The following is a 288,358-nucleotide window of genomic DNA, read 5'->3' on the forward strand; positions in this document are numbered from 1 at the left end:
TTCAAACATAGCCGCAGTACAGGCTGCGTTACATACCAACAATAACCTTGGATCTAGCAATACAGGAAATCGTGTAGGATGCACCTACAAAGAATTCACTGCCTGCAAACCTTTGGAATTTGATGGAACCGAAGGACCGATCGGATTGAAACGGTGGACCGAGAAGGTCGAATCGGTGTTTGCCATAAGTAAGTGTACTGAAGAGGACAAAGTGAAGTATGCTACGCATACCTTCACAGGTTCTGCGTTAACATGGTGGAATACCTATCTAGAGCAAGTGGGACAAGACGATGCGTACGCACTACCGTGGTCAGCATTCAAGCACTTGATGAACGAGAAGTACCGTCCCAGAACCGAGGTCAATAAGCTCAAGACAGAACTTAGAGGGTTACGAACCCAAGGATTTGATATTACCACGTACGAAAGACGATTCACAGAATTGTGCCTATTGTGTCCGGGAGCATTCGAATATGAGGAAGAGAAGATCGACGCGTTTGTGAAAGGATTACCGGAAAGAATCCAAGAAGATATAAGTTCACACGAACCCGCCTCCATACAACAGGCATGTAGAATGGCTCACAAACTAGTGAACCAGATTGAAGAAAGAATTAAAGAACAGACTGCTGAAGAGGCCAATGTGAAGCAAGTCAAAAGAAAGTGGGAGGAAAACGGTGATAAGAATCACCAACACAACAACAACAGCAATTACAACAATAATCGCAACAATTATCCCAACAATCGCAACATCAATCGCAACTACAACAAACGGCCCAACAACAACAATAACAATAACAACAGCAACTACAACAATCATCCCAACAACAATAATAACCGCAACAACAACAACAATCAGAAGCAGCTATGCCAAAGGTGTGAAAAGTATCACTCGGGGTTCTGCACCAAATTTTGCAACAAGTGTAAAAGAAATGGTCATAGCGCGGCGAAGTGTGAGGTCTACGGACCAGGGGTTAATAGAACGAAAGGAACAAATGGTGTTGGAACGAGTAATGGCAGAGCAAGTAGTGTCGGAGCAAGCTATGCCAATGTAGTTTGTTATAAATGTGGAAAACCGGGCCACATTATTAGAAATTGCCCGAACCAGGAGAACACAAATGGACAAGGCCGCAGAAGAGTTTTCAATATTAATGCGGCAGAGGCACAGGAAGACCCGGAGCTTGTTACGGGTACGTTTCTTATTGACAATAAATCTGCTTACGTTTTATTTGATTCGGGTGCGGATAGAAGCTATATGAGTAGAGATTTTTGTGCTAAATTAAGTTGCCCATTGACGCCTTTGGATAGTAAATTTTTACTCGAATTAGCAAATGGTAAATTAATTTCAGCAGATAATATATGTCGGAATCGAGAAATTAAACTGGTTAGCGAAACATTTAAGATTGATTTGATACCAGTAGAGTTAGGGAGTTTTGATGTGATAATCGGTATGGACTGGTTGAAAGAAGTGAAAGCAGAGATCGTTTGTTACAAAAATGCAATTCGCATTATACGAGAAAAAGGAAAACCCTTAATGGTGTACGGAGAAAAGGGCAACACGAAGCTACATCTTATTAGTAATTTGAAGGCACAAAAACTAATAAGAAAAGGTTGCTATGCTGTTCTAGCACACGTCGAGAAAGTACAAACTGAAGAAAAGAGCATCAATGATGTTCCCATTGCAAAAGAATTTCCCGATGTATTTCCGAAAGAATTACCGGGATTACCCCCACATCAATCCGTTGAATTTCAAATAGATCTTGTACCAGGAGCTGCACCAATAGCTCGTGCTCCTTACAGACTTGCACCCAGCGAAATGAAAGAACTGTAAAGCCAATTACAAGAACATTTAGAGCGTGGTTTCATTCGACCAAGCACATCACCGTGGGGAGCTCCTGTTTTGTTTGTCAAGAAGAAAGATGGTACATTCAGGTTGTGTATCGACTACCGAGAGTTGAACAAACTTACCATCAAGAACTGCTACTCTCTACCGAGAATCGACGACTTATTTGATCAACTACAAGGCTCGTCTGTTTATTCAAAGATTGACTTACGTTCCGGGTATCATCAAATGCGGGTGAAAGAAGATGATATTCCGAAGACTGCTTTCAGAACACGTTACGGTCATTACGAGTTTATGGTCATGCCGTTCGGTTTAACTAATGCACCAGCTGTGTTCATGGACCTTATGAACCGAGTGTGTGGACCATACCTTGACAAGTTTGTCATTATTTTCATTGATGACATACTTATTTACTCAAAGAATGACCAAGAACACGGTGAACATTTGAGAAAGGTGTTAGAAGTATTGAGGAAAGAAGAATTGTACGCTAAGTTTTCAAAGTGTGCATTTTGGTTGGAAGAAGTTCAATTCCTCGGTCACATAGTGAACAAAGAAGGTATTAAGGTGGATCCGGCAAAGATAGAAACTGTTGAAAAGTGGGAAACCCCGAAAACTCCGAAACACATACGCCAGTTTTTAGGACTAGCTGGTTACTACAGAAGGTTCATCCAAGACTTTTCCAAAATAGCAAAACCCTTGACTGCATTAACGCATAAAGGGAAGAAATTTGAATGGAATGATGAACAAGAGAAAGCGTTTCAGTTATTGAAGAAAAAGCTAACTACGGCACCTATATTGTCATTGCCTGAAGGGAATGATGATTTTGTGATTTATTGTGATGCATCAAAGCAAGGTCTCGGTTTTATATTAATGCAACGAACGAAGGTGATTGCTTATGCGTCTAGACAATTGAAGATTCACGAACAAAGACTTGGAGGCACTACTTATATGGGGTCAAAAGTATTATATATACCGACCACAAAAGTCTTCAACACATATTTAATCAGAAACAACTGAATATGAGGCAGCGTAGGTGGATTGAATTATTGAATGATTACGACTTTGAGATTCGTTACCACCCGGGGAAGGCAAATGTGGTAGCCGATGCCTTGAGCAGGAAGGACAGAGAACCCATTCGAGTAAAATCTATGAATATAATGATTCATAATAACATTACTACTCAAATAAAGGAGGCACAACAAGGAGTTTTAAAAGAGGGAAATTTAAAGGATGAAATACCCAAAGGATCGGAGAAGCATCTTAATATTCGGGAAGACGGAACCCGGTATAGGGCTGAAAGGATTTGGGTACCAAAATTTGGAGATATGAGAGAAATGGTACTTAGAGAAGCTCATAAAACCAGATACTCAATACATCCTGGAACGGGGAAGATGTACAAGAATCTCAAGAAACATTTTTGGTGGCCGGGTATGAAAGCCGATATTGCTAAATACGTAGGAGAATGTTTGACGTGTTCTAAGGTCAAAGCTGAGCATCAGAAACCATCAGGTCTACTTCAACAACCCGAAATCCCGGAATGGAAATGGGAAAACATTACCATGGATTTCATCACTAAATTGCCAAGGACTGCAAGTGGTTTTGATACTATTTGAGTAATAGTTGATCGTCTCACCAAATTCGCACACTTCCTACCAATAAGAGAAGATGACAAGATGGAGAAGTTAGCATGATTGTATTTGAAGGAAGTCATCTCCAGACATGGAATACCAATCTCTATTATCTCTGATAGGGATGGCAGATTTATTTCAAGATTCTGGCAGACATTACAGCAAGCATTAGGAACTCGTCTAGACATGAGTACTGCCTATCATCCACAAACTGATGGGCAGAGCAAAAGGACGATACAAACGCTTGAAGACATGCTACGAGCATGTGTTATTGATTTCGGAAACAGTTGGGATCGACATCTACCGTTAGCAGAATTTTCCTACAACAACAGCTACCATTCAAGCATTGAGATGGCGCCGTTTGAAGCACTTTATGGTAGAAAGTGCAGGTCTCCGATTTGTTGGAGTGAAGTGGGAGATAGACAGATTACGGGTCCGGAGATTATACAAGAAACTACCGAGAAGATCATCCAAATTCAACAACGGTTGAAAACCGCCCAAAGTCGACAACAGAGTTATGCTGACATTAAAAGAAAAGATATAAAATTTGAAATTGGAGAGATGGTCATGCATAAAGTTGCACCTTGGAAAGGCGTTGTTCGATTTGGTAAACGAGGGAAATTAAATCTAAGGTATATTGGACCATTCAAGATTATTGATCGTGTCGGACCAATAGCTTACCGACTTGAGTTACCTCAACAACTCGCGGCTGTACATAACACTTTCCACGTCTCGAATTTGAAGAAATGTTTTGCTAAAGAAGATCTCACTATTCCGTTAGATGAAATCCAAATCAACGAAAAACTTCAATTCATCGAAGAACCCGTCGAAATAATGGATCGTGAGGTTAAAAGACTTAAGCAAAACAAGATACCAATTGTTAAGGTTCGATGGAATGCTCGTAGAGGACCCGAGTTCACCTGGGAGCATGAAGATCAGATGAAGAAGAAATACCCGCATCTATTTCCAGAAGATTCATCAACACCTTCAACAGCTTAAAATTTCGGGACGAAATTTATTTAACGGGTAGGTACTGTAGTGACCCGAACTTTTCCATGTTTATATATATTAATTGAGATTGATATTTATATTTATATGATTAAATGTTTCCAACATGTTAAGCAATCAAACTTGTTAAGACTTGATTAATTGAAATATGTTTCATATTGACAATTGACCACCCAAGTTGACCGGTGATTCACGAACGTTAAAACTTGTAAAAACTATATGATGACATATATATGGATATATATATAGTTAACATGATACTATGATAAGTAAACATATCATTAAGTATATTAACAATGAACTACATATGTAAAAACAAGACTACTAACTTAATGATTTTTAAACGAGACATATATGTAACGATTATCGTTGTAAAGACATTTAATGTATATATATCATATTAAGAGATATTCATACATGATAATATCATGATAATATAATAATTTAAAATCTCATTTGATATTATAAACATTGGGTTAACAACATTTAACAAGATCGTTAACCTAAAAGTTTCAAAACAACACTTACATGTAACGACTAACGATGACTTAACGACTCAGTTAAAATGTATATACATGTAGTGTTTTAATATGTATTTATACACTTTTGAAAGACTTCAATACACTTATCAAAATACTTCTACTTAACAAAAATGCTTACAATTACATCCTCGTTCAGTTTCATCAACAATTCTACTCGTATGCACCCGTATTCGTACTCGTACAATACACAGCTTTTAGATGTATGTACTATTGGTATATACACTCCAATGATCACTCAAAACGGATTTAAAATGAAGAAGTTATGGGTAAAACAAGATTGGATAATTTTTCTCATTTTAGCTACGTGAAAATTGGTAACAAATATATTCCAACCATAACTTAATCAACTTGTATTGTATATTATGTAATCTTGAGATACCATAGACACGTATACAATGTTTCGACCTATCATGTCGACACATCTATATATATTTCGGAACAAACATAGACACTCTATATGTTAATGTTGGAGTTAGCTATACAGGGTTGAGGTTGATTCCAAAATATGTATAGTTTGAGTTGTGATCAATACTGAGATACGTATACACTGGGTCGTGGATTGATTCAAGATAATATTTATCGATTTATTTCTGTATATCTAACTGTGGACAACTAGTTGTAGGTTACTAACGAGGACAGCTGACTTAATAAACTTAAAACATCAAAATATATTAAAAGTGTTGTAAATATATTTTGAACATACTTTGATATATATGTATATATTGTTATAGGTTCGTGAATCAACCAGTGGCCAAGTCTTACTTCCCGACGAAGTAAAAATCTGTGAAAGTGAGTTATAGTCCCACTTTTAAAATCTAATATTTTTGGGATGAGAATACATGCAGGTTTTATAAATGATTTACAAAATAGACACAAGTACGTGAAACTACATTCTATGGTTGAATTATCGAAATCGAATATGCCCCTTTTTATTAAGTCTGGTAACCTAAGAATTAGGGAACAGACACCCTAATTGACGCGAATCCTAAAGATAGATCTATTGGGCCTAACAAACCCCATCCAAAGTACCGGATGCTTTAGTACTTCGAAATTTATATCATATCCGAAGGTTGTCCCGGAATGATGGGGATATTCATATATATGCATCTTGTTAATGTCGGTTACCAGGTGTTCACCATATGAATGATTTTTATCTCTATGTATGGGATGTGTATTGAAATATGAAATCTTGTGGTCTATTGTTACGATTTGATATATATAGGCTAAACCTATAACTCACCAACATTTTTGTTGACGTTTTAAGCATGTTTATTCTCAGGTGATTATTAAGAGCTTCCGCTGTCGCATACTTAAATAAGGACGAGATTTGGAGTCCATGCTTGTATGATATTGTGTAAAAACTGCATTCAAGAAACTTATTTTGTTGTAACATATTTGTATTGTAAAGCATTATGTAATGGTCGTGTGTAAACAGGATATTTTAGATTATCATTATTTGATAATCTACGTAAAGCTTTTTAAACCTTTATTGATGAAATAAAGGTTATGGTTTGTTTTAAAATGAATGTAGTCTTTGAAAAACGTCTCATATAGAGGTCAAAACCTCGCAACGAAATCAATTAATACGGAACGTTTTTAATCAATAAGAACGGGACATTTCAAGAAAGTGGGAAGAAACCAGTGACAATGGTCAAAATTTCAACAATCACAACTACAATCGCACCAATTTTTGCAACAACAGACGCAACAACAACCATTCCAACAACAATAACCACTACAACCACCGTCCCAACAATAATAATAATCGCAACAACAACCATTTCAATAACAACAAACAGCAGAGACAGCCATGTATAAGGTGTGAAGAGTACCATCCGAATGTGTTCTACACAACATTGTGCACCAAGTGTAATAGAAAAGGTCATGGTGCGGCGAAGTGTGAGGTCTACGGACCGACGAATGACAGAGTTAAACGAACAAATAATTTCGGAACAAATAATGCCGTCGTAGTTTGTTTTGGACGTGGAAAACCGGGCCACATTAATAGAAAATGCCCGAATCAGGGGAATACTAATGGGCAGGGCCGCGGAAGAGTTTTCAATATAAATACGGCAGAAGCGCAGGAAGACCCGGAGCTTGTTACGGGTACGTTTGTTATTGACAATAAATCTGCTTAAGTTTTATTTGATTCGGGTGCGGATAGAAGCTATATGAGTAGAGATTTTTGTTCTAAATTAAGTTGTCCATTGACACCTTTGGATAATAAATTTTTACTCGAATTAGCCAACGGTAAATTAATTACAGCACATAATATATTTCAGAATCGAGAAATTAAACTGGATAGCGAAACGTTTAAGATTGATTCGATACCAGTAGAGTTAGGGAGTTTTGATGTGATAATTGGCATGGACTGGTTGAAAGAGATGAAAGCATAAATTATTTGTTACAAAATTGCGATACGCATTTTACGCGAAAAGAGAAAACCTTTAATGGAATACGGAGAAAAGAGCAACGCGAAGTTAAATCTTATTAATAACCTGAAGGCACAAAAACTAATAAGAAAAGGTTGCTATGCCATTCTAGCACACGTCGAGAAAGTCAATTCCGAAGAAAAGAACATCAATGATGTTCCTGTCGTAAAAGAATTTCCCTATGTATTTTCGTAAGAATTACCGGGACTACCTCTACACCGATCTGTTGAATTTCAAATAGATCTTGTACCACGAGCTGCACCAATAGCTCGTGCTCCATACAGACTCGCACCCAGCGAAATGAAGGAACTCCAAATCCAATTACAAGAACTTTTAGAGCGTGGTTTCATACGACCAACTACATCACCGTGGGGAGCTCCTATTTTGTTTGTCAAAAAGAAGGATGGTACATCCAGGTTGTGTATCGACTACTGAGAGTTTAACAAACTTACCATCAAGAACCGTTACCCACTACCGAGAATCGATGACTTATTTTATCAACTACAAGGCTCGTCAGTTTATTCGAAGATTGATTTACGTTCTGGGTATCATCAAATGCGGGTGAAGGAGGATGATATTCCGAAGACTGCTTTCAGGATGCGTTACAGTCATTACAAGTTTATGGTTATGCTGTTTGGTTTGACTAACGCACCAATTGTGTTCATGGACCTCATGAACATAGTGTGTGGACCATACCTTGACAAGTTTGTCATTTGACATACTTATTTACTTATTTACTCAAAGAATGATCAAGAGCATGAAGAACATTTGAGAAAAGTGCTAGAGTTGTGGAGGAAAGAAAAATTGTACGCTAAGTTTTCAAAGTGTGCATTTTGGTTAGAAGAAGTTCAATTCCTCGGTCACATAGTGAATAAAGAAGGTATTCAAGTGGATCCGGTAAAGATTGAAACCGTTGAAAAGTGGGAAACCCCAAAAACTCCGAAACATATACGTTGATTTTTAGGACTGGCTGGTTACTACAGAAGATTCATCCAAGATTTTTCTAAAATAGCAAAACCCTTGACTGCATTAATGCATAAAGGGAAGAAATTTGAATGGAAGGATGAATAAGAGAAAGCGTTTCAATTGTTAAAGAAAAAGCTAACTACGGCACCTATATTGTCATTGCCTGAAGGGAATAATGATTTTGTGATTTATTGTGACGCTTCGAAGCAAGGTCTTGGTTGTGTATTAATGCAACGAACGAAGGTAATGGCTTATGCGTCCAGGCAATTGAAGATTCACGAGCAAAATTATACGACTCATGATTTGGAATTGGGCGCTGTTGTTTTTGCATTAAAGACTTGGAGGCACTACTTATATGGGGCCAAAAGTATCATATATACCGACCACAAAAGTCTCCAACATATATTTGATCAGAAACAATTGAACATTAGGCAGCGTAGGTGGATTGAATTGTTGAATGATTACGAATTTGAGATTCGTTGCCACCCGGGGAAGGCGAATGTGGTAGCTGACGCTTTGAGTAGAAAGGACAGAGAACCTATACGGTCAAAAGCTATGAATATAATTATTCGTACTAACCTTACTACTCAAATAAAGGAGGCACAACAGGGAGTTTTAAAAGAATGAAATTTGAATAATGAAATACCCAAAGGATCGGAGAAACATCTTAATATTAGGGAAGACGGAACCCGTTGTAGGGCTGAAAGAATTTGGGTACCAAAATTTGGGGATGTGAGAGAAATGGTACTTAAGGAAGCCCATAAAACCAGGTATTCAATACATCCCGGAGCGGGGAAGATGTACAAAGATCTCAAGAAACACTTTTGGTGGCCGGGTATGAAAGCCGATATTATTAAATATGTAGGAGAATGTTTGACGTGTTCTAAGGTCAAAGTTGAACATCAGAAACCATCAGGTCTACATCAACAACCCGAGATTCTGGAATAGAAATGGGAAAACATTACCATGGATTTCATTACTAAATTGCCAAGGACTGTAAGTGGTTATGATACTATTTGGGTAATAGTCGATCGTCTCACCAAGTCAGCACACTTTCTGCCAATGAGAGAAAATGATAAAATGGAGAAGTTGGCGCGATTATACTTAAAGGAAGTTGTCTCCATACATGGAATACCAATCTCTATTATCTCTGATAGGGATGGCAGATTTGTTTCAAGGTTCTGGCAGACATTACAGCAAGCATTGGGAACTCGTCTAGACATGAGTACTGCCTATAATCCACAAATCGATGGGCAGAGCGAAAGGACGATACAGAACCTTGAAGATATGGTACGAGCACGTGTTATTGATTTTGGAAACGGTTGGGATCGACATCTACCATTAGCAGAATTTTCCTACAACAACAGTTATCACTCGAGTATTGAAATGGCACCGTTTGAGGCACTTTATGGTAGAAAGTGCAGGTCTCCGATTTGTTGGAGTGAAGTTGGGGATAGACAAATTACGGGTCCGGAGATAATTCAAGAAACTATCGAGAAGATCATCCAAATTCAACAATGGTTGAAAATCGCCCAAAGTCGACAAAAGAGCTACGCGGACATTAAAGGAAAAGATATAGAATTCGAAGTTGGAGAGATGGTCATGCTTAAGGTTTCACCTTGGAAAAGGCGTTGTTCAATTTGGTAAACGGGGGAAATTAAATCCACGGTACATTGGACCATTCAAGATTATTGACCGTGTCAGACCAGTAGCTTACCGACTGGAGTTACCTCAACAACTAGCGGGAGTACATAACACCTTCCATGTTTCAAATTTGAAGAAATGTTTTGCTAAAGAAGATCTCACCATTCCATTAGAACGAAAAACTACAATTCATTGAAGAACCCGTCGAAATAATGGATCGTGAGGTTAAAAGACTTAAGCAAAATAAAATACCAATCGTTAAGGTTCGATGGAATGCTCGTAGAGGATCCGAGTTCACCTGGGAACGTGAAGATCAGATGAAGCTGAAATACCCGCATTTATTTCCTGAAGATGCGTCAACACCTTCAACCACTAAAAATTTCGGGACGAAATTTATTTAACGGGTAGGTACTGTAGTGACCCGAACTTTTCCATGATTATATATTAGATGAAAACAATTTTTTCATAATTAAATGTTTCCAACAAGTTAAGCAATCAAACTTGTTAAGACTTGATTATTTGAAATGAGTTTCATATAGACAATTGACCACCCAAGTTGACCGGCAATTCACGAACATTAAAAACTTGTAAAAACTACATGATAATATATATATATATATATATATATATATATATATATATATATATATATATATATATATATATATATATATATATATATATATATATATATATATATATATATATATATATATATATATATATATATATATATATATATATATATATATATATATATATATTGTAAAAACTACATGTTTTGGTATATATAGACATATATATATGGTTGACATGAGATTATGATGAGTAAGTATCTCACTAAGTATATTAACAATGTGTGATATACATAAGAAATGAGATTACTAAGTTAAGAAACTCGAAATGATATATATAACGATTATCGTTATGATAACGTCTACTAAATATATATGTATCATATTAAGATATTGATACACTATATTTAACATGATAAAATAATATTTAAATATATCATTAAGTGTGTTAACAATGAACTACATATATAAAAACAAGACTACTAACTCAAGAATTACGAAACGAGACTTATATGTAACGATTATCGTTGTAACGATATTTTAATGTATATATCATATTAAGAGATATTCATACATCATAATATCATGATAATATAATAATTTAACATCTCATTTGATATAATAAACATTGGGTTAACAACATTAATTGAGATTGTTAACTTAAAGGTTTCAAAACAACACTTACATGTAACGAATAACGAAGACTTAACGACTCCATTAGAATGTATATACATGTTGTTTTTTGATATGTATTCTTACACTTTTAAAAGACTTCAAGACACATATCAAAGTACTTCTACTTAACAAAAATGCTTACAATTACATCCTTGTTCAGTTTCATCAACAATTCTACTCGTATGCACCCGTATTCGTACTCGTACAATACACAGCTTTTAGATGTATGTACTATTGGTATATATACTCCAATGATCAGCTCTTAGCATCCCATGTGAGTCACCTAACACATGTGGGAACCATCATTTGGCAACTAGCATGAAATATCTCATAAAATTACAAAAATATTATTAATCATTCATGACTTATTTACATGAAAATAAAATTATATATCCTTTATATCTAATCCATATACCAATGACCAAAAACACCTACAAACACTTTCATTCTTCAATTTTCTTCATCTAATTGATCTCTCTCAAGTTCCATCTTCATGTTCTAAGTGTTCTTCATAAATTCCATAAGTATAGTTTCATAAAAATCAAGAATACTTCCAAGTTTGCAAGTCTACTTCCAAGCTTTCTAATCCATTCTAAGTAATCATCTAAGATCAAGGAACCTTTGTTATTTACAGTAAGTTATCTTTCTAATTCAAGGTAATATTCATATTCAAACTTTGATTCAATTTCTACAACTATAACAATCTTATTTCGAGTGAAAATCTTACTTGAACTGTTTTCGTGTCACGATTCTGCTTCAAGAACTTTCAAGCCATCTAAGAATCCTTTGAAGCTAGATCCATTTTTCTCATTTTCAGTAGTTTTATCCAGAAAACTTGAGGTAGTAATGATGTCCATAACATCATTCGATTCATACATATAAAGCTATCTTATTCGAAGGTTTAAACTTGTAATCACTATAACATAGTTTAGTTAATTCTAAACTTGTTCGCAAACAAAAGTTAATCCTTCTAACTTGACTTTTAAAATCAACTATACACATGTTCTATATCTATATGATATGCTGACTTAATGATTTAAAACCTGGAAACACGATGAACACCATAAAATCGGATATACGCTGTCGTAGTGAAACCGGGGGCTGTTTTGGTTTGGATAATTAAAAACTATGATAAACTTTGATTTAAAAGTTTTTCTTCTGGGAAAATGATTTTTCATATGAACATAAAAACTATATCCAAAAATCTTGGTTAAACTCAAAGTGAAAGTATGTTTTTCAAAATGGTCATCAAGATGTCGTTCTTTCGACGGAAATGACTACCTCTTTAGTAATTGACATGTAACTTAAATTTCCGACTATAAACCTATACTTTTTCAGTTTGGATTCTTAAATTAGAGTTCAATATGAAACCATAGCAATTTGATTCACTGAAAACGGATTTAAAATGAAGAAGTTATGGGTAAAACAAGATTGGATATTTTTGATCTTTTTAGCTACGGGAAATATTTAACAAATCTATACAAATCATATCCTAGCTAACTTATATTGTATTATACATGTATTCTAATATATTATGTAATCTTGGGATACCATAGACACGTATGCAAATATTTTGACATATCATATCGACCCATGTATATATATTATTTGGAACAACCATAGACACTCTATATGCAGTAATGTTAGAGTTAGCTATACAGGGTTGATGTTGATTCCAAAAATATATATATACTTTGAGTTGTGATTTAGCCTGAGTCTTGTATACACTGAGTCGTGGATTGATTGAAGATAATATATATCGATTTATTTCTGTACATCTAACTGTGGACAACTAGTTGTAGGTTACTAACGAGGATGGCTGACTTAATACACTCGAATCTTTAAAACATAATAAAAATGGTTGTAATTATATTTTGATCATTCTTTGATATATATGTACATATTTGTATAGGTTCATGAATCGATCCGTGGCCAAGTCTTATTTCCGAGGAAGGAAATATCTGTGAAAGTGAGTTATAGTCCCACTTTTAAAATCTAATATTTTTGGGATGAGAATACATGCAGGTTTTATAAATGATTTACAAAATAGACACAAGTACGTGAAACTACATTCTATGGTTGAATTATCGATATCGAATATGCCCCTTTTTATTAAATCTGGTAATCTAAGAATTAGGGAACAGACACCCTAATTGACATGAATCCTAAAGATAGATCTATTGGGCCTAACAAACCCCATCCAAAGTACCGGATGCTTTAGTACTTCAAAATTTATATCATATCCGAAGGGTGTCCCGGAATGATGGGGATATTCTTATATATGCATCTTGTTAATGTCGGTTACCAGGTGTGAAAGGACCCGTCCTAATCCACCTGGACGAAGTCATCAACATTTGGTCCCATTGCGATGATCGGCTCCAAGTAATGTCCTTATATTGAGCAAATGCACAGCGGAAGACTTAATTCGTACCTGAGAATAAACATGCTTTAAAGTGTCAACTAAAAGGTTGGTGAGTTCATAGGTTTATCTTAACAATCATTTCAATATGTTAATAGACCACAAGATTTCATAATCATAAACATAATACACTCGCAAGTGTATGTAAAGCATTCTAAGTGGTTGAGCACTTGGTAACCATACTTAACATTTAATCAACGTCGCATATTCCCTTTATTATGAAATCTCACTACACCGTACCAAGTGTAGTCACCAAAACGAAGTACTGTGCAACCGTTGAATACTGGTCGTCCAGTCCGGTTGGGGTTGTCAGGCCCGATAGATCTATCAACAGGATTCGCGTTTACAATACCACATGTAAATAGTAGTTACCAAGCTACAGGGAAGTATGTCAGTGGTACAACTCAACGTAGAATATATTTTTAAGTACTTGTGTCTATTTCGTAAACATTTATAAAAGCAGCGCATGTATTCTCAGCCCAAAAATATGTATTGCAAAAGCAATTAAAAAGGGAGCAAATGAAACTCACTTTTGCCTTGAAGGTATTTAATTCGACTTGGTCTCCGATAGATATCACGAACCTAACCATATATATAATATATCAACATATTTTCTTTTTAAGTAATCGTTACATATATATATATATATATATATATATATATATATATATATATATATATATATATATACTTTTAATACTTTTAATATTTTCTTAGTCCGTAGTTAGCAGTCCGATGTTAGTGGTCTACAATAAGTTGCTTAAATAAAATGAATAAAGACCCCATCGTATTCGTATTGATCAGAATTAATCTCGACCCATGGTACCATGTTGTCAAATGACGTGTTGCGTACATAAAGTACCGTGTTGTCAAATGACGTGTTGCGTACAATCATGAGGTCTTATGATTAATCTTCTCGTGTTGTTTACGGGTGGTCCTGAAATATATAAAATCAAATCATAAGTAATTATATATAAAATATCATATTAATTAGAAAAGATATGATTAATTTACTTTTTCTCCAAATATTTTCGTAGCTAAACTAGCTTCAGATACCCAATCTTGTTTTAGTCGTAGTTTCTTCATTACAACTCCGTTTTTATTGGTTCAACTTGCCACTTCCTTGGATCGAGTCAAATTTTAAGAATATGAACTGAAAATACCTTAGTTTATATTCGAAATCATAGGTTATAGGTCAAACTTTGGTGAAACTTATGAAAGTGATCATTTTCCATCATAAAAACAACATTTAATGATCATTTTTCTAAAAATACTTACACTTTGAGTTAGACCATGAAATTTTTATGTGTTAACATATTCATAAGAAATATCATTTTTATAGAACATGAACTTCCAATTCAAAGTTCAAGATGGTTTTTAATTATCCAACCCAAAACAGCCCCCGGTTGCACTCCGACGACGTAGATTCAGTTTTTAAGATGTTCTTTGTAAAACCAAGTTATATCTTGTTAAGTTAGCATATAATTATGATATATTACAGGTCTTGAAGTGTTTTAAAAGTTTAGTTAGAAGGATCTATTTAGTTTGCAAACAAGTTTGAAATCATTCAAACTATGTTCTTGTTGTTAAAATTTTACAACATAAAATAAGGTAGCTATATAATTATGAATCGAACAAGATTATGAACAAGGTTACTACCTCAAGTTACTTGGACAAAGTTACTGTAAGAGATAAGAAAAAATCTTGGAATCAAAGAGTGGTGGAGTTAGATCAAAAGGTTGGAAGTATACTTCTTCAAATGGGTGGTTATTTTGATATGTTCTTGAAAGAGTTTTCTTATGGTATTTAAGGCTTGTAATTGAAGCTAAATGATGGGAAAAATGCTTGGAGATGATCAAGTATGAAGTTAGGAGTATTTTGAGAGAGAAATGAGGGTGTAGGTATGAGAAAATGGAGTGAAGAAATGGTGTTCATTCATAAAAATGTTTTTAGTTTATAAAGAAAGAAAAGGATTCCTAATTTTGTTTTCTTACTAATAATTCATGCTACTTGACAAATCCTAGTTACCTCATATCTAGGGCAGTAATAATGTTGATTAGGATGTTGATTTGATGTGTATATACCAATAGTAAATACATATAGAAGCTGGGTATGATACGGGTACATATACCCTAGATATACGTATAGAAATCTTGAGGAAACGGAATGAGAATTCAAATATAGCTATCTTTTGTGAATATACTTATATTGTTTTATGTATTTAAGTCCTTAAAAAGTGATTAAATACATTATATATACAATACATGTATAAGCATTATAGGTTATAAGTATATATATCAAAGAATGTTACGTATAGTTATCGTTTTGAAAACTTAAGTTAGTAGTTTCAAAATATACTTATAACTCATTGTCATTAGTACACAATGAGATGTTAAACCATCCTTAGATCATGTTAAATATATATAAATACATATATATACACAAACGTATAATTGTCGTATGTTATATAGTTCATGATATCATCGGTCAAATTGGACGGTCAAACGTTGTGTAAAACTCTTTTTAAAAACACAAGTCTCAACACTTTGGATTGCTTATCATGTTGGTAAGGTTTAATTTATGTAAATATTAATCTCATAAGTATAAAACGATTGGAAAAATCCGGGTCGTTACAGTACCTACCCGTTAAATAAATTTCGTCCCGAAATTTGAATGGGATGGTCATGGCTGACAATAAGTATGTTTTCATGACGTATACGAGTTGGAAATTAGAGTTTTATTATCATCAAGTAATATTGATAAAGCAATTTGATTTTTGTGAAGAGTACGAGTGAGGCTATCACCAAAGGGTGAAATGAGTAGGTATAGATTCGTCATATCTTTTGACGTAGATAGGATTGATTTCCAAGTTCAAGAGATTTGGAGTAAAATCTTCATAATGAGATTTGATTCTTCGATAATCAAGGAAATTAGAATCCGCTTTAAATGCGATCATCTATTTTGATTGCTCTGTTGGATCTTTTACTATAAATCCACCTCCCTTCATTTCCTTATAACTCATACCTTCTATTCTTCCTCCCTCAATTCATACTTTAAAACATTTATCAATATGCTTCATCCAGTACTGATCCTGGATATACTCTTAACTTTCATCTCTGTCATTCTTCTTTTTCATCTACCTCCGGAGGATTTTATTTATTTCTACTATTACCTTGGGGTTATAGTATTGTTAATTCTCTCGTGCCTTTACGTTGCAATACGTATTGATATACACGGTTTGTAATTTATTTATTGTTGTTGAGCTTTATATTTTCTTTTATATTCAACAGTTCCATACTTCTGTTTCCTCTTCCCGACTTCGAGTCAAGCGAATAATGGTCCGGAATTCGTAGGTATGGATTTTGAAATAAACATAGTTAATGTTCTAAGAAGGAAATAGTAATTGCACGATCTTGATTTGGTAAGTTACCAGAATGTCCAAAAAGATAGAATTATCAAGGAGATATGTTCTTAATATGTTTGGAGATTGGGTAGAATGTAAGAGTTGTGTAACATGGCACATGATGACGTTATGATCTGTGAATCATTATGTTCCATTTAGAAACTCAGCATGACTTACTGTAATATAATGACGTTGATCAAATGTCATTATATTATACTAATCCATGCTTCAGTTCCCAACACTACTTCAAAACATTCATATTTTAAACTCGAAGGTTTCAGAATTTAGAAACTAACACAGTTTCTTTTATGTTGCAGATATTACGGAGAGATAAATGATCTCAGATAGGAATAGTTGTGAAAATATCGCCAGAAATATAGAGGATATTTATAATAGAACATACGAGAATATCTTAGAATTTCTAATATCAATGGATGATGAAGAAGATTTGTCTGTGAAGGTTTAGAATGAGAAATAAGATGTTTGCTAACGATTTCAGCAGGCACAGAATCATTTGGATTCTTTGAAGGCAAACTTATTCTTTGTGATTTGTCCACTGCTTTCTTCATAGTTTCACATAATCCGGTTTTCGGTACTAAATTTTCTGTCGAGCGTTCCTAACACTCCTTTTTTTATCATCAAACTTTTGGCCATTAAGATCATCTACAACATGCTGCTTCATCAGCATTTTCAAAGTTAACTGATATGGGTCATCGGTTATCAAACCGAGGTAGTTTCAGGAGAATTGTGTTTTTAGAATGATTAATCGCTGATGGTAATATTGTGGAATATAAAAGGTTCCCCAGTAACAATAAAGAGTACGCATATATATCGCGGTTATAATAAAGTTGTTTCGGATGAAAAGTCGGAGTTGACTTGCTGGAGCTGTGACAAAATTAGCTACTTTGGAAAGGGATTGCAAAACGATCTTCGGTAATAACAATGTCAAAGGAACTAGATCAGATACGTGTCAAATGTTTACTCAGTTTCCGAGGGTTTTTCAGGTGCATAACTATATGCATCAATCTTTTCTTCTGTAGATGAAGTGCGGTTGGTTTATCCTCTCGATTGAGGTGTTTTTAAGAATCATGATAGATTTGAACACTGATTGTAATCGTCGAGATACAATGAGGTTTAAGATGAAATCAAGTGGCAATCTTGAAGAAATGTTTAGTTTCATATGTTATAATCAATATTTTAATTCATTTTAATTGTCCAATGTCATTAGTCCACAGTCGATAGTCCACAGTAACAGTCCAATAATTCATATATAGTTTAATATTTAATATATGAATTAATTAATACGTGTCGTGACCCGTATACGTCTCAGACTCGATCACAACTCAAACTATATATATTATTGTAGAATCAACCTCAACCCTGTATAGAGAACTCGATCATTACTGCATATAGAGTGTCTATGGTGATTCCAAATAATATATATAGATGCGTCGATATGATATGTCAAAACATGGTATACGTGTCCCGATATTTAAAGTGCGTAAAATAATTACAGAAATTAAATGACGATAAATAAAAGTGCGATAATTAAATTGCGATAAATAAACTGCGATAAATAAAATGTAATCAGTTAGCTAGGAACAGTTAGCTGGAACAGTTAGCGTGGATTCTTAACAAAATTTTTCATAGTTAATTTGTTTGTTTCTAACAGATTTTATTTTGTCATATGTTTTCTTCATATGCCACTTGTTGGATTCTGGGAAGTCAAAATCTAAATATGAAATTGAATGAAAATGGTTATTCTGCAGTGAACGGATACGTATATCGGTGGTTGTAAGTAGGATAGTAAATGACTGTTGAATCAGCTTCGACGAATGTACAATGTAACTTATTAAGATGAAATCTAATTATTCCTCGGGTATTACCTACCCGTTAAAAAAAAAATTCACCATTAATATTTTGTACAAAAGAACTTTTAATTACAATCTTTATGAAAATATATATATATATATATATATATATATATATATATATATATATATATATTTTCTTCAGATGAAATCATGAATTTAATGAGTTAATATGATATTAATCTCATTTGATTTTCGGTTTGAGCTAGAATAAGAAATCTCTAAAACATTTTGAAACCACATATTATTCGCAGAATATCAATGAAGTTATGGATCAATACTTCATCGTTCATTATTGTTGGTACTCCTTGGTATCTATGGTGCGTATGATGTTGATGTTTGTGGGGCAGATTATGATGTCGAGACATGTGATACGGATGTTGTTTGTTAGTGGTGATGATGGTATTGTTGATGTTATTGATGGTGGTGCTGATTATGCTGTTGGTGCTGCTGCTGGTGTTTGCAACCTTCGCACCATGTTCTCCAAAGCCGTCACGCGAGCGCGAAGTTCGTTAACTTCTGCTAGTACACCGGGATGATTGGCGGTTGGAGCGAGTGAATGAACAAGATTTGTAATATGGGATAGTATATAATCGTGACGAGATACTCTAGAAATGAGAGAGAAAATGGTGTTTCGAATAGGTTCGCCGGTAAGTGTTTCAGGTTCATCGCCAAGAGGGCAATTTGGTGGATGGAATGGATCACCTTCTTCTTGTCTCCAGTGATTTAGTATATTACGAACCCATCCCCAATTCATCCAGAATAGATGATGGGAAATTGGTTGATCCATTCCGGTGACGCTGCTTTCGGAGCCCGAATGGAAGTCCATATCGGCATAACTGTCGGAATCTGAAGAATTCGAACTAGATGCGGAATCCATCTTGTATAATGGGGAAAATGAATTTTTGGTATGGAATAGATTATAGGAGTTAGATTTGGTACTCTTCAATACATAATTTACATATGTATATATAATACCAAAATCCCGTAAATTACGGAGAATCTTTGAAAAGATATCAGTCAAAGTTCGCAATAACATATATGCTAAGATAAGAATTCGTCTATACACTATCAATGCAGTAAATGCAGTAAAACGTGTCTAGACTTATAAATGATAAGCAGGTAATTTCCTAAGGATGATAAGCAGATGATTTCTGACTAGAAATGATAAGCAAAACTTTTGACATGTAGACACGGTCGAAGTCCAGACTCATTAATGCATCCTAACAACTACTAGTTAGACACACTAATGCAAGACCTGGTTCGCTACGACCACCGCTCTGATACCAACTGAAAGGACCCGTCCTAATCCACCTGGACGAAGTCATCAACATTTGGTCCCATTGCGATGATCGGCTCCAAGTAATGTCCTTATATTGAGCAAATGCACAGCGGAAGACTTAATTCGTACCTGAGAATAAACATGCTTTAAAGTGTCAACTAAAAGGTTGGTGAGTTCATAGGTTTATCTTAACAATCATTTCAATATGTTAATAGACCACAAGATTTCATAATCATAAACATAATACACTCGCAAGTGTATGTAAAGCATTCTAAGTGGTTGAGCACTTGGTAACCATACTTAACATTTAATCAACGTCGCATATTCCCTTTATTATGAAATCTCACTACACCGTACCAAGTGTAGTCACCAAAACGAAGTACTGTGCAACCGTTGAATACTGGTCGTCCAGTCCGGTTGGGGTTGTCAGGCCCGATAGATCTATCAACAGGATTCGCGTTTACAATACCACATGTAAATAGTAGTTACCAAGCTACAGGGAAGTATGCCAGTGGTACAACTCAACGTAGAATATATTTTTAAGTACTTGTGTCTATTTCGTAAACATTTATAAAAGCAGCGCATGTATTCTCTGCCCAAAAATATGTATTGCAAAAGCAATTAAAAAGGGAGCAAATGAAACTCACTTTTGCCTTGAAGGTATTTAATTCGACTTGGTCTCTGATAGATATCACGAACCTAACCATATATATAATATATCAACATATTTTCTTTTTAAGTAATCGTTACATATATATATATATATATATATATATATATATATATATATATATATATATATATATATATATATATATATATATATATATATACTTTTAATACTTTTAATATTTTCTTAGTCCGTAATTAGCAGTCCGATGTTAGTGGTCTACAATCAGTTGCTTAAATAAAATAAATAAAGACCCCATCGTATTCGTATTGATCAGAATTAATCTCGACCCATGGTACCATGTTGTCAAATGACGTGTTGCGTACATAAAGTACAGTGTTGTCAAATGACGTGTTGCGTACAATCATGAGATCTTATGATTAATCTTCTCGTGTTGTTTACGGGTGGTCCTGAAATATATAAAATCAAATCATAAGTAATTATATATAAAATATCATATTAATTAGAAAAGATATGATTAATTTACTTTTTCTCCAAATATTTTCGTAGCTAAACTAGCTTCAGATACCCAATCTTGTTTTAGTCGTAGTTTCTTCATTACAACTCCGTTTTTGTTGGTTCAACTTGCCACATCCTTGGATCGAGTCAAATTTTAAGAATATGAACTAAAAATACCTTAGTTTATATTCGAAATCATAGGTTATAGGTCAAACTTTGGTGAAACTTATGAAAGTGATCATTTTCCATCATAAAAACAACATTTAATGATCATTTTTCTAAAAATACTTACACTTTGAGTTAGACCATGAAATTTTTATGTGTTAACATATTCATAAGAAATATCATTTTTCCAGAACATGAACTTCCAATTCAAAGTTCAAGATGGTTTTTAATTATCCAACCCAAAACAGCCCCCGGTTGCACTCCGACGACGTAGATTCAGTTTTTAAGATGTTCTTTGTAAAACCAAGTTATATCTTGTTAAGTTAGCATATAATTATGATATATTACAGGTCTTGAAGTGTTTTAAAAGTTAAGTTAGAAGGATCTGTTTAGTTTGCAAACAAGTTTGAAATCATTCAAACTATGTTCTTGTTGTTAAAATTTTACAACATAAAATAAGGTAGCTATATAATTATGAATCGAACAAGATTATGAACAAGGTTACTACCTCAAGTTACTTGGACAAAGTTACTGTAAGAGATAATAAAAAATCTTGGAATCAAAGAGTGATGGAGTTAGATCAAAAGGTTAGAAGTATACTTCTTCAAATGGGTGGTTATTTTGATATGTTCTTGAAAGAGTTTTCTTATGGTGTTTAAGGCTTGTAATTGAAGCTAAATGATGGGAAAAATGCTTGGAGATGATCAAGTATGAAGTTAGGAGTATTTTAAGAGAGAAATGAGGGTGTAGGTATGAGAAAATGGAGTGAAGAAATGGTGTTCATTCATAAAAACGTTTTTAGTTTATAAAGAAAGAAAAGGATTCCTAATTTTGTTTTCTTACTAATAATTCATGCTACTTGACAAATCCTAGTTACCTCATATCTAGGGCAGTAATAATATTGATTAGGATGTTGATTTGATGTGTATATACCAATAGTAAATACATATAGAAGCTGGGTATGATACGGGTACATATACCCTAGATATACGTATAGAAATCTTGAGGAAACGGAATGAGAATTCAAATATAGCTATCTTTTGTGAATATACTTATATTGTTTTATGTATTTAAGTCCTTAAAAAGTGATTAAATACATTATATATACAATACATGTATAAGCATTATAGGTTATAAGTATATATATCAAAGAATGTTACGTATAGTTATCGTTTTGAAAACTTAAATTAATAGTTTCAAAATATACTTATAACTCATTGTCATTAGTACACAATGAGATGTTAAACCATCCTTAGATCATGTTAAATATATATAAATACATATATATACACAAATGCATAATTATCGTATGTTATATAGTTCATGATATCATCGGTCAAATTGGACGGTCAAACGTTGTGTAAAACTCTTTTTAAAAACACAAGTCTCAACACTTTGGATTGCTTATCATGTTGGTAAGGTTTAATTTATGTAAATATTAATCTCATAAGTATAAAACGATTGGAAAAATCCGGGTCGTTACAAGGTGTTCACCATATGAATGATTTTTATCTCTATGTATGGGATGTGTATTGAAATATGAAATCTTGTGGTCTATTGTTACGATTTGATATATATAGGTTAAACCTATAACTCACCAACATTTTTGTTGACGTTTAAAGCATGTTTATTCTCAGGTGAATACTAAGAGCTTCCGCTGTTGCATACTAAAATAAGGACAAGATTTGGAGTCCATGTTTGTATGATATTGTGTAAAAACTGCATTCAAGAAACATATGTCAATGTAATATATTTCTATTGTAAACCATTATGTAATGGTCGTGTGTAAACAGTATATTTTAGATTATCATTATTTGATAATCTACGTAATGTTTTTTAAAACCTTTACTGATAAAATAAAGGTTATGGTTGTTTTAAAAATGTATGCACTCTTTGAAAAACGTCTCATATAGAGGTCAAAACCTCGCAACGAAATCAATTAATATGGAACGTTTATAATCAATATGAATGGGACATTTCAAACAATGAACTACATATGTAAAACAGGACTACTAACTTAAGAATTGCAAAACGAGGCATATATGTAACGATTATCGTTGTAACGACATTTTAATGTATATATATATATATATATATATATATATATATATATATATATATATATATATATATATATATATATATCATATTAAGATATATTTATACATCATAATATCATCATAATGTAATAATTTAACATCTCATTAGATATAATAAACATTGAGTTAATAACATAAAATGAGATCGTTAACTTAAAGGTTTCAAAACAACACTTAGATGACTTAACGACTCAGTTAAAATGTATATACATGTAGTATATTAAGAAGTATTAGTATACTTTTGAAAGACTTCAAGACACGTATCAAAGTACTTCTACTTAACAAAAATGCTTACAATTACATTCTCATTCATTCTCATCAACAATTCTACTCGTATGCACCCGTATTCGTACTCATACAATACACAGCTCCTAGATGTACATACTATTTGTATATACACTTCAATGATCAGCTCTTATTAGCCCTTGTGAGTCACCAAGACATGTGGGAACCATCATTTGGCAACTAGCATAAAATATCTAACAAAAATACAAACTAATGGAACCTTATATTCAAGTGTAGGATCACGTTTTTTTTACTAACCATAACACTTTCATTTTTCAAATTTCATGCATCAAACTTATCTCTCTCAAGTTCTCTCTTGGTGTTCTAAGTATTCTTCATCATCTTCAACAAAATCTAGCTCAATCTAGTTCATAAATCCTAACCTATATCAACTTTCAAAACAACTACTCAAGTAAACTTCAAGAACACTTTCAAGTTTGCAAGTCTACTTCCAAGCTTTCTAATCCATTCCAAGTAATCATCTAAGATCAAGAAACCTCTGTTATTTACATTAGGTTATCATTATAATTCAAGGTAATACTCATATTCAAACTTTGATTCAATTTCCATAACTATAACAATCTTAATTCGAGTAGAAATCTTACTTGAATTTGTTTTCGTGTCATGATTCTACTTCAAGAACTTTCAATCCATCCAAGATCCTTTGAAGCTAAATCATTTCTTGTCACTTCTAGTAGGTTTACCTACTAAACTTGAGGTATTAATGATGTTCATAACATCATTCGTTTCATACATATATAACTATCTTATTTGAAGATTTAAACTTGTAATAACTAGAACATAGTTTAATTAATTCTAAACTTATTTACAAACAAAGTTAATACATCTAACTTGACTTTTAAAATCAACTAAACACATGTTCTATATGTATATGATATGTTAACTTAATGATTTAAAACCTGGAAACACGAAGAACACCGTAAAACCGGACATACGCCGTCGTAGTGAAATCGAGGGCTGTTTTGTGTTAGATAATTAAAAACTATGATAAACTTTGATTTAAAAGTTATTCTTTTGGGGAAATGATTTTTCTTATGAACATGAAACTATATCCAAAAATCATGGTTAAACTCAAAGTGAAAATATGTTTTTCAAAATGGTCATCAAGACGTCGTTTTTCGACTGAAATGACTACCTCTAAAAAAATGACTTGTAACCTGTATTTTCAACTATAAACCTATACTTTTTCTGTTTAGTTTCATAAAATACAGTTCAATATGAAACCATAGCAAGTTGATTCACTCAAAACGGATTTAAAACGAAGAAGTTATGGGTAAAACAATATTGGTTAAAAATGGTTAATTTGACTACGGGATGATTTAACAAAAATCTATACTAACCATATCCTAACTAACTTATATTGTATTATATATGTATTCTAACATATATTATGTAATCTTGATAGACCATAGACACGTATACTATGTTTTGACATATCATATCGACGTCATCTATATATATTATTTGGAATAACCATAGACACTCTATATGCGGTAATGTTCGAGTTAGCTATACAGGATTGAGGTTGATTCCAAAATAATATATATACTTTCAGTTGTGATCGAGTCTGAGACTTGTATACACTGGGTCGTGGATTGATTCAAGATAATATATATTGATTTATTTCTGTACTACTAACTGTGGACAACTAATTGTGGACTACGAACGTTGGACTGTTAACTTAATAAACTTAAATCATTAAAACATAATAAAACATATTGTGAATATATTTTGATCATACTTTGATATATATGTATATATTTGTTATAGGTTCGTGAATCGACCAGTGGCCAAGTGTTATTTTCTGACGAAGTAATAATCTGTGAAAGTGAGTTATAGTCCCACTTTTAAAATCTAATATTTTTGGGATGAGAATACATGCAAATTTTTTTAAATGTTTTATAAAATAGACACAAGTACATGAAACTACATTCTATGGTTGAATTATTAAACCGAATATGCCCCTTTTAGTCTGGTAATCTAAGAATTAGGGAACAAATACCCTAATTGACGCGAATCCTAAAGATAGATCTATAGGGCCCAACAAGCCCCATCCATGTCGCGGATGCTTTAGTACTTCGAATTTATCATGTCCGAAGTTGTCCCGGAATGATGGGGATATTCTATATGCATCTTGTTAAGGTCGGTTACCAGTTGTTCACCATATGAATGATTTTTATCTCTATGCAGTTTGTGAAATGTCTGATATGAGATGTGTATTTATGAGAAATGAAAAGGAAATCTTGTGGTCTATTATTACGATTGATAAATATATAGGTTAAACCTATAACTCACCAACATTTTTGTTGACGTTTAAAGCATGTTTATTCTCAGGTGATTATTAAGAGCTTCCGTTGTTGCATGCTAAATAAAGACAGGATTGGAGTCTGCATGCTTGTACAATATTGTTTAAAAACTGCATTCGAAGACTTAAGTTGTTGTGTAATATTATTGTAAACTATTATGTAATGGTCGTGTGAAAACGCTACATTTTAGATTATCATTATTTGATAATCTTCGTAATATTTTAAACCTTTATAGCAATTATAAAGGTTATGGTTTGTTTCAAAAATCGAATGCAGTCTTTGAAAAACGTATCATACAGAGGTCAAAACCTCGCAACGAAATCAATTAATATGAAACGTTTATAATTATTATGAACGGGACATTTTATTCGGGTCATCGAAATCCGAGCCACGGATCACCAGGTAAGACTAAAACATGTTTTTGAACGGATTAAAGCTCCAAATTGATTAATGGATGTAGGTCACGACTTGGTGGCTATTCTTGGGGTGTTCTTGAGCACACTAATGTGTCGGGTGGGTTGGTTAGGCGAAGATATATATAAGACTCGCCGAAAACTGATTCCCGGGGCTCAAGTTATGACCCGATGAACTTTTAATTAAAACTTATGGTTATTAAATAAGACTTATGATATAAATAATGAATTTCATTATTAATAAATTACTTATGATATAAAAAGTAATTATTCTAATTTAATACTTATGATATATATATTTATTATATCATTTATTAACTAATTATGATTTAATTAAACTTATGATTAATAATACTTTTATTATTAATGAAAAATACTTATGGTAAGTATTAAACTTATATTATGAGATTATTATAATAAGACTTATAATAAGGATTAATTAATTATTTAATTATTATAAGGCTTAGTTATTATTTAATTATAATTTAATTATTAAATACTTATGGTTTAATAATTACAATTAGAAACTTTATATATGATTAATAATTCATTATTAATTAATGATACTTATGACATGATTAAAATTTATTATTAATTAACAATACTTATATTATGATTAATATTTAATTACTTAATTAAATACTTATGTTATATTAATTATATCATTTAAACTTATGTTAACTTTAATAATTCATTTTAATTTAATTAAACTTATGATATGACATAATTATACATATTTGACTTTAATTAACATTATAACTTATATTATTATTATAACTTATACTTTTAAAATTAATGTTGACTGTGTTTGACCAAGGTTCACTTTTGAGTTGACTTTCGGTTGACTTTGACTTTCAATTGACTTTTGTTGACTTTCTAATTAAGGAAACTTTCCTAACTTAATAACTTTCTAAAAATAGAAACTTTCTAAATATGAAAACTTTCTAAATTTGGAAACTTTCCAAAAATAGAAACTTTCCAAAAGTAGAAACTTTCCTAAAATAGAAACTTTCCAAAAATGGAAACCTGCTAAAAATAGAAACTTTCTAAAAATAGAAAGTGTGTGTCCGTACGCTGTTCTGATCAAACCGATGCATGTTGAGTATTATTCTATGTCTACTTGCAACATGTACCATAGCTATCATACTAAGACTTGACCTAAGTTAGTTATTTATATCGACCTGCTTTATTTATAGGTAGGCGTTGTGATCATTCTTGATCACTTTACTTCGTTTGTTGTTTGCATTTTTGTGTGGTTACTTCATTTGCTTTAAGGTGAGTTATAGTCCCATTTTTCTATTTTAAATCTTTTGGGATGAGAATACATGCATTTTATTTTTACGTATTGGACACAAGTGGAAGTTGGTTTAAATTATTCATTGTGAGTCGAACAAAAATATTTCCTAATCTGGTAATTTTAATCACTGGTTTCTACTGGTGAACACGAATCCTATGGATAGATCTATCGGGTTTGACAACCCCATTTCGAGCTAGTCGCGCTAGCAATTTATAATCGAAATGTTTAGTACTTCGTATTTAGTTGAAGATACACTTGTTCGGTGTATATTATTTATTGTGTTTGTCAAGGGTAAATAAATGGTTAAGTGGTTACCAGGTGGCTCACGGAAAATGGAATAATATTTTTATATGTTTTCTAGCATATAATTTTGTACTCCAAAAAGGAGTTTTTATGTTTTCAAACATAAATTTTTATGGTTTAAATTAAATATTATTTGCAATATTAAACCTATAATTCACTCAACATTTTTGTTGACAGTTACTCGCATGTTTTATTCTCAGGTTCATGATTGATTGCTTCCGCTGTACTTAGAGAGTCTGCATATTTATGATGACAGGTTTTGTTAAACATTAACTTGCATTCTATTTTGATACATTTAATAGTGGATGTTGTTGACTTGTTTTGGTCAACTTTTGGTTAAGTAATAATGTATGGTTTTTCTAAACTTACACATTTTGGTAGGTTTCCTTTATAGGATATCATTTTTAAATAAAGAATGCAAGGTTATTTATCAAATTCATATAGAGTTATGATCAAGCTGTGGGACCAAGATAACGATGGTTGTCAAGTGTACTTTGACGGGTCGTTTCAAGTCTCAACTCGAAGGGCAACTCGGAATATGTGTTTATACACCGCCTTTCTTAGTAAGATTGAACCAACAACGGTTGCTCAAGCTTTACTAGATCCGAACTGGGTGGTAGCAATGCAAGAAGAGATCAATCAATTTGATTGTTTGAAATTATGGCGATTAGTTCCAAGAACAACGGGTCAACGACCAATAGGGGTTAAGTGGATTTTTAAGAACAAGAAGGATTTTGATGGAATTGTGGTTCGAAACAAGGCACATCTTGTGGCCAAGGAATATCGACAACAAGATGGATTGATTATGACGAAACGTTTGCTCCAGTTGCTAGGATTGAGGCTATTCGTCTTTTCCTTGCATTTGCTTCTCATATGAAGTTCACGGTGTTTCAAATGGATGTCAAAACTGCTTTTCTGAACGGTCATCCTCAAGAGGAAGTTTATGTTGATAAACCAGAAGGCTTTATCTATCCCATTCATCCAAACCACGTCTACTACTTGGAGAAAGCTTTGTATGGTCTGAAGCAAGCACCGCGTGCATGGTACGAGACCTTGACAAAGTATTTGCTGGATAATGGCTTCTCTCGTGGAACGATTGATACAACGCTATTCATCCGTAAAAATCACGGTTACATTCTCTTGGTTCAAATTTACGTTGATGACATTATTTTTGCTTCCACATCTCCGGCCTTATGCAAAGAATTTGGTGACCTTACGGCCAACAAATTCTAAATGAGCATGCTTGACCAGCTTAATTTCTTCTTGGGGTTACAATAAAAAATTACCAAACGGGATTTTTATCTGTCAAACAAAGTATATCAATGATATGCTAAAATGTTTTAAAATGACTGCTTTAAAACCAATGACAACCCCAATGAGGACTTTACTCTATGCTGATGCTAATGGGGAACCCTTTGACGTTAGGCTTTAGCGAAGCATGGTTGGCTCTTTAATGTATCTGACTGCAAGTAGACCAGATATTACACTTGTTGTAACTGTCTGTGCCCGCTTTCAGTCAAAACCTAAGAAATCCCACTCCAAAGCAGTTGTTAGGATTTTCTAGTACCTTAAAGGTACACCTAACCTTGGAATCTGGTATCCTCATGGATCCGATTTCAATCTCACTGCTTATACTGATGCGGATCATGGCGGTTGTCATGTTGATAGAAAAAGCACATCTGGATCAATTCAGATGTTGGGGAATAGGCTAGTTGGTTGGTCATCCAAAAAGCAGAACTGTGTGTCTTTATCAACAGCTGAGTCTGAGTATATTGTTGCAGCTCACTGTTGTTCACAAGTTTTGTGGATGCAAACTCAACTTTTGGACTATGGCTTTAAGATTTCTAAGACCCCAATTTACTGTGATTCTCAAAGTGCTATAGCAATTACAAGCAACCCGGTCCAGCATTCTAAGACTAAACACATAGATATTCGTTTTCATTTCATTAAGGACCATGTAGAAAAAGGAGATGTAGAGTTATACTTTGTGCCTACCAAAGTGCAATTAGCTGACATGTTCACTAAACCCTTAGATGAACTTAGGCTAAATTTCTTGATCAAAGAGATTAGCATGGAAGAGTATAGTGCTTAATTTCCTTAGTTCTATTGGGACTTATACTTCGGATCTTGTGTTTAGGGGGAGTAAATACTTTCTAGGGGGATCAACTGATTTCTTCTGCTTTAGATATTATCTTTCAGGGGGGGCCTTTAGATATATGTTAACTTCCTGGGTTTATTTTTCAATGATTACGAAAGGGGGAGGTAACTCATTGATATCATATTTTAAGGGGGAGTTAATTCATTTTCTTGGGAACATATCAAAATGTTGATTTACTTTCTTGTAAATCACATTTTGAGGGGGAGAAAATGAAAAAAAAAATTGATTTTCAAAAGTGAATTTATAAAAATATTAGTTGTATATCTGAAATAATTCACTAAGGCTTGTATACATCTCAGTATGCAACCCGTTTTAACAATTGGAATCACTGAAGATTTGTACTTTGTACATAATTCAAAGTTTTTCTAAGTACAAATCTTGTTTTGGAAAAATTCATAAAAAATTGTAAAAGTTAAAATCAAAAAAAATTTGTATTTTACAGAATAAATGCTACTTTTAGCATTATACCGAATCTGACAACCAACAGTACAGATTACGTAAGTTCAAAATTTTCAAAAATTGTCTCAAAAATGTTTTTCATTGAAAATGTGATAATCTTGAATGATTTTTGATAAAAGATTTGTCAAAATTTGAAATTAATTTGTTTAAATTTGAAAATGGACTGCATTCGGTAAAATAGGCCAATTCGATAAGGCCCATGTTTTCAAAATCATTCGGTATCTATAAATAGGATGGTCAAAGTCAAACTTTATCTCACTTTGAGTTAATTGCATACCGAATATGACTTAACTTATCGAGTCTTCCTAATCTACCGAGTCCGATCTTCTGTATCTTCAAATTCTTGGTATTTCTTTGTTTTCATTAAATCTAAGATGCATATATTGTAGATCTGAGATAATTGAATGTTTATAAACCAGAAAAGATTGCAAATAGCAACATTGTGACACTCAATTTTGAAAAAGTGTTGATTATACCGAATCTGAGTCGAAAATCTTGAATCTTAGATTAAACTCATATGATTAGGATAATTAACATGAAATCTTGTCAAATCTATGTTACATTGGTTGATCTATCAATTGACCGAGTCTGATTACATGTTTAATTGATTATTTGATGGATTCTGTATATACCGAATGTGTTCTTGCTACAGTACAGAGTCTGTTCAAATGATTAACATGTTTTCCTGATTTGATTGAGTTGTTAATCGATTATGATTATGTTTTTGCATGATATGAGACTGAATATGCATGTTTGAGTGATTATCTTTGAATTTTGAAGATACCGAATATGTTCTTGGCATACTACCGAGTCTGTTATTTGGTACTTTGAAATTATGTGATTTTTTACTTGAAACACTTAACATATTTTATCTAAGTCTTTGAATTGAAAACTCAAGCTTATTTGGTTACCGAATCCGAAGTTTTTCAAGAATACCGAGTCTGCTTGAATTGTGCTCAAACTTGACTAAGTGTTGTTCTGATTCTTTGTGTTATATAGTTGACTTTACATGATGATTGTGTAATGTGATGAATATCATACGAATGTCATGTTTGTCAATTGCTTGTTCATATTTGGAATAAATGATTTTTATAACTTAGAAAAAATCATAAAAATTATAAAATCTGAAAAATACAAAGGATTTCAAAGGAAATAAGAATAGAGATATGTGTTTTATGATAATATCTTGTGGTCTTCTATTTCTTATTTATACAGCTAAATGGCGAACAATCACTTCATCAACTCTGAAACCAATATTCCCTACAACTATTGGACTGCAATTCTAGAGAGGCATATGTTATGGCCTGCTCTAAGCTCTACTGCCAGTGTGGCTGTAACAGATCTAGAGCTTCTGAATAGAACAATTAAGTTTATGGAAGCTACACAACCTACTGCTGTCAATCCAGAGGGAGAACCAGCCAAATTTGAATTTGAGCTACGAGGAGTACAAGGAATGAGGAGTATCACAAAGGCTGACTTCAGGAGGATCTTTCAGCTTCCTATTGTTCAGAATGCTCCTGCTTTACTTGCAACTCAGCAGATGATGAGTTCAATCTTCCATCTTGGATATGTTGGAGCTACTAACGTTGCACCAGCTAAGTTTCAGAAGAAATATCTACACTCACGGTGGTACGTGATCTTCTCAATCATCAACAGATGCTTACTGATGACAAGGAGTGGATCTGATAGCCTTACTGTGCCAATGCTGAGATTGTTCTACTCTTTCACAAGAGTGGAAACTCCAGATTATGCAGAACTTCTTTGGGATCTGGTTTAGGCTCAAGTTGATAAACCAAGGGGTTCCTACATCTCTTGTGAAAGGTTTTTCTGTATCTTTATCCATGATGCTATAAATGCTTGCAGAAATGCAAATATTTTTGTACCAGGTACACATGGATTACAGATGAAGAGATTTGGGGAGTTGAAGATGAATACCCCGGTGATTTCTGACAATCAATTCACTGCGTCGATTGCAAATTGGCTAGTAAGGCTAGTTGAATCCCAAGACGCTCGAATGCGTTCATATTTTGAGGTTGTAGGAATACCTCTTCCGAACCCGGTACAACAAGTACAAATTGAACCCGCCGCAGTTCCAGCCCAGAGGTTGTAGAGGAACCTGTAGTACAACCACCCGAGCCAGCTAATCCTCCACTTAGGGTAAACCTCAAACGTTCTAGGGTAGCACACCAAGCTCAACCCGTGAGGATCAGGGAACCTAGTTCACCTAGGATTGAACCAACCCTTTCAACAACACCTGAGGCAAGCAGTGACACCGATTCTTCAGCAACTGAATCATCTCCCAAACATTCTCCAAAGAGAACACGATATATACCTGATGAGATGATACAGACTCCGCCAACCCTACGAGTAACTAGATCTAGGACTACGAATCATATCATATGCCAAACAGTTACTCCAACCATTGGTGATACGGACCAAGACCTAGAGCCTATTAGGTCACCCTCACCCATTTCCGTATCACATCCAACAATAACAGTAAGCCCTACACTAAATGAAGCGCAAGCTTCTGTAGGCAAGAGAGCTAAACGCACGGATGGTAAAAAGACCAATCAGTCCATCCAATCTAAACAGGACTTAACAATAAATCCTACCCAGCAAGATGCTTCGGCATCTAAGGAAGTAAAGTCTTCCTCTGAAGTAAAGTCTGTGTTGACTCAATCGATTGAGGAAACTCAATCATTGAAGTCCAGAACGGCCAAAGGGGAGCTAAAAAATCTTGAAAAGGCACCTTGCGTATCGGCTGGAAATCCTCCTGTGCCTCAACGTACAACAGGGTCTCGAGGTCCGGCTTATCTTGATAAGGAAGATCTGCCGCGCCCCATGAAAACGCGTCAACATGACAATCCTTCGGGATATTTATCAAACTTCCAGCAGACTGTTCCTTTGGTTCAAGAAATTGATCCATTGGTTCAAACCACTTCTCTTTCAGATTCTGAATCTCAGGGTCTGAAGGAAGAGTCTTTAACTGAAAGAGATGTGCCACCTCATGGTATATCAGTGATTTCAGGAGTCAGAGATAGAAATATCTCTGCGAGAGCTAAACCAACGGGTAGTTCTGCTACTTTGTCAGAGTCCCATAAGACTAAAGTCATGGAGGCGGATGCTTCGAAAGAAACTTTGCCGGTGACAACTCCGGTTGTTACCCAACCTCCATCAGAAGGGGATATCACGAATCTGACTAGTAGTATGTACAACCCTACATATAAGTATAATACCGCACATTTATCCTTTCCTGCCCTCACGACAACTCACACACTTCCACTGACATCGCCTTCAACCGATGCTGCTGCTGCTGTTCCTATTGTTACTTTACCACCATCACCCACGCATTCACCAAATTATTATGATGCTTTGGAGCAAGAATATTTCAGTCATATGTTTTCTAAAGTCAATCTTGATGTTCTTCAACGAACTTTGCTTCAAGCAATGTTTCGCGCTAGAGTACGATATCCGCTTACTTCCTGCTCTTCTCCTCTAAGTCCTCATCATGATGATGAACATGACGATTCCGATCCTCAGAATAGTCATGAGGGGGAGATAGGAGTAGATTGAGAATATCTAACGGTGAACATTTCTACTAGGGGTGGTGTGGGGTCTTCATCAGCTTCTCAAGCTCAACAAGTTCAAACAGAATCAGAAACAGTTTCTATTCATGATGATATTGTTGACAAGGAATCTGAGCAAGTCATAATTCCAATTATTCAATCAGAGGCTGAAAGTGGACCGATAGATGGGGATTTGAATTTAAGTGATTTCTATCTTGAAGAAACAGATGATGATGGATTTTTCGTTCTAAGTAAATTATCTGCAGTATCTTCTATTCCTGAAGATGTAGAAATTGTGGATGAAGGGAATCCTGATCTGGTAACGGAAAGTGATGACGAAATGGATTCTACTGATGAAGATGGAGATAATCTTTATGTTAATCCAAATGATGATGACATCTTTAATCATATTGAAGAAGATAATGCTCCAACTGATGACACATCAAATCCTACAGATCATTCATCAAATTCTACACCATCATCAAGTTCAAATCCAACAAATGCAAATGAGACTTCAACTTCTGATACCTCTATTTCAAGTGAAACAGTGAATTCTAGATTCAAATACAACAACGGTATATTCTTTAAGAATCGGGACCAAAGATTGTTATTGGGAGTTGAACATGATTTCCTAACGTTACGAAACACATTCATCGAGGAAAACGCGTATAAGATCTTCCGCATTCACGAAACATCAAGAAGTAAAAGGTTTACCTATATAGATTCACGATTGCTTCCAGCAAGTGAAAGAAACTGGTATGAGTTTATGTGGAGGAAACATATCAACAAGAATGAAGATGATTTGTGGCTTCAAAGAAAGTATCGTATTTCAGAAGTGTTAAATATTACTCGAGTTGGAGTAGAGATAAGTGAGAAAAAAGACGTCATCAGTCAATTCCACGTTATTAGAGAAGATGAGAAGGAATACAAGTTCACAGAAGCTGATTTTCAAAATCTAGATATGCTTGACATCATTCACATCTATAACTACCTCAGTATGATCACCATTCGACCTTTTGCTAAGGCTCAAGCTTTAGAAGCTGTGAAAAGATACATGATGGAGACAATTGAACTGATGAGACGTGAAGATTTTTAAATTGGTCTCGAAGCAAATAGGAAAAAGATTCGAATTACTTGTCCGAATCAATTCACATAGGGACTGAAGGATATGGGAATGTTTCAAATGCAATTCGAACCTGAAGGGTTTGTATTCGTGAATTCTCAGAAAGAAAAAGCGTTCATCTGCACTGAAGAGTTAAACAAATACTCTGATGGTACACTCAAGGCTGTACTGAAGTATCTTAAAATTTGTCAATGCAAGTTTGATAACATTGACATGAAAATGGGTCTTGGAGAGTTCATAAAGCATATCAGAGATCGTCTGAAGCTCCGGATCTGTACAAGACAGTTTGAGATTCTTTGTGGCCAAAGAAAAAGAAGGTATTTTAAAGAAATGGATGAATATCCATTACATGAGGGAGATCCAAGAAAAGCGTGGGGCATCTGGAAACCTTCCAAGCAAATTTCAGAAAATCAAGTAGAAGTTTCAAAACCAGATGGAACACGATGAAAACCAACGTTTGGACCTCTCAAGATTACTCAATAGGATTATATTGTAAATTTCACATTTAACACTAAGGGGGAGATTGTTAGGACCTCGAAGTTGTATAGTGTTAATGTGAAACATGCTTAAATGAAGGTTCCTTAGAAGATGGCTATATAAGGAACCTATGTAGTCCTAATTAGAAAGCCATTACATTGTAAACGAGTTCTAGAAGCTGTGGAATGTAAATCTTATTGATTCTCTCTTATACCGAGTCTCCTTCATACATACTGAATCTCATTCTAACTTGTCTCTTCTTCTAATCTCAACATGATCTGACCTATCACATTGAGATCTTGCTTCTGACGCGAACCATGCTTATGAATAGACCAACATTCAAAGAGTACTATAATACTATTCTAATCACAACCAATGTTGGGCAGCTCTTCTATGACATATATGTTACTAACCATACATAGGTACTAAACCATATTGTGACGTTAAACACTGATAACTACTTACCCTGTAATCTAAGAGTGATCAAATCCTAGTACTAGGTTATAGCCAAGTGGGTAATTGGAAAGGGTGGTCCTTAAATTAGACTCCTAAATCCGGCGGGGTTCAGTATAACAACAACTCAAATGCTCAGATAGATAATCAGCAAACGAAACAGTTATAACGGATAAACAGATGCATATAGTGATAGTAACTTAAAAAATCAAAACCATATTATTAAATTAAGGAAAGCGTTCGTCGTATACAAACGTGGTCTTAACCGTTACAAATACTGACATTCTCTCTAATGCTCCTAGTACTATCTTCGACGTTCACCTCTGGGTACTAGATTTCCTGCTCAGAGGTGAGAAGGCCTCGAAAGTATCTAGCTTAAAAGCTAGAGAGAAACTACTTTTTGTAGTGAAAGAAGTGGTTGAGAAGTGTGTTTAAATTGATGAAAATTAGCCTTTTTATAGGAGGAAACTGAGCCTGGCAGCCCGTGGAGACTGCCCATGTAGAATTGGGTAGCCACTGGTGGGTGCCCGTGGAATTGGTGTTTGCCCGTAGAGACTGCCCGGGTGCTGCTTTGGTCGTGGAGAGTACCCGTGTAATTGGTCAGAATGGCATCCCGTGTTGGATCTTGGCAGCCCGTGTGGCTTGGCTTGGCAGCCCGTGTTTGGCTTATTTCTGAGGTCGTAACTTGGTTTCATCATTTTCGCTCTAGATTCTTCGTTTTAAGTATGTTTTCGCAGCTTCTTTGTCCTTGTGATCACTTAATCTATCAAATAAGGCAAACAAATGCTTAATTTTTCGATAAAGTTAATTACTTTAGTGTATTTAGGACTAAATATCGGGGGTAAAAACGTGTCTTTTTAGTCGAGATCAATCACAAACGAAATATGCCTTAGAACTACTTGATGTTGCCGGTATACTTAATGAAAAACCATCTTCTGTTCCTATTGATCCAAACATTAAAGTATCAGTAAATAAGATGAACTACTTATTGATAAATCACATGACAGAAATATGATGTGCAAGCTCATCTATCCTACCATCATTAAACCTGACATATCCATTGCATCTCAAGAACTTAGTGAATTTGGTCAGAATCCCAGAACTAGTCATCTCAATGCTCTTCATAAAGTACTTAGATATATCAAACACTGTCCAGGACAAGGTCTATACTTCCTTTCAACACAAATCTAACATTTAAGGCCTATTGTGACAGTGACTGGGCAAACTGCCTTACTTCCAGAAGATACATTACTGGTTACTGAATTTTTCTATGCCCTTTTCTTATATCCTTGCAGTCTAAAAACTAAAAGTTGTCTCAAGATCCTCCACATAAGCTAAATACAGGGCTCTAACAGATTGTACATGTGAACTTACTTGGCTACAAAGTCTTCTAAATGATCTCAAAAATACCTGCAACCAAACATGTCCACGTTTATTGTGACAATGAGTTTGCAATTTTCTTAGCTTCCAATCGAGTTCAACATGCCAGGACAAAACACATAGAAATTGATTGCCACTTTGTTCGAGATAAATTAAGTCAGAAATCATCTGTACTGTTTTTTTTCTATCTCCAAGCCAAGTGGCAAATGTACTCACAAAAGGGCTAAGCAAAACTCCACATTATAAATGTATTTCCAAGTTTGGCATATGTGATCCTTACACATTGCCAACTTGCGGGGTGGGTTGGCATAAGTAGTGCAGTTAACAACAAAGTCAACAAGGTCATCTCTGCAACCTCAAGTCAATGAATGAAGCTCTGCAAATACCTCATCCCCTTAAGTAGTGCATAGTTGGTTAATTAGTTAGTTTGTTAGAGTTGGTTATAGTGTTGTCAGTTATTTTGTTAGCTACCCAAATTGAGTGTATTTATATGTAGGGCAAATTACATAAAAAAGTAACATATTTTCTCTGTTTTCATATTCTAGGTAATATATTTCATTCGGATATAAAAAAGGAGTCTTTTTTCAAAAGTTGATCAAAAAGAGGGGTGCTGTTAACTTTTGTTAACTTTCTCAGTTAAGTGTCAACTTCGCATAACATGTCAATTCCTTTATCGACCAACATTTTCAACTCGCAATTTCGACGCAAGTCTTCGACGCGCGATTCCTACATGCGTTTTCAACCTGTGTTAAGGTTAAGGGTTCGAGTCTTGCTTAGAACATATCGTGGTGTATATATTCCTGTTAGTATTAGGTGAGTGTGTGAATTTGACTTTAAAAACAAAGTATGTTGAGAATCTTACTAATGAATTAATTGTGTCGTATCTAATTTTTTTACGGTTCTAGTAGTTATTTTCGCCATCGTAGGATTTTTTTTTTTTTTTTTTTTTTTATCTGACAAGTGTAACAAAACTAAAATGGAGATGGAAAATAAACAATAGTTTTCTACAAATAAGCTCCCAATATTTTAAATTGAGTGACACAATATTATAATCAGAAAAAACAAAAAAGAAGGAAATAAACATTGGGATACGGAGCAAGCATAAAAGGACCTTTTAAACTACAACGGCAGGCAAGTCTCCTAAGAAACTGTGTCCGCCATTTAATCTACTCCAAACCCCTGCAGCTGAGCACGTTTGTCAATTGCTTAATTCAACCACCAAAAACAATGAAGGAATTGGCTAAGCAAGAACTGATGAGTCTTGAAGCTCAATACCCCACTAAATATCAATATCTAAAGCTTGAGCTTAAGGAATTTATACATCTTTTAGATCAACAAGAACAAGAACAAGAACAATCACCCAAACATCATCGCTTATTTCATTTTTCAGTTGTCACTGAAGGTACACTCTCATTTCTTTATAATAGTAAGTGGTTATGTATAGTTATTTTAGTTAAATTATACTACATCGTTTGAAAATGTTATTTAGAGCTTATTTGGGAATTGGGGTTGCTTATTAGAACAAGTGTCAGCATTTATGTGTGTGTGTGTTTTGTTTTTATTTAGATATGGGGTCGTTGGATTGCTTATTTAAAATGTTCAAAGCTTATTGTAAAGTCTTAAGAATACAAATTTAGTGTAGAAGTATTTGATATACTTTTTGCTTTTTAGTTTATTTAAAGTCAAACGGCTTACAGTCTAGTGGTATGATTTAACTTTACAATGAATATGAATTTGGTAAAGTCCATAACACTATGAGCACTCTAAGAGTGATAATTAATTCACTATGAAGTTCCTTTCCTTCTTTTTTTTCTTTTGTTTATTTCATCTAAAACCATGGTAATGAATAAAAAATTCGGATCCCAACTGGTGAGTAGTAAGTTAAAATTAAAGGGTATTTTAGTCTGATTGTTTTCCTGATTAGTGGTGGTGATGTGACATCTAATTCTAGTGTGTTGTTAGTTATGATAGCAATGGGCCCAGTTAAATGGGTAAACAGGCAAGGGAAACTTTCCCTACACACGAAGAAATGGAAGTATCTTTATACAACCTAACCGGGTATCCGATGATAATTTTTTACCCTTTTTCCTAATCACTCCAATATATGCAACTAGTAGGTTCGACTATGAGACCTCTTGTATAATTAGGTTGTGTTTAGCTTTTAAGCGACCAAGGTTGCAATTAACCCTAATCGAGAAGTAATCAGTCGAGACTTTGAAATAGTAATGGACAAATCGGTAACTAAATTTGTTTTGACCAATTTTGACAGATTAATCCATACTTGGTTACCGATTTGTCGATTACTTAGTTTGATAGAGAGTTGACCATGGGTTGACCGGTTTTTGCACCAAGTTTGATTTATCAGATTTGACCTCTCAAAAGACGATGACTTGCGGATTGAATCTGATTTTTACAACACTATAAACGACCATTTTAAGATTGCTTACACCAAACTAAATAAGAACTAAATGCGTTTATTCACAATAAATTGAGTAGTTGTGAATAAATATACAAGTGTTGCCTGATTATATGTGCCATCCAAATAACATAAAAAATGTTATTTTTCCAATCTATGAACTTTGTATCTTTGAAATCAAAATTGTATCAATATAGATTATAACCGTTAGAGAATCTCTGGTGTATCATTAACATTAATATGCACTTTAGTGTAACAAAGAAATATGTTTAAATAGTAATATATGTGGAAATATACAGAATCATCAACGAGAAAAAGAGACGGGGAATGGGAAAAAGATGATGTTTACAGCAAAAGAAGAAAAACAGCTACTCAAGGGATCAGCAGTGCGATGCAGAAAGCTGAAGCTTGTCTCCAAAAGATTCAGACTTTGAAGTCTTTCTTTGGTTCTTCAAATCACTAATCAATGTGGAATTTGGTGCATTCTTTTTTGTCAAACTTGGTGCTTGCTATTTATGGGTATGGTACCTTCAAGTCTTTAAAACATTAAAAAAAAAATACTTATGTTATAACATTAGTGTCCTTGTAATGGTCTATTTTTAGTAATTTAGAAGACCATTAGTTTCAGACTTACTATTAATTTTCATGTAGTTGTTATTATTGTTTATCTTTTTTGGTCTGCAAATTCTGACCAAACATAACAACTTGGTCTGTTTCTAATATCCAGCCTTCCTCTGTTATCTTTCTATGTACATATCATATATGTTTTACTTTTATCAATAAAATCCAACCCGTATTCACTATTTATAAACAAATATGAATTTAACTATGGTGTTTAGAAACTTATTGAAGTTTATTTCCCGTTTATTGATTATTCATAATTTCATTCTCCAATGATAATACATGAGATTTAGCATCATAGTTACATAATATAATAAGTTCCTTCACTTTAAATGAAGATTTCCCAAATATTTTTGACTGTTTTAAATCCCTTAAACCGGATCGAAAAACAAAGATTCTACACGCGATTTACTAATATCTGGCCGACCATGCCCGTCTCCTTCGCTATACATGAATTGAGCCATCCTAGGTATATCTGTTGCATAATCGATGAACTCCTGTAAAAATTGAGAATTAGAATGCACTCGTTCTTTGTTAATGACAGAATTGATAAATCGTATGGTCTAACAACATGTACAACACATAAGTCCAAGAGTCAATCATTTTCTAAAATCAATTGGTGATAGAGGGACTTCCCCTTTAACTTATATGCATATATTTGTTTTTGTCCATGACCGATGTGGGATATTTTCCCAACACGCCCCCTCACATCGAGGCGTGGAACGGTTGTAGAGATGGCGGCAAGAAGAAGACCTGACTCAATCTCTTTGTTGCGACGGCGGCACACACATGGGGGCCTAACTCGGACTCGCTTTGTAAAACCGTTTACCTGAACTCTGGTACCATGACAGAATTGATAAATCGAATGGTCTAACAACATGCACAACACATAAGTCCAAAAGTCAATCCTTTTCTAAAACCAATTGGTGATAGAGGGACTTCCCTTTTGACTTATATGCATACATTTGTTTTTGTCCATGATCGATGTGAGATATTTTTCCAAAACTCTGATACCATATTAGAAAATAATTCTCCACACATTGTGAGGATGATTTCATTGATATTTATAATACATACAAGACTTGTACAATAAGCTAGAATACAATATAAGAAAACTAAATCTATACAATATTTTCTCATAACTTGTTCTCCAAGTATACATACTTTTAACTTGGTCCCTAAATAATACGTGTATACCTCTAATAGTTAAGTTTCTTCCAATAATCGCTTATTAACTTCTCAATGTAATCTCTAGCTTCGTCTTCAGTAACACCACTCTCATTCATGTAACACTGTATTGATTTTGGAACATCCCCTCTTGCCAATTCGTCCTTCAAGAACAAGAAAACGTAACGCATAAATAAAAATAAAAATAAGTTTTCAGAAAAAAAAAATAATAAGAAAACTGGTACGACAACTTGCCTAGCGCACCCACACCAGCGGAACCGGGGATATAATTTGTTTGAGACAAACTTGCGAGAAATAATACAAAGCAAATAAAGTAACCGATAACACGACGATTTAACGTGGTTCGGCAAACCCTGCCTACATCCACCCCAAGAGTCTCCTTTATTCTTATAATATAAAAGAACCCGGTACAAGAAAAAGTACACTATGAGTAAACCCAATGAAAGATGTATAAGTCGTGCCCTTTTGTAACGATCGCTCCAAATCCATATGGACGAACACGTCATTCATCGATTACATTGCGAGGTATTTGACCTCTATATGATACGTTTTGTAAATATTGCATTCTTTTGAAAAGGCACACCATAAATGAATATTTAAATCAAAGGTTTTCGACATCTGATGATTTCTACATATAGACAATCACCGTAAATAATAATTTATAATAGTACTTCCGTTGACAATGCAGTCAAAATAAGATACATGGTGATGATTTGGTGAATGCAACGTTTCCTTGAAAATATGCCATGTAAGACTCCATGCACATAGCTTGTCTAACATATAAGTAAACAGCGGAAGACTTCTAGGGAACCTGAGAATAAACATGCTAACAAGTGTCAACACAAAGGTTGGTGAGTTCATAGTTTTAATATTTTACATAATCTGTACATAAAGGTGGATCACAAGATTTCAGTTGTTTCATCCAGAAATGTTTATCAAAATATTCTACAAGATTGAGCACCCTGGTAACTAAGCTTTAACGTTATAATAAGTAATCCTGTTTTAACATACATGCAACCAACATGTACGATACACTCAAATAGCATACGTCTGTTTTATAGTTCAGGTTAGGGTTTCTATACCTGGAACAGACGGGGATGTCAAGCCCTATGGATCCATATACCACTACTCGCGCCCACCAGTTCTTATAACCGGCAGTTACTAGTTACCAAAGCTAAGGGATTTTCGGTTCAAACTCAGTGTAGAATTTAGTATGTACTTGTATCCATTGCGTTTAAAATAAAGTGCATGTATTCTCAGCCCAAAAATATAGATTTCAAAAGCAATTAAAAAAGGAGCAAATGAAACTCACCTTAGCAGCATATAAAGTCGTTCACCAAAATGTGACCGAAACTCGGATTACCAAATAACCGTAGATCTCAACCTAGAGAACATATGTTGGTCAATAAATGTCTATTAAGCTAGGATTCCAACTGAAATGTCCCGTTCTTATTGATTAAAAACGTTCCATATTAATTGATTTCGTTGCGAGGTTTTGACCTCTATATGAGACGTTTTTCAAAGACTGCATTCATTTTAAAACAAACCATAACCTTTATTTCATCAATAAAGGTTTAAAAAGCTTTACGTAGATTATCAAATAATGATAATCTAAAATATCCTGTTTACACACGACCATTACATAATGGTTTACAATACAAATATGTTACAACAAAATAAGTTTCTTGAATGCAGTTTTTACACAATATCATACAAGCATGGACTCCAAATCTCGTCCTTATTTAAGTATGCGACAGCGGAAGCTCTTAATAATCACCTGAGAATAAACATGCTTAAAACGTCAACAAAAATGTTGGTGAGTTATAGGTTTAACCTATATATATCAAATCATAATAATAGACCACAAGATTTCATATTTCAATACACATCCCATACATAGAGATAAAAGTCATTCATATGGTGAATACCTGGTAACCGACATTAACAAGATGCATATATAAGAATATCCCCATCATTCCGGGACACCCTTCGGATATGATATAAATTTCGAAGTACTAAAGCATCCGGTACTTTGGATGGGGTTTGTTAGGCCCAATAGATCTATCTTTAGGATTCGCGTCAATTAGGGTGTCTGTTCCCTAATTCTTAGATTACCAGACTTAATAAAAAGGGGCATATTCGATTTCGATAATTCAACCATAGAATGTAGTTTCACATACTTGTGTCTATTTTGTAAATCATTTATAAAACCTGCATGTATTCTCATCCCAAAATATTAGATTTTAAAAGTGGGACTATAACTCACTTTCACAGATTTTTACTTCATCGGGAAGTAAGACTTGGCCACTGGTTGATTCACTAACCTATAACAATATATACATATATATCAAAGTATGTTCAAAATATATTTACAACACTTTTAATATATTTTGATGTTTTAAGTTTATTAAGTCAGCTGTCCTCGTTAGTAACCTACAACTAGTTGTCCATAGTTAGATGTACAGAAATAAATCGATAAATATTATCTTGAATCAATCCACGACCCAGTGTATACGTATCTCAGTATTGATCACAACTCAAACTATATATATTTTGGAATCAACCTCAACCCTGTATAGCTAACTCCAACATTCACATATAGAGTGTCTATGGTTGTTCCGAAATATATATAGATGTGTCGACATGATAGGTCGAAACATTGTATACGTGTCTATGGTATCTCAAGATTACATAATATACAATACAAGTTGATTAAGTTATGGTTGGAATAGATTTGTTACCAATTTTCACGTAGCTAAAATGAGAAAAATTATCCAATCTTGTTTTACCCATAACTTCTTCATTTTAAATCCGTTTTGAGTGAATCAAATTGCTATGGTTTTATACTGAACTCTATTTTATGAATCTAAACAGAAAAAGTATAGGTTTATAGTCACAAAAATAAGTTACAAGTCGTTTTTGTAAAGGTAGTCATTTCAGTCGAGAGAACGACGTCTAGATGACCATTTTAGAAAACATACTTCCACTTTGAGTTTAACCATAATTTTTTGATATAGTTTCATGTTCATAATAAATATCATTTTCTCAGAATAACAACTTTTAAATCAAATTTTATCATAGTTTTTAATTAACTAACCCAAAACAGCCCGCGGTGTTACTACGACGGCGTAAATCCGGTTTTACGGTGTTTTTCGTGTTTCCAGGTTTTAAATCATTAAGTTAGCATATAATATAGATATAGAACATGTGTTTAGTTGATTTTAAAAGTCAAGTTAGAAGGATTAACTTTTGTTTGCGAACAAGTTTAGAATTAACTAAACTATGTTCTAGTGATTACAAGTTTAAACCTTCGAATAAGATAGCTTTATATGTATGAATCGAATGATGTTATGAACATCATTACTACCTTAAGTTCCTTGGATAAACCTACTGGAAAAGAGAAAAATGAATCTAGCTTCAACGGATCCTTGGATGGCTCGAAGTTCTTGAAGCAGAATCATGACACGAAAACAAGTTCAAGTAAGATCATCACTTGAAATAAGGTTGTTATAGTTATAGAAATTGAACCAAAGTTTAAATATGATTATTACATTGTATTAGAATTATAACCTACTGTAAGAAACAAAGATTTCTTGAGGTTGGATGATCACCTTACAAGATTGGAAGTGAGCTAGCAAACTTGAAAGTATTCTTGATTTTATGTAACTAGAACTTGTAGAATTTATGAAGAACACTTAGAACTTGAAGATAGAACTTGAGAGAGATCAATTAGATGAAGAAAATTGAAGAATGAAAGTGTTTGTAGGTGTTTTTGGTCGTTGGTGTATGGATTAGATATAAAGGATATGTAATTTTGTTTTCATGTAAATAAGTCATGAATGATTACTCATATTTTTGTAATTTTATGGGATATTTCATGCTAGTTGCCAAATGATGGTTCCCACATGTGTTAGGTGACTCACATGGGCTGCTAAGAGCTGATCATTGGAGTGTATATACCAATAGTACATACATCTAAAAGCTGTGTATTGTACGAGTACGAATACGGGTGCATACGAGTAGAATTGTTGATGAAACTAAACGAGGATGTAATTGTAAGAATTTTTGTTAAGTAGAAGTATTTTGATAAGTGTATTGAAGTCTTTCAAAAGTGTATAAATACATATTAAAACACTACATGTATATACATTTTAACTGAGTCGTTAAGTCATCGTTAGTCGTTACATGTAAGTGTTGTTTTGAAACCTTTAGGTTAACGATCTTGTTAAATGTTGTTAACCCAATGTTTATAATATCAAATGAGATTTTAAATTATTATATTATCATGATATTATCATGTATGAATATTTCTTAATATGATATATATACATTAAATGTCTTTACAACGATAATCGTTACATATATGTCTCGTTTAAAAATCATTAAGTTAGTAGTCTTGTTTTTACATATGTAGTTCATTGTTAATATACTTAATGATATGTTTACTTATCATAGTATCATGTTAACTATATATATATCCATATATATGTCATCATATAGTTTTTACAAGTTTTAACGTTCGTGAATCACCGGTCAACTTGGGTGGTCAATTGTCTATATGAAACATATTTCAATTAATCAAGTCTTAACAAGTTTGATTGCTTAACATGTTGGAAACACTTAATCATGTAAATAACAATTTCATTTAATATATATATAAACATGGAAAAGTTGGGGTCACTACAGTACCTACCCGTTAAATAAATTTCGTCCCGAAATTTTAAGCAGTTGGAGGTGTTGACGTATCTTCTGGAAATAAATGCGGGTATTTCTTCTTCATCTGATCTTCACGCTCCCAGGTGAACTCGGGTCCTCTACGAGCATTCCATCGAACCTTAACAATCGGTATCTTGTTTTGTTTAAGTCTCTTAACCTCACGATCCATTATTTCGACGGGTTCTTCAATGAATTGAAGTTTTTCATTGATTTGGATTTCGTCCAACGGAATAGTGAGATCTTCTTTAGCAAAACATTTCTTCAAATTTGAGACGTGGAAAGTGTTATGTAAAGCCGCGAGTTGTTGAGGTAGCTCCAGTTGGTAAGCTACTGGTCTGACACGATCTATAATCTTGAATGGTCCAATGTACCTTTGATTTAGTTTCCCCCGTTTACCAAATCGAACAACGCCTTTCCAAGGTGAAACCTTAAGCATGACCATTTCTCCAATTTCAAACTCTATATCTTTTCTTTTATTGTCCGCGTAGCTCTTCTGTCGACTCTGGGCAGTTTTCAATCTTTGTTGAATTTGGATGATTTTCTCGGTAGTTTCTTGTATTATCTCCGGACCCGTAATCTGTCTATCCCCCACTTCACTCCAAAAAATCGGAGACCTGCACTTTCTACCATAAAGTGCTTCAAACGGCGCCATCTCAATGCTTGAATGGTAGCTGTTGTTGTAGGAAAATTCTGCTAACGGTAGATGTCGATCCCAACTGTTTCCGAAATCAATAACACATGCTCGTAGCATGTCTTCAAGCGTTTGTATCATCCTTTCGCTCTGTCCATCAGTTTGTGGATGATAGGCAGTACTCATGTCTAGACGAGTTCCTAATGCTTGCTGTAATGTCTGCCAGAATCTTGAAATAAATCTGCCATCCCTATCAGAGATAATAGAGATTGGTATTCCATTTCTGGAGACGACTTCCTTCAAATACAGTCGTGCTAACTTCTCCATCTTGTCATCTTCTCTTATTGGCAGGAAGTGTGCTGATTTGGTGAGACGATCAACTATTACCCAAATAGTATCAAAACCACTTGCAGTCCTTGGCAATTTAGTGATGAAATCCATGGTAATATTTTCCCATTTCCATTCCGGGATTTCGAGTTGTTGAAGTAGACCTGATGGTTTCTGATGCTCAGCTTTGACCTTAGAACACGTCAAACATTCTCCTACGTATTTAGCAACATCGGCTTTCATACCCAGCCACCAAAAATATTTCTTGAGATCCTTGTACATCTTCCCCGTTCCAGGATGTATTGAGTATCTGGTTTTATGAGCTTCTCTAAGTACCATTTCTCTCATATCTCCAAATTTTGGTACCCAAATCCTTTCAGCCCTATACCGGGTTCCGTCTTCCCGAATATTAAGATGCTTCTCCGATCCTTTGGGTATTTCATCCTTTAAATTTCCCTCTTTTGAAACTCCTTGTTGCGCCTCCTTTATTTGAGTAGTAAGGTTATTATGAATCATTATATTCATAGATTTTACTCGAATGGATTCTATGTCCTTCCTGCTCAAGGCATCGGCTACCACATTTGCCTTCCCCGGGTGGTAACGAATCTCAAAGTCGTAATCATTCAATAATTCAATCCACCTACGCTGCCTCATATTCAGTTGTTTCTGATTAAATATGTGTTGAAGACTTTTGTGGTCGGTATATATAATACTTTTGACCCCATATAAGTAGTGCCTCCAAGTCTTTACTGCAAAAACAACCGCTCCTAATTCCAAATCATGCGTCGTATAATTTTGTTCGTGAATCTTCAATTGTCTAGACGCATAAGCAATCACCTTCGTTCGTTGCATTAATACACAACCGAGACCTTGCTTTTATGCGTCACAATAAATCACAAAATCATCATTCCCTTCAGGCAATGACAATATAGGTGCCGTAGTTAGCTTTTTCTTCAATAACTGAAACGCTTTCTCTTGTTCATCATTCCATTCAAATTTCTTCCCTTTATGCGTTAATGCAGTCAAGGGTTTTGCTATTCTGGAAAAGTCTTGGATGAACCTTCTGTAGTAACCAGCTAGTCCTAAAAACTGGCGTATGTGTTTCGGAGTTTTCGGGGTTTCCCACTTTTCAACAGTTTCTATCTTTGCCGGATCCACCTTAATACCTTTTTTGTTCACTATGTGACCGAGGAATTGAACTTCTTCCAAACAAAATGCACACTTTGAAAATTTAGCGTACAATTCTTCCTTCCTCAATACTTCTAACACCTTTCTCAAATGTTCACCGTGTTCTTGGTCATTCTTTGAGTAAATAAGTATGTCATCAATGAAAACTATGACAAACTTGTCAAGGTATGGTCCACACACTCGGTTCATAAGGTCCATGAACATAGCTGGTGCATTAGTTAAACCAAACGGCATGACCATAAACTCGTAATGACCGTAACGTGTTCCGAAAGCAGTCTTTGGAATATCATCTTCTTTCACCCGCATTTGATGATACCCTGAACGTAAGTCAATCTTTGAATAAACAGATGAGCCTTGTAGTTGATCAAATAAGTCGTCGATTCTCGGTAGTGGGTAGCGGTTCTTGATGGTAAGTTTGTTCAACTCTCGGTAGTCGATACACAACCTGAATTTACCATCTTTCTTCTTGACAAACAAAACAGGAGCTCCCCACGGTGATGTGCTTGGCCGAATGAAACCACGCTCTAAAAGTTCTTGTAATTGGCTTTACAGTTCTTTCATCTCGCTGGGTGCGAGTCTGTAAGGAGCACGAGCTATTGGTGCAGCTCCTGGTACAAGATCTATTTGAAACTCAACGGATCGATGTGGGGGTAATCCCGGTAATTCTTTCGGAAATACATCGGGAAATTCTTTTGCAATGGGAACATCATTGATGCTCTTTTCTTTAGTTTGTACTTTCTCGATGTGTGCTAGAACACCATAGCAACCTTTTCTTATTAGTTTTTGTGCCTTCAAATTACTAATAAGATGTAGCTTCGTGTTGCCCTTTTCTCCGTACACCATTAAGGGTTTTCCTTTTTCTCGTATAATGCAAATTGCATTTTTGTAACAAACGATCTCTGCTTTCACTTCTTTCAACCAGTCCATACCGATTATCACATCAAAACTCCCTAACTCTACTGGTATCAAATCAATCTTAAATGTTTCGCTAACCAGTTTAATTTCTCTATTCTGACATATATTATCTGCTGAAATTAATTTACCATTTGCTAATTCGAGTAAAAATTTACTATCCAAAGGCGTCAATGGACAACTTAATTTAGCACAAAAATCTCTACTCATATAGCTTCTATGCCCACCCGAATCAAATAAAACGTAAGCAGATTTATTGTCAATAAGTCATGAATGATTACTCATATTTTTGTAATTTTATGAGATATTTCATGCTAGTTGCCAAATGATGGTTCCCACATGTGTTAGGTGACTCACATGGGCTGCTAAGAGCTGATCATTGGAGTGTATATACTAATAGTACATACATCTAAAAGCTGTGTATTGTACGAGTACGAATACGGGTGCATACGAGTAGAATTGTTGATGAAACTAAACGAGGATGTAATTGTAAGAATTTTTGTTAAGTAGAAGTATTTTGATAAGTGTATTGAAGTCTTTCAAAAGTGTATAAATACATATTAAAACACTACATGTATATACATTTTAACTGAGTCGTTAAGTCATCGTTAGTCGTTACATGTAAGTGTTGTTTTGAAACCTTTAGGTTAACGATCTTGTTAAATGTTGTTAACCCAATGTTTATAATATCAAATGAGATTTTAAATTATTATATTATCATGATATTATCATGTATGAATATTTCTTAATATGATATATATACATTAAATGTCTTTACAACGATAATCGTTGCATATATGTCTCGTTTAAAAATCATTAAGTTAGTAGTCTTGTTTTTACATATGTAGTTCATTGTTAATATACTTAATGATATGTTTACTTATCATAGTATCATGTTAACTATATATATATCCATATATATGTCATCATATAGTTTTTACAAGTTTTAACGTTCGTGAATCACCGGTCAACTTGGGTGGTCAATTGTCTATATGAAACATATTTCAATTAATCAAGTCTTAACAAGTTTGATTGCTTAACATGTTGGAAACACTTAATCATGTAAATAACAATTTCATTTAATATATATATAAACATGGAAAAGTTCGGGTCACTACAGTACCTACCCGTTAAATAAATTTCGTCCCGAAATTTTAAGCAGTTGGAGGTGTTGACGTATCTTCTGGAAATAAATGCGGGTATTTCTTCTTCATCTGATCTTCACGCTCCCAGGTGAACTCGGGTCCTCTACGAGCATTCCATCGAACCTTAACAATCGGTATCTTGTTTTGTTTAAGTCTCTTAACCTCACGATCCATTATTTCGACGGGTTCTTCAATGAATTGAAGTTTTTCATTGATTTGGATTTCGTCCAAAGGAATAGTGAGATCTTCTTTAGCAAAACATTTCTTCAAATTTGAGACGTGGAAAGTGTTATGTAAAGCCGCGAGTTGTTGAGGTAGCTCCAGTTGGTAAGCTACTGGTCCGACACGATCTATAATCTTGAATGGTCCAATGTACCTTTGATTTAGTTTCCCCCGTTTACCAAATCGAACAACGCCTTTCCAAGGTGAAACCTTAAGCATGACCATTTCTCCAATTTCAAACTCTATATCTTTTCTTTTATTGTTCGCGTAGCTCTTCTGTCGACTCTGGGCAGTTTTCAATCTTTGTTGAATTTGGATGATTTTCTCGGTAGTTTCTTGTATTATCTCCGGACCCGTAATCTGTCTATCCCCCACTTCACTCCAACAAATCGGAGACCTGCACTTTCTACCATAAAGTGCTTCAAACGGCGCCATCTCAATGCTTGAATGGTAGCTGTTGTTGTAGGAAAATTCTGCTAACGGTAGATGTCGATCCCAACTGTTTCCGAAATCAATAACACATGCTTGTAGCATGTCTTCAAGCGTTTGTATCGTCCTTTCGCTCTGTCCATCAGTTTGTGGATGATAGGCAGTACTCATGTCTAGACGAGTTCCTAATGCTTGCTGTAATGTCTGCCAGAATCTTGAAATAAATCTGCCATCCCTATCAGAGATAAAAGAGATTGGTATTCCATTTCTGGAGACGACTTCCTTCAAATACAGTAGTGCTAACTTCTCCATCTTGTCATCTTCTCTTATTGGCAGGAAGTGTGCTGATTTGGTGAGACGATCAACTATTACCCAAATAGTATCAAAACCACTTGCAGTCCTTGGCAATTTAGTGATGAAATCCATGGTAATATTTTCCCATTTCCATTCCGGGATTTCGGGTTGTTGAAGTAGACCTGATGGTTTCTGATGCTCAGCTTTGACCTTAGAACACGTCAAACATTCTCCTACATATTTAGCAACATCGGCTTTCATACCCAGCCACCAAAAATGTTTCTTGAGATCCCCGTTCCAGGATGTATTGAGTATCTGGTTTTATGAGCTTCTCTAAGTACCATTTCTCTCATATCTCCAAATTTTGGTACCCAAATCCTTTCAGCCCTATACCGGGTTCCGTCTTCCCGAATATTAAGATGCTTCTCCGATCCTTTGGGTATTTCATCCTTTAAATTTTCCTCTTTTGAAACTCCTTGTTGCGCCTCCTTTATTTGAGTAGTAAGGTTATTATGAATCATTATATTCATAGATTTTACTCGAATGGGTTCTCTGTCCTTCCTGCTCAAGGGATCGGCTACCACATTTGCCTTCCCCAGGTGGTAACGAATCTGAAAGTCGTAATCATTCAATAATTCAATCCACCTACGCTGCCTCATATTCTGTTGTTTCTGATTAAATATGTGTTGAAGACTTTTGTGGTCGGTATATATAATACTTTTGACCCCATATAAGTAGTGCCTCCAAGTCTTTAATGCAAAAACAACCGCTCCTAATTCCAAATCATGCGTCGTATAATTTTGTTCGTGAATCTTCAATTGTCTAGACGCATAAGCAATCACCTTCGTTCGTTGCATTAATACACAACCGATACCTTGCTTTGATGCGTCACAATAAATTACAAAATCATCATTCCCTTCAGGTAATGATAATATAGGTGCCGTAGTTAGCTTTTTCTTCAATAACTGAAACGCTTTCTCTTGTTCATCATTCCATTCAAATTTCTTCCCTTTATGCGTTAATGCAGTCAAGGGTTTTGCTATTCTGGAAAAGTCTTGGATGAACCTTCTGTAGTAACCAGCTAGTCCTAAAAACTGGCGTATGTGTTTCGGAGTTTTCGGGGTTTCCCACTTTTCAACAGTTTCTATCTTTGCCGGATCCACCTTAATACCTTTTTTGTTCACTATGTGACCGAGGAATTGAACTTCTTCCAACCAAAATGCACACTTTGAAAATTTAGCGTACAATTCTTCCTTCCTCAATACTTCTAACACCTTTCTCAAATGTTCACCGTGTTCTTGGTCATTCTTTGAGTAAATAAGTATGTCATCAATGAAAACAATGACAAACTTGTCAAGGTATGGTCCACACACTTGGTTCATAAGGTCCATGAACACAGCTGGTGCATTAGTTAAACCAAACGGCATGACCATAAACTCGTAATGACCGTAACGTGTTCTGAAAGCAGTCTTTGGAATATCATCTTCTTTCACCCGCATTTGATGATACCCGGAACGTAAGTCAATCTTTGAATAAACAGACAAGTCTTGTAGTTGATCAAATAAGTCGTCGATTCTCGGTAGTGGGTAGCGGTTCTTGATGGTAAGTTTGTTCAACTCTCGGTAGTCGATACACAACCTGAATGTACCATCTTTCTTCTTGACAAACATAACAGGAGCTTCCCACGGTGATGTGCTTGGTCGAATGAAACCACGCTCTAATAAGTTCTTGTAATTGGCTTTACAGTTCTTTCATCTCGCTGGGTGCAAGTCTGTAAGGAGCACGAGCTATTTGTGCAGCTCCTGGTACAAGATCTATTTGAAACTCAACGGATCGATGTGGGGGTAATCCCGGTAATTCTTTCGGAAATACATCGGGAAATTCTTTTGCAATGGGAACATCATTGATGCTCTTTTCTTCAGTTTGTACTTTCTCGATGTGTGCTAGAACACCATAGCAACCTTTTCTTATTAGTTTTTGTGCCTTCAAATTACTAATAAGATGTAGCTTCGTGTTGCCCTTTTCTCCGTACACCATTAAGGGTTTTCCTTTTTCTCGAATAATGCAAATTGCATTTTTGTAACAAACGATCTCTGCTTTCACTTCTTTCAACCAGTCCATACCGATTATCACATCAAAACTCCCTAACTCTACTGGTATCAAATCAATCTTAAATGTTTCGCTAACCAGTTTAATTTCTCGATTCCGACATATATTATCTGCTGAAATTAATTTACCATTTGCTAATTCGAGTAAAAATTTACTATCCAAAGGCGTCAATGGACAACTTAATTTAGCACAAAAATCTCTACTCATATAGCTTCTATGCCCACCCGAATCAAATAAAACATAAGCAGATTTATTGTCAATAAGAAACGTACCCGTAACAAGCTCCGGGTCTTCCTGTACCTCTGCCGCATTAATATTGAAAACTCTTCCGCGGCCTTGTCCATTCGTGTTCTCCTGGTTCGGGCAATTTCTAATAATGTGGCCCGGTTTTCCACATTTATAACAAACTACATTGGCATAACTTGCTCCGACACTACTTGCTCCGCCATTACTCATTCCGACACCATTTGTTCCTTTCGTTCTATTAACTCCTGGTCCATAGACCTCACACTTCGCCGCGCTATGACCATTTCTTTTGAACTTGTTGCAAAATTTGGTGCAGAACCCCGAGTGATACTTTTCACACCTTTGGCATAGCTGCTTCTAATTGTTGTTGTTGTTACGGTTATTATTGTTGTTGGGATGATTGTTGTAGTTGCTGTTGTTGTTGTTGTTGTTGTTGTTGTTATTGTTGGGCCATTTGTTGTAGTTGCGATTGATGTTGCGATTGTTGGGATAATTGTTGCGATTATTGTTGTAATTGCTGTTGTTGTATTGGTGATTCTTATCACCGTTTTCCTCCCACTTTCTTTTGACTTGCTTCACATTGGCCTCTTCAGCAGTCTGTTCTTTAATTCTTTCTTCAATCTGGTTCACTAGTTTGTGAGCCATTCTACATGCCTGTTGTATGGAGGCGGGCTCGTGTGAACTTATATCTTCTTGGATTCTTTCCGGTAATCCTTTCACAAACGCGTCGATCTTCTCTTCCTCATCTTCGAATGCTCCCGGACACAATAGTCACAATTCTGTGAATCGTCTTTCGTACGTGGTAATATCAAATCCTTGGGTTCGTAACCCTCTAAGTTCTATCTTGAGCTTATTGACCTTGGTTCTGGGATGGTACTTCTCGTTCATCAAGTGCTTGAATGCTGACCACGGTAGTGCGTACGCATCGTCTTGTCCCACTTGCTCTAGATAGGTATTCCACCATGTTAATGCAGAACCTGTGAAGGTATGCGTAGCGTACATCACTTTGTACTCTTCAGTACACTTACTTATGGCAAACACCGATTCGACCTTTTCGGTCCACCGTTTCAATCCGATCGGTCCTTCGGTTCCATAAAATTCCAAAGGTTTGCAGGCAGTGAATTCTTTGTAGGTGCATCCTACACGATTTCCTGTACTGCCAGATCCAAGGTTATTGTTGGTATGTAGCGCAGCCTGTACTGCAGCTATGTTTGAAGCTAGAAAAGTACGGAATTCCTCTTCATTCATATTCACGGTGTGTCGAGTAGTCGGTGCCATTTCCTTCAAAATAATCAAATGGAACAAGTTAATCATACAGAATATTAAGAGTAGTTAATAGTATTTCATAGCATAATATGAACTCATTTATAAAAGCTTTTTCTTCATATTAGCGTTTTATAAGTTTAAATTCGGGTAGTACCTACCCGTTAAGTTCATACTTAGTAGCTAATATACAATTCAACTACTACAATTCTATATGAAAAACTGATTATAATAATATTTCGCGTTCAAACTTTTACACAATATTTTACAAACTTACAATACCGCTTATTTTACATATAGCATGAAATATAGCACACAATAAATTTGATACACGATGGTTGTGAAGATAATTCTAGCTAGTACACAAGTCGTTCAGCAAAGGTAATAAAGACACGTAATTCATACGTCCAGAAACAAGTCATGCATTCTGGTTTTACTAGGATTACTTCCCATCCTTGGTCTTGTGGAACATAACCGTTATGGCTGTTGATAAGACAGCGTGTTGTAACGTCGTCAAAGGGACGAGGGTTACGTAATGTCCAACAGTCCCGTAACAATCTAAAAACCTCATTTCTTACCCCAATTACCGACTCCGTCACTTGTGGGAACGTTTTGTTTAATAGTTGTAGCCCGATGTTCTTGTTCTCACTTTGGTGAGAAGCGAACATTCCTAATCCGTAAGCTTAACATGCTTCTTTATGTTGCATGTTAGTCGCTTTTTCTAAATCACGAAGTCCAATATTCGGATATATTGAGTCAAAATAATTTCTTAACCCATTGCGTAAAATAGCATTTGGGTTCCCAATGTTTATAATATCAAATGAGATTTTAAATTATTATATTATCATGATATTATCATGTATGAATATTTCTTAATATGATATATATACATTAAATGTCTTTACAACGATAATCGTTACATATATGTCTCGTTTAAAAATCATTAAGTTAGTAGTCTTGTTTTTACATATGTAGTTCATTGTTAATATACTTAATGATATGTTTACTTATCATAGTATCATGTTAACTATATATATATATATCCATATATATGTCATCATATAGTTTTTACAAGTTTTAACGTTCGTGAATCACCGGTCAACTTGGGTGGTCAATTGTCTATATGAAACATATTTCAATTAATCAAGTCTTAACAAGTTTGATTGCTTAACATGTTGGAAATACTTAATCATGTAAATAACAATTTCATTTAATATATATATATATATATATATAAACATGGAAAAGTTCGGGTCACTACAAGTTCATAGTGTATCACAATCCTAATGCTCGAGATCGACATACAAAAGTTATACAAAGTCGTTTCAAAAAGTCAATTTTGACAATAGTTCAACAAAACGAGACGTACCTTATATAAAGAGTCATTTACTCGGTTGGTAATATTCAAAAATCCATTTTATCAATCTCGTAAACAAGTTGTTTAAATCTTAATTGTATATTCAAAAGCAATTTCAATTAACATCAATCATAATTCAGTTGATCATATCTCTTAATCCGTTCATCGAAACTATTCGATATCTAAATGAAAAGTCATTGATTTTTCGCCAGCTTTCCAAAAACATGCATATCATATACCTTTTACCAGTAACATATGTATTTAATTCGTGATTCATCATAAACTGTTTAACGACGAAATTTAGCATACAAGCATGTATAAATATATATACTCGAGCACTAGACATGGATACACAATTAATATATAAAAGATAAAATATGAGTGCTTACATATCAATATTGAGATTCAATATTGTAGGAAAGTACGTAGACGTAACGGAGATGATAAACACTAGGTTTGATTTACAAATATACCCCCGAACATTACCCATAACCTCCTTGGCAATAACCCATAATTTTCTTAGCTCTATCCCGCTTGAAAACCATTTTGAAAGTGACACGCTCATAACCTCGTCGTAGTATTTTATGTATAATACTAATTAATAATATTAATAATAATAATAAGATTAATAATAATAATAATAATAATAATAATAATAATAATAATAATAATAATAATAATAATAATAATAATAATAATAATATAAATACGGAGTATGATATATGTGTGTGTAAGACAGAGACCAGAATGCTCGAGCTTTATAGTGTGGCCAGATTTCAGACTCCATGCGATCGCATGGTTTCTGTGTGTTATGGCCATGCGATCGCATGGCCTAGGATTCCAGCTCACATCTGATTTGTAAACTGTTGGTACATGTAAACTGTTGGTACATGTAAACACACATAATAAGGATGAGTCGTACTCCGAAAACCAAGTGGTTGGTACATGTAAACTGTTTCGGACAAATTCCCATGTAGAAAAGCATTCTTTACGTCTAACTGACGAATATCCCAAGATTTTGACACCGCAATGCTTAGAACTGTACGAATAGTAGCCGGTTTCACAACTCGACTATATGTTTCAAAACAGTCAATACCTACTTGCTGAGAACGACCATCACCTACCAAACGTGCCTTGTATCGTTCAAATGAGCCATCAGACTTCATCTTGTGTTGAAAAATCCACATAGATCGTATAACCTACATATCTGGTCTACGGGGTACAAGAACCCACGTCCGATTTTTAATGCCCCGTCCTAATCTATCCGGACGAAGTCCATATTGATTATAAATGATTCATAATAGTTGATTACATCGCGAGGTACTTGACCTCTAAATGATACATTTTACAAACATTGCATTCGTTTTTTTTAAAAGACAAACTTTCATTTCATCGAAAGTTGACAGGTATGCATACCATTTCATAATATCCAACTATAAACGACCTAATCTGTCATTTACTTAATAATAATCTCTCATGAACTTCAACGACTCGAATGCAACGTCTTTTGAAATATGTCATGAATGACTCCAAGTAATATCCTTAAAATAAGCTAATGCACAGCGGAAGATTTCTTTCAAACCTGAGAATAAACATGCTTTCAAGTGTCAACCAAAAGGTTGGTGAGTTCATTAGTTTATAGTAATCATTTCATTTTCATCATTTTAATAGACCACAAGATTTTAAATATTATAAAATGTGCAGAAGTCCCATTCCAACTGCACAAAAAAAATATCCTTCATATGAAGAACACCTGGTGAGGATTCAAAATATAATAGTAACCATCTGTGCTGGTCTTTCACCCCATGGCTGAATACATGTGCCTTCAAAATATAGAACCTCTGTACCGGTCTTTACACCCCACAGCTGAACACATGTTTATAAAATATAGGACAACCGGTGCCAAAATGTCATAAATAATAAACCATCCACCCGGCTCGGGAGCTCATACGCTCTAACGGAAACCGGGGACTAATGCGTGTCATAATAATCAACCCCAATCCCTGTTAATTCTATCATAGAATGCAGTTAAGGTACTTGTGTCTATTGCATCAAACATTTATAAAAGCGCATGTATTCTCAGCCCAAAAATATATGGGGTAAAAAGGCAAATGAAACTCACCTAATGTATTTTGTAGTAAAAATACATATGACGACATTAAATAATGTAGGGTTGGCCTCGGATTCACGAACCTATATCGATTGTATATTTATTAATACATATAATGTAAATCACAAAATTTCATTTATGTATTATTTATATATTTATAGTTATATAGAATTTATACTAAATTTCATTTTAAAACGTATTCTTATTATATCTTAAATTATATTTTGTTTATAAAAATCAATTTTGTGTATATATATTTATAATGATTAATACTTATACAACTAGTGATATTAATATACCTATTTACATATATAAGTGATTTGTATTGTATTTATGGAATATCATTAGTTTTTTTTATGTGAATTATTAATACAATCCTAGAATATGTAATAAGTATATATAGTGTACAAAGGATTTATTTGTTAAAATGATATTTGGGATAATAATGATTTACTAATAATAATAACATTTATGAAAATGATAATAACTTGTATTATTTTCGTGATAATAACAATCATAACCATAATAATAATAATAATAATAATACTTATTGTAGTATAATAATGATAATACTTAAAATGATCAAATTAATATTAAAAACGATAATTTTTAATAATACTTCTTATGGTAACAATATTAGTAATAATAATAATAATATTTAGTGATAATACTAATAATGATAATATTACCAATAATAATAATAATAATAATAATAATAATAATAATAATAATAATAATAATAATAATAATAATAATAATTATAATAATAATAATAATAATAATAATAATAATAATAATAATAATAATAATAATAATAATAATAATAATAATAATAATAATAATAATAATAAGTAGTAGTAGTAGTAGTAGTGTTAATAACATAGTAATAATAACAATAATAGTAATGATTTTAAGAAAAATAAAAACATGAAACTACCTCAATGCTTGTCTAAAAAAGAAAACGCCTCAGATGGGAATCGAACTCGTGACCACCCGCTCACCAATAACACTCCTTAACCCGCTAATCCGTTTAGCTTTTCTGATATTACTCAACTCATGATTTTATTTAACCCGTTATTATTTATCCTTCATATATACTGGCCCAGTTTCGTTTTTGGCCCAACAGAATATGGAACTCGGCCCAACTGAATTTAAGAGATCTCGGCCCAAGTATTAAAGGAGTTTAAATTTCGTGGCTGTTTAACAATTAAATAACAGAAACGGTAAAAGGGAAACTAGGTCCATCCTTATCATTATCAATAATCATGAACTTATCACCATGACCCCATCTGAAATCACGCATCTAATCCCACCATATTCGTTTGTCAACTTAATGCCCAACAATATAGAAACCCACTTCTCTTTATTAATCGCTGCAAGGTATAGGTATAATACTCGGCCCTACAGCTATGTAACAACTGCACCTTTTCTTTACAACTTGCAATATAAATCTTTTAATAACATCAAGTGGAATTTTTAAATGTGAATGTGTTGGCCAACAAAAGATTAGATTAAAGGAAACAGCCATAGCCCATTTGAATCATCATCATTCTTGCATAAGCAATTCGTGGAATTTTGTGATTTGTTTTAATCGAAATAAAGAGGTGAGCAGCTGGGCATCACAAAGAGAAAAGAAACATAAAAGTATGTAGACCATTCAACATCTGTAACCCTACAAAGGGTTTCAATTCCTTTTTCATTTAAATAATCAAGTAGTGGAAAGGTTGTGGGATTTTTTTAAATGATAATATCGGCCAAAAGAAAAAAAATAAGATATCATCCTTTATAATTGGTACCCGATGTGTAAGTAGGGAGATAGTCACGCACTCCTCATCATAATCGTTATCTTTATTCACCTCTATCTTTTCTCTTTTTCTAGGCTTCGGAAGACAGAAGATTAACAGAAAAAGTGCAACAATATGGTGGTGTTTTATGGTTGATCCAAAACCATGAAAAGGGTAACGGTAATAGCAGTAGCACAGGTAGCAGCAGGTTTGATTTTCAAAAGAAGATGGTGGTGTCAAGGTGGTTTTTGGTGTGATTGTAGCTCAAGAAAACAAAGTGGTAACTCATGGTGATACATGGTTTGGTGTAATGGTGATTCGTGGTTCGAGAAGGAAACGGAAAATAGAGGCCGTGGTTTATGGTGATTAAATTGGTTATAGAGTTTGTTTATAATATCAGTCACAAATAATAACTTGAAAACAATATAATCGAAGTGATGAAGGTGTTGGTTCTTGGTTTCATTCTCGGACAGGAAAAACATGAACATTAAGTGGTTGTTCGTGAGATTGATGATGGTGATATTAGTTGTAGTGATCAATTGAAGGTGATCAAATGAAGAATGTGGTAAGGTGATACGAGCTTTCATTTTTTTTTTTTTGGTGTAAGTAATATAAGCCTATGTATATGTATCTTAATATTTACGTTTGATTTTTCTAATTTCATTGAGGACGTAATGTTAATTGAATGAAGTAATATATCAGTGTACCTCTTTGTTGTATAGCAAGTTTCATTGACAGAAGGAATCGATCGTACACAAAAAAAATATAAAGAATGATATTGATTTGTACTGGATTTTGTATTGTTTTGCAAATTTGATACTAACCTCTAACATATTTTGGAATTGAGTTTTGATTCAGTAATTCATGATATCGACTAGTATCAATTTGGAAGACAAATTTTACAATATGATGGTGATATGCAACGGATTTTGGCCTAACCTGATTTAATGGATTCGATTAACAGACAACTTTGATTATTCATATAGTGATATCAACAGCATCTGATTCTTTTTCTTATTTATTTATTATTATTATTATTATTATTTTATATACAATATTTAATAAATATTCATAATTTGTAAATATAATTGTATTAATAATAATTATACTTTTATTAATACTACCGAATATAATAACAATAATGTTAATATTAAGTCTAATGATATTTATTCATAAATATGTTAATAATAATGTTAACAATAATATCATAAGTGATTTTAATTGTAATTATAAAGATAATAATAATAATATTATTAATGATATAAAAATAATTTTTATTAATGATAAAGGAAATAATAATATCTAATGATAATACAAATAATATTTAGAATATAATAAATTACATATATCAAATCTCATATTTATATCTTTTATATTAGAAATAATAAAAAATAATTTAATATAACAATTATATTTAAACTATATAATTTAATATATTAAATTTACATTTTGTTAAATAGGTAATACTTATTTTATATAATAAGATATTTGAATTGTTTAATTTTTATGTACTTCATATATACATTACAATATCTATAATATTAGTTATATACAGATGTCATTTTAGTAATAGTTTAGTTATTTTATATATTACTTTATATTTCAATTCAAATGATTAAATTGAATCTCATTACTACAAATATATATACACTTATATTTATAATTATATCTATATATATTTATATATTTATTTACACACAATTGTTCGTGAATCGTCGATGATGGTCGAAGGTCAATTTAATATATGAAACAGATTTCAAAACTTTCGAGACTTAACATTTTAGATTTTGCTTATCGTGTCGGAAACATATAAAGATTAAAGTTTAAATTTGGTCAGAAATTCCCGGGTCATCACAGTACCTACCCGTTAAAGAAATTTCGTCCCCGAAATTTGATAGAGGTGGTCATGGCTAACAATAAAAATGTTTTCATGACGAATATGAGTTGATAAATAAGATTTTATTACCATAGAGTAATAATATGGATAAAATGATCCGATTACTCGAAGCGTATGAGTGAAGCTATCACAACATTGTGGAATGAGGAAAATAAGTTTTGTCATAATTTTTGACGTACTCATGGTTGAATTCCAGAATTCAAGGGATTCAAAAGAAAATCTTTGTAATAAGATTTGGTTCTTCGGTGATTTAAAAAATCAGGATTTTTCTTTGATTGAATACAATAATCTGTTTCGATTGCTCTGTCAGATATTTCACTATAAATTCAACCCCTTCGTTTTCTTACAACTCACACCTTCTATTCTTTCCCCCTCAATTCATATTTTAAGACATTCGTCAATATGCTCCATCCCGTCCTAATCCTTGATATACTCTTAATTTTCATATATGTCATTCTTCTCTTTCATCTATCGCCGGAAGAATCTATTTACTTCTACTATTACCTTGGGGTTATAGTAATTTTAATTCTCCCGTGCCTTTACGTGGCAATACGTATTGATATGCACGGTTTGTAATTTATGTGTTGTTGTCGAGATTTATATCTTTCCTTATTTTTCGAAGTCCATGCTTTTGTTTCCCTTAATCATTGTCATCCACAGTTAATGCTCTCTCCTATTTGCTGCGGTTTATACCCCCATTTACACTTTGAAACTTCATTCTTTCGTTTCCTCTTCTTACGATTAAGCATCATATGTAATGGTCCAGAATTCGTAGATATGAGTTTCGGAATGAACATCGTTAATGTTCTAAGAAGGGAATCGTAATGGTACAATCTTGATTTGTCAAAAAAACCAGAATATCCAGAAAGATAGAACTATCAAGAAGATATGTTCTTAATATGTTTAGAGATTGGGTAGAATATAAGAGTCGTGTAAATGGCACATGATGATGGTACTGTGAATCATCATGTCTCATTAGAAACTCAGCATGAATTACTGTAATATAATCACGTTGATCAAGTGTCATTATATTATACTAACCCATGCATCAGTTTCCAACGCTACTTCAAAAGCATTCATACTTAAACTCGAAGGTTTCAAAATTTAGAAACTAAAATAGTTTCTTTTATGATGTAATACAGATAGAGCGGAGAGATAATTAATATCGGACAAGAATATTTATGAAGATATCTTTAGAAATATTGAGGATATTTATAATGAAAGATACGATGATATCTTAGGATTTTAGAATTAAATTGTGATGAAGAAATTCATTCACGATGATTTAGAGTGATTAAGGAGCAAGGTATTCGCTAAAAATTTCATCAGAACAGAATCATCAGGATTTTTTTATGTACAAGTTTAGTCCTTGTAATTCATTCAGAGTCTCCTTCAGGGTTTCACATAATTCGCTTTTCGGTACTAAATTTTCTATTGAGCGTTTCCAATACTCCATTCTTTATTATCAAACTTCTGGCTGTTTAGATCATTTACGATTTTGCTGCTTCCTCTGCATTTAATGCTACCATATCTGAATCATCGGTTATCAATCCGAGGTGGTTTCAAGAGAATTGTGTTTTTAGATGATTAAACGCTGATGGTAATATGGTAGAATATAAAAGGTTCTCCGGTAACGATGATGAAGGGGTAATCTTTATAATAGGGTTTATTCGAATAAAAAACTTGAAGTTGATTTGCTAGAGCTGTCACAAAATTGGCTAATTTGAAAAGAAATTGCATTGTTATTTTCGAAAATAACAATGCCAAAGAAGCTAGCACAGATACGTGTTAAACATTTATACAGGTTCCGAGATTTTTTCAGGTGCATAACTATATACGTAAATCTTTTCTTCCGTAGATGAAGTGCGATTGGTTCATCCTCTCGATTGAAGTGTTTTCAAGAATCATGAAAGGTTTGAACACAGATTGTAATTGTCAAGATACAAATGAGGTTTTAAGAGGGAATCAAGTGGCAAACTTGAAGAATTGTTTAGTTTCATATGTTATAATCAATATTTTAATTCATTTTAATTGTCCACTGTTGGTAGTTCTTAGTTGATTAGTCCACAGTTGGCTAGGAACAGTTAGCTACGATTTTGTTAGCGTGGATTCTTAACAAGATTTCTCATAGTTAATTTGTTTGTTTCTAACAAATTTTATTCCTTCCAATGTTTTCTTCATTATGCCACTTGTTGGATTCTGATAGGTCAAAATCCAAATATGAAATTTGAATGGAAATGGTTATTCTGTGGTGAACGGATTCATTTATCTGTGGATGTAAGTAGGATAGGAAATGACTCTTGAATCACATTTGAAGAATGTATAGTGTAACCTATTAATGTGAAATCTTAAATATTCCTCGGGTATTACCTACCCGTTAAATATTTTCATCATTATCAGTTTCTATGAAAGGATTTTTAATCACAATCTTTATGACGATATATATACATATATATTTTCTTCAGATGTAATCATGGATTTAATGAGTCAATATAATATTAGACTCATTTGATTTTCAGTTTGAGCTAGAATAAGTAATCTCTAAAACTATTAGGATCCACATATTCTTCGCAGAATATTAATGAAGTTATGGTTCAATACTTCATCGTTAATTGCTGTTGGTACTCCTTGGTATCTATGGTGCGTATGATGTTGATGTTCGTGGAACAGATTGTGATGTTGAGGCTTGGGATGCGGATGTTGTTGTTAATGGTACTGTTGATACCGGTAATGTTGCTGAAGGTGGTACATTTTGCACCATATTTTTCAAGGCTACAACTCGGGTGCGAAGCTCGTTGACTTATTCGATTACTCCGGGATGATTGTCGGTCGGAACGAGCGGATGTATAAGGTTTTGAATTTGAGATAGTAAATAATCATGGCGAGATATTCGAGTAATGAGGGTGAAGATGGTGTTTTGGATTGGTTTGCCGGTGAGTGCTTCAGGTTCATCGCCAAAGGGGAAATTTGGTTGATGAGAAGGATCGCCTTCTTCTCGTCTCCATTGATTTGGTCGACTACGAACTCATCAGATGAATTGGGGATGACTGATTGATTGATTCATTCTGTTGACGCTGCTTTCAGAGCTGGAGTGGGACTCTATATCGGAATCCGAGGGACTTGAACTAGTTGTGAGTTCCATTGCGTACGATTGAATAAAGGATTTTTTTGATATGAAATGATTTTCGAATATCGGATGATATTCTAATTACATAGGATATCTATATATATAGAACAAAAGATTTCGTAGATTACGGAGGAATTTACGAAATATATCAGGCATAGATTATGGTAACGGATACGTTAAGATATGGATTAGCAGATACGCTAAGATATGAATTTGTCTATACACTATTCATGCAATCAATGCAGTAAGATGTGTCTAGACTAAGAATGATAAGCAAGTGATTTTCGACAAGAAATGATAAGCAATACTTTTTGACATGCAGACTAGGTTCATGTCCAGACTCATTAATATAACCTAACAACTACTAGGTCGAAGTCTAGACTTCACTAATGCATCCTAACAACTCCTAGTTAGACACACTAATGTCGACCTAGTTCGCTACGACCACCGCTCTGATACCAACTTTAATGCCCCGTCCTAATCTATCCGGACGAAGTCCATATTGATTATAAACGATTCATAATAGTTGATTACATCGCGAGGTACTTGACCTCTAAATGATACATTTTACAAACATTGCATTCGTTTTTTTTTAAAAGACAAACTTTCATTTCATCGAAAGTTGACAGGTATGCATACCATTTCATAATATCCAACTATAAACGACCTAATCTGTCATTTACTTAATAATAATCTCTCATGAACTTCAACGACTCGAATGCAACGCCTTTTGAAATATGTCATGAATGACTCCAAGTAATATCCTTAAAATAAGCTAATGCACAGCGGAAGATTTCTTTCAAACCTGAGAATAAACATGCTTTCAAGTGTCAACCAAAAGGTTGGTGAGTTCATTAGTTTATAGTAATCATTTCATTTTCATCATTTTAATAGACCACAAGATTTTAAATATTATAAAACGTGCAGAAGTCCCATTCCAACTGCACAAAAAAAATATCCTTCATATGAAGAACACCTGGTGAGGATTCAAAATATAATAGTAACCATCTGTGCCGGTCTTTCACCCCACGGCTGTATACATGTGCCTTCAAAATATAGAACCTCTGTGCCGGTCTTTACACCCCACGGCTGAACACATGTTTATAAAATATAGGACAACCGGTGCCAAAATGTCATAAATAATAAACCATCCACCCGGCTCGGGAGCTCATACGCTCTAACGGAAACCGGGGACTAATGCGTGTCATAATAATCAACCCCAATCCCAGATAATTCTATCATAGAATGCAGTTAAGGTACTTGTGTCTATTGCGTCAAACATTTATAAAAGCGCATGTATTCTCAGCCCAAAAATATAAAGGGTAAAAAGGCAAATGAAACTCACCTAATGTATTTTGTAGTAAAAATACATATGACGACATTAAATAATGTAGGGTTGGCCTCGGATTCACGAACCTATATCGATTGTATATTTATTAATACATATAATGTAAATCACAAAATTTCATTTATGTATTATTTATATATTTATAGTTATATAGAATTTATACTAAATTCCATTTTAAAATGTATTCTTATTATATCTTAAATTATATTTTGTTTATAAAAATCAATTTTGTGTATATATATTTATAATGATTAATACTTATACAACTAGTGATATTAATATACCTATTTACATATATAAGTGATTTGTATTGTATTTATGGAATATCATTAGTTTTTTTTATGTGAATTATTAATACAATCCTAGAATATGTAATAATTATATATAGTGTACAGAGGATTTATTTGTTAAAATGATATTTGGGATAATAATGATTTACTACTAATAATAACATTTATGAAAATGATAATAACTTGTATTATTTTCGTGATAATAACAATCATAACCATAATAATAATAATAATACTTATTGTAGTATAATAATGATAATACTTAAAATGATCAAATTAATATTAAAAACGATAATTTTTAATAATACTTCTTATGGTAACAATATTAGTAATAATAATAATAATATTTAGTGATAATACTAATAATGATAATATTACTAAAAATAATAATAATAATAATAATAATAATAATAATAATAATAATAATAATAATAATAATAATAATAATAATAATAATAATAATAATAATAATAAGTAGTAGTAGTAGTATTGTTAATAACATAGTGATAATAACAATAATAGTAATGATTTTAAGAAAAATAAAAACATGAAACTACCTCAATGCTTGTCTAAAAAAGAAAACGCCTCAGATGGGAATCGAACTCGTGACCACCCGCTCACCAAGAACACTCCTTAACCAGCTAATCCGTTTAGCTTTTCTGATATTACTCAACTCATGATTATTTTAACCCGTTATTATTTATCCTTCATATAACTGGCCCAGTTTCGTTTTTGGCCCAACAGAATATGGAACTCGGCCCAACTGAATTTAAGAGCTCTCGGCCCAAGTATTAAAGGAGTTTAAATTTCGTGGCTGTTTAACAATTAAGTAACAGAAACGGTAAAAGGGAAACTAGGTCCATCCTTATCATTATCAATAATCATGAACTTATCACCATTACCCATCTGAAATCACGCATCTAATCCCACCATATTCGTTTGTCAACTTAATGCCCAACAATATAGAAACCCACTTCTCTTTATTAATCGCTGCAAGGTATAGGTATAATACTCGGCCCTACAGCTATGTAACAACTGCACCTTTTCTTTACAACTTGCAATATAAATCTTTTAATAACATCAAGTGGAATTTATAAATGTGAATGTGTTGGCCAACAAAAGATTAGATTAAAGGAAACAGCCATAGCCCATTTGAATCATCATCATTCTTGCATAAGCAATTCGTGGAATTTTGTGATTTGTTTTAATCGAAATAAAGTGGTGAGCAGCTGGACATCACGAAGAGAAAAGAAACATAAAAGTATGTAGACCATTCGACATCTGTAACCCTACAAAGGGTTTCAATTCCTTTTTCATTTAAATAATCAAGTAGTGGAAAGGTTGTGGGATTTTTTTAAATGATAATATCTGCCAAAAGAAAAAAATAAGATATCATCCTTTATAATTGGTACCCGATGTGCAAGTAGGGAGATAGTCACGCACTCCTCATCATAATCGTTATATTTATTCACCTCTATCTTTTCTCTTTTTCTAGGCTTTGGAAGACAGAAGATTAACAGAAAAAGTGCAACAATATGGTGGTGTTGTATGGTTGATCCAAAACCATGAAAAGGGTAACGGTAATAGCAGTAGCACAGGTAGCAGCAGGTTTGATTTTCAAAAGAAGATGGTGGTGTCAAGGTGGTTTTTGGTGTGATTGTAGCTCAAGAAAACAAAGTGGTAACTCATGGTGATACATGGTTTGGTGTAATGGTGATTCGTGGTTCGAGAAGGAAACAGAAAATAGAGGCCGTGGTTTATGGTGATTAAATTGGTTATAGAGTTGGTTTATAATATCAGTCACAAATAATAACTTGAAAACAATATAATCGAAGTGATGATGGTGTTGGTTCTTGGTTTCATTCTCGGACAGGAAAAACATGAAGTAACATTAAGTGGTTGTTCGTGAGATTGATGATGGTGATATTAGTTGTAGTGATCAATTGAAGGTGATCAAATGAAGAAAGTGGTAAGGTGATACGGGTTTTCATTTTTTTTTTTGTTGGTGTAAGTAATATAAGCCTATGTATATGTATCTTAATATTTACGTTTGATTTTTCTAATTTCATTGAGGACGTAATGTTAATTGAATGAAGTAATATATCAGTGTACCTCTTTGTTGTATAGCAAGTTTCATTGACAGAAGGAATCGATCGTACAAAAGAAAAATATAAAGAATGATATTGATTTGTACTGGATTTTGTATTGTTTTGCAAATTTTATACTGACCTCTAACAGATTTTGGAATTGAGTTTTGATTCAGTAATTCATGATATCGACTAGTATCAATTTGGAAGATAAATTTTACAATATGATGGTGATATGCAACGGATTTTGGCCTAACCTGATTTAATGGATTCGATTAACAGACAACTTTGATTATTCATATAGTGATATCAACAGCATCTGATTCTTTTTCTTATTTATTTATTTATTATTATTATTAATATTATTATTTTATATACAATATTTAATAAATATTCATAATTTGTAAATATAATTGTATTAATAATAATTATACTTTTATTAATACTACCGAATATAATAACAATAATGTCAATATTAAGTCTAATGATATTTATTCATAAATATGTTAATAATAATGTTAACAATAATATCATAAGTGATTTTAATTGTAATTATAAAGATAATAATAATAATATTATTAATGATATAAAAATAATGTTTATTAATGATAAAGGAAATAATAATATCTAATGATAATACAAATAATATTTAGAATATAATAAATTACATATATCAAATCTCATATTTATATCTTTTATATTAGAAATAATAAAAAATAATTTAATATAACAATTATATTTAAACTATATAATTTAATATATTAAATTTACATTTTGTTAAATAGGTAATACTTATTTTATATAATAAGATATTTGAATTGTTTAATTTTTATGTACTTCATATATACATTACAATATCTATAATATTAGTTATATACAGATGTCATTTTAGTAATAGTTTAGTTATTTTATATATTACTTTATATTTCAATTCAAATGATTAAATTGAATCTCATTACTACAAATATATATACACTTATATTTATAATTATATCTATATATATTTATATATTTATTTACACACAATTGTTCGTGAATCGTCGAGGATGGTCGAAGGTCAATTTAATATATGAAACAGATTTCAAAACTTTCGAGACTTAACATTTTAGATTTTGCTTATCGTGTCGGAAACATATAAAGATTAAAGTTTAAATTTGGTCAGAAATTCCCGGGTCATCACACGATTTTCCAACAGAGCTTTAAATTCATCGGCCATGGCACGATTCCAGTTTGGGTCATCCAAGGGTTGACGAGGATTAGAAGGAAGAGGTGAAATTTTCATTTGAGTGAGTAGATTAAATGAAACTTTTGGTTTGAAAATTCCTGCTTTAGAACGAGTAGTCATTGAATGTGTAGGAAGAGAAGTAGTGTTGGAAGGTTGCAGATGTGTAGCAGGAGAAGGGAGAACAGTTTGCGTAGAAGAAGAGTTGTCAATTGAAGTTGGGCTTGGAGGCCCAGAAAACGTGGTAGGAAGAGGCCCAAGAGAAGTAGGACTGGAGATGGTGGTGGACGTATTGTTTGGAGACAGAGGAGAAGAGAAGTCAACGGTAGAAGTGTAGAAAATGGGATTGATCCCATCGGATAGAAATTGATAAGATGGAGTTGGTTTGAATGAGGAAAAGGGAAAAGTATGTTCGTTAAAAATCACATGACGAGAAAGAATGATTTGATTGTTTTCAGGATCAAGACATTTATATCCGCGGTGGTGTTTCGGATATCCAAGGAAGATGCATGGTTTGGAACGAGGTTGTAATTTGTGTAATAGTGGAGAAGGAGTGAGTGGATAACATAAACATCCAAAGACGCGAAGATGTGTGTAAGAGGGGAGACGGTTATAAAGTAATTGCGTAGGTGACTTGTTGTGACGCAGTTTACTTGAAAGTATGTTAAGAAGATAGGTAGCCATATCGAGAGCATGAGTCCAGAATTTAGGAGTAACAGAGGAATGTGATAATAAGGTGCGGATCATGTTATTGATGGAACGAAATTTGCGTTCGGCTTTACCATTTTGAGAAGATGTGTACGGACAAGAAAAACGAAAAGACATGCCGGTTTCAGAACAGAACTGATGAAAATTGTTATTGTTATATTCAGTACCATTATCACATTAAAGGGTTTTTATTGAGAAACCAAATTGAGTTTTAACATACGAGTGAAAATTTTTAAATATTGAAAATACTTGGGATTTATTTGCAATTGGAAACGTCCAAAGAAAATTTGTATAGTTATCTAAAAATAAGACATAATACCGATGTCCTCCATGGCCCAAGACAGGAAATGTCCATAAGTCACTATGTATTATTTCAAAAGGTGCAAATGTAGAGGAATAAGATGTATCAAAAGGTAATTTAACTTGTTTACCAAGAACACAAGAACAAATTTTATTCAAGGAATTTAAATGACCAGGAATGAAACGTTTATCACTAAGAGACTTTAAAATATCTATGGCTGGATGTCCAAGACGTTGATGCCATAAACTAGAGGATAGAGTAGTAAAAGCAGAATGAGATTGTAAACCACACAACAAGGAAGGATTGAGAGGGTATAGATCACCAGAACTGTTACATCGCATGATTGGGGTTCCTTTCGGATATTCTTTGACAGTGAAACTATAGGGATCAAAATCAATGGAAAGTTTATTATCAATAGCAAGGCGACGAACTGAAATTAAATTTTTTATTAACTTAGGAGAATAAAGAATATTTGATAAATGAAGAGGACGTGTAGGAGGAGGGATAGAAGTTTGGCCAGACCCAAAAATAGAATACCTGTGCCATTACCAACAATAATTTGGTTAGAAAAGCTCGAAAGAAAATAAGACGAGAGTTTACCTTGTGAACCCGTCATGTGAGAAGTAGCACCAGTGTCCATGTACCAATTGTCGTCCGGAGTGGTCGAGGCTAGCGACTAATTATTAGGTGGAGCCCATAGTTGATTAGTTGTCCCATATTGCTGAAATTGAGGCCCATTAGGGTAGTGATTGTATAAGCGCCCACGTCCCCTATTGTATCCGTTTCTGTCACACGAGTTATTACAATCATGGTCACGAGTGAATGATGTTGGTCTCTTAATATTTTGCCGTGTATAGTACAATTTATTTAAGTCGCTCATTGTGGTAATAAAGAATCGGACGTCCGATAGTAGAAAAGAGGACAAAATTGAAAGACAAGAATCGTAAGTTTTTTTTTTTTGTTTTTTTTTTCAAGAGATTGTTGACTGAGATGCTCAAAATCAAGAGAAGAACGAAGTTGAAAGAGATTGTTCGAAAGACTTTTTTTTTTTTTTTACCCACGTGAGGAATGAACTAAAAATAGAAACAAGTCGGTAGAATATAATTAATTCTCCGTATCCTTTTGATAGGAAAAAAAAAAGAAAGAAAGAATATGGAACAGAAGAATTTGACGAGAAAAATAAAAAATATATTAATTATCAAAGAGTTTTGTAAATTGTAAAAGCACAGCCACCTCTTTATGTCGGTTTTTATTTTGGGAATTGCAAGTGATAATAAACAAGATAGCTTTGTGGTGATGAAAAAATAAAACAACAGATTAGTAGGAGTAATACTCTTGCATACGCAACAACTTTACACTTGTTGACAAGCACAAAGATTGATCACAATGATAACTGTGAGACACGTGTATGTATGCAGCGAAGAAATTATATCAGGAGATGGTAGGTCAATCACCGATCGGAGAAGAGCAAAAAAATTATGTTTGTGATATTGAGGAAAAAAAAAATTGATAGAAAGAATTAGAGAGGATCGATTTAGACTTCTGATACCATGAAAGATGTATAAGTCGTGCCCTTTCATTAAACTTAAAGGGGTATTTATACATGAGATATAGCTTGCTCATCAAGCTAAACTTCTTCACCAAGCTAGGGCCTTAATATGACGACCCGAAATTTTTTGACTAATTTTAAACCAAACTCACGATACGATCTCATAATTCTGGCATGATAAGCAAAGTCCGTTATGTTGCGTCTCAAAATTTTTGAACCATTGTCATGAATTCATTTGACCTTCGACCATTCCCGACGATTCACGAACAACTATTTGTAAATAGATACATATATATTTAAATATATATAATAATTTAAAATATAAAAAATATGTACGATTTAATTGTTAGAAATAAATATGAAAAATATTATAAGTAATAATAAAATTGATTATTAAAATAAAATATAAAGAATATTGAATATATATATTTGGTTTCGAATTCATTTAGTAAACGATGTAGCACTCCGTGGAAAACTGTCGGCATATAATTTCAAAATGATGGCTGCATAACTGTTTCTTCTTTTCATTTCACATGTGAAATTGGTAATAATATATTATAATATTATCTATTATATAGTGTTTTGTTTCTTAATATATGTATCTAAATATATACGGAGACGTGAGAGATGAAGAACCACTATCTCTTTCATTACACTCTTTCTAGTTTCTACTACTTTATAAAACAAACAGTTACTACAACTATTAAAGTTAATAATTATTATTAATCACTTTGAATTTAATTACATTAGTAATTCACCTTGAATGTTAATACGCGGTTTACATATATTGTCTTTACCCTCTTGTTTGACAACAAAAGTAAGGGGGGCAATTAACTTGCTAAATGAAAAGGGTAAAAGCTTAGTTATCACATTGATCTTTCTCAATCATTAACTTGTCATCATTCTTGATATTCAATCATCTTTATTATACTGTTTTTAATTGATGAATTATAGATATGTATAGACAAATTGGCAGCTCGATTTATTATAATATTCCTAAATAAAGACATCTAATTTCTAAATATATATGTATTTCATCAACTTGGATCATAATGCACCACATAAACCAATCACCTTTAACAATATCTAATTGAGTTTTTTTTTTCTACTACCTATTTCTGTTTGGTTCTAACACCCACTACTTTATCTGCACTATCTACCTATTCCCATTATATTGTTTTCCTTTCTAATTTCAATCATCCACTACAACTTATATTTACATATAATATACATATACTCAATTAGATAGATAAAAAACACTATCATACCACCTTCCTTGTCTTCCCATCCCTCTCTCTAACTTCGCTGATTCTGTGACAATCACCATCACCATAATCAAACGCCAACTTCCACTTATATTTTCCTGTCAAGAACAAACCAACAACGTCTCCTTGATTCGATATTCATTGAACCATTAGTACTTACCATTGCTCCCTTCTATTTTATGTGATTTGATCGAATTATACCATCAAACATAACCCGCTTGATACCTGTTCCTGTCTGTTTTTGTTTCATACGAAGTTCACCAAGAAACCTCCACAACAACCACCACCTGATCACCACCGACGATTGCAGTAATTCTTTTCTGTTTTAGATTTAATAAGAAACCATCATCAAAACTCTCATGACCCAAGATCATCACTACTGTGTTGCTATTCGAACCCAACCAGTAGCCATCGAAACCACCCTCATCAACACAAGAACCACCATCAATAACCACACGAAATCTGCTGCTTTACTGTGCGACTTTCTGTTTTGCTGCTGCCTTGCAGTCAAGAGACACCACAACATCAACGACAGCAGATATCATGTTTCCTGTTTCTAATACTTTCGAACAGACCCATACACCAAAACCATTCTTTGTAATCACATTCACATTCACTATCACTTGCAATTGTTGATTCTCCCTATATGTTTTCGAATTCAACACAAGAACACAAGGATACAAGCACAAGATTGTCCTTGGCTATTCAATCAAACTCAAAACATCATCATCATATAATAAACCATGACAACCTTAAGCTGTTATACTTGTATATTCTGTTTTCCTGTCAAGAGCACCACTACAGCTGCTATACTCGTTCCTGTCTTCCCGTTTAAACCATGGTAAACCAAAACAACTCAATTACTTCATAATTATCAATGCTATACAATTACTATACTGTTCCCTGTTGTTTCTATTTTATATTCCAGTTATAAACAATCAAACCAAACAAATGGATTACATCACAATAAATCTAGATGAATTGATTACAAAATTACAATGAATGATGATGGTTGATAAAAAAATATAAATTTATATAAATAAATAAGTAAACTGTAATGACCCGGAATTTTCCGACCAAATTATACTTATGAGATTAATATTTACATAAATTAAACCATACCAACATGATAAGCAATCTAAATTGTTGAGACTTGTGTTTTTGAAAAGAGTTTTACACAACGTTTGACCGTCCAATATGACCGATGATATCACGAACTATATAACATACGATAATTATACGTTTGTGTATATATATGTATTTATATATATTTAACATAATCTAAGGATGGTTTAACATCTCATTGTGCACTAATGACAATGAGTTATAAGTATATTTTGAAACTACTAACTTAAGTTTTCAAAACGATAACTATACGTAACATTCTTTAATATATATACTTATAATCTATAATGCTTATACATGTATCGTATATATAATGTATTTAATCACTTTTTAAGGACTTAAATATATAAAACAATATAAGTATATTCACAAAAGATAGCTATATTTGAATTCTCGTTCCGTTTCCTCAAGATTTCTATACGTATATCTAGGGTATATGTACCCGTATCATACCCAGCTTCTATACGTATTTACTATTGGTATATACACATCAAATCAACATCCTAATCAACATTATTACTGCCCTAGATATGAGGTAACTAGAATTTGTCAAGTAGTATGAATTATTAGTAAGAAAACAAAATTAGGAAAACTTTTTTTTTTTATAAACTAAAAACGTTTTTATAAATGAACACCATTTCTTCACTCCATTTTCTCATACCTATACCCTCATTTCTCTCTCAAAATACTCCTAACTTCATACTTGATCATCTCCAAGCATTTTCCCCATCATTTAGCTTCAATTACAAGCCTTAAACACCATAAGAAAACTCTTTCAAGAACATATCAAAATAACCACTCATTTGAAGAAGTTTACTTCCAACCTTTTGGTCTAACTCCACCACTCTTTGATTCTAAGATTTTTTCTTATCTTTTGCAGTAACTTTATCCAAGTAACTTGAGGTATTAACCTTGTTCATAATCTTATTCAATTCATATTCATATAGCTATCTTATTTTGTGGTATAAAATTTTAACAACAAGAACATAGTTTGAATGATTTCAAACTTGTTCGCAAACTAAATAGATCCTTCTAAATTGACTTTTAAAACACTTCAAGACCTGTAATATATCATAATAATATGCTAAACTAACAAGATATAACTTGGTTTTACAAAGAACATATTAAAAACTGAATCTACGTCGTCAGAGTGCAACCGAGAGCTGTTTTGGGTTGGATAATTAAAAACCATCTTGAACTTTGAATTGAAAGTTCATGTTCTGGAAAAATGATATTTCCTATGAATATGTTAACACATAAAAATTTCATGGTTTAACTCAAAGTGTAAATATTTTTAGAAAAATGATCATTAAATGTTGTTTTTATGATGGAAAATGATCACTTTCATAAGTTTCACCAACGTTTGACCTATAAACTATGATTTCGAATACAAACTAAGGTATTTTTAGTTCATATTCTTAAAATTTGACTCGATCCAAGGAAGTGGCAAGTTGAACCAACAAAAACGGAGCTGTAATGAAGAAACTACGACTAAAACAAGATTGGGTATCCGAAGCTAGTTTAGCTACGAAAATATTTGGAGAAAAAGTAAATTAATCATATCTTTTCTAATTAATATGATATTTTATATATAATTACTTATGATTTGATTTTATATATTTCAGGACCACCCGTAAACAACACGAGAAGATTAATCATAAGACCTCATGATTGTACGCAACACGTCATTTGACAACACGGTACTTTATGTACGCAACACGTCATTTGACAACATGGTACCATGGGTCGAGATTAATTCTGATCAATACGAATACGATGGGGTCTTTATTTATTTTATTTAAGCAACTAATTGTGGACCACTAACATCGGACTGCTAACTACGGACTAAGAAAATATTAAAAGTATTAAAAGTATATATATATATGTAACGATTACTTAAAAAGAAAATATGTTGATATATTATATATATGGTTAGGTTCGTGATATCTATCGGAGACCAAGTCGAATTAAATACCTTCAAGGCAAATGTGAGTTTCATTTGCTCCCTTTTTAATTGCTTTTGCAATATATATTTTTGGGCTGAGAACACATGCGTTGCTTTTATAAATGTTTACAAAATAGACACAAGTACTTAAAAATATATTCTACGTTGAGTTGTACCACTGGCATATTTCCCTGTAGCTTGGTAACTACTATTTACATGGGTATTGTAAACGCGAATCATGTTGATAGATCTATCGGGCCTGACAACCCCAACCGGACTGGACGACCAGTATTCAACGGTTGCACAGTACTTCGTTTTGGTGACTACACTTGGTACGGTGTAGTGAGATTTCATAATAAAGAGAATATGCGACGTTGATTAAATGTTAAGTATGGTTACCAAGTGCTCAACCACTTAGAATGCTTTACATACACTTGCGAGTGTATTATGTTTATGATTATGAAATCTTGTGGTCTATTAACATATTGAAATGATTGTTATGATAAACCTATGAACTCACCAACCTTTTGGTTGACACTTCAAAGCATGTTTATTCTCAGGTATGAATTAAGTCTTCCGCTTTGCATTTGCTCAATATAAGGACATTACTTGGAGCCGATCATCGCAATGGGACCAAATGTTGATGACTTCGTCCAGGTGGATTAGGACGGGTCCTTTCAGTTGGTATCAGAGCGTTGGTCGTAGCGAACCAGGTCTTACATTAGTGTGTCTAACTAGTAGTTGTTAGGATGCATTAATGAGTCTGGACTTCGACCGTGTCTACATGTCAAAAGTTTTGCTTATCATTTCAAGTCGGAAATCATCTGCTTATCATCCTTAGGAAATTACCTGCTTATCATTCATAAGTCTAGACATGTTTTACTGCATTTACTGCATTGATAGTGTATAGACGAATTCTTATCTTAGCATATCTGTTATTGAGAACTTTGACTGATATCTTTTCAAAGATTCTCCGTAATTTACGGGATTTTGGTATTATATATACATATGTAATTATGTATTGAAGAGTACCAAATCTAACTCCTATAATCTATTCCATACCAAAAATTCATTTTCCCCATTATACAAGATGGATTCCGCATCTAGTTCGAATTCTTCAGATTCCGACAGTTATGCCGATATGGATTTCCATTCGGGCTCCGAAAGCAGCGTCACCGGAATGGATCAACCAATTTCCCATCATCTATTCTGGATGAATTGGGGATGGGTTCGTAATATACTAAATCACTGGAGACAAGAAGAAGGTGATCCATTCCATCCACCAAATTGCCCTCTTGGCGATGAATCCGAAGCACTTACCGGCGAACCTATTCGAAACACCATTTTCTCTCTCATTTATAGAGTATCTCATCACGATTATATACTATCCCATATTACAAATCTTGTTCATTCGCTCGCTCCAACCGCCAATCATCCCGGTGTACTAGCAGAAGTTAACGAACTTCGCGCTCGCGTGACGGCTTTGGAGAACATGGTGCGAAGGTTGCAAACACCAGCAGCAGCACTAGCAGCATAATCAGCACCACCATTAATAACATCAACAATACCATCATCACCACTAACAAACAACATCCGCATCACACCTCTCGACATCATAATCTGTCCCACAAACATCAACATCATATGCACCATAGATACCAAGGAGTACCAACAATAATGAACGATAAAGTATTGATCCATAACTTCATTGATATTCTGCGAAGAATATGTGGTTTCAAAAAGTTTTAGAGATTTCTTATTCTAGCTCAAACCGAAAAGCAAATGAGATTAATATCATATTAACTCATTAAATTCATGATTTCATCTGAAGAAAATATATATGTATATATGTTTTCATAAAGATTGTAATTAAAAGTTCTTTTGTACAAAATATTAATGGTGAAATTTTTTTTTTAACGGGTAGGTAATACCCGAGGAATAATTAGACTTCATCTTAATAATTTACATTGTACATTCGTCGAAGCTGATTCAACAGTCATTTACTATCCTACTTACAACCACCGATATACGTATCCGTTCACCGCAGAATAACCATTTTCATTCAATTTCATATTTAGATTTTGACTTCCCAGAATCCAACAAGTGGCAAAATAAAATCTGTTAGAAACAAACAAATTAAGTATGAAAAATTTTGTTAAGAATCCACGCTAACTGTTCCAGCTAACTGTTCCTAGCTAACTGATTACATTTTATTTATCGCAGTTTATTTATCGCAATTTAATTATCGCACTTTTATTTATCGTCATTTAATTTCTGTAATTATTTTACGCACTTTAAATATCAGGACACGTATACAATGTTTTGACATATCATATCGACGCATCTATATATATTATTTGGAATCACCATAGACACTCTATATGCAGTAATGATCGAGTTCTATATATAGGGTTGAGGTTGATTCTACAATAATATATATAGTTTGAGTTGTGATCGAGTCTGAGACGTATACGGGTCACGACATGTATTAATTAATTCGTATATTATATATTAAACTATATATGAATTATTGGACTGTTACTGTGGACTATCGACTGTAGACTAATGACATTGGACAATTAAAATGAATTAAAATATTGATTATAACATATCAAACTAAACATTTCTTCAAGATTGCCACTTGATTTCATCTTAAACCTCATTGTATCTCGACGATTACAATTAGCGTTCAAATCTATCATGATTCTTAAAAACACCTCAATCGAGAGGATAAACCAACCGCACTTCATCTACGGAAGAAAAGATTGATGCATATAGTTATGCACCTGAAAAACCCTCGGAAACTGAGTAAACTTTTGACACGTATCTGTTCTAGTTCCTTTGACATTGTTATTACCGAAGATCGTTTTGCAATCCCTTTCCAAAGTAGCTAATTTTGTCATAGCTCCAGCAAGTCAACTCTGACTTTTCATCCGAAATAACTTTATTATAACCGCGATATAAATGCGTACTCTTTATTGTTACTGGTGAACCTTTTATATTCCACAATATTACCATCAGCGATTAATCATTCTAAAAACACAATTCTCCTGAAACTACCTCGGTTTGATAACCGATGACCCAGATCAGTTAACTTTGAAAATGCTAACGAAGCAGCATGTTGTAGATGATCTTAATGGCCAAAAGTTTGATGATAAAGAAAGGAGTGTTAGGAACGCTCGATAGAAAATTTAGTACCGAAAAGCAGATTATGCGAAACTATGAAGAAAGCCGTGGACAAATCACAAAGAATAAGTTTGCCTTCAAAGAATCCAAATGATTCTGTGCCTGCTGAAATCGTTAGCAAACATCTTATTTCTCATTCTAAACATTCACAGACAAATCTTCTTCATCATCCATTGATATTAGAAATTCTAAGATATTTTCGTATGTTCTATTATAAATATCCTCCATATTTCTGGCGATATTTTCACAACTATTCTTATCTGAGATCATTTATCTCTCCGTAATATCTGCAACATAAAAGAAACTGTGTTAGTTTCTAAATTCTGAAACCTTCGAGTTTAAAATATGAATGTTTTGAAGTAGTGTTGGGAACTGAAGCACGGATTAGTATAATATAATGACACTTGATCAACGTCATTATATTACAGTAAGTCATGCTGAGTTTCTAATGAAGCATGATGATTCACAGTACCGTCATCATGTGCCATTTACACGACTCTTACATTCTATCTAATCTCTAAACATATCAAGAGAATATTTTTCTGGATGACTCGGTCTTCTCCAGGGTATTCTGGTAATTTAACAAATCAAAATTGTTCTATTACCATTTTCTTCTTAGAACATTAGCTATGTTCATTCTGAATTTCATATCTACGAATTCCGGACCATTACTCGCTTGACTCGAAGTCGAGAAGAGAAAACGAAAGCATGAAGCTCCGAAAAATAATGAAGAATATAAACTCCGATAATAACCCCGAAATTACAAACCGTGTATATCGATGCAGATAGCAATATAGAGACACGGGAGAATTAGAAACACTATAAACACAAGAGTATAGTAGAAGTAAATAGATTCTTCTGGTGGTAGATGAAAAAGAAGAATGACAGATATAAAAGTTAGGAGTATATCAAGAATCAGGACTGGATGGAGCATATTGATGAATGCTTTAAAGTAAAAATCAAGGGAGAAAGATTAGAAGGTGTGAGTCGTGGAAAATAAGGAAACGAAGGGGTGAATTTATAGTGAAATATCCGACAGAGCAATCGAAACAGATTATTGCATATAATCAAAGAAGATCCTGATTTCCTTAATCACCAAAGAACCAAATCTTATTACGTAAGATTCTCTTTAAATCCCTTAAATCCCGGAAATCAATCATAACTACGTCATCGGTTAAAACGAATATATTTTACTCATCTCACTCTTTTACGATAGTCTCATTTATATTCTTCGCATAATCGAATCATTTTATCTACATTACTCAATGATGATAAAACTCCATTATCACCTTATATTTGTCATGAAAACCTTCTTATTGTTATCCATAACAACCTCTATCTAATTTCGGGGACGAAATTTCTTTAACGGGTAGGTACTGTAATGACCCGGAATTTTCCGACCAAATTATACTTATGAGATTAATATTTACATAAATTAAACCATACCAACATGATAATCAATCTAAATTGTTGAGACTTGTGTTTTTGAAAAGAGTTTTACACAACGTTTGACCGTCCAATATGACCGATGATATCACGAACTATATAACATACGATAATTATACGTTTGTGTATATATATGTATTTATATATATTTAACATAATCTAAGGATGGTTTAACATCTCATTGTGTACTAATGACAATGAGTTATAAGTATATTTTGAAACTACTAACTTAAGTTTTCAAAACGATAACTATACGTAACATTCTTTAATATATATACTTATAATCTATAATGCTTATACATGTATCGTATATATAATGTATTTAATCACTTTTTAAGGACTTAAATATATAAAACAATATAAGTATATTCACAAAAGATAGCTATATTTGAATTCTCGTTCCGTTTCCTCAAGATTTCTATACGTATATCTAGGGTATATGTACCCGTATCATACCCAGCTTCTATACGTATTTACAATTGGTATATACACATCAAATCAACATCCTAATCAACATTATTACTGCCCTAGATATGAGGTAACTAGAATTTGTCAAGTAGTATGAATTATTAGTAAGAAAACAAAATTAGGAATCCTTTTTTTTTTTATAAACTAAAAAGGTTTTTATAAATGAACACCATTTCTTCACTCCATTTTCTCATACCTATACCCTCATTTCTCTCTCAAAATACTCCTAACTTCATACTTGATCATCTCCAAGCATTTTCCCCATCATTTAGCTTCAATTACAAGCCTTAAACACCATAAGAAAACTCTTTCAAGAACATATCAAAATAACCACTCATTTGAAGAAGTTTACTTCCAACCTTTTGGTCTAACTCCACCACTCTTTGATTCTAAGATTTTTTCTTATCTTTTGCAGTAACTTTGTCCAAGTAACTTGAGGTAGTAACCTTGTTCATAATCTTATTCAATTCATATTCATATAGCTATCTTATTTTGTGGTATAAAATTTTAACAACAAGAACATAGTTTGAATGATTTCAAACTTGTTCGCAAACTAAATAGATCCTTCTAACTTGACTTTTAAAACACTTCAAGACCTGTAATATATCATAATGATATGCTAAACTAACAAGATATAACTTGGTTTTACAAAGAACATCTTAAAAACTGAATCTATGTCGTCAGAGTGCAACCGAGAGCTGTTTTGAGTTGGATAATTAAAAACCATCTTGAACTTTGAATTGGAAGTTCATGTTCTGGAAAAATGATATTTCTTATGAATATGTTAACACATAAAAATTTCATGGTTTAACTCAAAGTGTAAATATTTTTAGAAAAATGATCATTAAATGTTGTTTTTATGATGGAAAATGATCACTTTCATAAGTTTCACCAAAGTTTGACCTATAAACTATGATTTCGAATACAAACTAAGGTATTTTCAGTTCATATTCTTAAAATTTGACTCGATCCAAGGAAGTGGCAAGTTGAGCCAACAAAAACGGAGTTGTAATGAAGAAACTACGACTAAAACAAGATTGGGTATCCGAAGCTAGTTTAGCTACGAAAATATTTGGAGAAAAAGTAAATTAATCATATCTTTTCTAATTAATATGATATTTTATATATAATTACTTATGATTTGATTTTATATATTTCAGGACCACCCGTAAACAACACGAGAAGATTAATCATAAGACCTCGTGATTGTACGCAACACGTCATTTGACAACACGGTACTTTATGTACGCAACACGTCATTTGACAACATGGTACCATGGGTCGAGATTAATTCTGATCAATACGAATACGATGGGGTCTTTATTTATTTTATTTAAGCAACTAATTGTGGACCACTAACATCGGACTGCTAACTACGGACTAAGAAAATATTAAAAGTATTAAAAGTATATATATATGTAACGATTACTTAAAAAGAAAATATGTTGATATATTATATATATGGTTAGGTTCGTGATATCTATCGGAGACCAAGTCGAATTAAATACCTTCAAGGCAAAGGTGAGTTTCATTTGCTCCCTTTTTAATTGCTTTTGCAATATATATTTTTGGGCTGAGAATACATGCGCTGCTTTTATAAATGTTTACAAAATAGACACAAGTACTTAAAAATATATTCTACGTTGAGTTGTACCACTGGCATATTTCCCTGTAGCTTGGTAACTACTATTTACATGGGTATTGTAAACGCGAATCCTGTTGATAGATCTATCGGGCCTGACAACCCCAACCGGACTGGACAACCAGTATTCAACAGTTGCACAGTACTTCATTTTGGTGACTACACTTGGTACGGTGTAGTGAGATTTCATAATAAAGAGAATATGCGACATTGATTAAATGTTAAGTTTGGTTACCAAGTGCTCAACCACTTAGAATGCTTTACATACACTTGCGAGTGTATTATGTTTATGATTATGAAATCTTGTGGTCTATTAACATATTGAAATGATTGTTATGATAAACCTATGAACTCACCAACCTTTTGGTTGACACTTTAAAGCATGTTTATTCTCAGGTATGAATTAAGTCTTCCGCTTTGCATTTGCTCAATATAAGGACATTACTTGGAGCCGATCATCGCAATGGGACCAAATGTTGATGACTTCGTCTAGGTGGATTAGGACGGGTCCTTTCATAAATAAATAACAAGAACATCATGTACCTAATTGATTAAATATTAGACCGATCATAATCGTTTGATGATGAATTGGTGAAGTCTCTATTATTACAAGCTGCGGTGTTCAATTTTCTCCCTTGTGTGAAAAGACACCAACCGAAAACCTGCTTCGATTTTCTGTTGATTCGATAATGATGACAGTTGAACGATGATGATAATGAATCAATGGCCTACTGTACATCGATGATTTGTTGCTTGACTGATGGATCTGTTGATGAATGGAAGACCCTGTAAACCGTGATTTTCTCTGCGTTTTACCTCTGCTATATTCGATCTGATCTGGTGAACCACTAACAATCGAATGGACCTTTTATTAGGTATAATTATTAGAATTATAATTATTATAATTATTATTATTACTATCATATTATATTATTCTAATTATTATTATTATTATTATTATTATTATTATTATTATTATTATTATTATTATTATTATTATTATTATTATTATTATTTTCATTATTATTATTATTATTAAAATTTTTATTATTATTATAATTATCATTATAATTATAATTCAAAACATCGTTTTATTTAAAATTACCATTTTCACTAATATTAACATTTTTATTAAAACTATCATTATTTTTATTATTAGTATTTTTATTATTTTTTTATCATCATTACTATTATCGTTATATTAATTATTATTACTACTACAAATAAAATGACTAGTATTATCATTAGCAAATCAAATTATTAATATCATTATCATTACTTTAGTATATTTATAGTTATTATTTTAAACAAAAGATATTTATATAAAAATATATAGCATGAGTATATTAATCTTACATACTCTTTTTCTTTAAAATAAAATGTTATTATAAATTAAGTTACATATAATATATATATTTTTAGATATTATATAATCATATGTGTAAATATTAATTCGAATACATTATATAATATTTATAATAAAAGACATATATTAATTAATCTAATTAAATGTCTTAATAAGAATCTAATATATGAGTATTAATTATTTATTTAAAAGACATATAATTTATTATTTTAACAAGTATAGTAGTAATATTAATACATAAATTTGTTTGATTACTATTATATATATATATATATATATATATATATATATATATATATATATATATATATATATATATATATATATATATATATATATGAGCAGGATCAATGGGAAAGTAACCAATCGGGGGGAAGCAAAATTTTTATTTTTGTTTTTTTTGAAATTTCTTTTCCGGCATCAAGATCACACAAAAATATGAACATTTAGATGAGACACCTCGTGATGAATGTTATTATTTAGGAGGGAAAACGATCGACAAAAATAATATTCAAGATAATATTGTTCGTGAAGAATATGAACGTTTTTTTTTTTCATGTTTTGTGAAGTAAAATTTAGCCCGATTTAGAGTTTAGGGTTTAGGGTTTAGGGTTTAGGGTTTATTCCATAAACCTAAAACACCAAACCCTAAACCCTAAACCCTAAACCCTAAACCCTAAACTCTAAACCGTTCGTGTTAAAAACTCAATCTAAATCCTAAATCTAAACCCTAAATCTAAACCCTAAACCCTAAATTTCTAAACCCTAATATCTAAACCCTATAAACCCTAATATCTAAACCCTAATATCTAAACCCCAATAGCTAAAACCTCAAAATACGCTCGAAAAACACGATAATTGTTATATATTACTTCTTCGAGCGTTTTCTCGCCAAAATAAAAACATTTATCACAAAGTGTCTCTATTAAATGTTCATATTTTCATCTCATCTATAATGTTCGTGAACAAAGTTTTTTCAAAAAACGAAAAAAAAGTTTTTGCTTCCCCCCGCTTCCCCCAGAATGGTTACTTCCCTCTTGATCCTATATATATATATATATATATATATATATATATATATATATATATATATATATATATATATATATATATATATATATATATATATATGTTCATGAATCCGAGGCTAACTTTGCATTGTTCAGTTTTTGTCGTATGCATATTTTGCCACAAAATATCGTATGGTGAGTTCATTTGATTCCCTTTTACTCTTTACATTTTTGGGACTGAGAATACATGCGCTGTTTTTACAACTGCTTTATTAAATGCTTTTGAAATACATTTTGAACTGCGAATACATGAAATGCTTTTATAAATGTTTGACGAGATAGATACAAGCAAAACATTCCTCGAATGAATTATTATGCAGACAAAAGTTCTGTAGATTATTATTGAATTATGTGGACATGATAATTGCCACCATTGAATTATGTGGACATGATAATTTCCACCATTGAATTATGTGGAAATGATAATTGTCACCATTGAATTATGTGGACATGATAAATGCCACCACTGAATTATGTGGACATGATAATTGCCACCATTGAATTATGTGGACATGATAATTGCCACCATTGAATTATGTGGACATGATAATTGCCACCAATTGATGTGAATGTTATGTATCGAGAGAATGATTTTTATACACAGGTTATGTGTATTATATTTTGTACACGAGATATGTGTACGGTTGATATCGGGCAAAAAGTCACGTTTTTACCCCCTAAATTAAGCCCTAAAACAATAAAGATTAAAACTTTGTCGGCAAAATTATCGTTTTTTCAGTTGATTTTGTAGATTATGTAATTACAAAGGCGATGCAAAAAGAATCAAGTAAAACGGAGCTAAAACGAAGATTCTAGAGCGAAAACGGTGAAAGACAAGAAATCAAGTTACGATCCAGTGAATCAAGGCTGACCAGCACCACATACGGCCTGCCATACGGGCTGCCAGTATGGAGTACAGCCTGCCACACGGCCCAGCAAATGCCCCCAAGAAATGGCCTGCCAGCCATACGGCCTGCCAAATACGGGCCACCATACGGCCTGCCATACGGCCTGCCAGGCGTATTTGGGCAAAATTATGGTCTATTTAAAGGGCCTTCTCCATCCATTCCAACACACACTCAACTTGCAATTCAATTTATATTTTCAATCTTTTAGTTAGTTTTTAGTAGTAGTTAGCTTAGATTTTATTTTCCGGAGGATATCCCGGCGAGTCCCTGCGATTTCGGGCAGATTTGTTCGGCCTTTTCTGGTTTTTTATCCAAAACGCTTGTCTTTTGTATTAAACATGTATTCTTACTTTTTATATTTAATAATGCATTCCGATATTGCCATGATAGCTTAACTTATCTGTATGTTGCCATGATAGAAGTTTGGGTTAGCGTAATTATGTAAATTTAGTACGATTACTGTTATAATACAGAACTAGGAAGTCTGATAGATTTGTATGTAGCATCTTAAGATTTGACCAACTTAGGTTGTAATCAGGACTTGTCCATCTATATGAAATTAGCTAGTTCATAGGATTAAGATCCCTGGTTATATTGTATCTGAAGATTCTATGAACTCGGTATGGCCGGAGTTCCCGAGAGACATCTAATGCACTTTTAGGATACGGAACCTAGGAATTGAGACATGAATGACCTAGTATGCCTATTGACTGTTCCAAAGAGACCTCTTAGGAGCTGTTAAGATCTAGTTAGTGCCTTTACTGTATGACCCAAGTCTATTTCATGTTCTTGTCTAATTGTTGCCTTAGGTCTTAGTCATATCAACTGTTTAGGTACTCATTAGGTTTCTATCTGCTTTACTATCAGTATATTAACTGTAATGCTATATAATGTTTGATTTGTTGAGATCTAATTAGTATGATGAAATGGTTGTTAGTTTTCATTTAAGGTTTTGCCAACTTAAACCGACAGACTCCTTCCGTTTGTGATCAGTGTTCAATCAACACGGCACATTGTTATTCAGTTACCTAAACTGATAACGAGGGTTAGGATTAGAGCTTAACTCACTAATAAATCTAGTACTTTACTGAGGATAACCTCCGAGGTATTGTTACACTTCAGTTATACGACCAAGTGACATACTTCTCACTGCTCAAAGAGAACTCCGAGAGTTCAGAGATAAGTAGGTCTGTGTAATTGGCTCATCCAACCAGATCTACATCTTTCATGACCCGTCCTAATCCATCTGGACGAATACATTACAATTAATTTCATCGCGAGGTACTTGACCTCTATATTATACATTTTACAAATATTGCATTCGTTTGTAAAAGACAAACTTTCATTACATCGACAGTTGACGGGATGCATATCATTTCATAATATATCCAACTATAATTGACTTAGTAATAATCTTGATGAACTCAACGACTCGAATGCAACATCTTTTGAAATATGTCATGAATGACTCCAAATAATATCCTTAAAATGAGCTAATGCACAGCGGAAGATTTCTTTCATACCTGAGAATAAACATGCTTTCAAGTGTCAACCAAAAGGTTGGTGAGTTCATAGGTTTATCATAAAACAATAAAATTCATCATTTTGATAGACCACAAGATTTAAATGCTGCATGGTACAAATGGGCTCGAATCCTATACCCACCTGTAATGTACATGCGATATCTTTTAAATACAGTACACCTTTCTCGTGTACGAAATCATCTTTCATAAATCTTAGTAACCGTACACATATCTTGGCACAAAAATAACATACACATAACCTGCGTATAAAATCATTCTCTCTATACATAACATTCACTTTTCATTTCTTTCATAGCTTGGCTTGGTAACCGACCTTAACATATAATGCGCATAATAATATCCCCAAAACAGAACATCTTGTCTGTATAATAATCATATAAACTTCGAAGTACTAAACACCACGCCCACTAGCCCTTCTGTCTAGTGAACATTCTGGGTGGGGGTGTTAAAACTGGTAGCTACCTTTAGGATTCGCGTGAATTAGGGCCATACCCGATTCTAATTCTTAGGTTACCAAGCAATAATAATCAGGGGAAATATTCACAACAATTAGTGGCAATTATAACGTCCAACTAATTCAATAATAATCCACAGAACTTCCGTCTGCATAATAATTCATTCGAGGAATGTTTTGCTTGTATCTATCTCGTCAAACATTTATAAAAGCATTTCATGTATTCGCAGTTCAAAAATATATTCCAAAAGCATTTAATAAAGCAGTTGTAAATAATAATAATAACGTTATTAAAACTTTTATTTTCATAATCAATATTATTTTTATAATAATGATATAGATAATACTTGTTAATAATATTAGTAATAGTTTTTAATTATAAAGGCAATCTTGTTATGTATGAAATTTCCAATACAAAAGTTAATCTTGATACTAATAATAATAATAATAATAATAATAATAATAATAATAATAATAATAATAATAATAATAATAATAATAATAATAATAGAAGTAAAATAAGAATGTATACCCTCGAAGCTTTTTCTAAAAAGAATGCCCCAGACGAGGCTCGAACCTCCGACCTCTCTCGTTACCCAACATGACCACACCAACCCTCCATCACATTTAATCTGTTCTATTTCACCACGAATATATACATATCCCATATTACTTTCGTGTTGTTCTTTTTCTTCAATTAATCATCGACCAACATTACAATAAGATCACGGTTCAGTCAATTAAACAACAGGGTTACGGCCCAATTATAGAAACAAGTTCACGGCCCAATAGAAAAACAAATTGTGGCAGCCCAACTATTAAATTAAAAGACCCACAAATTAAAATCCATAAAATTGTGGCCTGTATCTCAACGCAAGTAATAATAACCCTTGGTTTGGTTTGTTGGGATAAAAAAAAAGACAACAAGTGTAGCGGCAACAATAATCGTGAACAGTAACATAAACGAAGGAATATCATAGCAGTCTAAATCGTTGTTTGTTTGTGTTTGATCGAGGGTTTGTAAACGAGTAATTAGAAATCTTGATGTTCCATGATTGGTGTTGTGGTTGGGTGATTCAACACAAAATTGTATACATCGATTTTTTGTTTATGTTCGAATAGTAATGGTTTAGCAGTAGTAAACAGTAGAATAATGATGGTGTATATGTGGTTTTTCTATTGAAACAGTAACACACGATGGTAGCAGCAGAAAGTGGATGATGAAGGGTTCATGAATGGTGGTTTGTTTTCAAGAATATAACAAAAAAACAAAACAAGAAAGAAAAAAAAAAATAGTAGATATATTTTGTAAATGGGTTTCGGTGGTGGTCTCATCCTGGCTCGAACAGAAATGTTGATATGCATTAGCAATGATGATTACCACAGATGATGATGGTTGGAGATAGAATGGGTGACGGTTAAAGTGATGGTCCCGTGGTTTTTAGGTTGTATTCGTAGTGTACAAAACAGAAAAATAGTAGGTACAATAGCGAGTATGAGTAGGTGGTTCGATGGTTTTCATGAATTGTTTTGGGTGGCTGTTTTGGACATAAGATTAACCATGGAAAATGGTTTAATGTTTGTTACAGGTTCACGAAAGAACATTTTCAAGAAATAAGAAGGAGAGAGAGAGAGAAGAGAGGGTGGTGACCGTTGGTTGAGGTGGTAGAAAGATGTTAAGGTGGCGGGTGGAGGTTGTGCTCACCGTGGTGATGGGCGGTTGTGATGTGATTGATCTAGTGATCAAAGTGGTGAGGAGTATGTGAGTGATGGAGTTGATGGATATTTCTGCTCCTGAATCCATATATATCTATCTATGTATGTGTATGTTAAGATATATAGAGACTTAGATAGATAATAGAAAACAAATATTAATTATAAACACAGTAATCTCTTTGATGTATTCCATTCATTGATGTAAAAGGATTTAACAAGTGGGCTTGTTTTTCCTTGGACCGTAAAATAGCAAATGGATTTGTTGATTGGTTATGGTGATAGAATCTAAGACAAAGACAGATATATAAATTGATATCTTTACTTTATGTCTACATATATAATATAGTAATTGCAAACACAAATAGTAATATAATTAGTTTAATATTAATATATAACATTCAATCACAATAAAAGGAACGTGAAATGATAAGGATCCAGCTCACTTCTTTGTTTTCTCTACCGACAGTTTCCACAGACTTTGTATCGTGCGAAATCAGTGACTGATATAAGTGTTTAGAAAAATTCCATATTTTTAAATTAACTATATTTATTTATTTTGGTCATTATGGTATCAAATTTGATCTTAAATTTGTTAAATAAAAATTACATCAATTGTCCCTCTCATTTCTGGGTAAAATGTAAAAAGTGTTAAAACTTAACAAATAGTTTCTAAATACGTTTTTAATAAGCCTAAAGTTTATAGAACTCATATTCGTATCACCATTTATTTTAAAATTACATAAGTTTAAATTTAACTTGCTTAATACCAATCGAAACATCAAACGAGTATTACAATCATTTAATATTTATTTTTAATATACTTTATTTATATATAGAGATATATTTTAAATAATAATTATTATAATATCCTATTTTTATTTTATTAGTTTTTTTTATAACAACAATATATAATACTTCAAATTATATTTCGAATTATTATTTATATATACATACACACATATCTATTTATAATTATTTGTTCGTGAATCGTCGAGAGCAGTCGAAGGTCAAATGAATTCATGTAAACTGTTCCAAAGTTTTTGAGACTCAATATTACAGACTTTGCTTATCGTGTAAGAACTATATAAAGAATTTAAGTTTAAATTTGGTCGGAAATTCCCGGGTCATCACAGTACCTACCCGTTAAAAAAATTTCGTCCCGAAATTTGAGTGAGGTGGTCATGGATAACAATAAAAATGTTTTCATGACGAATATGAGTTGATAACTTGAGTTTTATCATCATTGAGTAATATGGATAAAAATAATTCGATTATTCGAAGAGTACGAATGAAGCTATCACCAAAGAGTGAAATAGGAAAGTAAAGATTCATCTTAACTTTTGACAGAGTCAGGGTTGAATTCCAAAATTCAAGGGATTTAAAGAAAATCTTCGAAATCTATAAGATTTGATTCTTCGACGAGTAAGAAAATTATGATCTCTATAATTAAATACGGTGATCTGCCTCGATTACTCTGTTTGATATTATAAATTAAACTCTTCCGTTCCCTTATTCTCACCATTCCTATACTTTCTCTCTTAGTTCATACACCCAAAAGATTGTGAAAATGCTTAATCCCGTTCTAATCCTTGATATTTTCCCAATTACCATTTCTGTCATCCTTCTTTTCAATCTTCCCCCAGAAAAATCTATTTACTTCTACCATTACCTTGGGGTGATACTATTCTTAATTCTACCGTGTCTTTATATTGCTATTCGTATTAATATCCACGGTTTGTAACCTCCATGTTGTTATTGGGCTTCATATTTTCTCTTATATTTTGTAGCTCTTTGCCTTTTTATTATCCTCCCGACCTCTAGTAAAACGAGTAATTGTCCAGAATTAAAGTTTGGAGTTTCGAATGAACTTAATGTTCTAAACAAGAAAGAGCGTAATAGCACGATTTGATTTGTCAAATTACCAAAATCACTGAGAATAGAACTATCAAGAATATACTTTCTTGATATGTTCAGATGTTAAGCAGAATGAAAGAGTTATGTAACATGGCACATGATGACGTTATGATCTGTGAATCATCACGTTCCATTAGAAACTCAGCATGACTTACTGTAATATAATCACGTTGCTCAAGTGTCATTATATTATACTAACTCATGCATCAGTTCCCAACACTACTTCAAAAAACATTCATATTTTAAGCTCGAAAGTTTACAGAATATAGAAACTAACAGTTTCTATATGATGTAACACTGATAGCACGAAGAGATTATTGATTTCAGATAAGAATAGTTATGAAAATATCTTCAGAAATATGGAGGATATTTGTAATGAAATATACGATAATATCTTTGAATATCTAAGATCAGAGGATGATAGAAACTATTGTCCGCAAGGGTTTAGAGTAAGGAGCATGATATTCACTAAAGACTTCAGCAGGCATTGAATCATTTGGATTCTTTGAAGTCAAACTTATTCTTTGTGATTTATCCACAGCTTTCTTCATAGTTTCGCATAATCCGCTTTTCGGTACTAAATTTTCTATTGAGTGTTTCCAATACTCCATTCTTTATCATCAAACTTTCGACGGTTAAGGTCATTTACGGTTGTCTACGGTTTCTGCTGCTTCATTCAGCTTCCTCAAAATTTGGAGTATTGATTCGTAGACTGGGTGCTTTTCAGAATTTCAGAATAAAGGATCATAATTCTAAGATATAAATGCTATATATATTCATATATCTGTTGATGTAGACCGAGATTTCAAAATACTGATTGCAAATTCTCGGTAATTAGAATGGCAATTCTCGTTATAAGATGTGAATGAGTATATGATAGAGTTTCAATGAGTATAAAGATTTTTCGGAAAGTCAAAGATCAATGGAGTTGCTGGCAAGTTTACTTCTAATGTGGTGGAATATAAATAGTTCCCCGGTAACGATGACGAAAGGTAAACTTATATATCAAAGTTATAATAAGGTTTATTCAAATGAAAAGTTGAAATTGGTTTGCTGAAGCTGTGACATAATTGGCTACTTTGAAAAGGAATTTCATGGTTATTTTCGGTAATAGCAATGCCGAAGGAGCTAGCACAGATGCGTGTTAAACGTCTACTCAGGTTACGAGTATTACTCAGGTTACGAGTATTTTTCAGGTGCATAACTATATGCATAAATCTTTTCTTCCGTGGATGAAGTGCAGTTGGTTCATCCTTTCGATTGAGGTGTTTTCAAGAATCATGAAAGATTTTTGAACGCAGATTGTAATCGTCAAGATACAAATGAAGTTTAAGATGAAATCAAGTGGCAAACTTGAAGAATTGTTTAGTTTCATATGTTATAGTCAATATTTTAATTCATTTTAATTGTTCAATGTTGGTAGTCCACAGTTGATAGTCCACAGTTAGCAATTCAATAATTCATATATAGTTTAATATAATATTCGAATTAATTAATACGTATCGTGACCCGTATTCGTCTCAGACTCGATCACAACTCAAACTATATATATTATTATAGAATCAACCTCAACCCTGTATAGCTAACTCCAACATTACTGCATATAGAGTGTCTATGGTTATTCCAAATAATATATATAGATGCGTCGATATGACATGTCAAAACCTTGTATACGTGTCCCGATATTTAAAGTGCTTAAAATAAATAACAGAAATTAAATGACGATAAATAAAGTGCGTAAAATAAATAACAGAATGTAAATGACAATAAATAAAATTGCGAGAATTAAATTGCGATAAAATAAATTGCGATAATTAAATGTACAATAAGGAATTAACAGTTAGCTAGGATTTTATTAGCGTGGATTCTTAACAAAATTTATCATAGTTAATTTGTTTGTTTCTAACAAATTTTATTTTGTCCAATGTTTTCTTCATTATGCCACTTGTCGGATTCTGATAGGTCAAAATCCAAATATGAAATTGAATGAAAATGGTTATTCTGTGGTGAACGGATACGTATATCGATGGATGTAAGTAGGATCGTAAATGACTGTTGAATCAGATTCGGAGAATATACAGTGTAACTTATTAATGTGAAATCTAAATATTCTTTGGGTATTACCTACCCGTTAAAATATTTTCACCATTAATAGTTTGTACAAAAGAATTTTTAATTACAATCTTTATGAAAATATACTTACATATATATTTTCTTCAGATATAATCATGGATTTAATGAGTTAATATGATATTAAACTCATTTGATTTACCGTTAGAACTAGAATGGATAATCTCCAAAACTTTAGAGATTACTTAATCGCCATGTCGAACGGGGATAAATGATGTAGAACATCATGTAGAACGATGATTATGCTTGAGGTACAGAATGAGATGTTGAGGCATGGATTGTTGATGATACTGGTGCTGTTGCCGTTGGTACTGTTGGTACCGGTGATGTTGCTGAAGCTGGTAAATTTTGCACCATATTCTCCAAATTTATTAATCGAGTGCGAAGCTCGTTGACTTCTTCCATTACTCCAAGATGATTGTCGGTCGGAACGAATGGATGAATAAGGTTTAGAATTTTAGATAGAATATAATCGTGGCGAGATATTCGGGAAATGAGTGAGAAAATAGTATCTTGAACAGGTTCGCCGGTAAGTGCTTCAGGTTCACCGCCAAGAGGTGAATTTGGTTAATGGAAAGGATCACCTTCTTTTTGTGTCCAATGATTAAGTAGGCTACGAACCCATCAGATGAATTGGTTGATTCATTCTGGTGACACTGCTTTTGGAGCTTAGGTGAAACTCCATATCGGAATAGCTGTCGGAATCCGAGGAATTCGAACTGGTTGAGGGATTCATCTCATACGATCAGATGAAGGATTTTTCGATAAGAAATAGTTTATAGGATGTAGATTAGTACCCTGCAATACATAATTTACATATGCATATATTATACTAAAATCCCATAAGTTACGGAGAAATCTACGGAAGCTGTCAGGCAAAGGTAACAATAACAGATACGCTAAGATATAAATTTATCTATACACTGTCTATGCAATAGAGGCAGTAAGAAATGTCTAGACTAAGAATGATAAGCAGGTAATTTCCTAAGGATGATAAGCAGATGATTTCCGACTAGAAGTGATAAGCAAAACTTTTGACATGCAGACACGGTCGAAGTCCAGACTCACTAATGCATCTAAACAACTATCAGTTAGACACACTAATGCAAGACCTGGTTCGCTAAGACCTCTGCTCTGATACCAACTTTCATGACCCGTCCTAATCCATCTGGACGTATACATTACAATTGATTTCATCGCGAGGTACTTGAACTCTATATGATACATTTTACAAACATTGCATTCGTTTGTAAAAGACAAACTTTCATTACATCGACAGTTGACGGCATGCATATCATTTCATAATATATCCAAATATAATTGACTTAGTAATAATCTTGATGAACTCAACGACTCGAATGCAACGTCTTTTGAAATATGTCATGAATGACTCCAAGTAATATCCTTAAAATGAGCTAATGCACAGCGGAAGTTTTCTTTCATACCTGAGAATAAACATGCTTTCAAGTGTCAACCAAAAGGTTGGTGAGTTCATAGGTTTATCATAAAACAATAAAATTCATCATTTTGATAGACCACAAGATTTAAATGATGCATGGTACAAATGGGCCCGAATCCTATACCCACCTGTAATGTACATGCGATATCTTTTTAATACAGTATACCTTTCTCGTGTACGAAATCATTTTTCATAAATCTTAGTAACCGTACACATATCTTGTGCACAAAAATAACATACACATAACCTGTGTATAAAATCATTCTCTCGATACATAACATTCACTTTTCATTTCTTTCATAGCTTGGCTTGGTAACCGACCTTAACATATAATGCGCATAATAATATGCCCAAAACAGAACATCTCGTCTGTATAATAATCATATAAACTTTGAAGTACTAAACACCACGCCCACTAGCCCTTCTGTCTAGTGAACATTCTGGGTGGGGGTGTTAAACCCGGTAGCTACCTTTAGGATTCGCGTGAATTAAGGCTATACCCGATTCTAATTCTTAGGTTACCAAGCAATAATAATCAGGGGAAATATTCACAACAATTAGTGGCAATTATAACCAACTAATTCAATAATAATCCACAGAACTTTCGTCTACATAATAATTCATTCGAGGAATGTTTTGCTTGTGTCTATCTCGTCAAACATTTATAAAAGCATTTCATGTATTCGCAGTTCAAAAATATATTTCAAAAACATTTAATAAAGCAGTTGTAAAAACAGCGCATGTATTCTCAGTCACAAAAATGTAAAGAGTAAAAGGGAATCAAATGAACTCACAATACTGTATTTTGTAGTAAAAATACATATGACGACATTGAACAAGTGTAGGGTTGGCCTCGGATTCACGAACCTATATCATTCATATATGTATTAAAACATATACTCGTAATCAAATAAATTTATATATTATTATTAATGATGTATTTGTTATATTTAATAATTTATAAGTTTCTTTATTTATTTATATATTTTCTTTTTTTTATATAGTAATATTAATGTAGTTAAATTTTGTAATTTAGATATATATTTTCTATTTATATATATAATCTTTATGTATATACATATAATCTTAACAACATTATTAAAACTTTTATTTTCATAATCAATATTATTTTTATAATAATGATACAAATAAATCTTGTTAATAATATTAGTGATAGTTTTTAATTATAAAGGCAATCTTGTTATGTATGAAATTTCCAATACAAAAGTTAATCTTGATACTAATAATAATAATAATAATAATAATAATAATAATAATAATAATAATAATAATAATAATAATAATAATAATAATAATAATAATAATAATAATAATAATAATAATAATAATAATAGAAGTAAAATAAGAATGTATACCCTCGAAGCTTTTTCTAAAAAGAATGCCCCAGACGAGGCTCGAACCTCCGACCTCTCTCGTTACCCAACATGACCACACCAACCCTCCATCACATTTAATCTGTTCTATTTCACCACGAATATATACATATCCCGTATTACTTTCATGTTGTTCTTTTTCTTCACTTAATCATCGACCAATATTACAATAAGATCACGGTTCAGTCAATTAAACAACAGGGTTACGGCCCAATTATAGAAACAAGTTCACGGCCCAATGGAAAAACAAATTGTGGCAGCCCAACTATTAAATTAAAAGACCCACAAATTTAAATCCATAAAATTGTGGCATGTATCTCAACACAAGTAATAATAACCCTTGGTTTGGTTTGTTGGGATAAAAAAAAAAGACAACAAGTGTAGCGGCAACAATAATCGTGAACAGTAACATAAACGAAGGAATATCGTAGCAGTCTAAATCGTTGTTTGTTTGGGTTTGATCGAGGGTTTGTAAACAAGTAATTAGAAATCTTGATGTTCCATGATTGGTGTTGTGGTTGGGTGATTCAACACAAAATTGTATACAGCGATATTTTTTTATGTTCGAATAGTAATGGTTTAGCAGCAGTAAACATTAGAATAATGATGGTGTATATGTGGGCTTTCTACTGAAACAGTAACACACGATGGTAGCAGCAGAAAGTGGATGATGAAGGGTTCATGAATGGTGGTTTGTTTTCAAGAATATAACAAAAAAACAAAACAAGAAAGAAAAAGAAAAAAAATAGTAGATATATTTTGTAAATGGGTTTCGGTGGTGGCCTCATCCTAGCTCGAACAGGAACGTTGATATGCAGTAGCAATGATGGTTACCACAGATGATGATGGTTGGAGATAGAATGGGTGACGATTGAAGTGATGGTCCCGTGGTTGTTGGGTTGTATTCGTAGAGTACAAAACAGAAAAACAGTAGGTACAATAGCGAGTATGAGTAGGTGGTTCGATGGTTTTCATGAATTGTTTTGGGTGGCGGTTTTGGACATAAGATTAACCATGGCAAATGGTTAAATGTTTGTTACAGGTTCACGAAAGAACATTTTCAAGAAAGAAGAAGGAGAGAGAGAGAAGAGAGGGTGGTGACCGTTGGTTGAGGTGGTAGAAAGATGTTAAGGTGGAGGGTGGAGGTTGTGCTCACAGTGGTGATGGGCGGTTATGATGTGATCGAGCTAGTGATCAAAGTGGTGAGGAGTATGTGAGTGATGGAGTTGATGGATATTTCTGCTCCTGAATCCATATATATCTATCTATGTATGTGTATGTTAAGATATATATAGACTTAGAAAGATAATAGAAAACAAATATTAATTATAAACACAGTAATCTCTTTAATGTATTCCCTTCATCGATGTAAAAGGATTTAACAAGTGGGTTTGTTTTTCCTTGGACCGTAAAATATCAAATGGATTTATTGATTGGTTATGGTGATAGAATCTAAGACAAAGACAGATATATAAATTGATATCTTTACTTTATGTCTACATATATAATATAGTAAATGCAAACACAAATAGTAATATAATTAGTTTAATATTAATATATAACATTCAATCACAATAAAGGGAACGTGAAATGATAAGGATCCAGCTCACTTCTTTGTTTTCTCTACCGACAGTTTCCACAGACTTTGTATCGTGCGAAATCAGTGACTGATATAAGTGTTTAGAAAAATTCCATATTTTTAAATTAACTATATTTATTTATTTTGGTCATTATGATATCAAATTTGATCTTAAATTTGTTAAATAAAAATTACATCAATTGTCCCTCTCATTTCTGGGTAAAATGTAAAAAGTGTTAAAACTTAACAAATAGTTTCTAAATACGTTTTTAATAAGCCTAAAGTTTATAGAACTCATATTCGTATCACCATTTATTTTAAAATTACATAAGTTTAAATTTAACTTGCTTAATACCAATCGAAACATCAAACGAGTATTACAATCATTTAATATTTATTTTTAATATACTTTATTTATATATAGAGATATATTTTAAATAATAATTATTATAATATCCTATTTTTATTTTATTAGTTTTTTTTATAACAACAACATATAATACTTCAAATTATATTTCGAATTATTATTATATATACATACACACATATCTATTTACAATTATTTGTTCGTGAATCATCGAGAGCAGTCGAAGGTCAAATGAATTCATGTAAACTGTTCCAAAGTTTTCGAGACTCAATATTACAGACTTTGCTTATCGTGTAAGAACTATATAAAGAATTTAAGTTTAAATTTGGTCGGAAATTCCCGGGTCGTCACAACGTCAATCCAAGCATAGTCTTAACATAAGCATAATTACCTTTCCCTAACCCAATACTGATGTCTTGGTCAACATTTCCCTGATCTGCATACTCCGGATATCCTTCCACTTTATTTACTTTTCTGCATTTAGGACCTTTAGCTAAAATCAACTACTATTTTTTATCCAGGTAGTTTAACTAAAAGACAATTATCCACTTGATCTTCAATTCGTTAATCAGCATAAAATTCGACACTAGGTTAACTTACACCTTCTACACCTTAGAAAGTAAAAGTAAATTTAGGCCCCGCAAAATATAAATAAACGAAGACGCTGTATGCTACCGAATCGGACATTGTGCGACCTAATGACACCTCACAAAACAAAACCGTCCGTTAGTGGCATATCAGCTATCTCTTCTTGGCGCCGCTGCTAGGGATCGAATATTTAGATCGAGAAAGATTTTAAGCAGACAAAGTATTGTTTGGTGATGTCTAAGAAAGACAATTATACACGGACTTGGTTATTGGATTTTCCAAACAGTCTCCAGCTATATTGGAACCAAAAGGATCCTGCCTCTCCGTAGTTGGCCTGGCCACCTTGATACGAGTAATCTGTGAGAAGTCCTATCAGTTAAGATATCCGATCTGGTTAGCGACCGAATTTCAAGAATAATTGTTTTTATTAAATTATCGATCCTTTTAGTAAACTAATATTTTCTAAAAGTTACTTTTAAGTCTTTTTAAAACAGAAAATATAAAAAATGGAACAACAAGATACCCTTGCTTCTATGCATAAGTCATGCTTAGAGGAAAGAGGAGGACCAATCACCTTAGGAACCGAAGAAACTCCTGAAATCAGTTCACACATGACTAAAGTAGTCAGTATGATCTGTAAATTTCAAGGATTACCGACTGAAAATCCTAACTTTCATATAAATAAATTTATCAGTCTGGTTGACTCTTTTAAGAAGGAATCAAACGAGAAAAACATGTTAAAACTTGATCTTTTTCAATATTCACTTTCTGCACACGCTTCAGCATGGTTTGACGCACTTAACCCGAATTCAATCTGTACATGGGAGGATTTAGCCACTAAATTTCTAAATAAATTTTATCCACCCTCCCTACAAACCTGTTTAAGAAATGACATCACAAACTTTTTTCAAAAAGAAAATGAGTCATTGTGTCTAGCATGGAATAGAGTAAAGATGATGCTTAAAAGATGTCCGAATCATTCGTTAACTCAGGCAGATATAATCTGTACGCTTTACAATGGTTTGACCAAGGGTGATAAGTCTCTCTTAGACATGGCCTCGCAAGGAAATTTCATGTCCTGAACAGCAGACGAAGCATGGAATCTCTTGGACGCAATAGCTGTACAGCAGGAAGATTGGAATAATGAAGCTGCTGAGAAGGACGACGTCTTCGCTCATACGGTAAAAATGTTGGAAACTAGGTTACAAGATCTCACCCTCACTCTTCAAAGTTTATAAATTCCTAAAAACTCCGATGCTACTAGAACCAATCTAAGGTATCCTTACCCTAGATGGGCACACAAACAGCAAAATAGCTCGGATCATAATATAATATTCCCATTGCACAAACCTACTCTCCACTCTAAGGAAATTTTAGCTGAACTTATGAAAAAGCAATATATAATAAACCTTCAAGTCATAGAATGCCAGAACAAGTTCGACACTTTAATAAAGACTTTTGAAGAATTAATCAATAATTTTTAGCTTACGCTTAAACGATTAACCACTAAAATTGATATTGAGTGTAGTGAGTTTGATGCCCTAGTAATTACTAGAAGAGGGAAAGAAACAACTATTAATATACCCATACAAGATTTTTCCGATAAGGAACCTGTGCCAATTGACCCAGTCGTCAATCCACCGGAACCTATCTCTCCTAGGCTTAGGAAGGAAAAATAAGAAGCACAATTTGCTAAGTATTGGGATATTATTAAGAATTTGCATTTGAATGTATGTCTAGTAGATGCTTTAGTAGAAATGCCGAAGTGCGCCAAATTTTTCAAAGAACTGCTTTCAAACAAAGAGAGATTAAGAGAGATAGTTAGCTTGCCCTTAAGTGAAGAATGCTCGTTAGTGTTATAGCATGGAATTCCCCCTAAGTTAGGAGATACAGGAAGATTTACAGTACCTTGCTACCTGCATTATCCAAATTAGCAATGCGTTAGCAGACTTAGGAGCCAGTGTAAACCTAATGCCCTATTCATTATTCAAGAAGCTAGGATTAAATGACTTAAGGCCAACCAGGATGACTATCCAACTCGCGGATAGATCAGTTAAGATTCCTCGGGGAATCGCTGAAGATGTCCTAGTTAGAGTGGATAAGTTCGCGTTTCCCGTTGATTTTGTCATTATGGATATTGAGGAAGACACGAAGGTCCCACTCATTCTTGGCAGACCATTCCTAAATACTGCCAAGGCCGTAATTGATGTTCACAAGAAATCTCTGAAGTTAAGGGTTGGAGGAGAAGAAATCACATTCAATGTTGATCGCCTCATGAACCATCCTAAGGAAGAAGATGTGAATCTCTCTGATTCTTTTTATGAATTCGTCAACGAATACCTGGAAGAGACTATGGCTATATGTTGTCAAGATCAAATTTCTAAGGATCTGTTCTTTACACCTCCTGAAGAAAATCTCGACAAACATTCCTCCATAAACCTTAGTCAACACATATCTCCTCTCTCTGAAAGTAACTTTCTTGGCAACACTATTCAAATAGCACCACTAGGACAAGGCATTCCTCTACCTCTATTAAGGAGAAGACCGAATGAAGAAACAGATTTCATTCCGGTATATCAAGAACCCCAGTCAAGGGAAGACTGTGAGGAGTTTCCCGAACCTACCTTCGAAACTAAAGAAGACGTTTCTGAAGAGGAAGCATTAAGAAGGACAATTTCCAGAAATAAAGAACATATAGCATCAGTGACCGCTACTGAAGAATCAGAATTCCAGGAGAAGTACGACTCCTTAGACAGAAAGGAGATAGCTAGAATGAAGCCATCTATCGAGGAGCCTCCGAAATTAGAATTGAAGAAGTTACCCGAAAATCTGGAGTATGCATTCTTAGAAGAAGAATCGCAACTCCATGTGATCATATCGAAAGACCTCACGCCACAAGAGAAGGCGAAATTGATTCAAGTTTTGAAATCATATAAGAAGGCAATTGCTTGGAAGATCTCCGACATCAAAGGGATCAGCCCCAACTATTGCACCCATAAGATCTTCATGGAAGATGATTTCAAACCATCAGTTCAGAGGCAAAGAAGGTTCAACCCTATGATTCAAGAAGTCATCAAGAAAGAAGTAATCAAACTTCTGGATGCCGGTCTGATCTATCCCATCTCTGATTCGCCATGGGTCAGTCCTGTTCAAGTGGTACCCAAAAAGGGAGGGACGACCGTAATTCAAAATGAGAATAATGAGATTATTTCAACTCGGGAAGTCACCGGTTGGAGGGTTTGCATAGACTATCATAAACTAAACGATACAACTTGAAAAGATCATTTTCCATTACCTTTTATCGATCAAATGTTGGAACGTCTATCAGGAAATGAATTCTACTGTTTTCTTGACGGTTTTTCCGGCTACTTTCAAATTCCCCTCGATCCAAAGGACCAAGAGAAAACAACCTTCACCTGTCCTTATGGAACATTTGCCTATCGACGCATGCCCTTTGGGTTATGCAATGCACCGATTACATTTCAGCGATGCATGGTAGCAATATACCACGACATGATTGAACGTTGTATGGAAGTCTTCATGGACGACTTCTCAGTCTTTGGTAGTACCTTTGATTCGTGCCTTTTAAACCTTGACAAGATGCTCACCCGGTGTGAAGTGTCAAATTTAGTTCTAAATTGGGTAAAATGTCACTTTATGGTAAAAGAAGGGATAGTTTTAGGACATAAGATCTCTAAAGCAGGAATAGAAGTTGATAAGGCTAAGATTGAGACCATTACTAAACTTCCGGAACCTACCACAGTAAGAGCGGTAAGGAGTTTCTTAAGACACGCCAGTTTCTACCGATGATTCATTAAGGATTTTTCAAAGGTCACACGACCTCTCACTCTTCTCCTAGGAAAGGAAGTCCCATTTGTCTTCGATGAAGAATGTCGAAAAGCATTCAACTATCTGAAAGAGCAGCTAACATATGCACCCATCATGATAGCTCCTAATTGGAGTCTACCTTTTGAGATCATGTGTGATGTGAGTGATTTCGCAGTTGGATCAGTGCTTGGACAACGGGTAGATAAACACTTTCATCCAATCTATTACGTAAGAAAAACCTTAACCGGAGCTCAAGAGAATTACACTACCACAGAAAAGGAGCTGCTAGCCATAGTATTTGACTTCGAAAAATTTCGTTCCTATCTCATCCTGTCCAAGACTACAGTCTATACAGATCATTCAGCCCTTAAATATCTATTCACAAAGCAAGACGCGAAGCCAATGTAGTGACCCGAACTTTTCCATGTTTATATATATTAAATGAAATTGTTATTTACATGATTAAGTGTTTCCAACATGTTAAGCAATCAAACTTGTTAAGACTTGATTAATTGAAATAGGTTTCATATAGACAATTGACCACCCAAGTTGACCGGTGATTCACGAACGTTAAAACTTGTAAAAACTATATGATGCCATATATATGGATATATATAGTTAACATGGTATTATGATAAGTAAACATATCATTAAGTATATTAACAATGAACTACATATGTAAAAACAAGACTACTAACTTAAGAATTTCGAAACGAGGCATATATATAACGATTATCATTGTAACGACAGTTAATTGCATATATATCATATTAAGATATATTAATACATCATAATATCATGATAATGTAATAATTTAACATCTCTTTACATATAATAAACAATGGGTTAACAACATTTAACAAGATCGTTAACCTAAAGGTTTCAAAACAACACTTACATGTAACGACTAACGATGACTTAACGACTCAGTTAAAATGTATATACATGTAGTGTTTTAAGTATTCATACACTTTTTAAAGACTTCAAAACACTTATCGAAGTACTTCTACTTAACAAAAATGCTTACAATTACATCCTCATTCATTTTCATCAACAATTCAACTCGTATGCACTCGTATTCGTACTCATACAATACCCAGCTCTTAGCATCCCTTTTGAGTCACCTAACACATGTGAGAACCATCATTTGGCAACTAGCATGAAATATCTCATAAAATTACAAAAATATTAGTAATCATTCATGACTTATTTACAAGTAAACAAAATTACACATTCTTTATATCTAATCCATATACCAACGACCAAAAACACCTACAAACACTTTCATTCTTCAATTTTCTTCATCTAATTGATCTCTCTCAAGTTCTATCTTCAAGTTCTAAGTGTTCTTCATAAATTCTATAAGTTCTAGTTTCATAAAATCAAGAATACTTCCAAGTTTGCTAGCTTACTTCCAATCTTGTAAAGTGATCATCCAACCTTAAGAAATCTTTCTTATTTACAGTAAGATATCTTTCTAATACAAGTTAATACTCATATTCAAACTTTGATTCAATTTCTATAACTATAACAATCTTATTTCGAGTGGAAATCTTACTTGAACTTGTTTTCGTGTCATGATTCTGCTTCAAGAACTTTCAAGCCATCCAAGGATCCTTTGAAGCTAGATCTATTTTTCTCATTTCCAGTAGGTTTACCTACTAAAATTAAGGTAGTAATGATGTTCATAACATCATTCGATTCCTACATATAAAACTGTCTTATTCGAAGATTTAAACTTGTAATCACTAGAACGTAGTTTAGTTAATTCTAAGCTTTTTCGCAAATAAAGTTAATCCTTCTAACTTGACTTTTAAAATCAACTAAATACATGTTCTATATCTATAAGATATGCTAACTTAATGATTTAAAACCTGGAAACACGAAAAATACCGTAAAACCGGATATACGCCGTTGTAGTAACACCGCGGGCTGTTTTGGGTTAGTTAATTAAAAACTATGATAAACTTTGAGTTAAAAGTTGTTCTTCTGGTAAAATGATTTTCTTATGAACAAGAAACTATATCCAAAAATCATGGTTAAAATCAAAGTGGAAGTATGTTTTCCAAAATGGTCATCTAGACGTCGTTCTTTCGACTGAAATGACTACCTTTACAAAAATGACTTGTAACCTGTATTTTTGACTATAAACTTATACTTTTTATGTTTAGATTCATAAACTTAAGTTCAATAAGAAACCATAGCAACTTGAAACACTCAAAACGGATTTAAAACGAAGAAGTTATGGGTAAAATAAGATTGGATAATTTTTCTTGTTGTAGCTACGTGAAAATTGGTAACAAATCTATATTAACATATCCTAGCTAACTCATATTGTATTATACATGTATTCTAATATATTATGTAATCTTGGGATATCATAGACACGAATACAATGTTTTGACATATCATATCGACCCATCTATATATATATTTCGGAACAACCATAGACACTCTATATGCAGTAATGTTGGAGTTAGCTATACAGGGTTGAGGTTGATTCCAAAATATTATATATACTTTGAGTTGTGATCTAGCTTGAGGCTTGTATACACGAGGTTGTGGATTGATTCAAGATAATATATATTGCTTTATTTTCTGTACATCTAACTGTGGACAACTAGTTGTAGGTTACTAACGAGGACAGCTGACTTAATAAACTTAAAACAGCAAAACGTATTAAAAATGTTGTAAATATATTTTGAACATACTTTGATATATATGTACATATTTGTTATAGGTTCGTGAATCGATCAGTGACCAAGTCTTACTTCCCTACGAAGTGAAAATCTGGGAAAGTGAGTTATAGTCCCACTTTTAAAATCTAATATTTTGGGATGAGAATACATGCAATTTTATAAATGTTTTACAAAATAGACACAAGTAAATGAAACAACATTCTATGGCTGGATTATTTAATCGAATATGCCCTTTTTAGTCTGGTAATCTAAGAATTAGGGAACAGACACCCTAATTGACGCGAATCCTAAAGATAGATCTATTGAGCCCAACGAGCCCCATCCAAAGTACCGAATGCTTTAGTACTTCGAATTCATCATGTCCGAAGGGAGTCCTGGAATGATAGGGATATTCTATATGCATCTTGTTAAGGTCGGTTACCAGGTGTTCACCATATGAATGATTTTTATCTCTATGTATGGGATGTATATTGAAATATGAAATCTTGTGGTCTATTATTAAGATTTGATAAATATAGGTTAAACCTATAACTCACCAACATTTTTGTTTAAAGCATGTTTATTCTCAGGTGATTATTAAGAGCTTCCGCTGTTGCATGCAATTATATGGACAAGATTTGGTGTCAGCATGCTTGTATAATATTGTTTAAAACTGCATTCGAGATTTATTTTGTTGTAACATGTTAATATTTGTAAACCAATATGTATTGGTAGTGTGTAAGTGTGATATTTGTTAGATTATCATTTCTGGATAATCTAAATGGTATCTTGTTAACCTTGTCGATAAAATAAAGGTTATGGTTTGTTTTAAAAATGAATGCAGTCTTTGAAAAACGTCTCATATAGAGGTCAAAACCTCGCAACGAAATCAATTAATATGGAACGTTTATAATCAATATGAACGGAACATTTCAGTTGGTATCCGAGCGTTGGTCTTAGAGAACCAGAATTTTTGCATTAGTGTGTCTTACCGAGTTTGTTAGGATGCATTAGTGAGTCTGGACTTTGACCGTGTTTTTCTTCAAAAAAACGATTGCTTAACTTTTTTGTTGGAAACTATATATTATTAACATGTAAATATTATGTGATATATTAATCTTTTAACGTGTTTGATATTGTGTGATAGATGTCTACCTCTAGTACAAATCCCATCGACTCACCTAATAATAATGAAGAGTCGAATATACTTTTGGAAGATTCACAAATTCCCGAAGAGGAACTGGAAGAAGAGGAACCGAAAGAAGAGGAACCGGAAGAGGAGGAACCGGAAGAAGAGGAACCAGAAGAGGAGAACTGGAAGAGGAAGAACTGAAAGAAGAAGAGGTTTCGGATGAAGAAATATTGAAACCTACAGTAAATCGGTTAAATAAAAGAAAATCCTCAACCAACGGACTAAAGTCAATAATGGTCAACGGTGTTTCCGCCGAGGAAGCAAAATATTGGAAAGATTACCAATTTTCCGATGAATCGGATCCCGATGAGGATTCCGATGATGTTATAGAAATTACCTCGACCCAATTTAATAAAGAAATAGAAAATAATAAGGGAAAAGGTATAAAAATAGATAAAACTGATTCCAACCCCGATGAACTTTATATGTATCGGCAACGTCCGTATTTCCTAAAATGTAACAATAACCCGGGAACCTCTAAACCACCAGATTTTTCTAAACCATTGTGGAAAATGACAGCTCATATTAGGGGAGCATCATATATCCATAGGAAATTAGCAAAACGAACCAAGTCCGAAGAAGAAGAAACGAGTGAGTCGGATTAAAGAGTTGTAATCATGTTGTATAATATATGTAATATAGTGTGCTTGTGCTTTTTTTGATAAATGTAAAATTGCTTGTATTGTTTGTTAATTATCTTTTATGAATCTAACCCTCGTCTATTTTTACAGTATAAAAACACAAAATGGACGTTAAGGGTAAACAACCGAATATTTTAGAAGACCTACCAGAGGATATGATTGATGAAATCTTGTCTAGAGTCGGTCAGAATTCATCAGCACAATTAGTTATGGCGAAATTAACTTATCAAACATTTGAAAGACTTTTCAGAAATGCCTTAGTTTATAAAAGGCTTTCCTTTGATAGGTGGGGTATATCACATTGGGGAGACCGTAAGTTACGCCGTGTTTTCTTTAAAGCGTTAAATGCTGGGAGTCCAAATGCAATTTTTCCCTACGGGTTAAGAACCTATTTTGACTCAACATATCCCAACATAGGTGTAACGACCCGACTTTTTCGACTTGTTTCTGTGCCTGGTGATTTTAGCGAAACTGCATATTTGTGCGTACTGTGCTACTTTATACTCTGGAATCTTTAATTACATGGTTTACTTTCATTTATGTGTTAAAACGTGTCTTAGAGTACGTAGGATACTTAACTTGTTCACCGGAAGCTTTTATGACTGTTAGTGTCACTTGACGTTTCGATTAAACTGTGAACCGCGCACACGTTTAACTTTTGTCGTAATCGAAATATTATGACTACGAAATATTAATTATTATTTTATAATAATAATTACTTGGGTTTTTGGATGCTTAATTATGCGTAGTAATTTAATTATGCTTACTAGTTAGTCTTGTTGGACATTCTACCTTGTTGGACTTAAGCCCACCATACTCTAACTAGTAGCTCATTTATTTAGCCCACTTAATAATTACTAGTGACCCAAAAATAAGTAAGACAAATGCCCATTTATTAAAGGAAACATCCTAGCATTTATGTCAAGTATTATCCTTAATGTTGCATGGGATCCTAACATAAGCACCAACTTTAGACAACCATTAACCAAAAAGAAAACTTTTGTCCCCCTTGTCGCCCCTCCAAATTTTCGGCCAACTCACCCCACCCTCACCCCATTCACCTATAAATACCACCCTTATTCTATCCATTTAACACTTGCTCTCATTTATATTTCACACACACTTACTCTCTTATTTCCTTTCTAGTCTTTCTCACTCTAAAACTTGTAAGTTTTTTCTTTTCTTCTTCTTCTTCCTTCATCTTTAACGTAACCATCATCATCGTCAAAGGGTCTTGCTTTTTAGCTTTGATCTTGATTACATCTTGTAGATTCAAACTCGGATTTGAATCCTTCAAGAACATGGAAGATTCAAGCTTTCTAGCTTTGAATCTTCACCCACTTTGTAGATCTATATCTTTTAACTTTAAATCTTGTTATTTTGTTATAAAGATTCAAACTTGTGTTTGTAATCTTCATGTAACTTAAAGATCCAAGCTTTATGCTTCAAGATCTTCAAGAACAACCAAGATGCAAGCTTTCTAGCTTGAATCTTCATATCTTTTGTTGGATCTAAATTTTCTAAATTATGATCTCATTATTTTGATATAAAGATCAAAACTTGTGTTTATGGTCTTCATATAACTTAAAGATCTAAGCTTTATGCTTCAAGTTCTTCAAGAACACTAAAGGTTCAAGCTTTCTAGCTTTGTGACCTTATAACTTGTGTGAAAGGGATCCAAGCTCTCTAGCTTAGGGTTCCATCACCTCATTTGACTTAGATTATGTTCATACTTGTTTGATTGATGTAAAGTTTGTAGCTTTAGTTGTAAATGTAACTAAGGATATGATGTAACCTTGGTTCATCATCCATCTAAGACTCTTAAATGAGTTGTGTTATTATTTGGTCTTAACATATTATGTATTGATGGTAGAGTCTTGGTCAAAAGTGATCCTAAACCATCGACGAGTTGTACACTTGAAGCTACAAGCATCAAGGATGAGAACCGTGATGACCATCAAGCACTAAGAACCCCACCGGAGCACTTGTTTACTGTTTTTTGAGATCTTATCAGTAACATGGGCTACATTAAAGTTGATTTTCAGTTAGTTCGGTTCGAGTAGATGATTTTCCGTTTAGACCTCGTCTTAATCCGAGTTACGGTTTAGGATTTATGGCCCTGAGAAAGTCATTACACCCTATTAACGTTGTGCTGAAATTTCTGACCTACTCGCACTTAAAACGTCGCCACGGTCAAATAAAGACGAGTTAGGTTCTGAAAATTGGTCAAGGGTTAGGGGACTCATATATGGAGCCATAGCCACTGACTACGTGTCTTTTCGATTTACGTAGAGGTCGTAACAGCTGACCGAAGTCAGCCTATTGTTTCGATCTCTATTCTTGTCAAACTTACTTAGCTTTTATGATGATGAATGATGATGATGATGATACTTAAACTTATTTTATGCAATATTAGAACTTATAAAGACAACCTACTGACCTAGTAACCTTTGATTTAGGTTGACGACCTTTCGGACCGACTTACTACTTGCACACTTTCGTATCGACTTTACCGTTCTTATCACTGTGAGTTATAGCTTCCCTTTTTACTTATACTATTTTTGGGACTGAGAATACATGCGCTTTTTATATTTTACTTATTTGACACCAGTACTTAAACTTTACATATGTGTGGGTTATATAACGGCATAAACTTTCCCCTTAGCACGGTAATGTTTAACTATTGATTTTTGAACCGGTAGACGCGAATCTTAGATATGGATCCATAGGGTTTGACATCCCCACTCGGGCTAGTCACGCTAGCATTTAATGGTTTTTTAATACTTCGAGGACATACGCACTCGTCAGGTGTACTTTCAGGGGGTGATATTTATATTTACGTTAAGTCTAGTTACCATGTGCCCATGGTTATACATATACTTTTCATACTGTTTTGAAGCATTGAAATCTCGTGGTCATTCTTATATTACTGTTACAACTTAAACTATAGCTCAACAACTTTATTGTTGACGTTTTTAAGCATGTTTTCTCAGGTGCTTAGAGGTTTGTTGCTTCCGCTGTTAGACTTGCTGTCATGCTATTTAGACTTGCTGTTAAGGACCTGCTGTGTTAGATATCCGCTGCATAACTTAGAGATGTCTCAATTATGGAAATTTTCTTTTGCATTCGTAATTTATGTTATTTTCAAAAATAATGACTTTGTAACGACCTTTGTGTCACGTTATCTATTGTAAACGCTATGTCTTTTCATAAATGCAAACTGGTTTTCAAACAGCATATAGCGTTTGACCTTGTAATGATCATGTTGTTGATGATCCGTACACGATGGTTTTGTACGGGGCGTCATATTTGGTATCAGAGCATTGGTTATAGGGAATTAGGTTGTATTAGTGAGTCTAGACCGGACTAAGTAGGATTCACTAATAGGACTAATCTACGACTTGCTAGTTTACTTGTTTCTGCGAAACTTACTGCATGCTACTGATTACTTTTGCTGCTATTTAATATTACTGCATGCTATTGCTTATCTTTACTGCCATGAGAACTTGCTGTATGCATATTTCAGCTATTGCATGATTACTATCTGCTTTCACATGTTATTTCTGTTTAGCGTTGTTATTATTGCCATGCTGTATACTGTTTTAGACAATCTAGGTTGCTGTAGTGCCTAATACGTGCTTGCTTTATGACTTGCTGACACGGAGAAAGTTATTTTTCCTTGTTCATATGTCGGATGTCCCGCCCATTATCATTTTGGAGAGCGACTCATACTCATCCGCCACCTCGCCTGCCATTGTTGTCGATTCACAGATCCCGTCGTCAACACACTCCAGTGACTTTGGCGCTTCGCCCTCTGGAGCCAGAGGCCATGCACCCGACCCAGTGATCATCTCAGACGGACATGAGGATCCACCGAAGATTCCAGCTCCACTCATCCCAGTACCTCCGGAGCCACAGCCCCATCCCGGTGGTGCTGTGATTCCCGGGGAATACGGGGACGTTCCGTTCCGTAATGAGCATAACCATTGATGCCGATGCCTTCCTGATGGACGTTTCATACCGATCCCACCTTTCAGATACCGAATTATGACTACCGGCCGCCGAGCGCCGCCACCTCCAGCTGTTTTCGACGACTCATCATCCGACGACTCATCCTCTGATGACTCCAGTGACGAGAATTCCAACGAGGACCCTGATGAGGCACCCGTGCAGCCACCCTCCACCTCGCCAAAGAAGCGGTATCATTTTGATGGTACCGTTATTCCAGGGGTTAACGGAGGTAGGTCGTTCGTTAGCGCACATGGACTGAGGACTAGGGTCACCACCCGCAAGCGGGTTGTGCCGTATCCTGCCGATCCATTTGTGCGTAAGGCTTACCATTGCGCACCATCTACTTCTGGCTCTGGACCATCTGCACCACCTGCATCACCTGTACCGACTGCACCGCCTGCCCCACCATCTCCCTCCATCGAGGAACTGACGAGGGAAGTGGAGATCCTCCGTGCTCGGGTAACTGAGCTCGAGGACCAGATGTCCCATGTGATGGACATTCTTCACCCACCGTCACCATAGGGCACTGTAGTAGATTTCATTATGTAATCTCGTTGTAGTTTCATGTTTTACTCATGTATTGTACGAACTTATGCAGATGTATGCAACTTATTATTAATGAATGGAACTTAGTGTTGTTTACTTTTGTGTGGTGTTCTAAATAAGTTACTGTATGATGTTTCTGTGGTATCTGTATCTAGTGCATTGCTTAGTTAACATGTGTTGCATTGGTTCCATGTTGGTTGCCATATACTATATTATTATTTATTAAATGCTGGATTTTGACTTAAGTCAAAATTTCTGTTTATAAGAGCAATGGAAAACGGACGAGCAGCACCCACAGCAGCCCAAATCGAGGAAATGATTGCTGAAAGAGTAGCCGTAGCTATTGCGGAAATCAACCCCCCAGCTCCACCAGTTGACCAGCCCATTCGTAACGGGTGCACATATAAAGAGTTCCAAAGCTGCAAGCCCCACAACTTTAGCGGCACTGAGGGGACAATTGGTCTGACTAGGTGGTTTGAGAAATTAGAGGCTGTGTTCCGTATAAGCAACTGCTCAGAGGCGAACAAAACCAAGTATGCCTCCTGTACGCTGTCGGACGGTGCCCTAACCTGGTGGAACACACTGGCTCAAGCTAAGGGTATTGACGAGGCTTATGCCACTCCTTGGGAAGAATTTAAGGGAGCCCTGATCGAAGAGTACTGCCCCAGAGCAGGGATATAGAAAATGGAGGCTGAGTTCTGGGAGTTGAAGGTTGTGGGAAACGATCTTGATGGTTACAACCGAAGGTATCTGGAATTAGCGCTGATGTGTCCCACGATGGTTACCCCGGAATTTAAGAGAATGGAGCGATACTTGTAGGGACTTCCCAAGTCCATTCAAGGAAATGTCACATCTTCTAATCCACCCAACGTCCCGGCAGCTATGCGCATGGTGCAAACCCTTATGAACCAAATTATCAGCAAGGAATTGGAAAAGGCAAAATCTGAATAGGGAGCCAGAGGTGAGAAGCGTAAGTGGGACAACAACAAGGGGAGAGTCTATGATCAAACCCCTACTAAGAGGCATAACGACGGAAGGAACACCAACCTGAACACCAGCTCGAACTCCAACTACAAGGGTAGTCTACCGCAGTGTAAGAGATGTTATAAGCACCATACCGGGTACTGTAATGTGGTCTGTGAAAAGTGCAAAAGGACCGGGCATATTGGCAAGGACTGCAAGATTCCGATCCCAGCTGTGAGGACCAACCCCAATGGACCAAGAAAGTGTTATGAGTGTGGACAACAGGGCCACTTCAGGAATGAGTGTCCCAATAAGCGAAAGGACGACAGACCACCACGTGGAAGAGCTTTCAATGTAAACGCAAGGATGCCCGTGAGAACCCCGACTTAGTTACAGGTATATTCACTATCAACAATCTATTAGCTTCTATCCTATTTGATACTGGTGCTGATAGGAGCTATGTTTGTCGACACTTTTGCTCTAAGATAGATTGGTCGTTAGTGCCTTTAGAGGAGAGTATGCTAGTTGAAGTAGAAATGGGAAACTTGAGAAAGTTGACCAAATTGGCCGAGGAGCTATTATCAACATAGCTGGTGTGGATTTCGCAATTGACTTAATACCCATCAAATTGGGAAGCTTTGACGTGATTGTCGGCATGGACTGGTTAACCAAAGTAAGGGTCGACATTATCTGTGGAGATAAAGCTCTTCGTATACCCCACGGAGATGGAGAGCCACTGATTATTTACAGAGAGAGATGTAGTTCGAAGCTGAACCTCATTAGTTGCATGAAAGCACAAAAGATCATGAAGAAAGGACATCTTGCTGTTTTAGCACATGTGAAAACGTTAGAAGCCGAGGTGAAGAGCGTGAATGATGTACAAATCATGAACGAATTTACCGATGTATTTCCGGAAGAATTGCCTGAATTACCGCCACCGAGAGCAGTGGAGTTCCACATCGATCTAGTGCTGGGAGCTGCACCCGTAGCTCGCGCACCTTATCGACTAGCACCTTATGAACTGCAAGAGTTGCAGAGTCAACTACAGGAATTGCTAGACTGTGGATTTATCCAACCGAGTTCATCGCCTTTGGGCGCACCTGTTTTATTCGTGAAGAAGAAGCACGGATCCTTCCGCATGTGTATCGACTACCGAGAACTCAACAAATTGACGATCAAGAACCGATATCCTTTTCCCCGAATTGACGATCTTTTTGATCAGCTGCAGGGATCAAGCATTTACTCTAAGATTAATTTGCGATCCGGTTATCACCAGTTAAGGGTGAAGGAGAGTGATTTGATGAAGACTGCGTTCAGAACCCGCTATGGTCATTATGAGTTTCTCGTGATGCCGTTCGGTTTAACCAACGCACCCGCTGTATTCATGGATCTCATGAATCGTGTATGCAAGCCATACCTGGATAAGTTCGTTATCGTCTTCATAGATGATATCCTCATCTACTCCAAAAGCGAAGAAGAACATGAGCAACATCTCCGACTAGTGCTTGAACTCTTGAGACAAGAGCAACTTTATGCCAAATTCTCCAAGTGTGAATTTTGGTTGAAGGAAGTCCAATTTCTGGGTCATATTGTGAGTGATCAAGGTATCAAAGTTGATCCCGTAAAGATTGAGACTATCAGCAAGTGGGAGACAGCCACTACTCCAACTCACATCCGCCAATTTCTATGCCTTGACGGTTATTACCGGAGATTTATTGAAGGTTTTTCGTTGATTGCGCGTCCTTTGACTGCACTGACTCACAAAGGTAAGAAGTTCGTTTGGGAGAACGAACAAGAATCAGCATTTCAAACCCTGAAGTAGAAGTTAACCACCGCACCTATCCTGTCGCTTCCTGAAGGCAGTGACGACTTCGTTGTGTACTGCGATGCTTCGAAAAATGGTTTTGGTTGCGTATTGATGCAAAGATCGAAGGTTATTTCCTATGCTTCTCGTCAACTGAAGATACACGAGCAAAACTACACTACCCATGATCTCGAACTTGGAGCCGTTGTCTTCGCTTTGAAGTTGTGGAGACACTATCTTTATGGGACAAAGAGTACCATATTCATCTATCACAAAAGCCTCCAGCACATCTTTGATCAGAAGCAGCTGAATATGAGAGAACGTTGATGGATCGAGACGCTGAACGACTATGATTGTGAACTCCGTTACCATCCTGGCAAAGCCAATGTTGTAGCTGACGCTCTGAGTCGAAAGGAGAGAACGGTACCTCTTCGTGTTCGGGCTCTGAACATCACCATTCATTCGAACCTCAATAGCCAGATCCGAGAAGCCTAAGATGAGGCTCTCAAAGAGGAGAATATTTCTCAAGAACACTTAAACATTCTCGTTTCACGATTCGAGGTTAAGGAGACTGGACTCTGATGCTTTGCCAGAAGGATTTGGGTACCTAGTTATGGAGATCTACGGAGCCTTATACTTGATGAAGCCCACAAGTCGAGATATTCGATTCATCCAGGAGCCTGAAAAATGTACCACGATCTTAAGGAACAGTATTGGTGGCCAAATCTTAAGAAGGATGTTGCAACTTATGTTGGGAGGTGGTTGACTTGTTCAAAGGTTAAGGCTGAACATCAAAGGGCATCTGGATTACTTCAACAACCGGAAATCCTACAATATAAATGGGAAGCAATTACGATGGACTTCATCACAAAGCTACCGAAGACGGTAGGCAGTTATTATACCATATGGGTTATCGTTGACCGACTTACTAAATCTGCACACTTCTTAGCCATGAAGGAAACGGATACAATGGAGAGACTCACTCAACTATACATCAAAGAGGTTGTATCCCATCATGGTGTGCCCTTATCGATTATATCATATCGTGATACCCATTTTGCTTCAAGGTTTTGGCGTTCTTTGCAAGAAGCCTTGGGAACTCGTCTCGACATGAGCACTGCATATCACCCACAGACCGACGGTCAGAGCGAATGAACGATTCAGACTTTAGAGGTCATGTTGCGTGCCTGTGTTATTGACTTCGGAAAGTCTTGGGAAAGGCATTTGCCGTTAGCCGAATTCTCTTACAACAACAGTTATCACTCGAGTATTAATGCCGCACCTTTTGAAGCGTTGTATGGCCGTAAGTGCCGTTCTCCTATTTGTTGGGCCGAGTTAGGCGAAGTGTAAATCACTGGACCTGAGATAGTCCATGAAACAACCGAGAAGATTGTCCAAATTCAAGCGAGACTTAAGACGGCCCGTGATCGCCAAAAGAGTTATGCTGATCTTAAATGTAAGGACTTCGAATTTAACGTGGGTGACCGTGTGATGTTGAAAGTCGCACCTTGGAAAGGTGTAATCTGCTTTGGAAAGCGTGGAAAGCTAAACCCGCGATACATTGGTCCGTTTGAAATCTTGGAGCGTGTCGGACCAGTTGCTTACCGTTTGGATCTTCCGACTCAGTAGAGCGCAGTTCACCCTACTTTTCACGTGTCGAATATGAAGAAATGTCTTGCCGAACCTGAACTTGTCATCCCTCTCGATGAGCTTATGATTGATGACAAACTCCACTTCGTGGAAGAACCTGTCGAAATTATGGACCGTGAGGTCAAAACTTTGAAACGCAACAAGATTCCGATCGTCCGAGTTCGATGGGATGCCAAACGAGAACCTGAGTTTACTTGGGAACGAGAGGATCAAATGATGCAGAAGTATCCTCACCTCTTCCCAACTTCAACACCTGCTTCAGCATAAATTTCGGAACGAAATTTCCATTAACAGGTGGGTAATGTAACGACCCGGCTTTTTCAACTTGTTTCTGTGCCTTGTGATTTTAGCGAAACTACGTATTTGTACGTACTGTGCTACTTTATACTCTGGAATCTTTAATTACATGGTTTACTTTCATTTATGTTTTAAAACGTACCTTAAAGTACGTAGGATACTTAACTTGTTCACCGGAAGCTTTTATGACCGTTAGTGTCACTTGACGTTTCGATTAAACTGCGAACCACGCACACGTTTAACTTTTGTCGTAATCGGAATATTATGACTACAAAATATTAATTATTATTTTATAATAATAATTACTTGGGTTTTTGGATGCTTAATTATGCGTAGTAATTTAATTATGCTTACTAGTTAGTCTTGTTAGACTTTCTACCTTGTTGGACTTAAGCCCACCCTACTCTAGCTAGTAGACCATTTAATTAGCCCACTTAATAATTACTAGTGACCCAATAATAAGTAAGACAAATGTCCATTTATTAGAGGGAACATGCTAGCATTTATGTCAAGTATTATCCTAAATGTTGCATGGGATCCTAACATAAGCACCAACTTTAAACAACCATTAACCAAAAAGCAAAATTTTGTCCCCCTTGTCCCCCCTCCAAATTTTCGGCCAAATCACCCCACCCTCACCCCATTCACCTATAAATACTACCCTTATTCCATCCATTTAATACTTGCTCTCATTTGTATTTCACACACACTTACTCTCTTATTTCCTTTCTAGTCTTTCTCACTCTAAAACTTGTAAGTTTTTTCTTTTCTTCTTCTTCTTCCTTCATCTTTCACGTGACCATCATCATCATCAAACGGTCTTGCTTTTTAGCTTTGATCTTGATTACATCTTGTAGATTCAAACTCGGATTTAAATCCTCCAAGAACATGGAAGATTCAAGTTTTCTAGCTTTAAATCTTCACCCACTTTGTAGATCTATATATTTTAACTTTAAATCTTGTTATTTTATTATAAAGATTCAAACTTGTGTTTGTAATCTTCATGTAACTTAAAGATCCAAGCTTTATGCTTCAAGATCTTCAAGAACAACCAAGATTCAAGCTTTCTAGCTTGGATCTTCATATCTTTTGTTGGATCTAAGTTTTCTAACTTATGATCTCATTATTTTGATATAAAGATCAAAACTTGTGTTTATGGTCTTCATATAACTTAAAGATCTAAGCTTTATGCTTCAAGTTCTTCAAGAACACTAAAGGTTCAAGCTTTCTAGCTTTATGACCTTATGACTTGTGTGAAAGGGATCCAAGCTCTCTAGCTTAGGGTTCCATCACCTCATTTGACTTAGATTATGTTCATACTTTTTTGATTGATGTAAAGTTTGTAGCTTTAGTTGTAAATGTAACTTGTAATTGTGTTAAGACTAAGGATATGATGTAACCTTGGTTCATCATCCATCTAAGACTCTTAAATGAGTTGTGTTATTATTTGGTCTTAACATATTGTGTATTGATGGTAGAATCTTGGTCAAAAGTGATGCTAAACCATCAACGAGTTGTACACTTGAAGCTACAAGCATCAAGGATGAGAACCGTGATGAGCATCAAGCACTAAGAACCACACCGGAGCACTTGTTTACTGTTTTTAGGGATATGATCAGTAACCTTGGCTACTATAAAGTAGATTTTCAGTTATTTCGGTTTGAGTAGATGATTTTTCGTTTAGACCTTGTCTTAATCCGAGTTACGGTTTAGGATTTATGGCCCTTCGAAAGTCATTACACCGTATTAACGTTGTGCTGAAATTTCTGACCTACTCGCACTTAAACCGTCGCCATGGTTAAACGAAGACGATTTAGGTTCTGAAAATTGGTCAGAGGTTAGGGGACTCATATACGGAGCCATAGCTACTGACTACGCATCTTTTCAATTTACGTAGAGGTCGTAATAGCTGACCGAAATCAGCCTATTGTTTAGATCTCTATTCTTGTCAAACTTACTTAGCTTTTATGATGATGAATGATAATGATGATGACACTTAAACTTATTTTATGCACTATTAGAACTTATAAAGACAACCTACTGACCTAGTAACCTTTGATTTAGGTTGACGACCTTTCGGACCGACTTACTACTTGCACACTTTCGTATCGACTTTACCGCTCTTATCACTGTGAGTTATAGCTTCCCTTTTTACTTATACTATTTTTGGGACTGAGAATACATGCGCTTTTTATGTTTTACTTATTAGACACGAGTACTTAAACTTTACATATGTGTGGGTTATATAACGGCATAAACTTTCCCCTTAGCACGGTAACGTTTAACTATTGGTTTTTGAACAGGTAGACGCGAATCTTAGATATGGATCCATAGGGTTTGACATCCCCACTCGGGCTAGTCGCGCTAGCATTTAACGGGTGTTTAATACTTCGAGGACATACGCACTCGCCAGGTGTACTTTCAGGGGGTGATATTTATATTTATGTTAAGTCTAGTTACCATGTGCCCACGGTTATACATATACTTTGCATAGTATTTTGAAACATTGAAATCTCGTGGTCAATCTTATATTATTGTTACAACTTAAACTATAGCTCACCAACTTTATTGTTGACGTTTTTAAGCATGTTTTCTCAGGTGCTTAGAGGTTTGTTGCTTCCGCTGTTAGACTTGTTGTCATACTGTTTAGACTTGCTGTTAAGGACCTGCTGTGTTAGATATCCGCTGCATAACTTAGAGATGTCTCAATTATGGAACTTTTCTTTTGCATTCGTAATTTATGTTATTTTCAAAAATAATGACTTTGTAACGACCTTTTTTGTCACGTTATCTTTTGTAAACGCTATGTCTTTTCATAAATGCAAACTGGTTTTCAAACAGCATAAAAGTGTTTGACCTTGTAATGATCATGTTGTTGATGATCCGTACACGATGGTTTTGTAAGGGGCGTCACGATAGGATTTCGTGAATTAAAAGAGCTTCTAACATGCAACATAAAGAAGCATGTTATGTTTACAGGTTAGTGATGTTTGTTTCTCACCAAAGTGAGAAAAAGAACATCGGATTACAACTATTAAATGAAACATTCCCACAAGTGACGGACTCAGTAGTTGAGGTAAGAAACAAGATTTTTAGATTGCTACGAGGCTGTTGGCATTACAAAACCCTCGTCCTTTTGACGACATTACAATATGCTGCCTAGTCAATGGTCATACGGTTACTTTCCACAAGATCAAGGATGGGAAGTCGTTTTAGTAAAACCAGAATGCATGACCTGTTTCTAGACTTATGAATTACGTGTCTTTATTGCCTTTGCTAAACAACTTGCGTATTAGTTAGAATTACCTTTATAGCTACCGTGTAGCAAGTTATTATGTCCTATATTTCATCCTATATGTATAATAGTGGTATTGTATGTTTGTAAAATATTGTATAAAAGTTTGAACGCGAAATATTATTGTAATAAGGTTTTCATATAGAATCGTAGTAGTTGAATTATATAATAGCTACTAAGTATGAACTTAACGGGTAGTTACTACCCGAATTAAAACTATAAAATGCTAATATGAAGAAAAAGATTTTATAAATAAGTTCATATTATGCTACGAAATACTATTGACTACTCTTAAATTCTATATGATTAACTCAATTCTTTTGGGCTATTTTTGAAGGAAATGGCCCGGAGACTCGTCAGAATTTTAACATGAGCGAGGAAGACTTTCGTATTTTCCTTGCAGCAAACATAGCCGCAGTACAGGCTGCGATGCAAAATAACAATAACTCTGGATCTAGCAGTGGAACTAATTCCACAAGAAATCGTGTAGGATGCTCCTACAAAGAATTCACTGCCTGCAAACCTTTGGAATTTGATGGAACCGAAGGACCAATTGGATTGAAATGGTGGACCGAGAAGGTCGAATTGGTTTTTTCCATAAGTTAGTGTACTGAAGAGGACAAAGTTAAGTACACTACGCATACCTTCACAGGTACTGCGTTAACGTGGTGGAACACCTATCTTGAACAGGTAGGACAAAATGCTGCTTACGCACTACCGTGGTCGGCATTCAGGCAATTGATGAACGAGCAGTATCATCCTAGAAACGAAGTCAATAAGCTCAAGGTAGAACTTAGAGAGTTACGAACATAAGGATTCGACATTACCACATATGAACGACGATTCACAGAGTTGTGCCTATTGTGTTCGGGAGCGTTCGAAGATGAAGAAGAGAAGATCTACGCGTTTGTAAAAGGGTTACCAGTAAGGATTCAAGAAGATGTGAGTTCACACAAGCCCGCTTCCATACAGAAGGCAAGTCGAATGGCTCATAAACTCATAAATTAGATTGAGGGGAGAATTAAAGAACAGGCGGCCGAAGAAGCCAACACGAAACAACTCAAGAGGAAGTGGGAGGAAAACGGTGACAAGAGTCACCAGTACAACAACAATAACAATTACAACCACAACCGCAACAACAATCGCAACAATAACCGCAATCCTAACAATAACTACAACAAATGTCCCAACAACAACAACAACAACTACAACAACCGTTTCAACAACAATAACAATCCCAACAACAACCTCAATAACAACAAACAATAGAAACAACCATGCTTCAGGTGTGCAGAGTACCATCCGAATGTGTTTTTCACAACAGTTTGAACCAAGTGTAAGAGAAGTGGTCATGGCGCGGCAAAATGTGAGATTTACAGACCAAAGAACAACAAAAATAAAGAAACAAATAAGGTCGGAACAAATAATGCTGATGTAGTTTATTATAAATGTGGAAAACCGGGCCACATTTTTAGAAATTGCCTAAAACAAGGGAATACTAATGGGCAAGGCCGCGGAAGAGTTTTCAATATTAATGTGGCAGAAGCGCAGGAAGACCCGGAGCTTGTTACGGGTACGTTTCTTATTAACAATACATCTGCTTATGTTTTATTTGATTCGGGTGTGGATAGAAGCTATATGAGTAGAGATTTTTGTGCTAAATTAAGTTGCCCATTGACGTCTTTGTATAGTAAATTTTTACTCGAATTACCAAACGGTAAATTAATTTCAGCAGATAATATATGTCGGGATAGAGAAATTAAACTGGGCGATAAAAAGTTTAAAATTGATTTAATACCAGTCGAGTTAGGGAGTTTTGATGTAATGATTGGCATGGACTGGTTGAAAAAGGTGAGAGCAGAGGTCGTTTATTACAAAAATGCAATTCGCATCATGCGTGAAAAGGGAAAACCTTTAATGGTGTACGGAGAAAAGAACAATGCGAAATTAAATCTTATTAGTAGTTTGAAGGTGCAAAAACTAATAAGAAAAGGTTGTTACGTCATTCTAGCACATATCAAGGAAGTTAAACCTGAAGAAAAGAACATCAGTGATGTTCCCGTCGCAAAAGAATTTCCCGATGTATTTTCGAAAGAATTACCGGGATTACCCCCACATCGATCCATTGAATTTCAAATAGATCTTGTACCAGGAGCTGCACCAATAGCTCGTGCTCCATATAGACTCGCACCTAGCGAAATGAAAGAATTACAAAGTCAGTTACAAGAACTTTTAGAGCGTGGTTTCATTCGACCAAGTACATCACCATGGGGAGCTCCTGTTTTGTTTGTCAAGAAGAAGGATGGTACATTTAGGTTTTGTATCTACTACCGAGAGTTGAACAAACTTACCATCAAGAACCGCTACCCACTACCGAGAATCGACGACTTATTTGATCAACTACAAGGCTCGTCGGTTTATTCGAATATTGATTTATGTTCTGGGTATCATCAAATGCGGGTGAAGGAGGATGATATTCCAAAGACTGCTTTTAGGACGCGTTACGGTCATCACGAGTTTATGGTTATGCCATTTGGGTTGACCAACGCACCAGCTGTGTTCATGGACCTCATGAACCGAGTGTGTGGACCATACCTTGATAAGTTTGTCATTGTTTTCATCGATGACATACTTATTTACTCAAAGAATGACCAAGATCATGAAGAACATTTGAGAAAAGTGCTAGAGTTGTTAAGGAAGGAAAAATTGTACGCTAAGTTTTCAAAGTATGCATTTTGGTTGGAAGAAGTTCAATTTCTCGGTCACATAGTGAACAAAGAAGGTAATCAGGTGGATTCAGCAAAGATTGAAACCGTTGAAAAGTGGGAAACCCTGAAAACTCCGAAGCATATACGCCAATTTTTAGGACTGGCTGGTTACTACAGAAGGTTCATCCAAGACTTTTCTAGAATAGCCAAACCCTTGACTGCATTAACGCATAAAGGGAAGAAATTTGAATGGAAAAATGAACAAGAAAAAGTGTTTCATTTGTTAAAGAAAAAATTAACTACAGCACCTATATTGTCATTACCTGAAGGGAATAATGATTTTGTGATATATTGTGACGCCTCAAAGCAAGGTCTCGGTTGTGTATTAATGCAACGAATGAAAGTAATTTCTTATGCGTCTAGACAATTGAAGATTCACGAGCAGAATTATACGACGCATGAGTTGGAATTAGGCGCGGTTGTTTTTGCATTAAAGACTTGGAGGCACTACTTATATGGGGTCAAAAGTATTATATATACCGACCACAAAAGTCTTCAACACATATTTAATCAGAAACAACTGAACATGAGGCAGCGCAGGTGGATTGAATTGTTGAATGATTACGACTTTGAGATTCGTTACCACCCGGGGAAGGAAAATGTGGTAGCCGACGCCTTGAGCAAAAAGGACAGAGAACCCATTCGAGTAAAAGCTATGAATATAATGATTCACAATAACCTTACTACTCAAATAAAAGAGGCCCAACAAGGAATTTTAAAAGAAGGAAATTTAAAGGATGAAATACCCAAAGGATCGGAGAAGCATCTTAATATTCGGGAAGACAGAACCCGGTATAGGGTTGAAAGAATTTGGGTACCAGAATTTGGAGATATGAGAGAAATGGTTCTTAGAGAAGCTCATAAAACCAGATACTCAATACATCCTGGAACGGAGAAGATGTACAAGGATCTCAAGAAACATTTTTGGTGGCTGGGTATGAAAGCCGATGTTGCTAAATATGTAGGAGAATGTTTGACGTGTTCTAAGGTCAAAGCTGAGTATCAGAAACCATCAGGTCTACTTCAACAACCCGAAATCCTGGAATGGAAATGGGAAAACATTACCATGGATTTCATCACTAAATTGCCAAGGACTGCAAGTGGTTTTGATACTATCTGGGTAATAGTTGATCGTCTCACCAAATCAGCACATTTCCTGCCAATAAGAGAAGATGAAAAGATGGAGAAGTTAGCACGACTGTATTTGAAGGAAGTCGTCTCCAGACATGGAATACCAATCTCTATTATCTCTGATAGGGATGGAAGATTTATTTCAAGATTCTGGCAGACATTACAGCAAGCATTAGGAACTCGTCTAGACATGAGTACTGCCTATCATCCACAAACTGATGGGCAGAGTGAAAGGACGATACAAACGCTTGAAGACATGCTACGAGCATGTGTTATTGATTTCAGAAACAGTTGGGATCGACATCTACCGTTAGCAGAATTTTCCTACAATAACAGCTACCATTCAAGCATTGGGATGGCACCGTTTGAAGCACTTTATGGTAGAAAGTGCAGGTTTCCGATTTGTTGGAGTGAAGTGGGGGATAGACAGATTATGGGGTCTGGAGATAATACATGAAACTACCGAGAAGATCATCCAAATTCAACAACGGTTGAAAACCGCCCAAAGTCGACAAAAGAGCTACGCTGATGTTAAAAGAAAAGATATAGAATTTGAAATTGGAGAGATGGTCATGCTTAAAGTTGCACCTTGGAAAGGCGTTGTTCGATTTGGTAAAAGAGGGAAATTAAATCCAAGGTATATTGGACCATTCAAAATTATTGATCGTGTCGGACTAGTAGCTTACCGACTTGAGTTACCTCAACAACTCGTGGCTGTACATAACACTTTCCACGTCTCGAATTTGAAGAAATATTTTGCTAAAGAAGATCTCACTATTCCGTTAGACGAAATCCAAATCAACGAAAAAACTTCAATTCATTGAAGAACCCGTCGAAATAATGGACCGTGAGGTTAAAAGACTTAAGCAAAACAAGATACCAATTATTAAGGTTCGATGGAATGCACGTAGAGGACCCGAGTTCACCTGGGAACGAGAAGATCAGATGAAGAAGAAATACCCGCACTTATTTCCAGAAGATACGTCAACACCTCCAACTGCTAAAAATTTCGGGACGAAATTTATTTAACGGGTAGGTACTGTAGTGACCCGAACTTCTCCATGTTTATATATATTAAATAAAATTATTATTTATATGATTAAGTGTTTCCAACATGTTAAGCAATCAAACTTGTTAAGACTTGATTAATTGAAATAGGTTTCATATAGACAATTGACCACCCAAGTTGACCGGTGATTCACGAACGTTAAAACTTGTAAAAACTATATGATGTCATATATATGGATATATATATAGTTACCATGGTATTATGATAAGTAAAAATATAATTAAGTATATTAACAATGAACTACATATGTAAAAACAAGACAACTAACTTAAGGATTTCGAAACGAGGCATATATGTAACGATTATCGTTGTAACGACATTTAATTGTATATATATATCATATTAAGATATATTAATACATCATAATATCATGATAATGTAATAATTTAACATCTCTTTAGATATAATAAACAATGGGTTAACAACATTTAACAAGATCGTTAACCTAAAGGTTTCAAAACAACACTTACATGTAACGACTAACGATAACTTAACGACTCAGTTAAAATGTATATACATGTAGTGTTTTAATATGTATTCATACACTTTTGAAAGACTTCAATACACTTATCAAAGTACTTCTACTTAACAAAAATGCTTACAATTACATCCTCATTCATTTTTATCAACAATTCTACTCGTATTCGTACTCGTACAATACCCAGCTTCTAAATGTATTTACTATTGGTATATACACTCCAATTATCAGCTCTTAGCATCCCTTATGAGTCACCTAACACATGTGGGAACCATTATTTGGTAACTAGCACGAAATATCTCATAAAATTACAAAAATATTAGTAATCATTCATGACTTATTTACAAGTAAACAAAATTATACATCCTTTATATCTAATCCATATACCAATGACTAAAAAAACCTACAAACACTTTAATTCTTCAATTTTATTCATCTAATTGATCTCTCTCAAGTTCTATCTTCAAGTTCTAAGTGTTCTTCATAAATTCTATAAGTTCTAGTTTCATAAAATCAAGAATACTTCCAAGTTTGCTAGCTTACTTCCAATCTTGTAAAGTGATCATCCAACCTCAAGAAATATTTCTTATTTATAGTAAGATATCTTTCTAATACAAGGTAATACTCATATTCAAACTTTGATTCAATTTCTATAACTATAACAATCTTATTTCGGGTGGAAATCTTACTTGAACTTGTTTTCGTGTCATGATTCTGCTTCAAGAACTTTCAAGCCATCCAAGGATCCTTTGAAGCTAGATCTATTTTTCTCATTTTCAGTAGGTTTACCTACTAAAATTAAGGTAGTAATGATGTTCATAACATCATTCGATTCATACATATAAAACTATCTTATTCGAAGATTTAAACTTGTAATCACTAGAACATAGTTTAGTTAATTCTAAACTTGTTAGAAAATAAAGTTAATCCTTCTAACTTGACTTTTAAAATCAACTAAACACATGTTCTATATCTATATGATATGCTACTTAATGATTTAAAACCTGGAAACACAAAAAACACCGTAAAACCGGATATACGCCGTCGTAGTAACACCGCGGGCTGTTTTGGGTTAGTTAATTAAAAAACATTATAAACTTTGAGTTAAAAGTTGTTCTTCTGAGAAAATGATTTTTCTTATGAACATGAAACTATATCCAAAAATCATGGTTAAAGTCAAAGTGGAAGTATGTTTTCCAAAATGGTCATCTAGACGTCGTTCTTTCGACTGAAATGACTACCTTTACAAAAACGACTTGTAACCTGTATTTTTGACTATAAACTTATAGTTTTTCTGTTTATATTCATAAACTTAAGTTCAATATAAAACCATAGAAACTTGAAACACTCAAAACGGATTTAAAACGAATAAGTTATGGGTAAAATAAGATTAGATAATTTTTCTTGTTGTAGCTACGTGAAAATTGGTAACAAATCTATATTAATCATATCCTAGCTAACTCATATTGTATTATACATGTATTCTAATATATTATGTAATCTTGGGATACCATAGACACGAATACAATGTTTTTACATATCATATCGACCCATCTATATATATATTTCGGAACAACCATAGACACTCTATATGCAGTAATGTTGGAGTTAGCTATACAGGGTTGAGGTTGATTCCAAAATATTATATATACTTTGAGTTGTGATCTAGCCTGAGGCTTGTATACACGAGGTCGTGGTTTGATTCAAGATAATATATATTGCTTTATTTTCTGTACATCTAACTGTGGACAACTAGTTGTAGGTTACTAACGAGGACAGCTGACTTAATAAACTTAAAACAGCAAAACCTATTAAAAATGTTGTAAATATATTTTGAACATACTTTGATATATATGTACATATTTGTTATAGGTTCGTGAATCGACCAGTGGCCAAGTCTTACTTCCTAACGAAGTAAAAATCTGTGAAAGTGAGTTATAGTCCCACTTTTAAAATCTAATATTTTGGGATGAGAATACATGCAGTTTTATAAATATTTTACAAAATAGACACAAGTAAATGAAACTACATTCTATGGCTAGATTATTAAATCGAATATGCCCCTTTTTAGTCTGGTAATCTAAGAATTAGGGAACAGACTCCCTAATTAATGCGAATCCTAAAGATAGATCTATTGGGCCCAACGAGCCCCATCCAAAGTACCGAATGCTTTAGTACTTCGAATTCATCATATCCGAAGGGAGTCCCGGAATGATAGGGGATATTCTATATGCATCATGTTAAGGTCGGTTACCAGGTGTTCACCATATGAATGATTTTTATCTCTATGTATGGGATGTATATTGAAATATGAAATCTTGTGGTCTATTATTACGATTTGATAAATATAGGTTAAACCTATAACTCACCAACATTTTTGTTGACGTTTAATGCATGTTTATTCTCAGGTGATTATTAAGATCTTCCGCTATTGCATGCTATTATATGGACAAGATTTGGTGTCAGCATGCTTGTATAATATTGTTTAAAACTGCATTCGATATTTATTTTGTAGTAACATGTTAATATTTGTAAACCAATATGTATTGGTAGTGTGTAAGTGTGATATTTGTTAGATTATCATTTCTGGATAATCTAAGTGGTGTCTTGTTAACCTTGTCGAAAAAATAAAGGTTATGGTTTGTTTTAAAAACGAATGCAGTCTTTGAAAAACGTCTCGTATAGAGGTCAAAACCTCGCAATGAAATCAATTAATATGGAACGTTTATAATCAATATGAACGGGACATTTTAGCCAAGACTCCTACGATGGATCTTACTCCTTCAGGAATTCGACATTGAGATTAAAGATAAGAAAGGAGCAGAGAACGTCGCAGCAGATCATCTTAGTCATTTGGAGAATCCAATGATGGAAAAACTTGCTGAACAAGATATCAGAGATAAATTTCCAGAAGAACAGCTTATGAGTTTAGGACAAACTCACAAAGGATCACAATTTACTGACACTCCTTGGTATGCCAACATGGAAACTACCTAGTTGCCGGAGTAGTACAAAAGGGTATGAGTACCTCCCGAAGAAGGAAGTTCTTCAGGGATGTCAAGTACTACTACTGGGAAGATCCTTACCTGTTTAGAATTTGCCCTGATCAAATAATCAGGAGATGCGTAGATGAAAAGCAAGCAGCAGGGATTCATCACCAATGTCACCATGGGCTAACTGGAGGTCATCATGGAGCAAACTTAACCGCAAGAAAAGTCTACGAGTCAGGATTCTACTGGCTGTCTATATTCCGAGATGCGCAAGAGCTTGTAAAGCGTTGTGACTCATGCCAAAGGCAAGGTATTATCTCTATGAAGAATGAGATGCCTCGGACTAATATCCAAGCTTGTGAGATCTTCGATATATGGGGATTAGACTTCATGGGTCCATTCCCAAAGTCTAACGGGAAAGAATATGTCCTCGTAGCAGTAGATTACGTCTCCAGATGGGTCGAAGCCCAAGCATTTCCGACTAATGATGCCAAAGTCGTCACCAATTTCCTGAAGAGACTCTTCTACAGATTTGGAGCTCCCCGTGCGATAATAAGTGATAGAGGAACACACTTCTGTAATACTCAGTTTATGAAGGTGATGCAACAATACAGAGTTACTCGCAAGATGTCCACTGCCTATCATCTGCAGACCAACGGACAAGCAGAGGTCACGAACAGAGCACTCAAAAGAATCTTAGAATGAACTTGTCGGCCATCATGGAAATAAATGGGATGATGCTCTGTGGGCATTCAGGACTGCCTACAAGAATCCTCTAGGAACTACACTCTACCGTATGATCTATGGAAAAGCTTGTCACCTTCCGCTGGAACTTGAATACAAAGCACTATGGGTACTGAAGACCTGCAACCTCGATCCCTCAGTTACCGGAAGACATAGGAAAATGCAAATGAACGAACTCGTCGAATTGAGAGACCAAGCATATGAAACGTCATACATCTACAAGGAACGAACAAAGCTTACGCATGATGAAAAATTGATCCCTACAAAGTTTGCCCCTGGAGATAAAGTTTTTCTCTTCAATTCTCGGTTCAAGAAGTTCGCGGGAAAATTTAGATCAAGATGGAGTGGCCCATACAAAGTTATACACGCTTTTCTACACAGAGCCGTGGAATTGGAAGGACCTAATGGTAATTTCAAATTTAATGGCTACCGGTTGAAAGCCTATCTAGAAGACCACGATAAGGAGGAGCATCTCTTCTCCTTTGATCCATTCTGAAGATCTGATAAGGAAAAGTCTAGCTGTAACAACTTGATAAACAAAGTGCTCTTGGGAGGCACCCCTTGCTTATCCTTTTTATTACTTATTATTTTTATTTTCAGTCTTAAGATATTACCTCTGTGTACTAACAACTAAGCGCCATACTTGCGCTTAGTACTTATAAAGTTTGTTGAATGTGTTTAGGCAAAATGCCAAGCTCAGGAGCTTCAGTTTACATTCCCGTTCACAGGAGGAGGACTCATGTAGTTTACTCATCCGGAACCATTGCTGATCAGAACAGGCCATCAACGGGGCAATTAGGCCCAAGGCGTTTGATATTAGAGAGTGTTGAGGAGGATATCAGCACAGCGCCACCAGCTCCTCCTGTTCGACGATCTAGACGTTTAGCCAGGAGACCAGCTTAGCACACACAGTTGCCAGATATGCATGAGCCAAAGATAGTGATACATTACCGAGCTACGTTGAATGACCCTGATGTCGCATGGGCACTACTCAGAGATCAGCAGAGACTTTACAAGGCTTTGAGAGCATACCTCCAGCGCGAGGGGATGCCACGCAGTACTCTGGGCCCATCTTCATTTAGGCTAGCACGCCGTGTTCAGCCGACACGACGAGCTACACCCAGGCATTCCACACAGGCCTCAGTTCACTCAGTTCACTCAGTTTCCATGCCTGTACATGCTACTCTTGTTCCCATCACGCCGCCTGCCCCAGTCACCGAGCCAGTTCCAGTCACTAAGTTACTAGAGGGTTGTCATCTAGTCACTATTCCCATTTCAGTGGAGCCACCAATGGCCCAGGCATTTGAGATCACTGGAAGCATACCTGACGAGGAGCCTTTCCCAGACTTATCCCACCTGGAGATGCCATCAGATTTATGTCTAGATTCACTACTAGGCCCTGAGTTGGATATAGGGCAACCTCTCGAGTACTTGCCGAGCCTAGAGGATGAGGATGATGAGATCTGCAAATATTTCACAACGCCAACACAGCATTGATCAGGATAGTATCCAATAGACTACTTTATCTTTATTTTATCTTTTAGTTTTTTTTAAAAAAGCATTGTACTAAAAAGTTATATATAGTGGAAATGCTGCCTTTCTCTTTTTGTCCTTCATGCAGAAATATTATTAAAAGAGACTGGTACGTAGGAGATTGACCGTAGGAAGGCCCAGCACTAAGAAAGTAACACGACTATAAGGAAGTAATCCTTCCTCAAACCTATTTCAATTATAACGCACTAAAATCTCTAAGTGTGGGGTAACCCCCACAACTAACTTAGAATTTTAGAAGTCAATGTCCTTAATTTTTAAAGTATTAAAATATTCTTTCTAGAGAACATTAGGGACAATCTTCTTCTAAGTGTGGGGTAATGGGTAAGGTTTTTAAAGGTCGGAAGTTTTAATAGTCAAGTAACCATAAATCGCCAAGTTTTGAAAAATTCTTTTGTCCAAAAGTAATTGAGCAATGGATATTGTGTAATTTTGAAAAATTCTTACTTTGTTTTCGCCCAAAAGATCTAATAAAATTGCTAGAAATCAGTTTTCAGAATATTTATTAGAATGGAACGATTAAGCTGAAACTTATGTTTTGTGTCAAAAGATTTCTTTTAAAAAAAAATATGTAAAAGGCTACGCATGATTAAGCACGACCCCTACTCTAAAACTCGAAAACGATATATATAACCATTATCATTATAGCAACGTCTTATTAAATACATATGAATCATATTAAGATATTGTTACACTATATTTAAACATGATAAATGATAATTAAACATATCATTAAGTGTATTAACAATGAACTACATATGTAAAAACAAGACTACTAACTTAAAGATTTCGAAACGAGACATATATGTAACGATTATCGTTGTAACGACATTTAATTGTATATATATCATATTAAGATATATTAATACATCGTAATATCATGATAATGTAATAATTTAACATCTCATTAGATATAATAAACAATAGGTTAACAACATTTAACAAGATCGTTAACTTAAAGGTTTCAAAACAACACTTACATGTAACGACTAACGATGACTTAACGACTCAATTAAAATGTATATACATGTAGTGTTTTAATATGTTTTCATACACTTTTGAAAGACTTCAAGACACTTATCAAAGTACTTCTACTTAACAAAAATGCTTACAATTACATCCTCGTTCATTTTCATCAACAATTCTACTCGTATGCACCCGTATTCGTACTCGTACAATACCCAACTTCTAAATGTATTTACTATTGGTATATACACTCCAATGATCAGCTCTTAGCAGCCCTTGTGAGTCACCTAACACATTTGGGAACCATTATTTGGCAACTAGCATGAAATATCCAACAAAACAACAAAGTAATGGAGTCTATATTTGACTCCATTTTCACTCCTCATTACACCTACCACAAACACACTTTGATTTCCATTTTTATGCATCAAATTACTCTCTATGAATTACTATATTAGTGTTATAAGTGTTCTTCATCATTTCCTTCATAATCTAGCTCAATCTAGGTAACCTAGATCAACATACAAAACAACTACTCAAGAACACACCAACAACACTTCCAAGTTTGCTAGCTTACTTTCAATCTTGCAAATCCATTTCAAGTGATCATCCAATCTCAAGAAATCTTTCTTATTAAAGTAAGATATCTTTCCAATTCAAGGTAATGCTCATATTCAAATTTTGATTCAATTTCTATAACTATAACAATCTTATTTTGAGTGAAAATCTTACTTGAACTTGTTTTCGTGTCATGATTTTGCTTCAAGAACTCTCAAGCTATCCAAGGATCATTTGAAGCTAGATCTATTTTTCTCATTTCCAGTAGGTTTATCCATAAAACTTGAGGTAGTAATGATGTTCATAACATCATTCAAATCATATATATAAAACTATCTTATTCGAAGGTTTAAACTTGTAATCACTAGAAAATAGTTTAGTTAATTCTAAACTTGTTCGCAAACAAAAGTTAATCCTTCTAACTTGACTTTTAAAATTAACCAGACACATGTTCTATATCTATATGATATGCTAACTTAATGATTTAAAACCTGAAACACGAAAAACACCGTAAAACCGGATATACGCCGTCCTAGTAACACCGCGGGCTGTTTTGGGTTAGTTAATTAAAAACTATGATAAACTTTGATTTAAAAGTTGTTCTTCTGGTAAAATGATTTTTCTTATGAACATGAAACTATGATTTTTCTTATGAACATGAAACTATATCCAAAAATCATAGTTAAACTCAAAGTGAAAGTATGTTTTTCAAAATGGTCATCAAGACGTCGTTCTTTCGACATCATCTATATATATTATTTGGAATAACCATAGACACTCTATATGCAGTAATGTTTGAGTTAGCTATACAGTGTTGAGGTTGATTCCAAAAATATATATACTTTGAGTTGTGATCTAGTCTGAGACGTGTATACACTGGGTCGTGGATTGATTCAAGATAATATATATCAATTTATTTCTGTATATCTAACTGTGGACAACTAGTTGTAGGTTACTAACGAGGACAGCTGACTTAATAAACTCAAATAATTAAAACGTAATAAAAAATGTTGTAAACATATTTTGAACATACTTTGATATATATGTACATATTTGTTATAGGTTTGTGAAACGACCAGTGGCCAAGTCTTACTTCCCGACGAAGTAAAAATCTGTGAAAGTGAGTTATAGTCCCACTTTTAAAATCTAATATTTTGGGATGAGAATACATGCAGTTTTATAAATGTTTTACGAAATAGACACAAGTAAATGAAACTACATTATATGGGTGAATGATCGAAGCCGAATATACCCCTTTTTCTTGGTAGCCTAAGAATTAGTAAACCGATCTACTAATTGACGCGAATCCTAAAGATAGATCTATTGGACCTAACGATCCCCATCCAAAGTACCAGATGCTTTAGTACTTCGAATTCATTTTTATCATGTCCGAAGGATTTCCCGGAATGATAGGGGATATTCTTATATGCATCTTGTTAATGTCGGTTACTAGGTGTTCCCCATATGAATGATTTTTATCTCTATGTATGGGATGTATATTGAAATATGAAATCTTGTGGTCTATTATTACGATTTGATAAATATATAGGTTAAACCTATAACTCACCAATATTTTTGTTGACGTTTAAAGCATGTTTATTCCCAGGTGATTATTAAGAGCTTCCGCTATTGCATGCTAAAATATGGACAAGATTTGGTTTCAGCATGCTTGTATAATATTGTTTAAAACTGCATTCGAGATTTACTTTGTTGTAACATATTAATATTGTAAACCAATATGTATTGGTAGTGTGTAAGTCTGATATTTTTAGATTATCATTTCTGGATAATCTAGGTGGTGTCCTTTTAACCTTGTCGATAAAATAAAGGTTATGGTTTGTTTTAAAAATGAATTCAGTATTTGAAAAACGTCTTATATAGAGGTCAAAACCTCGCAACGAAATCAATTAATATGGAATGTTTATAATCAATATGAACGGGACATTTCATTTGATATCCGAGCGTTGGTCTTAGAGAACCAGAATTTTGCATTAGTGTGTCTTACCGAGTTTGTTAGGTTGCATTAGTGAGTCTGGACTTCGACCGTGTTTTTCTTCAAAAACGAGTGTTTAACATTTTTTTGTTGGAAACTATATATTATTAACATGTAAATATTATGTGATATATTAATCTCTTAACGTGTTTGATATTGTGTGATAGATGTCTACCTCTAGTACAAATCCCATCGACTCACCTAGTAATAATGAAGAGTCGAATATATTTTGGGAAGATTCACAAATTCCCAAAGAGGAACCGGAAGAGGAGGAACCGGAAGAGGAGGAACCGGAAGAAGAGGAACCAGAAGAGGAGGAACCGGAAGAGGAGGAACAGGAAGAGAAGGAACCGGAAGAAGAAGAGTTTCCGGAGGAAGAAATATTGATACCTACAGTAAATCGATTAAATAAAAGAAAATCCTCTACCAACGGACCAAAGTTAAAAGAAAAGCCATCTGTTTCCGTTTCCACTCCACGCAATTTAAACCGATCAACTCACAAAAAAGAGTTGATGAATCAGAAATATTCACCCCAAATTCACTCCCAAAATACACCATTCACATCCATTCCACTTTCCATTCATACAAAGATTTAGAGATCAATGAAGAGATAGATCGATCAAATTCGCTTCAAAAGCACTAGTTGAAAGATTCCGAACCCCTGATTGTTTTTGATAGGTCAATGACCTATTTTCAGTGGATTATCACTTCCTCTCTGGATACCAGGAACGAAAGACAATAGTTATGAAGAAAGGGTATGCCGAAAAAAAATGTTTTTGAAAGAGCAAAGTCTCTAATAAGGCAAAAAGAAACCCGAGGAGATGCCCTGAAGAAGAATGCTGGAAGAGCAAAACAAAAAAAAAATTCTAGACAAAGTCTTAGCAAAATCCGCCTCTTCCGAAGAAAAGCTTTACGGAATTCTCAGCCATTATCTATCCAAAATGGATACTCTGAAGAATCAAAGTCTATCAATTCTCTCAAAAATCAAAAGATCTGGATACCTTTCACCGAAATCCATAAATTTCCAACCAAACCCTATAACCCGTCTTCCTCTTGAAAGAATGCTTAGGAAGAAGATCAGTACCTTCCTTACTTAACCGGTGGAGATATCGATGTTTTACCAAGCCTATGATGAGAACTGTTACACGACTGGCTTCTGAGCGACAATACAATTAGAATAGGACACCCTAAACACTTGAGTGATATGAGTGATCCGTCAGTGAGGATCCTGATCATGTATACTCTACATCTGAGAGTTGGAAAGTACGTCTTTTCCACTATGGACGCAATTGAAATATAGCGATCAAAATCATCGAAGCTCGAAACTTTTTCTAATACTTTCGAAAGATGTGCCGACTTATGATGAAGGCATAATAAAAAGATCTACGGGTGGGGCAAGGAAGAATCTATTAGAAAGATCCTTATATTCTCGCTTTCTTGCTTGAGGACAAGCAAAGCTAAGTGTGAGGTATTTGATATCGGGCAAAAAGTCACGTTTTTACCCCCTAAATTAAGACCTAAAACAATAAAGGTTAAAACTTTGTCGGCAAAATTATCGCTTTTTTGGTTGATTTTGTAGATTAAGTAATTACAAAGGTGATGCAAAAAGAATCAAGTAAAACGGAGCTAAAACGAAGATTCTAGAGCGAAAACGGTGAAAGACAAGAAATCAAGTTACGATCCAGTGAATCAAGGCTGACCAGCACCACATACGGCCTACCATACGGGCTGCCAGTATGGAGTACGGCCTGCCACACGACCCAGTAAATGCCCCCAAGAAACGGCCTGCCAGCCATACGGCCTGCCAAATACGGGCCACCATACGGCCTGCCATACGGCCTGCCAGACGTATTTGGGCAAAATTCTGGTCTATTTAAAGGGCCTTCTCCATCCATTCCAACACACACTCAACTTGCAATTAAATTTATATTTTCAATCTTTTAGTTAGTTTTTAGTAGTAGTTAGCCTAGCTTTTATTTTCTGGAGGATATCCCGGCGAGTCCGTACGATCTCGGGCAGATTTGTTCGGCCTTTTCAGGTTTTTTATTCGAAATGCTTGTCTTTTGTATTAAACATGTATTCTTACTTTTTATGTTTAATAATGCATTCCGATATTGCCATGATAGCTTAACTTATCTGTATGTTGCCATGATAGAAGTTTGGGTTAGCGTAATTATGTTAATTTAGTACGATTACTGTTATAATACTGAACTAGGAAGTCTGATAGATTTGTATGCTAGCATCTTAAGGATTGACCAACTTAGGTTGTGATCAGGACTTGTCTACCTATATGAAATTAGCTACTTCATAGGATTAAGATCACTGGTTATACTGTATCTTAAGATTCTATGAACTCGGTATGGCCGGAGTTCCCGAGAGGCATCTAATGCACTTTTAGGATACGGAACCTAGGAAATGAGATATGAATGACCTAGTATGCCTATTGACTGTTCCAAAGAGACCTCTTAGGAGCTGTTAAGATCTAGTTAGTGCCTTTACTGTATGACCCAAGCCTATTGCATGTTCTTGTCTGATTGTTGCCTTACGTCTTAGTCATATCAACTGTTTAGGTACTCATTAGGTTTCTATCTGCTTTACTATCAGTATATTAACTGTAATACTGTATAATGTTTGATTTGTTGAGATCTCATTAGTATGATGAAATGGTTGTTAGTTTTCATTTAAGGTTTTGCCAACTTAAACCGACGGACTCCTTTCGTTTGTGATCAGTGTTCAATCAACACAGCATGTTGCTATTCAGTTACCTAAACTGATAACGAGGGTTAGGATTAGAGCTTAACTCACTAATAAACCTAGTACTTTACTAAGGATAACCTCCGAGGTATTGTTACACTTCAGTTATACGACCAAGTGACATACTTCTCACTGCTCAAAGAGAACTCCGAGAGTTCAGAGATAAGTAGGTCTGTGTAATTGGCTCATCCAACCAGATCTATGTCAATCCAAGCATAGTCTTAACATAAGCATAATTACCTTTCCCTAACCCAATACTGATGTCTTGGTCAACATTTCCCTGATCTGCATACTCCGGATATCCTTCCACTTTATTTACTTTTCTGCATTTAGGACCTTTAGCTAAAATCAACTACTATCTTTTATCCCGGTAATTTAACTAAAAGACAATTATCCACTTGATCTTCAATTCGTTAATCAGCATAAAATTCGACACTAGGTTAACTTACACCTTCAACACCTTAGAAAGTAAAAGTAAATTTAGGCCCTGCAAAATATAAATAAACGAAGACGCTGTGTGCTACCGAATCGGACATCGTGCGACCTAACGACACCACACAAAACAAAACCGTCCGTTAGTGGCATATCAACGTTTACTAAGATTTATGAAAAAGGATTTCGTACATGAGAAATGTGTACTGTATTTAAAAGATATCGCATGTACATTACAGGTGGGTATAGGATTCGGGCCCATTTGTACCATGCAGAATTTAAATATTGTGGTCTATCAAAATGATGAATTTTATTGTTTATGATAAACTTATGAACTCACCAACCTTTTAGTTGACACTTGAAAGTATGTTTATTCTCAGGTATGAAAGAAATCTTCCGCTGTGCATTTGCTCATATTAGAGATATTACTTGGAGTCATTCATGAAATATTTCAAAAGACGTTGCATTCGAGTCGTCGAGTTCATCAAGATTACTACTAAGTCAATTATAGTTAGATATATTATGAAATGGTATGCATGCTGTCAACTTTCGATGAAATGAAAGTTTGTCTTTTAAAAACGAATGCAATGTTTGTAAAATGTATCATATAGAGGTCAAGTATCTCGCAATGTAACCAAATGTAATGTATTCGTCCAGATGGATTAGGACGGGTCATTAAAGTTGGTATCAGAGCGGTGGTCTTAGCGAACCAGGTCTTGCATTAGTGTGTCTAACTGATAGCTGTTTAGATGCATTAGTGGGTCTGGACTTCGACCGTGTCTGCATGTCAAAAGTTTTTCTTATCATTTCGTGTCGAAAATTATCTACTTATCATCCTTAGGAAATTATCTGTTTATCATTCTTAGTCTAGACACATCTTATTGCATTGATTGCATGAATAGTGTATAGACAAAATTCATAACTTAGCGTATCTGCTAATCCATATCTTAGTGTATCTGTTACTATAAACTTTGCCTGATATTCCGTACATTCTGACATAATGTAAGAAATATTTTGCTCTATATTGATACTCTATGTAAATAGAATACCATCCGATAGCCGAAAAATCATTTCATATCGAAAAACCCTTTACTCAATCGTACGAAATGGAACTCTTCACTAGTTCAAGTTCTTCGGATTCCGACGGCTATTCCGACATGGATGTTCACCTAAGCTCTGGAAGCAGCGTCACCAGAATGAATAAGCCAATCAGCCATCCCCAATTCATCTGATGGGTTCGTAGCCGACTTAATCAATGGAGAAAAGAAGAAGGTGATCCCTTCCACCAACCGAATTCACCTCTCGGTAAAGAACCTGAAGCACTTACCGGAGAACCTGTTCTTAATACCATTTTTTCTCTCATTTCCCGAGTATCTCGTCACGACTATATACTATACCAAATACTAGATCTTATTTATCCGCTCGTCCGAACCGACAATTACCCCGGAGTAATAGAAGAAGTTAACGAAATTCGTGCCCGAGTTGTAGCCTTGGAAAATATGGTGCAAAACGTACCAGCTTCAGCAACATCACCGGCGCCAACAGTACCAGCAACATCAACACCAGTACCACCAACAAACTAAGTTTCAACACCACATGCCTCAACATCTCATTATGTACCTCGAGTATAATTATCGTTCTACATCAATTATCTTCATTCTACATGACGATTATATAATTTCTAATGTTTTAGAGATTATGTGTTCTAGTTTTAACGATAAATCAAATGAGATTAATATTATATTAACTCATTAAATCCACGATTATATCTGAAGAAAATATATATGTATATATGTTTTCATAAAGATTGTAATCAAAAATTCTTTTGTGCAAACTATTAATGGTGAAAATATTTTAACGGGTAGGTAATACCCGAGGAATATTTAGATTTCACACAAATAAGTTACACTGTACATTCTTTAAAATCTGATTCAACAGTCCTTTACTATCCTACTTACATTCACCGATGCGCGTATCCGTTCACCACAGAATAACCATTTTCATTCAATTTCATATTTGGATTTTGACCTATCAGAATCCGACAAGTGGCATAATGAAGAAAACATTGGGCAAAATAAAATTTGTTAGAAACAAACAAATTAACTATGACAAATTTTGTTAAGAATCCACGCTAAAAAAATCCTAGCTAACTGTTCCTAGCTAACTGTTAATTCCTTATTGTACATTTATTTATCGCAATTTATTTATCGCAATTATAATTCTCAAAATTTTATTTATCTTCATTTAATTTCTGTTATTTATTTTACGCACTTTATCGGGACACGTATACAATGTTTTGACATATCATATCGACATCATCTATATATATTATTTGGAATAACTATAGACACTCTATATGCTGTAATGCTCGAGTTCGCTATACAGGGTTGAGGTTGATTCTAAATAATATATACACTTTGAATTGTGATCGAGTCTGAGACATGTATATAATGGGTCACGACACGTATTAATTAATTCAAATGTTATATATTAAACTATATATGAATTATTGAATTACTAATTGTGGACTGCTAACTGTGGACTGCCAACATTGGACAATTAAAATGAATTAAAATATTGATTATAACATATGAAACTAAATAATTCTTTAAGTTTTCCACTTGATTTCATCTTAAACCTCATTTGTATCTTGACGATTACAATCTGCGTTCAAACCTTTCATAATTCTTGAAAACACCTCAATCTAGAGGATGAACCAACTGCATCTCATCTACGTAAGGAAGATTTATGCACATAGTTATGCACCTGAAAAATCTCGGAACTGAGTAAACATTTAACACGTTCTGTGCTAGCTCCTTTGGCGTTGTTATTACCGAAAATAACTTTTTAATCCCTTTCCAAAGTAGTCAATTTTGTCATAGCTCCAGCAAATCAACTTCGACTTTTCAATCAGATTAGCCTTATTATAACCTTGCTATATAAGTTGCCTTTCGTCATCATTACTGTGACGACTCGGAAATTTTCGACCAAATTTAAACTTAATCTTTATATGATTTCGACACGATAAGCAAAGTCTTAAAGTTGAGTCTTAAAAAATTTTGAATTATTTTCGTACATTCATTTGACTTCGACCATTCCCGATGATTCACGAACAACTATTTGTAAATAGATATGTAAATATTTAATTATATATATATATATATATATATATATATATATATATATATATATATATATATATATTAATTTGAAATGTTATATGAATCAATTATTCGAATTCACTATGTAAAATAAAATAAAATATGATACTATAATAATTATTATTTAAAACATAACTATATATAAATAAAGTATATTAAAAATAAATATTAAATGATTGTAATACTCGTTTGATGTTTCGATTGATATTAAGCAAGTTAAATTCAAACTTATGTAATTTTAAAATAAACGGTGATACGAAAATGAGTTCTACAAATTTTAGGCTTATTAAAAATGTATTTAGGAACTATTTGTTAAGTTTTAACACTTTTTATATTTCACCCATAAATGAGAGGGACAGTTGATGTAATTTTAATTTAATAAATTAATGATCGAATTTTATACCATAATGACCAAAATAAATAAATATAGTTAATTTAAAAATTTGGATTTTTTTTTTGAAAACTTTTATCCGTCACTAAATCTTCAACGAAACACGAAATTCAGTCCGTGAAGCACGACGGCTAACGCATCACACGTTTTAAATTCATTTGATATTAAATTATGATTTTACCACTGTTTTAAATTTCTATTTTCAATCAATTCCCGTGAAGTGATTCAGCACATAATAATGTGTTACTGTGTATGACTGAGTGATTTAAATTTATTAATGTTTATGTATAAAGTGTTCTTAGTGGAATAAAGTACCGACAAATTGAGAAAAATTAGTTAGACGTTTTATTCATTAGTTAATTACAAGTGAATTACTTCATGGTCCTTCAATATTCATAATCAACACTATAAGCACCCTAACTCCCAATTCTAGTAATAATACACTATATACCATCAAGAGTTCAAGACCTTTTCTTTTACGTATTTCGTATTCGATCTTGTTACCATTCTAGATCCTGCTATTAGCGTATATTTTTATAAATATTTTAGTATCTAAATCAATCGCTACAAAACCATAGATCATGAAATGATATATATGCAATAATATATTGAGACAGAGAAAACAAATAAATATTTCCGTTATTTAAGTTTTAAAGTGATGTATCACATAAGAATTGCATGTTAGTTGGGTTGTGTGCTTCTTTGTTCACAATACCTTGCCAGATACCATTATTCGATATTTTTTTTTACTTGCTACTAGTTTCTTTTTCTTTGCCAGCTCACTTTCTACATCTATATGCAAATTGAAGATTTAACTAGCTTGTGATCAAATTCAACACATTGGGGCCAAGTAATTGAAAATTAAAGACACTTGTTGTTTTCCACTTGATGTGATCTTTCTTTGTCGATAAACATCACCCACTAGTTTTCTTCTATTTAACTTATTATATATCTATAAGCATGCATCACACTACTTTCATATTATTTTTGGTTTTCTTGCTAGTGCTATGTCCTTACTACTATTATTCAACCGAAGCCCATGATTACTCATGTTGTTTGTTCAAACTACAATCACCTCCACCATGAACAACCACAACATTATCACCATCTTCGAACCACTAAACCACCGCTAGATTTCGGCTACACTATTACTCGTTTTCTGTTCTTTGCAGTCCACGAACCACCAGTTTTTCCGAACTGTTTTCGGTTAACTCAATAACCATCACATTCTTCAAACAATCACCACTATACCCACCACCTATCTTTTCTTCTCTCTCCCTCTCTTCTTCAAACCGTGACTCACCACCAAAGCAACCATCACTCATGCTGCTACTCCAGTACTTCTGCTTGAAAAATAAAATAAACCAAACAACCACATAAAAACTGCTGTTACTCGCTATCTTGTTCGAACGAACCCCGTTACTACTGTTGTCTATTTCAGTAGAAGAACCACCACCACTGCAGCTATAAAAACTGCTACTACTATCCTTGTTCGATTACTATTCAAAACCCAACAACCTACCACTGTTTTCGCCTGCTGTTGCTACTTCTTTCTATTTTCTGTATGCCGTTACTCGTCATCTAATCACCACAAGCCATCACCTTCATTACTAAATTGCAGCTGCTAATGCTTCTGTTTCTATTAATTTCGATCGATCAACAATTGCTTTAGCTATTTTCTCACTATTCCTACTCATGTCTGTAACGAAGAAAGAAGATAACGATACATGATGTTGATGACCATGATGAAACATGATGATACATACGTTGTATTGCTGCAGCTGTGTAGTCATTTTTCTGATTAAAAGAACACTGAAAAGATAATAATAATATAAAGGTAAATGATAAAGATGAATGTGATAGTGATATAGATCGTTGAAATGATAAAATAAAGAAGATGATGAACCTAAGACCCCACCTAGTGTTCCCTACTTAACACACGAAACAGATGCTAGACAGGGAATTGAATTGAACTTGATTAATTTGTTTTCTTTGGTCTGCTATTGATATTGGGCATATAGATTCATTAAGTATGATACTCTTTGTTCGGCCGAGATTAATTTGTCATTTGGGCTGAATTAAGAATGGGTTAGACTTATAGAGTTGGATATTATACATGTTAATACCCATTAACATATTAACTGCTATCGCTTCCTGTTCAAATAATGAAGATGATATAATTCAAGCTTGGTATACATGTTAAATGAGATAGATAGATGAAGATGATAGTTTAAGTATGTTAATGTTGATGATTATTGAATATGGAAGATCATAATGATATAGGGATGATCTATGAGATTATGATGATGATAATGATGACGTTTATGATATATTAATGATGATGTTAAAAGATTGATGATGATCGTGTTAGATGATGATGATATTTAGGAAACAGAAAACGGAATTAAAAGAACTAGTTTGGGTATTAATAATAGAATTGGAAGTGTAGCGTAATGGTTTACGTTATTATTGGGTTAGCGGGACGTCGCGGGTTCAAACCCGGACTTGGGCATTTTTTTTGGACTACATCTTTGAGGTAGTTTACTTATTACTCATTTTCATTATTATTATTATTATTATTATTATTATTATTATTATTATTATTATTATTATTATTATTATTATTATTATTATCAATTTTAATGTAAGTAGTATTATTATTGAAACTAATTTTTTTATAAAAATTATCATTTTTATTATTAGAACTATCATTATTATTATTATTATTATTAGAATTATCATTATTTTTATCATTATTATTTTTATTATCATTTTTATTATTTCTAACACTAATATTATTATTTTCATCATTATTACTATTAGTATTATTAATATATCAAATAAAGATTTTCTATATAAAAATATATTATTTACATAAAACATAACTATATTAATATGCTTGTAATAAATATTAATTATCTATTTAATGTATATAAAAATAAATATAGTTAATTTAATTATTAATGAAACGTACAAGTTACTAAAATAACAATTAATAATAATACCTAAATTTGTTCGATTACCATTATATGTGTTAATATACATATAATTGAGATAGGTTCGTGAATCCTAGGCCAACCCTACACTTGTTCAATGTCGCCATATATATTTTTACTACAAAATACAGTATGGTGAGTTTCATTTGCCTTTTTACCCTTTATATTTTTGGGCTGAGAATACATGCGCAATTTTTATAAATATTTTACGAAATAGACACAAGTAATTGAAACTACATTATATGGGTGAATGATCGAAGCCGAATATGCCCCTTTTGCTTGGTAACCTAAGAATTAGTAAACCGATCTACTAATTAACGCGAATCCTAAAGATAGATCTATTGGGCCTAACGAACCACATCCAAAGTACCGGATACTTTAGTACTTCGAATTCATTTTTATCATGTCCGAAGGATTTCCCGAAATGATAGGGGATAGTCTTATATGCATCTTGTTAATGTCGGTTACCAGGTGTTCACCATATGAATGATCATTTTTGTCTCTATGCATGAGACGTATATTTATGAGAAATGAAAATGAAAATCTTGTGGTCTATTAAAATGATGGAAATGATTATTTATGACAAACTAATGAACTCACCAACCTTTTGGTTGACACTTTAAAGCATGTTTATTCTCAGGTACGAAAGAAATCTTCCGCTGTGCATTTGCTCATTTTAGATATATTACTTGGAGTCATTCATGACATATTTCAAAAGATGTTGCATTCGAGTCGTTGAGTTCATTAAGATTATTATTAAGTCAATTATAGTTGGATATATTATGAAACGGTATGCATGCTGTCAACTTTCGATGTGATGAAAGTTTGTCTTTTAAAAACGAATGCAATGTTTGTAAAATGTATCATATAGAGGTCAAGTACCTCGTAATGTAACCAAATATTGGAGACTTCATCCAGATGGATCAGGACGGGTCACTACAGGTGGTATCAGAGCGGTGGTCTTAGCGAACTAGGTCTGCATTAGTGTGTCTAACTGATAGTCGTTAGGATGCATTAGTGAGCCTGGACTTCGACCGTGTTTGCATGTCAAAAGTTTTGCTTAGCATTTCTAGTCGGAAATCATCTACTTACCATCCTTAGGAAATTACTTGCTTATCATTCTTAGTCTAGACACAACTTACTGCATTGACTGCATGAATAGTGTATAGACAAAGTTTATATCTTAGCGCATCTGCTAATTCATACCTTAGCGTATCTATTACTATAAACTATTGCCTGACATATTCCTTAATTCCCTCCGCAATCTACGGGACCTTCTGTACTATATATAGGTATTAGGTATTCTATGCAATTAGAATATCATCCGATATCCGAAAATCATTTCATATCAAAAATCTTCTAGCTGATCGTGTAAGATGGATCCTACATCTAGTTTGGATTTCATTAGTTCCGGAAGCGATTTCGAGATGTATATTGAAGCAGACTCCGAAGTCAATGAACCAGAAGTACCTCAACCATTTAGCTATTTTTCTTTCTGGAGGAGATGGGGGTGGGTCCTAGACTTACTCACTCGATGGAGGAATGAAGAAGGCGAACCCTACCGCGAACCAAACTTACCACCTAACATCAGAGAAAACGATGTACTCACCGGTGAACCTATGCGCAACACTGTTTTCATCCTTCTTGCCAAAATCTTTCGCCTCGAAGGTCGCACTACTGCCATCTCAGAAAATATTCAACCTCTACTTCCGAATACCAATCGAAGGGGAATATTAGAAGAAGTTAGGGAACTTCGAATTGATAATCAAGATCTATCGAATCAGATGAGTGGGTGGATAGAAATGATAGAGGGTAGGATAGAAACCCTGACAAGAATGGTGCGTGATTTACAAGCTATACTTATTACACCAGCCTCGACATCACCATCTATACCGGCGAACCAGTTCGAAACACCATTTTCAGCCTCATTTCCATAATATCTCGCCACGATTATATTCTATCTAAAATTCTAAACCTTATTCCTTCGCTCGTTCTGACCGACAATCATCCTGGAATAATGAAAGAAGTCAACGAGCTTCGCTCTCGAGTAACCAATTTGGAGAATATGGTGCAAAACTTACCAGCTTCATCAACATCATCTGCACCAACAGTAGCACCAACATCAACACCAGTACCACCAACAACCCAAGTTTCAACATCATACATCTCAACATCACAATCCATACCTTGATTAATCATCGTTCTACGAATTGTTCTACATCATTTATCTTCGTTCTGCATGACGATTATGTAATCTTTAATGTTTTAGAAATTATATATTCTAGTTCTAACGGTAAATCAAATGAGATTAATATCATAATTGACTCATTAAATGCATGATTATATCTGAAGAAAATATATATGTAAGTATATTTTCATAAAGATTTTAATTAAAAACTCTTTTGTACAACTGTTAATGCTGAAAATATTTTAACGGGTAGGTAATACCCGACGAATATTTAGATTTCACATTAATAAGTTACCCTGTACATTCTTCAAATCCGATTCAACAGTCATTTACTATCCTATATACAACCACAGATATACGTATTCGTTCACCAAAGAATAACCATTTTCATCCCAATTCAATTTCATATACGAGTTTCTGTCGATCAAAATCCAAGTCAAGATTTGACAGGTGGCATAATGGAGAAAATAATGAATAAAATAAAATTGATTAGTAACCAATTAATTAATTACGTAAGATTTCTTTATCATATTTCTGATCTTAATTATTTAAAATACTAAGATTATATATTGGACTATTGGACTACTAGCCTTGAACAATTAAAAGTATTAAAAGAGAAGGAAATATAAATTATAACATTTTGGTTTAAAAAGATCGTTAATAAGCTACATCTTCTATAGTTAAACATTTCTTCAAGTTACCACTTGATTTCATCTTAAACATCCTTTGTATCTTGATTTCATCTTGAACATCCTTTGTATCTTGATTTCATCTTAAACATCATTTGTATCTTGACGATTACAATCAGCGTTTAATCATCTAAAAACACAATTCTCTTGAAACTCTCGAATTGATAACCGACAATTCAGATTGGCTGCATTAAATGCAGAGGAAACAGCAAAATTGAAGATGGCCTAAACGGCCAAAAGTTTGACGATAAAAAATGGAGTGTTAGGAACGCTCGATAGAAAATTTGGTACTGAAAAACGGATTGAGCTAACCATGAAGGAGACCATGGAAAAATACAAGGACCAAACCCTATATTCACATAATCTTGGTAATCCTGGATCCGATGAAATCTTTAGAGAAAATCTTGCTCCGAATTCATGTTAAAATCTTGCGGAAAATTTTCTTCATCAACTTTCGAACTTTGAAATTCCAAAATATCATCATAAATATCTTCGATATTTCTAAGGATTTTTTCATAAATATTCTCGTCTGAAATTATATAACTATTCATTCTTTCTCTGTTACCTTATAGTGGAAACTTCTGTAAAATCTAAGTATAAGTTATGAATGATTTCTGGAGAAATGTTGGGGATTGAAGCATGAGTTAGTATAATATAATAACGCACGACCAACGTGATTATATTACAGTAAGTCATGCTGAATTTCTAATGGAACGTGATGATGGTTCACAGATCATACCCTCATCATGTGCCATGTTACATAACTCTTTCATTCTACTTAACCTCTAACCATATCAAGAAAATATATTCTTGATAGTTCTATCCTCTGTGATTCTGGTAATGTACCAAATCCAATCGTGCTATCACGTTCCTTCCTGCTTAGAACATTATGATAAATCGAAACTTCATACCTACGAATTCTGGACCATTATTCGCTTGACTTGAAGTCGGGAAGAGAAAACAAGAGCATGGAGCTCTGAAACATAACAAGAAATATAAAGCCGATCACAAACACAGAAATTACAAACCGTGTATATCAATGCGTATAGCAATATAAAGACTCGGGAGAACTAAAAACACTATAAACCCAAGAGCATAGTAGAAGTAAACAGATTCCTCCAGTGGTAGATGAAACAGGAGAATGATCGATATGAAAGTCAGAAATATATCCAGAATTAAAACTGGATGAAGCATATTGACTGATGATTTGAAAGTATGAATTAAAATATAGAAAATGGGAGTGGTGGGAAATAATGGAACGGAATAAGTTCATTTATAGTGAAAATACCAGACGAAGTAATCGAGACAGATGATCGCATTTAATTATAGAGATCTTAATTTCCATAAATCTCGAAGAATCAGATCTTATAGATTTCCAAGATCTTCTTTTAAATCCCTTGAATTCCGGAATTCAAACGTGACTACGTCAAAAAGCCAAGACGAATCTTTATTCCTTCATTCCACTCTTTTATGACAGCTTCACTCGTACACTTCAAGTAATCGAATCGTTTTATCTGCATTACTCAATGATGATAAAAATTTATTTATCAACTCATATTCGTCATGAAAACATTTTTACTGTTAGCCATGATGACCTCACTCAAATTTCGGGACAAAATTTCTTTAACGGGTAGGTACTGTGACGACCCAGAAATTTTTGACCAAATTTAAACTTAATCTTTATATGATTTCGACACGATAAGCAAAGTCTGTAAAGTTGAGTCTCAAAAATTTTTGAATTATTTTCGTACATTCATTTGACTTCGACCATTCCCGACGATTCACGAACAACTATTTGTAAATAGATATATAAATATTTAGTTATATATATATACATATACATATATATATATATATATATATATATATATATATATATATATATATATATATATATATATATATATATATATATATTAATTTGAAATGTTATATGAATCAATTATTCGAATTCACTATGTAAAATAAAATAAAATATGATACTATAATAATTATTATTTAAAACATAACTATATATAAATAAAGTATATTAAAAATAAATATTAAATGATTGTAATACTCGTTTGATGTTTCGATTGATATTAAGTAAGTTAAATTCAAACTTATGTAATTTTAAAATAAACGGTGATACGAAAATGAGTTCTACAAATTTTAGGCTTATTAAAAATGTATTTAGGAACTATTTGTTAAGTTTTAACAGTTTTTATATTTTACCCATAAATGAGAGGGACAGTTGATATAATTTTTATTTAATAAATTAATGATCGAATTTTATACCATAATGACCAAAATAAATAAATATAGTTAATTTAAAATTTAGGAATTTTTTTTTTTGAAGACTTTTATCCGTCACTAAATCTTCAACGGAACACGAAATTCAGTCCGTGAAGGACGACGGCTAACGCATCACACGTTTTAAATTCATTTAATATTAAATTATGATTTTACCACTGTTTTAAATTTCTATTTTCAATCAATTCCCGTGAAGAAATTCAGCACACAATAATGTGTTACTGTGTATGACTGAGTGATTTAAATTTATTAATGTTTATGTATAAAGTGTTCTTAATGGAATAAAGTACCGACATATTGAGAAAAATTAGTTAGACGTTTTATTCATTAGTTAATTACAAGTGAATTACTTCATGGTCCTTCAATATTCATAATCAACACTATAAGCACCCTAACTCCCAATTCTAGTAATAATACACTATATACCATCAAGAGTTCAAGACCTTTTCTTTTACGTATTTCGTATTTGATCTTGTTACCATTCTAGATCCTACTATTAGTGTATATTTTTATATATTTTAGTATCCAAATCAATCGCTACAAAACAATAGATCATGAAATGATATATATGCAATAATATATTGAGACAGAGAAAACAAATAAATATTTCTGTTATTTAAGTTTCAAAGTGATGTATCACATAAGAATTGCATGTTAGTTGGGTTGTGTGCTTCTTTGTTCACAATACCTTGCCAGATACCATTATTCGATTTTTTTTTACTTGCTACTAGTTTCTTTTTCTTTGCCAGCTCACTTTCTACATCTATATGCAAATTGAAGATTTAACTAGCTTGTGATAAAATTCAACACATTGGGGCCACGTAATTGAAAATTAAAGACACTTGTTGTTTTCCACTTGATGTGATCTTTCTTTGTCGATAAACATCACCCACTAGTTTCCTTCTATTTAACTTATTATATATCCATAAGCATGCATCACACTACTTTCATATTATTTTTGGTTTTCTTGTTAGTGCTATGTCCTTACTACTATTATTCAACTGAAACCCATGATTACTCCTGCTGTTTGTTCAAACTACAATCACCTCCACCATGAACAACCACAACATTATCACCATCTTCGAACTACTAAACCACCGCTAGATTTTGGCTACACTATTACTCGTTTTCTGTTCTTTGCAGTCCACGAACCACCAGCTTTTCTGAACTGTTTTCGGTTACCTCAATAACCATCACATTCTTTAAACAATCACCACTATACCCGCCACCTATCTTCTCTTCTCTCTCCCTCTCTTCTTCAAATCGTGACTCACCACCAAAGCAACCATCACTCACGCTGCTACTCCAGTACTTCTGCTTGAAAAATAAAATAAACCAAACAACCACATAAAAACTGCTGTTACTCGCTGTCTTGTTCGAACGAATCCCGTTACTACTGTTGTCTATTTCAGTAGAAGAACCACCACCACTACAGCTATAAAAACTGCTACTACTATCCTTGTTCGATAACTATTCGAAACATAACAACCCACCACTGTTTTCGCCTGCTGTTGCTACGTCTTTCTATTTCCTGCATGCTGTTACTCGTCATCTAATCACCACAAGCCATCACCTTCATTACTAAATTGCAGCTGCTAATGCTTCTGTTTCTATTAATTCCGATCGATCAACAATTGCTTTAGCTATTTTCTCACTATTCCTACTCATGTCTATAACGAAGAAAGAAAATAATGATACATGATGTTGATGACCATGATGAAACATGATGATACATACGTTGTATTTCTGCAGCTGCGTAGTCATTTTTCTGATTAAAAGAACACTGAAAAGATAATGATAATATAAAGGTAAATGATAAAGATGAATGTGATAGTGATATAGATCGTTGAAATGATAAAATAAAGAAGATGATGAACCTAAGACCCCACCTAGTGTTCCTTACTTAACACACGAAACAGATGCTAGACAGGGAATTGAATTGAACTTGATTAGTTTGTTTTATTTGGGCTGCTATTGATATTGGGCATATAGATTCATTAAGTATGATACTCTTTGTTGGGTCGAGATTAATTTGTCATTTGGGACGAATTAAGAATGGGTTAGACTTATAGAGTTGGATATTATACATGTTAATACCCATTAACATATTAACTGCTATCGCTTCCTGTTCAAATAATGAAGATGATATAATTCAAGCTTGGTATACATGTTAAATGAGATAGATTGATGAAGATGATAGTTTAAGTATGATAATGTTGATGATTATTGAATATGGAAGATCATAATGATATAGGGATGATCGATGAGATTATGATGATGATAATGATGACGTTTATGATATATTAATGATGATGTTAAAAGATTGATGATGATCGTGTTAGATGATGATGATATTTAGGAAACAGAAAAAGGAATTAAAAGAACTGGTTTGGGTATTAATAACAGAATTGGAAGTGTAGCGTAATGGTTTACGTTATTATTGGGTTAGCGGGACGTCGCAGGTTCAAACCCGGACTTGGGCATTTTTTTAGGACTATATCTTTGAGGTAGTTTACTTATTACTCATTTTCATTATTATTATTATTATTATTATTATTATTATTATTATTATTATTATTATTATTATTATTATTATTATTATTATTATTATTATTATTATTATTATGATTATTATTATTATTATTATTATTATTATTATTATTATTATTATTATTATTATTATCAATTTTAATGTAAGTAGTATTATTATTGAAACTAATTTTTTTTATAAAAATTATCATTTTTATTATTAGAACTATCATTATTATTATTATTAGAATTATCATTATTTTTATCATTATTATTTTTATTATCATTTTTATTATTTCTAACACTAATATTATTATTTTCATCATTATTACTATTAGTATTATTAATATATCAAATAAAGATTTTCTATATAAAAATATATTATTTACATAAAATATAACTATATTAATATGCTTGTAATAAATATTAATTATCTATTTAATGTATATAAAAATAAATATAGTTATTTTAATTATTAATGAAACGTACAAGTTACTAAAATAACAATTAATAATAATACCTAAATTTGTTCGATTACCATTATATGTGTTAATATACATATAATCGATATAGGTTCGTGAATCCAAGGCTAACCTTACACTTATTCAATGTCGTCATATGTATTTTTACTACAAAATACAGTATGGTGAGTTTCATTTGCCTTTTTACCCTTTATATTTTTGGGCTGAGAATACATGCGCAATTTTTATAAATGTTTTACGAAATAGACACAAGTAATTGAAACTACATTATATGGGTGAATGATCGAAGCCGAATATGCCCCTTTTGCTTGGTAACCTAAGAATTAGTAAACCGATCTACTAATTGACGTGAATCCTAAACATAGATCTATTGGGCCTAACGAACCCCATCCGAAGTACCGGATGCTTTAGTACTTCGAATTAATTTTTATCATGTCCGAAGGATTTCCCGGAATGATAGGGGATAGTCTTATATGCATCTTGTTAATGTCGGTTACCAGGTGTTCACCATATGAATGATTATTTTTGTCTCTATGCATGGGACGTATATTTATGAGAAATGAAAATGAAAATCTTGTGGTCTATTAAAATGTTGGAAATGATTATTTATGACAAAATAATGAACTCACCAACATTTTGGTTGACACTTTAAAGCATGTTTATTCTCAGGTACGAAAGAAATCTTCCGCTGTGCATTTGCTCATTTTAGAGATATTACTTGGAGTCATTCATGACATATTTCAAAAGACGTTACATTTGAGTCGTTGAGTTCATCAAGATTATTATTAAGTCAATTATAGTTGGATATATTATGAAACGGTATGCATGCTGTCAACTTTCGATGTGATGAAAGTTTGTCTTTTAAAAACGAATGCAATGTTTGTAAAATGTATCATATAGAGGTCAAGTACGTCGCATTGTAACCAAATGTTGGAGACTTCATCCAGATGGATCAGGACGGGTCACTACAGTTACCGGGGAACCGTTTGTATTCCACCACATTAGCGTTAAACTTACCAGCAACTTCATTACTCATTGGCTTAAGTCTCTCCGAAGAACCATTATATTTGTTCGTTAAAACCTATTCATATACTCATCCACATCTTATAACGAGAATTACCACATCAATTGCCGGGAATTAGCAATCAGTATTTTGAAATCTCACAGCATGTCTACATCAACAGTTATATGTATACATATAACATTTATCTCTTAGAACTATGATATTCCATTCTGAAATTCTGAAAAGCACTCAGTCTACGAATCAATACTACGAATTTTGAAAATTTGAATGAAGCAACAAAAATTGTAAATGACCTTAACAGTCAAAAGTTTGATGATAAAGAATTGTATGATGGCAAAGCTCAGAAATGTTGGAACTGAAAAACGGATTGAGCAAACCACGAAGGAGGCTGTGGACAAATCACAAAGACTAAACCTGCCTTCAAAGAATCCAAATGATTCAGTATCTGCTGAAGTCATTAATGAATAACTTGCTCCTGACTCTACACTGTTACGGAAGAATTTTCTTCATCAACCTTCTATCTTAGAAATTCCAAAATATCATCATAAATATTTTCATTATAAATATCCTCGATATTTCTGAAGATATTTTCATAACTATTCTTATCTGAAATCATTTATCTCTCCGCGATATCAGTGTTACATCAGGATGGAAACTATTTTAGCTTCTAAATTCTGAAAGGTTCAAATTTAAAATATGAATGTTATTGAAGTAGTGTTGGGAACTGAAGCATGAGTTAGTATAATATAATGACACTTGATCAACGTGATTATATTACAGTAAGTCATGCTGAGTTTCTAATGAAACATGATGATTCACAGACTATAACGTCATCATATGCCATGTTACATAACTCTTTTATTCTACTTAATCTCTAAGCATATCACGGAAATATTTTCCTTGATATTTCTGTTCTTTCGTAATTCCGATAGTTTGCTAATAAATCGTGCGATTACATTTTCTTTCTGATTAGAAGATTTCTTTAAATTCCTTGAATTCTGAAAATCCACCGTGACTACGTCAAAAGTTAAATCTCTATCTCAATCTTTTGTGACAGCTTCACTCGTACGCTTCACATAATCAAATCGTTTTATCTATATTAATAAAAAAAAATGATGATAAAACTCTATTTATCAACTCATAATCGTCATGAAAACATTTTTAGTGTTAGCCATGACGACCTCGATCAAATTTCGGGACGAAATTTCTTTAACGGGTAGGTACTGTGACGACCCGGAAAATTTCGACTAATTTTAAAACAAACTCACGATACGATCTCATAATTCTGACATGATAAGCAAAGTCCGTTATGTTACATCTCAAAATTTTTGAACCATTGTCATGAATTCATTTGACCTTCGACCATTCCCGACGATTCACAAACAGCTATTTGTAAATAGATACATATATATTTAAATATATATATAATAATATAAAATATAAAAAAAATAATGTACGATTTAATTGTTAGAAATATATATGAAAAATATTATAAGTAATAATAAAATTGATTATTAAAATAAAATATAAAGTATATTGAATATATATATTTGGTTTCGAATTCATTTAGTAAACGATGTAGCACTCCGTGGAAACCTGTCGGCATATAATTTCAAAATGATGGTTGCATAACTATTTCTTCTTTTAATATCACATGTGAAATTGGTAATAATATATTATAATATTATATATTATATAGTTTTGTTTCTAAATATATGTATCTAAATATATACGGAGACGTGAGAGATGAAGAACCACTATCTCTTTCATTACACTCTTTCTAGTTTCTACTACTTTATAAAACAAACAGTTACTACAACTATTAAAGTTAATAATTATTATTAATCACTTTGAATTTAATTACATTAGTAATTCACCTTGAATGCTAATACGCGGTTTACATATATTGTCTTTACCCTCTTGTTTGACAACAAAAGTAAGGGGGCAATTAACTTGCTAAATGAAACTGGTAAAAGCTTAGTTATCACAATGATCTTTCTCAATCATTAACTTGTCATCATTCTTGCTATTCAATCATCTTTATTATACTGTTTTTAATTGATGAATTATAGATATGTATAGACAAATTGGCAGCTCGATTTGTTATAATATTCCTAATAATGACATCTAATTTCTAAATATATATGTATTTCATCAACTTGGATCATAATGCACCACACAAACCAATCACCTTTAACTATATCTAATTGAGTTTTTTTTTTATTTTCTACTACCTATTTCTGTTTGGTTCTAACACCCACTACTTTGTCTGCACTATCTACCTATTCCCATTATACTGTTTTCCTTTTTGATTTCAATCATCCACTACAACTTATATTTATATATAATATACATATACTCAATTAGATAGATAAAAAACACTATCATACCACCTTCCTTGTCTTCCTATCCCTCTCTCTAACTTCGCTGATTCTGTGACAATCACCATCACCATAATCAAACGCCAACTTCCACTTATATTTTCCTATCAAGAACAAACCCACAACGTCTCCTTGATTCGATATTCATTGAACCATTAGTACTTACCATTGCTCCCTTCTGTTTTATGTGATTTGATCGAATTATACCATCAAACATAACCCGCTTGATACCCGTTTCTGTCTGTTTTTGTTTCATACGAAGTTCACCATGAAACCTCCAAAACAGCCACCACCTGATCACCACCAACGACTGCAGTAATTCTTTTCTGTTTTCGATTTAATGAACAACCATCATCAAAACTCTCATGACCCAAGATCATCACTACTGTGTTGCTGTTCGAACCCAAACCAGCAGCCATCGAAACCACCCTCATCACCACAAGAACCACCATCAATAACCACACGAAATATGCTGCTTTACTGTGCGACTTTCTATTTTTCTGCTGCCTTGCAGTCAAGAGACACCACAACATCAACGACTGCTGATATCATGTTTCCTGTTTCTAATACTTTCGAACAGACCCATACACCAAAACCATTCTTTGTAATCACATTCACATTCACTATCAGTTGCAATTGTTGATTCTCCCTATACGTTTTCGAATTCAACACAAGAACACAAGGATACAAGCACAAGATTGTCGTAGGCTATTCAATCAAACTCAAAACATCATCATCATATAATAAACCACGACAACCTTAAGCTGTTATACTTGTTTATTCTATTTTCCTGTCAAGAGCACCACTACAGCTGCTATACTCGTTCCTGTCTTCCCGTTTAAACCATGGTAAACCAAAACAACTCAATTACTTCATAATTATCACTGCTATACAATTACTATGCTGCTCTCTGTTGTTTCTATTTTATATTCCATTTATAAACAATCAAACCAAACAAATGGATTACATCACAATTAATCTGGATGAATTGATTTCTAAATTACAATGAACGATGATGGTTGATAAAAAAATATAAATTTATATAAATAAATATGTAAATAAATAACAAGAACATCATGTACCTAATTGATCAAATACTGGACCGATCATAATCGTTTGATGATGAATTGGTGAAGTCTCTGTTATTACAAGTTGCGGTGTTCAATTTTCTCCCGTGTATGAACAGACAACAACCGAAAACCTGCTTCGATTTTATGTTAATTCGATAATGATGACGGTTGAACGATGATGATAATGAATCAATGACCTACTGTACATCGATGATTTATTGCTTGATTGATGGATCTGTTGATGAATGGAAGACCCTGTAAACCGTGATTTTCTCTGCGTTTTACCTCTGCTATATTCGATCTGATCTGGTGAACCACTAACAATCGAATGGACCATTTATTAGGTATAATTATTATTATTATTATTATTATTATTATTATTATTATTATTATTATTATTATTATTATTATTATTATTATTATTATTATTATTATTATTATTATTATTATTATTTTCATTATTATTATTATTATTATTGAAATTTTCATTATTATTATAATTATCATTATAATTCAAAACATCGTTTTATTTAAAATTACCATTTTCACTAATATTAACATTTTTATTAAAACTATCATTATTTTTATTATTAGTATTATTATTTTTTTTATCATCATTACTATTATCGTTATATTAATTATTATTACTACTACAAATAAAATGACTAGTATTATCATTAGCAAATCAAATTATTAATATCATTATCATTACTTTAGTATATTTATAGTTATTATTTTAAACAAAAGATATTTATAAAAAAATATATAGCATGAGAATGTTAATCTTACATACTCTTTTTCTTTAAAATAAAATGTTATTATAAATTAAGTTACATATAATATATATATTTTTAGATATTATATAATCATATGTGTAAATATTAATACATTATATAATATTTATAATAAAAGACATATATTAAATATTCTAATTAAATATCTTAATAAGAATCTAATATATGAGTATTAATTATTTATTTAAAATATATAAAATAGTATAATTAATTAATAACATATAATTTATTATTTTAACAAGTATAGTAGTAATATTAATACATAAATTTGATTGATTACTATTATAAGTTTTAATATATATATATATATATATATATATATATATATATATATATATATATATATATATATATATATATATATATATATATATATATATATATATATATATATATATATATATATATATAATTGATATAGGTTCGTGAATCCGAGGCCAACCTTGCATTGTTCAGTTTTCGTCGTATGCATAATTTGCCACAAAATATCGTATGGTGAGTTCATTTGATTCCCTTTTACTCTTTACATTTTTGGGACTGAGAATACATGCGCTGTTTTTACAACTGCTTTATTAAATGCTTTTGAAATATATTTTGAACTGCGAATACATGAAATGCTTTTATAAATGTTTGACGAGATAGACACAAGCAAAACATTCCTCGAATGAATTATTATGCAGACAGAAGTTATGTGGATTATTATTGAATTATGTGGATATTATAATTGCCACCATTGAATTATGTGAACATGATAATTGCCACCATTGAATTATGTGGACATGATAATTGCCACTATTGAATTATGTGGACATGATAATTGCCACCATTGAATTATGTAGACATAATAATTGTCACCATTGAATTATGTGGACATGATAATTGCCACCAATTGATGTGAATGTTATGTATCGAGAGAATAATTTTTATACACAGGTTATGTGTATTATATTTTGTACACGAGATATGTGTACGGTTACTAAGATTTATGAAAAAGGATTTCGTGCACGAGAAAGGTGTACTGTATTTAAAAGATATCTCATGTACATTACAGGTGGATATAGGATTCGGGCCCATTTGTACCATGCAGCATTTAAATCTTGTGATCTATCAAAATGATGAATTTTATTGTTTATGACAAACTTATGAACTCACCAACTTTTTGGTTGACACTTGAAAGCATATTTATTCTCAGGTATGAAAGAAATCTTCCGTTGTGCATTTGCTCATATTAGAGATATTACTTGGAGTCATTCATGACATATTTCAAAAGACGTTGCATTCGAGTCGTCGAGTTCATCAAGATTACTACTAAGTCAATTATAGTTGGATATATTATGAAATGGTATGCATGCTGTCAACTTTCGATGAAATGAAAGTTTGTCTTTTAAAAACGAATGCAATGTTTGTAAAATGTATCATATAGAGGTCAAGTACCTTGCGATTTAACCAAATGTAATGTATTCGTCCAGATGGATTAGGACGGGTCATTAAACCTAATTACGTATAATTATTGACTTGCTATATTTTATATATAAACTAATATAATCTAGGAAATTATATCGACTATTACCCAAACCCAAGCCCCTTAGATTTTAGTATAAAATCTAAGTTTCCCGTACACTCTTTTACACTCCTTACAAGAATAAAACTCTCAACCTCACAAATAAACACACTTCGTTGATAAACCCTATCAACTATGTTTTTCCCATTTGTGACTTGATTCCTTTCTCTGGATTATCTTCTCATCTCTTCATGCTATGTATTTATAGATCAACATATACATGTGAAAACTATATGTGAAACCAATAACCAACTTGACATGTGAAGATGCAAAATACAAATCAAACTTTTCCTTTGACTTCAACAAAGTTAGGCAAACATGTGAAAGCATATAATAGTAATAGCTACTTGTTTAGCATGCAAACTTCAATTCTAATTTGACAACATAAATGTTTGTCAATAATTTAGACTATGTCCAACAAAAACTTATTAAGAGATAGAAGGATGTACCGAGGAGGTCCCCAAGTCATCAGCAAGTCGAAAGATTACAGATGAGTAGTGAATTATTTTCTCAGTTTTTTCCATTCCATGTATAATTTCGTTAGTTGAATTAACGGATGTTAAAAAATTAACATGCGTAAGTATTACAGGACTGGCTATTGACACACTCGCATTTTTTAAGGACTCTTTGAGTGTTGGTGTATGCCCACTTTGATACCATTATGCTTCTACTAGGTATGACTTCACTAAGGCTGCCCACTGCAATAATAGCTTAATTTGAGTCACAAAATGAAGAAAACGGTTACGGATAAATAAGGGATGGTGATATTTTTACCGCTAAAATTGATAGATCCACCAAAAATGTCATTATGTATTTGTACCGTACAAGTACATAATGGACGGTTATGGGATCTGTCAAATTTGATGGTGGAAATATCGGTGTCTATAAAGAAGATGGATGGATCAATTACCGCTTTGGTCAAGTATGGAAGGACGAAGAATCCTGTGTCGGTTAAGGTGATATATGCGATCTCATTTACCGTGTTGTAGAATCCAAGAAAATATATTTTCATATAATCTGGGAGTTCATCGACTGCGTTAATATCCCATCTACATGTTACAATTGATTAACATGTAGATCGATGTAACACGTATAAGTACTAGATGTATATAATAAACGTTTACCTGTTAATAATATCTGTAAATTGTCCAAGTTCTTCCAAAGTACCATACACATCATAGATATCATCGATAGTACTAATCATGGAGTTAACTTTCGCTACTACTCTTCTTCCAACACTAAACTGAGGTTGGTAACTAACTAAAACCCACCGCCCACATAAAATGCTCCACTAATCGATCTCGAGCAAAAGTTAGCTTATCGCCCCATCTTGTTTTTCTCCACCACCTATATATTCATCAGCTACCTCATTACAAACACTACTTCCTGTATGGCCTGGACCATATTAAAATCCAATTTCTCAGGTTCGAGTAATGTGACATCCATTTCGCTTGTCTTCTCGTATACTTCCTGTATAAACCATTTTGCCTCTACCCTCAACGCTATCCAGTGCAACGGCAACTACAAAGCATGAATTACCATTTTTGATAATCTTCCATTAATCTTGTGTACATTCTCTTTCAGATATTTGGTTGTGAAGTCTTTAACATCATCAAGTATGCTTTCATCTTCGAATAAAAGAAAAGAAGCCTCGTACAAGTTAAGCACTACCACCATATTTGTAGCTATGTCTGGCTTTAGGTTTTGAGTCTCCTCCACAAAGTTCAGTAATATCTCTTCAAATAAATACAAGTCATAACTCATAACGCAATGTCTTAAGGAACTCAACTTATAATAGTATACGTTATGTTCACGTTTTACTCGGGCCAAAATAACTGTTCAATTAAACTTTTAAAAGTGTTTCTTTTACAACTTTGACTTTATTTTTGTTTGTTTATATATTATTTGATGAAATTTATATGAATGAACTAGTTTATTAACCAGTGGTGGAACCTGAACTCGGATACAGACGGGACGGTGTAAAAATTTAATAAATTTTTTATTGTCAGCAGGGGTAAACACTAAAAAAAACCTTATTTTTTGTAAATTTTGTTTTTTAGTGTAAAATTTTGTGTTCCGTAAAATTCAGGTGGGGCGGATACCCCCTTTGGGTTCCACTAAGAACCGCCACTGTTATTAACGTTATTTCAATGATAGTAAATTTTATCAGATATTATATAACACATTCAAAAATATTTAAAGTTATGGAGTAGTTGATAAAGAAAATCTTCAAAAGTTAAATTGGGACAATAATTTTAAGACGGAGAGTGTAATAAAAATGAACTTTAATCTAAGATATAGATCAGCATAGAGATAAAAAAATATCGGGATTCAAACTTGAACCTCTTGCAAATAACTTAGGACCCCAACCACTACCACTACGCTATCTAGTGATGGTTTATAAATCATCATAGATATAGCTTAATTAATTGTATATGTACCTTGGGGAACATGACAACCATGTTGTCTCAGTAGCCGAAAACCGAGGGCTCTAAGGTTCATATCCAAACCATTCCATTTTTCTTGAGATTCATAAAATTGGCTGTAATTCATCTCCAAGGCATCACTTATTTCGTTCTTAAAGTGATACGATATTCCTAGTCTTTGAAAATGATCAACAAGTTCAAGAGTACACAATAGAGTTCCCGCATTAGGTATCATCATCTTTACTTCATCCTTTAGGGTATTTGATCTTGCCACATAATCATCTCCCTGAGCAATGAGCAAAATATATAAATTGTGAGCACAATTGTATTATATAATATAATATATACATCAATTGAACAAAATAAATTTGTAGTTTATGATACTTTTTGAATGAGTTTTCACGCTTAAATTGTTGGATGTGCAAAGAAGATCAAAACGAAGAAACAGGTACCAGGTCGCGTTCGGGTGTGGTTTGTCGCGATACGCGACACATTGGAACGCGACACATGAAGCTGGAACGCGACAAATGAGGCAGTGGTCAGACTCGATGGCTATCGCGTTTTAATCAACTTAGTCGCGTGTGGATGCAGTTTGTCGCGGAACGCGATGGGTTGTCGCGAAACGCGACAATGTTCGTGGCCAGCAAGTTATTTGATTTGTTTCCTAATTTTGATTAGCACTATAAATATACCCATTGTATTCTGTAAACCCATGTACGAAAAATCAATAAAAAAGCTCTCTAGTTGCCCGTGGACTAAAGCAATCATACCGATTGCATATAACCACGTAAATTCTTGTGTCTTTTACTTTTCTTGCATTTATTCTGTCCGTTTGTCGTTTGTGGGATCACAATCTATTGATTGGTGATCGTTGTTGGGTCCATAAATTCCTAACAACTGGTATCTAGAGCACAAGGTTCGTATTGGGCACGATGGCGGACGAAGGAAAGTTTAGGATTGATCGGTTCGATGGGAAAGATTTTGGTTTCTGGAAGATGCAAATAGAAGACTATTTGTACCAGAAAAATTACACTTACCACTTGAAGAGAAGAAGCTTGATAGTGTTAAACAAGAAGATTGGGATCTCCTAGATCGCCAAGTTTTAGGGGCGGTTAGGATGTCTCTTGCAAAAAATGTTGCATATAACGTTATTAATGAGAAGACTACATTTGGGTGCTTAAAGGCACTTACAAACATGTATGAAAAACCTAACGCCGCTAATAAGGTTTTTCTCATGCGTCAATTGTTCAACCAAAAGATGAAAGAAGATGCGTGTGCTGCAGATCATATCAATGATTTTAACAATCTCATTACAAGATTGGCCTCGGTGGAGATTGTGTTTGATGATGAACTTCAGGCACTGATTTTGCTTTCGTCTTTGCCTGAAAGTTGGTCGGGTACAGTTACTACAGTTAGTAGTTCCACAGGAACCACTAAGCTCAAGCTTGAGGGGATTAAGGATTTGATTCTAGGGGAAGAAACTGGTAGGAGGAATTCCGGGGAATCATCGGGGTCGCTCTTAAATACCGACGGGGGCAGGAAGAACGATAAGGGTACGAAGAAGGGTAAGAAATTCAAAAAGAGGTATAACTCTAAGGACCGAGAATCTGCGGTTTGTTGGAATTGCAATCAAAATGGTCACTTTAGCACTCAATGTAAGAATCCAAAGGTGGATAAAGCTAGGGTGAACTTCACTTCCGAGGATACGGATGACGCTTTGGTGTGTTGTGTTGAAAATTCGGTTGAAGCTTGGATCATGGATTCGGGCGCATCATTCCATGCTAATCCTAGTAAGGAGAAGATGAAGAATTTTAAGGCGTATCGGGGGAAGGTGAGATTGGCAGATGACAAACGCTTAGACATAAGAGACATTGGAGATGTGACATTGAAGACATCCAATAGTTCCAATTGGACTTTGAAAGATGTGAGGTATATTCCGGATTTGAAAAGGAAGCTTATCTCTATCGGTCAATTGGATGAAGAAGGTAATCATACTACCTTCGGTGATCGCAAATGGTGTGTTTTAAAGGATGGTCAAGTCATGGCATCGGGACATAAAAGGGGAACTTTATACATGGTCGAGTTATTCGATGATGATGAGGTTAATGTGACTAGTAATGTAGGGGCCGATTCTACTCTATGGCACCGAAGATTAGGGCATATGAGTGAGAAGGGGATGAAGATGCTAGTTTCTAATGGGAAGATTCCAGGTTTGAAGAAGGTGGATATCGGGTTTTGTGAGTCATGTACTATAGGGAAACAAAAGAAGGTATCATTCGGGAAATCGGGAATTGTGCAAAAGAATGAGAAGCTTGAACTTGTTCATTCCGATGTCTACGGACCTACGACGGTTGAGTCGCATGGTGGTTCCTGCTACTATGTCACCTTCATTGATGACTCCACAAGAAAGGTATGGGTTTACTTTCTCAAAGTTAAATCTGATGTGTTTTCTACTTTTAAAGTGTGAAGAGTTGCTGTTGAAAACGAGACTAACTTAAAAGTTAAGTGCTTGAAATCTGACAATGGAGGAGAATACAGCAGTAAAGAATTTAAAGACTATTGTGCGGAACATGGTATTCGTATGTTGAAAACTGTTCCAGAAACACCACAACACAATGGGGTTGCCGAACGCATGAACCGGACGCTCAATGAGCGGGCTAGGAGTATACGGTTACATGCGGGTCTACCAAAGATGTTTTGGGCAGATGTCGTGAACACGGAAGCTTATTTGATTAACAGGGGACCCTCAACACCGTTACAGTTTCGAATTCCAGAGGAAGAGTGGACCAGTAAAAAGGTGAGTTTGGCTCACTTAAGGATTTTTGGTTGTAATGTGTATGTGAAAACCAAAGACATTGACAAAGACAAGCTTGAAGCTAAATCAATAAAGTGTACTTTTAACGGGTATGGATTGGATGATATGGGTTACAGGTGTTGGGACAATGAGGCGAGGAAGGTGATTCGTAGTAGAGATGTTACTTTTGATGAAAGCTCGTTGTATGGTACCAAGGTAACGGTTAATTCTAATCATAGTCCAGTTATGCTTGATAAGTTTGTTGATGTGAATACAGGTTCTAGTGGGAGTTCGGGAACTATTGAATTGCCAATTGACGGTGAGGATCAAAGTGATGGAGATGATTCGGAGAGTGGTGCTAGCTCCGAAAATGATGAGAGCTCTATTGGTGGGGATGACGATGACTTAACTGGATCACCATCACCCATTACTCCACCATTGAGACGCTCTAGTAGAACGCCCAAACCTACTGTTAGGTTTTCTCCATCAGCAAACTATTTGCTTTATACCGAAAATTGTGAATCCGAGAGTTATTTTGAAGCAAGACAATCTAAAGAATCCATATAGTGAGAGCTTGCTATGAAAAAAGAGATGGGGTCACTTATCAAGAATAATACATGGTCTTTAGTGAAATTACCTCCAATGAAAAAGGCATTTCACAGTAAATGGGTCTTTCGGGTCAAAGATGAGTTGAACGGGAAAAAGAGGTACAAATCTCGGTTGGTAGTCAAGTGGTTTCAATAAAGGGAAGGAGTTGATTATAATGAGATCTTTTCTCCGGTTGTGAAGATGACTACTATTTGCTTGGTTTTGAGTATTGTTGCTGCTGATGAATTACATCTAGAACAATTAGATGTAAAGACCGCATTTTTACATGGGGATCTTAAAGAGGAGATTTATATGGTGCAACCAAAGGGCTTCGAGGTAGTTGGTAAAGAGAGATGGGTTTGCAAATTGAAGAAAAGTCTGTATGGGTTAAAATAAGCACCACGGCAATGGTACTTGAAGTTTGATGAATTTATGACAAAGAGTGGCTTTACAAGAAGTGAGTCGGATCATTGTTTCTACTTGAAGAAATTCAAGTCCTCCTATGTTATATTGTTACTTTATGTTGATGACATGTTGATTGCAGGTTCGGACATGTTAGAGATCAACAGGTTAAAGAGAAAGTTGTCTCACGCGTTCGAGATGAAAGACTTAGGGGCTGCTAAACGGATACTCGGAATGAGTATTGAAAGGAATCGGGTTGAAGGTACTTTAACTTTGTCTCAAACCAAGTATATCGAGAAAGTGTTAGAGTGGTTCAACATGGGTGATTCAAAGGCAAGATCCGTGTCTTTAGGCGGTACCTTAAAGTTAACGAAAAGTCAAGCACCTACAACGGAAGTAGACAAAGAGAAGATGGCTCAAATTCCGTATGCGTCGGCAGTGGGTAGTATTATGTATGCAATGATTTGTTCAAGACCCGACATAGCTTATGCAGTGGGAGTTGTGAGTCGGTTTATGTAGTGACCCGAACTTTTCCATGATTATTCCATGATTATATATTAAATGAAAACTATATTTGCATGATTAAATATTTCCAACATGTTAAGCAATCAAACTTGTTAAGACTTGATTATTTGAAATGAGTTTGATGTAGACAATTGACCACCCAAATTGACCGGCGATTCACGAACATTAAAACTTGTAAAAATGACATGATGATTAATATATGGACATATATATGGTTAACATAAGATTATGATAAGTAAGTATCTCACTAAGTATATTAACAATGTGTGATATACATAAAAAAAAATGAGAATATTGAATTATGAAGCTCGAAACGATATAGATAACGATTATCGTTATAACAACGTCTTACTAAATACATATGTATTGTATTAAGATATTGATATACTATATTTAACATGATAAAATTATAATTAAGTATATCATTGAGTGTATTAATAATGAACTATACAAGTAAGATGAGACTACTAACTTAAGGATTTCGAAACAATATATATATGTAACGATTATCGTTGTAATAGTATTTTAACATATATATATATATATATGATGTTAAGATATATTCATACACCATGTTATCATGTTAACATAATAATTTAACATCTCATTTAAGTATAATAACAATGAATTAATTACATTTAACAAGATCGTTAACTTAAAGGTTTCAAAACAACACTTACATGTAACGACTAACGATGACTTAACGACTCAGTTAAAATGTATATACATGTAGTGTATTTAGATGTATTAGTACACTTTTGAAAGACTTCAAGAAACATATCAAAGTACTTCTACTTAACAAAATGCTTACAATTACATCCTCATTTATTTTCATCAACAATTCTACTCGTATGCACCCGTATTCGTACTCGTACAATACACAGCTTCTAGATATATTTACTATTGATATATACACTTCAATGATCAGCTCTTAGCAGCCCTTGTGAGTTACCTAAACATGTGGGAACCATTATTTGGCAACTAGCATGAAATATCTCACAAAATTACAAAAAAATTATAAATCATTCATGAATTATTTACAAGAAAACAAACTTACACATCCTTTATATCTAATCCATATACCAATGACCAAAAACACCTACAAACACTTTCTTTCTTCAATTTTCTTCATCTAATTAATCTCTCTCAAGTTCTATCTTCAAGTTCTAAGTGTTCTTCATAAATTCTATAAGTTCTAGTTTCATAAAATCAAGAATACTTTCAAGTTTACAAGTCTACTTCCAAGCTTTCTAATCCATTCCATGTAATCATCTAAGATCAAGAAACCTCTGTTATTTACAGTAGGTTATCATTATAATTCAAGGTAATACTCATATTCAAACTTTGATTCAATTTCTATAAGTATAAAAATCTTAATTCGAGTAGGAATCTTACTTGAATTTGTTTTAGTGTCATGATTCTACTTCAAGAACTTTCAAGCCATCCAAGATCCTTTGAAGCTAAATCATTTCTTGTCACTTCCAGTAGGTTTACCTACTAAACTTGAGATAGTAATGATGTTCATAACATCATTCGATTTATATATATATATATATATATATATATATATATATATATATATAACTATCTTATTCGAAGATTTAAACTTGTAATAACTAGAACATAGTTTAGTTAATTCTAAACTTGTTCGCAAACAAAGTTAATCCTTCTAACTTGACTTTTAAAATCAACTAAAAACATGTTCTATATCTATATGATATGCTAACTTAATGATTTAAAACCTGGAAACACGAAGAACACCGTAAAATCGGACATACGCCGTCGTAGTGAAACCGGAGGCTGTTTTGGGTTAGATAATTAAAAAATATGATAAACTTTGATTTAAAATTTGTTCTTCTGGGAAAATTATTTTTCTTATTAACATGAAACTATATCCAAAAATTATGGTTAAACTCAAAGTGGAAGTATGTTTTTCAAAATGGTCATCAAGATGTCGTTCTTTCGACAGAAATGACTACCTCTTACAAAAACAACTTGTACCCTGTATTTCTGACTATAAACTTATACTTTTTATGTTTAGTTTCATAAATTTCAGTTCATTATGAAACCATATCAACTTGAATCACTCAAAACGGATTTAAAACGAAGAAGTTATGGGTAAAACAAAATTGGATAATTTTTCTTGTTGTAGCTACGTGAAATTTGTAACAAATCTATACTAACCATAACTTAACTTACTTATATTGTATTATACATGTACTTTAACATATTATGTAACCTTGATAGACCATAGACAAATATGCAATGTTTTGACATATCATATTGACGTCATCTATATATATTATTTGGAACAACCATAGACACTCTATATGTGGTAATGATCTAGTTAGCTATACAGGGTTGAGGTTAATTCCAAAATAATATATAAACTTTGAGTTGTGATTGAGTCTAAGACTTGTATGCACTGGGTCGTGGATTGATTCGAGATAATATATATTGATTTATTTCTGTACTACTAACTGTGGACTATTATTTGTGGATTACAAACATTGGACTATCAACTTAACAAACTTAAATCGTTAAAACATAATAATATATGGTATAATTATATTTCGATCATACTTTGATATATATATACATATTTGTTATAGGTTCGTGAATCGACCAGTGGCCAAGTGTTATTTTCCGACGAAGTGATAATCTGTGAAAGTGAGTTATAGTCCCATTTTTACTATCTAATATTTTGGGATGAGAATACATGTAGTTTTGTAAATGTTTTACAAAATAGACACACGTACTTGAAATTACATTCTATGTTGGATTATGAATACCGAATATCACCCTTTTAGCTTGGTAATCTAAGAATTAGGGAACAGACACCCTAATTGACGCGAATCCTAAAGGTAGATCTATGGGCACTAACTCCCCCCATACTGGAAAATGGTGTGCTTTAGTACTTCGAGTTATTAATACAGATGGATTTCTGTTTTGGGGATATTCTATATGCATTTTGTTAATGTCGGTTACCAGGTGTTCAACATATGAATGGTTTTTATGCAGTTCGCATGTTATTGAAAAATGGAAATGGAAATCTTGTGGTCTATTATTACGATTTGATAAATATATAGGTTAAACCTATAACTCACCAACATTTTTGTTGACTTTTAAGCATGTTTATTCTCAGGTGATTATTAAGCGCTTCCGCTGTTGCATGCTAATTTAAGGACAAGAATTGGAGTCAGCATGCTTGTAATATATTGTTTAAAAACTGCATTCGGAGATTTAAATCGATGTGTAATATTGTTGTAAACCAATATGTAATATTCGTGTGTAAAACGTTATCTTTTAGATTATCATTACTTGATAATCTACGTTATGGTTCTTGAACCTTTATAGAAAAAAATAAAGTTTATGGTTTGTTTTTAAATAAAACGAATGCAGTCTTTGAAAAACGTCTCATATAGAGGTCAAACCTCGCAACGAAATCAATTAATATGAAACGTTTATAATCGATATGAACGGGACATTTTAGTTTGTATCCGAGCGTTGGTCTTAGAGAACCAGAAATTTGCATTAGTGTGTCTAACCGAGTTTGTTAGGATGCATTAGTGAGTCTGGACTTCGACCGTGTTTACTTGAAAAACGATTGCTTAACACTTTTGTTGGAAACTACATATTTTTACATGTAAATATTATGTGATATATTAATCTCTTAAAGTGTTTGATATTGTGTGATCGATGTCTACCTCTAGTACAAATCTCATCGACTCACCTAATAATAATGAAGAGCCGAATGTATTTTAGGAAGATTCACAAATTCCCGAAGAGGAACCGGAAGAGGAGGAACCGGAAGAGGAGGAACCGGAAGAGGAAGAGGTTCCGGAGGAAGAAATATTAATAACTACAGAAAAACGGTTAAATAAAAGAAAATCCTCAACCAATGGACCAAAGTTAAAAATGGTCAATGGTGTTTCCGCCGAGGAAGAAAAATATTGGGAAAATTACCAATTTTTCGATGAATCGGATCCCGACGAGGATTCTGATGATGTTATAGAAATTACTCCGGCTCAATTTAATAAGGCAAAAGAAAATAATAAAGTAAAAACTATCAAAATAGAAAAACTCGAGTCCAAAGCAGATGAACTCTATGTTAACATGAAATATCCCGATGGGATATATCGTAAACACCCGTATTTCTTAAACTTTCACTATAACAAGGGAATATCTAAGCCACCGGGTTTTTCTAGACCATTTGTGAAAAGGACGGCTCATATTAGAGGAGCACCATCTATCCCTAGAAAATTAGTAAAACGAAATGAGTCTGAAGAAGAAGAAACAAGTGAGTCGGAATGAAGAGTAGTAACCATGATGTGTAATATATGTATTGAAGTGTGCTTGTACTTTTATGTTATATGTAAAAATTGCTTGTATTGTGTGTTAATTATCTTTTATGAATCTAATCCTCGTCTATTTTACAGTATAAAAACACACAATGGACGTTAAGGATAGACAACCAAATATTTTAGAAGACTTACCAGGGGATATGATTGATGAAATCTTGTCTAAAGTCGGTCAGAATTCATCGGCACAATTATTTATGGCGAAATTAGTTTGTAGGACATTTGAAAGACGTTGCAGGCATGCCTTGGTTTATAAAAGGCTTTTCTTTAATAGATGGTGTATATCACATTGGGGAGAACCTAAGTTACGCCGTGTTTTCTTTAAGGCATTAAGTGCGGGAAACCCTACTGCAACTTTCCGCTACGGGTTGAGAGCCTATTTTGACTCCACATATCCCAACATAAAACTTCATTCTTTAGAAAGAGCTTCAAACATGCAACATAAAGAAGCATGTTATGTTTACGGGTTAGTGATGTTCGCTTCTCACCAATTTGAGAAAAAGAACATCGGATTGCAACTTCTAAATAAAACATTCCCACAAGTGACGAATTCAGTAGTTGAAGTGAGAAATAAGGTTTTTAGATTGTTACGAGGCTGTTGGGCATTACGTAACCCCCGTCCTTTTGATGACGTTACTACATGCTGCCTAGTCAACGACCATAACGGTTATTTTCCATAAGACCAAGGATGGGAAATAGTATTAGTAAAACCCGAATGCATGACTTGCTTCTGGACCTATGAATTACATATCTTTATTGCCTTCGCTGAACGACTTGCATTAAACTAGAATTGTCTTCGCAATTGTCTTCGCAATTGCCTTGTATCAAAGTTATTGTGTGCTATATTTCATGCTATATGTAAAATAGCAGTATTGTACGTTTGTAAATTATTGTATAAAAGTTTGAACGTGAAATTTATTGTAATCAATTTTTCATATAGAATTGTAGTAGTTGAATTGTATGTTAGCTACTAAGTATGAACTTAATGGGTAGGTACTACCCGAATTAAAACTTATAAAACGCTAATATGAAGAAAAAGCTTTTATAAATAAGTTCATATTATGCTTCGAAATACTATTGAATTCTCTTAATATTCTATATGATTAACTCAATCCTTTTGGCTATTTTTGAAGGAAATGGCACCAACGACTCGTCAGAACTTAAACATGAGCGAGGAAGACTTCCGTGATTTTCTTGCTGGGAACATAGCCACAGTGCAGGCCGTAATGCAAAAAAACAACAATAACTCCGGATCTAGTAGTGGAATTAATTCCACAAGGAATCGTGTAGGATGCTCCTACAAAGAATTCACTGCCTGTAAACCTTTGGAATTCGATGGAACCGAGGGTCCAATCAGATTAAAACGATGGACCGAAAAGGTTGAATTGGTGTTTGCCATAAGTAAATGTACTGAAGAAGAAAAAGTAAAGTACGCTACGCATACCTTCACAGGTACTGCGTTAATATGGTGGAACACCTATCTCGAGCAGGTGGGACAAGATGCTGCTTACACACTACCGTGGTCACCATTCAAGCACTTGATGAACGAGCAATATCGTCCCAGAAACGAGGTCAATAACCTCAAGGTAGAGCTTAGAGGATTACGAATGCAAGGTTTCGACATCACCACGTACGAACGACAATTCATAGAATTGTGCCTATTGTGTCCTAGAGCGTTCGAAGATGAGGAAGAGAAGATCGACACATTTATAAAAGGGTTACCAGAAAGAATTCAAGAAGATGTGAGTTCGCACGAACCCGCCTCCATACAAAAGGCAAGTCGAATGGCTCACAAACTCATAAATCAGATTGAAGGAAGGATTAAAGAATAGGCGACCGAAGAGACCAACACGAAACAAGTCAAGAGAAAGTGAGAAGAAACCAGTGACAAGGGTCACCAATACAACAAGGACAACAATCACAATCATAATCACAATCGCAACAACTATCCCAACAACCGTAACATCAACCGCAACAACAAAAATTGCAACCCAACAACAACTATAACAACTGATTCAACAACAACAACAACCAAAACAACAAACATCCCAACAATAATAACAAAAGGCAGAAGCCATGCCAGAGGTGTGAAGGATACCATCCGACTGGGTTCTGCCCGATAACGTGTACTAAGTGTAAAAGAAGTGGTCATGGCGCGACGAAGTGTGAAGTCTACAGACCGGTGATTAACAAAAATAATGCAACAAATAATGTCGGGACAAATAATGCCGCCTTTATTTGTTATGGATGTGGGAAACCGGGCCACGTCAAGAGTAAATGCCCAAACCAAGGGAATACAAATGATCAAAGTCGTGGAAGAGTCTTCAACATCAATGCGGCAGAAGCGCAGGAAGACCCGGAGCTTGTTACGGGTACGTTTCTTATTGATGAAAAACATGCTTATGTTTTATTTGATTCGGGTGCGGATAGAAGATATATGAGTAGAGATTTTTGTGCTAAATTAAGTTGTCCACTGACGCCTTTGGATAATAAATTTTTACTCGAATTAGCGAACGTTAAATTAATTACAGCAAATAATATATGTCGGAATCGAGAAATTAAACTGGTTAGCGAAACGTTTAAGATTGATTTGATACCAGTAGAGTTAGGGAGTTTTGATGTGATAATTGGCATGGACTGGTTGAAAGAGGTGAAAGCAGAGATTGTTTGTTACAAAAATGTGATTCGTATTGTACGCGAAAAAGGAAAACCTTTAATGGTGTACGGAGAAAAAGCAACGCGAAGTTAAATCTTATTAGTAGTTTGAAGGCACAAAAACTAATAAGAAAAGGTTGCTATGTCATTCTAGCAAACATCGAGGAAGTTAAAACCGAAGAAAAGAACATCAGTGATGTTCCCGTCGCAAAAGAATTTCCCGATGTATTTTCGAAAGAATTACCGGGACTACCTCCACACCGATCCGTTGAATTTCAAATAGATCTTGTACCGGGAGCTGCACCAATAGCTCGTGCTCCATACAGACTCGCACTCAGCGAAATGAAGGAACTCTAGAGTCAATTACAAGAAATTTTAGAGCGTGGTTTCATTCGACCAAGCACATCACCGTGGGGAGCACCTGTTTTGTTTGTCAAGAAGAAAGATGGTACATTCAGGTTGTGTATAGACTACCGAGAGTTGAACAAACTTACCATCAAGAACCGTTATCCACTACCAAGAATCGACGACTTATTTGATCAACTACAAGGCTCGTCAGTTTATTCGAAGATTTATTTACGTTCTGGGTATCATCAAATGCGAGTGAAGGAGGATGATATTCCGAAGACTGCTTTCAGAACACGTTACGGTCATTATGAGTTTATGGTTATGTGACTAACGCACCAGCTGTGTTCATGGACCTCATGAACCGAGTATGTGGACCATATCTTGACAATTTAGTTATTGTTTTCATTGATGACATCCTTATCTACTCAAAGAATGAGCAAGAGCACGAAGAACATTTAAGAAAAGTGCTAGAATTTTTGAGGAATGAGAAACTGTAAGCTAAATTTTCAAAGTGTGCATTTTGGTTGAAAGAAGTTCAATTCCTCGGTCACATAGTGAGCAAAGAAGGTATTCAAGTTGATCCGGCAAAGATTGAAACCGTTGAGAAATGGGAAATCCTGAAAACTCTGATGCAGATACGCCAATTTTTAGGATTGGCTAGTTACTATAGAAGGTTCATCCAAGATTTTTCCAAAATAGCAAAACCCTTGACTGCACTAATGCATAAAGGGGAGAAATTTGAATGGAAGGATGAACAAGAGAAAGCGTTTCAAGTTTTGAAGAAAAAGTTAACTACGGCACCTATATTGTCATTGCCTGAAGGGAATGATGATTTTGTGATATATTGTGACGCCTCAAAGCAAGGCCTCGATTGTGTATTAATGCAACGAACGAAGGTAATTGCCTATGCGTCCAGACAATTGAAAATTCACGAGCAAAATTATACGACTCACGATTTGGAATTGGGCGCTGTTGTTTTTGCATTAAAAACTTGGAGGCACTACTTATATGGGGTCAAAAGTATCATATATACCGACCATAAAAGTCTCCAACCTATATTTGATCAGAAACAACTGAACATGAGGCAGCATAGGTGGATTGAATTGTTAAATGATTACGATTTTGAGATTCGTTACCACCCAGGGAAGGCAAATGTGGTAGCCGACGCCTTAAGTAGAAAGGACAAAGAACCTATTCGAGTAAAAGCTATGAATATAATTATTTATACTAACCTTACCACTCGAACAAAAGAGGCACAACAAGGAGTTGTAAAAGAAGGGAATTTGAAGAATGAAATACCCAAAGGATCGGAGAAACATCTTAATATTCGGGAAGATGGAACCCGGTATAGGGCTGAAAGAATTTGGGTACCAAAGTTTGGAGATATGAGAGAAATGGTACTTATCGAAGCACATAAAACCCGATATTCAATACATCCCGGAGTGGGAAAGATGTACCAAGATCTCAAGAAACATTTTTGGTGGCCGGGTATGAAAGCCGATATTGCTAAATACGTAGGAGAATGTTTGACGTGTTCTATGGTTAAAGCTGAATATCAGAAACCATCAGGTCTACTTCAATAATCTAAAATCCCGGAATCGAAATGGGAAAACATTACCATGGATTTCATTAATAAATTGCCAAGGACTGCAAGTGGTTATGATACTATTTGGGTAATAGTCGATCGTCTCACCAAATCAGCACACTTTCTACCAATGCGAGAAGATGATAAAATAGAAAAATTAGCATGACTATACTTGAAGGAAGTCATCTCCAGATACGGAATACCAATCTCTATTATCTCTGATAGGGATGGTAGATTTGTTTCAAGGTTTTGGCAAACGTTACAACAAGCATTGGGAACTCGTCTAGATATGAGTACTGCCTATCATCCACAAACCGATGGGCAGAGTGAAAGGATGATACAGACTCTTGAAGACATGCTAAGAGCATGTGTTATTGATTTTGGAAATAGTTGGGATCGAAATCTACCGTTAGCAGAATTTTCCTACAACAACAGTTACCACTCGAGTATTGAGATGGCACCGTTTGAGGCACTTTATGACAGAAAGTGCAGGTCTCTGATTTGTTGGAATGAAGTGGGGGATAGACAAATTACGGGTCTAGAAATAATCCAAGAAACTACCGAGAAAATCATTCAAATTCAACAACGGTTGAAAACCGCCCAAAGTCGACAAAAGTGCTACGCGGACTGTAAAAGAAAAGATATATAATTTGAAATTGGTGACATGGTCATGCTTAAGGTATCACCTTGGAAAGGTGTTTTTCGATTTGGTAAACGGGGGAAACTGAATCCAAGGTACATTGGACCATTCAAGATTATAGATCGTGTCGGACCAGTAGCTTACCGACTTGAATTACCTCAACAACTCGCCGGCGTACATGATACTTTTCACGTATCGAATCTGAAGAAATGTTTAGCCAAAGAATATCTCACTATTCCTTTAGACGAAATCCAAATCAATAAAAAACTTCAATTCATTGAAGAACCCATCGAAATAATAGATCGTGAGGTTAAAGGACTTAAGCAAAACAAGATACCAATCGTTAAGGTTCGATGGAATGCTAGTAGGGACCTGAGTTCACCTAGGAGCGTAAAGATCAGATGAAGAAGAAATACCCACACTTATTTCCAGAAGATACGCCAACATCTCCTACTCCCTGAAATTTCGGGACGAAATTTATTTAACGGGTAGGTACTGTAGTGACCCGAACTTTTCCATGATTATTCCATGATTATATATTAAATGAAAACTATATTTGCATGATTAAATGTTTCCAACATGTTAAGCAATCAAACTTGTTAAGACTTGATTATTTGAAATGAGTTTCATGTAGATAATTGACCACCCAAGTTGACCGGCGATTCACGAATGTTAAAACTTGTAAAAATGACATGATGATATATATATGGACATATATATGGTTAACATGAGATTATGATAAGTAAGTATCTCACTAAGTATATTAACAATGTGTGATATACATAAAAAAATGAGAATATTGAATTATGAAGCTCGAAACGATATAGATAACGATTATCGTTATAACAACGTCTTACTAAATACATATGTATTGTATTAAGATATTGATATACTATATTTAACATGATAAAATGATAATTAAGTATATCATTGAGTGTATTAACAATGAACTATATATGTAACGATTATCGTTGTAATAGTATTTTAACATATATATATGATGTTAAGATATATTCATACACCATGTTATCATGTTAACATAACAATTTAACATCTCATTTAAGTATAATAACAATGAATTAATTACATTTAACAAGATCGTTAACTTAAAGGTTTCAAAACAACACTTACATGTAACGACTAACGATGACTTAATGACTCAGTTAAAATGTATATACATGTAGAGTATTTAGATGTATTAGTACACTTTTGAAAGACTTCAAGACACATATCAAAGTACTTCTACTTAACAAAAATGCTTACAATTACATCCTCATTCATTTTCATCAACAATTCTACTCGTATGCACCCGTATTCGTACTCGTACAATACACAGCTTCTAGATATATTTACTACTGGTATATACACTTCATTGATCAGCTCTTAGCAGCCCTTGTGAGTCACCAAAACATGTGGGAACCATCATTTGGCAACTAGCATGAAATATCTCACAAAATTACAAAAAATATTATAAATCATTCATGAATTATTTACAAGAAAACAAACTTACACATCCTTTATATCTAATCCATATACCAACGACCAAAAACACCTACAAACACTTTCATTCTTCAATTTTATTCATCTAATTGATCTCTCTCAAGTTCTATCTTCAAGTTCTAAGTATTCTTCATAAATTCTATAAGTTCTAGTTTCATAAAATCAAGAATACTTTCAAGTTTACAAGTCTACTTCCAAGCTTTCCAATCCATTCCAAGTAATCATCTAAGATCAAGAAACCTCTGTTATTTACAGTAGGTTATCATTCTAATTCAAGGTAATATTCATATTCAAACTTTGATTCGATTTCTATAACTATAAACTATCTTAATTCGAGTAAAATCTTATTTGAACTTGTTTTTGTGTCATGATTCTACTTCAAGAACTTTCAAGCCATCCAAGATCCTTTGAAGCTAGATCAATTTTTGTCACTTCCAGTAGGTTTACCTACTAAACTTAAGGTAGTAATGATGTTCATAATATCATTCGATTCATATATATATAACTATCTTATTCGAAGATTTAAACTTATAATCACTAGAACATAGTTTAGTTAATTCTAAACTTGTTCGCAAACAAAGTTAATACTTCTAACTTGACTTTTAAAATCAACTAAACACATGTTATATATTTATGTGATATGCTAACTTAATGATTTAAAACCTGAAAACACGAAGAACACCGTAAAACCGGACATACGCCGTCGTAGTGAAACCGGGGGCTGTTTTGGGTTAGATAATTAAAAACTATGATAAACTTTGATTTAAAAGTTGATCTTCTGGGAAAATGATTTTTCTTATGAACATGAAACTATATCCAAAAATCATGGTTAAACTTAAAGCGAAAGTATGTTTTTCAAAATGGTCATCAAGACGTCGGTCTTTCGACTGAAATGACTACCTCTTACAAAATTGACTTGTAACCTGTATTTCCGACTATAAACTTATACTTTTTCTGTTTAGTTTCATAAATTTCAGTTCATTATGAAACCATAGCAACTTGAATCACTCAAAACGGATTTAAAACGAAGAAGTTATGGGTAAAACAAAATTGGATAATTTTTCTTGTTGTAGCTACGTGAAATTTGTAACAAATCTATACTAACCATAACTTAACTAACTTATATTTTATTATACATGTACTTTAACATATTATGTAACCTTGATAGACCATAGACACGTATGCAATGTTTTGACATATCATATTGATGTCATATATATATATATATATATATATATATATATATATATATATATATATATATATATATATATATATATATATATATATATATATATATATATATATATTATTTGGAACAACCATAGACACTCTATATGCGGTAATGATCGAGTTAGCTATACAGGGTTGAGGTTGATTCCAAAATAATATATATACTTTGAGTTGTGATCGAGTCTGAGACTTGTATATATATTTTGAGTTGTGATCGAGTCTGAGACTTGTATGCATTGGGTCGTGGATTGATTCGAGATAATATATATTGATTTATTTCTGTACTACTAACTGTGGACAATTATTTGTGGACTACAAACGTTGGACTATCAACTTAATAAACTTAAATCGTTAAAACATAATAAAATATGGTATAATTATATTTCGATCATACTTTGATATATATATATATATATATATATATATATATATATATATATATATATATATATATATATACATATATACATATTTGTTATAGGTTCGTGAATCGACCAGTGGCCAAGTGTTATTTTCCGACGAAGTGATAATCTGTGAAAATGAATTATAGTCCCATTTTTACTATCTAATATTTTGGGATGAGAATACATGCAGTTTTGTAAATGTTTTACAAAATAGACACAAGTACTTGAAATTACATTCTATGTTGGATTATGAATACCGAATATCACCCTTTTAGCTTGGTAACCTAAGAATTAGGGAACAGACACCCTAATTGACGCTAATCCTAAAGGTAGATCTAAGGGCACTAACTCCCCCCATACTGTAAAATGGTATGCTTTAGTACTTCGAGTTATTAATATAGATGGATTTCTATTTTGGGGATATTCTATATGCATTTTGTTAATGTCGGTTACCAGGTGTTCAACATATGAATGGTTTTTATGCAGTTCGCATGTTATTGAAAAATGGAAATGGAAATCTTGTGGTCTATTATTACGATTTGATAAATATATAGGTTAAACCTATAACTCACCAACATTTTGTTGACTTTTAAGCATGTTTATTCTCAGGTGATTATTAAGCGCTTCCGCTGTTGCATGCTAATTTAAGGACAAGAATTGGAGTCAGCATGCTTGTAATATATTGTTTAAAAACTGCATTCAGAAATTTAAATCGATGTATAATATTGTTGTAAACCAATATGTAATATTCGTGTGTAAAACGTTATCTTTTAGATTATCTTACTTGATAATCTACGTTATGGTTCTTGAACCTTTATAGAAAAAAATAAAGGTTATGGTTTGTTTTTAAATAAAACGAATGCAGTCTTTGAAAAACGTCACATATAGAGGTCAAACCTCGCAACGAAATCAATTAATATGAAACATTTATAATCGATATGAACTGGACATTTCAGTTTATGTCGAATCCGGGTAAAGAGCATTGGGAAGGTATAAAGTGGCTTTTGCGCTACTTGAAAGGTACTTCTAAAATGGGGTTGCAATTCACTAAAGGTGATTCCATTTTGAGAGGGTACGTTGATGCTGATTTGGGTGGTTGTGACGATTCGGGTAGAAGCACTACGGGGTATGTTTTCACGGTTGGTAAGACGGCTGTTAGTTGGATGTCCAAACTTCAAAGTTGTGTTGCGCTGTCAACAACGGAGGCTGAGTATATGGCAGCAGCAAAAGCATGCAAAGAACTTGTATGGCTAAAGAATTTAATGTTTGAGTTGGGACGAGTTCAACTAGATTATGTCTTGCACTATGATAATCAAAGTGCTATTCATTTGGTGAAGAACCCGGTGTTTCATGGTCGTATGAAACACATAAAGCTAAGGTATCATAAAATTCGTGAACTTATTGAAGATGGTACTTTAGTTGTCAAGAAAATTCCTGGTACAGAGAATCCTGCTGATATGTGTACTAAGGTGGTTACGATCGGAAAGTTGAAACTTTGCATAGCTTCAACTGGTCTTCTTGTTACTTGATGAAAGAAGACGGTAACTAGAGAGCTCTAAGGGTTATTGGTTTTTGATTTCGACAAGTAGTGTTGAAGACTTTGTATCAAAAGTCTGCTCTTACAGCGATGTTGAGTTTGCGTGTCCCATGTTTGATTGGAGGTATGAAAGGTGGTTCGACGTTCTTGGTTGAAATGGTTAGTTTTGGGGTTGACGAGATTTATGGGTTTTGCTCTCCTTTGAGTGGGAGATTGTTGGATGTGCAAAGAAGATCAAAACGAAGAAACAGGTACCAGGTCGCGTTCGGGTGTGGTTTGTCGCGATACGCAACACATTGGAACGCGACACATAAAGCTGGAACGCGGCAAATGAGGCAGTGGTCAGACTCGATGGCTATCGCGTTTTGATCAACTTAGTCGTGTGTGGATGCAGTTTGTCGCGGAACGCGATGGGTTGTCGCGAAACGCGACAATGTTCGTGGCCAGCAAGTTATTTGATTTGTTTCCTAATTTTGATTAGCACTATAAATATACCCATTTTATTCTGTAAACCCATGTACGAAAAATCAATAAAAAAGCTCTCTAGTTGCCCGTGAACTAAAGCAATCATACCGATTGCATATAACCACGTAGATTCTTGTGTCTTTTACTTTTCTTGCATTTATTCTGTCCGTTTGTCGTTTGTGGGATCACAATCTATTGATTGTGGTCGTTGTTGGGTCCATAAATTCCTAACATAAATATGTGAATATAAGTTACAAGCGTGAAAAAATATGACGTGAAAAATTTTGATGCATGAAAAGGCTAATGGGACGTCTAAAACTTTAAGTGATATCATCCTTTTGACACTTTTAAGTGTTATTCCGTTTTCCGTTTTGACGCTCTTAAGTGTCAAAATTTTTGTAACACATATAGGTGTCAAAATTATGTAAAGTTATTCACGCTGTGAGTTTGTAAAAAGAATGAAAGCATAAAAAATAGAACGTTTTTTAGTGCATAATATCAATATCAATATCAATATAACATGTAGAAAGATAGAAATTGGCAATCTTATTTACTAGATTGTGATTGAATATGATCAAATGACCATACCGATGGTTCGTAATTTCCAGACCGTCTCTCAAAGGGTTCAATTGTCGGTAAGGCCACTGACGTGGATCCTGATGAACAGAGTGGCTTGCAAATGTTAAGGCTAGTACTTATAGTAAGAGGTCTTTTATTATGGATTATTGGACAAGCAACGCTGCAAATTAAAGCTATTATATTATATTATATTATAATTATAATTATATTATATTACATTACAACACACTAAACCTCCTCCCATTTTTAGTCGTTCCAGTTCTAACGAATTGTCGTTTTGCGTTTGCGTTCACACTACAAATGCTCCTCCAACTTTCGCACAAATTACACAACAACCCCTCAACTTTACACTTTTTCAGGGGTAAAAAACGTAAATTTATAATTTAATTAAAATAAAAAAAACTTACTCCACCCGAATTTAAAACGGGCCCTATCTTCTCGCTCGGTGCGAGTTAAATTTTTCCGAGGTCACCGTTCAACTCGAAAAAAACTCACGAACCCAACGGGACTAACTATATGCAAAACGGACATCGTTAAAAAAACACTAAATAACGGGCCCTATATTCACGCTCGGTGCGAGTTAAATTTTTCCGAGACCACCGTTCAACTCGAAATAATTTTACGAACACAACGCGACTAACTATACGCGAAACGGACATAGTTAAAAAAAATAAATATTTCGGGCTATATTACATACATATATATACATATACAACACGACTAACTATACGCGAAACGGACATCGTATATCCAAATTGGACCGCGCGTCGAATAGAACCGCAGCAACGCGCGGTCAGATTTTTTCTAGTTGAAAATAAATGGTGAATAAGAAGAAAAGAAGGTTTATTATGGATGTTGTTGGTACGTGTTTGTCTATGTAACTATACATACATGCATGGGCAGATCTATTTAGACTAAATAATGTGGGTCATGTGAATCTTCCTATATTAGAACCACCTGAAGAGACATAATGAATTTTGTGGTTATAAATAAATTGTCCTTGTTAGATTATACATACATACATACATATATATATATATATATATATATATATATATATATATATATATATATATATATATATATATATATATATATGCGAATCTACCTGGTGTCCTATGACTCCACTACTTTAAAAATTCTTTTACCATTACCCTTCAAATTATATAGCATCCCGTATATTTTTTGAATTTATGATTTTGTAAAGATAAACAACAGTTAAACTACTCTTTAAATATAATTGGCTTTGAAAAGTTTTTTAAGGAATTCATTAAGTTCTCATCATGAATTTGCTAGTGTGCATATACTTATACATATATATATATATATATATATATATATATATATATATATATATATATATATATATATATATATATATATATATATATATATATATATATATATATATATGTATATATGTATGTATGTATGTATGTATGTATGTATGTATGTATGTATGTATATATGTGTAACAACCTGAATCTGGGCCTACACGTAAGTTGACTATTTTTATCTTAAGTAATTAACTGCTTTATTAATTTTGTTTATTTAAATTATATGTTTATAATTATTTAGTTATTTTTTTGAATTTATTTAGTGACAAAGGTCTCTAAACATATTTGCTTGATTAAATTGGGCTTCGTTACGGCTGCCTAGTAAATACCCGTGTGATATAGGGAGTAAGGTTTTTAAACCCAATTGAAGATATACGTTTTGGAACTTGCTTCACTTCCCTAATTTAGACACAAACACACCCTAACTCTCATTATCCTTAAACCCTAGCTTGTTTACTTCTTAATCTTGGATTCAATCTTGTTGTGAAATCAATTCGATCGTGGTGATTTCAGTACCCTTCAAGGTAATTGTTGATTTGTTTCATGCTTTAATCTTTGCTTAATCTAGGATTTTGATCTTAAGTTTTTTTATGCTAGTTTGATGTTAGAAATATGATATATACTTATGTGATCTTCGTTCATAAGCAAATCGACCAAAACAGTCGATAATCAGGATATTCGGTATGAAACTCGTAAGAACAGCATGTTGCCCCTGTTCTTCAGTTCCACACGGACGAGCTATCGTCCGTATTGATGAGACCTCATCCGTGTGAGCGAATGTTTGTACTAGAATCATGTTTTTATTGGTTGGTACGTACAATGTTGGTTCGTGCGAACCAGATGTTGATCCATGCGAACAAAAAAAGAAATATCTTAGGCGTGATTTTGACATGAACGAAGATGATCTCAAGGATAGAGATTATATCCACATTGGAAGCCATGTCTTACACTCGTAAGATTCTTTTAGATACTTAGGGTCGGTGCTCCCAAAGTCGGAGAGGATTGATGATGACGTGATCCACTTTAAAATAGTAGGATGGTTAAAGTGAAGAGCAACATGGTTTATGTGCGAAAAGAAAGTACTTATAATACTGAAGGGGAAATTCCTTAAGATGGAAATTAGACCATCTATGTTATATGGGTCAGAGTGTTGGCCAATGACGAAGGCACAAGAGAGAAGAATGGCCGAAACGAGGATGCTTAGTAGTTGTGTGGTAAAACCATGTTGGATATGATTTCAAATGGAGTTTTTAAACAGAATTTAGGAGTTGGAATCATCATTAGCAAGATGAGAGAAGGTCGACTTAGTTGGTTTGGCCATGTTAGGAGGTGACTACTTAGGGCACCTGTGAGAAGAGCCGAGGCTCTTACGGTTGATGGTGTTAGGAGCAGAGACAGACCTAGAAGTAAGTGTAAGAATAGAATCAAACTCGACACGATGGGGCTTTCATTGACAGAACATATGACTTTATTATCTTTGAAATTACTGTTAGGTATTATAAAATAGAACCCTTCTTTGGGTGGGGTTTCTATATTGTATTTAATTTTATACCGTATTTACTTTTATGGGCATATGTGTTACCTATATTTTCGTGTAGTGGATATATGATGTATGTTGTATTTTGTAGTCTTTTTGGTATATTATATCGCTCCTTTATTGTAGTCCTTCTTACATATGCTTTGAGCGCATATAGCACTTCCAGAGTTCCAGGTACACACTATTTTTTTATCCCCATTCTTAATTATGACTATGGGCATATTTTTATTTCTTATTGGCCGGAGGTCCTTCTGGAAGCAATCTCTCCGTCATTGGATAGAGAGATGGATGACTTTTTCTTCTTGTGGGTGGAGAAATCTTTCTTTACATGTTGGTGGAGAAAGCGGATTCTCTTCTATTCTAGAGTAGAGGACGGATTATCTGCATCTCACATCTCCAAATCTCGCATTCATCAGATTAGATATTGTTGTTGTTGTTGTTGTTTTGTATATTATTAAAACTAAAATATCACTATGTGTTAACTTTTAACACACCTTTAATTCAGTATGTTGTTTTTTTATCATATTTGTTTTTATCTTTTTGAAATGTAGTGTTAGGATTTTAGGACCCAACAATATGAGTATTTAAAGAAAATTACTCAACTCACAAAGACAAACGACAGAACAATGCGAAAAATTAAATCGACACAAGCAAAATAAAGTGGTTATACGCAATCGTTGTGATTGTTTTAGTCCACTGTCGACTAAAGAATTTTATTGATAAATTTCGTGCTCCAATGGTACAGGTTACATTAAGAATATATTTATAGTACAAAATTAAATAAGGAAATACGAGTCTCTGACTTGCTAGACAAGTCCAGACCTCCCATTTGGTGAGAAATGTCACCAGACGTGATATTTTGTTCACAGCAGACACAAAATTGCTCGAATGAATTTGTCACATTGTGACTCCTTTGCTCATGTTTCATCCATGCATTAATTTGTTTCACCAACCATGTCACTAATGGTGATAATATGTCACCTTTTTTCCTTGTTTAATTTATTCTTCACATTACTCCAACAATCTCTCACTTGAAAGAGACATTAAACAAATTCAATCTTCGTCAACCCATCAACCAAACAATCTAACCAAGAACGTTAAACCACCATTATACCGCCAAACTCCATATGGGACACGCACGCACACTCTTATTACATTCTTCGAACAATCAGACTTTTGATACAAGGTCTTCAACACTACTTGTTAGAATCGAAATATCAACCCTCTAATTCTCTAGTCGGCGTCTTTTCTCATCAAGTCATGAGAAGACCGGTTGAGGCAATGCAAAACTTCATGTTGTCCATTGTCACCACCTTAGTAAGCATATCCACGGGAATCTTCGAACCAATGACTTTCTTCAATATTAAAGTACCATCTTTTATGTTGTCGAATAAAATGATACCTTAACTTGATGTGTTTCGTACGACTATGAAACATCGGATCCTTCCCAAGATGAAACGCACTTTGATTATCACAATACAAGACACAATAGTCTTATCTTTTACCCAACTCACTCAAGAAGTCCTTCAACCACACAAACTCTTTAGTAGTTTCCGCAATAACTATGCATTCGGCCTCCATTGTTGATAAAGCAACACTTGTAGCGACCCGACCAAATCATGTTTGACGGCGCCGTCTACTTAGGTCCCGTTACGTGGTCATAAGTCTTTAAGACAAAGTTTGACCAAAATATGTCGCCTTCATTTCAAAATAAAGATTGTTCCCAAAGTTTACAAGAATTGTTCAACCAATAGTTAAGTTACAACGTTATAATACGAATGAAATCTAGGCGACACGGTTTAAAGTAAAGTCAAAAGACGCTCCATGAAATGCACATATACTCGACATCCAATGCAAGTATCAAATAATGAGCGGAAGCATGTATCATGTATCGTTCAAGGACCTGAGAAAAACATAGAAATCTGTCAACGAAAACGTTGGTGAAATCATAGGTTTAAGTAAGTAAGTACAAGTGAACCACAAGATTTGCATCAATGAAATAATAGTAATACATTCCAAAAGTTTGTTTCACGAGCACCCAATTATCAAAGCTTAACATTCCTTCCATTGTATACCCCATCACTTAGTGCTAGAACAAACACTGATTCTCGAAAATATATTTCATCCGTAGACGGTAGCGAACCGTCAAAGATGAGGGTTGTCAACCCATATGGCCATATAACATAAGTTCTCGCTTACACCCGGCAAGTGTAACTAATGATAATCGAATTGAGGATTTTTGTTCTAAACTCGTATGTAGAATGTTTGTTTTCCCGTTCTTGTGTTCACTTAGTTCAAAAGAATCGTTTATGTTTTCTCATCCCAATATAAGTTCAAAAAGAGTAAAAATGGGACTATGATCTCACCTTGAGTGCAAGAGTTAATAAAGTACTTCAACAAGTAGACGCGTGCAAAGACAAAGCTAGTCTTGACCTAATCATATAGGTTGTATCAATAACGGTAAACACAAACGGTCAAAGATGTTCAATTAGTCCTATGACTCGTTACGACTCGATTAATATAGCATGTGAATCAATTAGTCAAGTTTCATGCACGATACAAGTAACTAAGCATGTTAGAACGATCGTATAATTGTTTGGTTAAGTTTGACTAAAAGTCAAACTTGGTCAAAGTCAAGGTCAACGGGGTCGGGTCGGGTATCCGACAATTTTTCCATGATGAGAAATCATTTATGAGCAGAATGGCCAAGTTTCATGTTAATCGGAGTTACGGTTAAGCGGGAAACATTTCGTGAAAGGAAAAATAAAAACAAAAATGAGCTGGGCATATGCGCGGCGCGCAATGGGTTGCGCGGCGCGCACCCAAGTGTAAATCCTGGTCAGAACTTAACCAAAGGGGGTAAATATCTGGGATTTCTGTTTTGCGCGGCGCGCGGGTATATGCGCGGCGCGCAATACCTGGGAAACATGCAGTTTGCAGAAAAATGGTCCAAGTCACGAACCAAAATGCAAACAATCACATTTTATGATCCGCAAACAATTAGAACATGTATCTTATATCATCGGAAAGGTATTTTTACAAGGAATACAACTAAACACAATTCATCAATCACAAACATCATTTACAATAGCCGAAATCTCATCAAGTGATCAATAAAAGTCCATTTTCAAAGTTTCAAGTTCGTAAAACGTATTTTATGATTCGGGAATCCAATTTACACATACGATATGCCGTTCCGAAGGTAATTAAGCATACAATGTGTCTAAACACTTACTAACAACATTAACAAGCATTCAACGCAACAAAAGTTCATTTCAAAGTCTATCAAACCCTAACCAAAATTCACAAAAATCAATAATCATGTGTTTGAAGTTTTCTTAATCAACCTACGCATCAAAACGAAGCTAGTGATACTAGTAACACAATTAAAACATCAACTTTTAACATCTAACAACATATGATCATCCAAAATTCAAGAACAACACACCAAAATTCAAGTTCATGCTAGTTACACTAAAACAACGAGATCGAGCATATAAATCATATATTCATGTTAGACTTGAGCCATAGACACTAATTAACACTTTTATAAGTTAAAAACATCAAGAACACAAAATCTAGTGATTTTAGAAAGTTACCCAAATGAGATGAAGTTGGTACCAAAACGAAGAGGATGAAGAGAGGATCACGAATATGTAATTTATTTTGTTGTAAGCCTCCTAGATCGAATTTAGATGATGATTGAATGAATATGGTTTTGGGTGTGTGTGTTCTTGCTAGAGAGAGAGAGAGAGAGAGAGATGAAGATGAAATGAATGGGTGAAAGGGGTTTGACCCTTTGACCTAGTCAAGGGTTTGATCCCTTGTCAAGTTTAGTCCCTCAACTTTCGTTCGGGTGCGGGAATTACCTAAACGAGATAATTTAAAACGCGTATCAACGGGAGATGTTATAAACATATAACGGACTTTATATTAGTATAACGGAAAAGAAAACGGAAAAAGGTGGGATGTTACATTACCTACTCCTTAAAAGAAATTTCGTCCCGAAATTTAAGTAGGCGTAGTAGTCGTTGTTTCTTCCTCGAGATCTTGCGTTTCTGAATTCACAAAAAGATGAGGATACTTCCTTTGCATTTGATCTTGTCTTTCCCAAGTAAACTCGGGTCCTCTTTTGGCATCCCAACGAACCTTGACAATCGGGATTCGGCTTTGTTTCAATGTCTTGACGGAGGTGTCCACAATTTCAACCGGTTCCTCCACAAAATGAAGTTTGTCATCCATAGTAAGTTCTTCGAGAGGGATGACGATATCGGGTTCGGCAAGACACTTTTTCAAGTTAGATACATGGAAGGTAGGATGAACGGAGTTCAATTGAGGCGGAAGATCTAAACGATAAGCAACGGTTCCAATACGCTCCAAGATTTTGAAAGGACCAATATACCGCGGATTTAGCTTCCCGCGTTTCCCAAAACGGATTACACCCTTCCAAGGTGCGACTTTTAACATTACTCGGTCACCGACTTGAAATTCAAGATCGTTGCGTCGTTTGTCGGTATAGCTCTTTTGACGACTTCGGGCCGTCCTAAGCCTATCTCGGATTTGAACGATTTTCTCGGTGGTTTCGTGAATGAGTTCGGGTCCGGTGATTTGCACGTCGCCTACCTCGGCCCAGCAAAGAGGTGAACGACATTTGCGGCCATATAGCGCTTCAAAAGGTGCGGCTTTAATACTCGCGTGATAACTATTGTTGTAAGAGAACTCGGCGAGAGGTAAGTGCTTGTCCCAAGCTTTTCCGAAATCAACCACGCAAGCTCGCAACATGTCCTCTAAGGTTTGAATTGTACGTTCGCTTTGTCCATCGGTTTGAGGATGATATGCGGTGCTCATGTCTAAACGCGTTCCCAACGCTTCTTGCAATGTACGCCAAAATCTAGAAACGAAACGGCCATCTCGGTCGGAGATAATCGATAAAGGTACACCGTGTCGGGCTACGATCTCCTTAATGTAAAGTTGTGCAAGTTTCTCCATTTTATCCGTTTCTTTCATGGCAAGGAAGTGTGCGGATTTGGTGAGACGGTCAACAATAACCCAAATGGTATCATAACCGCCCGTCGTTTTTGGTAGCTTGGTGATAAAATCCATCGTTATCCTTTCCCACTTCCATTGCGGGATCTCGGGTTGTTGAAGTAGTCCGGACGGTCTTTGGTGTTCGGCTTTGACTTTGGAACATGTCAAACACTTGGAAACATAAGTAGCTACGTCCCTTTTGATGTTCGGCCACCAATATAGTTGTTTAAGGTCGTGGTACATCTTATTGGCACCGGGGTGAATCGAGTATCGTGACTTATGGGCTTCATCTAAAATAAGGCTTCGTAGATCCCCACAACTAGGCACCCAAATCCTTCCGGCGAAATATCGGAGTCCGGTTTCTTTAACTTCGAATCGAGAGGTGAGGACGTTCAAGTGTTCGAGAGAGATGTTTTCATCCTTGAGAGCCTCATCTTGGGCTACCCGAATTTGGCTATTAAGGTTGGTGTGAATGGTGATGTTTAAAGCTCGGACACGGAGAGGCACCGCTCTTTCTTTTCGACTTAAGGCATCGGCTACTACATTTGCCTTCCCGGGATGGTAACGAAGCTCGCAATCGTAATCGTTTAAGGTTTCAATCCACCTTCGTTGTCTCATGTTTAGTTGCTTTTGATCGAAAATGTGTTGAAGGCTTTTGTGATCGGTGAAGATAGTACTCTTGGTTCCATAAAGATAGTGTCTCCACATTTTAAGTGCAAAGACAACGGCTCCGAGTTCGAGATCATGTGTCGTATAGTTTCGTTCATGAATTTTGAGTTGTCGAGAAGCATAAGCAATGACTTTCGTTCGTTGCATCAATACACACCCAAAACCATGTTTCGAGGCATCACAATATACAACAAAGTCATCATCGCCTTCGGGAAGTGACAAGATAGGAGCGGTGGTTAGCTTCGTTTTCAAGATTTGGAATGCGGATTCATGTTCGGTCGCCCAAATGAATTTCTTTCCCTTGTGAGTCAATGCGGTCAGAGGACGTGCAACCAAAGAGAAATTTTCGATGAATCTACGATAGTACCCTGCGAGACCCAAAAATTGACGAATGTGAGTAGGAGTAGTAGGAGTCTCCCATTTACTAATGGCTTCGATCTTTGTGGGATCGACTTTAATGCCTTGATCACTTACAACATGACCAAGAAATTGAACTTCCTTCAACCAAAATTCACACTTGGAGAATTTGGCATAAAGTCGTTCTTGTCTCAAGAGTTCAAGCACAAGTCGGAGATGTTGTTCGTGCTCTTCTTCATTTTTAGAATAGATCAATATATCATCGATGAACACAATAACGAATTTATCGAGATACGGTTTGCACACGCGGTTCATAAGATCCATGAACACCGCCGGTGCGTTAGTGAGACCAAATGGCATGACGAGGAATTCATAACTACCATAGCGAGTCCGGAAAGCGGTTTTGGAGACATCTTCCCCCTTAACCCTTAATTGATGATAACCCGAGCGGAGATCGATTTTCGAATATACACAAGACCCTTGTAGTTGATCAAAGAGGTCATCGATGCGAGGAAGAGGATATCGGTTCTTAACCGTCAATTTATTTAGTTCACGATAATCAATGCACATTCGTAGGGATCCGTCTTTCTTTTTAACAAACAAAATCGGAGCGCCCCAAGGTGAATGGCTAGGTTGGATAAAACCTCGATCAAGTAGTTCTTGGATTTGACTTTGCAATTCTTGCATTTCAGATGGAGCGAGTCTATATGGTGCACGTGCTACGGGTGCGGCTCCCGGAATAAGATCGATTTGGAATTCAACCGGTCGATGAGGCGGAAGACCCGGCAATTCGTCGGGAAATACATCGGAATAGTCACTAACAATTGGCACATCATCGATGGGCTTCTCATCGGACTCGACTTTCTTAACGTGAGCAAGGATCGCAAAACAACCCTTACGGAGTAGTTTTCTAACTTTAACACACGAAACGAGGTTGAGTCCGGTGCAACTCTTATCGCCATAGACGATCAAAGGTTCACCATTCTCGATAGGAATTCGGATTGCGTTAAGATCACAAAGAATGTGAGATTTCGTTTTGACTAACCAATTCATACCGATTATTACATCAAAGCTTCCTAGTTCCATGGGTATCAAGTCAATTTCAAATTCCTTACCCAAAATGTTTAACGTACACCCCCGGTAATATGTGTTGGCACTTAATAGTTTCCCGTTAGCCACTTCAATGGTATAAGTGGTATCTAATGGAAGAGGTGGAGTGCTAAAAGAATGAGTCAAAGTCTTGGATACAAAGCATTTATCGGCACCCGAATCGAATAAACAGGAGACATAAGAATTGTTGAGAAGAAACGTACCCGTGACTAGTTCAGTGTCATCCCGGGCTTCCTCGGTGTTGATGTTGAAAGCTCGGCCGCGCGTATTGGGGTTATCTTTCTTCTTTGGGCATGCATTTCTATAATGACCCGTTTGGCCACATTCGTAACAAGTGCCCGTCTTTGGTGCATTGGGCCACTTTCGAGCGACGGGAGTGGCACTTTTACAATCGTTGGCCTTATGACCAACTCCTTGGCACCGGTGGCAAATTAACTTACTACATTCGCCAAAGTGATGTTTGTTGCATTTGTTGCAAAGAGGTAGATTCCCGGCATAACCCTTCTTGCCGTCAAAAGTGAAAGATTTCTTGGCAAAGTTGTTGTTGCTTGATTGGGAGGGTTCCCACTTTCTTTTGTTGCCGCCCGATTTATCCTCGGCCTTAGGTGCCGGAACTACGATTTCGTCAACCGTTTCAATTAGTTGGCGAGCCATGTTCATAGCGGCTTGATGAGTAGTGGGTTTGGATGACATCACCCCTTGTTTGATGCTTTTTGGAAGACCGAGCATGTAGAGCTCAATCCTTTGAGATTCGGGGTTAACAAAATTAGGACACATCAAGGATAGTTCGGCGAAGCGTTGATTATAAGCTTTAAGATCGTTTCCGACCGCTTTCAAAGCTCTTAGTTCTTCCTCAAGCTTTCGGGTTTCTTCGCGCGGAAAATACTCAACAATCATCTTTTCTTTTAGATCGGCCCAAGAGAGGGCATGAGCTTCATCGGTACCCACCGATTGAACATAGGTGTTCCACCATGTTAGAGCAATTCCGGAGAAAGTGTGAGTGGAGTATTTGACCTTGTCTTGGTCCCGACAACCGCTTATGCTAAAGACGGCTTCCGTTTGCTCAAACCATCGGGTGAGCACGACCGGTCCCCCGGTTCCATCAAAAGTGTGAGGTTTGCACCCCATGAAAGCTTTATAGGAGCATCCCTCGTTTGAGTTTCCGGCTCCATTGTTGTTGTTGTTGTTGTGGTTGTTGTTGTTGTTGTTGTTGTTATTATTATTGTTGTTGGATGAGTGACCGGCCATGGCCGCATCTACGGCGGTAGCTATCATCCGTTCGAGAGCTTGTTCGGGAGTTTCATTGCGGCGTACACGACGAGGAGCCATTGTTCCTTCAAGACACAAGAATATCATTGATTAGTATTCTCAATAATACTAACCGTGATATAGAATAAAGATAAAGAGAAGTTTTTCCTCGACTCGCCTTAAATTCTTTATGTCATAATGTCGGAACGTTCATATGAGTCACCGTAATATAATCCCGGAAATTATATTACCCTGATTCATATGTGCATTCGACATCGTTTCATATAGTCAAGGTGGCGCGTCAATCAAATTAAACAACGTGAGATTAAGATGAACTAAGAGTAGATATGAGTAGAAGCGTTCGAGTATAAATGCACAAGTAGTCAAGTAATTTCTTCTTCAAGTCTATATGCCGGTTGTAGTCTAGACTCACCAATGTACCCTATGACTCGGGGTTGACACTAATGAACTCTAAATCCCTACAACCAACGCTCTGATACCATCTGTAGCGACCCGACCAAATCATGTTTGACGGCGCCGTCTACTTAGGTCCCGTTACGTGGTCATAAGTCTTTAAGACAAAGTTTGACCAAAATATGTCGCCTTCATTTCAAAATAAAGATTGTTCCCAAAGTTTACAAGAATTGTTCAACCAATAGTTAAGTTACAACGTTATAATACGAATGAAATCTAGGCGACACGGTTTAAAGTAAAGTCAAAAGACGCTCCATGAAATGCACATATACTCGACATCCAATGCAAGTATCAAATAATGAGCGGAAGCATGTATCATGTATCGTTCAAGGACCTGAGAAAAACATAGAAATCTGTCAACGAAAACGTTGGTGAAATCATAGGTTTAAGTAAGTAAGTACAAGTGAACCACAAGATTTGCATCAATGAAATAATAGTAATACATTCCAAAAGTTTGTTTCACGAGCACCCAATTATCAAAGCTTAACATTCCTTCCATTGTATACCCCATCACTTAGTGCTAGAACAAACACTGATTCTCGAAAATATATTTCATCCGTAGACGGTAGCGAACCGTCAAAGATGAGGGTTGTCAACCCATATGGCCATATAACATAAGTTCTCGCTTACACCCGGCAAGTGTAACTAATGATAATCGAATTGAGGATTTTTGTTCTAAACTCGTATGTAGAATGTTTGTTTTCCCGTTCTTGTGTTCACTTAGTTCAAAAGAATCGTTTATGTTTTCTCATCCCAATATAAGTTCAAAAAGAGTAAAAATGGGACTATGATCTCACCTTGAGTGCAAGAGTTAATAAAGTACTTCAACAAGTAGACGCGTGCAAAGACAAAGCTAGTCTTGACCTAATCATATAGGTTGTATCAATAACGGTAAACACAAACGGTCAAAGATGTTCAATTAGTCCTATGGCTCGTTACGACTCGATTAATATAGCATGTGAATCAATTAGTCAAGTTTCATGCACGATACAAGTAACTAAGCATGTTAGAACGATCGTATAATTGTTTGGTTAAGTTTGACTAAAAGTCAAACTTGGTCAAAGTCAAGGTCAACGGGGTCGGGTCGGGTATCCGACAATTTTCCCATGATGAGAAATCATTTATGAGCAGAATGGCCAAGTTTCATGTTAATCGGAGTTACGGTTAAGCGGGAAACATTTCGTGAAAGGAAAAATAAAAACAAAAATGAGCTGGGCATATGCGCGGCGCGCAATGGGTTGCGCGGCGCGCACCCAAGTGTAAATCCTGGTCAGAACTTAACCAAAGGGGGTAAATATCTGGGATTTCTGTTTTGCGCGGCGCGCGGGTATATGCGCGGCGCGCAATACCTGGGAAACATGCAGTTTGCAGAAAAATGGTCCAAGTCACGAACCAAAATGCAAACAATCACATTTTATGATCCGCAAACAATTAGAACATGTATCTTATATCATCGGAAAGGTATTTTTACAAGGAATACAACTAAACACAATTCATCAATCACAAACATCATTTACAATAGCCGAAATCTCATCAAGTGATCAATAAAAGTCCATTTTCAAAGTTTCAAGTTCGTAAAACGTATTTTATGATTCGGGAATCCAATTTACACATACGATATGCCGTTCCGAAGGTAATTAAGCATACAATGTGTCTAAACACTTACTAACAACATTAACAAGCATTCAACGCAACAAAAGTTCATTTCAAAGTCTATCAAACCCTAACCAAAATTCACAAAAATCAATAATCATGTGTTTGAAGTTTTCTTAATCAACCTACGCATCAAAACGAAGCTAGTGATACTAGTAACACAATTAAAACATCAACTTTTAACATCTAACAACATATGATCATCCAAAATTCAAGAACAACACACCAAAATTCAAGTTCATGCTAGTTACACTAAAACAACGAGATCGAGCATATAAATCATATATTCATGTTAGACTTGAGCCATAGACACTAATTAACACTTTTATAAGTTAAAAACATCAAGAACACAAAATCTAGTGATTTTAGAAAGTTACCCAAATGAGATGAAGTTGGTACCAAAACGAAGAGGATGAAGAGAGGATCACGAATATGTAATTTATTTTGTTGTAAGCTTCCTAGATCGAATTTAGATGATGATTGAATGAATACGGTTTTGGGTGTGTGTGTTCTTGCTAGAGAGAAAGAGAGAGAGAGATGAAGATGAAATGAATGGGTGAAAGGGGTTTGACCCTTTGACCTAGTCAAGGGTTTGATCCCTTGTCAAGTTTAGTCCCTCAACTTTCGTTCGGGTGCGGGAATTACCTAAACGAGATAATTTAAAACGCGTATCAACGGGAGATGTTATAAACATATAACGGACTTTATATTAGTATAACGGAAAAGAAAACGAAAAAAGGTGGGATGTTACAACACTTCTTTGTAGTCGAGATATCCAACTAATCTGTAACAACCTCGAATCGGGCTTAGCGGTAAATGACCTTTTTACCCTTAGTTAATATTAATTTATTAATATTAGAGATTTTAATGAGCATGTGTTTATAATTATTTGGTTGTTTAGTTATGTGCGTTTTGTGACAAGGGTCACTTAACATATTTCATTTTTTGAATTGGACCTCGTTAGGGCCGCCTGATGAGATACATTGTATTTTAGATAACTGATAAATACTCATGTGTTAGACGGAAGAGGTTTCCTCATAGTAAAGAAACCCCTAAATGAATAAATACCATGTACGTTCTATTTGTTACCACTTTTACCATGTACGTTCTATTTGTTACCACTTTTAGTAACTTAAAATCCCTAAAACATCTTCTGCTTCCAAATTCATAAAATCAAAAGTACAAGATCAAAACTTGTGATTTCGTTTATCAGATTCAAGTGTTTACAAGGATCAAAATAAGGTAAACATCACTAAATTTGGTGAATTTAAAAGTGGGTTTGGGTTAAAATGGGTTTTGATGATTTTTGGGTTTGATTCTTGATGATATGTGTTTGTTATGGTTGATTGATGTTAGAAATAGTTTCTATATGTGTTATGTGGTATTCTTGATACATTAGATTGACCAAAACAAGCCGAAATCGAGTTTTGGGTGTTAAAAATGCGAAAATAACGAGTTGTAGCTGTTTTTCAGCTCCCACACTTTTGACAGCTCAATCACGCGGTTGAGCACACTTTTGAGGGCTCAAACACGCGGTTGAGGGCTCAACCACGCGATTGAGCAGTGGTCAGCTTTTGATAAAATTGAAAAGGGTGTAACTTTCAAACCGTAACTCCGTTTTTTACATATAAACTATCGTTGGAATTATCTTGAGGTCTACTTTCCAATGATAGGCTTTTAAAATAGTAAATCAAACTTTATATTGGGTGTAAAAAGCTCGAATTACAATTATTCTGTTGTTCTTGCTCAACCGTGCGAGTGAGGCACTTACCCGTATGGGTGAGGTGTCCAACCGTGCGTGTAAGCTACTATATCGTGCGAGTGGACTTTAAAGTTGTAGTGACCCGGAAAAATTTCGACTAATTTTGAACCAAACTCTCGATACGATTTAATATCTTTGACACGATAAGCAAAGTCTGTTAGGTTGAGTCTCAAAAATTTAGAACTGTTTCATATATTCATTTGACCTTTGACGATTCCCGACGATTCACGAACAATTAACTGTAAATAGATATGTGTGTTTATATACATATATATTTATATAAATAATATTTGGAAATATAATTTGAAATATTATATGATGTTGTTATCAAAATTAAATATGTAAATAAAATAAAATATGATAATTATAATAATTATTATTTAAAACATAACTATATATAAATAGTGTATATCAAATATAATTATTTAATAATTGTAATACTCGTTGGACGTTTCGATTATTATTTAGAGAAGTTTAATTCGAACTTATATGATTTTAATAGACGGTGATCCGAAAATGAATTATATAAATTTTAAGCTTACTAAAAATACATTTAGGATCTAGTTATTAAATTCTAACACTTTTTATATTTTACCTAGAATCGAGCACGGACAGTTGATTAATTTTTACTTAATAGTTTTAAACAACTAATGAACATTTTTATAAAATAATTATTAAAATAAATAAAGATGTTTAATATAAAAATTTAGGATATTTCCGTGTACTTTTATTCATTATCAACGGGGCACGAATTTCAGTCCGTGAATGTAATAGTAGACGACGGCTAACAATTCACATGTTTTAATATCATTTGATTATTATAATTATTATTATATTATTAATATTACTTTATGATTGATGAAATATTACTCCCGTGAATGATATTATTGACAACGATTCTGTGTCTCCTTTTTCATTCCACTTTTCAAGATAATTAAAAAAACATCACTATGTTGATTTGTACGTGCATATGAATAATTTAACACCCACTTAAGACCACCACCTACTACACTAATATTGTTCCTGTTTTCTATATTGAAGAACCCAACAAAACAATCTTCAACTTATTTTTGCTACTAATTTTGATGACACCTCAAAACTAAAATCCATGATTTCTTATTCAATCGGTCAGATCCACACAACCATCTTCTGTTGTTCTTTTGTTCGGTTTGCTACTGCCACACGATGGTTACTAGTTAATTCTTGCTGCAGCCGAAGACCACCCTACTACCCACCATCGAACACCATCACCCCACGTGAAAGTTCCTGTCACGACCCGAAAAATTTCGACTAATTTTAAACCAAACTCTCGATACGATAGTGTAATTTCAACACGATAAGCAAAGTTTAATAGGTTGTGTCTCAAAATTTTTGAACTGTTTCATATATTCAATTGACCTTCGACTGTCCTCGATGATTCACGAACAACTATTTGTAAATAGATACATATATATGTATATATACATGAATGTTAATTGTAAATATATTTAATTGAAAATATATCTATATTTAGTTATATAATAAAATCTGATATTAAAAATGTATTTACATATACATATAGTATATGGAAAATAAATGATTTCGAGCTTAAATAAGTAAACAATTGTAATACTCTGTTGGCATTTCTTTAGTGTTCATATAGATCTAATACATATATATGATGGATTAAGATTTCAATTTTAGTTACTATAAATGATTGTGTAGATTAGTATTATTAATATCATTATTATTATAGTATTTAGATTTAGATTATTATTAACATAATTGTAATTATTAATTATTAACAATAATTGAATAATGGGAACGTACGAATTAAAAACAGCTTCCATCATTTTCAGAATTTGTTTCATGCATGTATGAAATATAATAAAATCGAATCAATACTAAGACAACCGATTAAAAACAAAATCAATGTTGAATTTAAATCACAAAATGTACGAAATCTGTTACACATCATTTTCTTCTTTTCATTTTTCCTGACTTTTTGTTTGATCCATGATAGAAATTATTAAAGGAAATCCATTGTTTTCTTCCTTGTCTACATTAACAAATATAACATTTTATACATATATTATACATATATAAGCAGGAGGATAGATAGTTCAACCAACACCTTGTTTTCCTTACGAGACTCGAGTATCACCACCACCACTACCACGATCCTCTTTAACCACCCAAACAACCATTTTTTTTAATGTACCTGCAATGAAAACAACCCATCAAGACCCATCAACTAACTACTAATACTTACTATTTTTTTTGGTTAAACCCAACTCAAACAATCACCTTCACCACCACTTACTCGATTACCTTTCTGCTTCAACAATAATCAAACGCCATCACCTTCTTTCTTCCTCTCTCCCAATTTCTATCATAAAACTATCATCATTCTGTCTATTTCGATCACACACCTGCTGTTACTGCTAGAAGAAGAACCAACACCCTTTCTTCTCCATTTAATCGCCACCCGACACTCCTATTTTCTGGTTCTTCAATCACTGCAAACCATCACCAATACTGTTTTCTTTTTCCTGATTTTACAGCCATGAACCAACCATAAACTCATCTGCAACTTACGTGTTTCGGTTATGGTGTTGTTTTTAAAACCACCACCACTTAGAATCACCATAACTCCACCACCTCCACTGTTCCAACCGCAAACCACCATCGAACCTTGTAATTGTTTCTGTTTTGCTGCACACCGCTGCTATGTTTATATTTTATCTCGAGCATAACTAATAAGGTATGTGATAATGCAAAGTTGATGGTAAAGTAAAAGTGATGAGAAACAATGATATTAAATGATGATAGTGAGCTGTAAAGTAGAACATGGTGTGTTTGTTGTGTATATCTTCAAACGAATCCCACACATACCCACTTGAAGTATTTAATTCACAAACCTTATACTATGTGCTGGTAATCTGTCAATTTGATTATAATAAGGACACGAGTAGGATATATTTTTTTTAAGTGGGCAGTTACATATGTCTGCAACTTGCCTTGTCCGTATTATTTTTTTATATAACGAAAGAAATCCAAACAGCTACGTATAAGTGGACCATTCATGTTTTAAAAGGAGTTGTGGACTGCCTTGTTTAATCGAGAGACTACTTTAATCTTGATCCAAGTTTGGCCACCAGATTGAAATCTATCGATTCTATTACATGGGTTTCTATTCGGCAACTACACAAACATACACTTTTAAGTAGATGATAATTAATAAGGATAATACAAATGATCGAATGATTCGGTTTAAACGATGATGAATAGAGTTGATGATAATGAGACTCTAAAGATAGATGTTAATAAGTAAGAAATATGATAATGGTATAGATGAGGTAGGATGACGAGATTAGGATTATGATTAAGTGATGATAAATGATGATGATGACTCGGTAGAGTTGTAATAGATAATGATTATGAAGACGAGTATAATAAATAATGATGATGGATGTGTGATGATGATAAGAAAATGAAAATAATAACGAATGATGACCTTTATGATTTCGTGTTAATCCATGATGACGATGGTGCTAAGTAAGGATGATTAGATGATTTGGTTTAGTTGATATCAATAATGATTCTAGATATTGGCGAGTTGATATTGATGTGGGGATCGAGATGATATGAATCGAAGATGAGATAGATGATAGAGTAAGAATAATGAAGCCGAGTTTAATGATCGAAATCATTAATATGGGACGACTTGATAATCATGATGATGTTATGATTATGGAGAAATTGGTTAAACTATAGGAAGGAGAAGAAGTGACAGAAAAGCATTTAAAAGAAAGTAAGATGGTGATTATTTCAGAAAAGCACAGATGGCGTAATGATTAGGATTGATTTCGGGTTAGCGGGACGTCGCGAATTCAAACCCGGACTTGGGCATTTTTTTAAGAGCTACTTCTATTGAGGTAGTATTTTCATTAATATTATTATTATTATTTTTATTATTATTATTATTATGAACATAAGTATTATTATTTTTACAAATTATTATCATTATTATTATTATCATTATTTTTATTACTAGTATTATCATTATTATTATTTTTACAACAAATAAATATTATGTATATAAAATTATACTTATAATAACATTACATATTATAAACATATTTTTTTAATATAACGTTAATCATATATAAATATTAATATAATTATGTAAACATTAGTCATTTTTAAAGATACATACAAATTAAATATATATAATATATAATTTTAGATATAATAAATTCGTTCGAATACAACTATATGTGTTAATATATATATATAAATGATATAGGATCGTGAATCCGAGGTCAACCCTGCATTGTTCAGTTTCATCATATGTATTTTAACTACAAAATACAGTATGGTGAGTTTTATTTGCTCCCTTTATATATATATTTTTGGGCTGAGAATACATGCGCTGTTTTATAAATGTTTTACGAAATAGGCACAAGTACTAAAACTAATTCTATGTGAGTTTAAACCAGAAATATACCCTTAGCTTGGTAACATTAAACTACTTGTCTATGTACGGTAGGCGCGAATCCTAAAGATAGATCTATTGGGCCTGACAAACCCTATCCTGACTATGGGATGCTTTAGTACTTCGAGGTTATTTTAAACACACCTGATCTGGTGTACTTCAGAGGGTAAAACATGAACGTTAAGGCTTGTTACCGGGTGCCTACAACTTATAGAATACTTTTATGCACTTGCGAGTGTACATATATTTATAAACGGAAATCTTGTGGTCTATTAATATATTGAAATGATTGTTATGATAAACCTATGAACTCACCAACCTTTTGGTTGACACTTTTAAGCATGTTTATTCTCAGGTACGAATTAAGTCTTCCGCTGTGCATTTGCTCGTTTGAAAGATATTACTTGAAGTCATTCATGGCATCTTTAGGTCAGTACCTCGCAATGGGACCAATTGTTAAAGACTTCATCCAGGTGGATTAGGACGGGTCGTTTCAGTTCCTATGTCCCATACATCATCGGTTTCGTGTTTGATCGATCAACACCATCACCAAGACCTTACAACTGCTACCTGGCTATTCCGTTTGCAAACCAACAACCAAGCTGCTACCAAACTGCTCGATGTTTCTGTTTGACAAGGGTACCATCAAAACCCACTTATTGTAGCTAATATTCAAACCAAATCAATCACCACCAGTTTCCTATTTATTGTTGTTCGTTTCTAGTTTGGAAGTAACCCATAACCTCCACCTTCTATCAATACAACCACCTTCATCACCATCATTAAACTAATTGATCACCACCACCTGAGACCCGACTGCTACCACCCATCCGACACCCCAAGACCACCCAAACAACCATCATCTTAAACGTTTTCTGTATTCTGTTTCTATTTCATTCGAGCAACACCCACTACTAACATCCCATCAACGATATTGTTTCTTTCATATTATGTTTCTTTCCGGAATCCACAATCACAACCTGCTCTCTCTCTCTATCCTCTCTCTCAGTTTTTTTTTTCTGTTCCGGTTTGAAGACACTCACGACCACCATGAACACAAAAACCCTACGAATCGATCTCACAACCAACGAACACGACAACTATAACAGATGTTCGTGCTTCTGTTCCCGTTACAGCAAATAAATGATCGATGAAGAAGATGAACAGTAAATAATAGTGACCGTGACATTCCTGCTACTATGCAGCCCATCGAGAAACCACTGTACTGCTGTGATTCATGTTCCTGTTTACTGAAACAGCGAGAATGATGATGAGGACGATGAATGAAAGTAAAGATGATGATGATGATTCACGGTGATGGAAGAAACCGTGAGGTATGATGTTGATATTAGTATGATCATGATTTGATTGTGAAGATGATGATGATCATATATAAAGAAGATGATGATTTTGTGATTTTGATATTGATAATTGCTGTTACGAATTTGAAGATGATGATGATGTGTTTTATGTTGTGAGAACGATGATGATACTGTGTGATAATATGATCTTCGATGGCTGCCCCAATTCTCAAACCCTATCTCGTTTTAATTTTTTTAAAACCGAACCCTTTATATTTTATAAACCGACACTTCCATGATTTTATGTTGGGCTTCATCTGTAACCAGGCTTTGATTAAACCATTTTAGTATTTGGGCCGTGAAAATATTTTAGTTATTGGGCTGTGACCCAATTGGGATAGGGATTGAGAAGAAGAAACTAACAGATCGATTGATTATATAAGTTTAAATCGGGAATAATACAGAAACGTATGATTAGAGAAATGGTTTAGAGTGTTATTGATTGAGCAAGAGGTCTTGGGTTCGAGCCTGGGCCAAGGCAGTTATTTTTGAAGCTTTTTCTACTAAGGTAGTATTACTAATATTATTATTTTTATTAGTACATTTATAATAATAATAATAATAATAATAATAATAATAATAATTATTATTATTATTATTATTATTATTATTATTATTATTATTATTATTATTATTATTATTAGTGTATCCCTGACTAGTGCTCGAGTAGATATGATTATCAATGCTTGTACTTTTGATATTGCCAATAGATAGGTTATGTTGAATCCTGAATTAGTTACATATGCGGTTAAGATAAGATATAAGATATACATGTCGTTAGAAAGATAGCGAGAAATAAATAACTTTTCATTTAGATATCGAATGGATTCGATGAACGGATTAGAAGTTATAGTCAATTGAATTTTTGTATTATTATTAAAAATAATTATTATTATCGTCGCTATTATGGTCAATCTAGTTTTTATATAATTATTATTATTATTGTTGTTATTATTATTATTATTATTATTATTATTATTATTATTATTATTATTATTATTATTATTATTATTATTATTATTATTATTATTATCGTTATCAATAAAAAGTATCATCATTAAAAATTGTTATTATTATTACTATCGTTATTATCATTAATATTATTATTATTATTATCATTAAAATAGTTATTAGGATTATCATTATTATAATAGTATTATTATAATTAAAACTAATATTAGTAACACTTAATTATTATGATTAGTATTATTATCACTAAAATGAACGCGATATAAAAGACGATTTAAAATCTATTAACAAATTGATTAGGAAATAATGAGTATGAGTATCATGATGAAATTTAAAAATATTGATTTAGATAAAATCATCTTTTTTTCATTATTTTTATCACTATTATTATTAAAAGTATTATTAATAATATTAAAAATATCATCTTTACAAAAATTATTATTTTTAATAAGAATATCATTATTAATATAAAATTTCATTATTAATAAGAATTATTATATTGTTATAATACCATTTTTCGTAAATATAAATATTGTTATCATTATTAGTAGAATAATAATAATTATTAATACAAAATAATACAACTTTTACTTATTATCAATGTTATCTTATCAAATAAAAATGTAATACAAATAATATAATTACCTTAATAAAACCTATCATAACATTTTTATGATATTCAGTGAACTTTATAAATTTTATTATCTAAGGTATATAAAAGTATATTTTTATATATAAAGTTTTAATTATTAATAAATAAATTATATTATTTACTATATTAAATCTTTTAAAAATATTTAAAAATATAAAACGACCATATTTAAACTATATAATAATCATGTATAAATTTTGAAAATCATTTTGAGTCAAATTAACTTTTGTTGACTTTTGCATATTAGACTCGAGCATTAGGATTGTGGTACACTATGACTTAACTTAATTTGTTAGACAAATATTGACCAACATATGAATATATATAAATAATTTAGGTTCGTGAATCCGAGGCTAACCTTACACTTGTTCAATGATGTTATATGTATTTTTACTACAAAATACAGTATGGTGAGTTCATTTGTTCCCTTTTACTCTTTACATTTTTGGGACTGAGAATACATGCGCTGTTTTTACATCTGCTTTATTAAATGCTTTTGAAATATATTTTGAACTGCGGATACATGAAATGCTTTTATAAATGTTTGAAGAGGTAGACACAAGTAAAACATTCCTCGAATGAATTATTATGCAGACAGAAGTTCTGCGGATTATTATTGAATTATGTGAACATGATAATTGCCACCATTGCATTATGTGGACATGATAATTGCCACCATTGAATTATGTGGACATGATAATTGCCACCAATTGATATGAATGTTATGTATCGAGAGAATGATTTTTATATACAGGTTATTTATATTTTTTTGTGCACGAGATATGTGTACGGTTATTTAAAAAATCGCGAGGCAACCTACGGGGGAGAAAAGGATACGAACCTACTCTGCTAAGCATTATGAAAACTGGTTTTGTACACGAGATAGGTGTACTGTATTTACAATCTTGTGGTCTATAAAAAAATGATGAATTTTACTGTTTATGATAAACCTATGAACTCACCAACCTTTTGGTTGACACTTTTAAAACATGTTTATTCTCAGGTCTGAAAGAAACCTTCCGCTGTGCATTTGCTCATTTTAAAGATATTACATGGAGTTTTTCATGGCATATAGAGGTCCGTTCATCGCGATGGTACCATATGTTGAAGTTTTCGTCCAGGAAAATTTTGGACGGGGTATGACATGTGATATCAGAGCGGTGGTCTTAGCAAACTAGGTCTGCATTAGTGTGTCTAACAGGTAGTTGTTAGGATGCATTAGTGAGTCTGGACTTCGACCTAGTAGTTGTTAGGTTACATTAATGAGTCTGGACTTGAACCTGGTCCGCATGTCAAAAGTTTTGCTTATCATTATTGTCAAAAATTATCTGCTTACCATCTTTAGTCTAGACACATCTTACTGCATTGATTGCATGAATAGTGTATAGACAAAATTTATATCTTAGCGAATCTGCTAATTCATATCTTAACGTATCTGTTACTGTAGACTTTATCTGACACGTTTCCTTAATTCCCTTCGTAATCTACGAAATCTTCTGTACTATGTATAGGTATTCTATGTAATTAGAATATCATCCGATATCCGAAAATCATTTCATATTGAAAAATCCTTTATTTAATCGTACGCAATGGAACTCACACTAGTTCAAGTCCCTCGGATTCCGATATGGAGTCCCACTCCAGCTCCGAAAGCAGCGTCACCAGAATGAATCAATCAATCAGCCATCCCCAATTCATCTGATGAGTTCGTAGTCTACTAAATCAATGGAGACAAAAAGAAGGCGATGCTTTCCACCAACCAAATTCACCTTTTGGCGAAGAACCTGAAGCATTTACCGGCGAACCAATTCGAAACACCATTTTCACCCTCATTTCCCGAATACCTCGCTACGATTAATTCTATCTAAAATTCTAAACCTTATCCACTCGCTCGTTCCTACCGACAATCATCCCGGAGTAATAAGTCAATGAGCTTCGCACCCGAGTTGTAGCCTTGAAAAATATGGTTCAAAATGTACCAGCTTCAGCAACATTACCGGCATCAACTGTACCACCAACAATAACATCCGCATCCCAAGCCTAAATTTCACAATCTGTCCCACGAACATCAACATCATACGCACCATAGATACCAAGGAGTACCAACAGCAATGAACGATGAAGTATTGATCCATAACTTCATTAATATTCTGCGAAGAATATGTGGTTCCTAATAGTTTTAGAGATTACTTATTCTAGCTCAAATCGAAAAACAAATGTGTCTAATATTATATTGACTCATTAAATCCATAATTACATCTGAAGAAAATATATATGTATATATATTTTCATAAAGATTGTGATTAAAAATTCTTTCATACAAACTGTTAATGATGAAAATATTTTAACGGGTAGGTAATGCCCGAGGAATATTTAAGATTTCACATTAACAAGTTACATTGTACATTCTTCAAATCTGATTCAACCGTCATTTCCTATCCTTACATCCACAGATAAATGAATCCGTTCACCACAGAATGACCATTTCCATTCAAATTTCATAGTTGGATTTTGACCTATCAGAATCCAACAAGTGGCATAATGAAGAAAACATTTGACGGAATAAAATTTGTTAGAAACAAACAAATTAACTATGAGAAATTTTGTTAAGAATCCACGCTAACAAAATCCTAGCTAACTGTTCCTAGCTAACTGTGGACTAATCAACTGAGGACTACCAACAGCGGACAATTAAAATGAATTAAAATATTAATTATAACATATGAAACTAAACAATTCTTCAAGTTTGCCACTTAATTTTCATCTTAAACCTCATTTGTATCTTGACGATTACAATCTGCGTTCAAACCTTTCGTGATTCTTGAAAACACCTCAATAGGGAGGATGAATCAACCACACTTCATCTACGGAAGATAAGATTTACGCATATAGTTATGCACCTGAAAAATTCTCAGAACCTGTATAAATGTTTAACACGTATCTGTGCTAGCTTCTTTGGCATTATTATTTTCAAAAATAACAACGCAATTTCTTTTCAAATTAGATAATTTTGTGACAGCTCCAGCAAATCAAGTTCAAGTTATTTATTCGAATAAACCCTATTATAAAGATTACCCCTTCATCATCGTTACCGGGGGACCGTTTATATTCCACCACATTAGCATTAAACTTACCAGCAACTTCACTACTCATTGACTTAAGTCTCTCCGAAGAATCATTATATTTATTCACTAAAACCCTATCACATACTTATCCGCATCTTATAATGAGAGTTGTCATATCAATTACCGAGAATTAGCAATCAGTATTTTAAATCTCGCAGCATTTCTACATCAACAGTTATATGTACACATATAACATTTATCTCTTAGAATTATGATCTTACACCCTGAAGTTTTGAAAAGCACACAGTCTACAAATCAATACTCCAAATTCTGAAAAAGCTGAATACAGCAGCAAAAACTGTACAAGCTGAATACAGCAGCAAAAACTGTACACGACCTTAACCGTCGAAGGTATAAAGATAAAGAATAGAATATTGGCAAAGCTCAGAAAAGTTGGAACTGGAAACCGGATTGAGCAAACCATGAAGGAGACTCTGAACAAATTACAAGGGCTTAACTTGTACATAAAGAATCCAGATGATTCTGTTTCTGATGAAATCTTTAGCGAATACCTTACTCCTTAACCACTCTAAATCATCGTGAATGAATTTCTTCATCACAATTTGATTCTGAAATCCTAAGATATCATCGTACCTTTCTTTATTAATATCCTCAATATTTGTGAAGATATCTTCATAAATATTCTCATTCGATATCAATTATCTCTTTGATCTATTCGTATTATATCATAAAAGGAAACTGTTTTAGTTTCTATATTCTGCGAACCTTCGAATTTAAAATATGAATGTTTTTGAAGTAGTGTTGGAAACTGATGCATGAGTTAGTATAATATAATGACACTTGATCAACGTGATTATATTACAGTAATTTATGCTGAGTTTCTAATGGAATGTGATAATTCACAGTACCATCATCATGTGCCATTTACACGACTCTTACATTCTACCCAATTTTCAAATATATTAAGAACATATCTTATTGATAGTTCTATCTTTTCGGATATTCTGGTAATTTACCAAATCAAGATCGTGCCATTACGATTTTCTTCTTAGAACATTAATAATGTTCATTCCAAAATTCATATCTGCAAAATCTGGACCATTACAAGCAGTGCTTAATCACAAGAAGAGGAAATGAAAGAATGAAAATTCCAAACTAGATATTGGAGTATAAATCGCAGCAAATAGAAGAGAGCATTAATTGTGGATGACAATGATTATAGAAGACAGAAGCAGGGACATCGAAATATAAGGGAAGACATAAAACCCAACAACCACTCAGAAATTATAAACCGTATATGTCGATGCATATAGCAATATAGAGACACGGGAGAACTAGAAACACTATAAACCCAAGAGTATAGTAGAAGTAAATAGATTCTTCCAGCGATAGATGAAAGAGAAGAATGACAGATATGAAAGTTAATAGTATATCAAGAATCAGTACTGGATGGAGCATATTAATGGATGCTTTAAAGCATGAGTTGAGGGAGAAAGAATAAAAGGTGTGAGTTGTAAGGAAACGAAGGGGGTGGATTTATAGTGAAATATCCGACAGAGCAATCGAAACAGATTATTGCATTTAATCAAAGAAGATCCTGATTTTCTTAATCGCCGGAGAACCAAATCTTATTACGAAGATTTTCTTTAAATTCCTTGAATTCCGGAAATCCACCGTGACTACGTCAAAAGTTTAGACGAAACTTTTCACTCTTTTGGGATAGCTTCACTCGTACGCTTCACATGATCAAATCGTTTTATCTATATTAATAAATAATGATAAAACTCTAACTCATATTCGTCATGAAAACATTTTTATTGTTAGCCATGACGACCTCACTCAAATTTCGGGACGAAATTTCTTTAACGGGTAGGTACTGTAGTGACCCGAAAAAATTTCGACTAATTTTGAACCAAACTCTCGATACGATTTAATATCTTTGACACGATAAGCAAAGTCTGTTAGGTTGAGTCTCAAAAATTTTGAACTGTTTCATATATTCATTTGACCTTTGATGATTCCCGACAATTCACGAACAATTAACTGTAAATAGATATGTGTGTTTATATACATATATATTTATATAAATAATATTTGGAAATATAATTTGAAATATTATATGATGTTGTTATCAAAATTACATATGTAAAATAAAATAAAATATGATAATTATAATAATTATTATTTAAAACATAACTATATATAAATAGTGTATATCAAATATAATTATTTAATAATTGTAATACTCGTTGGACGTTTCGATTATTATTTAGATAAGTTTAATTCAAACTTATATGATTTTAATAGACGGTGATCGGAAAATGAATTATATAAATTTTAAGCTTACTAAAAATGCATTTAGGATCTAGTTATTAAATTCTAACACTTTTTATATTTTACCCAGAATCGAGCACGGACAGTTGATTAATTTTTACTTAATAGTTTTAAACAACTAATGAACATTTTTATAAAATAATGATTAAAATAAATAAAGATGTTTAATATAAAAATTTAGGATATTTCCGTGTACTTTTATTCATTATCAACGGGGCACGAATTTCAGTCCGTGAATGTAATAGTAGACGACGGCTAACAATTCACATGTTTTAATATCATTTGATTATTATAATTATTATTATATTATTAATATTACTTTATGATTGATGAAATATTACTCCCGTGAATGATATTATTGACAACGAATCTGTGTCTCCTTTTTCATTCCACTTTTCAAGATAATTAAATAAACATCACTATGTTGATTTGTACGTGCATATGAATAATTTAACACCCACTTAAGACCACCACCTACTACACTAATATTGTTCCTGTTTTCTATATTGAAGAACCCAACAAAACAATCTTTAACTTATTTTTGCTACTAATTTTGATGACACCTCAAAACTAAAATCCATGATTTCTTATTCGATCGGTCAGATCCACACAACCATCTTCTGTTGTTCTTTTGTTCGATTTGCTACTGCCACACGATGGTTACTAGTTAATTCTTTTTGCAGCCGAAGACCACCCTACTACCCACCATCGAACACCTTCACCCCACATGAAAGTTCCTATGTCCCATAAATCATCGGTTTCGTGTTTGATCGATCAACACCATCACCAAGACCTTACAACTGCTACCTGGGTATTCCGTTTGCAAACCAACAACCAAGCTGCTACCAAACTGCTCGATGTTTCTGTTCGACAAGGGTTCCATCAAAACCCACTTGTTGTAGCTAATATTCAAACCAAATCAATCACCACCAGTTTCCTATTTATTATTGTTCGTTTCTAGTTTGGAAGTAACCCATAACCTCCACCTTCTATCAATACAACCACCTTCATCACCATCATTAAACTAATTGATCACCACCACCTGAGACCTGACTGCTACCACCCATCCGACACCCCAAGACCACCCAAACAAGCATCATCTTAAACGTTTTCTGTATTCTGTTTCTATTTCATTCAAGCAACACCCACTACTAACATCAAATCAACGATATTGTTTCTTTCATATTATGTTTCTGTCCGGAATCCACAATCACAACCTGCTCTCTCTCTCTATCCTCTCTCTCAGTTTTTTTTTCTGTTCCGGTTTGAAGACACTCACGACCACCATGAACACAAAAACCCTATGAATCGATCTCACAGCCAACGAACACGACAACTATAACAGATGTTTGTGCTTCTGTTCCCGTTACAGCAAATAAATGATCGATGAAGAAGATGAACAGTAAATAATAGTGACCGTGACATTCCTGCTACTGTGCAGCCCATCGAGAAACCACTGTACTGCTGTGATTCATGTTCCTGTTTACTGAAACAGCGAGAATGATGATGAGGACGATGAATGAAAGTAAAGATGATGATGATGATTCACGATGATGGAAGAAACCGTGAGGTATGATGTTGATATTATTATGATCATGATTTGATTGTGAAGATGATGATGATCATATATAAAGAAGATGATGATTTTGTGATTTTGATATTGATAATTGCTGTTACGAATTTGAAGATGATGATGATGTGTTTTATGTTGCGAGAACGATGATGATACTGTGTGATAATATGATCTTCGATGGCTGCCCCAATTCTCAAACCCTATCTCGTTTTAATTTTTTTTAAAACCGAACCCTTTATATTTTATAAACCGACACTTCCATGATTTTATGTTAGGCTTCATCTGTAACCAGTCTTTGATTAAACCATTTTAGTATTTGGCCCGTGAAAATATTTTAGTTATTGGGCTGTGACCCAATTGGGATAGGGATTGAGAAGAAGAAACTAACAGATCGATTGATTATATAAGTTTAAATCGGGAATAATACAGAAACGTATGATTAGAGAAATGGTTTAGAGTGTTATTGATTGAGCAAGAGGTCTTGGGTTCGAGCCTGGGCTAAGGCAGTTATTTTTGAAGCTTTTTCTACTAAGGTAGTATTACTAATATAATTATTTTTATTAGTACTTTTATAATAATAATAATAATAATAATAATAATAATAATAATAATAATAATAATAATAATAATAATAATAATAATAATTATTATTATTATTATTATTATTATTATTATTATTATTATTATTATTATTATTATTATTATTAGTGTATCCCTGACTAGTGCTCGAGTAGATATGATTATCAATGCTTGTACTTTTGATATTGCCAATAGATAGGTTATGTTGAATCCTGAATTAGTTACATATGCAGTTAAGATAAGGTATAAGATATACATGTCGTTAGAAAGATAGCGAGAAATAAATAACTTTTCATTTAGATATCGAATGGATTCGATGGACGGATTAGAAGTTATAGTCAATTGAATTTTTGTATTATTATTAAAAATGATTATTATTATCGTCACTATTATCGTCGTTCTAGTTTTTATATAATTATTATTATTATTGTTATTATTATTATTATTATTATTATTATTATTATTATTATTATTATTATTATTATTATTATTATCGTTATCAATAAAAAGTATCATCATTAAAAATTGTTATTATTATTACTATCGTTATTAGCATTAATATTAATATTATTATTATTATCATTAAAATAGTTATTAGGATTATCATTATTATAATAGTATTATTATAATTAAAACTAATATTAGTAACACTTAATTATTATGATTACTATTATTATCACTAAAATGAACGCGATATAAAAGACGATTTAAAAGATATTAACAAATTGATTAGGAAATAATGAGTATGAGTATCATGATGAAATTTAAAAATATTGATTTAGATAAAATCATCTTTTTTTCATTATTTTTATCACTATTATTATTAAAAGTATTATTAATAATATTAAAAATATCATCTTTACAAAAATTATTATTTTTAATAAGAATATCATTATTAATATAAAATTTCATTATTAATAAGAATTATTATATTGTTATAATACCATTTTCGTAAATATAAATATTGTTATCATTATTAGTAGAATAATAATAATTATTAATACAAAATAATACAACTTTTACTTATTATCAATGTTATCTTATCAAATAAAAATGTAATACAAATAATATAATTACCTTAATAAAACCTATCATAACATTTTTATGATATTCAGTGAACTTTATAAATTTTATTATCTAAGGTATATAAAAGTATATTTTTATATATAAAGTTTTAATTATTAATAAATAAATTATATTATTTACTATATTAAATCTTTTAAAAATATTTAAAAATATAAAACGACCATATTTAAACTATATAATAATCATGTATAAATTTTGGAAATCATTTTGAGTCAAATTAACTTTTGTTGACTTTTGCATATTAGACTCCAGCATTAGGATTGTGGTACACTATGACTTAATTTGTTAGACAAATATTGACCAACATATGAATATATATAAATAATTTAGGTTCGTGAATCCGAGGCCAACCTTACACTTGTTCAATGATGTTATATGTATTTTTACTACAAAATACAGTATGGTGAGTTCATTTGTTCCCTTTTCATCTTTACATTTTTGGGACTGAGAATACATGCGCTATTTTTACAACTGCTTTATTAAATGCTTTTGAAATATATTTTGAACTGCGGATACATGAAATGCTTTTATAAATGTTTGACGAGGTAGACACAAGCAAAACATTCCTCGAATGAATTATTATGCAGACAGAAGTTCTGCGGATTATTATTGAATTATGTGGACATGATAATTGCCACCATTGAATTATGTGGACATGATAATTGCCACCATTGAATTATGTGGACATGATAATTGCCACCAATTGATATGAATGTTATGTATCGAGAGAATGATTTTTATACACAGGTTATGTGTATTATTTTTGTGCACGAGATATGTGTACGGTTATTTAAAAAATCGCGAGGCAACCTACGGGGGAGAAAAGGATACGAACCTACTCTGCTAAGCATTATGAAAACTGGTTTTGTACACGAGATAGGTGTACTGTATTTACAATCTTGTGGTCTATCAAAAATGATGAATTTTACTGTTTATGATAAACCTATGAACTTACCAACCTTTTGGTTGACACTTTTAAAACATGTTTATTCTCAGGTCTGAAAGAAACCTTCCGTTGTGCATTTGCTCATTTTAAAGATATTACATGGAGTCGTTCATGGCATATAGAGGTCCGTTCATCGCGATGGTACCATATGTTGAAGTTTTCGTCCAGGAAAATTTTGGACGGGGTATGACAAAAGTCACTCATGAGAGTAGGTTGTCAGTCGTGCAAGTGAGCATACTCATTCTTACGAGTCAACTAGTCAGTCGCACGAGTGAGGCCCCACCCTTGCGAGTGACAGTGTATGCATGTTTGGGTCAAGTGCAAATCTAACCCATTTACTGTTTTGATGTTTTTATTTCTTCTGATGTGTAATCTGATTGAAATGGGTACTAACTAGAGAAATAATATTCTCAGGTGATAATGGAAAAGGTGAAGGCTCAGTGAAATAAGACTACTGAGTTCTTGTATTTCCGAGTGAGTGGGACTATCCTAATATTTATAAGTATTTAGTAGCGGGTTATGCTACTGTTACCTTGGCTTACTCACTTAAATACTTATTATCTGATATATTGTGCTATATTCTGTAACTTATTGTGGCCACCTTGGATGTTCGGCTACGGGTTAGTAGTCTGGTAGTTGATATTGCCGATTGCGGGTTTTGTAGTGACAACTGACTTACATGTGGGGCAACTATGATTTTGTAGCAGGTAGTCATTAAGTCTTAAAAATAATGATTTTTATTATATAAAAAATCAAATTGTACAACTTTACGATCTTTAAGGATCATAATTGAATTTTCTGTCAACCGTAGTATGAAATCATAATAAATGCATTATAGCTCGTAGTCATTAAGTCATAGAAAATGGGGAGTCTGTTCCATATTAATTCTCCTTAGAATAAAAAATATACAATTTTAAAAATATGATAATTACATTATAGAGTTGTAATTCCTTTAATCCAATAATTTGCTTGAAATTCAACAGACCAATCAGAGCACGACATGTGGCGCAACAATCACATATGATTGAAAAAAAAATCTTTTTTTTCAAAAAAAATAATTTTAATTTTTTTTAATTTTTTTTTAATTTAGCATTTCAAATCCAATCACATGTGATTGTAAAGTCCAATCACATGTGATTCTGCATATCAAATCCAATCACATGTGATTGAAAAAAAATTTCAATTTTTTTTAAAAAATTCAAATTTTTTTTTTCAAAAAAAAATTTCAACCGGAAAGCGACTTTAATTTGGTGATTTGATCAAGTTTGTTAGCGTTTCGTGATTATATCTTAAAAATTTCAGACTTTAAGTCGGTGATTTGATCAAAAGCTTGGTGTTTAAAGGTTTTAGCACAAATTAACTGAAAATCGTCATTTTACAAAAAAAAAAAAAAAAATTCACTCACATGTGATTGAATTTGACATGCAGAATCACATGTGATTGAGTTTTTCAATCACATGCGATTGGCATGCAGAATCACATGTGATTTACTGCATGTAAAATCCAATTAAATGTGATTGAAAAAGAAAATTAAAAAAAAAAATTCGAAATTTTTTTTTTAAAAAATTAAAAAACAATTTTTTGAATTTTTTTTTTCAATCACATGTGATTATCGCACCACGTGTCGCACTCTGATTGGTCCCTTGAATCTCAATTTAAAATTTGGTTTCATTTGAAGATTCCTCTTACATTATATTATTTTGATATTATAAAGTTTTATTTTTAATTTTTACTTATCTTTTTGTCATATATATATATATATATATATATATATATATATATATATATATATATATATATATATATATATATATATATATATATATATATATATACGTGGTAGGATCAAGGGGAAATAACCAATCGGGGGAAAGCGGGTGGAAACAAAAAAAAAATTTCTCGTTTTTTAAAAAAAATTTGTTCACGAACATTATAGATTGGATGAAAATATGAACATTTAATAAAGACACTTTGTGATAAATGTTTATAAAGACACATTTAATAAAGACACATTTAATATGAACATTTTAGGGTTTAGGGTTTAGATTGAGTTTTTAACAAGCCCGATTTAGAGTTTAGGGTTTAGGGTTTGGTGTTTTGGGTTTAGGGAACAAAACCCCAAACCCTAAACCCTAAACTCTAAACCGTTCGTGTTAAAAATTCAATCTAAATCCTAAATCTAAACCCTAAACCCTAAATTTCTAAACCCTAATATCTAAATCATATAAACCCTAATATCTAAAACCTCAACATACGCTCGAAAAACACGATAATTGTTATATATTACCTCTTCGAGCGTTTTCCCGCCAAAATAAAAACATTTATCACAAAGACACTTCGTGGTGAATGTTATTATTTAGGCGGGAAAACGATCGACAAAAATAACATTCAAGATAATATTGTTCGTGAAGAATGTTAACGTTTTTTTTCTTCTTCATGTTTTGTGAAGTAAAATTTAGCCCGATTTAGAGTTAAGGGTCTAGGGTTTGAGGTTTAGGGCTTGGTGCGTTCGTGTTAAAAACTCAATCTAAATCCTAAATCTAAACCCTAAATTTCTAAACCCTAATATTTAAACCTTATAAACCCTAATATCTAAACCCTAATATCTAAAACATCAACATACGCTCGAAAAACACGATAATTGTTATATATTAGTTCTTCGAGCGTTTTCCCGCCAAAATAAAAACATTTATCACAAAGTGTCTTTATTAAATGTTCATATTTTCATCAAATCTATAATGTTCGTGAACAAAGTTTTTTCAAAAAACGGAAAAAAAAAAGATTTTGCTTCCCCCTGCTTCCCCCGATTGGTTACTTCCTTCTTGATCCTACCACTAATATATATATATATATATATATATATATATATATATATATATATATATATATATATATATATATATATATATATATATATTAGTGAAACATTAATTTGAATAGAGAGAGATGACTTTCTTTACTTTTGAGAGTGTTGTATTCTGAGTGGAGAAATGACTTGTTTTTATTCGCAGATAGGGGAATGATTGTCTACATCTCACATCCCCCATACACCACATTGAGTTTTGTTGTTGTTGTTGTACTATCTCCGTCCCACTACAAGTGTCCACATTTCTATTTTGGGATGTCCCATTTCAAGTGTCTACTTTGTGTTTCAACCAATGAGAAGAGGTTATTCTGGAGAGAGAAGATTTATGATTGGTGGAGAATGGAGTTAGTGGGATTTCCTAAAACTGTGTGCAAAAAGTAAGTGGACACTTGTAATGGGACGGAGGGAGTATTAATTTGAATCCTTAATTTTGCTTGAGATCTTAAAATCACATGTGATTGGATCTTTATAATCACATGTGATTGTCATGAAAATCACATGTGACTGTCCCGCGTTTTTAATCCAAACCAATCACATGTAATTTTTCTGCGTTTTTAATCACACCATTGATTATATTGATCTAAGGGCTGAGATTTATCATCTAATTTTTAGAAAAGTTAAGAATGTAAATGAATATTTCCTCGTATATATTAAGAGGTAAAAGTATAAATAAACTTTACATCATTATTCTAATATTATCTATTTATGAAAGTAAATAATTAATTTGAATTTAAAAAAAAAAAAAATAGACAATAAATATGGGATCGGGAATTTGAAGGATAAATGTACGAGTTTACAAACTTTAAGGATCATACTTGGAATTTTTTGTCAACCGGGACTTATTTGTAGCTTATTCTTTTAATTCCAAACGCCGTTAATGATCGAGGAGCCAAAAGTTTATATCCTTTTGGAATTTACTCTCTTGGCCCTCTTTCTGTGCGACGATCGTTTAATTTAAGGAATCGAGTACGAAATTAGTGACGAAAGCAACGTTTGCTGGATTCAGTTCTTCGGTTGGTTCTTACATTTACAGAAGTAAGTAAATAGCAAATATTATTGCCAGTTCCCGTAGAATAACTTTATGTATGTATGCCACCTGTTTGATAAAAGTCCTCAATGAAATTCACTGAATTTTTTATTTTTTTTTGGTTAAATCGATATAACTTGCAGAGAAGTATGTTTTTTTTATTAAATAGTTTCAAGTTTTAGTGTTAAACCAATAATAGTTAACATGTACCCCATATTTTCTTTGCTTTGCAAACTGAATTTACGGTCAAACTAGATACGGATTGTCAGATAATGACATACGTCACGCCATGGGTGACGTCACACGCAACGCATGACGTCTAGCACATGAACCTGTCGGGAACCTGATGCTGTATCACGTGTAGCACATGTAATATCTAGTAAACGTTCAACTCATGCTCAATCTACCGTCACGTCATGGGTCACGTGATGGACTGTCAAGGTTGACTTGGTATTGCTGAGTTGGACCACATCCCTACATTTCAGGAACATGGAATAAGTTGTAGGCTTGATTAGGAGGTTCTAGTGGCAGTTACAAATCGTGGGTGCTATTATAATGGCTATCATGCATAACCGTCATTTATTATCTATAAATAGCATCCTTTGGCCTCATTTAATGGCCAATCGATCAACTGATCATTTCACACACTAACCTTCCATAGCTTACCTTGGAGGCTCGGAAAAAGATAAACAACATCACCACATCCATCTCCCATTTAACCGAAGGAACCCCTTCCAAAGGTTAAACTTCCTTTTTAATTCACTTGCACTCAGACCGAACAATTTTGGTTTGATCATTTGGCGCCATCCGTGAGACCCGACTAATCAACGCTCTCATAGCAAGATGACAGAAGGTTCCAACCCACAATCCACTACTAACAATGGCAAAGAACCATATGACCCTTTCAAACCTAATGACGATAGCACTTACGAAACTCCAAATGATTCCATCAAGGGTATCCGTTTGCAGTTTGATGACGACGAGAAGGAAGCTGATCAACGTGACTCTGAAGAGACGGAAACTCAAGAGGAAAACGTACACCAGCTCAAACCCATTAACGGCGAGGAAGCTATACGCTTCTTGGCAAAGGGAGGATTCGTTTTACCCTCACTCATGCCCAAAGGCGCCGAAAGGCCTACCGGTATGTCGAAGGCACAACCCCGTATCTCAACACGTTCGGTGTCGGGGACCGGTAAGAGTTCTGACAAAACTAGGGAGGAGGCACGCAAGGATCTGATTGATAATTTGATCCTTGCCGCACCGGAATCTATGAGTGCTCAGGTCGAGCAGCCTGGCGTGGCGGACAATATGTTGAATAACTGGTATGCTATGATGGGGGACAACGTTAAACGTTCGTTCGAAATTTCCGCAACGTCAGAGAAGTTTACCAGGGAAATAACTACCCATCCGCTGCCTGCCGTCCTTACTACCCCCCTCATGCTAGGGATGTATGACGGTAGCTCGGATCCGGAGGACTTTCTGCAGCAGTTTGAGCACACTGTCAAGACGCAACACTGGGATAACCCTACGGCATGCCACATGTTCCCGGGACAGCTTCAGTCCGCCGCGCGAGAGTGGTTTGCCAAGTTGCCCGCGTTGAGCATTACCAGCTTCACGGACCTTAGAACCAAGTTCGTGCAACGCTTCCAGAATTTTAAACGTACAGAATTGACCCATTTGGACGCGCATAGCATCAAGATGAGGTCACGCGAGTCTTTGATGAGTTTTACTTCCCGCTTCACAGCGGAATGTCAAAAAATCCCGGACTTGCCGGAGTCGCAGCAATCTGCCAAGTTAGACATTTGTCTCTGGTAAAGGCGATGCGACGGAAGTTGCCAAAAACGTTTGTTGAAGCGGTAAGGATGGTGAGAGACTACGTGCGGTCAGAGGAGTTCGCTGACGCCGCCGTCGGTGAACACAAAACAACGGACCACAACGATAGAGATGACAAAGGCAACGGTAAGGGTCACGCAAATAGCAGTCATAGGGGTAGCGGCGGAAGTAGCGGTGGTGGCTACGGACGTTCCAATCATAAGGCTGGAAACCGCCATAATTACCGCCCGTACGAACGTTACGGGACTAAAAGGCTATCACCCGAGGAGGAAAGCTTAATAAGGTCACTATCTAAAACGCCAAAAGAAATTCTGGCAACGGAGGAGATTAGCAGAGACTTCCCTCCACCCAAGCCTATGAAACCACGCTTCGCGGTAGACGAAACTTAATACTGTATCTTTCACGAAGATAAGGGGCATGACGTGGACGATTGCCGTGAACTAAAAAAGGTCATAATTGAGAGGCCAAAGTTAGGTGAGTTTAACCACTTAAAACCTTCGAGCAAAGGAGGATCCGCGACCAAGAGGTTCGCGTGGCAGAAAGGAAAAGATAAAGCGCCGGAAAAGCACATTCACATGATTCAGATGTGGCACTCGGGTCACGTAAGGAAGGCCGAAGCGCTTGAAAATTGGGAATGCGCGCCTATCACGTTCCCGGCATTTTGGAAGATCTGCCCAACGGACCTACCGTTAACGATCACTGCAACAATCGGATGTTGCCGGGTATCACGTATTTATATCGATACGGGTAGCGCTGTGGATGTCATTTATGAACATTGCTTTTTGCAGTTATCACAGGACCTGAGGGACAAGGTTAAACCCCCGTTGCACCCCGTTGCGCGATTCACAGGTGAAACGACTTGGCCCCTAGGGCGTGTTACTATCGACGTGACGTTAGGAGATGATTACCGTTCCCGCACCGTGCAGTTAACATTTGTAGTGGTTCGTAGCCAATCCAAGTACAATGTGATTTTGGGACGGACAGCGCTCCAGGAGTTGGGCGCAATACCTTCAACAGTTCACGGTATGCTTAAGTTCCCCACAAGGACAGGCGTAGCAAATTTGTTTTCAGACCGCGCTCAAGTTTGTGCTGATATCAGTCAACCGGTTGTGCAGTTGGCACATGTTAATCGCGAAGGGGGTGGCGTGATCAATCATACGTTTCCCGAGAAAGTCATTAAAATCGGTAGCACCCTTTCGGAGGAAACTAAGAGTGCTCTATGCGATTTGCTGTCCAACAACGCCGATGTTTTCGCTTAGCAAGAGTCAGACATGATAGGAGTTCCAAGGGAGGTGGCGGAGCACCATTTAAACGCAAACCCAAGCATAACGCCGGTACGACAGAAAAAGAGAGGAATGACATTAGAACGAAGCACATTCCTCCGTAGCGAGGTCGAGAAGCTTGTTGACGCCAACATATTGAGAGAAGTCCATTACCAAACTTGGGTAGCCAACCCGGTGCTAGTCAAGAAAGCCAACGGGGTGTGGCACATGTGCGTTGATTTCAAAGATATCAACAAGGCGTGCCCAAAGGATAACTATCCGCTACCGGAGATTGACTGGAAGGTCGAATCACTTGCCGGGTACCGCTTTAAATGCTTCCTTGACGCGTACAAAGGGTATCATCAGATTCAAATGGCGGAAGGAGATGAGGATAAGACGGCATTTCACACTGATCATGGCATTTTTTGCTACACTAAGATGCCGTTTGGACTAAAGAACGCTGGAGCAACGTATCAACGGGTGATAGACACTGCCTTCAAGAACCAGATAGGATGCAACGTCGAAGCTTATGTTGATGATATCGTAATCAAAAGCCATACGGAACCATCTCTCCTTAAAGATATCCAAGAAACGTTCGACTCCTTGAGGAAAATCAATATGAAACTCAACCAGAGAAATGCAGTTTCGGCTTCGAGGATGGTAGCTTTCTTGGTCATGTCGTGACGCCACGCGGCATCAGAGCAAATCCGGAAAAAATTCAAGCCGTGGATGAGATGGTATCACCGCGAACAAAAAAAGAGGTGCAAAGCTTAAACGGGAAGTTGGCGGCACTGTCTAGGTTCTTGTCGAAGGCCGTAGAGCGTTCTCTACCGTTCTTTCAGGTGTTAAAGGCATCCATGGGCAAAAGCTTCGACTGGACGCCGGAAGCAGAAAACGCGTTCCAAGAGATGAAGGCGTTCATCAAAACCCTACCCACGTTAACAGTTCCGGTACCGGGTAAAGTGTTCGTTCCAACTAATGACTAACACTACTTTCTTGTTTACTGACGTTTCAAAAATTTCAGGAGAAACTTTAACTGTTTACTTAGCAGCGGGAGCCGAAGCAATCAGCTCGGTACTAGTGGCGGAACGCGACGGAACCCAGATGCCGGTATACTTTGTCAGCAAGGTTTTGCAGCACGGTGAGGTCAATTATAACCCAGTCGAGAAACTGGTTTACGCATTAGTTCATACCGCAAGGAGGCTGAGGCGATACTTTCAAGCGCACCATATCTTGGTGCTAACATATACGCCCATCAACCAGGTACAAACATTTTTGAGACACTTGTACAGCAAAGAACGTCCCTAACTTCTTCATAACAGGTTTTAAGTAAGCCGGAGATCTCCGGCCGAACGGCAAAATGGGCAATCGAACTTGGGGAGCATGAAATTAGCTACGCGCCGCGTAACGTTATCAAAGGGCAAATCATGGCCGATTTCATGGTAGAAGTCATTAATTCCGAAACACCAACAGCTGCAAACGAAACGGTACCCCAAAACGTCACGTGGGAGCTTCACACTGACGGAGTGTCAAGCTCAGACGGGGCCTGTGCCGGCTTGATACTTACAAGTCCTACCGGAGAAGAACACACCTACGCTTTGCGCTTCGCTTTCTCTGTTTCCAATAATGAAGCGGAGTATGAAGCGTTGCTCTCCGGGTTACGTATCGCTGAAAAGATGGGCATTACGGCACTGAAAGTGGCGGTTGATTCACAACTGGTGGCAAATCAGTTGAACGGAACATTCGAAGCCAGAGACCCTGCAATGCAAAAATATTTGAAACTGGCGGAAGAATTAGCCAACAAGTTCGATTCTTTTTCAATCACACAAGTGCCGCGTTCAATGAACAAAAAGGCTGACGGGCTCAGCAAGCTCGCTTCGCTGACGTTCAACCACTTCGCTAAGGACGTATGGGTGGAGGTCGTAAACCAAAAATCCACCGATGTGGTACATGTATCAAGCCGTCGCGCTTATAAAACCTACACCGCTTGTTTGATAAAATAAATTTCATAACAATTGCAACGTGTTGCTTGACAGGTGGCGGCACCAGTCGAGGAGGTAAACACTTGGATGAACCCAATCGTCAACTATCTGAAAGACGGAACGTTACGTTCTGACAGCGTAACGGCTAAGAAAATTCGCATGAAGGCTCCTATGTATGTTATACGTGACGGTGTACTATACAAGAAGTCATTCTTGAGTCCGTTGTTACGTTGCATGGGTCCACAAGAGGCAGAAACTGTGATAAGGGAAGTGCATGAAGGGACTTGCGGAATGCATTCAGGGTTTCGTACCGTTGTAGGAAAAATTATGCGTTTGGGTTATTACTGGCCATCCATGTACCGTGACACCAGCGATGTAATTAAGAATTGCCTTTCCTGTCAACGCCACGCGCCACAAATTCAAGCACCGTCTCATGAGTTGATTCCCGTCACATCGGCTTGGCCATTTTACAAGTGGGCAATCGATCTAGTCGGCCCGTTTCCCGATGGACGACACCTTGTTGTAGCGGTTGACTTTTTTACGAAATGGGTGGAGGCTAAGCCTTTGAAGAGCATCACGGGTAGACAGATTGTGAATTTCGTTTGGGAAGAGATAGTGTGCTGTTTCGGGGTACCGCACGAGATTATCAGTGACAACGGGAAGCAATTTGCACATGATCCGTTTCGAGCTTGCTGCGACGGACTAAATATCAAACAAACGTTTAGTTCCGTTGCTCACCCTCAAGCTAACGGGCAGGTTGAAGTTACCAACAGGGACATTGTATCCGGCATCAGAGGCAGGTTGGATACGGATCGGAAAGGTTGGGAAGACGAGTTGCCAATGGTTCTGTGGGCGTTTCGCACCACACCAAAAGTAAGCAATCGCGAAACACCTTTTAGCCTTGTTTACGGTTCAGAGGCGGTCATCCCGACAGAAATAGCGGTCCCGACGCAGCGCGTCACGGAATTCAACGAGGAAGCTAACATGGTACAGTTGAGGGAAAACATGGATCTGTTAGAGGAACGCAGATGCATTGCAGCAATCAATGAAACGGCTAATAAGCAAAAAATGGCCAAATATTACAACCGGCGTGTGCGCGAACGTTCGTTCCGCCCCGGTGATTACGTTTGGCGCAATAATAATGCCAGCAGAGTTGAAGACCTTGGCAAGTTAGGGCCTAACTGGGAGGGCCCGTACGAAGTTGTGGATTTCCTCGGTAACGGGGCGTACAACTTGAAAACGCCTGATGGCAAGTTCGTGCCACGTACAAGGCACGCAACCAATCTCAAGAAATTCTTTGTTTAGAATATTTAGTACGTTGAAACTATGTGTTCCACTATTCAATGTTTCTTTTAATTCTGTGACTGATCATCACAAATTTGTAAGCGCGATGCACCGTGGATTGGTTTGTTTTATTTGAATTTAATGCATTTTCCAGTTTCAGCAATGCGTTACGTAACTATTTATGGCATCATATCACACCCCCAAATAGGGCCTGGGGTATTTGTGACTAATTATATCAAATCACAGTTGTATAAACGAGAACGACTCTACATGAGACGTTTTGTTGAGTTTTGCAGCGGAAGATAAATGTCTTTAATTGATATGATATGTAATGAAGACTCCAAGCATGGCAAGCAATCATCTTCAAAGCATTAGATATATAGCAGAAGCAATACTTAAGTACCTGAGAATAAACATGCTTAAAAAGGTCAACACGAGGTTGAGTGAGTTCATAGGTTTGTCATAAATAATGATTTCAGTAATAGTGTTAGACCACAAGATTTGTTTTCATAAGTAGATCACTCAGATCCAGTCAAGTTGATCTCCCGCAGGATCAAAAAGTTATGCCAGTGCGTGATATTTAGACTAAACGTTGTTTGCCCCGTGACAAGTTGTTCTGTCCTTGTCGTTTAATTTCATTATCAAGTAATACAAAGACTTAGTCAAATGTATCGGGGATGTTACTCCCGATAGGCCTATCCCCAATAATTAAGAATGCCGCAACAATTAAAATATCACTGTAGGGACTTAGTTGGACATAGCCGGGTATAGCATAGTTTTAACAGTTAGTACTGATATTTAGACTAGACTTTCAAGTTTGCCCCGTACAAGTTATCGTTTATACTTGTCGGTTGGGGATTTGCTGGTCATAGCCCAACATATCACAGTTTAATAGTTGATACGTGTAAAACAGTTGTAAAAGTTGCGCATGTATTCTCAGCCCAAAAATATATAAAAAGGGAGCAGATGAACTCACGAAAAATCAATTTAGTATTTGTATTCATTTCATAAAAACAGTTATAAAAGTAGCGCATGTATTCTCAGCCCAAAAATTTAGATAAAAAGGGAGCTATGAAAACTCACGAAAAATCAGTTTTAGTATTTGTATTCATTTCATAAAAACAGTTATAAAAGTAGCGCATGTATTCTCAGCCCAAAAATATAAAGAGTAAAAGGGATCATATGAAACTCACATTAAATAGCAGTTGAAGTATTCCACGCAAGAAGGAAAGTAAAGCAAGTAAGTGATCTGGATATCAACCTTGAGGTATAACGTTTGATTAGTTAATGTCTAACATGACATAACGTATATTTATTAATATAGCAACTATATTGACAGTGACGGTTTTTGAGAAAAGTTCCTATTTCTCAAAAGTTTCTATTTTTGGAAACCTACTATTTATGAAAAACTTCCACTTATAGTAAGCTTCTAGTTTAAGAATGTTCGGGTTATAATTCTTAACAAAGATATTGTACAATCTCGCCCAAACTTAGTCGCTAACATGCAAGTCACTCGAATGATCTATTGTTACCGAGCGGCCCAGGATCTCTTGACCAGAATCTAAGTCTTGGCATTCGAGATCCACAAGCGTCCCATAATGGTAACAAGGATCACCCTAGGCCACAAGTAGCGGTGATGTTTGTAGTCTTTGTACGCTATCTTTAATTATAACCTTCACGTTAGGTGCGTATATACATATATATTCATTAATTCAATTTAATTATAACTCCTATTTATTAATTCATAAAAATACTTTTATAATTTTTAGTAACATATATTACTAATTATAACATGTTATTTATTTTAATTTTAATTGCATATAATTTATAACATTATTTACATGTTTCGGTAAAAAAATAATAAACTGAAGTAAATAGTAAAAAGTAAAAAGTAAAAAGTAAGAAAAGAATACTTACTAGTAGTAATTCTTCAAAGAGAGAATGAGAGAAATTTTGGTGTGAGTTTGAATGAGAAATGAGGGGTATTTATACTTGAAAAAATTAGGTAAAAAGAATAAAATAATTAAAAGAAAAAGAAATATTTTAATTTTTAATGGAATTTTAAAATTCAAAAGTATTAAATGTTAGGTCAAGAGATAATGCACAAAATAAAATAATAAAAGTAGGCTTCCATTATAATTTTTAATTAAAAAGTAATTTATTTATTTATTTTATTAAAAAAATCATTTATTTTAAGGATTTTTTTTATATATATATTTTAAAATAAACAAATAGATTTACTACTTTTCCAAGAATATTTGTCAATATTTTTTTTATTCATAATAATAATACTGATAATAAAGATATTAATTATTGATATCTTGTTTAAAAAGGATATTAATAATAATAATATTAATATATCAAATTAATGCGTAATTATTTACAAATAATTGTTCGTGAATCGTCGGAATTAGTCGAGGTTAAATGAAATCGTATAAAGATTTTTGTTTAAATTTTGCCGGAAATTTACGGGTAGTCACACATCACTTCGGTGTTTTTATACAAAATGTAAATATAAGTCCATTCATGTGTTACACATGCCTTGAACAAAGAATATTCTAGCTTTCGGACGGCATGAACTGCGCTTCGCGTTGAACCTACGTCGAAGTGACACCGTAACGGGATGCCTTCGGGTTTCATACCCGTCGTGTCCATCCCGGCATGGTCTAGATACATAGTCATGACAAATTATCAAGTATAACCTTGAAATACTACGCTACCGTGACGACGACAGCGTGTCGAATATTATCGAAATGATACACATCAATGAAAGTAATTGCAATACGGCAGATATAATTACATATTTTCATTCATAATATTGTTTGATTACATCCATCAACAACAAAAATCAAAAATTACAAGTGACAATCTACTTGGGGATCATCCCCTTAATCTTTTCCATGTCTAGCCCAAGCTGGCTCCCAATCTCCTCCACAAAAGACACCTTGACTGCCTTCACTTCGGCGGCGGCCGCATCATATTTGTCATACACGTCTAGATCCAAACTATTTGCAACCGCATCAGGTAGCGGATCAGGAAGCGTGACGTTTTCATTCATCATCGTGTAGGTCTCAAGATGCCCTACGCCTTTGGCGGCGTCAAGAAGCTTGTCGAAGGGTTCCATGACGTGATGAGAGGTGATGGCCTTGGTGAAGATGTGCGGTATCATAGAACATAACTGTTGAAAATCATCCGTTGCCTTATTCTTGGCAACGGTTAGTTCTTGAACCTGCGTAGCGAGGAGCTCCTTGCTCGCCTTCTCCACAGCCAACTCCTTTTGAGCCGCCACTAAGTCAGCAAGGGCCTATTTTTCCTTTTCCATAACAATGTTTAGGTTTTTGGCAGCTCGCTGCGCCTCCCTTAACGCGACAAGCTTTTCATGCTGCGCCTCCGCCGCAGCCTTCTTGTGGCCCTCCATCTCCTCCCTTAAAATCTTGGCTTCATCGCCAACCTCCTTCACCAGTGCTTCTGCTTGACGACAACGCTGCTCAGCGTTGTTTGAACGAACAATTTCATTACGGGTCAATGCTAGACCCTGATGAATGTGCTGTATACGCGCTCGACGCGCAGCATTGTCCGGCATCTTTTTAAGCTCATCCACTAGAGCAGTGGGGCATATCCTTTGAAGGTACTCAAATTGGGAGTACGCGTCCCCATGGGACACGTCCCATATGACGTTAAGATGAGAAAACGTCGGCTGTTTGCCAAACCCGGAAGAATGATGATCCTCTCGAGAATCGCTGTGATGACTGGACTGCTGATGGCTGGAACCGGTGCCAGAGCTTGACAACGTGACAACTTTTTCGGGTCGCTGCACGTGAGAGATGTCCTCAATATTGATCACCGAAGGATTGGTCTGACCCCCTGAAACAATAACTTTTATTAGTTTCCGCCATTGTGACCTTGGTGAGGTATTGACATTATTATCAGGATTGAAATAGTACCCACCCTGACTGGGTTCGTGTTGAAAACTGTCCAGATTGCTCTCGGCAATCTCCCTAGCGCTTTTCGGTTTCTTGTTGCCGCCGGGCGTCACCAGAAACGTGGGGGGGCTATAGCATTTTTTCCCTTTCAGTGGCATCGGTGGCGCAACGGATATTGGCTCAGGGTTGGAAGCTGGTGTGGAAGTCTGTGTTTGCGACACGCCACCAGTTTCAGTGGTGGCGTTAGTTGATGACTCGACGGCAGGCTCTCCTCCTTTGCGGGGATCACCTGCAGGAAGCTTGGACTTCTCGACTTTCTTGAGCTTCAACCCCTCAAGTGTGGGACGGCGAATAGCTTGTCCAAAGTCCATATCTACACAAGGATGCATATATTAAAATATTGACGAAGAGAGTACTTACAAAGAACGCTACGGCATCAAGAGCATACCCATTCCGTTATATAGAATCATCGGCACCTTGTTCGCCCATGGCCAGTAACATTGAACGTTATCTAGCTTCAGCATCACCTCCATGTAAGGACGCATATCTAATTCCGCGTCCTTACAGAAGTCGAACAACGCACGCTCTTCCGGAGTCAATTCCGGCATCTTTGAAAGATCGGGTGAACGGCTGAAGTGCCACGGAACCAGGTGGGCATGCCCTTCGCCAAGCGCGTTCTGGTGAACGTATACATACATGTCCCGCCAGTCATGGAGGAAGGGGATTTCTTTGAAGTGAAATTACACTTCTTTTCGAAGGTGTACCAACCCTTCCCGGAAGCAGATAATTTAAAGGTCGCCCGAAAAACGTTCAGGAGGGCGGGACGGTTTTGCCCCCTGAAAAACATCTCAAATATGATTACGCGTTGCCACGCATGAGGATGAAGCTGGGAGACTAATGTGGTAATGTTCAAGAACAGACGCTACGAAAGGCGACAGCGGCAAGCGCATGTTGCCTATCGATATCGCCTTCATGTATAACGTGAAGTGTTCTGGAGGAGGAGTGTGAGGGCGTTGCTCATCCATCGCCACCATAACATGTCAATTGGCAAGCGGTGGATACTCGCCTATAAAGTCTTCAAGCTGGTCAGACGTAACGTTGCTACGTTCCGTCGCGACATCTGCCTTGGACATTCTGAACTAACTTTTGAAAGAAGTAACGTGACGGTACGCGATGAAAAGTGTGGAAGTATGTGTATTAGCAACAGGGCTTGAATATAAGTGTGCAAACGCTAGGGGTAGGTGAAAATGAGGAGGTAAAAACCCCTATTTATAGAAAGAGCTTTGAATGGGCCTCAACTTTGGGCTTCAATCTCGAACGTACACGTGTCTTTTCATAATATATTCGTAACAGTTAGATTCACGTCGTTTCACTTCTTACAGCTGTAATAATGATGGCGTTTACATAGAAAACAGTGCGTTTGGCAGCTGATTGGACGTCTTTGGTGTCAGAATCACTCATGATGTTTTATTTAAACATTATAAAAATACGATTGGACATTTTTATGATGTACAAATATCATCTCTCATGCCGTGCCGTTTGTGATGTTAAATTTATATTTAGTTTGGTCACGTACAAGCACTGTTGTAAACGGCGTCCGTTGCGTCCGTTGCAACGCCCGTTGCGGCGTTTTGGCGACTTAACCGTTTCGACCCCGTCCCGTTTTCTTATAAGCCGGTCAACGGTCAAAAGTCAGGTCAAATGCAGGAAAAATTAGGTCAACGCCGGTCAAAAGTCAGAAATTCTGTTAAAATCGGTCATAAGTCGGTCAAATCAATCAAAATTGACTTAGTTTAGTATTCCATTTTGTATTATATTAACGCTAATAGAAATTATAGGTACAAACTTGTCAATGAAGGTTTTTTAGCTCTAAAATTTGTATAAATATATATCTATTTATATAAAAGTCAACATTAGTCAACATCCGTTTCGACCCCGTCTCGGCCCCGTTTTTTCCGTTGCGACGTTTTGAGGTAGCTACCGTTTCGGCCCCGTCTCGCGTCTTTTTCAACCTTGGTACAAGTACATTTTGTACCCAACCAAACTGGGGGGACTTAATGACGTACGTCACGCCATGGGTGACGTCATGCGCAACGCATGGCGTCTAGCACATGAACCTATCGGGAACCTGATGCTGTATCACGTGTAGCACATGTAATATCCAGTAAACGTTCAACTCATGCTCAATCTACCGTCACGCCATGGGTCACGTGATGGACTGTCAAGGTTGACTTGGTATTGCTGAGTTGGACCACATCCCTACATTTCAGGAAAGTGGAATAGGTTGTAGGCTTGATTAGGAGGTTCTAGTGGCAGTTACAAATCGTGGGTGCTATTATAATGGCTATCATGCATAACCGTCATTTATTATCTATAAATTGCATCCTTTGGCCTCATTTAATGGCCAATCGATCAACTGATCATTTCACACACTAACCTTCCATAGCTTACCTTGAAGGCTCGGAAAAAGACAAACAACATCACCACATCCATCTCCCATTTAACCGAAGGAACCCCTTCCAAAGGTTAAACTTCCTTTTTAATTCACTTGCACTCAGACCGAATAATTTTGGTTTGATCATCAGACATATAAATATTGCTGATGCATGTTATGGCAACTATAATGTGATGATGCATAAATAAATTTATATGAAACAACAAAAACTAAATACAATACATGGCATCCCCTACAAGTTGAAGTAATATAAAGATACCCCAATCATATATATTGATTAAAATTGTTTAAATATTGTAAGAGTTTTGGTGGGATGTTTTGGAGGCAATTTTAGTGGAGGGAAGTTTTTTGGTGGCAACTTTTGGGAGAGAATATCGTGGAGCTATTGTATGTAGAGAAAAGTGGAGGAGGTAGACATAAAAATAGGTGATAGTCGTCTTACTTCGTCCGGTGAGGTGGTGTCGGTGATTCAATACCGATGGGAACAAATTTCATTATCGTAATAACCGTTGTGAGAGGTGTTGAGAGATATGTGATAATATTCAAGAGTGTTGTAAGGAGTGTTCATTCTTGTAATATTGTTCGTATATAGTGAAATTTAAGTAGCCACTGGTCTCGTGGTACGTAAAATGTTGTGTGTGTTACATTTATGTTCGCTTGATTTATTATTGACTTATTATACATGGTTTTGTGGTTCTTAGTGTGGTGGTGATCAAAAGAAGATACATTGACCAATCAAATTAATATGGTAGGAGACCAACTTGTATATTAACAAGGTTGGAAAACTCGCGAGACGTAGACAAGTCGTTTTGGACTTTGAAACGACCAGTTAGTCGAGTCGGGGTTGAGTCGGACATAATTTTTTCAAACATATGTATTGGGCACAAAATCTGAGTATTAAAAATATATTAAAATTTTGACCTAACATTTACCAACCTTGACTTTGACCGACTCAAACCTGACTCATACAGATCAGATCGACTTTGACTTAATTTTTTAGCGTTGACCGACTAATTAAACATTTTTGAGCAGAATGAGACTGTATATTAGCTGACCCACTAACGTTCACTCCTATTAGACTTAGTAGTTGCAACGATACTTCCCCACCTACCCTTTGATATGTTATTTTAATGATCAGAAAACATATTTCCATCCCAATCTCTGCTATGTTTAGTAGTACTAGAAATTACATTTTCAACTCCAATATTATCACTGTCATTCATACCTACAACGATCCAGATTTGATATCTATAGCTTCTTGAGTCTACTGTTTTTGAGCCATTGTTAGGATTCCGTACTTTCTGTAATTTTATGTTTACAAACGTTATTCGTGTATTGACAGATAATATGAATAATGCTTCAGCAGCACAATCATCCAAATCTGAGACATCATTAAAACGCAAGCAGGGAGTTTTTCAGAAAGATTGTGAGTGAACTTCTCTCTTTCTCTCTCACACACACAAGTACACAAACACACAGTTTTATCTTTCATTTAATTATGTGTGAACTTATTAATCTGTTGTTTGTTTGTTCTGTTGTTGGTTTGGCCAGTGCAACATATGATGTATGTCTTCGGAGATTATTCTAATGTAAGCATCACTTTTATGTCACATAATTTTATCTTTTCTTATTTTTTAGGACTTTTTTGTGCCGTTGGTCCCTCGATTATACTCCAAAAAGTGGACAGCGTCCCTTTCGTTTTTTTCTGCTTACAGCATCCCTCCATTATCACATTTAAGCATACCGAGTCCCTCCGTCAACTTTTCATTAAAAAAGTCCGTTAACCCTTGTCATGTGACTTGCATGTGAGGGTAAAATCGCCCTTTTCACTTCTTCTTCATCTTAACTTAAATAGAGGGACCACTGACACAAATTTAAATACTTTATTATATATAATAATAATAATAACTATATAAATATAATTTATCCCGATATTTTTAATTTATATAAAAAATTTATCCCGATATATAATTTTTTTTATAATTTATATATTTTTAATACCATTATTAATATTAATATTATTATGATTAGTAGTAAAATTTTAACCTTAGTTATTATTATGATTATTAATATTATTATCATAATTATTATTACCATTATCATTAAAGATTAATATAGTTATTATTATTAATATAAAAATAATACCATTATCATAAATAATAATTTATCATTATCATTATAATTATTTATTATTTATTATAATTATTTCTATTATTATTATCATTATTATTACTTTTTTATTATTAATAATATTATCAAATTATTATTAGTAATATATTTATTAATAATTAATATCAATTAAAAAAAGTCAAAAACAATGTACTGATTATATAAATCTGCTTTTTATATTTTTATATTTTTTTCCCTCCTGTTCTTGACTGGAATGGAAGATGATTGTCGACAACTTCAAATTATATAATGAATCGATTAGCTTGTGAATTCATTCAACTCTCTATCACCAATTATCAATTATAACTGGTATCAGTTTATTTAAACGAATCCATACAGAATTTTTTTTTTATTTTTTTTTCTTTTCGATACCTCTGTTATGTCACGTTTAAATCAAAAGCTCGAATTCGAATCAAACTTCAAAATCTAATAATGCAGTCGTGTTAGGAATCTTGTACTCAAACTATCTGCTAAGTTTCACGATCCAATTTCTCAAATTGATGTTGAATTTTTGAGTCAAAGTTAAATTTAAAAAAAAAGTCAACCGAAGTGTTCTTGGTAAAATTTGAATTCATTTTAATGTTTCTGGAGCAATTAATGATTGAGAAAGTTTCTATGAGTGATTTAAAACCTTTTTCATGAAGAAAGTATGACCTAAAACATCCTGAAACTCGAAATTCATGTTTGAGTTGTTTCGCGTGTTCATCAGGCTACTGCTACTGCTTTTTCTTTTATTTACTCTTTTTCTGTTAAATCCAATCATCACAACAAGTTTTTTTTGATTCGTTTTCAAATTCTAAAACAATTAATTCAATGTTACCATTAGTCTCTGGTCGAGGTTATGAAGAAGATGAAAATGGAAAACATAAATAATACGGGATAAATTATATTTATATAGTTATTATTATTATTATTATATTATTATTATTATTGTTATTATTATTGTAAAACACTAAATGAGAACAAACAAGATTTTATGTATTTGGTTTCTCTGTATTTTCTTGATGATTACATGAACGGGATGAACGGGTATTTATAGCCCAGGAAGATACAATAACATATGTACATTAAATAAACCTGTAATCTACCAACTACCCAACATTAATGTAATCTACCAACTTTAGCAGCTATTAAATGTATCCGTATATGTTAACTAACACTCCCCCTCAAGTTGGAGCATAGATATTGATCATGCCCAGCTTGTTACAAAATTGACGGGTGCAACTTCCAGTTAATGCTTTTGTGAAGATGTCAGCCAACTGTTTATTACTTTTGATATGGGGTGTTCTAATAATCCCTTCTTCTAATTTTTCTCGAGTGAAATGACAGTCAACTTCAATATGCTTCGTTCTTTCAGGAAAGATAGGGTTGCTTGCAATGTGAATGGCTGCCTTGTTATCACACCACAAGTTCATAGGTTTGGATTGAGGAAATCCAATTTCGCCAAGAAGATTATGAACCCATATAAGTTCACAAGTAGTCTGTGCCATGGCTCGATACTCAGATTCAGCACTTGAACGAGAGACCACATTCTGTTTCTTACTTCTCCAATATACAAGATTTCCTCTAACAAAGACACAATAACCTGTTGTAGACCGTTTAGTTGTAGGATCACCATTATAATCGGCATCAGAAAACCCCTCAATAGTGTGATGTCCATGATTCTGGTATAAGATACCACGACCCGGTGTACCTTTCAAGTATTTTAAGATATGAGAGACAGCATCCCAATGTGAGGTTCTTGGGGATGATAAGAACTGACTGACAACACTCACAGGGAAAGAAATATCTGGACGAGTGAGGGTGTGACAACCCGGAAATTTCCAACCAAATTTAAACTTTAATCTTTATATGTTTCTGACACGATAAGCAATATTTGTTAAGTTAAATTGCAAGAATTTTAAACTATGTTCATACATTCATTCAACCTCGACCAAGTTCCAACGATTCACGAACCATTAAACGAATATGATTATATATGTATATGTGTATATATATTATAACTTGAAACGTAAACAAAATATTAGATTAAATACTTTATATGATTGTATCTGTTTCAAAATGTTTATCAATGGAATTAGAAGATAAGATCAAATGATTGAATTATCAGATATATTGAATTATGATTACAAGTCTCTGTTGAAAGGCCCACGTTGATTTGAGAAATCTTTCCATTTTAACAATATTTGAAAAATGGTAAAGTGATTTATAAATAAGAACAAATTGTCAATCATTGAGAACTAGACAAAGGATAGTGGAAGATTGAATCTCATAAAGACTTGATTGATCTATTTAGTTTCAAACGTACAAAAACGTTTTCAGTTTAAAAAGAACTTTATTATTAAAAAGTATATAACTTTTATAAATATCTAGAACCACTTTTAACAACTCATTACTTAACTAGTATGATAAAGATAACGATATTTATATTTTATTTTATTAAATATATATAACGATTTAAATTAATATTATATATATTTATACGTGTATTATACGTACATAGTTTTATACTTTTACTATACTTAAACTTTACCTTTACTTTATTTTTACTTTACTTTAACTTTAATAATTCACTTTAATAATTCATACTTTAATAATTCATACTTTAATAATTCACTTTAATAATTCATACTTTAATAATTCACTTTAATAATTCAAAAATCTATTATAAATAGAATTCAATAGGTTTCATTATTTCATAGAAACTTGAAAATATTTTTCTCTAAACTCTCTCAATCGATTTACATATATATATATTTACTCCGTATTATTTCAAGATATTATTAGTATACATAAAATATTACGACGGAGTGCTGTCCGAGTGATTTCAAAATTGTTTTTCGAGTAGGATAGGATTAAGGAAATTATGGGTTATAGCTATGGAGGTGATTGAGTATGGTTCATGGGTATGCTCGTGAGGTCAATATAGTGTTTATCATTTCCGTTGCGTCTACGTACCTTTCCTGCAATATTGAATCTCAATATTGATACGTGAGTACTCATAATTTAACTTTTACATACTAATAGTGTATCCCTGACTAGTGCTCGAGTATTTAGGATTATGCATGCTTGTACTTTTGATATTGCCCTTAGACAGGTTAGGTTGAATATTGAATTAGTTACACTTGCGGTTGAGATAAGGTATAAGATATGCATGTTCTTGGAAAGCTATCGAAAAATTAAGGACTTTTCCTTTAGATATCGAATGGTTTCGATGAACGGATTAGAAGTTATAATCAATTGAATTTTCGATATTTTTATTAAAAATGATTATTATTATCGTCATTTTTATCGTCGTTCTAGTTTTATCTTATTATTATCATTATTATTATCTTTATCAATAAAAGGGATTTATCATTAAAAATTGTTATTTTTTTATTCTTACTATCATTATCATCGTTAAAGTTATAATTAGTATTATTATTATCCAATTATTATTATTATTATTATTATTATTATTATTATTATTATTATTATTATTATTATTATTATTATTATTATTATTATTATTATTATTATTATTATTATTATTATTATTATTATTATTATTATTATTATTAGTATTATTATTATTATTGTCATTACTAATGTATATATCATTATTTAAAAATGGTTATTGTTATTGTTATTATTATTATTACTATATTATCATTAACATAATTATTAGTATTATCGTTAATAATGTTATAGTAACTATCATTATTAATATTAGTGTAATTAAAACAAATATTTGTAACACCTAATTATTTTGATTACTATTATTATCATTATTATGAACACGATATAAAAGACGATTAAAAGCTATTAAACGAAACGAGTAGGAAATAATGAGTAACAGTATCATGATGAAATTAAAATATTATAAGATATTGATTTAGATAAAATTATCATTCTTATTATTTATATCATTACTATTATTATTAAAAGTATCGTTAGTATTAAAACTGTCATTTTAACGAAAATTATCATTTTAATAGAAATGTCATTGTTACTATAAAATATCATTATTATTATTATTTTAAATAGAATTATTATTTTAAAGATAATATTAAAAATTTATCGTAAATATTAAAGTTATCATAATTAGAATTATCGTTTTATCATAATGTCATCTTAGTAATTATAAATATTGATATTTTTATAATAATAATTATTATTACAAAATAATACAACTTTTACTTACTATCATTATAGATATTATTTTATCAAATAAATATGTGATACAAACATATTTTACTACGTGTAATAACTTACTTTAATAATACCTATCATATTATCTTTATGATATTAAATGAACCCTATAAATTTTATTACTTAATATATATTAAAGTATATTATATTATATAAATTTAATATAAAATTTTATTTATTAATAAATAAATTATATTATTTACTCTATTAAATCTTTTAAAAATATTGTAAAATATAAAACGACGATATTTAAACTATATATTAATCATGTATAGATTTTTGGAAATTATTTTGAGTCAAATTTACTTTTGTTGACTTTTGCATATTAGTCTCGAGCATTAGGATTGTGGTACACTATGACTTGACCTAATTTGTTAGACAAATATTGACCAACAAATAATTATGTATAATTAATTTAGGTTCGTGAATCCGAGGCCAATCTTGCACTTGTTCAATGACGTTATATGTATTTTTACTACGAAATACAGTATGGTGAGTTTCATTTGCCTTTTTTCCCTTTATATTTTTGGGACTGAGAATACATGCGCTTTTATAAATGTTTGACGAAATAGACACAAGTAATTGAAACTACATTCTATGGTTGAATTATCGAAATCGAATATGCCCCTTTTTATTAAAGTCTGGTAATCTAAGAATTAGGGAACAGACACCCTAATTGACGCGAATCCTAAAGATAGATCTATTGGGCCTAACAAACCCCATCCAAAGTACCGGATGCTTTAGTACTTCGAAATTTATATCATGTCCGAAGGAGGATCCCGGAATGATAGGGGATATTCTTATATGTATCTAGTTAATGTCGGTTACCAGGTGTTCACCATATGAATGATTATTTTTGTCTCTATGCATGGGACGTATATTTAAGAGAACTGGAAATGAAATTCTTGTGGTCTATAAAAATGATGGAAATAAATTATTATGATAAACTAATGAACTCACCAACCTTTTGGTTGACACTTTAAAGCATGTTTATTCTCAGGTGTTAAAGAAATCTTCCGCTGTGCATCTGCTCATTTTAAAGATATTACTTGGAGTCTTTCATAGCATATTTCGAAGAACGTTGCATTCGAGTCATTGAGTTCATCAAAGATTATTATTAAATCAATTTATAGTTGGATAGTGGATATTATGAAATGGTATGCATGCCTGTCAATTTTCGATGTAAAGAAAGTTTGTCTTTTAAAAACGAATGCAATGTTTGTAAAATGTATCATATAGAGGTCAAATACCTCGCAATGTAATCAACTATTGTGAATCGTTTATAATGTATATGAACGGGTCCTTTCAGTTGGTATCAGAGCGGTGGTCTTAGCGAACCAGATATGCATTAGTGTGTCTAACTGATAAGTCGAAAGGATGCATTAGTGTGTCTGGACTTCGACCGTGTCTGCATGTCAAAAGTTTTGCTTATCATTTTGTGTCAAAAATTAACTACTTATCATCCTCAGGAAATTACCTGCTTATCATTTTTAGTCTAAGACACGTCTTGCTGCATTGATTGCATGAATAGTGTATAGACAAAAATTCATATCTTAGCATATCTGCTAAATCATATCTTATCGTATCTGTTACTTTAAACTTTGCCTGACATATCCCGCAAAGTCCTCCGTAATCTACGAAATCTTTTGATCTATATATATATATATATATATATATATATATATATATATATATATATATATATATACATATATATATATATATATATATATATATATATATATATACATATATATATATATATATATATATATATATATATATATATATATATATATATATATATATATATATATATATATATATTCTATGTAATTAGAATACCATCCGTTAGCCAAAATCATTTCATATCGAAAAAAAAAATCCTTTATCCAATCGTACGAAATGGAATTCGTCATCAGTTCAAGTCACTCAGATTCTGAAATGGAATCCCATTCAAGCTCCGAAAGCTGTGTGACCGGAATAGATCAACCAATCATTCATTACCAATTCTAGATGAATTGGGGATGGGTTCGTAGCCTCCTCAATCATTGGAGACAAGAAGAAGGTGATCCCTTCCATCCACCACATTGCCCTCTTGACGAAGAACTTGAAGCACTTACCGTGAACCTGTCCGAAACACCATTTTCTCGCTCATTTCCAGAGTATCTCGTCACGATTATATATTACATCAAATTTTAGATTTTATTTATCCGCTCGTCCGAACCGACAATCACCCCGGTGTAATAGAAGAAGTCAACGAGCTTCACGCTCAGGTAGTGGCTTTGGAGAATATGGTGCAGAGATTATAAACACCAGCAGCAGCATCAGCAGCATAACCAGTACCACCATCATCAACGCCAACAGTGCCATTACCGCCTCCAACCACAACCGCGTCGTAAACCTCAACTTCACAATCTGTCCCACGAGCATCAACGTCATACGCACCATAGATACCAAGGAGTACCAACAACAATAACTGACGAAGTATTAATTTATAACTTCATTGGAGAAACATTCTGCGGCGATTATGTAATCTCTAAAGTCTTAGAGATTATCTAATCTAGCCCTAACCATAAATCAGTTAAGCGAACCAAAATGATAGAAGGAAGAGTAGAAACCCTGACAAAAATGGTGTGTGATTAACAATCTAAACTTGCTTTACCAACAGCATCAACAGTACCATCAGCGTTACCAGCATCGTCAGTACAGTCAACATCCGAATCAACAACACCGATAACATCACAAACTCCGTCAGTTCAAGAATCACTGTGGACATCATTACGAATCAATAATGTATATATTGTATCAACGAGTTATGAAGAATTAACTCATTCCCTCTGAAGAAATTATATGTATATTATATATATATATATATAATATATATATATATATATATATATATATATATATATATATATATATATATATATATATATATATATATATATATATATATATATATATATATATATATATATATATATATATATATATATATATATTTTGAAATAAATCTTTCCGTGCTAAGCTATTGTGTGTGAATCTTAACTACTCGGTTAATTCATATTACAAATATGCAATAATGTACGTCCTTCGACCGCAACTTAACCAGCGTTAACTACAATCTCTGTCGCAATTCAACAAATTCCAATTCATAATAAATCAAGTATATATTTGATTTTACACTTCATCATCGATGTACCCGAAACTTTTCAGATAACATCATTCGTACTTTGCGAAATTCACAAGAATTCCACGAACCGAACATCATACATCAACAAATAACGAAGTATTGATTCATAATTTCAATGTCATTAAAGAAATACTGCGTAAAAGTTATGTACTTTTTAAAGCCTTTAGGGATTATTCAATTCTAGTTTCAACCGTAAATCAAATGAGTTTAATTTAACATTAACTCATTAAATCTATGTTACATTTGAAGAAAATATACATATTTATATTTTCATAAAGACTTTAATAAAATTCTTTTGTACAAAATATTAATTGTGAAATTTTTTTTTAACGGGTAGGTAATACCCGAGAGATATATAAATTCACAATTAATATGTTACATTCTTCGAATCTGATTCAGCAAATCATCCATTATACTCCCTACTTTCACAACAATATACATTCTTTTATACAAATCAAAACAACCATACTCATTCAAAATTTAATTACATATTCTGATTTTGAAATCTCAAAATTCAACTTGAGATATGACCAAAATCATCACTCTTAGATCCTTACATCTTTCACAAGCTATATTTTGACTTCAAAACTGTGTTAGAACATCAAATGTATGTTAACGATTACAATCTGTGTTCAAACCCTTCGAAAATTTCTGAAGACACTTCGAATGATGAGCAATCGAGATGATGATCCAACCACATGTTACCCACAGTTATGTACCCGAAAAACTCTTGAAACCAAAGTAAAAGTTTAAACAACGTATCCGCGTCAGATTCTTTGGCATTTATTAGCAAAAATAACTTTGCGACTCCTATTCAAAGTAGCCAGTTTGTCACAGCTTCAGCAAGTCAACTTTAACTTTTCAGTCAGACTAACCTTATTATAACCTGGAGATATACACCATCGTTACCAGGGAACCTTTTACATTCCACCACATTATTAGCAGATGTACCAACAACTTCATTACCCTTTGACTTTAGCCTCTCCAAAAAGTCATTATAATTATTCATTGAAACCCCATCATTTACTCATTCGCATCTTGTAATGAGAATTGCCATACGAATCATTGGGAATTAGCAATCAGTATTTTGAAATCTCGCAGGATGTCTACGCCAACAGTTATATGTGTATATATAACGTCTATCTTCTGGACTTAATTTGAATGTGAAGTTTCTGAAAAATATTCTGAACTACGAATTGGTTCTTCAAAAATGGAAAAAAAAATGCTGATGAAGCAGCAAAAACTATAAACGACTTTAAACGGTAAAAGCTGGATGATAATGATGAAGTGTGCTGGCAAAGCGCAGAAAAAGAGAAGTTTTGGAACTGGAAAACGGATTGAGCAAAATAGGAAGGAGGCTGTGGACAAATTACAAAGACTGAACCTGACTTCAAAGGATCCAAATGATTCAGTACCTGCTGAAGTCATTAACGAATACCTTGCTCCTGACTCTAAACCCCTGCGGACAATATTCTTCATCATCCTCTGATATTAGAAATTCTAAAATATCATCATATCTTTCATTATAAATATCCTCCATATTTCTGAAGATATTTTCTTAATTTTTTCTTATTTGAAATCAATTACCTCTTCGCGCTATCTGTATTACATCATAAAAGAAACTATTTTAGTTTCTAAATTCTGAAACATTCAAGTTTAAAATAGGATTATTTTGAAGTAATGTTGGGAACTGAAGCATGAATTAGTATAATATAATGACACTTGATCAATGTGATTATATTACAGTAAGTTATGCTGAGTTTCTAAATGGAATGTGATGATCCACAGATCATAACATCATCATGTGCCATGTTATACGACTCTTGTATTCTATTTAACCTCTAAAATATCAAGAAAATATTTCTTGAAGATTCGGCCTTTTCCAATGTAACGACCCGCACTTTTTCGATCATACTATACTTATAAGATTAATATTTACATAAATTAAACCTTGCCAACATGATAAGCAATCCAAATTGTCGAGATTTATATTTCCGAAAAGAGTTTTACACAACGTTTGACCGTCTAGTTTGACCGATGATATCACGAACTATACAATATATGATAATTATACGTTTGTGTATATATATGTATATATACATATTTAACATGATTAATAAATGTTTTAATATCTCATTTTATATTAATAACAACAAGTTAAATGTGTATTTTGAAACTACTAACTTAAGTTTTCAAAACGATAACAATACGTAACGTTATTTGACATATATACTTAAGACTTATAATGTTATACATATATTGTATAAGTAATGTATTTAATTACTTTTAAAGAACTTAAATACATAAAACCATATAAGTGTATTCACAAAAGATAGCTATATTTGAATCCTCATTTCATTTTTCACAAAATTTCTATACGTATACCTAGAGTATTTGTACTCGTATCATACCTAGCTCCTATACGTATTTACTAATAGTAAATACACATCAAAATCACCACCTAACCAGCCATTATTCATGCCCTTAGAGCTAGGTAATTACTTTTGGATGATTACTTGACTAATTATACAAGAAAACAACTAAAACTTTTGTCCTTGTACACCATCAAAAACGCCACCATCACCACCTTAAATACTTCCATTCATTTCCCATTTTTGATTCACTTTCACTTCAATTATCTTAGCAAAAACACACACTCTTTCAAGAACTCTAAACTCCATAACACTTCAGCAACTTACCAAGAAGATCTAGCTTCAAAAACCATACTAAAACACCATAAGAAAACCATACAAAAACACTTCAAGAAAACCCTCCAAGAACACCAACTTACTTCCAATCTTTCATCCACTTCCATCACCCTTTTGATTCTAGCTTCTTACTTCTCTTTTACAGCAAACTTATCCAAGGAACTTGAGGTAGAATCTATGTTCATAACCTTATTCAATTCATATATATATAGCTATCTTATTTTGTGGTACAAAAGTTTAACAACAAGAACATAGTTTGAATGTTTTCAAACTTGTTTGCAAACTAAATAGATCCTTCTAACTTAACTTTTAAAATACTTCAAGACATGTAACATAACTTATTTATATGTTAATTTAACAAGGTAAAACTTGGTTTTTCAAAGTATAAGTATTTTTAGAAAAATGGTCATTAAATGATTTTGTTGTAACAAAAATGTTTAACTTCATATGTTTCACTAATGTTTCACTTATGCCGTATGATTTTGAATATAAACCAAGGTATTTACAGTTCATAGTCTTAAAGAAGAACTCGATCCAAGAAGATGGCAAGTTGAATCAACGAAAACGGATTTGTAACGAAGAAACTATGACCGAAACAAAATTGGTTATCCTAGATCATTTCAACTACGGGATCAATTGGAAAAAAATGATATAAATCACATATTTCTAAGATAACATGATATTTTATATATATGTACTTATAATTCAATTTTATATGGTTCAGGATCACCCGTAAATAACACGAGAAGATTAATCATAAGATCCCATGATTGTACGCAACACGTCATTTGACAACACCGGTACTTTATGTACGCAACACGTCATTTGACAACACCGGTACCATGGGTCAAGATTAATCTCGACCAATACATATACGATGGGGTTTTATTGATTTCGTTGGGGGTTTTATTTATTTCATTGCGGGTATATTAAACATCTAAAAATGAACCATTAAAATTGAATTACTAACATCGGACTGCTAACTACGGACTAAGGAATTATTCAAAGTATTAAAAGTATAACAAGTATATATTTATAACGTTTGTTTAAAAATGAAAACATATTGATATATTATATATGGATAGGTTCGTGATATCAACCGGAAGACCGAGTCAAAATATATATATCATCAAGACAAGAGTGAGTATATAGTCCCACTTTTAAACTCTAAATATTTCGGGATGAGAATACATGTATTTTATGTTTTACGATATGGACACAAGTAACTGAAAAATATATTCTACGTTGAGTTGTACCACTGGCATACTTCCCTGTAGCTTGGTAACTAATATTTACAGCGGTATTGTAAACGCGAATCCTGTTGATAGATCTATCGGGCCTGACAACCCCAACCGGACTGGACGACCAGTATTCAACGGTTGCACAGTACTTCGTTTTGTGACTACACTTGGTACGGTGTAGTAGGATTTCATATTAAAGGGAATATGCGACGTGAAAATGTTAAGTATGGTTACCAAGTACTCAACCACTTAGAATATTTTTATTGAAATGTTTATATACGAAATCTTGTGGTCTATATATATATATTGCTGCGCACTAAACCTATATCTCACCAACTTTATGTTGACGTTTTTAAACATGTTTATTCTCAGGTGATAATTAAAGCTTCCGCTGCATTATGTTGAATCTAAGCAGGATCATGCGTACTCATATTTGTGTCAAAAATAAAACTGCATATCCGAGGACGTGTGTTGTAAAATATGCTAGAAATCGTGTTGTTATTATCATTTGTAAAGTTTGTAAGTCGAAGATTATCGTTAAACGATAATCATCTTTTTATTGTCTAAAGCTTGTAACAAAAATAATGGTTTGGTTTGTAATGTATAATATATGCAGTTTTCCTTTTTAAAAATGTCGCATATAGAGGTCAATACCTCGCAATGAAATCATACGTTATCTAACACGTTCTTATGGTTAAGGACGGGTTATGACATGTGGTATCAGAGCGTTGGTCTTAGCGAACCAGGTCTGCATTAGTGTGTCTAACCGAGAAGCCGTTAGGATACATTAGTAAGTCTGGACTTTGACCGGGTCTGATTTAAAAAAAAAAAAAAAAAAAAAAACATTGCTTATCACTGTTGGTTAAAATTTATATGTAAATATTATATAAGTACTAATGGGTTAGTTGTTGTGTGATAGATGTCGAGCTCAAAAATTGTTATCACAATCAACGACTCCGAATCAGAATCTTCAGATGGCGTTCCAGTCATTAACCTGTCCGATGACGAAAATGATATCCTTGGGGAAGACTCACAAATTCCGGATGAACCAACTATAGAGAACCCGGAAAGTGAACCCGAGGAGGAAAGTGAACCCGAGGAGGAAAGTGAACCCGAGGAGGAAAGTGAACCCGAGGAGGAAAGTGAACCCGAGGAAGAAATACAGGAAATTACAAAAGACGAGTTCGAACTAGGAAAGAAACGAAAGGCTAATGAATTAGAAAATCCAAATCCCGAGTTTAATGAGAATGATGTGGCACCAATTCCACTCAACACTACCACCCCTATCCCCGCTATTCCTATTCGTTCTGTCCCGGCATCCAGTTCTTCAGTCCCACAGCCAAAATATAGGCAGACAGTTAGGATAAGCGTTAAGCAAATCTTTGTGTCTAAACGTCCTAGAAAATAGATCAAACGATGCGCTGCTGTGTCAAACCATGGAACCGAATAATGTTTTGTATAATATTAATAGTGTGGTTTGCTTAATGTTCGATGTAAGATAAGCATATGTAAAATATTGAAGTATGAAATGCAATAATTTTCCATGGTTAAGTATTATTTAGATTGTAGTAATTGATTCTGTACTAAGCTATTAAGTATGAACATTAACGGGTAGGTACTACCCAAGATATAATTATAAAACGCTAATAAGAAGAAAAGGCTTTTATAATAATACCTAGTTCATATTATTAATAAGCTATAATGTACTATAAATACACACTACATCTATAATAATCCATGTGAATAATTATTTTCTTTCATTAGAAATGGCGCGATTGAATCGAATGACGGAACAAGAAGTCGAGGACTTCATCAACCAGCGAGTGAACGACAGAATGTTATGGGTTGAGGCTGCAAGAGCTGCTGCAGTTAATCCAAATCCTCGTGTAGGATGCTCCTACAAGACGTTTCAAGCTTGCAAGCCTTCATCATTCAGTGGAACGGAAGGACCGATCGGTTTAACCCGATGGATAGAAAAGATGGAGACGGTGTTTAAAATCAGTGGTTGTGATGAAAAAGACATGACCAAGTTTGCATCGTGCACTTTACAAGATAGTGCACTCACATGGTGGAAGAATTATGTGAAGGCGGTAGGAGGAGATGTAGCTTATGATACTCCATGGGAAGAATTCAAAGCAATGATAATCACCGAGTATTGTCCAAGGAATGAGGTTATTAAGTTAGAAGATGAGTTACGAAGTTTGAAGGTGGTTGGTACTGAAATCACCAACTACAATCAGCGATTCATGGAATTGGTTTTACTATGTCCTGAATTGGTTCCAACCGAAGCACGGAAGATTGAAATGTACAAAGGTGGTTTGCCCAAAAAGGTCAAGGCAAACGTTACAGCATCGAAACCTAAGACAATTCATGAAGCTATAACCATGGCAAACGAGCTAATGGATCAGGTCATTTTGGACAAGAAAGCATTCAATACTGAGGTGAAGGTATTGGGGAACAAGAAAAAGTGGAATGAAGGTTATGATCGAGGTAACCAACAACAACCTTATAAGAAACAAGAAACCACGAAAGGTGCGGGTAGCGGTTCAGGCTTTGGTTACAAAGGACAAAGTCCTTTATGCAACCGTTGTCACAAACATCATTTTGGTTACTGTAGTGTGTTGTGCACTAAATGCAATAGACAGGGACATCTTGCTGAAGATTGTAAGGCTCTCGTTACAAATGCAAATGGTAACAAGACTTCTGCCACCAACGCAAATAGAACTGCTTTGGCTAACATTACTTGTTTTGGGTGTGGAAAACAAGGTCATTATAAGAGCCAGTGCCCGAATCAGAATGGCGGACCTGCACGTGGAAGAGCGTTTGTTATTAATGCTGGAGAGGCACGAGAAGACCCGGAACTTGTTACGGGTACGTTTACCATTAATAACTTATCAGCATCTATTTTATTTGATACTGGCGCCGATAGAAGTTACGTGTGTATAAATTTTTACACTAAATTGAATTGTTCATCATTACCTCTAGATGCTAGGTACTTGATTGAGTTAGCTAATGGTAAGCTAATTAAAGCCGATAAAATTTGTCGTGATTGTGAAATAAATCTAGCCGGAGAAACGTTTAAAATCGACTTAATACCCGTAGAATTAGGAGGTTTTGATGTAATAGTCGGCATGGACTGGATGTCCAAAATAGGAGCGGAAGTTGTTTGTGCCAAGAAGGCAATTCGTATTCCTGGTAAGGATAAAATGCCAGTGATGATTTATGGAGAGAAGGGTAATTCAAAGCTAAAACTCATTAGCTGTTTGAAAGCCAAGAAGTGTTTAGAAAAGGGATGTTACGCTATTTTAGCACATGTTAATAAAGTCGAAAAGAAAGAAAAGTGCATCAACGACGTGCCTGTGGCAAGAGATTTTCCTGAAGTTTTTCCGGAAGAATTGCCAGGATTACCTCCATTTAGATCGGTAGAATTTCAAATAGATTTAGTACCAGGAGCTGCACCAGTGGCTCGTGCTCCATATAGACTTGCACCGTCCGAGTTAAAAGAACTTCAAAGTCAGTTAAAAGAATTACTGGACCGTGGATTCATACGACCGAGTACTTCACCGTGGGGAGCTCCAATTTTGTTTGTTAAGAAGAAAGATGGATCTTTTAGGATGTGTATAGACTATCGTGAATTAAATAAGTTAACTATCAAGAATCGGTATCCACTACCGAGAATTGATGACTTATTTGATCAATTGCAAGGATCATGTGTTTATTCAAAAATCGACTTAAGATCGGGCTATCATCAACTACGCGTCAAAGAAGAGGACATTCCGAAAACTGCTTTTCGGACACGTTATGGTCATTACGAATTTTTGGTTATGCCGTTTGGATTGACGAATGCGCCAGCTGTATTCATGGACCTCATGAATCGAGTTTGTAGTCCGTATTTAGATAAGTTTGTTATCGTTTTCATTGATGATATTCTTATCTATTCCAAGAGTGAGCAAGAGCATGAAGAGCATTTAAGGTTGATACTGGAATTGTTGAGAAAAGAACAACTTTATGCTAAATTTTCTAAGTGTGCTTTCTGGTTGAAAGAAGTGCAATTTCTTGGTCACGTTGTTAATAGCGAAGGAATTCAGGTTGATCCAGCAAAAACTGAAGCTATTGAAAAATGGGAGACTCCTAAGACACCAATGCAGATACGCCAATTTTTGGGTTTAGCCGGTTATTATAGAAGGTTTATTCAAGATTTTTCTCGAATAGCTAAGCCGTTGACAGCATTAACGCAAAAAGGGAAGAAATACGAATGGACCTCGGAGCAGGAGAACGCATTTCAATTATTGAAGAAGAAGTTAACTACGGCGCCTATTTTATCGTTACCTGAAGGGAACGATGATTTTGAAATATATTGTGACGCTTCGCGACAAGGTTTTGGTTGTGTTCTTATGCAACGAAAGAAAGTAATTGCATTTGCATCCCGACAATTGAAGATTCACGAGCGGAATTATACGACGCATGATCTAGAACTGGGAGCAGTCGTGTTTGCATTGAAGATGTGGAGACATTACTTGTATGGGGTTAAATTCACTGTGTTTACTGATCATAAAAGCCTTCAACATATTTTCGATCAAAAACAGCTGAACATGAGGCAACGTAGGTGGGTTGAGTTAATAAATGACTATGATTGTGAAATTCGTTATCATCCCGGGAAAGCGAACGTGGTGGCCGACGCTCTAAGCAGAAAGGAACGAGAACCAATTCGAGTACGAGCGATGAACATAAAAATTCGCATGAATCTCAACTCACAAATCAAAGAAGTTCAACGAGAAGCACTTACTAAAGAAAATATAGGAAATGAAATAATGAAGAAGTATGAGAAGCAACTCGTTATGCGGGAAGATGGAATTCGATATTTTGCAAATCGTATTTGGGTACCGAAGTTGGGTGGATTAAGGAAGTTGATATTGAACGAGGCACATAAGACAAGATATTCGATACATCCTGGAGTTGGAAAGATGTACCAAGATCTTAAGACGCATTATTGGTGGCCTAATTTAAAAACAGACGTTGCAACATATGTTGGGGAGTGTTTAACTTGTTCCAAGGTTAAAGCAGAACACCAGAAGCCGTCAGGGTTACTTCAACAACCAGAAATTCCAGAATGGAAATGGGACGGTATTACCATGGATTTCATCACGAAGTTACCAAAGACTGCCTGGGGATACGACACCATTTGGGTGATTGTTGATCGTCTCACCAAGTCTGCACATTTCTTGCCTATAAAGGAAACGGATAGAATGGAGAAACTATTACGATTGTATATAAAGGAAGTTGTTTCAAGGCATGGAATACCTATTTCCATTATATCCGATCGTGATAGTAGATTTACCTCAAAATTCTGGCAATCACTACAGGAGGCACTAGGAACTCGGTTGGATATGAGTACCGCATATCATCCACAAACCGATGGACAGAGTGAGAGAACGATTCAGACTCTCGAAGACATGCTCAGGGCATGTGTGATCGATTTTGGAAACGGATGGGATAAATATCTACCGTTAGCAGAATTCTCGTATAATAATAGTTATCATGCGAGCATTGGAGCTGCGCCATTCGAAGCATTGTACGGAAGGAAGTGTAGATCTCCTATCTGTTGGAATGAAGTAGGAGATCGACATTTAACTGGTCCCGAGATCATACATGAAACGACTGAGAAGATAGTGCAAATCAAGGAGAGATTGAAAACAGCCCGTAGTCGCCAAAAGAGCTACGCCGATGTTCGAAGGAAACCATTAGAGTTTCAGGTCGGGGACATGGTTATGCTAAAGGTGTCACCTTGGAAAGGTGTAATACGTTTCGGCAAAAGGGGTAAACTGAACCCAAGGTACGTAGGCCCGTTCAAGATCATCGAACGCATTGGACCGGTAGCTTATCGACTCGAGTTACCGCAACAACTCACCGGAGTACATAATACCTTTCACGTCTCAAACCTTAAGAAGTGTCTTGCAAAGGAAGACCTCACCATTCCTCTCGAAGAAATCCATGTCGACGAGAAACTACAATTCGTCGAAGAACCAATTGAAATCATGGACCGTGAAGTTAAACAGCTCAAACAGAGCAATATACCGATTGTTAAGGTTCGTTGGAATGCTAGAAGAGGTCCCGAGTTTACTTGGGAATGAGAGGATCAGATGAAGCAAAAGTATCCACACTTGTTTCTCGATGACGCAAAATAGGTACAATTTTAAAATTTCGGGACGAAATTTATTTAACGGGGAGGTAATGTAACGACCCGCACTTTTTCGATCATACTATACTTATAAGATTAATATTTACATAAATTAAACCTTGCCAACATGATAAGCAATCCAAATTGTCGAGATTTATATTTCCGAAAAGAGTTTTACACAACGTTTGACCGTCTAGTTTGACCGATGATATCACGAACTATACAATATATGATAATTATACGTTTGTGTATATATATGTATATATACATATTTAACATGATTAATAAATGTTTTAATATCTCATTTTATATTAATAACAACAAGTTAAATGTGTATTTTGAAACTACTAACTTAAGTTTTCAAAACGATAACAATACGTAACGTTATTTGACATATATACTTAAGACTTATAATGTTATACATATATTGTATAAGTAATGTATTTAATTACTTTTAAAGAACTTAAATACATAAAACCATATAAGTGTATTCACAAAAGATAGCTATATTTGAATCCTCATTTCATTTTTCACAAAATTTCTATACGTATACCTAGAGTATTTGTACTCGTATCATACCTAGCTCCTATACGTATTTACTAATAGTAAATACACATCAAAATCACCACCTAACCAGCCATTATTCATGCCCTTAGAGCTAGGTAATTACTTTTGGATGATTACTTGACTAATTATACAAGAAAACAACTAAAACTTTTGTCCTTGTACACCATCAAAAACGCCACCATCACCACCTTAAATACTTCCATTCATTTCCCATTTTTGATTCACTTTCACTTCAATTATCTTAGCAAAAACACACACTCTTTCAAGAACTCTAAACTCCATAACACTTCAGCAACTTACCAAGAAGATCTAGCTTCAAAAACCATACTAAAACACCATAAGAAAACCATACAAAAACACTTCAAGAAAACCCTCCAAGAACACCAACTTACTTCCAATCTTTCATCCACTTCCATCACCCTTTTGATTCTAGCTTCTTACTTCTCTTTTACAGCAAACTTATCCAAGGAACTTGAGGTAGAATCTATGTTCATAACCTTATTCAATTCATATATATATAGCTATCTTATTTTGTGGTACAAAAGTTTAACAACAAGAACATAGTTTGAATGTTTTCAAACTTGTTTGCAAACTAAATAGATCCTTCTAACTTAACTTTTAAAATACTTCAAGACATGTAACATAACTTATTTATATGTTAATTTAACAAGGTAAAACTTGGTTTTTCAAAGTATAAGTATTTTTAGAAAAATGGTCATTAAATGATTTTGTTGTAACAAAAATGTTTAACTTCATATGTTTCACTAATGTTTCACTTATGCCGTATGATTTTGAATACAAACCAAGGTATTTACAGTTCATAGTCTTAAAGAAGAACTCGATCCAAGAAGATGGCAAGTTGAATCAACGAAAACGGATTTGTAACGAAGAAACTATGACCGAAACAAAATTGGTTATCCTAGATCATTTCAACTACGGGATCAATTGGAAAAAAATGATATAAATCACATATTTCTAAGATAACATGATATTTTATATATATGTACTTATAATTCAATTTTATATGGTTCAGGATCACCCGTAAACAACACGAGAAGATTAATCATAAGATCCCATGATTGTACGCAACACGTCATTTGACAACACCGGTACTTTATGTACGCAACACGTCATTTGACAACACCGGTACCATGGGTCAAGATTAATCTCGACCAATACATATACGATGGGGTTTTATTGATTTCGTTGGGGGTTTTATTTATTTCATTGCGGGTATATTAAACATCTAAAAATGAACCATTAAAATTGAATTACTAACATCGGACTGCTAACTACGGACTAAGGAATTATTCAAAGTATTAAAAGTATAACAAGTATATATTTATAACGTTTGTTTAAAAATGAAAACATATTGATATATTATATATGAATAGGTTCGTGATATCAACCGGAAGACCGAGTCAAAATATATATATCATCAAGCAAGAGTGAGTATATAGTCCCACTTTTAAACTCTAAATATTTCGGGATGAGAATACATGTATTTTATGTTTTACGATATGGACACAAGTAACTGAAAAATATATTCTACGTTGAGTTGTACCACTGGCATACTTCCCTGTAGCTTGGTAACTAATATTTACAGCGGTATTGTAAACGCGAATCCTGTTGATAGATCTATCGGGCCTGACAACCCCAACCGGACTGGACGACCAGTATTCAACGGTTGCACAGTACTTCGTTTTGTGACTACACTTGGTACGGTGTAGTAGGATTTCATATTAAAGGGAATATGCGACGTGAAAATGTTAAGTATGGTTACCAAGTACTCAACCACTTAGAATATTTTTATTGAAATGTTTATATACGAAATCTTGTGGTCTATATATATATATTGCTGCGCACTAAACCTATATCTCACCAACTTTATGTTGACGTTTTTAAACATGTTTATTCTCAGGTGATAATTAAAGCTTCCGCTGCATTATGTTGAATCTAAGCAGGATCATGCGTACTCATATTTGTGTCAAAAATAAAACTGCATATCCGAGGACGTGTGTTGTAAAATATGCTAGAAATTGTGTTGTTATTATCATTTGTAAAGTTTGTAAGTCGAAGATTATCGTTAAACGATAATCATCTTTTTATTGTCTAAAGCTTGTAACAAAAATAATGGTTTGGTTTGTAATGTATAATATATGCAGTTTTCCTTTTTAAAAATGTCGCATATAGAGGTCAATACCTCGCAATGAAATCATACGTTATCTAACACGTTCTTATGGTTAAGGACGGGTTATGACATCCAAGGTATTCTAGTAATTTGACAAGTCAAGATCGTGCCATCACAATTTCCTTCATAGAACATTAACAATGTTCATTCCGAAATTCATATCTTTGAATTCTGGACCATTACAAGCGGTGCTTAATCGCAAGAAGAAGAAACAAAAGGACAAAACTCCGAAATAGAAATTGGGGTATAAATTGCAGCAAATAAAAGAGAGCATTAACTGTGAATGATAATGATTATAGAAGACAGAAGCAGAGACTTTGAAATATAAGGGAACATATAAATCCCAACGACAAACCAGAAATTATAAACCATATATATCGATGCATATAGCAATATAAAGACACGGGAGAACTAGAAACACTATAAACCCAAGAGTATAGTAGAAGTAAATAGATTCTTCCGGCGGTAGATGAAAAAGAAGAATGACCGATATGAAAGTTAGAAGTATATCGAGAATCAGAACTGGATGGAGCATATTGATGAATACTTTAAAATATGAGTTGAGGGGGAAAGAATAGAAGGTGATGAAACAGGACTAGGAACTTAGAAATCAACAGATTTAACTCACACAATGGCGGAATAAGTGAATCAAACCCTCTAGTGAATAGGTTAAGTTTTTTTTGATTAATTTAGTCAAACCACAACTAAACTAAGTGTGATTAGATCAACACCTAGAGCTATTATTCACCACCTGGGTGATTTGGACTGAGAGAGAATCGGAGGAGCTCACTAGATCTGAGTGTGTGTAACAAATGAGAGGCTTAACCTAAAATGAAGAACATAAGACTTTATATACCCCTGCTGTTGACTCACCTATACAATTCATTCATCACATGTACGAGTTGGCTTCATCAGCCGTAAGGGTGATCACTCACTCGTGTCTTCTCATTTAGGTTGTAATTGTGACTTAGCTCAGCATCAACCGTGCGTATGAGCCTGTCAGCTGTATTAGTGAGGCTTCACTCGTACGTCTGACTAAGTCTAACATAGTGAAACATCTAAATCTCGTTCCTGCAGTTCCTGTAACCACATACAAACACGGATAGGATAATAACGAGCAATCATGGTGGCCTGTAAACTGTTGTACCTGCAATGGACGTGGGTAGATGTCTAGGGACTTGCATAAAATGCATCAACAGAAGGTGTGAGTTGTAAGGAAACGAAAGAGGTGAATTTATAAGAAAATCTCCGACAGAACAATTAAAATGGACGATCGCATTTAAAGCGGATCCTAATTCCCTTGATTACCGGAGAGTCAAATCTTATTAAGAAGATTTTCTTCAAATCCCTTGAAATCTGGGAATCAATCATATCTACGTCAAATGATAAGATGAATCTACACTTACTCTTTTCACTCTTCTATGTTAGCTTCATTCGTACTCTTCATATAAATGGACTGTTTATCCAAATTATTCGCTGATGATAAAACTCTAATTTTCAGCCCGTATGCATCATGAAAACATACTTATTATCATTCACGACCTTTCCACTCAAATTTCGGGACGAAATTTCTTTAACGGGTAGGTACTGTGACAACCCGGAAATTTCCAACCAAATTTAAACTTTAATCTTTATATGTTTCCGACACGATAAGCAATATTTGTTAAGTTAAATTGCAAGAATTTTAAACAATGTTCATACATTCATTCAACCTCGACCAAGTTCCAACGATTCACGAACCATTAAACGAATATGATTATATATGTATATGTGTATATATATTATAACTTGAAACGTAAACAAAATATTAGATTAAATACTTTATATGATTGTATCTGTTTCAAAATGTTTATCAATGGAATTAGAAGATAAGATCAAATGATTGAATTATCAGATATATTGAATTATGATTACAAGTCTCTGTTGAAAGGCCCACGTTGATTTGAGAAATCTTTCCATTTTAACAATATTTGAAAAATGGTAAAGTGATTTATAAATAAGAACAAATTGTCAATCATTGAGAACTAGACAAAGGATAGTGGAAGATTGAATCTCATAAAGACTTGATTGATCTATTTAGTTTCAAACGTACAAAAACGTTTTCAGTTTAAAAAGAACTTTATTATTAAAAAGTATATAACTTTTATAAATATCTAGAACCACTTTTGACAACTCATTACTTAACTAGTATGATAAAGATAACAATATTTATATTTTATTTTATTAAATATATATAACGATTTAAATTAATATTATATATATTTATACGCGTATTATACGTACATAGTTTTATACTTTTACTATACTTAAACTTTACCTTTACTTTATTTTTACTTTACTTTAACTTTAATAATTCACTTTAATAATTCATACTTTAATAATTCATACTTTAATAATTCACTTTAATAATTCATACTTTAATAATTCACTTTAATAATTCAAAAATCTATTATAAATAGAATTCAATAGGTTTCATTATTTCATAGAAACTTGAAAATATTTTTCTCTAAACTCTCTCAATCGATTTACATATATATATATTTACTCCGTATTATTTCAAGATATTATTAGTATACATAAAATATTACGACGGAGTGTTGTCCGAGTGATTTCAAAATTGTTTTTCGAGTAGGATAGGATTAAGGAAATTATGGGTTATAACTATGGAGGTGATTGAGTATGGTTCATGGGTATGCTCGTGAGGTCAATATAGTGTTTATCATTTCCGTTGCATCTACGTACCTTTCCTGCAATATTGAATCTCAATATTGATACGTGAGTACTCATAATTTAACTTTTACATACTAATAGTGTATCCCTGACTAGTGCTCGAGTATTTAGGATTATGCATGCTTGTAGTTTTGATATTGCCCTTAGACAGGTTAGGTTGAATATTGAATTAGTTACACTTGCGGTTGAGATAAGGTATAAGATATGCATGTCCTTGGAAAGCTAGCGAAAAATTAAGGACTTTTCCTTTAGATATCGAATGGTTTCGATGAACGGATTAGAAGTTATAATCAATTGAATTTTCGATATTTTTATTAAAAATGATTATTATTATCGTCGTTTTTATCGTCGTTCTAGTTTTATCTTATTATTATCATTATTATTATCTTTATCAATAAAAGGGATTTATCATTAAAAATTGTTATTTTTTTTATTATTACTATCATTATCATCGTTAAAGTTATAATTAGTATTATTATTATCCAATTATTATTATTATTATTATATTATTATTATTATTATTATTATTATTATTATTATTATTATTAGTATTATTATTATTATTATCATTACTAATGTATATATCATTATTTAAAAATTGTTATTGTTATTGTTATTATTATTATTACTATATTATCATTAAGATAATTATTAGTATTATCGTTAATAATGTTATAGTAACTATCATTATTAATATTAGTGTAATTAAAACAAATATTTGTAACACCTAATTATTTTGATTACTATTATTATCATTATTATGAACACGATATAAAAGACGATTAAAAGCTATTAAACAAAACGAGTAGGAAATAATGAGTAAGAGTATCATGATGAAATTAAAATATTATAAGATATTGATTTAGATAAAATTATCATTCTTATTATTTTTATCATTACTATTATTATTAAAAGTATCGTTAGTATTAAAACTATCATTTTAACGAAAATTATCATTTTAATAGAAATGTCATTGTTACTATAAAATATCATTATTATTATTATTTTAAATAGAATTATTATTTTAAAGATAATATTAAAAATTTATCGTAAATATTAAAGTTATCATAATTAGAATTATCGTTTTATCATAATGTCATCTTAGTAATTATAAATATTGATATTTTTATAATAATAATTATTATTACAAAATAATACAACTTTTACTTACTATCATTATAGATATTATTTTATCAAATAAATATGTGATACAAACATATTTTACTACGTGTAATAACTTACTTTAATAATACCTATCATATTATCTTTATGATATTAAATGAACCCTATAAATTTTATTACTTAATATATATAAAAGTATATTATATTATATAAATTTAATATAAAATTTTATTTATTAATAAATAAATTATATTATTTACTCTATTAAATCTTTTAAAAATATTTTAAAATATAAAACGACAATATTTAAACTATATATTAATCATGTATAGATTTTTGGAAATTATTTTGAGTCAAATTTACTTTTGTTGACTTTTGCATATTAGTCTCGAGCATTAGGATTGTGGTACACTATGACTTGACCTAATTTGTTAGACAAATATTGACCAACACATAATTATATATAATTAATTTAGGTTCGTGAATCCGAGGCCAACCTTGCACTTGTTCAATGACGTTATATGTATTTTTACTACGAAATACAGTATGGTGAGTTTCATTTGCCTTTTTTCCCTTTATATTTTTGGGACTGAGAATACATGCGCTTTTATAAATGTTTGACGAAATAGACACAAGTAATTGAAACTACATTCTATGGTTGAATTATCGAAATTGAATATGCCCCTTTTTATTAAAGTCTGGTAATCTAAGAATTAGGGAACAGACACCCTAATTGACGCGAATCCTAAAGATAGATCTATTGGGCCTAACAAACCCCATCCAAAGTACCAGATGCTTTAGTACTTCGAAATTTATATCATGTCCGAAGGAGGATCCCGGAATGATAGGGGATATTCTTATATGTATCTAGTTAATGTCGGTTACCAGGTGTTCACCATATGAATGATTATTTTTGTCTCTATGCATGGGACGTATATTTAAGAGAACTGGAAATGAAATTCTTGTGGTCTATAAAAATGATGGAAATAAATGATTATGATAAACTAATGAACTCACCAACCTTTTGGTTGACACTTTAAAGCATGTTTATTCTCAGGTGTTAAAGAAATCTTCCGCTGTGCATCTGCTCATTTTAAAGATATTACTTGGAGTCTTTCATAGCATATTTCGAAGAACGTTGCATTCGAGTCATTGAGTTCATCAAAGATTATTATTAAATCAATTTATAGTTGGATAGTGGATATTATGAAATGGTATGCATGCCTGTCAATTTTCGATGTAAAGAAAGTTTATCTTTTAAAAACGAATGCAATGTTTGTAAAATGTATCATATAGAGGTCAAATACCTCGCAATGTAATCAACTATTGTGAATCGTTTATAATGTATATGAACGGGTCCTTTCAGAGGGTAAGATAATTCAACTTGCCGACAATTCTTCTATACTTTTCTGGGTTCATAAGTAGTTCTCCGTCGTCTGTCGTTAACTTTGTATTCGGTATCATTGGCGTTTCACAAGGTTTTGCGTCAGTTAGACCAGAGTCACTAAGTACATCTAGACAATATTTTCTCTGAGATAAGAAAATGCCTTTTTTGTTTCGAGAGACTTCAATACCAAGAAAATATTTCAAATGACCTAGATCCTTTGTTTGAAACCGGGTGCTTAGAAATGTTTTCAATTTGACAATCCCTTCTTTATCACTTCCGGTGATTACAATATCATCCACATAAACCACAAGTAAAATACACCCAGACTTGGATGAAGTGAAGAATACTGAGTGGTCATATGCACTTCTTCTTAAGCCAAAGTCTCTTACCACAACATTGAACTTCCCAAACCACGCACGAGGGGATTGCTTTAAACCATATATTGTTTTTCGTAATTTACATACTTTACCATACTCCCCCTGAGCAACAAATCCAGGTGGTTGCTCCATATAGACTTCTTCCTGAAAATCTCCATGTAAAAATGCATTCTTCACATCAAGTTGATGAAGAGTCCACTGATATGTAGCTGCTAATGAAACAAATAATCTGATGGATGTGAGTTTAGCAACACGAGAAAATGTCTCAGAATAATCCACCCCATATGTTTGAGCATAACCTTTAGCAACTACCCGAGCTTTTAATCATGCCAAAGAACCATCAGGATTAACTTTTATCGTGAAGACCTACTTACAACCAATCGCATTTTTGGAAATAGGTAAGTCAACTAATGCCCAAGTGCCATTATGATCAAGGGCATTCATCTCCTCAATCATAGCGGCACGCCATCCAGAATGAGCCAAAGCTTCACCAACTGTTTTTGGAATGGAGACGGAGTCTAGGGTAGCAACGAGAGCACGAGAAGATACGGACAATTTATCATAAGAGACAAAAGAAGCAATAGGATAAGTACATGCACGCTTACCTTTTCGAATAGCAATGGGTATATCTGAATCTGAAGATTGAGTGTCATGAATATCACTAGAAACATCATTTGGTGACTCGCCGGGAGGATTTGCCGACGGCGATTGTGGTATAGGAGCGGGTTCTGATGTAGGACGGGAACGCCGACTGTATACATACTGAAAATGATCAGTTTGTTCTAATGGTGTGGGATCTGGTGTAAGATCTATTGTGGAATCTGGTGTAAGATCTAGTGTGGAATCTGGTGTGGGATCTGGTGTGGGATCTGGTATGGGTAGATATACCAATAAGTCATCACTATTCTCATGATTGTGATAGGTGGACACTGGAAAGAAAGGTAACTTTTCTTGGAATGTTACATCTCAGGAAACAACATAACGCTGGAGAGTTGGTGAAAAACATCTGTAACCTTTCTGATGGCGAGAGTATCCAAGGAACACACATTTGATGGTCTTAGGATCAAATTTAGTGCGGTGAGGCTGAGTGTCCTGCACAAAACAACTACTACCAAAAATCTTCGGCTCAATCGGAAATAAAGATTTTGTGGGAAACAAAACTGAATATGGAATATCACCATTAAGGACAGCGGATGGCATTCGATTAATAAGGAAACATGCAGTTGATACAGCGTCAGCCCAAAAAGGTTTTGGAACATTCATTTGAAATAAGAGTGCTCGAGCTACTTCAAGAAGATGTCGATTCTTTCGTTCCGCAACCCCATTTTGGGCTGGTGTCTCAACACAAGATGACTCGTGAAGGATACCATTCTGAAGCATATATGATGAAAATGACTCGGAAAGAAATTCTTTGGCATTATCACTTCTCAAAGTTTGAACCGGAACCTGAAATTGTGTTTTTACTTCAGCAACAAATGAGCAAAAGTGAGTAAATACTTCAGAACGACTTTTCATCAAATAAAGCCAAGTAACACGAGAATGATCATCGATAAAGGTAACAAAGTATTTAAAATCGAGTTTGGAAGTAACTGAGCATGGACCCCAGACATCAGAGTGTACTAATTCGAATGGAGATGAAGCCCGTTTATTGACCCTCGGAGCTAAATGGATACGATGATGTTTAGCAAACTGACACGGCTCACAATAAAAAGATGACAAAGAAGATAATTCAGGACATAGTTTCTTCATACTCTGTAGCGAAGGATGTCCTAACCGACAATGTATCTCATAAGGGGATGATGACTTAGAGCATACCAATGAGCGTGGAACGTTTGTTTCAGATTCCAGTATGTATAGACCATCAGATACCCGTCCTCTACCAATAATCTACTTCGTCGATAGATCCTGGAAGACACAATAATCGGGATAGAGTAAAGCAACACAATTCAAATCACGGGTAATTTTGCTAACAGATAGCAAATTAAATGAAAAGTTCGGAAGACTTAAAACAGATGACAATGAAATAGATGGTGTAAGGTTGATGGTGCCCGAACCTAAGACATGGGAGGTAGTACCATTTGCAATAGTGACATGAGATGGTTGTGACTTGAAATTGGAGAAAAGATGGTGATTACCTGTCATGTGATCTGAAGCACCAGAATCGATGACCCATTTAGTAGTTGATGACAAAAGACATATATTAGACTTACCTGTATCAGCAAAAGCGGGGATTGGTGATGTTGGCCTCATGGATATTTTCAACCAAATATATTCTTCGTATTCTTCGGTAGATAGCAAGCACGAAGAATTTTTCTTTAACTTACCCTTGATTATTTTCATAATCAGAAACAAGTAGTACCAAACCGAGTGGAGCAAATCCGAGAAGACTTTCTCGATTTTATTTGTATCACCCATGGTTAATAAATTTATTTAATAATAAAATAAATTTATTTAGTGATAAAAGAGAAATTAGGACCAAGCAATTGTAAAAAGAAACTTGATGGAGTTATTTTAATAATCCACCAACAGAAACCCACTATGAGCCACTCAAATTAAAACAACAAGTAATGAGTAGGCCAAGAAAACCCAACTTGACGTGTTTTTCTTCTTTCACGAAACCAAATAAAGTTGTCTAAAGTACAACTTATAAACCTTTTACCTTTAATCAATGGAGAACCCACATAACAAGAAGCAGGAAAGCATAAATCAAAAAACCAACAGTACCCAAATTCGACCACAACAATTTCAATGTGTAAACATAAATTAATTCCTGGATGTTGATCGGAATCACGAAATAATCATTCGGACAAAAACAACGGCGGCGTACAGTGGTCCACGCTCCTTCACGCGCCGGCGTGTGCGCGGCAGACGTCGGAGATGGGCGGCGCGTGGCGGGCTTGCGGTGTTCGAAAAATTTTCGTATTTCCCAGGTAAGCAATTCAGAACCCTATGAATCGTTTGGCGGGGGTGGTGAGATCAAAAGATGACTTCGCAGAGACCGATTTCAATGGACAGTGAGGGATGGGGTGACGGTGGTGACTATCGTTCTTCAGGTACTCAAACCATAGCAGGCTGGCTCTGATACCATGTAAAACACTAAATGAGAACAAACAAGATTTTATGTATTTGGTTTCTCTGTATTCTCTTGATGATTACATGAACGGGATGAACGGGTATTTATAGCCCAGGAAGATACAATAACATCTGTACATTAAATAAACCTGTAATCTACCAACTACCCAACATTAATGTAATCTACCAACTTTAGCGGCTATTAAATGTATCCGTATTTGTTAACTAACAATTATTATTATTATTATATATAATAAAGTATTTAAATTTTTTTTATTTTTTTAGAAATTAAAAATATATAAATTATAAAAAAATTTGCGTCATTGGTCCCTCTATTTAAGTGAAGAAGATGAAGAAGAAGTGAAAAGGACGATTTTACCCTCACATGCAAGTCACATGACAAGGGTTAACGGACTTTTTTAACGAAAAGTTGACGGAGAGACTCGGTATGCTTAAATGTGATAATGGAGGGATGCTGTAAGCAGAAAAAAACGAAAGGGACGCTGTCCACTTTTTGGAGTATAATCGAGGGACCAACGGCAAAAAAAGTCTTTTTTTAGTATCATTACGTCACTCTTGAAACATAAGACATTTTTTTTGCTCAAGAAGTTGGCTTACTGTGGCTAACCAGTAGGCATTGATATACTTATGTTTTCTATTAGAATATTATTCCCATTTTTTGCTAATATTTTGTTCCTGAATATCTCAATATTTGGACTTAAGACTTCACTTCATTTTAATTCGAGATAATTTATACAACTTTGTTGTTGGCTGAACCTAATTAGTATGACAACTCCTCTTTTTTTCTTTCTTTTTTTTCAGCCATTACCAGAGACTCTTGCTCTCATAGAGGACATTGTTGTGGATTATGTGACAGATATGGTAACAACTTATTTCATTTTTGTTCACAAGTTGTGTATTTCATGTAAGCATAAAGCTCTGTGTGTGATTATTTATCTCTGTGTGATTGTAGGTGCATAAAGCTCAAGATATTGGATCAAAGAGAGGAAAGCTTTTGACTGAGGATTTCTTGTTCTTGATTCGGAAGGTACTGTCGGTCCTTTATGTTATATCAACTGCAAGTTGTTGTTTGAAACTGGTTTTGGTTAATGTTTGTTGAGTACATGTTTATTTGACTATTAATTAATACGACATTGTGATGTGTTGATAGGACTTGCGAAAGCTAAATCGGTGTACAGAATTACTGTCAATGAATGAAGAGCTAAAACAAGCCAGGAAAGTTATTGATGTGGAAAAGGAGAGGCTTGCACAAGTAGATTGATCGCTTTAGTCTAGTACCGGTGGGTCGTTTTGGGTTGAAAAATAAAAAAGATATTTTGATGTCGTTTGGTACTGTAGCGTCAGGAGCATTTTGGTAAAGAAAAAAAAAAGTTTAATCTCGCAATTGCCAAATTTTTTAGCTTTCCAGGTTGCGGAATTTGTTTCCTGCGGATTTTTTTTTTAATCTCGCAATTGTGAAATTTTTTTAACCTTCCTAGTTGCGAAATTTTTAAGTTTTTTTTTTTAATTTTTATATCTTACGTATACTTGCTTTATTTTTAATTTTTTATATTTAAAAAATAATAATATGGGATGATGTTGAACGTGCATTAGTTGGTAGTACGTGGCGTTCATTAGCGACTTTTGTTTGGCGACTATTCATTTGTACAAGCAATTTAAGGACCTTAACGAAAGCATTAGGATTATCGATTGAAAAATAATCTTATTGGTTTACTTACAGAGAATTATATTATGTGGACTTGATATGCTGAACCGGATTATTAAAATTTTAAAATGTGTCAACCTCATTACGGGTAAAATATTTACTGAGAAATATATAATTAGGTAGGGTGTCAACCATCCCGCCTACTGCAACGCGTGGACAAACTTAATCCTCGTTATATATATAACGAAACAATCTAGCGGGAAGCTAGAAAAGAAAATTACAAAGGCTTAGAAAACTAATAGTTCCAACTAATAATTATTTTACCTCAAAATTTAAATTTATGGCAAAAGAATGAAAAATTATAGATGAAGGTCAAAGATGTCACTTTTCTTCATAGAGCTAGAAAAGATGTAAAATTGTTCCGGAACCTTTAAAACATTCGAAGGGCCGCAACAACAATAGCAACCACCCTCGCTTTTATCTTCGATGAAGATCTCCAATCTATATTCCATTGAATCCAATCAGACCAAGACGAAAACACTAGCATGTCTAACTCCATCAATACTTGGAGCCTTCTCCACACATTACTGGCCAAATCACAACCGAAAAATAAGCGATTACAAGTTTCCGCTCGATTCAAACACACCGAGCAATCAAACGACTCTATCTCCTCCTTTTGAAGCGAAAGAGAAAACCAAGTATCCAACCGATCTGAAATTAACATCCAAAGAAAAATAATGTTCACATTCCGATGAAGTGTTTTGGCCCATTTGAACACACCGGCTAATACAATGACTCTATCTCCACCATTCGAAGTTCGAAACAAAATAGAAAACTAAGTAGCCGAGTGATCTTCTGATGCATAATTATGACTTAAAACGCAACTTAGAACAAGCTTTCTTCACCCAACAGATCTGAACACAAAACCCCCAATTTGTAACACTAACAGCCCCAAAGCAGAGTATAAACTCTGAAAATAAGAACACAAAAGATAGAAGAATCTAAACCCCAATTGATAAAGATACCACCACAATAGAGATCTAGAAACACTCCAAACCTTCAACTACAGCTGATAAAGATTTCACCACAACTATAATATCAGATATGAAGATTTGGATTTCACCACAATGTTTGATAAAGTAACACCACAAACACTGATAAAGAAACCACTCTTAGCCACCAGAATCAAAGATTCGTAAAGACACACAGATTTTTGTAAATAGATAAGCTCTATCAAACTTTCATTCATTCATCAACTGAATTTTACAATTACAAGAGCTCTCTGTTTATAGGAGAAACTTAACAACTATTTTCTAGATAAGACAAAAACATAAAAAGGAAATGGAGACAAAAATGACAAACAATTACAAATTAGCCAATAAGAATAAAGGACACAATCTGCAAAAGCCTGCCATTTGTAGTGCTCTTCCCATGATAAAAAGCATCCAATGATAGATAAGAATCTTCCTTGAACAGCTCAACTTTATAGAACAGCCACACACGTGTTAAGCACATGACCTGACCGGTTTATTGAAAGCATAAGTTAAACTTTGAATCGTATCAGCACGCTAGCCTTTCAGAAAGAAAACAGCGTCGCCTGCTGGTTGAACTAAGTTTTGTGTGCTGGTTGAACTAAAATTCTAGTTTTGTGTGCTGGTTGAACTAAAATTCTTCAGCTGGTTGAACTAGCTGGTTCGTCTAAGTATAACTTTACTGGTTCGTTTTGTTGGTTACCCGGCTGATTGAATTAAAGCTTTACTGGCTGAACTAAGCTCATTTGCTGGTCCGGCTAGTTGGTTCTTCTTAATTGCTGGCTTGACTTCAACTATCAAAAACTTTATTCATGAAAACATAACTACTTCAGTTTAAGGACTGAAATAGGGTAACCCCTGAGCTTGTTGAACCAGCTCCAAAAACACTTAGATGATAAGAAAGAGATGGCAACACGACCATTGCTTGACCGGATTCGGGTGTAGCATTATTTATGCTTATGCTGGTTGTGTTGCTGGTTATATTGCCCAGCTCACCCGCATCATCCTCCCCCTCTAAAAAGAAACTTGACCTCAAGTTCTCGATGTTGTCATCTTCCAAGTAGGGCATCAAATCACCAACATTAAAAGTGCTAGACACAGCAGTATCACCAGGCAGCTCGACCTTGTAAGCATTATCACCAAATTTTTTCAACACTTTAAATGGACCCTCGGCTCTTGGCATCAGCTTGTTCTTTCGTTTTGCTGGGAACCTTTCCTTCCTTAGATGAATCCAAACAAGATCACCAGGAATGAAAGTGGGCTGCATTCTATGCTGGTTAGCTTTAGCCTTATATTGCTAGTTGGTCTTCTCAATTTTAGCTTTCACTTGCTCATAAAGCTTCTTCATCTCTTTTGCTTTTGCTTTTGCTTCTGCCTCAACACTTGTCTTAGGCTCAATTGCAAAAGAAACCAGATCAATGGGTGTGAGTGGATTTGCACCATAGCAGATTTCAAATGGTGATTTTCCAGTGGAGTAATTAGGTGCTCTGTTGAAAGCAAATTCAGCATGTGCAAGTTTCAAATCCCACTCCTTCAAACTTTTCTTCACAAGTGTTCTTAGCAGCATTCTCACAGTTCTATTAGTAACTTCAGTTTGGCCATTAGTTTTTGTGATGCCCCGTACAAAACCATCGTGTACGAATCATCAACAACAGGATCATTACAAGGTCAAACACTATATGCTATTTCAAAATACGTTTGCATTCATGATAAAAGGTGATGTCTTAACCAACATCAATGTTCAACAACCAAAAGTATGCTTCAATGAATAGAAGCAAGGATAATAGTATGTGACCCATAGGTCGTTACAAATCATAGTTTCAAAAGTAATAATGTTTATGAATGCAAGATAAACGTTCATGCGGTGACATCTCTAAAGTAGCGGGTGTCTACAGCAAGAATAGTACAACAGCGGAAGCAAGCAACCTTAAGCACCTGAGAAAAACATGCTTAAAAACGTCAACACAAAGGTTGGTGAGCTATAGTTTAAGTATAACAGTATGTAAGGTAGGCCACGAGATTTCAGTGCTTCAAAGAGCGTTTCAAAATAGTATGATAAAGTATATGTTTAACCGTGGGCACTTGGTAACTAACTTAACGTTTATAACCCCCTGAAAGTACACTTGGAGAGTGCGTATGTTTACGAAATATTAAACACCCGTTAAATGCTAGCGCTACTAGCCCGAGTGGGGATGTCAAACCCTATGGATCCATATCTAAGATTCGCCTTCACCGGTTCAAAAACCGATGACTAAACGTTACCGAGCTAAAGAGAAAGTTTATGCCGTTGTATAACCCACACATATATAAAGTTTAAGTACTCGTGCCTAGTATGTAAAATGTAAAATGCGCATGTATTCTCAGTTCCCAAATTAGTTAAAGTAAAAAGGGATGCTATAACTCACAGTGTAAAGTAGTAGTAAAGTTGAGTCGGGAAGTAAGCAAAGTATGTAGGTCCGGAAAGTCCTCAACCTAAGTCAAATATTACTAAGTCAGTAAATCGTCCCAAAAGGTTTAAAAGTATGTAAATTAGGTCTTAAAGGTCATCATCATTCATCATCAAACAAAAGGTGTAAAGTAAGTTTCATTCTAGAAAAGAGTTTAAAACAAAGGCTGATTCGATCAGTCACCACAGCCTCTATACCTACTGAAATAAGGTGAGACCAGTGGCCATGGCTCCGTATATGAGTCCTTTAGTTGTGGTAAAAATTCCAGAAGCAAAATCATCTTCGTTTGACCGTGGCGACGGTTTAAGTGGGAGTAGGTCAGAATTTTCAGCACAACATTAAAAGGACATAGTGACACTCGGAAGGCCATAAATCCTAAACCGTAACTTGGATTAAGAAGAGTCTTAAATGAAAAGTTATCTACACGACCTGAGAAAAATGAAAATCATCTTTACAGCAGCCCAGGTAGTCTGACCAGTTCCAGAAAATAGTAAGCAGTGTGTTCCGGTGGGTTCTTGGTGCTTGACGTTCATCACGGTTCTCATCCTTGATGCATATAGCTTCAAGTATACAACTCGTTGATGTGTTTACATCATCTTTACCAAGTTTTGACCATCATAACACAATTTTAAGTCTAAGATAAGTAGCACAACTCAATTAAGTGTTGCAAGGAGTTTGATGAACCAAAGTTACATCAAGATCTTAGATCCGACACATACATGAACTATAAAAGTAATATTAAACTACAAACTTGAAAGTAAACTAACTAATCAAGATCTTAAGTTGTAGAACATAGTTCTTAGTTTGATCTTGAAGATCCAAGAATCAAAAGTCTAGATCTAAAGTTATTAAGTTAAATCCTAAGTAATAACACTTGAATCTTTACTTTAATGAAACCATAAGTTATGAAACTTAGATGTACATCTTGTAAAGTGTATGTAAGCTTTCAAGCTTTTGTTTATGACAAAATAAGTAGACCATAAACTATAGAACTTAGATCCATCACAAGTATATGAAGTTATAACTAAAAAGTTATACTTCTATGTTCTTGAACTTTTAAAGTTAACTTTAGTTCAAGAAAAATGAGATCAAAGTTAACTAGTAACACTTGACCAACAACACAAGAATCACGAATTCAAAAGATGCAAGAATGAAGAAATAAACTAAGTAAACAAGTAACTAGTTCATGGTTGTTTATATTTTTAAAGATTCAAGCCAAGGTCTTGATCTTTAAGGAAGTAAACTTTAAGTTTACAACATGAACTTCAAGTATTGATTTTTACAACACATGAACTTTAATCTTTTAAAACTTTAAGTGTAGAACATAAACTAGGAAGTTTTGTTCTTGTATGTTCTTGTAAATACAAGATAATATGAAGAACAAACTAAAGAGTTAGATTCTTAACAACATGTACGTAAACAACAACAAAGTTCAAGTAATTAAACAACTACAAGAAGCAAGTAAAAGAATGATGATGATGTGTTGTTTGGTTTCGGTTTTGGATAAGAGAAAAGGAAGAAGAGAAGTTCTTGTTACTTACAATTTAGAGAGCAAAATGAGAGAAGTGTTTGAGAGAAAAAATGCAAGTAAGAGTGTGTGTGTGAGATATGTGAAGAATACTAGTGATAAGTAATAAAAAAAAAGTTTTGAACACTCCCTTTTGCTACCCAATGCTGACGGTTTCACCAAGGGGAGGGGGAAGGAAATGGTCCCTAGTTCTTTCATGTATTTTGGCTCAAAAGTTGGTCATATGGGGTGTTTGCATGGGAAAGATGTGTAAGTAACATGTAACTAGATTCTATATGCACAAAACAATCTAGTTTAATCTCAAAGTAATACTTACATGAGTGGTGGGCTAAAAAGTCCATTAAGGTGAGTAGAGTGGGCTTCTAAGTCCACTAACACTAATGAAAACCCAAGTTCAAGTGTTTAACAATTTAAATCCAACAAACTCCAAGTAATTAATTAGTAACTTTACTTAATTAAAAATGATTAATAAAAATCAATCATGAATGTAAATAATATCTGAAAATATTATTCGTGAAATGTTCGTGTTTCACAAAGACGTGTTGGGCAATTAAAAGTCAATCATGGTAACAAGTAAATGTATAACAATACATTCATTTAATCACAAGCATTAATAATAAATATTAATAATTAAACGTTGGAAAATTCAGGGTCGTTACATTACCCACCTGTTAAAGAAAATTTCGTCCCGAAATTTTAAGCTGAGGTAGATGGAGGAGTTGGGAAAAGGTGAGGATACTTCTGCATTATTTGATCCTCTCGCTCCCAGGTAAACTCAGGTCCTCGTTTGGCATTCCATCGTACTCGGACGATCGGAATCTTGTTGCGTTTCAAAGTTTTGACCTCAAGGTCCATAATTTCAACAGGTTCTTCCACAAAGTGGAGTTTGTCATCAATCGTAAGTTCCTCCAGTGGTATGATAAGTTCGGGTGCAGCAAGACACTTCTTCAAGTTTAACACGTGGAAGGTAGGATGAACTCAGCTCAATTGTGTTGGAAGATCCAAACGGTAAGCAACGGGTCCAACACGCTCCAAGATTTTAAAAGGACCAATGTATCGTGGGTTTAACTTTCCACTTTTTCCAAAACGGATCACACCTTTCCAAGGTGCAACCTTCAACATTACACAGTCACCAACATTGAATTCAAAGTCTTTACGTTTAAGATCGGCATAACTCTTTTGGCGATCGCGGGCAGTCTTAAGTCTAGCTTGAATCTGAGAAATCTTCTCCGTTGTTTCGTGGACTACCTCGGGTCCGGTGATTTGCTTTTCGCCTACGTCCGCCCAACAAATAGGAGATCGGCACTTGCGGCCATACAACGCTTCAAAAGGTGCGGCATTAATGCTCGAGTGATAACTGTTGTTGTAAGAAAATTCGACGATTGGCAAATGCCTTTCCCAGGCCTTTTCGAAATCAATAACATATGCACATAACATGTCCTCCAAGGTCTGAATCGTTCGTTCACTTTGACCGTCAGTCTGTGGGTGATATGCAGTACTCATGTCGAGACGGGTTCCCATGGCTTCTTGTAAAGAACGCCAAAATCTAGAAGCAAAACGGGGATCGCGATCTGAGATGATCGATAAAGGTACACCATGATGAGATACAACCTCTTTGATGTATAGTTGAGCGAGTCTCTCCATCGTATCCGTTTCTTTCATGGCTAGGAAGTATGCAGATTTGGTAAGACGGTCAACGATAACCCAGATGGTATCGTATCCGCCTACCGTCTTTGGTAGCTTGGTGATGAAATCCATTGTTATCATTTCCCACTTCCATTATGGGATTTCCGGTTGTTGAAGTAACCCAGAGGGCCTCTGATGCTTGGCCTTAACTTTCGAGCAAGTCAAACACTTACCAACATAAGTAGCAACATCCTTCTTAACATTCGGCCACCAATACTGTTCTTTAAGATCATGGTACATTTTACCAGCTCCAGGATGAATCGAATATCTCGATTTGTGGGCTTTATCTAGTATAAGGTTCCGTAGATCTCCATAACAAGGTACCCAAATTCTTCCGGCATAACATCGGAGTCCAGTCTCCCTAACCTCGAATCGAGAGACAAGTATGTTCAAATGTTTATGAGATATATTCTCCTATTTGAGAGCCTCATCTTAGGCTGCTCGGATCTGGCTGTTGAGGTTCGAATGAATGGTGATATTCAGGGCTCGGACACGAAGAGGTGCCATCCTCTCCTTGCGGCTCAAAGCGTCAGCTACAACATTGGCCTTACTAGGATGATAGCGAAGTTCACAATCATAGTCGTTTAGCGTCTCGATCCATCGACGCTGTCTCATATTCAGTTGCTTCTGATCAAAGATGTGTTGGAGGCTTTTGTAGTCGGTGAAGATAGTACTTTTTGTTCCATACAAATAGTGTCTCCACAATTTGAGCGCAAAGACAACGGCTCCAAGTTCGAGATCGTGAGTAGTGTAGTTCCGTTCTTGAATCTTCAGTTGACGAGAAGCATAGGCAATAACCTTTGATCTTTGCATTAGTACACAACCAAAACCACTTTTCGAAGCATCGCAATAAACGACGAAATCGTCACTGCCTTCAGGAAGTTATAAGATAGGTGCGATGATAGGGTGTAATATCTATGAATATCATATGAATATTGAGAGGAAAAGTCAATTAGTCAAGATTGACTTTTCCACAACTCTCTTGAACTCTTTTAGGTGCTTGACTATTGTGTGAAGTGCTTACTTCTAAGGTTGCCTTGTGGGATATATATAGCTCTCATCTATATCCCACCATTACAAGGCTTAGCACACAATCTATGCAATTCCCGGGGTCCTAACAATCTCCCCCTTTGCATTGATTGTGTGCAAAAAGTTAGCAACCTTACTAATTACATACAAAAGATCTAAAACTACTAGTCTAGTCTTCGATTTATGTATGTAGCCGTTGTTGACGATCTTGAATTTCTTGAATTCTTGAAACTTCAACGGACTTCTTGAGAATCTTCTTTGAATTTGCGCGAATTGCTGAAGACCTCGTACTTTCCCTTATATCTCCCCCTCAAAATGTGATTAACCCTTAAGCATATTTTGATCTGAGAGGGAAAGGGTATCAGAGCCTACGCAAAGATAATCGGCGTTGAATCTTCATGCATAGCTCCCCCTTGACTAATGCAGAAACTTAATCAAGGTATCAGAGTCAGGAATTGTGGTAAGCATGTGTTCACTCCCCCTGGAAGTAAGAACACTTTCTCCCCCTTGACAAGTTACATCAGTCAAGGTATGATGTTTAACATCTCTTTGAAGACCGGGTCCCATACAGAAGTATATGAAAACCGTAGTGAAGTTAAATCATCGTCGTTTGAAATACCACTGGTAGGTATTATCAATTGCATCTATGGATTCTTCACTCCACTTTGTCGGGACATTTGGTTTAGCTTTCGAGAATAGTTCCGGTGGAATTGAAGGGAATGAAATTTTAGCCATATGCACGGATCTTGGCTTAAGCTTGAGTAACTCTTTAAAATAGTATTTGGTTTTTGTTGTTACGGAAACGGGTGCGGTGCCAGCTTTGATTGACACTTGTTTCGGAAACTGAATCTTTGAAGTTTTAGAAACTAGGTCAACTTTGGTGCGAGGGGTTTTTCTCGGACCTATGGATGAATTCTTGGTTTTGTGTGGAAACCAACCATATTGATCGCGATACCCCGTAATTTCTCCATTCTCCCCGTATGTGGTTTTCAGAAACGGACGATTCACGTTGGTTTCATAACCAGAATAAATCGTTTTGCTTGAGGAAAATGTTGTCTTGGGTTTAGGAGCTGTCAGATGAGTGGATTTCGTCTTAATGACCTTCTTCTCAACCATTTGAGGAGAATCCGGAATTGTAGTCATTGATGCATCCACTACTGATATCGAATCAGTATTAACTCCTAGTGACACCATTTTGGGTTTCGGAATTGGTGTTGATTTAACATCTAACTCCTTTTGTAACTCGGAAAAGCGTTCCTCAAAGTCACGAGTTAATGTTTGAGTTTGAATCCGCGCATGATAAAGATCATTGCGAAGTTGAGTGATGATATTTGAATCAAGCTCACGTTCCTTAGAAAGTATTAGTTTTTCAACAGCCTGTGATCTTTGAAGAGTAGTCACTTTCTTTTGAAGCTTTTCAGATTCTGATTTACTGTATGCAACGAGAGATCCCAGTTCTTTGATTTGAGCTTGCAACTTGGAAATCTCTGAAGATGTCGTTTGAACTTCTTGTTCTTTCATCTGTTGAAGTTCTGTTTGAAGTTGCTGATGAAGTTTGTATTGTATAAAGATACAATTTGAAGGTTCACTTCTGTTGTGGCATGAACAACTATATTCATAATGTGCAGTCTTTTCAACAGATGATGGTTCTCGTGGAGTCATTAACAAAGCAATCGACTCAAGTTGTGTAGCTTTTGTATCTTCTACAAATCTGATAAAAGCACATTTTCGGGAGTGTTGTAACAACAAGAACATCTCTTGTCTCGATGATTGAATCTCACAATGAAATCGGGTGTCATCATCACAAAACGTTGAATAATATCAAGTATTATCGCCTTTTCTCCCCCTCAAAATATGATTCCGGTGAATCAAATTTTGTTTTTGAACGTTTCGTTGACTTTCGTTAAGTCCTCGTTAGTCTAGATTCGGTAATGGACTACCCTTGTAAATTCTGATAAACTGACAGGGGCTGAAAGTGTCAAATAAGTCCTCAGATTCGGTATGGGACTTGTCTTGCAAAAGTCTGAAACTATCAGGGACTAAAATTGATAACTTTGCACTCAGATTTGGTATTGGGCTTATAAAATTCAGTAAGTCCAGTAAGATTTTCAGATTCGGTAAGCTTGTTGGACTTTGTTGATCCGGTAAGCTGTTGGGCTCAATTAACTCTTAAACTAGTAAGCTTTTGGGCTTTGGGATTCGGTAAGCCCAATTAAGATAACAAAATTCAAATCTAAACCGTCTCAAGTTCTTGATAAGCAACCGAGTCTAGTAACCGAATTGAATACCGACAGTGCAGATACCGAGTTTCAAACCGAGTGTGATTCAAAGGCATATACCGAATGAGATTCAAGTTGATATACCGAATGTGTCTTCAAAGTGTATGAATACTAAAAATTGAACTGTCGATTTAGGAACTTTTGGTGATCGATTCCTTCACGAAAACTACAGCAAATCATCTCGTCAACACTCATGAATCAATCTCAATAACTGAATCAGCTGAAATCGATTCAATTAGAACTTTGACCGTATGAACTTCAACTTTGACCGTTGAGATCTGTAATCATTCAATGATTATTATCCTGAATTAAAACATCATGAAGATTCGGTTTCAGATTAGGAACTAGGATCTGAACTCAATTTGATGTGAGAATCATCAATTGAAGATTTCAAGTTTTGAGATGATGATGAATATGATTCGGTATTTTTGATTATTTGGTCGATGATGTACAGTATAGTATATAGGAGAGCGATGTTACTGTAAATCGATGTATATTTGTTTAGAGGAGAGCGATGAAGATGTTAAATGTAATTCGGTACACTGTAGTGAGAGGAGAGAGAGAGAGGGATTCGGTATAACATTTTTATTTTTATTTTATGGGAATCCGTCGTATTAACATGCAGATTCTTGTTCAATGTTTGAAATGCAGATTCTTGTTCGTTTCCCCATATGAATTTCTTCCCTTTGTGAGTCAGTGCGGTTAATGGACGCGAAGTCAGAGAGAAACCTTCAATAAATCTTCGGTAGTAACCGGCGAGGCCTAAAAATTGACGGATATGAGTCGGAGTAGTGGGGGTCTCCCACTTGCTGATAGCTTCAATCTTGGCGGGATCAACTTTGATACCCTGGTCACTCACAACATGACCTAGAAATTGAACTTCCTTCAACCAAAATTCACACTTGGAGAATTTCGCATAAAGTTGCTCTTGTCTCAAGAGTTCAAGTACTAGTCGGAGATGTTGCTCATGCTCTTCTTCACTCTTAGAGTAGATGAGGATATCATCTATGAAAACGATAACGAACTTATCCAGGTACTGCTTGCAGACACGATTCATGAGGTCCATGAACACGGCAGGTGCGTTGGTTAATCCGAATGGCATCACGAGAAACTCATAATGACCATAACGGGTTTTGAATGCAGTTTTCATCACGTCACTTTCCTTCACCCTCAACTGGTGATAACCGGATCGCAAATCGATCTTTGAGTAAACGCTCAATCCTTGTAGTTGATCAAAAAGATCGTCAATACGGGGAAGAGGATACCGATTCTTGATAGTCAATTTGTTGAGTTCACGGTAGTCGATACACATGCGAAAAGATCCATCCTTCTTCTTCACAAATAAAACAGGTGCACCCCAAGGCGAGAAACTGGGTTGGATAAATCCTCGATCTAACAGCTCTTGTAGTTGACTCTGTAATTCTTGCATCTCGGAAGGTGCGAGTTGATAAGGTGCGCGAGCTACAGGTGCAGCTCCTGGAACTAAATCAATCTGAAACTCTACTGCTCTCGGTGGCAGTAATCTAGGCAATTATTCCGGAAAGACATCGAAAAACTCGTTCACAATTCAAACATCGTTCACACTCTTCACCTCGGTTTCTACCGTTTTCACATGTGCTAGGACAGCAAGACGTCCCTTCTTCATGATCCTTTCACGTAACTAATGAGGTTCAGCTTCGAGGTACATCTCTCTCCGTAAATAACCAGTGGCTCGCCCTCTCCGTGTGGTATACAAAGAGCTTTATCTCCACAGGTAATGCCAACCTTTATCTTGGTCAACCAGTCCATACCGACAATAACATCAAAGCTTACCAACTTAATGGGTATCAAGTCAATTTCGAAATCTACACCAGCTATGTTGATAATAGCTCCTCGAATAATATGGTCAACTTTATCAAGTTTTCCATTAGCGACCTTGACAAGCATACTCTCTTTTAAAGGGACTAATGACCAATTAATCTTATCGAAAAAGTGTCTATATACATAACTTCTATCGGCACCAGTATCAAATAAGACAGAAGCTAATAGATTGTTGATAGTGAATATACCTGTCACCAAGTCGGGATTCTCGCGTGCATCCCTTACATTAACGTTGAAAGCTCTACCACGGGGTGGTCCACCGTCCTTTCTTTTGTTGGGACACGCATTTCTGAAGTGACCCGTCTGTCCGCATTCGTAGTACTTTTTAGGTCCATTGGTGTTCGGCTTCCCATTCAAAGTGGTGACCTTGCAGTCCTTACCGATATGTCCAGTCCGTTGGCACTTTTCACAAACAACGTTACAATACCCAGTATGGTGCTTGTAGCACCTCTTGCATTGTGGTAGGGTACCTTTGTAGTTGGGGTTTGAGTTGGTGTTCGGATTGGGGTTTCCACCGTTGTTGTTTCCTCTGCAACCCTCATGTCGTTTCGTCGGGTTTTGATCATAGGTCCTTCCCCTGTTGTTATCCCATTTGCGCTTCTCACTACTACCCGCTTCAGACTTAGCCTTCTCTGGTTCATCGATGATAATTTGGTTCATTAAAGTATGCTCCATGCGCATCGCTTCCGGGACATTGGGTGGTTTGGACGAGGTGACGTTTCCCTTAATGGACTTAGGAAGTCCCCACAAATATCTCTTCATACGCTTGAATTCCGGGGTGACCATGTTAGGACACATCGGGGCTAGTTCCAAATATCTACGATTGTAACCATCGAGGTTGTTTCCCACAACCTTCAACTGCATAAACTCAATTTCCATCTTCTGGATCTCTGTCCTAGGGCATTCCTCAATCAAGGCCCCTTTGAATTCCTCCTATGGGGTAGCAAACGTCTCATCAATACCTTTTGCTTGAGCCAACGTGTTCCACCATGTTAGTGCGCCGTCAGACAGAGTGCATGAAGCAAACTTGGTTTTATTCGCTTCTGAGCAGTTACTAACTCGAAACACAGATTCTAATTTCTCAAACCATCTAGTGAGACCAACCGGCCCCTCCGTTCTACTAAAGTTATGAGGTTTGCAGCTTTTGAACTCTTTGTAAGTACATCCATTACGAACGGTCTGGATAACCGGTGGCAGTGGCGGTGGAGCTTGGAGGTTCCTTTTCGCTAAAGCTGCGGTGACTCGATCATTGATCATCACCTCGATTTGGGCTGCGGTAGGTGTTGATCGTCCGTTGGCCATGATGTTCTAAACAAAATTTTTGACTCAAGTCAAAATCCAGTATTCAAACAGTAATAATACTGTATATGGTAACCAACATGGAATCAACACATCACATGTTTATTAAGTAATGCAATCCAGGTACAAATACCACAGAATCATCATACAGTAACGTAAATAGAACATCGTGCAAGAATTAAATAACGCAAAGTTCCATTCATTAATAATAAGTTGCATACATCTGAATAGGTTCGTACAATACATAAGTAATACATAAAACTACAACTAGATTACATAATGAAATCTACTACAAAAGCCCTACGGTGAAGGTGGGTGTAGGATGTCCAATACGTGGGACATCTGGTCCTCGAGCTCAGTTACCCGAGCACGGAGGATCTCCACCTCCCTCATCAGTTCCTCGACAGAGGGAGAGGGTGGGGCAGGCGGTGCAGTCGGTACGGGTGGTGCTGGTGGAGCTGGTGGTGCAGACGGTCCGGCTCCAGAAGTAGAGGCTGCGAAGCGGTAAGGCTTACGGATGAAGGGATCAGCAGGATGTGATGACCCGGGAATTTTCGACCAAATTTAAACTTAATCTTTATATGAATTCGACACGATAAGCAAGTTTGTTAAGTTAAATCTCAAGAATTTTTAAACTGTGTTCATACATTCATTTAACCTCGACCAAATTCCAATGATTCACGAATCATTAAACGAACGTAAATGATTATATATGAATATGTGTACTTGAAAACGTTACGCGTAAAATTATTTTCCTAAACGAAATAAAAACAAACTTTGAAATATAAATGGTTTTGAAAAACTAAATGTTATATTATTTAATAAAAATTTTGAACACAAACTTATATTTCTAAATATGTATATATATTTATATATTTTAATTTAGTCATAAAACGTCCCAATTTAAAAAAATATATTTTGGTAAACAATGAGTCATTGATTTATAGAAGCAAATGACCACGACGCTCAAATTTTATAAGATACATTTCCATAAAGTAAATTTTTGATAAATAAGTCAAATTATTATTAAAGGTACACGTCGCGTAACGTAAAAGGCTAGTTTTCTAAACGTACGAAAGTGCGCTCGAAAAACCGAAAGTGGTACATGAGTCGAGTGACAACGTAAGAGTCATTTTAGTAAAAAATACATTTTTACTATGCACGTAAATATAATATAATATTTAATTAATTCTAAAGATTAAATATATTATATATGAAATAAATATATATATATACACCATATGAAACGTGGTAGGAAAAGCAAAGTGGGAATGAGCTGTATTTGAAGACTTCATAATCACGGATATTTTTTGCTGTATGCTTTCTCTTTTTCTTCTCTAGTCCGTGACCCTTGTCCACATCACTAACCCTACAAAAAAAAAAAATAAATAAATAAATAAATAAAATTAAAAAAAAAATAATTATTAAGCATTTAGACTTCGCTCCACATTTTAAATTGATAGTTCGGGACTGGACATCAACAAATCATTCATATTTTTTTTAGCTTCTATCACTTTTGTTGAAACCACCATTAACTATCATATTTTTTTTTACCTACTTTCTATCTTTGACAAAAAATACGGAGTAGTCAAAGTTAACCAAGTTATAAGAGTTAAATTTTTAAATTTTTAAATTTTAAATTTAAACTAAGATTTAAAATAAAAGAAAATCAATTGAGGTACATACATATACATATGACAACCTTTATATTATTTTAAACAATATATGTACCTAGCATGTCGTTTGAGTGCGCCCGTGAATTTAAGATTCCAACTTTTATCAACTTGCCACAATTATTGTTAAATCCCATCAAACTAGAATCCAACAAATCAAATTGCCATGGGCAATAAACCATTAAATTAAATTAAATCCTTTCTATATATTTCACAATCAAAATATTATGCGCTCACCTACTTTCATAAACACAAACCCGTCACCTTCAACCTATAACCACCATCAGTTGTCACCAACTCGTAGCCACCATAATCATCATCATTAATATAAATTGTGTTCATTTTTGTTCCTGTCCAATAACAATCACATCGAACACCAACATCGACATAAATTACTTCTATTCTTTATGTTGCCATTCGAGTCATTTAAACAAATTGAAAAGAATGGGATAATCAAAGCTGTGCAGTTAAAGTATTATTAGGAGGTATGAAATATTATAATACATAAATTTCTCAAGTTAAAGTTATGCAAGTGATTTATAGCTAGGAATTATGGCTGACCAAATGAGAACATGATGCAATGTTTAGTCTTTTTTTTTATTTGAGAAAGTGGGTCGAAAAGTTAATATAGCAATGAGGAAGACTACGATTTCCATGAAATTTAAACACAAAGGAGGAGATAACAAATGATGAGGAAATATTGACTGTACATGCGTTTTTTTATTTGTTCTGTCCTTCGAATATCCTGGTTACCAGATAAAAAGGCCACGAATCCACTAATTGGCCGAAATTATTCTTGGGCCGTAAATTGGTATTGGGCCGAGACCCAACTAAAATACAGTTGGGCTGAAACTATTACCGAAATGTATTATGGGTTAAATAAATATTCGGGATAGAGTAAAACGGAAAAACAAACGGTAGTGTTGTGGTTTAAAGAGGGGTTCAAGTGAGCGGGAGGTCGCGGGTTGGAGCCTTGGCAGGGGCATTATTTTGTTAAGGACCTATTCATTAAGGTAGCACTTTTATTATTTTTGTTATTCTTATTATTATTATTATCATAAGTATTAGCATTATTATTAGGAGTATTATTATGATTATAATTATTAATATAAATATCAGTATTATTGTTATTATTAGTAAAATTATTATTTTTATCATTATTATTATTTTTAGTATTATTTTGAATTGACATTATTTATATCATTATTATTAACATTATAAAGAGATTACAACTTTTTAGTTACTAGTATTAGTATTATTTTACCAATTAGTAATTTGTACCTAACACTAAATTTAAAACATATAACATATAAGTTATTAAAATAACAAGTATATCACTAATGATATAAATTCGTTCGATTACCATATTATGTGTTAATATATATATATATATATATATATATATATATATATATATATATATATATATATATATATATATATATATATATATATATAAATGATATAGGTTCGTGAATCCGAGGCCAACCCTACATTGTTCAGCATCGTCGTATGAATATTTTTACTACAAAATATTGTATGGTGAGTTTCATTAATCCCTTTTTAAATGCTTTTGCAATATATATTTTTGGGACTGAGAATACATGCGCTGTTTTTTATAACTGTTTTACGAAATAGACACAAGTAATTGAAACTACATTATATGGTTGAATTATCGAAATCGAATATGCCCCTTTTATTAAGTCTGGTAATCTAAGAATTAGGGAACATACACCCTAATTGACGCGAACTCTAAAGATAGATCTATCGGGCCCAACAAGCCCCATCCAAAGTACCGGATGCTTTAGTACTTCGAAATTTATATCATGTCCGAAGGAGGATCCCAGAATAATGGGGATATTCTAATATGTATATTGTGAATGTCGGTTACCAGGTGTTCAATCCATATGAATGATATTTTTGTCTCTATGCATGGGACGTATGTTTAAGAGAAATGGAAATATGAAATCTTGTGGTCTATTAAAAATTATGAAATGATTATTTATGTTAAACTAATGAACTCACCAATCTTTTGGTTGATACTTTAAAGCATGTTTATTCTCAGGTACGAAAGAAATCTTCCGCTGTGCATTTACTCACTTTAAAGATATTACTTGGAGTCCTTCATGACATATTTCAAAAGACGTTGCATTCGAGTCATTGAATTCATCAAGATTATTATTAAGTCAATTATAATTAGATATATTATGAAATGGTATGCATGCCGTCAACTTTCGATGTAATGAAAGATTGTCTTTTCAAAAACGAATGCAATGTTTGTAAAATGTATCATATAGAGGTCAAGTACCTCGTTATGTAATCAACTGTTGTGAATCGTTTATAATCGATATGGACTTCGTCCGGATGGATTAGGACGGGTCTTCAAACAGGATACGGCACAAGCCGCTTACGGGCGGTAACCCTACGACGTCGGCCATATGCGTCAGTGAATGGTCGACCTCCATTAATCCCTGGAATGATGGTACCATCGAAACGGTACCGCTTCTTCGGCGGGGTGGAGGGTGGCTGTACAGGTGCATCATCAGGGTCCTCCTCGTCAGAGTCATCATCACTAGAGTCGTCTGTAGATGAGTCGTCGGATGACGGGTCATCTGAATCATGTGGAGGTGGCTGTACTGGCTCTCCTCGGGCGACCATCATCTGTCGGTATCGAGCGGGTCCGATCAGCACGAGACGTCCATCAGGAGCGCGTCGGCACCAATGACGATACTGATTACGGAATGGTCCTTCTCCAAATTCCGCGGGAATCACAACACCACCAGGATGGTGCTGTGGCTCCTGAGGTACCGGGGCAAGTGGAGCTGGAATCTCTGGGAGGTCCTGGGCTCCGTCTGCAGTACCCACTGGGGCAGGCGCATGACCACTAGCTCCGGAGGACGAAGCGCCTGGGTTACTAGAGTGTGTCGCCAACGGGATCAGGGGATCGGCAACAGTGGCAAGTGAAGTGGCTGAAGTGTCTGAATCGCTGCCCAAAATGATAGCAGGTGGAATATCCGACATCTGAACAAGGAAAAATAAATTTTCCATGTCAGTAAGTCATAAAGCAAGCACGTATTAAGCCAAATAACTATGATAGTCTAAATCATGTATAACAGTAAATAGCATGGCAATAATAACAAATCATATGGAAGTAGCATGCGATTAAAAGCAGATAATAGCATGCAGTAGTGAAATCATATAGTAGCATACGGCATATAGCAGTAAAAGTAAGCACCAGCATGCAGCAAGTTTCGCAGAAACAAGTAAACTAGCAAGTTGTAGATTAGTCCTATTAGTGAATCCTACTCGGGTCGGTCCAGACTCACTAATGCAACCTAATTCCCTACAACCAATGCTCTGATACCAAATGTGATGCCCCGTACAAAACCATCGTGCACGAATCATCAACAACATGATCATTACAAGGTCAAACACTATATGCTATTTCAAAATACATTTGCATTCATGATAAAAGGTGATGTCTTAACCAACATCAATGTTTAACAACCAAAAGTACGCTTCAATGAATAGAAGCAAGGATAATAGTATGTGACCCATAGGTCGTTACAAATCATAGTTTCAAAAGTAATAATGTTTATGAATGCAAGATAAACGTTCATGCGGTGACATCTCTAAAGCAGCGGGTGTCTACAGCAAGAATAGTACAACAGCGGAAGCAAGCAACCTTAAGCACCTGAGAAAAACATGCTTAAAAACGTCAACACAAAGGTTGGTGAGCTATAGTTTAAGTATAACAGTATGTAAGGTAGGCCACGAGATTTCAGTGCTTCAAAGAGCGTTTCAAAACAGTATGATAAAGTATATGTTTAACCGTGGGCACTTGGTAACTAACTTAACGTTTATAACCCCCTGAAAGTACACTTGGCGAGTGCTTATGTTTACGAAGTATTAAACACCCGTTAAATGCTAACGCTACTAGCCTGAGTGGGGATGTCAAACCCTATGGATCCATATCTAAGATTCTCCTTCACCGGTTCAAAAACCGATGACTAAACGTTACCGAGCTAAAGGGAAAGTTTATGCCATTGTATAACCCACACATATATAAAGTTTAAGTACTCATGCCTAGTATGTAAAATGTAAAATGCGCATGTATTCTCAGTTCCCAAAATAGTTAAAGTAAAAAGGGATGCTATAACTCACAGTGTAAAGTAGTAGTAAAGTTGAGTCGGGAAGTAAGCAAAGTATGTAGGTCCGGAAAGTCCTCAACCTAAGTAAAATATTACTAAGTCAGTAAATCGTCCCAAAAGGTTTAAAAGTATGTAAATTAGGTCTTAAAGGTCATCATCATTCATCATTAAACAAAAGGTGTAAAGTAAGTTTCATTCTAGAAAAGAGTTTAAAACAAAGGCTGATTCGATCAGTCACCACGGCCTCTATACCTAATGAAATAAGGTGAGACCAGTGGCCATGCATCCGTATATGAGTCCTTTAGTTGTGATAAAAATTCCAGAAGCAAACTCGTCTTTGTTTGACCGTGGCGACGGTTTAAGTGCGAGTAGGTCAGAATTTTCAGCACAACGTTAAAAGGACATAGTGACACTCGGAAGGCCATATATCCTAAACCGTAACTCGGATTAAGACGAGTCTTAAATGAAAAGTTATCTACACGAATTGAGAAAACTGAAAATCATCTTTACAGCAGCCCAGGTGGTCTGATAATTTCCAGAAAACAGTGAGCAGTGTGATCCGGTGGGTTCTTGGTGCTTGACGTTCATCACGGTTCTCATCCTTGATGCATATAGCTTCAAGTGTACAACTCGTTGATGTGTTTACATCATATTTACCAAGTTTTGACCATCATAACACAAGTGTAAGTCTAAGATAAGTAGCACAATTCAATTATGTGTTGCAAGTAGTTTGATGAACCAAAGTTACATCAAGATCTTAGATCCGACACATACATGAACTATAAAAGTAATATTGAACTACAAACTTGAAAGTAAACTAACTAATCAAGATCTTAAGTTGTAGATCATAGTTCTTAGTTTGATCTTGAAGATCCAAGACCCAAAAGTCTAGATCTAAAGTTATTAAGTTAAATCCTAAGTAATAACACTTGAATCTTTACTTTAATGAAACCATAAGTTATGAAACTTAGATTTGCATCTTGTAAAGTGTATGTAAGCTTTCAAGCTTTTGTTTATGACAAAATAAGTTGACCATAAGCTATAGAACTTAGATCCATCACAAGTATATGAAGTTATAACTAAAAAGTTATACTTCTATGTTCTTGAACTTTTAAAGTTAACTTTAGTTCAAGAAAAATGAGATCAAAGTTAACTAGTAACACTTGACCAACAACACAAGAATCACGAATTCAAAAGATGCAAGAATGAAGAAATAAACTAAGTAAACAAGTAACTAGTTCATGATTATTCATATTTTTAAAGATTCAAGCCAAGGTCTTGATCTTTAAGGAAGTAAACTTTAAGTTTACAACATGAACTTCAAGTATTGATTTTTACAACACATGAACTTTAATCTTTTAAAACTTTAAGTGTAGAACATAAACTAGGAAGTTTTGTTCTTGTATGTTCTTATAAATACAAGATAATATGAAGAACAAACTAAAGAGTTTGATTCCTAACAACATGTAAGTAAACAACAACAAAGTTTAAGTAATTAAACAACTACAAGAAGCAAGTAAAAGAATGATGATGATGTGTTGTTTGGTTTCGGTTTTAGATAAGAGAAAAGGAAGAAGAGAAGTTCTTGTTACTTACAATTTAGAGAGCAAAATGAGAGAAGTGTTTGAGAGAAAAAATGCAAGTAAGAGTGTGTGTGAGATATGTGAAGAATACTAATGATAAGTAATAAAAAAAAAGTTTTGAACACTCCCTTTTGCTACCCAATGCCGACGATTTCACCAAGGGAAGGGGGAAGGAAATGGTCCACTAGTTCTTTCATGTATTTTGGCTCAAAAGTTGGTCATATGGGGTGTTTGCATGGGAAAGATGTGTAAGTAACATGTAACTAGATTCTATATGCACAAAATAATCTAGTTTAATCTCAAAGTAATACTTACATGAGTGGTGGGCTAAAAAGTCCATTAAGGTGAGTAGAGTGGGCTTCTAAGTCCACTAACACTAATGAAAGCCCAAGTTCAAGTGTTTAACAATTTAAATCCAACAAAGCCCAAGTAATTAACTAGTAACTTTAGTTAATTAAAAATGATTAATAAAAATCAATCATGAATGTAAATAATATCTGAAAATATTATTCGTGAAATGTTCGTGTGTCACAAAGATGTGTCGGGCAATTAAAAGTCAATCATGGTAACAAGTAAATGTATAACAATACATTCATTTAATCACAAGCATTAATAATAAATATTAATAATTAAACGTTGGAAAATCCAGGGTCGTTACAGTTTGGGGATGGTGAGAAGTGCTAAACAAAAGCTTAGTACCAAGCAACTTCCATAATGTCTTCCAAAAATTGCTTAAGAACTTTGTATCTCGATCAGACACAATGGTTTTGGAAACTCCATGAAGAAGAACAATATCTTTGAAGAATAAAGCAGCAACAATAGTAGCATCATTGGTTTTGTTGCAGGATATGAAATGAGCCATCTTTGAAAATCTGTCAACAACAACCATAATTGAATCTTTGCCGCACTGAGTTCTTGGTAATGCAACAATGAAGTCCATGCTCAAATCTTCCCATGGCTGGTTGGGAACAGGAAGAGGAGTATAAAAACCCTTGTGAAAAGCTGACTTAGCTTGAAAGCAGGTAGCACAACGATTAATCACAGCTTTAATATCTTTATCCATACATGGCCAGTAAAAGTGTTCATTTAGGATCTCCAGTATCTTGTTAATCCCAAAATGACCAGCTGGACCCCCTCCATGTGCTTCTCTAATCAGCAACTCCCTGATAGAATCTTTTGGAATACACAATCTGCTGCCCTTGAATAGAAATCCTGAAAGGACCCGTTCATATACATTATAAACGATTCACAATAGTTGATTACATTGCGAGGTATTTGACCTCTATATGATACATTTTACAAACATTGCATTCGTTTTTAAAAGACAAACTTTCTTTACATCAAAAATTGACAGGCATGCATACCATTTCATAATATCCACTATCCAACTATAAATTAATTTAATAATAATCTTTGATGAACTCAATGACTCGAATGCAACGTTCTTCAAAATATGCTATGAAAGACTCCAAGTAATATCTTTAAAATGAGCAAATGCACAGCGGAAGATTTCTTTAACACCTGAGAATAAACATGCTTTAAAGTGTCAACCAAAAGGTTGGTGAGTTCATTAGTTTATCGTAATCATTTATTTCCATCATTTTAATAGACCACAAGAATTTCATTTCCAGTTCTCATAAATATACGTCCCATGCATAGAGACAAAAATAATCATTCATATGGTGAACACCTGGTAACCGACATTAACTAGATACATATAAGAATATCCCCTATCATTCCGGGATCCTCCTTCGGACATGATATAAATTTCGAAGTACTAAAGCATCCGGTACTTTGGATGGGGTTTGTTAGGCCCAATAGATCTATCTTTAGGATTCGCGTCAATTAGGGTATCTGTTCCCTAATTCTTAGATTACCAGACTTTAATAAAAAGGGGCATTTTTTATTTCGATAATTCAACCATAGAATGTAGTTTCAATTACTTGTGTCTATTTCGTCAAACATTTATAAAAGCGCATGTATTCTCAGTCCCAAAAATATAAAGGGTAAAAAGGCAAATGAATCTCACCATACTGTATTTCGTAGTAAAAATACATATAACGTCATTGAACAAGTGCAAGGTTGGCCTCGGATTCACGAACCTAAATTAATTATATATATTTATGTGTTGGTCAATATTTGTCTAACAAATTAGGTCAAGTCATAGTGTACTACAATCCTAATGCTCGAGACTAATATGCAAAAGTCAACAAAAGTAAATTTGACTCAAAATAATTTCCAAAAATCTATACTTGATTAATATATAGTTTAAATATCGTCGTTTTATATTTTTAAATATTTTTAAAAGATTTATTAGAGTAAATAATATAATTTATTTATTAATAAATAAAATTTTATATTAAATTTATATAATAAAATATACTTTTATATATATTAAGTAATAAAATTTATAGGGTTCATTTAATATCATAAAGATAATATGATAGGTATTATTAAAGTAAGTTATTACACGTAGTAAAATATGTTTGTATCACATATTTATTTGATAAAATAATATCTATAATGATAGTAAGTAAAAGTTGTATTATTTTGTAATAATAATTATTATTATAAAAATATCAATATTTATAATTACTAAGATGACATTATGATAAAACGATAATTCTAATTATGATAACTTTAATATTTACGATAATTTTTAATATTATCTTTAAAATAATAATTCTATTTAAAATAATAATAATAATAATAATGATATTTTATAGTAACAATGACATTTCTATTAAAATGATAATTTTTGTTAAAATGATAGTTTTAATACTAACGATACTTCTAATAATAATAGTAATGATAAAAATAATAAGAACGATAATTTTATCTAAATCAATATCTTATAATATTTTAATTTCATCATGATACTCTTACTCATTATTTCATAATCGTTTCGTTTAATAGCTTTTAATCGTCTTTTATATCGTGTTCATAATAATGATAATAATAGTAATCAAAATAATTAGGTGTTATAAATATTTGTTTTAATTACACTAATATTAATAATGATAGTTACTATAACATTATTAACGATAATACTAATAATTATCTAAATGATAATATAGTAATAATAATAATAACAATAACAATAACCATTTTTAAATAATGATATATATATTAATAATGATAATAATAATAATACTAATAATAATAATAATAATTGGATAATAATAATAATACTAATTATAACTTTAACGATAATAACGA

General features: G+C 34.2%; 1 protein-coding gene and 1 pseudogene across 1 annotated transcript; one reads left to right on the plus strand and one right to left on the minus strand.

Moving 5' to 3' along the window:
- Positions 1-41,324: 41,324 nt before the first annotated feature.
- LOC139849260 (R-linalool synthase QH1, chloroplastic-like) lies at positions 41,325-200,751 on the minus strand (annotated as a pseudogene).
- A 62,067-nt stretch (positions 200,752-262,818) lies between these two features.
- Positions 262,819-264,189, plus strand: LOC139849261 (transcription initiation factor TFIID subunit 13-like). The gene is made up of 5 exons (XM_071838919.1): positions 262,819-262,888; positions 263,393-263,466; positions 263,730-263,789; positions 263,881-263,955; positions 264,079-264,189. The coding sequence occupies exons 1-5, from the start codon at positions 262,819-262,821 to the stop codon at positions 264,187-264,189; spliced, it is 390 nt and encodes a 129-aa protein (XP_071695020.1).
- Positions 264,190-288,358: the final 24,169 nt, after the last annotated feature.

The sequence above is a fragment of the Rutidosis leptorrhynchoides genome, chromosome 5 (assembly GCF_046630445.1).
Source record: "Rutidosis leptorrhynchoides isolate AG116_Rl617_1_P2 chromosome 5, CSIRO_AGI_Rlap_v1, whole genome shotgun sequence".
Taxonomy (NCBI): Eukaryota; Viridiplantae; Streptophyta; class Magnoliopsida; order Asterales; family Asteraceae; genus Rutidosis; species Rutidosis leptorrhynchoides.

What these genes read in the sequence shown, in the direction of transcription:
- LOC139849261 (XM_071838919.1), top strand. Translation starts at nt 262,819, where the DNA reads ATGACTTCGCAGAGACCGATTTCAATGGACAGTGAGGGATGGGGTGAC. An exon ending in TGGTGACTATCGTTCTTCAG is followed by an intron (nt 262,889 to 263,392) that starts GTACTCAAACCA and finishes TGCTGTAAGCAG; the next exon opens with AAAAAAACGAAAGGGACGCT. An exon ending in TGGATTATGTGACAGATATG is followed by an intron (nt 263,790 to 263,880) that starts GTAACAACTTAT and finishes GTGTGATTGTAG; the next exon opens with GTGCATAAAGCTCAAGATAT.